General features: G+C 37.2%; 1 protein-coding gene across 2 annotated transcripts; it reads right to left on the bottom strand.

The window, feature by feature from the left end:
* Positions 1 to 77,557: 77,557 nt before the first annotated feature.
* tmem121.L (transmembrane protein 121 L homeolog) lies at positions 77,558 to 252,151 on the bottom strand. 2 transcript variants are annotated; one of them, XM_041573404.1, is made up of 4 exons: positions 251,595 to 252,151; positions 162,123 to 162,240; positions 127,473 to 127,561; positions 77,558 to 79,644 (listed from the first exon to the last, which is right to left on the bottom strand). In XM_041573404.1, exon 4 carries the CDS (start codon positions 78,842 to 78,844, stop codon positions 77,906 to 77,908), a length of 939 nt encoding a protein of 312 aa, XP_041429338.1. In that variant the 5' UTR covers positions 78,845 to 79,644; positions 127,473 to 127,561; positions 162,123 to 162,240; positions 251,595 to 252,151; the 3' UTR covers positions 77,558 to 77,905. The 2 variants fall into 2 exon arrangements, with proteins under 2 accessions (XP_041429338.1, XP_018087136.1); XM_018231647.2 differs by lacking the exon at positions 162,123 to 162,240.
* Positions 252,152 to 288,358: the final 36,207 nt, after the last annotated feature.

The following is a 288,358-nucleotide window of genomic DNA, read 5'->3' as shown; positions in this document are numbered from 1 at the left end:
ATTAAATTTAAAATTAAAATTAAAAAATCAAAAATAAACAATAAAGACCAATTGAAAAGTTGTTTCGAATCGGCCATTCTATAACATACTAAAAGAACCACCTGCTTAAAAGGTGTCCATCTCTTTCTTGAATCTATATAATATATCTGGCAAAACAAACATTTTAGGGAGAATTACACAAGAAAAACCCTTGGGTTCTCTGAAAAGAGCTGCGGTTGAATAATGCAGCACAGAGTTTATTGCATGCACACCTTATATATTTATGGTCTGTTGTCATATCATCCGTTAAGTGTCTCCAGTGAACGCTCTCCAGCCTTTCAGAAATAAAAAAATACTCTGTCCTTTAAATATTTAGCAATCTTAAAAAAATATCATGTTGATAAGACCATAATATATATATATATATATATATATATATATATATATATATATATATATATATATATATATATATATATATATATATATATATATATATATATATATATTGGATATCAAAATAACATTCTGGCTAAGCAGCCTATTTGAATTTGCTCAATCTACACATACATTATATCAGGTTGCTACAATAAAAGCAGGTTAAGCAGATGTTTCAATAATGTTATTATACCATCAATCTCTTACACGTTTCAAATATACCCAGTTATATGGGAAGATCCATTTTATGAGGGTGACAATAAACTTCAATGTGGCCTAAATGTACTGCAAACTGCCATCTTCCCAATGCCGTCTTTATTCATCCATCACGGCATATGAAACATATTTTATATATAGGACTTTTATATGATGAACAAATGGTGACAGGTGGATTCATGCTCAAACAGATGGGTGCTTTACAGCATAAAAAGATTGCCGGCTGTTATATTCTTCCCGGTGTGCATTTGGTAATATAAGATTGCCATATACTGTCAAATCGTTTATGCAGGCAGTCTTTCATCTTTAGCACATCACCAGTCACCTGTGCAAGTCCCAACATGAGCACTCACGAATCGACACTGTAAAAATTGAGAAAGAAACAGAAAAAAAGAGGCCAAAAGGAGGGATGGTAAAAAATGAAGGCGAATTATAAAAGAGGAGTGAAAGAACATTAGAAGACAATTATTTAAAGAAAGAATACATATAACTTATTACATAGGGCGATATAGTTTTGTGCTGTAAATCTAGTAAGAGCAATTCAGCAACAATAGTGTTAAAAGGTGTTCATATCACATTTGTTTTGTGCTTTATAGTTCATTCATTAATCAATACATGTAGTAGGGATAAAAGAGAAGATAATAGTATAATGAGTATGATAGAATAGTCTAATGAATATTTTAAAAACAATCACAGAATACCAATTGTCTACTCACAAACAGTTGAGCATCAAGAGGTAAACATCACATTCCAAGGTAAAAGTCCAGACTCCTCAGAAGGATCTGTTGTTTGGAGATGTGGTGGTGTTCAAAGAGTACCAATTGGTGCCACACTATAGTGGGGCGCATTTATAAACACTGGGCAAATTTGCACCTGGGCAGTAACTCATAGCAACCAGTCAGTGATCTGCTTTTAGTCAGCTGCAGGTTTAACACTGGAAGCCACAATCTGATTATTTGCCATGGGTTACTGCCCAGGAGCAAATTTGCCCAGTGTTTATAAAGGAGCCCCACTGTCTTTTCTTATGTGTTTCACAGACTCTCCGGTCCGCTTCATCAGGATGGGAGGGTGTAAACTATTCTGGCACTAGGACACTAGCAGCATGTAAACTTGTATTCCATATTCCTCCGTATACCACTTTTATAGTATTAGAGAGGTGGCCACTATAGTTTAAGTTCTGCCTCTTTGCCATCACAAATCCACACACATTTGTACACACATAGCACATGTAGGGGTCCATTTATTAAACCTCAATTTTTATTTTTTTTTCCAACCATATTTTTATTGGTTTTAAATCACAATACATGACAGCATAAGACAAAACATGGCTCAGGATGATAATGCAAAGGATACAAAAGCGAGTCCCAATGTTACAATCTGTGACAAATAGCAAAAGATACACAGTGCAATAGTTACATCCCCATAAATAGATGTCATCAAGGAAGGGGAGCAGCACGTTCCCACGAACCTCCAATAGAACCCCAGATATGCAAGACACACAAAAATAATATATACATGGAAACTATGCTTTTACACAATGAGCAAATATGCAAAAGACAAGAAAAGAAAAGAACCCCATACCGTAGGCGCAGGGAGACACCACACCCCATTCACAAGAATCCATGGTTTACCGTGGAATTTGGTCATGATAAGAATCCCAAAGATACCAGTCCTCCAGAAAGGACATTGAGTTATCATGTAACAGAGCGGTTAAGTATTCCATTCTCCGTATTTGCTGTATTTTGTTCACTAAAGCTAATGAAGTCGGAGCCGTTTGCACCTTCCAATGAGCTGCAATTAAGCATCGTGTACCCATCAAAATATTCCGTGCAACTTTTTGAATACGTTTGCCAACATTCTCAAGCGGCAGCCCCAATAGATGAGTCAGAGGATCTTTCGCTATTGTTAAGCAAGTGATCTTTGACAATATAGCTGTCGTTGTGTCCCATAGAGGCGTTATAATTGGGCAAGTCCAATAAATATGGAATAGTGTAGCCGGGCTCTGATGACAGCGCCAACAATTAGCTGAGACATCTGGGAAAAGTTTATGTAACAAAGCAGGGGTATGGTACCACTCAAATAAAACTTTATATATATTCTCCTTCATGGTGGTGCATATTGAAGATTTAGTCGCATTGTCCCAAATTTTCCCCCATTGTTCTATGGAGATAGGAGTGCCAATTTCAGATTCCCAATGGATCATGTAGGGGTGCGGTGTCTCCTCCACTCGCCGCTCATTAAGAACATTATATAAAGTCGAAATCAGCTTTTTTCTCGTTACCATATGCATACAGAGAGTTTCAAAGTACAATGGGGCTGGTTTCGTAAGAGTTGGGCATAAGGAGCTGACAAAGTGCCGCAGCCTAAAATACATGTAATCCCTCATGCCCTGTACCTGATAGGCCTTGATCAACTCAGTTTTCTCCAGAAATTTATTAGTCTTGGAATCAAACAACTTAAATATTTGAAAAACATTAGTATGTTCCCACATTCGAATGAAGTGCCCCTCGACACCCATACTAAAGGACGGATTAAACAAAAATGGTGTTAAGGGAGATGCAGACCCTGTCCGGCGTAATCTATTACATCGTTGGTTCCATAAATGGTGCGTAAATTGCACCGTTTTCGGCAAAGTATGCATGCCCCATTTCATAGCCGTCCCCCAAAATAATGTGCTAGGATGTAATGGCAAAGAAGCCATTATTTCAATCTCCGCCCATTTTGTGTAGGCTTCTTTTTGTGATAGATAAATGATCTGACGCAAATGAGTCGCCAAATAGTATTTATGAAAATCCGGAAAGCCAACGCCCCCCTGTGATCGATTAGTCTGTAGCAAGTCCCCTTTTACTCTATGACGTTTCCTTCCCCAGATGAACTTAATAGAGGTGCTTTGAAATTGTCTTAATGCTATACGAGGAATAGAGATGGGCAGAGTCTCAAAATAATATAACACCTTAGGCAATAAAGTCATTTTTATGGATGCCATCTTTCCAAACCAGGAAATATTGTATTTCTGCCAAGTGTTTAAATCTGCATGAATCCTTCTCCATAACGGAACAAAGTTGGTTCTGTATAGAGTGTTGTAGCTAGCAGTTAAAGATATTCCCAAATATTTTATATTATCTTTCCGCCAATTATAGTTAAAGTTGAGCTTGAGCAGTTTCAATCTAGAATCTGGGACGTGGATCGGAAGGGCCTCTGTTTTGGTTTGATTAATCCTATAACCAGATAGCTGCCCATATTGATCTATAATTTGGTGTAAATTTGGAAGCGACAATAGTGGTTTCGTGATGGTCAATAACACATCGTCAGCATATAAACAGATCTTATACTCCTGTCGTTTGATTGTGATACCCTGAATGTTCGGGTCATGGCGAATGCGAGCAGCTAAGGGCTCTATACATAGTACAAAAAGGAGGGGGGAAAGGGGGCACCCCTGTCGAGTCCCATTGCTAATAACTAATGGGTGTGAGAGCTGCCCCGCCGTTTTCACAATGGCTGTTGGTGTGGCATAGAGCGATCGTAAAGCCCTCAAGTAAGGACCGCAAAAGCCCATGTGTTTGAGGGTAGCAAACATAAAGCCCCAGTCCAGACGGTCAAACGCCTTTTCGGCATCTAAGCTTAACAGGATGACCTCCTCCGATGTTTTATTGACATGATCAATCAAGTCTATAACCCGCCTCGTGTTATCGCCAGATTGCCTATTTTTAATGAATCCCACCTGATCCAAGTGAATCAGGCGTGGGAGGATCTGATTCAATCTGTTCGCTAAAATTTTTGTAAAGATTTTCAGGACCGAGTTCAAAAGAGAAATGGGCCGGTAGTTTGCACAGGAGGTATGATCTTTCCCTTCTTTAGGAAGTACAGTAATATAGGATTTCAGAGTTTCCCTATGAATAGGGGTCCCCTGTAAATAATCATTAAACAAAGATTGCATAATCGGTAGGAGCTCATCCTGAAATACCTTATAGTATTTATACGTCAGACCATCTGGACCGGGTGCCTTCTTGGTGGGAAAGCTTTTAATAGCTTCGGCAATTTCTACCGCAGTTACCTGTGCATTTAATATTTCAGTTTCCGAATCAGTTAAAGTGGGTAAATGGCATTCCTTCAAAAAATTGGCATACCTATCAGTTGGATTTTTAATGGATTGGGGGAGGTTATACAATCGGTGGTAATATTGCTGAAAGCACTCTACGATTCTCTCTGGGTTGGACTCCAGCTGCCCTTTAGATTGTATTACCAAAGGGGTACTTAAGGCTGATTCCCCCCGCAGCTTATTAGCCAACATGGTATGCGACTTATTCGCAAATTCATAGTACCGCTGCTGTGTCCAACGCAGAGATTTTTCCACCTTATGGATCGACTTATCTTTAATGTCATTTCTCAGTTTTTGTATTTTAAGTAAAAGGGTTCGTGTGGGGTAGTGAAAGTATTTGTATTCCAATTGATGAAGGGAGCGTTTCATGTCATTCACCACTTTAAGCCTCTCTCTTTTAGCAGCGCTGGTGTGAGCAAGCAGCTCTCCCCTAATACAAGCTTCATGAGCCTCCCATACTATAGTAGGGTCTTGGGTGGATCCCACATTTAAATGAAAGTATTCTTTTAATTTCCCCTGAAAGATCTGTTGAGTTTCTACTGAATTTAAAAGGGACTCATTCAATCTCCAGACATTCGGGGGGGAAACGGTCATCAAATGAGGTATGTCTAAAATAATGGGGGCATGATCGGACCAGGTAATTTGATCAATATCCGCTATAATATGTGGGGTGCTTAGTTGGGGCGAGACAAAGAAATAGTCTATACGGCTAAAAGTTTTATGCGGGTGCGAGTAAAAAGTGTAACTTTTTTGTAGAGGATGTTTGACTCTCCATATATCTATTAATAATGCTTTCCTAAGTATTTTCCTGAAGTTTCTGGATCTAAGGTCAGTTTCCCTGCTCGCCACAGTGGCTGTGGGTCGCAGCACATCCCTCAGCTGAGAGACCGCCATGTTGAAGTCCCCTCCAACTATTAGCTTCTGTGTACGATATAAATTAAGCTTATTCATCACCAGTTGCACAAAGTGAATCTGTCTGACATTGGGCACATATACATTTACAATAACAATTTGAGTACCCTCTAAGCTGCCTTCTAAAATTATGTACCATCCATTTTGGTCAATGGTTTTCCGTATAAGTCGAAAAGGTATACGCTTACTGATTAAGATCGCCACCCCCGCTTTTTTCTTTTGATGTGAAGCGTAGTAACAATGTGGGAAGTGGCGATTTTGTAACCGCCAGACATCGCCGCTTGCATGGTGGGTCTCTTGCAATAGCGCTATATCCGCATTTTGTTTTTGCAGCTCCGACAATATTAGCCGCCTTTTAATTGGGGAATTAGAACCCTTAACATTAAGTGACAGTAATTTGACCATTGAATCCGGGGAGAATCAAGCCACAATATATCTCAAATGGTGAGGGCAAGCAAGCGGCGATCTCTGAGGTCAATGCAAAACCAAGCATAATAGTACGCTGTAGTATATACGGAGTCAGTATACCTTCATTGTGGAACATAAAAGCAACGAAAATAGGTTCAAACATAAACAGTAAATAAACCAGATAACCAAAATAACTAAAACATGTGAGTAACTTTATGTTCATATCATACCCTCGTGGATGTTGCATTGAGGGAGAGACCTTCCTTATTCCAAATAGGTCAGAATGAAAAACGTGTATGCCCCTACAGGGCACCGTCCCAGGGGAGTCAGTGGAAAGAAACAATCCACAGTGTTCCATATGTGGGGGTCGCAGCAAGATCTAGGTAAATAAAGAGTCCCATCAGAGCCGAGCGACGCCCGATCCAGTAAAAGAGAAAAGAAAAAAAAAGAAGGACATGCCTAGCCGCAGCTCGCAGCCCATCAGCTGTGGGAGATTTCAAGTAGGCGCCATGTTGCGAGGACAGGTGTTCCCTGGTTCCTTATACGGCATCCCTTTCCGCGGTGTCGTTTCCCAGATAGGTTGCAAATGATGCCTAACAGGCGATGTCGCTGGTGAAACCGCAGGTGGTTTCTGTGAGATTCCCAGCGCCAATAAAAACCTGTCTTGTTGTGAACTCTCCGACAAAGTGTACTGTCTGGCATCTTTGGTTGCGATAAGCTTAAAGGGATAACCCCAGCGATAAGGCATCTTGCTCTCCCTGAGAACTTGCGTAAGCGGTCGTAGGGCCCGCCGTTTGGCTAGCGTAATAGAGGAGATATCGTTGTATAGTTGGAGTTGTGCTCCTTGGTGCTCTATGCTTTGATGCAGCCTGGTCACAGACATCACTCTGTCCTTGCTTTCAAAATAGTGGAACTTCGTGACGACATCCTTAGGCATTTTAGAATTAGGAGGCGGGTTACCCAAAGCTCTATGCGCCCTATTCAGACGCCAAGCTTCTGGCGGTAAATCCGGTACCAAAGTGGAAAATAAATTTCGCAAGTAGGCCTTGAGGTCCGGCTGTTTCACGGTATCCGGCACGCCTCGAATTCTAACATTAGACCTCCTGTTCCTATTCTCCAAGTCCTCGCACAGCACTTTAACTTGGTTCAGTTCAGTGCGTATTACTTGGTTCTCCTCTAAGAGCGCATTGTGACTTCGCACTAAACCTCAATTTTTAAGGTTTTTAGGGGGAAAACTTGAGATTTGTCATACTCCAAAGTTGCTAAAAATCTGAATCCAAAAATACTCCACTCAAACCTTTAGAGGTTATGTAGAAGTCAATGGCAGATGAAGTTGTTTTTTGACATAAAAGGTTGGAAGTTCTAGGACAGTCTGGGATACAAAGCTTCTTACTGCTCATATAGAGAGCACTTCTGCACAGGCTCTGGTCTCACTCTACACCTTGTTCCAGATAAAAAAAATCTGTGAGTGAGGAGCAGAGTGCAGTGTCAGTGGGGATTCCAGCCTGTTTCTGACGATGCTTCTTAACTTGCACATTTATATGAAATATAAGTTAGGAGAAAGGTAGAGGTGCTTGCCTATGTGCCTCCTCCCATGCACGCCTCATAAATATACAGTAGTACTACTGAATTTTGGCAGAGTTCTATTGAAGAGGGCATGCATGGGGTGCACTGAAGCACAGTACAGAGCCCCATGGAAATTCAAAGACAGGCAAGATGAAAAGTGCATTAATGGTGCATTGCATCTATTTGTTGCACTTTACATCTGGCCTTCAACTTGGTAAATGAGCCTTAAAGGCTTTGGATTCATTTATTTATCAAGGTCCAAATATCCGAACCTCAAATAATTGTAGTTCTCTAAACAAAAAAAAAACTGTGTAAGTCAATGGGGAAGGTCCCAGTGTCTGCGCTGATGTCCGTACCGATAACTGATGATTTTGGGGTTTTGGCGCAAAAAAAGCTCCGAAGTTTGCTCGACTGTTTTGCTTTATAAAAATATATATCACAACCCAACCCACACTATCACACAGAATAGGTCAATGTTACTTTAATAATTATAAGCAAAACGTTTCATCAAAATCAATAAGAGTGGTTTATTAAATTAATTAGTACACATAGCAATAAGACAGTACAACTGTTTAAGTATATTATAATAAAAGAGTTAACATCAATACATCACCGGATATTCTAACATCACTCCACGGCTGGGGATTCTGCACAGGAGGAGAATTCCGGGAATCTCACAACGAGACGTTGATCAGGCGTCTACCAACAAATTATCCCATTCTCCTCCTGGAAATCCCCTTCTTTTATTGTCTTAGTTTCAATACACGTGATTATTCATGCGCAGTTGTTACAACATATTACATCGGCTCGTGCATCATGCACGAGCTTCATTATATTGTGCTATCTAGTTACTAGCTTATGGTTATGCGCAATAGTTATATAAAAATCACGAGTCAGACATGCGTAGTATGTTATTTTGAAGAGGTGTGGCGCATGTCCGCCACTCCGTGTCCAATCATAATATTATAGTATTTCAGGGTCAGTGAATCATCCATCCCTCTGCTCAACAACAAGTTTGTACTCTAATAACCTTTATTCTTTATTAACAGTAACTGCAGCACAATATAATGAAGCTCGTGCATGATGCACGAGCCGATGTAATATGTTGTAACAACTGCGCATGAATAATCACGTGTATTGAAACTAAGACAATAAAAGAAGGGGATTTCCAGGAGGAGAACGGGATAATTTGTTGGTAGACGCCTGATCAACGTCTCGTTGTGAGATTCCCGGGAATTCTCCTCCTGTGCAGAATCCCCAGCCGTGGAGTGATGTTAGAATATCCGGTGAAAAATTTGAATTTCAAATTGAAAAATTTGAATTTCAAATTGAAAAATTTGAATTTCAAATTGAAAAATTTGAATTATTGAGTTTATTTTAGTGTAATTCGACTAGGGAATAGTCCAAATTCGATTAAAGTTTAAAAAAAAAATTGAAATTTGAATTTCGAAATGTATCATGTACTGTCCTCTTAAAGGAATAGTTCAGTGTGAAAATAAAAACTGTGTAAATAGATAGGCTGTACAAAATAAAAAATGTTTCTAATATAGTTAGTTAGCCAAAAATGTAATGTATAAAGGCTGGAGTGAACAGATGTCTAATAAAACAGCCAGAATCCAACTTCCTGCTTTTCAGCTCTATAACTCTGAGTTAGTCAGCGACTTGAAGGGGGGCCACATGGTACATTTCTGTTCAGTGAGTTTGCAATTGACCCTCAGCATTCAGCTCAGATTCAAGAGCAACAGAAATGTCCCATGTGGCCCCCCCTCAAGTCTCTGATTGGTTACTGCCTGGTAACCAGGGCAACCAGTCAGTGTAAACCAAGAGAGCTGAAAAGTAGTGCTCTGACTGACTTGTTATACATCAAATCACTCCAGCCTTTATACATTACATCTTTGGCTAACTAACTATATTAGAAACATTTTTTATTTTGCACAGCCTATCTATTTACCCAGTTTTTATTTTTACACTGAACAATTCCTTTAAGAATTCAAATATGACTATTCACCATCTAAAACCTGCCGAATTGGTGTTTTAGCCTATGGGGGACATCCTACAATCAATTTAGAGTGGTTTGGTGGACTTTTGCAAATCAAATTTTTTTTTCGAAAAAAAAACCTCTTATCAAATTCAATTTGAGTTTGCAGATCTATCCTATTCACCCACATTTAAAAAATGTGGGTGAATTTAAAATTCTAACTTTTAAATAAATTTGATTGGTCATTTTTTTTTTTAATTTTGAGTTAATGGAAGTTAATGGGAGGTTTTAGAAACTCCCATAAACTCAAAGTTGGACCCTTAATAAATCTGCCCCTTAATTGCTGCAAATACCTCGTTTTGGCCAGATTCTCTTCATACTAAACTGTGCATTTCAACCTTGGCATGTGGAACACAGATGTAGAAGAACTTGAATAATTCTCAAGGAAGATTGGTATGACTGATCAGCTACAATTATCACAATAAATGTAACCAAAATGTTTTCCCAGAACCCCCTCAAGAATTATAATACAGTTATGGGACCTGTTATCCAAAATGCTCAGGACATGGGGTTTTTATAGATAAGGGTTCTTTCTATTATTTGGCTCACCATACTTGTCTAATAAAAAAAACATTTAAACATTAAATAGGATTATTTTGACTCACACAAGGATTAATTCTATCTTAGTCTGAATCAAATACAAGGTAGTATTTTAGTATTACAGAAAAAAAAGGAAATCATTACACCGAGACTCTACATGATTAGATTACTGCTATAATTTTTCTATGCAGTTGAATGAAGGAAACTGCTCTGATACCATATTGTATTGTAATGAAAGACTCCTCTAGAAAGCTTTTATATACAATACCAATGCTCTGCGTGTATGGCTCTAAAGTTGTGACTTCAATAGATTAATATCTTTGCGGCTGACTCATTTTTTTTTTCTTTTTTAATCTTACTTTGAAAAAGAATACTATTTTTTGTATTCGTCTAATCTCGGTAGTGACCTTCTGTCCTACAGACAAAATGCCTAATCAGAATGCAGACTCCTGTTATCTTCTGATAAGTATTTTTATTGAAGTTAAGAAATATGGGATTCCTCAGGCCCATGTTACGTTAGGAATCTTGATTAAGGGCTGCAAAAAAAGTTTTTTTCTTTTTATTTATCAAATGGAACTATTCATAAAAACAGATTTAATTATATTAAAGTCCCAGGAATTCCACAGCTTCTGTAAGTCTTGGGTCAGACAGTGGACATTTTTGCATTTAAATCCCAAGGGAAATCAAGTTTAGCGTTCAATATCACTGGCACTAATAGAACGATGAAAATTATATATTAAAATTCAGAGAAAAATTGCATTTAAAATTATATAAGGTATTGCTATGTATTTATAAATGTATTTTCCTTGTTCCCTTGTACCTTTCAACCTGTCCCTCTTTCTAACATTGTTGGACTTTAGGAATACTGAGCACTTCACATGGATATTACCATTTATATCTTTGTCTTCCCACGGTGTGATTTCTGTTGCTTCCTTCTGTATTTCTACATCCAGAACACATAGTTTTATTGCACCTCCCGATACTGTAACATTTCCAAAGAAGATAAGGACATTTCTTACTATTAGAAAATATTTCATTACAAATTCCATACAAATATATTTATCATATCAGATTTTGGTTGTATCAAAATTAAGTTCCTAGATATTTTTGGTCTGCTGCTTTTATCCTGAAAGGGGAGTTTTAACCACTGCATGACACCATAACACATAGGGGCAGATTTATCAAGGGTCAAATTTCAAAGTGGAAAATACTTCGAAATTCGACCATCGAATTGGAATACTTTGACTTCGAATATCGAAGTCAAAGTTTTTTTACATTGAATTTTGCCATTTGTGGTCAAAGTAAAATCGTTCAATCGAACGATTAAATCCTTCGAATCAAACGGTTCGAAGGATTTCAGCAATCGATCTAACGATTTTTCTTCGACTTAAAAAACTTAGAAAGCTGCTCTAGAAGGTCCCCATAGGCTAACATAGCACTTCGGCAGGTTTAATTTGGCAAAGTATTGAAGTGGAAGTTTTTTTAAAGAGACAGTACTTTGATTATCGAATGGTCAAATATTTGAACTATTTTACTTTGAGTCGAAGTCGTAGTATCCTATTTGATGGTCGAAGTATCCAAAAAATTACTTTGAATTTCGAATTTTTTTACTTCGAAAATTCCCTCTAATTCACTTCACCCTTGATAAATCTGCCCCATATTCATAGGGTAGAATAAGGGCAAAAAAATGTGTGAGATGATTCCCATGGCACACCTTTACCACTGGTGCAAGCCCAAACAGAAAAAATAAAAGGAATTGCAAGAAAGGCTCTAACACAGATCTAGGAGCAAAATGGTGTGTTTATTTGCACAACATGTTTTGAGTCTAGCTAGTCCCTTGTCAAGTCCACACACACAGTGGAACAAATATATAATGGCAGTTACAGAAAGGTAATAAAACACACACAAAAGGCTATATTTAACCAAATCCATGTATATGTGCATAACCACTCCATATACAGATGTTGGATATTTTATCCAGAAACCTCTAAACTATGGGAAGGGACCATCTGCCATTTTTTTGCAAATAATTCAACATTTTTAAAATAATTTCCTTTTGCTCTGTAATAATTATAATACAATTCTACTTGTACAGGTATGGGATCCGTTATCCAGAAACCCGTTATCAAGAACGCTCCGAATTACAGAAAGCCTGTCTCCCATAGACTCCATTATAACAAATAATCTAAAGTTTAAAAAATGATTTCCTTTTTCTCTGTAATAATAAAACAGTACCTTGTACTTGATCCCAACTAAGATATAATTCATCCTTATTGGAAGCAAAACCAGCCTATTGGGTTTATTTAATGTTTAAAATGGTTTTCTGGTAGACTTAAGGTATGAAGATCCAAATTACAGAAAGACCATTATCAGGAAAGCCCCAGGTCCCAAACATCCTGGATAATAGGTTCAATACCTGTACTTGATGGCAACTATGCTGCATTGATGGAAACATAATCCTATTGTGTTTATTTAAAGTTTTGATGATTTTGAGCACATAAGGTATGGAGATGCCAATTATGGAAAGATCCCTTATCTGGAAATCCTCAGGTCCCCAACATACTGGGTAATTGATCGTATACTTGTATACAATCCTAATGTATCACTAATAGACCAGAAAAGCTATACAACAAAAAGAGTATATTTAACCATCCTAATGTAGATGTGCATAACTTAATATTCTTCATACACTTGTTCTTGTTGCATAATGACAATAAGGAATGGGTTTTGTATGTTGTAGCATGTCCTGTAATTGCACTTAAACACTGTGAGCAATTTATAATTGATAAAGGGACAATTAGGCTCGAAACAAGTGCAAGTAAACACTCTATTTTGCACCTAGATCTTTTTTTGTAAATTCTTTCTATTTTTCCATATTCATGGCAACATTATATTAAAAAAATTATGTTATACAAGTAATTCTGCAAATTCCTTGAGCATGGTGGGGGCAATATTATGAATTTGAGGTATACACCAAGCCTCCAGCTGGACAGCCCTTCCCTAAAGGATTTCTTTTTATATTTCTTAGGTCAAACCTTTCATAGCAATTTTTGAGGAAGACAACTTTGAACAATAAGCTTTAGAGACACTGGTAACCCTGACTGTGATTTTTGAGACCTGTGTAGTGATGGGCAAATAAATTCACCAGGCGCAAATTTCTGCGTTTCTCCACCAGCGAATAAATTCACGAAACTGCGGTGAAAATTTGTTGCCAAAAAAATTGGACGCGCGTCACAATTATTTCAATGCCCATTGACTTTTATGCATTTGGACAAAATAGTCGCATCAAAATTATTTTGCCGTCCATTGACTTCAATGCGTTTCGCAAAATTTTCCGGTGATTCGAAACGGGACAAATTCGCCCATCCCTAGACCTGTGCATTATTATAGACTGTATTCACTATTTAATATCTTAATCAAACTATCTTGAAGGGGCTCTCTAAATTTCAGATTTCAGTGTCAACATATTAATCTTAAAATAATTAGAACAGAAACGAGGGCTGGAGGGAGAGTAAATGATCGTTTCTGTTCACAGAAACGATCATTTACTCTCCCTCCAGCCAAATACACAGTAATTGGACAGCTGTAGCTTATAGACATATATGTAACAAGAATACTAGACAATTTATTGCTGATGGTATATAACATAATCCATTCACTTCCAGACTGATGATCTTTGTGATTGAATTTATATTGCAGCCTCCAGCTATGAACATTGATAGGAATTTGTAACTAGTTTAGTGCTTATTGGATACTTTCTATGGGCAAGATGACAATGAATGGTCACGAGATTCCTCTTGAGCTATTGTATTTTCTGTGCTGAAAGGTTTTACAGTTGTAGCAAAGTTAAAAGGGAGCAGAATAAATTCAAACATTTAGTACATATAGAATATGATATCAGAACTTTATTTCTTTTATTTCTTTATTTCTACCGTGCTTTAAATCTTGGATAAAATGTACTCCCAGAAGAAGGATAAGGACAGCATGGCCAAAAAAATGTTCATATTATAAGCTTCAGAATGTTCTCACATGGAATTTTTTATTTGTGCACAACAAAAAAATTGCAATTCTATTATTGGTGTGAAAATACCAATCTGAAATCGTATATGTATAAGATGTATAGGTATATTTAAAGACAAATGGGAGTTTTTAACATTTTAAAATAACAGATCCTCTAGAGAGTTTTTAAATCCAAGGCTCCCTTGCACCCATGTGCTCTGTACTTTGCATGCAATTAATCAAAGCAGACTTACCCAATGCAAGGGATCATGTAGAGAAACTTTTGCTCCTGATTTTACATTTTACCTTTGTGTTAGGAATTGAGCCCAATGGAGCAAAACTATGCCCTTGCCTGGACTATATTCTGATTTAAAATTAACCAACATGACAAAAAAGTTCATCTGAAGTACCTTGAATTGGCATTATCTGAAGATAATTATTATTTTGAAGCATGTCTTATCTTGATTTTGTGATTCTTCTGATCATGATAAACTCAAAAAGGGTGTTTCAAATCTTCAAACATAGATCTATGTCAATCAGTAGGTGCATGACATTCTTAAGTACCAAAACTCCATATCATCTCTTGCAATATCACAGGTAGCAGATGAGGCCAACGTTGCATGTTTTTGTTCTGCATGGTTTTATTTCATTTCAACATTTCAAGGAATAGACGTAAGGCGTAATCAAACAGGCCTGGTCAGTGCGGGCAGAATTCAAGCGAAGTCAGACAGGCAATCAGAATGGTCAAGACAGGCACGGGTCGGAATACGGATATCAGAAAAGTCGGTTTACCAGGTAGAGGTCGCGATCACAGAAATCAAGAAAGTCAGGCAGGCAGGGTCAAAAACAGGAATCAGAACGCAGGATTACTCAGGAAAGCACCCAGGAACTCTCACAAGATGAACCTAACAACAGGCAATTAGTTTGAATGAAAGGCCCCTTTAAATACCTTTGAATTTGGCGCCATTGCGCGCTGACGTCATCACACCAGCGCCAATGCGCCTATAAAAATGGGGAAGTGCACGCCGCGTGCACCATAGGAACCGACACTTAGAAAGAAGAGGAGCAGCATGGTGAGCGTCCCCGCCAGCCCACTAGACCACCAGGGTGAGTGTTCCTCACACAGCTGTAACGTTTAATGTTATCTCAGATAGATCTTTCCAATAACTGCCAATGTCCCCCCTAAACTTTTGAAAATGTAGACAAGACCACATGCAGTGTAGCATATCTCAAACAATTTTTTGAAGTGGCAGTGCCCATGTAGAATCTTTTCAGTGGTGTTACAAGTAGGTACGCGTGATGTGGAATTTGTAGGGACATTTCCTGATATTTACTAGCCAGTAAGCATTTCATGATACGTGTATGATATTGGAGGATGTCTTTTTTTTTCGGATTGTTGGATTATTGACATCCATTTTGTGAGGTTGGTGTTTGGTCTTTTGTTGTTCTGACCTGTCTGTATATTTGTGAGGTTGATTTTATTATGTTGTGATGTAGCCATAGGGAGTCTTAGGGATTATTTTTGTAAATTGAGTTAATTGTCGTTTGACGAAGTACATTCGTTGATTTAAAGAAAATGGTTGGTTCCGTAGAAATGGGTATTTTTGCATCAAATCTGAAATAGGTTGGAGCGTGTATTTATCTGTAATCATGTCGTTTATGTTTTGTATGCCTTGTGCATGCCAAGTTTGAAAGAGAGTATTACTTACACCTGGAATGAAGTTTTTGTTTTTTTTATCCAGGTTAAATGTATATAGTTATAAGGGGAAAGGCTTGCTTTTTTGCAGACGGAGTGCCATGTTTTGTATGTGTAAATGAATAGTGGATTTTCTTGCATGTTTTTTAGAGGTGTGTGTAAGAGGGAGTTCATTGATACTGCTTCTGTCAAGGTGTCATCTATGGATATTGTGGTGTATACATTTCTGTGGTGGAACCAATCATCCACATATCTTAAAAGAACTGCTTCATTATATTCTGTTATGTTTGGGAGATTGAGTTGTTTTTGTTGTGAGTGCTTATTCTGTTGTGGAGGGGACTGTGGTACAGTGTGGAGCAGATTCTGTTTATTTTTGTCTTTGGTTCTTGTACTGACTGGCAGGCAAATTATTAAAATTAGTTAAATATTACAGTTTTAAAAAGTTACATTAAACTTATATTAGTTTAGGTCTTGACTGGTCAGCTTGACTGTCAATGTGAGAACCAGGCATAGGGGGGCATTGTTTTTTCTGCACTGTGTTGTTGTACCAGAGTACCCCATCCTATTCTGGATACAGCTACGCTTTGAATGTGTCTATCCGTTATTTTTTAATTTGTTGATTTTTCCACAAGTGTCAGAGGTCACTTTGTGCTCTGCGGTGGATTGATGCGATTTTTGATAAATGTCTATTTCTTCTTTTTTTCTTTCTTTATTTTTTTCTCACACAAAACACAGAATAAACACAAAAAAAAGGGGGGATACAAAAAATAAATACAGGGGGGGTATAGGTTAGGTAAAACATTGATCATATATCCCACATATGCCTTTGATCATTGATCACATATCCCACATTTGACTTTAAAATTTCATAACAACAAGAGAATATAATTAGTGTTTGTCCTTCATGCATAGTTTCTTTTGCTTACTACTGCTTTATTCCCATCTTATTTTTTTTCTTCTTGGTCAAGTGTTTCTCTAAATCTATACCATGGGGTCCATATCTTCCAATATGTTATACTATTGCTGTGATATATGTACGTTAACTCCTCTAACTGTCTTATTTCTTCTACAGATCTCATCCATTCATTAAAAGATGGAGGTTCATTGGATTTCCAATGTTTTGGGATTAGTGATTTGGCTACTTGGATTAGATAAAAGGTTAGTGTATCATCTAGTATCTTATGATTCTCCAAATTTACATTTAATAACAATGTTGCCTGATCTTCTATATTAACTGATGTGATTATTTTTACACTTTCTAAAATTTGTGCCCAATACTCCTTCAGTTTCGGGCATGTTATCCACATATGTAGATGATTTCCCATTTTATCATTGCATCTCCAACACCTGTTTTGCATTTGTGGATATATTTTATTAAGCCTTGCTGGAGTTAAATGCCACCTTGTAACTACTTTATGTATTGCTTCTTTTATTTTTGAAGCACGTGCCTTTTTGTTCCCTTGCTTAAATATGTTCAACCACATTTGTTCTGATATATTTACACCCAGTTCTTTCTCCCAGGAATGACAAAATGATGTGGGTTATAAATTCTTGTGAATTTAAGAGAATATCATATACCTTGGAAAGAGGTTTAGTCAGGTCTGGGTCAGTTTCTATTATCTCTTCCCATTGTGTTAATGGAGTTTCTTTCTCTTTTCATATTTATGAAATAGTATAATTGATTGTATCCCCATATATCCCTAGGGTGTTTCCCCCATCTTTCTTGTAGTTCCTGTAAAGGGATAATCTGGTCTCCTCTGATAAGGTCTCGAATTTTTGTGGGTTTATTCTCCCACTTCTCCCACCTTTCATATGCTCCCCTTTCCAAACTGGGTGAGTAGTTTGGATTAAGCATCAATGGTTGTAACACATATGGAGCCCGGGTCAAGTACATATCAACTTTATTCTTATGCCATACTTTGAGGGTAGTACTTATTAAGGGCTGTTGTGCTATCATTTTAGTCTTTACCCACTTGTCATCCCAGAGCGCATTTTCTATTGGGTAATTTCCCCACTCTTGTTCAATATGGCTCCAATCTTTTTTCCCTTTTCTTGTCGTCCAATTTAAGATTCTAAATGAATGTACAGCAGTATAATATAGATATGGATCTGGGGCTCCCATCCCGCCCTTCTCTTTAGGATCCGTTAAGATTTTATAACTGATTCTTGGTTTTTTTCCATTCCAGATAAACCTTATGATCTGAGATTTTAGTTTTTTAAAAAATGTTTGTGGTAAATCTATTGGTAGAACTTGAAATAGATATAATACTTTGGGCATAACAACCATCTTTATAGCTTGTATTCTTCCTGTCCACAACATTTTAATTTTTCCCCAGTTATCTATTGTTTTTTGCATAGATATTAACATAGGTGTATAATTGTCTTGATAAGCCTTCCCTAATTCCCCACATATATTCACCCCTAAATATTTAATGGTAGATAGCAACCATTTAAATGGGAAATTTTGTTTGATCTGCTGTACGATATCCTCTTTCACATTTATGTTTATGATCTCAGATTTTGAATAATTAATTTTAACATTTTAAAATTCTCCAAATAACTTCAATAAACATATCAAAATTGGTAAAGTAATTAAAGGGTTTGTTATATAGATCAGTAGGTCATCAGTGAATGCTGCGGCTTTATATTCTTTACCCTTTATATTCACTCCGGAAATATCCTGATTATTTCTTATATGTGAAAGCAATACCTCCATCACCATTAGAAACAAGGTGGGCGATAGAGGGCATCCCTGTCTTGTTCCATTAAATATCTGGAGTGACTCTGAAAGGGTACCATTTATTTTTATTTTAGCAGATGGTCTATCATATAAATCCAATGTTCTCTGTCTCATATGTTCCCCAATTCCAAAGTTAATCATTGTTTTCTCCAAAAATGCCCAAGATATTCTATTGAAGGCCTTTTCAGCGTCTGTCGTAAGCAGAAAGGTGGGGATGTGAAATTTTTTTGTATACTGTATAAAAGATATTGTTTTTGCTATATTATCTTTTGCTTCTCTTTTAGGTACGAAGCCTGCTTGATCCTGGTGAATAATTGATGGTAAGTATTGTTTCAGTCTTTTTCCTAATATATTGGCATATATTTTCATATCGTTATTTATTAAGGAAATGGGCCTATAACTTGAACATAATTGAGGGTCTTTATCTTGTTTCGGGATAATCGTGATATGTGCTTCCTGGGCCTGAGCATGGAACCCCTTCTCATCTGATATATTATTGTAATGCTATTGTAGTAAAGGTATTATATCTGTTTTGAATGATTTATAGAACCCTGCTATATACCCGTCAGGGCTCTTTCCCGGGGGCAAGTTATCAATTCCTTCTAAAATTTCTTTATATGTAAATGGCATTTCTATCTCTGTCGCCTGTTCTTCTGTAAGTGGTTTCAATTTTGCCTCTTTAATAAATGTTTCCATTCTTTGTAAATTAGTTAAGGGTTGATTGTTCTATTGTATTCTGTATAATGCTTGATAATAATCTTTAAACGATTCCACTATTCCCTTAGTATCATAATGGGTATTATTCTTTGCGTTTTTAATTGCTATAAGACTGTGTTTTTTTTAATAATTTGGCAAAGTATTTATTGCATTTATCCCCTAACTCATATATGTTTTGTTTTGTTCTTAAATATGCCTTTTTAACTTTGTGGTTTAAGAGGGCTTTAAGTTGGATATGCTTATTTTCCAAAACTATTAGTGTCTTTTGTGCTACTGTTTCTTTGTGGATCTGTTCTAGCTGGGATATTTCCTGTACTATATTATTAATCTCCTCTTCTCTGTTTTTTTTCAGTTTGGAACCCAAGGCTATCAAATAGCCTCTTAAGACACATTTTACAGTTTCCCATAAAGTTGATGGTGAGATCTCAGGTGTTATGTCGTTTAATATGATTTGTTTAATCCATTTTTGTATCATCTCCTTATTATCTGCATTATGTAGTAAAAACTCATTTAAACACCAGTTAAACTCTGGTTTAGTTACTCCTGGTATCGTATAATTCGTTATTACCGGTGCATGATCTGATATTAATGATGTGGCTATATAAGCTTTTTAAAATAAGTGTGCCCATTGTTGTGATACCATTATGTAATCTATTCGTGAATAAACCTGAAATTGCTTTGAATAATGTGAGTAGTCTTTTTTTTGTGGGTTCATTACCCGCCATATATTCACTAGGTGTAAATCTATTAATGATTTTTTAACTCGCTTAAGGTTTTTATAGGATATACTAGTTTTACCAGAAGATGAATCTATAAGTGGGTTCAACATAATATTGAAGTCTCCACCTAGAATAATTAATCCTTCACTATAGGATTCTAATACCTGTAAAAAATGTTGTAGATACGAAACCTGTTTATTATTAAGGGCATAAACATTTGCCAAAGTACATGCCTGGTTGGCCAACTTGCCCCTTACAATCACGTACCTTCCTTCCTAATCTATTTTATAACACTTTAATTTAAAGGGTAAATCTTTATGAATCAGGATCATTACTCCGGTTGCTTTCTTTTCTGGATTATTACTCATATATATTTGTGAGTATGACTTTAAATTTAGCACCGGTAGGTGATTCTGTCTAAAGTGTGTTTCTTGCAACATTATTATTTTGACTTTATTTTTCTTACACTCATAAAATACCCTTGCTCTCTTAACAGGTTCATTTATCCCATTTACGTTAAATGAAAGAACCATACATTCCATATTAGTGGACTTTGCCATGATTTCTTCTAATCCTCATTATTTTCCTTGTATAACTATATAATACACAGTTTGCCTTATTATTACCCAAGGGTTTGTTGTATAGGTGGGATAATGATAAAGGAAAAAGGTTATTAACCTTGGGAATAATAGCGAAGAAAAGCAGTGAAAAAAACCCCCCAGTAATTTTACACCATAGGCCGCAAAGCCAAGGAAAAATAAAACATAAATAAACAAAAAATAGAAAAAACTAGAAAAACAATATTTTAGCCACCCCAGCATCCTCAGGGTCGATCCCTGTGGCTGACTGTTGGTAACGGTGGCTCAAGAGGGGTTTGCCCTATTTCGGGGGGAGGGGTTCTGCCGCCTGAGCCATAGGCGGGTAATGGGTCCCATATCTTCCAGAGCAACTACTCCATCTATCTGTTTCAGCCTCAATAATCTTTCCCCTCCAGTTGTTGATTTTTAACCCTCTTTTTGCAGTTTTTTTGTTTTAATTACTGTAAAGGTTTAGATGAAGTTTTTTTAGGAAGCTTTCCATATCTTTAGGACTTCGTATTGTAGCCATGATGCCCTCTTTATGTACTGTCAGGGAGAAGGGGAACCAACATCTGTACAATATTTTCCTCTCTCTCAATATATCTGTGAGTGGCTTCAGGGCTTTCCTTTTACGAAGCGTTGATTTGGACAAATCCTGATACAATATGATCGTGTTTTCTTCATATTTAATATGATCTACTACTTTTGCTTTTAGTAGGATTTCTTCCTTTATGGCATAATTCAACAGACAGCAGAGTATATCTCTTGGGGCATCTGGGGGAGCCATTTTTGGCTTCTGAACTCAATGTGCTCTTTCTATTTGTATTTCTACAGCCTTCTCCTTGTTTAGTATATTGTTAAAAATCTGTTGCAAGAAAGTCTTTATCTCCTCCTGCTGGATAGCCTCAGGCACCCCCCTTACCCTGATGTTTTTCCTCCTGTTTCTATTTTCTAAATCCTCCATCTGTCTTTGTAGATTTATTATAAGGCTGTCCTGTTGTTGCATTTGTAAGTGAATAGATTTTTGATTTTGCTGTAAATCACTTACTTTGCTTTCCATCTCTTCCGTGCGATTAATCATGGCAGCCATATCCTTTTTAATGTCCAAAATATCATCTTTAATAGAGGCAGTCATATCTCGCAACATCTCCCTGATGTCGGTCTTAGATGGCAGCTTGGCGATCTGCGCACTCAGGTAGTCTGCCTCGCCATCCCCTTCGCTCTCTGATTCCTCAGATTCTCGAGCCGCCGCTTCCGTAGCCCCTTCTCTCCCCCTTCGTGTCGGCGCCATCTTTACCGCACCATTATGATCTTTGTGCTTGCTGCGAAACATCGGCGCGACATCTCTTTGGGGTAGTTCAGGGCTTTTAAAAGCTGATTTTTCTTTTACCGCTTCTTTGCGGTTTTGTTTCTGCGTTCTCCCCATGCTTTGCATTAGTCTCTCGGATTGGTAGACAGATAGTGTGAGTGCCTAGCTCCGTGCTCACTCCGCCATGTTGCTCAGCTCAGCCACACCCCCTCATAAATGTCTTCACGTAAAATATGCAGTGCAATTTTGGTCTCCAGCATTCAAACAGAACATAATGGAATTAAAAAAAGGTCCAGATAAGGGCAACTAAGCTGGTAAAAGGTATGGAAAATCTCAGCTATGAGGAAAAGTAAATATATAAGGGGATCATATAACAATCTTTTGAATGCTTTATTTACCAGTAGGTTCTTCCAGCTTACAAGAGTGCAGTCAATACAATTAGAAGAAAGGAGGTTCTGTCTAAATATTTGGAAGGGTTTTTTTTTACAGTGAGTGCTGTGAAGATGTGGCATTCATGGGAGCACTGGCTGATACATTAGATAGCTTTAAGAAGGGGTTGGATGGCTTTTTAGCAAGTAAAGGAATACAGGGCTATTGCCATTTTGGCAATCAATTTTGTCAATATTTTCCCCCTCTGAAATAAATTGGAGAGGCTTAAAATGGGATGTTTTGCCTTTGTCTGTGCTCACCATATGTACACGTCTTGTCATTTGCACTGTTGGTAAACAGTGATAAAATGCAAAATTGTGATTATGATATTAATGAGAATTAAGTTACACATTCTTTAACAATACAGTTAATATGCTTTATTACCCTTAACTGTAATTTGATTTTCTAGTATACATTTACACCAGCAGAACAGTGTTGACATTAATGTAATGGAGCGAACATCTGTAATATAATTTAGCTGTAAAATTAATGATCCTGTTACAGGGCTACAAATCTATCCATTAAAATAATAAAATACAAACAATTTATTTCCAGAAATGATCTAAATCATATTACTGAAATATGCAATATGTTTCTCTGAACAAAGGGCTATTTTATATTGTTAAAATAAAAGTAAGCAGAATTCAATTTGTCAGTTGGTCTTTAATTTCCTTCCTGCCTGGTAACATAGTGAGTTAGATTGAAAAAAGACACACATCCATCAAGTTCAACCTTTTAACTTTTTTTTTTAACCTGCCTAACTGCCAGTTGATCCAGAGGAAGGCAAAAAAAACCCCATCTGAAGCCTCTTCAATTTGCCTCAGAGGGGGAAAAATTCCTTCCTGACTCCAAAATGGCAGTTGGACCAGTCCCTGTATCAACTTGTACTATGAGCTATCTCCCATAACCCTGTATTCCCTCACTTGCTAAACACCATCCAACCCCTTCTTAAAGCTATCTAATGTATCAGCCTGTACCACTGATTCAGGGAGAGACTTCCACATCTTCACAGCTCTCACTGTAAAAAACACCTTCCTAATATTTAGGTGGAACCTCTTTTCTTCTAATCGGAATGGGTGACCTTGTGTCAGCTGGACAGACCTACTGGTAAATAAAGCATTAGAGAGATTATTATATGATCCCCTTATATATTTATACATAGTTATCATATCACCCCTTAAACGCCTCTTCTCCAGCTTGAACATCCCCAATTTGGCCAGTCTTTCCTCATAGCTAAGATTTTCAATACCTTTTACCAGCTTAGTTGCCCTTCTCTGTACCCTCTCTAATACAAAAATGTCCTGTTTGATAGATGGAGACCAAAACTGTACGGCATATTCTAGATGGGGCCTTACCAGTGCTCTATAAAGTGGAAGAATGATCCCCTCCTCCCGTGAATCTCTGCCCATTTTAATATAGCTCAAGACCTTAGTTGCCCTTGATGCTGCTGACTGGCATTGCTTGCTACATCCAATAGTTTGATGTCATCATTTGAGATATAGCATAACATAAGTGTAATTTTTTTAAGGTATTCATATTTTTTAGTGCATTGTTCAACGCAATTTTCCATTCATACTTTTTTTAATTTGAATTATTAAATAAATCTTATGACATTTATAGTTGTGGAGTTTGTGGGGCTTATTTATAAACTTTGCGCAGGGCAGATTGGTTCGCACAGTGAATATATTTGCCCTGTGCATGGTTACAGCGCCGATTCTGGGGCAGCAGCCCAGATGCCGCCCCCCTTCTCTCCCACTCCGCGCTTAAAGATTAGCGTCGGAGCAGGTCTATGGGGGCAGTATCACTAGTGCAGTAAGCGCAATGGCGCTCTCTGCACTAGCGGAGCCGAATTTCCGGGTTAAATGCTGCCCCTTGTAACTGGCCGCTCGCTGCCCCCTGAGGCAAGGGTCTTGTAAGATATTCTTATCGACAATATCAATATTAATTTGAAATATTAATATAAGTCCATAATAATACAATAACTGTAGTTTCTAACGGGGAGGTTTGGCAAAGAAATGACATTCAACCAACTGTATTACTTAAAAGAAGATTTATGTATAAAATCAAAACACACTAACACAATTACAGAAAATAATAAGCCATAATATGCACATAAGGAAAGGTACAAGGAAAAACCAACAAATCTATAATTCAGAATGATATTTGCAATGCATATAAAAACAACCAGTGAGACAAATCAACAAATCTAACTTAAACAAGAATCAATATCTACAGTATGTAAACAAGGAGAAAAAGGTTACAATAGCTATTTCAAACAATATGCTCTAAAACCTCTTACACCTATAACCACACACATAAGTAATAAGTGTCAATGATAAAGAGACACTGAGATAGTTACCAGTCCTTGGACAGCACGTCAGTCTCTGGGCCTGCAGAGTTCCTGTTCAGAGGTGGACCCCTGTACACAGAGGTCTGTTCCCCAAAACAGAACTCCAGACTGTACTTTGGAGACATCTTTTATACTGTTTTTAGTCTCACCCCCCCACAAGACAACTGGCTTAACAGAAGCTCAGATGGACTCTTGTTTCTTGTTAGATGACATAACTTTCCCTCACCATATGTAAAGGAAGGCTTTTGAGATCCTGTAATCGCTTGATCTCACAACATGTTTTTACGACAGGCTCTTTGCATACTATTACGAGAACTTGTAGTTAGCCTTCATTTACACATTATGATGAAGTCACATATCACCACCTCTGGGCCAACTGTTTATCTTGGATACCCTGATGCCTCAGGCTCTTTCCTGGGTCAGTCTTTGTCTATGACTATTCTTTTGATCCCAGAGACTGCAGTGTTATCAGATAACTGTTTTGGCAACTCCCTGTCCCAGCATGTGTCCTTTTACCTGTCTCTTTGACATTAACATGGTGACATTTGACATTATATTCACACATAAAATATTATATACATATAAAATCTTCCTGGTGAGGCTTATTTCTTACAGTCTCACCTTGCCTCATGGCAAAAGCGCACCTGCATGGTTATATTTATAAAGATGGATAAGTGTGTGCAAACAGAATATTGATTATTTTTTTTCTCACCGCAAATGTCCATAAGAGCTTTTTAAATATGGCACAAATTGCAAATAGTGAATATTTATATGCACGCTTTGCGTTTGAATTACGCCACAGCTTTGGTGGCAAAGAAAATATTCACAAAACAGTTTTGCAGTTTGCAAATTTGTTACTTTCGACGTTATTTTTTTTGCTCACAACAACCTCGCACAGTGGACACACTCATGCAAACACCACTCTCATTTGCGAGTCAAAGACGGGCACAGCAGTGCGATATTTTAGCATTCAGGAAAAAACATGGGCAATACAACCATTTGTAAATAAATATACGCTGCGAAAACTTTATAAATGACATGGTCTCAGAAACTTCTAAAACCACTGGCATCTGACCTTAGATAAATAGACCCCCCTAATAACATAAAATAAAAAAAGCAGATTTTGCTTGACTATATTGTAGAAAATAATCGTAGCAGGGGATACAGGTATATATGGCCCTGGCCTAGCCACACGCCAGTATAAATCTCAGAAAAGAAAGTATTGCCAATACCTGTATTTGATTTCAACGGGGTGCTCCCACTTTTATTCAAGGTGCTTCCAGACACTTAACAATGGATCAAACGTTTCGGGACCGCATGGCCCTTCCTCAGTGATACCCAACCATAGAGCGTGTACATATTTATAGACATTCAAACAGCGACCTCTTGTGGTGGTCGATACAAAATACTTTAAAACAATTAAATAACAGTGTAACAATGTTAAAAGCATCACAGTGTATCCATTTCACTTTCAAAACCTGTTTCTCAATGTGACTATCATTATAGATACATATAAATGGATTAAAATTACTAAAATACTCCTTTATCATGTGAATCGTGAATTATTATTCTCTATTTAACAATTGGTAACATTAACCCATTAATCCTCAACCTGAGTGATATACTCCATGCTTACAAAAAACACTATTTACACTTTACAACACATAGTTTGTTAACATACTGATATTTGTTACTCACTGACTATAGTACAATTAGCTGGATGATGCATACATCTCACTTCTTATTGAAGATGTTCCTTATTTTAATGCTGTAAGAAAATGTGTACAAATTAATAATGGCACGAACACATTAACATCTAAAACGCGTTGGTATAGACTTAAAGAAAACAATTTAATCCCCAACTCTCGTTCAGCCCCTTAGGGGCTAGGGTTCCTAGCTTCCATATCCAGAAACACTCCCGCTGTAATAATTTTTTATCAGAATTAGTTTGCCTGGGATTGATTTCTTCTAGCACTTGCCATCTCAATTGCGCAACACTGTGTCTGTGTTCAGACCAATGTTGCCCAACCGAGGTGGCTTTGGTATGTGCATTTCCAATGGAGCTTCGGTGTTCATTTAGGCGTAATCTCACTGGTCTATTTGTCTTCCCTACATATCCCATTCCACAAGGGCATTTTAAGTAGTAGATTACATTTTTGGATAAACAGGTGTGGTACCCCCGTAATTTAATTGATGTTCCTTGTGTGGGATGTGAAACAGTATCCCCCTTTATAATGCTATTACAGTTCTGGCATGAGAGACAAGGAAACGTTCCAATTACTGGTTTACCCAGAAATCTCTGTTTAGCTGTTACTGGGGGTTGCATATCAGTGTGTACCACATAGTCACCCACATTTTTTCCTCTTTTGTAAGCAAACAAGGGAAATTCACTGAAAGACCTTGAGGTTGTAGGGTCATTCATCAGAATAGGCCAGTATTTTCTGACCACTTTTTTAACACGTTTTGAGTGTGTGTCATAAGTGGACACAAAAGGTATCCTTTGGGCCCTTTCCTCTTTTTCTTTGTGTCTAGCAGTGTTTCTCTTGTGAGCTTATCTACCTCAATTTCTGCCTTCCGTAAGATTGATTTGGGGTATCCCTTCTTTCTGAACACAGTTAGCATTTTTTCTTTACTGTCCTGATAATTTTCAGTGGTTGAGGTAATACGCTTACAACGCATCAATTGGCTCTTCGGGAGATCTGACATCGTGTTAGGAGGGTGGAAGCTGTCAAATCTTAACATACTATTTTTGTCAACTGACTTTCTGTATAAGTTAGTAGACAGTTTATCTTTCACCCTCCTAACCTGAACGTCCAGGAACTCAATTTGTGTCTCATCAAAATGTAGTACAAATTTAATAGTATTGTGCGTCCGATTAATATATTCTCCAAATTGTAACAATTTATCTCTTGAACCTTTCCACACAAAAAAAATGTCGTCCACAAAGCGGCTGTACCAAAAAATGGATTCAGAAAACAATATGTTCTGTAGGATGATTTGCTCCTCTAGATCATACATAAATATGTTGGCGTAATTCGGTGCCATATTAGCACCCATACTGGTACCTTGTTTTTGTAAGTGATATTGTGTGCCAAACCGAAAATAATTCCTTGTAAGGACAATCTCTAGCAGGGAGCATATCAATTGTACTAAAGGCGAGTCCTGGACATATTCTCTGTGTAACTGTTTTCTTACCGCTTCTACCCCTTCAGTGTGTGGAATACAGGTATATAAACTTGATACATCCATTGTGCATAAAAATACCCGCTCATCTTCACGTAACTTAATATGAGCAATTTTGTTTAAAAATCTGTTGTGTCTCTAAGACACGTGGGTAATTTCTGCACAATGGGGTTCAAGTAACTGTCTATAAAGACTGCTAGCGGTTGCAACAGTGAATCATTCCCTGAGACTATTGGTCTCCCTGGGGGCTTTGATGGATGTTTGTGGATTTTGGGCAGCAAATAAAAAATGGGAACTCTTGGATGTGTTACTGTCAATGCTATTTTAATTTCAGGTGTTATTATCCCTTCTAGTTCTGCCTCATATAGGAGACTATCAATTTCTGTCTTAAATTTACTAGTGGGATCTTCTGTTAATAATAGGTAGTGTTCCTCATTATTAAGCTGATTAATTGCTTCTTGCACATACATTTCTTTGTCCATAACCACCGTAGCACCTCCTTTGTCTGCCCTTTTTATGACCACATTTTGGTCCTTTCCCAAGGCTGTTAGCGCCAATTGTTCAGACTTAGGAAGGTTACGGTGGGTACTGGGCAAAGGTCTGTTTTCCCAAAGCTTTTGACATTCATTTGTTACCAGACTCTGAAACATATTAAGTGCCTTATTATCTATAGGTGGATCAAATGTACTTTTTTTATACAATTTCTTAGGAGTGACCATTTTTGAAGACTGCTGCACAACATTACCCTTATCTTGAAACCAAAGTTTCAGCCGCAAATTGCGCATAAATTTGAAAAAATCAACCCGAAAATCAAAAAAACCAACACTGTGTGTGGGTACAAACGAAAGTCCTCTGTTAAGAACACGTTGTTCTACAGGAGACAGTTCCATTGAGGAGATATTGTGTATCAAGTTCTCACCTACTGCTTGTGTTTCCTCCGAGTCACAGGGGTTTGCGCAGTGGTGTCCATTGATGCTGCTCTCTGGGTCTTGCCTGTACTGCGCGTGCCTTCTCTCTCTTCCCTCTGTAGCACTTCCTCGTTGTTTATTCTGCCCCTTCTGTTGTCCTCCTGATCGCTCTGCGGCGTACTTGTGGCTAAAAAAGCTTTTCCGCTCCTTGAGTTCCCTGAAGACGCTGTGGAGGAAGACGGGCGTTGGTCTCTGGTGCTGGCTGACGTCATCGGAGTGCGCAAACCTCGGCGCCATCGCTCCTGGGTCCTAGTGCGCTTCCTTTCTGCCGCCCAGGTGTATACACGATTCGTAGTCCAGCGTGTCTCTCCTATATTTCTGGAGTTTCTTCTGCACCAGATCAGCGCGGAAATCTGCAAGAGAGGCTTGTAGTTCAATGTTGAACTTGTTAAAGTTTTCAGAGGTGATTCTTGACTTTAATTCTGTTGTTGCAGTCACCAGTTCCTGCTGAGTGCTTTTAATATTACTTTGCAGCCCTTGTATCGTGTGAATCATCAGGTCCAACGAGCACCTGTTTAGGATAGCATACCACTTATCCATAAATTGTTTATCTTCCTTATTAAAAAACGGCAGCAAGGTACATCTCAAGCCTCTGGGTATTCTGGCCACTTTTGCATATTCAGCTAATGTACTGCAATGGAGACTCAGGCTTATTTCCTTTTTGGCCAATGTCTCGATCTTTCTTTTCACTTCTTTATCAGGAGTAACAGAAACATCAAGCACATCTGAGAGGGATTCTCCTACAGATGACAAAATCTCTGCTCTCTCTTGTTGGGAGAAGCTGAAAGTGTCAGCACTCTTTTTTGTGATAGTATTTAAATCTTCAAACGACATCGTTTGTAACTTGATTCCCCAATGTGGCAATGTTACTCAATTGTAGAAAATAATCGTAGCAGGGGATACAGGTATATATGGCCCTGGCCTAGCCACACGCCAGTATAAATCTCAGAAAAGAAAGTATTGCCAATACCTGTATTTGATTTCAACGGGGTGCTCCCACTTTTATTCAAGGTGCTTCCAGACACTTAACAATGGATCAAACGTTTCGGGACCGCATGGCCCTTCCTCAGTGATACCCAACCATAGAGCGTGTACATATTTATAGACATTCAAACAGCGACCTCTTGTGGTGGTCGATACAAAATTCTTTAAAACAATTAAATAACAGTGTAACAATGTTAAAAGCATCACAGTGTATCAATTTCACTTTCAAAACCTGTTTCTCAATGTGACTATCATTATAGATACATATAAATGGATTAAAATTACTAAAATACTCCTTTATCATGTGAATCGTGAATTATTATTCTCTATTTAACAATTGGTAACATTAACCCATTAATCCTCAACCTGAGTGATATACTCCATGCTTACAAAAAACACTATTTACACTTTACAACACATAGTTTGTTAACATACTGATATTTGTTACTCACTGACTATAGTACAATTAGCTGGATGATGCATACATCTCACTTCTTATTGAAGATGTTCAGTCTTCAAAAATGGTCACTCCTAAGAAATTGTATAAAAAAAGTACATTTGATCCACCTATAGATAATAAGGCACTTAATATGTTTCAGAGTCTGGTAACAAATGAATGTCAAAAGCTTTGGGAAAACAGACCTTTGCCCAGTACCCACCGTAACCTTCCTAAGTCTGAACAATTGGCGCTAACAGCCTTGGGAAAGGACCAAAATGTGGTCATAAAAAGGGCAGACAAAGGAGGTGCTACGGTGGTTATGGACAAAGAAATGTATGTGCAAGAAGCAATTAATCAGCTTAATAATGAGGAACACTACCTATTATTAACAGAAGATCCCACTAGTAAATTTAAGACAGAAATTGATAGTCTCCTATATGAGGCAGAACTAGAAGGGATAATAACACCTGAAATTAAAATAGCATTGACAGTAACACATCCAAGAGTTCCCATTTTTTATTTGCTGCCCAAAATCCACAAACATCCATCAAAGCCCCCAGGGAGACCAATAGTCTCAGGGAATGATTCACTGTTGCAACCGCTAGCAGTCTTTATAGACAGTTACTTGAACCCCATTGTGCAGAAATTACCCACGTGTCTTAGAGACACAACAGATTTTTTAAACAAAATTGCTCATATTAAGTTACGTGAAGATGAGCGGGTATTTTTATGCACAATGGATGTATCAAGTTTATATACCTGTATTCCACACACTGAAGGGGTAGAAGCGGTAAGAAAACAGTTACACAGAGAATATGTCCAGGACTCGCCTTTAGTACAATTGATATGCTCCCTGCTAGAGATTGTCCTTACAAGGAATTATTTTCGGTTTGGCACACAATATCACTTACAAAAACAAGGTACCAGTATGGGTGCTAATATGGCACCGAATTACGCCAACATATTTATGTATGATCTAGAGGAGCAAATCATCCTACAGAACATATTGTTTTCTGAATCCATTTTTTGGTACAGCCGCTTTGTGGACGACATTTTTTTTGTGTGGAAAGGTTCAAGAGATAAATTGTTACAATTTGGAGAATATATTAATCGGACGCACAATACTATTAAATTTGTACTACATTTTGATGAGACACAAATTGAGTTCCTGGACGTTCAGGTTAGGAGGGTGAAAGATAAACTGTCTACTAACTTATACAGAAAGTCAGTTGACAAAAATAGTATGTTAAGATTTGACAGCTTCCACCCTCCTAACACGATGTCAGGTCTCCCGAAGAGCCAATTGATGCGTTGTAAGCGTATTACCTCAACCACTGAAAATTATCAGGACAGTAAAGAAAAAATGCTAACTGTGTTCAGAAAGAAGGGATACCCCAAATCAATCTTACGGAAGGCAGAAATTGAGGTAGATAAGCTCACAAGAGAAACACTGCTAGACACAAAGAAAAAAGAGGAAAGGGCCCAAAGGATACCTTTTGTGTCCACTTATGACACACACTCAAAACGTGTTAAAAAAGTGGTCAGAAAATACTGGCCTATTCTGATGAATGACCCTACAACCTCAAGGTCTTTCAGTGAATTTCCCTTGTTTGCTTACAAAAGAGGAAAAAATGTGGGTGACTATGTGGTACACACTGATATGCAACCCCCAGTAACAGCTAAACAGAGATTTCTGGGTAAACCAGTAATTGGAACGTTTCCTTGTCTCTCATGCCAGAACTGTAATAGCATTATAAAGGGGGATACTGTTTCACATCCCACACAAGGAACATCAATTAAATTACGGTGGTACCACACCTGTTTATCCAAAAATGTAATCTACTACTTAAAATGCCCTTGTGGAATGGGATATGTAGGGAAGACAAATAGACCAGTGAGATTACGCCTAAATGAACACCGAAGCTCCATTGGAAATGCACATACCAAAGCCACCTCGGTTGGGCAACATTGGTCTGAACACAGACACAGTGTTGCGCAATTGAGATGGCAAGTGCTAGAAGAAATCAATCCCAGGCAAACTAATTCTGATAAAAAATTATTACAGCGGGAGTGTTTCTGGATATGGAAGCTAGGAACCCTAGCCCCTAAGGGGCTGAACGAGAGTTGGGGATTAAATTGTTTTCTTTAAGTCTATACCAACGCGTTTTAGATGTTAATGTGTTCGTGCCATTATTAATTTGTACACATTTTCTTACAGCATTAAAATAAGGAACATCTTCAATAAGAAGTGAGATGTATGCATCATCCAGCTAATTGTACTATAGTCAGTGAGTAACAAATATCAGTATGTTAACAAACTATGTGTTGTAAAGTGTAAATAGTGTTTTTTGTAAGCATGGAGTATATCACTCAGGTTGAGGATTAATGGGTTAATGTTACCAATTGTTAAATAGAGAATAATAATTCACGATTCACATGATAAAGGAGTATTTTAGTAATTTTAATCCATTTATATGTATCTATAATGATAGTCACATTGAGAAACAGGTTTTGAAAGTGAAATGGATACACTGTGATGCTTTTAACATTGTTACACTGTTATTTAATTGTTTTAAAGTATTTTGTATCGACCACCACAAGAGGTCGCTGTTTGAATGTCTATAAATATGTACACGCTCTATGGTTGGGTATCACTGAGGAAGGGCCATGCGGTCCCGAAACGTTTGATCCATTGTTAAGTGTCTGGAAGCACCTTGAATAAAAGTGGGAGCACCCCGTTGAAATCAAATACAGGTATTGGCAATACTTTCTTTTCTTTGCTTGACTATAGCAACACTTTATAAATGGAATATAATTAATCACAAGAGTTAAAAACACTTTGCTTAACTGAGCTTGGAAAACCAAAATATTTTTGAAACCAAACTTGTGCAAAACTGTTTCAAGATTTCCTCTGTAGCTTCAAACCTAAAGGAAAAATGCATGAACAGATGAATACGTAGAAAACATTTGTCGGGCCTTCAATGAGAAAAGAATTTGCATAGCCCTGGGCACTGCGAAGTTGACATCCTACTGTAGCGAAGTCAGCAAACTGCAGGATTGATGTCGTTTTTGTGTCTGATATTGAACCTTTTGAAATAGCAACGAGTCGGTTTCAAATAATTTGCAAGGACTTGCAGAAGATGATGACTTCATGTAAAAATTCTATTTTTCCAGCACAGACTCGAATACTTACTACATAAAAAAATGCAACTGCACATTGAAAACTATTTCATACATGTAGAAATAAAACCACAAAAAGCAAGATTAAATTGCATTTTAATGTATGCATTTAATTGCATTTTTAATACAATCAAAATGTATTTATTTATACACAGATGAAGCTGTCTGTGGACTGTACAGACTGCAACACATTGCAGACAAACACTTTGTACCCTATGTTTTTGCACTTTGAACCTTTGAAGTGCGGCAGGTCTCTGATTCCAAAAACTAAGGCATGTAGGCTCCTCCTCTTGCCCCCTACCCATCTCATAAACTGGTTTATATTCAGATGCACAAGTTAGGCAGCGCTGAGTCTCTTGTGACCACTGATAGGTGGTGTGAGGTGCATAGTGCAGAACTGCCACTTCTGCAAGGTGGTATTGAATATGGGGGTGCACTTCTTGCAACATATTAAGTAATAACTGAGGTCTGTTAACTATGGTGAAGTAAAGTGTGTGACACTGTGATAACTCACCCTGGTGGTCTAGTGGGAGTGCGACAGGGACAACTTCCACATCAGAGTCCTCCCGCGTCGTCTCTCTGAATGCGCCGTTCTTCCTGGTTGCACGCTCGGCTACTTACGGATTTTATCCAGAAAGTGCCTAACGTGACATCATCAATGGAGCGAAATTCAAATATTTAAAGGGCTCTTTATGTAGTTTCATTGACCAACATAAAAGGTCTTTTCTTAAAGGGATACTGTCATGGGAAAAAATGTTTTTTCAAAATGAATCAGTTAATAGAGCTGCTCCAGCAGAATTCTGCACTGAAATCCATTTCTCAAAAGAGCAAACAGATTTTTTTATATTCAATTTTGAAATCTGACATGGGGCTAGACATATTGTCAATTTCCCAGCTGTCCCAAGTCACAATCTAATGCTATTTCTTTTCTTTTTTTTAATATTGTTTATTTATTCATTTTATAAAGGAGGCAAGGTACAAAAAGGAAGAAACAGATAGAGGGAAGGATAATTAATTACTGTCAACATGTTATTTGAGCAGTAAAACAAGATCTGATTTATATTAACGTAAAAATATTAGCCTTTCTATAACCGCCTGAAGAGTATGGTAGAAAACCCAACTCTATTTCAATGCTGAACACTTGGGGGCAGATTTATCAAGGGTCGAATTTCAAAGTGATAAATTCTTCGAAATTCGACCACCGAATGGCTTTAATTCGGCTTTGAATATCGAAATCAAAGGTTTTTTTCACCGAATTTGACCGTTTTGCGGTCGAAGTAAAATTGTTCGATCAAACGATAAAATCCTTCGAATCGAACAATTCAAAGGATTTCATCCATCGATCAAACCCTTTGAATCGAACGATTCAAAGGATTTCATCCATCGATCAAACAATATTTCTTCAACTTCAAAAAACGTAGAAATCTGCTCTAGAAGGTCTCTAGGGTATCATAGCAATTCGGCAGCTTTAATTTGGCGAAGTATTGAAGTCAAAGTTTTCTTTAAAGAGACAGTACTTCGATTATCGAATGGTCTAATATTCGAACGATTTTACTTTGAATTCAAATTCAAATTGTAGTATCCTATTCGATGGTCAAAGTATCCAAAAAATTACTTTGAATTTCGATTTTTTTTTTTTTTACTTTGAAAATTCCCTGAATTCACTTCGACCCTTGATAAATCTGCCCCTTGATGTGACTTCCTTCCCAGGATGAAAAGATCAGCCACAATGTCCCCCCAACTAATGAACGAAAATTGTATAAATTTTGGCATATCAAACACAACTGTGATGAAGGAAACACTGGCCCTAAATGCCCTGAAATTGCGGATAAAAAGGTTCATAGTGGGGAAAAAGCGATTAACATTTAAAATGACACTTTTGATCATATGTCAGTATTAATTAGTATTTCAATTTAAACACACAAGATGAGCTTGTAAAAAAAAAAAAAGACACAAGTTTCACTTTTACTTAAATAATACATGTTAATAATAATATTATTTAAACTCCTTTATGTTTTGGCTGGAGTGACTTTTCATCTATCTTGATGGCACATCATGATGGCTCATAACTCGTATAACTGAGGGAGATTTAGGGGTTATTTACTAAAGTCCAGTCAGGCTTTTTGGTGCAAAACTCGAATTTTTCAGGGTTTTTTTAAACTCAATTTTTTCAGGATTTAGTAAAGTATGATGCTGCAAAAAGTCTGAATTCGAAAATCCGTCACCTCAGACCTGCCGAGGTTGTATATAAGTCAATGAGAGAGGTCATTGTCCTATTCTGAAGTATCTGTGCTGGAATTATGCTGAAAATGCGACTATTTCGAGCTTTTCAGGAAAAAGCCGGAAAAAATCATATGATTTGGAAAAAAAAAATCAGAAAAAAACGTACAATTCGGGTTTTCGCTCGATTTTATCGAGTTATCCCCATAAATAAGGTCCAATTGTGGATTCTAGTTTGGTTGGCATTTTTTTATTTAAATAATCAGAAAAATTTGAAATTTAATGAATAACCCTCTTAGTGTCTATGTGGTTTATTGTTTTTCTTTGTTTGACTTCAAATTACACTTGATTGGACTAGCTATCTCCTGTGTTCTTCATTTACTATAATGGCAAATGAACAGATCAGTATCGCCACATATATATGCAAAAAATAAGTTAACATACCAGTGGTGAGTACAGCTGTAAGTAGATACAAGATAAACATCAATATCTGTCCTGTTCTGAATAGACTGTGTTTGAGACTGTTTATGATTCTTTGTAGTATGAAATAAAATTATGTGCAACATTTTTTCTGCACAATATATCAGTCTAACCCCTTTAACCCTACTGAGCAAAGTTTTTTTTTTATGTTGCATTCAATGATTTTGAAGTAGGCATTTTATTTTCTTCTTAGCACGTTTATGGATTTTCATATGACTTATTTCAAGTAAAAGCATGGCTTCCTGACTATGTAAAGGCTCTATAGATTTGTCCTTGACCCTATGGGTGGAATAGTGTCTCAATGGTTAGCACTGCTGCCTTGTTGTAGGCACTATGTTTGAATGTTATCTCTAGGCCTAAATGGGGTTTCTCCAGGTACTTTGGCTTCCTTCTACATAGGCAAGTGCCCATGCAACACTGTAATGTCTGTTGTGTAAATGCTATATAAACCAAGGCTATTGGCTTAAAATTATGAACTCAACCTGTCTTTATGGCAGAAATATTGATGAAGTTGTAGAGGCTCTTTCATAAAGGATCCCCAGTACAGGCTGTTTTAACCTATAAAGATGCAGGTCCAGATTTTTGGTGATGGTTTTTATTGAAGAAAAACTATACCCTCTATAAAAATATATTGCACACAGCAGCTCACGTTTAAAGCCCTGGTTCATGTAAATAAACAATTTTCATAATAATATACTTTTTAGTAGTTTGCGCCATTGTGTAATCCTAGAAATAGAACATTTTAAGAACTAGGGATCAAACATATATGTTAGGTCACATGATCCAATTAACAGTCAAAGCTCTGTCTTTTGCTTCCACACTTCTTCCTGTTACAGTTAGAGCTGCAGTATTTCTGGTCAGGTGATCTCTGAGGCAGCACATAGACCATCCCAAAATGAAGGCACAAGGTAAAATATCTAAAAGGGCAATATTTACCTTTATTCCAGTTTGGTAAGATTTGTTAATATGCCACTTACTATGATATAAACTATCTGTTGCTTAATTATTAATTTTGGGGTAAGGTTTTCCTTAAATATTTTAAATCAGGACTGGGGGTTTGTTACTAATAATCTACGTTCACCATTTTAGAAATAATGTCAGCAAATTCTTATTAGGATATTGCAGCCTGGCAGTTATGTCCTACTTAATTGTTTTTCATTTTCAGTCAACAACCCCATAAACTATTCAATCCCATTAAATTCATCCCACAAGCTTTTTGTAGGTATTTCTAATTAAGTGGAAACGAGTTTCCTTATACAAAACCTATTTATTAATTGGTTCCTGTTTATGAAACATAAACATTTGAATAACTAATGAGATTTTTATATATTGACGGTGAGAGCCTCTGTTGCAAAGCAGGTGTGCAGGACATCATTTAGATATGGATGAGTTCCTCTCATTTGCATGCATTTTCATGGCATTAAAAGTAAACCCGGGGAGATGGAAATTAAAGCAATAGGAATAGAAAAAAATAAGTGCAAAGTAAATTAATTAAGACATAGAAGGATTTTGTGAAGCATTTCCATTGCCTTTGGTTTTATTATGAGAATAAAGGAAAAGGATGTTTAAAATCTTTAAAATAAAAAATTGGAAGGCATAGATTGTTACTAAATGTGTGTGTGTATATATATATATATATATATATATATATATATATATACATATATATATATATATATATATATATATATATATATATATACACAATATCAAAATAGAGGGGTTGTGGGAGCACTCTAAAGGCTTTAAAGTATATATATAAGTATAATAAATGCTATTGCATATGTACCCAAAAAGGGGTTATTTTGTTACAAAGTTATGATCATAAAATTGATAAGCCACCATACCACGTCAAGGTAAACCCCGAATGGCGGTCCCTAACTTGTTTTATTTTTTATGTGCATTCTAGCATTACCTGTAATCAATGTCCATTGAACGCTGTTTTTTCACTGAGGGCTAAATCCTCCCCAGCCAGCAATCAGGCTTTTAAAGGAGAGATATTCCCAAAACTAACGCCCAATTTTAAAAGCATAGGATCACCACTAGTTTAAAGGGGGGTATGGGGTGCTACAACCACTGAAGCTATGCCACAGCTTCCGGCTAAATATACAATATCAAAACAGGGGGGTTGTGGGAGCACTCTAAAGGCTTTAAAGTATATATATATATATAAGTATAATAAATGCTATTGCATATGTACCCAAATAGGGGTTATTTTGTTACAAAGTTATGATCATAAAATTGATAAGCCACCATACCTCGTCAAGGTAAACCCCGAATGGCGGTCCCCTAATATATATATATATATATATTATACACAAAAACCATGAATATCCTGTAAATTATATCCTTATAAACGGTAAGTTCTGATGTCATCAGTTATAAACGTTAAGTTCTGATGTCATTAGTTATAAACGGTGAGTTTCTGTCACTGAAATTTGTGTATTATAATTAATAAAGTTGTAAAATATGAGGATTTTAGAAGTTACCTTGGAGTTCCATGACCTGTATAAAAACACTCGGCCTTCAGGCTCGTGTTTTTATATGGTCATGAAACTCCTTGGTAACTTATAATATCCTTATATTTTACAAGAGGGGGTACTTTATTCATTATATATACAGTATATTAATCTATATAGAGCTACTTGCATATGCATCACTCGACCAATACAATTCAAAGATACAATTATCTGAAATATGCATCATTATAGGAAGAAGGTCCCTGCATTTTAGAATCTAAAGTTGACAATACATGGGGATATTTAATCTGCTGATTCGCTCTCTTCAGACAACAGCCAGGGCATAAATAGAGTGCTCTGGACCCCCTGCAAAGAAATCTTCGGAGGGAGCGGCGCATTGCGATCCCCAAACTCCCTTCCACACCCTGACCCGCATCTTCCTACTTCCTGCCCCACACCAGAGCCTCCAAGCTGCCTGCATCCCACTTCCCCACTGCAGGTGTCAACAGTTTAAATGCCTGTGCATGGGTCCTCACCAAACAAGCATATCTTCAGATGTATGGTCAGATTAATTTGCTGGGTAACTGACATACAAGACGTTAACAAAGAGTGACAAATACAGTTGGGTTATTGACACATAAGCATCTAGATGGAATCCAATATTATGCCAGAACAATATTTGAATTTTGAAAAGACTGAAGGAGGAATTCTAGAGGTAAGATGATGCAAGCCTTGATAAAGAAGTGGAAATGGGCAACATGACCAGGAAGAGTTTCTGACAGAAAAGTTGAACTGGAATGTACAGGGACAGAAGAGAAGGATGTAAAAAGGATTGTATAAGGTCTTGTTATTGAATATCCATGATAAAAGTTCTAAAATTAAGGAGCTGTTATCGCTTGGGTGAGAGGAGGAGAATTCAAGCAATGAAGTTAAAAGGGGAGACATGAATTAGGGAGGCCCATTAATGGCATTAACAAGTATTTAAGCTGTAGTTTGGGAGATAAAGCTGGTTTCATCTGTTGGTCATTGGGTTACTTTCTCTATTAATTGTTTGCAGCATGTCCCTATAGCTTCAGATTATTATCCTTATGTTATATATATTGTGTGGATAAATGGCAGATTAAAGAAGATAGCTGAAAAACGGCAAGTGGCATTCCTTGAATATCTCTCGGGTATGCTGAAATGCCAGTATCAATCTCTGCTCTATGGATAGTACTGGGCATCAAACGGATGAGTGATATACAAAATGATATACAAAAATAAAATGTCATTGGTGCTTTATGTGGTCTACCAAAACATTATTATATGAGTATTTGCGGCTCCTTTTTTCTTGACTCTCTGTTCGTGCTCCAGAAAAATGGCTGTAGTCATGTAGTCAGTATAATGAAGTACAGTACACAAAATAAAAAAATTTTGTTTGGGAAAGATGTAACATTTTTAAATTAAAGAAGAAGAAAAGGTAACATTGCTGGGGACTTTGAAAATGTAAGGCTCGCTCCAGTGATTCTAATCAGTGATTCCAAAGATTTAGCCATCACAGGTAGTGTTTGATGAGCGCTGTGCCTCCATTTTTCTTTATTCTCTTAGGTACCACCTTTGCCAGATCTAGAAGGGTGCATGCACAGTACAGAAATCTCTGAAAAAGTTTTGTACTGCTCCTGTGTTCACACAACCTTACAAGGGAAAAACCAATATGACTGATAATGAAAAGGATGGTGGTATTATGCTCTGTAGACGGTACCCAGGGTTGATGCAAGAGAAGTGTTAGCAAGTCTAGTGGCAGGTAAGCAACTAGAATGACTGGGAAACGCCTAACAACTTTCTTCTGATTTTACTATTTCTTCTACTTTTAAAGCAGCCACTGCCTCTTTTATGGCTTCTGTTTTAGAAGGTTCATAGAATATTTAGTTGTTATCAGGTCTGGAATTGTTTTTGGTCAAACTGAGCCAGATTCATTTTAGTTATCATGTTTTATCATGTGAAAACTCATGAACAAGATTTAATTTGAGGAGAAAAAAATGTTTCTTCTAATTCAGTTCCAGTTTTTCCCATAGGTTTCAATACAGTTTTCAAGTGATAAACCACGAGATAACTTTTTTTGAATTGACTGGAATCTAAAATTGAATCTCATCCATAAGTTTTCATGTGATAAACCTTTTTTTTCTCATTGAATTGAATTTGGCCCATTGTTTGAATTATGGAAAAACAAAGCAAGTCATGCAATTGTTAAAATACGATTTGACTATAATATACTCAATAAAGCAGTTATGTAGCTTTTCTTCATCTGACTGCATGATTTCCTCTTAGAATTAATGATTCTATCACTGCGTTTTATCCTCATCATTTCCATGTAATTTGAGTTACATGCTTCTTTAATGGAATATGTACATAAAATTAGAGAAAAAAAAAATGTGCAGAATACACGAGAAAGAAGATCCCTGAAAAATGAATGATGCAATAATTATATTTTAAATCTTCTATATACTGACACTCAAGTACCAGATCCCCTTCCCTTATCATATAAGGAATTGATCCCCAACCAGTGGCTTGTGAGCAACATGTTGCTAACAACCCATTGGATGTTGTTCCCAGTGGTCTCAAAGCAGTTGCTTATTTTTGAATTCCTACTTTTGAATTTGCATAAAAACCAGATCTACTGCCAAATACAGCCTCCTGTAGGCTGCCACTGCCAGTCCACATAAAGGCTACCAATAGCCAACACACAACCCATATTTGGCACCCCAGAAACTTTTTCCATGCTTATGTTGCTCTCCAACCTTTTTACATTTGAATGCAGCTAATGAGAAAAAAAGGTTGGGGACCCCTGATGTAAAGGATTAAATTGAGTCATATTTGGTAAATTGGACTTTAGACTGTAGGAATAAAGCTAGATATAAAACACTAAAATATACCTTCCTTTAGTGAAAAATGCATCAAATCATTAGTTAAGGAACTGCTCCAAGGAAAATAAAAATTGCTCATAGTATATATACATTGTACTTCTAGTTTATTATGTATCTAAAACGTAATTTATTGGAACACGTGCAGTTAGATTTGCAGAGCCATACTGTCTAATAGTCAACTAAAAATGTAGCCTTTATTTGCAAAACAGGGATAGAATCTGCCTAAAAAATGCCATATGGTTAGGGTATGCTCCTATTAATTATGCCTATGCACAAAGTGCAGAGCTAAGTATTGTAAGGTAATGTATACTTTGCACGTGGCATTGACCAGTTGTTAAATCTAAGGTTCCCTTTGCATGTTTCACCTCTATTTTATTAGTAGCACCTAAATAACCTTCAATTGAAGAACATGCAAGAGGAGGGTCGGACTGGGGATGTGCAAGGTCCACTGGGGCTTCCTACCCCTTGTGATTGTGCTGACTCCTTCATCGCTTAAAGAAATAAATCATGGCAAGATGATACGATTGTCGGCTTGGGAGATGTGGAACATACATGTAGGATGTAGAAGAGGACATGTCGCCCTATTTATGAAGACAGGAAGCAGAATTTTAGCATCCTATTTTTAAATAAAGCATTAAAAATTGTTAACTTTTTTCAGGATTGCAGTATTAGTGGAGGGGACTACAAGGATTTTTTTACGTAAACATTTTTGGTGTTGTTGTTCCTTTAAGTACAAGGTTCTCTTGTACTTAGTATTGCATGTTTCAACTCAAAGGTTTAGTATGCAAACCACAAAAAGTTTGATGCTACAGTGTATGCGTAGTAACATGGTGCTAAATATTGCACATCAATATGTGTTTTTTTGTAAAATAAATCTTAGCAGATCTGAGATTCTCTGAAATTCCATGTAAAAATGTGTGGTTGCTTCAGATATATTTGTTTATATTTTATGAATAGGGATGTAGCGAACTGTTCGCGTCCGCCGCAAGTTCGCGAACGTCGCGCGACGTTCGCCAATAGGCGTTCGCGTCAAAATCGTTCGACCATTCGACCATTCGATCGCTAAAATTGAACGATTTTCGTTCGATCGAACGAAAATCGTTCGATCGAACGATTAAAATCCTTCGATCGTTCGAATCGAACGATTTTCGGATGTTCGAAGTTCGCGAACAGTTCGCGAACTGTTCGCATTTTTTGCCGGTGTTCGCGAACGGCGTTCGCGAACACATACTCGGCGGTTCGCTACATCCCTATTTATGAAAGCTTTTGATACGATACTGCTGAGGTTACAATGCAAATAATGCTATATAAAAGAAACATTTCCTAATTGAACTAGCACATGCACATAAGGGCACATGCTGCTATTTCAGGAGATTAGTCGCCCAGTGACAAATCGATTCTTTTTTTGGCGACTAATCTCCCAGAACTGCGTCTTTGCTGGATAGAATCTAAATCGCCAGCTGGATGACACTCGGATCGTTTTGTTTTTTAAAGTCGCCTGGAGTTTCCTCTGGAGGCAATTTTGGGCGACTTCGAAAAATTAAGTGCCACGAGTGCCATCCTGCTGGCGATATAGATTCTAGCCGGTAGGGAGGCAGTTTGGGGAGATAAGTCGCCCGAAGAAGAAGCGATTTGTAGGTGGGCGACTAATCTCCTCCAGTAGCTTTGTGTGCACAAGAAGAACATATGAGCAGGTGTTTATTTATTATATATTGTACAGCAAGAATAGCATATTTAAGTGCTAGGAGTTTGAAAACACAGTTGGAATGAGATCCATGCCCTGAAGAGCTCACATTATTTTTACCATGGCCATAGACTTAGAAGCCAATTTTAAAGGGGAAGTAAAGTCTAAAATAGAATAATGCTGTATTTTGTATACTAAACATAAACATGAACTTACTGCACCACAAGCCTAATCAAACAAATGATTTATGCTTTCACAGTTGGCCACAGGGGGGGTCACCATCTTGTAACTTTGTTAAACATTTTTGCAAGACCAAGACTACGCACATGCTCAGTGTGGTTTGGACTGCTTAGGGATTGTCATAAATTATAAACATCACAAGTCAAATAATATCTGACAGATACAGAAGCTGATTAATAATCAGAATATGCAGACTGCACTGGGTCCTGTGTTGTCATGTAATGTAATGTGGATTTTATAGTTTTTGTATTGTTTAATAAAAACTTTACCCAGCTCTGCAGAACCAGTGACTGCAGCACAATCCTCCAAATAGAATCCCAGTTTATCTGTTTAAATTTGGCTCCATGATCTTTGTCCCTGCAGCTGGAGTTGGAAACAGTAAAGGGGATGTAAAGGCAAAAATAAAACAAATCTCTACACATTCGCCGACTGCTCTACAGGGAAACAAACAAAGCTGCTTGAGTTCTGCATGGCTGGGAAGTAAGGCGAGGGCTCCCCCTGCTGTTTATAAGTATGATTGTTTCCCTGCCCAGCAGTCTGGGACCATCTAACAATTTCTATCCACAGCAGTAAATGAAGGGAGAATTTCACTGCATACAGTCAGGTTTCTTAAAAACGGTGCACATTTTTTAATTAAAGTATATTGGAGATAGGTTTCTTTCATTAGAAAGTAAAAATGGGATTTTATTTTTTTGCCTTTACACGCCCTTTAAGAATAATGTCTCAGTGTTTGCTGATATAGAACTGTGCAAATTCTAAGATTCATATTAGATGTTGCAAATCTGAATTGTGATTTGCAAAACCTGGGTGAATGTGCAAATACAGTAAGGGGCATATTTATTAACTTTAGTGATGAGCAAAACTTTTTGCAAAGTTTTGCAGCGAAAATAATGCCCATAGGTGAAAAAAAATTGTGTGCATTAAAAACATGTTGCCCAATTTGACGTAAAACACGTAAAAAAAATATCACTAATAATCTAATAATCACTAATTAAAATTTGAGGTTTTTTTTCCATGAAAATGTGAGTATTTGAGTTGTATTTTTTGGTCAAAACTAACATTTTCAGGTTAAAAAAACTAGAATCAATCGAGTTTGAAATAAAAAATCTAGAATTTTTGAGATTTATTATACTTCGACCTGGAAATAGCTGTAATCAGAAAAAAACTACCTAAAACCTGTCAAAGTTCTGTAGAAGTCAATGGCAGGGGTCCCTGGAACCATTTGAAAAATTTATCAGCCTGTTTGATTTTTGAGAATTTTTCGGAGATGTTTGACTGAAAACTTGAATTGAGAACTTGATTCGAATGATTCAAGTTTTTTTCTGCAGCTTTGTGGGACTTGAACTTGCAGAATAGGGTTTTTGCCATTCCAGTTTTGAGGTCATTCATGTTCTTTCGAGATAAAGATCTCTAACATTTGTCCTTTGATAAATCAGCCCCTTGGTGACAAATGTATTTCAGTTTATTGACCAAGTTATGCATTTTAGGGAAAAATGTACTTGTTATTTACAAAATTATATTATTCTGGGAAATTCAGGTATTGAGTCAGATTTGTATTTTTTTGTAGATAGCAATATAAAGAGTCAGTGAAAGCTAACAAAGTACTTTTCATATATACACATATATATATATATACATAGTGTATAAAGGAATCATTGATTTATAGGATAAAATGATGTTATGCCTCTTTATAAATCACACTATTTTCCAGAAAATCAAATCCAAAATGCATGAAAAAAATTGTGCATGTGGAGTCAACATAGCAATTAGTTTAGTTTGATAAAGGAAAACTCATACCGGCTGGCAGGATTCTTCTCCTCTTTAATGTAGTCTAGCTGGGATATCCTATTTTGACCATACACCTAATCAGAAATGATGTGATTGAGATGGAAATGGCTCAGTCAATAGCACCTTGATTAGTAACTTTTTTGGAGTTTTAAAGGCACTGTTTAGGGTGGGTTTTTGTCCAACACTTTCTGAAAAATCAATGCCGTTTGAGATGTTGAAGGGTTGCATTTCATGGGCAGGTAACATTTTTCAGATTATTATGTGATGTCCTGTAGAACTTTCCATCTGATCTTTTCTGTTGCAAAAGCTGAAACTTTTCAAAACTTGTGAGCAGAAACCATGATCGATATTTGTAGTTTTCCTTTTGTTCCTAATTATTTCTTCAGCACATCTCTTTCTCTAAATTTGAACAGAAATGGGCAATCTAAACTGTTCTTGGCTTCTCGTTAATAATACACTCCTTTTCACAGATCTCTTTTTGCTTTCCTTCTCTTTACTTTTAGTTTTTACCATGTGCCTAAAACAGGAATGATATGATTGTGGTTGAATTGGCTCAGAGGGTGGCTCCTTAATTAATACATTTTTTTGGAGCTTTATATTTAGGGTTTTTTTTGTCCACTTCTCTCTGAATAAGCAATGCAATTTGGAATGTTGAAGGGCCGAATGTCATGGACAGATATCTTTTTTCAAATCATTATATAATACCCTGCAGAACATTCCATCTCCAAAGATTCCACAATCTTTGTTCTTGCGATCAATACTGTAAAAACTTCTTCTTCCAAAGCTAAAACTTCTCAGCACTTTTGAGCACAAACCATGACGGATATCTGTACAGTTTGTCCTTTTGTTCCTAATTATTTTTCCAGGACATTTCTTTCTCTAAGTTTGAGAAAATTGCCAATCAAAGCTGGTATTGGCTTCTTGTTAATAATGAAGAACCTTCATGAATAGTAGCTCTATTTTTGCTTCCTTTCTTCTCTTCTCTTTTTTGCTTAGTTCATTTTTTCAGTTACTTCAGAAATGGCTGGGCGCTACCTGAAGCTTGCCAGTGTGTGTGAACATTGATTTCCTTGCCTTCTACACAGTAAATCTAATCAACTAGCAATTGATTTGTTGTGCCTGTTTCCAGCAAATATCTTCTGTATGTAACCAAAATGTCAAGAGGAAGACTTAAGTGTAGGCTAATATATAGTTAATAGTGCGCTGAAGTATCCTTAACTACTAAAGAAAGTAGAGCAACCATGGAAGTTCTCTACAGCATTAAATCTTCATCTCTAGATATTATTAGAAGGGTTATATTAATGCTGTGCACTACAGAATTTAATTTACTCAACAATGTAGCAATCCTCAGGAGGCTTATATTCTCAGCAATAAAGATCTGTTAGCATTACAAAGAGCTTAAGATTTCCATCTGAATGTGAGTATAAGCTCTTCAGCCTGTATATTACATATGTTTTCCTTTTGAAGTAATTATGTTGGTTTGACAAACCAACATATTATTCTTTGACTGTATTCTTCCGCTTCTTCTTATTATTTTTAGCACCCCCCATTTCTAAATGCTTCTCCTCCTACCGTTTTAGGGGTACAAAGCCCAAACTCGTCACACTTCTTCATCCTATATTGGAGCATGTTGCTTGTGCTTTTCTAAGAGATCCCTCCCTCCCTCTTTTTGGGTCAGCATTCCAAAAACCCTAATTTTTCCATTGACAGGGAAGATTTTTAAACTGCTTTTTGAAGCTACACTCATCAAATGTAAATCACATAGTCATGAGAAGGGATGGGCAAATTTGACCTGTTTCATTTTGCCAAAAATTCACCGCCGGCGAAATGTCGCAGACGCCCATTAAAGTCTATGGGTGTCAAAGCAATTTCGCCGTGCGTCTTTTTTTTTGACGCACACGGCCATACAAGTCTATGGACGTCATTTTTCCGGCGAAATGAGGCGAAAAGATTCGCCCATCCCTATTCATGAGGAGATGCCAAATGAAAAAGCAACATTTGTTGGACTCCCAAAATTGGGAGGAGCTAACAACAGCCAATCAAATTGGGTACATTTAAACTGCTGCCAATGTTAGAACTTTGAGGCCACACTCACCAAACTTGAATCATGGGGTCAACCCAAATGAAAAGGAGATATTTGTTGGATGTCCAACATGTGGGCAAAGCTACAAACAGCCAATCAGATTTCAACAACAACAAAAAACTTTTCATGTCCTGGCAAAGCCCCACATAGAGATGGTAATGCTCCAACAGTGATTGAAAGAATGCTAATAATCAAATTAATCCAAAATGATGGGGCCATTGTAGTATACCTAAATATAAATATTTACTATTTTGGGATATCTGTGCTGTCTTTCTCAATGGAAAAATCCACCTGCTGTTATGATATTACAGTAGTCTATGTTTAAATTATTTTATATGGTAAGCTCAAGTGGATAAAGTAACTGATATCACAATGGCTGACTTTAATGTATTATCTCAAACATTTTACCACAAACCTAAGACTCATAACACACAAGTCATTTTCTCTAGTGGCATTTTTTGGCTGGCAGAGAAGAGGTTATGCACACTGTCATTCACATTAATGAAAATGGATCAGTCACAGATCCATTTTACTTGGAACTTTCCTCTGCTGCCTGAAAGATGCCATCAGAGAATAGGCTAGTCTACCATGAGCCTTAGACTTCAGTCAGTTCACACATCTGTAATAAACAGCCCTATATTCTTATGGAATCAGGTGCCAAAAATGTGATCGACAATCTTAAGAGATAATAAAAATAAGCCTGAAAGGATGGCATCTAATGCATGCATTGCTCTTAATACATAAGAATGTTGTACAAGACAGGGAAAGGGTCAGTTCCATGTGATTTACATTTCCCATCAGACTCAAATATTAGTTTTTGTGTTATCAAAATGTTTATTCATTTCTGCCTTTAACACGGACAGCAAAGGAATCTAGAATTCTCTTTGGATTTACATTGCTTGGAGACAGGATTCCGCCAGCATCTGTTACTTATATAGGGCAGCAATCTGTTACAGCAGGGCTTTCATTACAGCAAATGTTTGCATAATTGGGAGCTTTTAGTTACAATGTATGAGATAGGAATACACTAACTGCTAATATACCTGATTCTATGGGATATTTGGCAAAAATGCACTGATATTGTACACTGAGATTTCAGTATCCCAAACAGTATTTTCTTAACAAAAAAAAGTATTATACTGTATATTGACTTGTATTTAATTCATGCAATGTATGCCTTTCTAGATGTACTAGATGTATATATATATATATATATATATATATATATATATATATATATATATATATATATATATATATATATACGAATACAAATGACCAGCAAACACCGAGATGTTTCGTGAATAATTCAAGTGTATTAGAAAATCACATGTAAAGACGTGACGTTTCGGTCCACTCAGGGACCTTTCTCAAGGCAACCATGTCAAACATCCAAATCAGTTTATATACCCACAATCCCATTAAACCTATCAACAGGAAGTGACAAAACATCAGGTGTAGCAAATCCCTCAGTCAAAGCTAAAGGGCTGTAACAATCATAAAATTGACAAAATGTCGTTTATGTGCTTATATATATATATATATATGTAAAAGCATAAGCCTAAAACAGTGATGGAGTGCTAAGAATAATAGCTCATTAATATTTCTCACAAAAATGTCGTTAAAAGTGAAGATATTAGAGTTAAAAGTTATGCAAAGTGATAAAAAATACATAAAAAGTTTCAGTATAACACTGATACATCACTGTATTAAGATTGTAACATTATAACATATTCTATTGGTTACTCTGAGGGCCCCCCGGTGTTAAAAAACTATGGATTTATGTCAAATATTGTTGCCATAGTACACACGAAGTTAAGGCTAAACCAATTCGAATATGTTATCTACAACATGTATCACACAACAAGGTGTGTACAAAACCGTCTATATGCTGTATGTTTACTTTTATGCTAAGCTGGGGAATCCATTCATGAAATTTGTGTCCAGCAGCAAATGATCTCACAGAAAGCAATTCAAAGTCAAAGAGCTATTAAGACCCTTTGGAGCTACACAATTAAGTTCGTATGTCCAGAAGGCTTCCCTCTAAAGCAGCCTGCAGTCAGTGTTACCGCCTCTTATTGAATCCTGTATGCAGTCAATTGGCATGCACTTAAAGGCAGATGCCGGGTGTTTAGCCGACAACCAATGTTGGGCCACAGGTTGCTTTGAGATGTCCTGTTTGGTTTCCTTTCTTGGTTTTGGATCAAGCGCTGCTCTAATGGTTGAACGGTGCATTCCCGTAGCTGTCTACAGGTTTTACCACAGTATAAAAGCCCACAAGGACATTTTATAATGTATACCACGTTCTGAGATGTACATGTGAGCCTCTGTTTGATGGAATATGATTTACCAGTATGTGGATGGAAGAATCTGTCACCTACAATTAGAGAATTACACATTGTACAGTTGCCACACTTGAATACACCCAATTTATTCAATCGTGTGGGTGTTTCATATTTGCTTACCGGGTCGGTGGGGGAGAGAAGTTCCTTTAGATTTCTGTTTCGCCTGTGTCCAAAACGTACTTTCTTACGGTTAAGCGCTGTCAGGTCATGGTCAGATTTCACGATCGGCCAATGCTGTAAAATTGATCTTTTTATTAAAGGAGTACGGGCATCGAATGTTGTCATATAGTAAATGTCATTTGATCTATCCCCGACCTTCCTTGGGGGACCTCTCAAGATCACCTCCCGATCGAGTGTACCCGCCCATTCCTTCGTATCCTTGATTAATTTACTTGGATATCCCCTCTCCAAGAATCTATTGGCCATGTTTTCCAGGGCCAACACCCTCTCCTCTACATTACTGGTGATTCTTACCACCCGCATCATCTGCGACCTGGGTAAGGAATTTAATAGATGTCGTGGGTGACTGCTTGAATAATGTAACAAAGAGTTCCTATCGGTAGGTTTTTGGTAAATCTTAGTGTGTAACCGCTGTCGTTCCTCATCCTTATATACAGTTACATCCAGGAACTGAATACTACATGCATCGGTGTGAGCTGTAAACCTGATGGGTGAGGGTAAACTATTGAGATCATTGACGAATACATTCAATTCTTCCTTTGTGCCATACCACAGGAAAAACAGGTCGTCAATGTAGCGTCTAAAGTAGCCACCATATTTGCGAAAAAGAGCATGCCCATATATGTTCTGGGTTTCATATGTATGCATAAAAATATTGGCATATGTTGGCGCTACATTTGAACCCATCGCGTTCCCAGTCAGTTGTAGAAAAAAATCAGTCTCAAATTTAAAGTAATTATTATACAGTATAAATTCCAAAAGAGAAATCAAAAATCCCGACGGTGGGCCAGTGTAGGTTTGATTAGAACTCATGAACTCCCTCACAGCCTGGATGCCTGCCTCATGAGGAATGCAGGTGTATAAACTCTGAACGTCCATGGTCACGAACAAAAAATTCATATTGCCCTTGTTTATGCTCCTAATCATCTTTAAGAAATCTGTGGTATCTAATAGGAAGGATCCCAGTTCCCTAATGAGGGGCTGTAGTAGCATGTCCACATATTTGGCTATATTTTCCGTTAGTGACCCTCTAGCTGATATAATGGGCCTTCCAGGGGGATTTATCAAGGATTTATGTATTTTCGGTAAGGAGTAAATAACTGGTCTTACCGGATGTTTGACGTACAGTCCTTCTCGTTGAGTGTCCGTAATCCAGCCATGTGTGCATGCAACATCCAACAGATTTTTGAGGCGTAGCTGAAATTTAGAAGTAGGGTCAAAGCTCAATTTACGATAACCATTACTGTCAGATAACTGTGTCAACAATTCTGACTTGTAATACACGTAGTCTAAGATAACTACCGCCCCACCTTTATCAGCAGGCTTGATAATGATATTTTTATTATCACATAATGCCTTTAGCGCCACGCGCTCTTCCTTGGGTAAGTTACCCCTCAGGTGTAGTTGTTATGGGAAATCAGATACAGCCGCATCAATCATGCGTGTAAAGGTCCGCAGCGATATATTGGTAGTAATGGGGTCAAATTCACTCTTGGCTTTGGGGGTCATAATTCCATCGCTGTTACCCGCCATATTATCACCACTATGTTTAAAGTGTTCCTTAAGTCTCAAGTTACGTGTAAACTTGTAATTGTCCACAATAGCATTAAAGTTATGTGCCAGTGCGGAGGGGACGTATGTCAAAACTTTAGACAAGACGCTTACCTCCACTGCTGTTGGCTGGTACTGGGAGAGGTTAATTATTGTTTGTTCGGTAGGGTCCTTCCTCCCCGCCGCGGCGGCTTGCCACGTCCTCTCCCCTTTCCTGTGTTTGTGGCCGCCACGTCTATGCTTTGGTCGACCCCAGCGCCCTGGGGCGACTCGTTGCCTAAAAAAGCCGGCTGCGTGGATCGTGCATCCGAAGTTTCCTCCTCCTCAGATAACCAATAGAATATGTTATAATGTTACAATCTTAATACAGTGATGTATCAGTGTTATACTGAAACTTTTTATGTATTTTTTATCACTTTGCATAACTTTTAACTCTAATATCTTCACTTTTAACGACATTTTTGTGAGAAATATTAATGAGCTATTATTCTTAATCAACATTTTCTTTTAGATAATACATTTTAATGCCAGGAAGTCTTATGCATAGTATGGCATTAAACTATTCAAAAGTATGTGGTATTTAGTGACCCCATATTTTACATAGGGTACGTGAATCTTCATGATATAACTATCTGCTTGCCCTTGTTTGTAGTAAAAACCCCAAACAGCAGAAAATCATGGGTCTTTCTAATCTAAATGACCAAATATCAACAATTTGTACATCTATCAGTTTTTAAAGGATTTCTAATATTTTCTAAGAGCTTATTTCAGTAAGCTTCTAAGTAAAAAACTTTTTATTAACCAGATTTATCAAACTTCCACAATATTGTAGTATCCAGTAGTAATAAGCCTAAAGCAACATGACTGTGAATATTTTCATTCATCCAGGTCATGATATACAGAGAGTGTCTTGTAGATTTAAGTCTTCTACAGTTTAGAGGGCAGGGGCAGCTACCTTTTAAGAGGTTGAGAGATTCTAGAGAAGAGAGGAGACAGAACTGTGCTTCTATAGCAGAAAGCGATAATTATAATCTATATATGCACTTTTGGGAGAATTCCAAGGAATACAAATGAATAATCTCCCCTTGGTTGATATAAAAGGAGCATTGCAGGTTTAAATTATTCTTATTGCCGTAAATGCACTGGATTACATTTTTACCTTGCTCATTTTTTCCGTGTTCAACTTGGCAATGTAGAAATAAAACAAGCATATCATTTCAGCCGAGGCACATTTGGGGCCTTCACTTTCCATGTTTTATATGGGAACGCAGTCTATTATGAACACAGGCAGAATTCCTCCTTGAACTTGTTGGCTGAAAAAATGTTCTAATCTTTTATTGTGCGTATCCATTGAGCCAAATTCCATATTGGTATTGCTTTTCTAAACCAGTGAATAATTGTGTTATACAAAGAAAAAAAAAGAGATGTGTAGCAACAAACTCTGTTTGGGGGTAGTAATACATCGCAAACAAACACTAGTCACCTTATACCGGTCTATTCCAGTTGGTATAGTAAAATAATATATGTAAATTTTTGTCTGACAAGGTCAAAGAATAATAAGCCATACAATCCATACAGATATTTTATTCTTATTATTTTAACTATACCAATATACAAAGCTGCATGGTACTGTAAGGGGCAGATGCATCAAGGGTCGAATATCGAGGGTTAATTAACCCTCGATATTCGACTGGGAATGAAAATCCTTCGACTTCGAATATCGAAGTTGAAGGATTTTGCGTAAAAACTGTGATCGAACGATCAAAGGAATTATCGTTCAATTGAACGATTAAATCCTTTGAATCGAACAATTCGAAGGATTTTAATCCAATGATCGAAGGATTATCCTTCGACCAAAAAAACTTAGCCAAGCCTATGGGGACCTTCCCCATAGGCTAACATTGGGTTCGGTAGCTTTTAGGTGGCGAAGTAGGTGGTCGAAGTTTTTTCTTAAAGAGACAGTACTTCGACTATCGAATGGTCGACTAGTCAAACGATTTTTCGTTCGAATCCTTCGAGTCAAAGTCAAAGTCATAGTCGAAGGTCGAAGTAGCCCAAAAAACACTTCGAAATTCAAAGTTTTTGTACTTTGAATCCTTCACTCGAAGTTAATGAATCGGCCCCTAAGTGTTTGATATAAACAGTAAAAAGATTGTATGTCTATTGCAAAATGTAAATATTTGGTTGACAGGGAACTCTAAAAGGCTATGGGATTTTCTTTTCCTTGGAATACAGTAGATGTGCCAGTGTCTAATGACTCATATTGTAGTACAGGTATGTGTCCTGTTATCCAGATTTCTCAGGACCTGGAGCTGGATAACGGATCTGTATGTAATGTGGATATTAATGCTTTAAGTTCATTAGAAAATCATGGAAACATTAAATAAAACCAATGGGCTGGTTTTGCTTCCAATAAGGATTAATTATAATCTTGGGATCGAGTACAAGGCACTGTTTTATTATTACAGAGAAAAAGGAAATCATTTTTAAAAATGTGGATTGTTTGGATAAAAAAGGGTCTATGGGAGACAGTCTTTCCATAATTTGGAGCTTTCTGGATAACAGGTTTCCGGATAACCGATCCTATATCTGTAGTACAGAAAGGGTGTACACTGTCAACAGCTGACCTATGACATGAAACTACTTACGTAAAGTTAGTGCAAATGAAGCTGTGGATGCTTATGATTAAATTATTATATTTTGTTTTAGCAAGACCATTTGCACATTTTTTCTATTCAATGGGAGGAAAGCTGATTTAAAGATGATTTAATTCCTGTTTTTCAAAAAGGTTCTTAGGCTGACAGCTAAATGTCTGTCAATGTAATACCTACTGTATATTATTTAAGTATAACTTTATATAGAGCTACTATGATACTAGCACTGTATGTAGGATTGCCCCCACTAAAAAAAAACTATAAAAAAAAATAAATAATGAAGTCCAATTGAAAGCTTGCTTAGAATTATCCATCCTATAACATACTTACGGGGGAATGTAATAAAAATCGCTAACGGAAAAACTATTCGCAATGCGAAAAGTTATGCCTTTGCGCGAACAAATTTTGCTTTGTGCGAATTTAATATAGCTTTTGCGAGCCCGGAAACTGTTTAGCGACCACTTCCGACAGTGAAAGACCGTTTGCGAATTTTATAGTTTGCGCCAATGCGCAGTCAATGTAATAAAACTTCTTCCTGAAAAAGTCGTTATGTTTGCTCCAAAAGATTACGACACCTTCAAGCACTTCTTATGAGTGCGCAATTAAAATTCGCAATGCGCAATTAAAATTCGCAATGCAATAACAGTTTAAGGAACAATATTACATTGCGAGATGTGGATTTTTAGTCTTATTGGTGCGAATTGTTTTGCTCATTGCGACTTTTATTACATTCCCCTGTTAAAGTTAACCTAAAGGTGAACCACCCGTTTAAATATGAGCAAAGGTAGTATTGTCCATACTGTGCCACATACTGTAAACATTTGCTTTCTAAACTAAGGTCTATCAATTCTGCTGGTTGCATTTGTACATGAATAGAAAATTAACTGAAGGATTGTAAATAGAGAGGGTCCATCCTCTAACTGAACTAATTGTCTTGTTTCCCTATACAACAAATCTATGCAGAACTGTTGAATCCTCTCTAAGAAGTGTCTGGACATCCTTGAAATCTGGGATTCATTGTGCATAAATACACACGTATGCATTTAGAAATTTAAATATCTGTAGTCTATAATAACACTATATTTAATGGAGAAGGATCTAGCAGTACTTAGGATAACACTTAGCTGTTGGTTATTTCTAAACCTAAATACTCTTCTCTAATTGGTTACGGTGGGAAATCACCCTAACCCATCTTAAAGCATAATCATTAGCTAATTCTGTATGTACTCGACCTATAAATAAACGGTCAGTCCACCAATATGGGAGAACAGAACAAATAAGACTCCTGGTCTGCGTCTGTTCTCTTGCATGCAATCATCCTGCAGCTGATATCCCTTCTTGTACTTATGGATGACCCTAACAAGTGTCTGTGACACGCACATGCTCAGTGGGCCCTGTGCAGCTGTTGAAAAGCTAAGGTTAGGGGCAAATTATCAATCATATACACTGATGCTACAGGGCTGATTATTAAATCTGATGCTAATTGTGTTGGTTTCTGAACTGCCATGCACCAGTAATTACTTACTAATTAGGCTCAGCCTTATATTGTGATATTTACATTCTATATATTCAGTATTTTGTGGATCGGTCCCGATGCTCAGGTAACTGACGGCAGCACAGAGCATGTGCAGTGAATCAGCAGAGAAGAAGATGAGAAACTACAGGGTTAGGGTTACAGATCTTTACAGATCTTTACTGCTGCTCTAATTAGTGTTGAATTCTGGACCAGGAAGGAAGCAGCAGATAGACAGGAACAGTCTAATTACATAAAAGGTTAAGGGGCTTAAAGTCAAAATCCAGGCAAAAGTCAGGGAGAGGCAGCAATCAGAGTATTCAGAATTAAAGCAGACTCAGGAACCAGTCAAAACAGCAATATTAGCACACGCAGCTAGTCAAAGAAGCAAGACCTATATTTATAAATGCTGGGTTTAGTAGAAATTAGTTCAGTAATAGTAACGTGTATTTTAAGCCACTAGTCGGTAGAACTAAGGTTATTTCATTTTAAGGAGCAGATTTATCAAGTATCGAAGTGAAAATTAGAATTTTCAATTTAAAAATTAGAATTTTTGATTTTATTTTAGTGTAATTCGACTGGAGAATAGTTAAAATACGAAATTTATCATGTACTGTGCCCTTTAAGAATTCATATTCAACTATTCGCCACCTTAAACCTGGTGGACTGGTACAGATAGACAGGGTCTCATTAGTAAGAAGCACTAGGTGTTTCAGTTTGTGAGGACAGATAGCATGGGTAGCCCAGACCCAAACAAAGAGTTAGAGGCTTAGAAGATGTGGCTAATCCACAGTTAGTGCTGAAGCTTCATCAATAGGACCAGTGGGGACAGCCTGTGGCAAGAATGAGGAAATGCCAACCCAGAGTAGGGCAGAGGGGCATTGGGAGAATGCTGGACTGTGAGAACAGGAAGGTCTTTGGCATCCTTTATAATTTTCTGCCAGTCCACAATGCAATGATGTCATGTAGCGCCCTGTGCATCAAAACGCAGAGCACCTCGTGGGCGCCACCATCTTTGTTAGGAAGTCGAAAACTCCATAACACAACAATTCTGATGTCAAGATAATAAAACTTATGGAGGATTTCTGAGGAAAGTCTTGCTAATTTGGCATTGATGACACTAGAGAAGAGGCATTTAGCGGAGGTCATACAATAAACTCTCTAGTGCCTTATTCATTAATAAATCAGATGCATAGTTGTGCAGTGCTACTTGCACCTCAGTCAAATTATTTAATATATGGCATATTTGTAATTAGAACTTGAAGCTGCAATAGTAAATATGCTTAAAGGTTTTTTGTTTTTGCCTTTTCTGTATCAACTAGATATTAGATAGTATTTGTTTCAGCCATTATGTACTATGAATTTAAAGATCTTTTGTGAGTGGGATCTCTGTCCAAAATACACGACCTTGGCTGGCTTAGCTACAGCAGCATTACAACGCTCAACATCCCACAGCCTGGGAAACTGGGAATTGCAGTTCTACAACTTGTCATCAGAGGAGGTGTGGCTTTTCCAGGAGCTGACGTGAGCATTTGCCTCATGGGATTTCAAAGTGCTAATAATGAAACTCACCAGCTGCCAATTTCAGGATCTTTTATTTAAAAGGAATTGTGTTCCCATAATTGGCCAAATGCCAGCTTGCAAACAAACATGAAATGTTAATGAACAATAAGAGGACAAACTATATCTTTAATTTCAGTCATTTATATACAAAACAGTGTGAAGAATCAATTTGGCGAAAGAAGCAGGGGAAGCTATCAATGAAATTATATCCATTGTGAGATATTTTATAATTCCACTGTGCTAGCATTTTCTGTTGGATAGTTCTTTATTGTATTGCATTAACACAACCATGTTCATTCAGGTTCATGTAATTCATGTTCATTCAGGTTCATGTCTGTTGGCCTGTCATATAGGGCAATGTAGTTATCCTATAATGGTAATGCAATTTCCACAGCTTGGTCCGGAGTTTTCCGTTTGCACAACTTATATGGGGTGGAAAATGCATGTGACAATGTGTAATAATTGTGATTGAATGCATGTTCTGACTGAATATGTTTTAGGTGAAAGGTTGTCATTTGTTAATATGGCCGCTAGATGGCAATAATGTGTTAATATTGACTTAGAGTGTAATTTATACCACCAGAGGGAAGTAAGGATAGGTAAATATAAAAGGGGCAGGGCTGAAAGATTTCATGTGTGGATGATGTAAAAGGGGGAGGGTTCCGGAAGGGGGTGGCAGAGGTAACATCAGCCTGCAGGAAGAGAGGTGCCAGCAGAAGTAGAGGTAACGGGTGTAGATAGAACAGGCTAGTTTAAGTGTTAGCGAGCACTAGGTGCAGAAGATAGAATGGGCTGCTAAATGTTCCAACTCGGAAAGTCTTCTGTTCTGTTGGATAATCTACCAGTTCAGATTTCAAGAGAGTAGTAGGGACGTTGTAAGACTTTGGACCAGTGTCCACCAGGAGGAAAAGGGGGAAATTCTGTTCTAAATGCGGCCGCTAGACTCATTATCTCACTGCTCAACATCAGCTGCTCCCATATGTATGTCCCTTCACTGGCTCCCAATCTCCTCTAGAATCAAGTTCAAATTAGTAACGCTCACATTCAAGGCCCTTAATAAAGAAGCCCCTCCCTATATTTCATCTCTGATCTCCAAATACTCTCCTTCACGAAACCCTCGCTCGGCTCCTGATCTTTGCCTCACTTCTCCTCTGATCACTTCAGCCCATTCTCATCTACAAGTCTTCTCTTGGGCTTCTGCTTTTCTCTGGAACTCTCTGCCTCGAGCTGTCTTTCTCCTTCTTTCCAAACTTTCAAGTGCTCCTTAAAGACCCACCTGTTTAAAGAAGCTTATTCAACGTACCTTAATTAATCAATCATTACTGTATCATAAATTAAAACATTGTTTCTAAAACCCTAATGTCTCAATTGTACCCTAACCTTTACTTTTAAAATCGAATTTGTAGGCCCCTCTAATCCTATTGTACTCTGTAACCCTTGTTTGTTATCCACCATTTATTCCCTGTTTGTTATAACTAAGGTAAAGCAATGCATATCTTGTCGGCGCTATATAAATAAATGATGATGATGATGATAAAGTTCAGCAAGAGCAAAGGGGCACGATTGAGAGTGTCGAGAACTGGTGGGGATAGTGATCACAAGGGTTGATGAAGAGTGTAATAACAAAGAGGAAACTACTTCTATGTAAGAATCTTATTGAATATTGGAGTAACATATATAGTCTGTAGTGGTTATATGACGGAATGTATGCTCTGGTCTGTCTACTGGAAAATACATCATTGAAGTTGGAGAACTGTGTCTGTATGTGTGTTTCAATGGTTACATTTTCATGAAGGGAAAAGAGTGTCCCGCATTGTGGGGTGCTTGATGGAAACTTCTGCCTGACTTTCCAGCAAGCTATCTTTTCTTCTCTTCAACATGAAAAAGGCTTGGTTCCTCTGTATAAACGTTGTATGAGAGTAGTTCTATGATTGACTACACTATATTAAGGAGGACAAGGCTAGAGAAGAACCTCAGCATGTCTTATTCTAAGATATTTGTGTGCAGGTTGCAAGTATAATGCAGGCCATTGTGAAATGTGGAAAAAAATTGAGAAAAATGGAAATGGAAAAAAAACTTGAATTGATTGAGTTAAAAAAAAATATATATTTATAGCCAAACACTGAAAATAGCTGGAATTCAAAAATACACCACCTTAAACATGTCAAGGTCACGTAGAAGTAAATGGCAAAGGTCCCTTGAACTATTTGAAGAGGTTAAAAGCCTGCTTGGTGTTCAAGTTTTTTTCTGAGGGTTTTGCCCGAAAACTCAAATGATTAAAACCTGATCAATTCGAGTTTTCTGGTTGCAGGACTTTTTTGAACTAGCAGAATTTGAATTTTTCACATTCGAGTTTTTTCTTAAGTAAGATACCATTCCAGTTTCAAGTTCATTCAAATTCATTTGAGGTAAAAATAACCTTTGAGGTTTTTTTCAACATAGCAGCTCCCATTGAGTAGAGGGCCTCGACTACTTTTACTTGAAGTTATGTATTAGAGTTTTCGTGGTTCTTACACATAATTCTTAATAATAATAATTCTCAAATTTTTAGAGTTTTAGATGAAAAAAATAGAAATTCTGATCCTGAGTATGAATATCTTTGCCATCAACACTTGCCCATATAAGTGTGACATTTTTGCTCCCCTATGTCCCACATAACAGTAATAAATACTTTTTATCATGTATTTAACTGTAAGGGGGACTATTGCATATATTGCCTTACTAAACATTGATTTTATATCTATAACCTTTCTGAAGTGCCTTGTAATACCTGCTGCTTAACAAACAATTTCCATGAAAAAGCTAATATTTTCGGGGATAAAAATATTATACAGTATATACTTCTTATTTCTTTTTCTTGTCATTTGACTTTTTCAAACAGCAACTGTAAATCACTTGTTTTTATTACACCCACATAAATCTGTAAGCTGAATCAGGGGATTTTGTATTGAAAATACAATAACCTAAAGCTATAGGTCCATAAATCAACATTTGATCAGCTGCTCTCACACTATTTCCTGTAACATTTGGGCTTTTACCCAATGAAACATATGTAAAAAATTGCATATTTTAGAATGTATTCTATTCTGTTTGACAGAAAACGATATTAGGAGATTTACACTTGACACAGGCTTTTAATTTATGAGCCACAGATCAAATATTTATTATATTTATGAAGCAGAAGAAAACATCTACCTTCAAAATGAATTTTTGTAGCAAAGTGTTTAATTTAAAGGGCTGCCACTCTCTCATACACAAAATACAACAGTAGTGAGGAGAAAGAGAAGAGAAAAGGTGGTACTAAATGGGCACTTATACTATCTTAAAATAAGTATAGCACCTATTATTAGTGATGGGCGAATTTTTCCAGTTTCGCCGAACAATTTGCCAATTCGACAATTTTTATACGGCCACCTACATTGTCCAAATGTATTAAAGTAGATGGGCGTCCAAATAATTTTGACGCGCAACAATTTTTACATTTTACAAATGTTTACATTTAAATTTTATGAAAAGAATACTAATACTAATTCTCTTCCAGTAAGTTTAAACCTGGGTATTGCCTAATTGCCCTTTTCGAATCAGGAAGGTTTTCATGGCTAGATTTAAAAGGTTTATTTCCCTGTAAAAATAATAATAGTAAAAATGTAACTGAGTTCAGGGACAAAGTAAAGAGTCAAGAGTTTAAAATAGGGAAAACGATAACTTGTCTTTCAAAATATGTGGTGCAATGCCAATGTGGCACCTTATATGTTGGCCACACGATAAGACAATTACTGGTTAGATTGGGGGAACATCTGAGAGGTATTGAGAATAAAGATAATGATAACCCAATATTTAGAAATGTTAAGGCGGTTCATGGAGGATCCACTCAAAAATGTAAAATGTTTGGCATTGATAGCATAAATGAAAACAGTGGGGGTCATTTAACTACTAAATTATTAGGGACAATTATACCTGAGGGAATGAATAATCATTTTGAACTAAAACCATTTCTTACATCACTGTGGAGTTAATAATTTGTTTTTAATGTCTTATAAAATTTGAAAGGCTGGTTTATATATATATATGAATTTGATTGTACACTGGCATTTTATATGTAGGGAATAAGTGGGAGTTATTTATGTAATTTATGCAATTTATGGCACTTAAGCACTTTATTATTATGCACAATCAGATTGGCTTAGTTTCAACTATAATGGAAATATTTTTCTGGTTATGTTCTGTATCCCCGGGACTGATCATTTTTAAAATTTATAATTTTTAAAATTTAGTATGGAGAATTGTAGAGGCCAGCCGATGTAGCTTAGAATAGAATTTGTTACAAATTAAGTAATGAGGGTTAACAAAGATAGCTATATGGGCAGCCCTGGAACCTGTATAATATAAGCCCACGGGTATCAGCCACACCTCCTCTGATGAAGTGCCCAATAGCGTGAAATGCGTCAGGAGCGAGTGGCTAACACAAGGTAGGCAGACCGGGGGGAAGGCACATTTACAATTTAATTATGTATTAAGTACAGGTAAAAATGTATCATCCATTAGGTTTAAAACTTATGTTTTTATTTATGTGGAGCACTTTGCCTTACTCAAATAAAAATTGCCATCAACATGCATTCTCATTTTAGTGCTCTTTGAAACTACAAATTTCTCTAAAACCACGAATGCCATGTCATTTACTATAAGATCCGAATATTAAAAGCACAAATGAAAAAAATATTTGGGGTTTTCTGGCAATTACTAGTGAAAAAAACATTAACCCACTAAAAGTTTGAAAAGATTAAAAATGGACAAATTGTCCAATAGATAAGTGCAGCTCCCACTGACTAGGACCTTGACAGTTTTTACATGGCAAAGTTATGTATTAGAGTTTTTTTGTGGTTTTTTACACATATAGATTTATAAATCTACAAGTTTTAAAGAAATAAAAAACATGAGTTTTTAGCAAAAACATTCAATTTGTGAAAAAAAAATGAACATTGGTAAATAGTCCTCTGAGTTAAAATCAAGTACAAGATAATAAGGGTAATTTACTACATGCAGGGCAAGGTGCAAAGTGAAAAAATGTATCAGACTGCACCTGTTGATGTATTGTCACAGGTCTCTGCTGTCCAAAACACAGTGTGCACCTTGGCATAAATTTTTTACTCACCGCAAGTTGAAGAGTGCACTCAACGTGCACTGAAGCCCAAAGAACGCATGCTTTTGCACTTCAAAAATCGAAATAAATTATTACTTTTTTAAAGTAAATGATTACATTTTTTTTACAATTGTCTCATTATTACAAAAAAATAAAGAAAAAGCAAATCATAAAAAATAATTATTTTTTTTAAATAGGACACTTTGGGAAATGTCATAATTTGGAACTATGTGAAAAATGGTTCTCAGATTAGATTTCATGCTGATTTATCAAAGTTAGAAAATGTTTTGCACGAAAACTCAAGAATTCAAATTAGGATTTCCAAAACCCAAAGCTAGCAATGATTCTTTACATTTTGCCTTAAATTACTGGTGGGGGGGACCACTGTATCTCCCCCTATCTGCCCTTCACCAATACAGCACTGATTAAGACAGTCAGCTTTGTATTTCCTGAGGGAAACTTCAGGTCTCTGTACTCTGAAAAGGCAGAATGCAGTGTGCAAAGTGCTAAAAACTCCTCCCTTTTTCCGCCATTTTGCTCCCTACCTTAGGCATGGTAAAAAAAACCCTGCATAGTCTGTAAGCCACTTAAATTTTAACTATGTGTGTGTAGGTATTTCTAACCCAGGGTGAAAAGAGGATCATTACCTGTTGAGAGGCCATGATTTGTATTTAATGCTTTTAATTAAACAGGACTTTTTAGAATTAATTTACAAGTTAAATTCTCCTGCAGTGATACATTTAACCTTTTGTTCTGATGAGGAGGAATTAATGGAATATTAGCAAATTGTATATTTATACTAATACAGCTCTGCTCATGGAAATGAAAGTGGAAAATTCAGCAAAATGTTATATGAACTTTTATGAAATTTTTGACATCAAAGTAATGCTGTGGGTTTAAAGGATTAACTTCAAATTAAAGACCTGAAAATAACTATTTAAATTTAAATTAAGTCTGGCACTGGAAATTTGTTTATTAACATTAGACATTAACATTAAAGCATATTATTTTATTGTGTATCGGAAAGGCCTGTAGTCTTCAACTGAGTCTATCTCATTTCTGTAAATAGATTTGCAAACACAGGTTTTGTCCTGGAATTATTGGAGTTCCCATAGATACCTAAAATACGCAATCTGTGTCTGGACAGATCCCAATGAATAAAGCACGATCCATGATAATTCCAGTAATGTCATGTCACCAATATCTGATGCTCAATTTCTTTTAACACCACAAATGGGTCAGTTATTTCCACCATGGATTCAAACAGCACAAAAGTTTTATGTCTTTCGCGACTCCCTTTTTCTAACCCAGAGGTCTTAAGACTGTTTGTTTTCAAGCCCCCTACCTTTGTAGAGCAACATAGTTCAAAGCAAAATAACAGATATGTGAAACATATATTTTATAAAATAGTTACATATATTCCACTTTCTGAGGTTATTTGACATCAATGCCATTAGACTTTAACCCAAATACAAAAATATCATTTGTGATGCCTTTCTGATAGCTTTCCAATTCTCAGTGGGACATGGCTAGGCTGCCCTCTGCCCCCCTTGATTTTTGCATTGGAAGTAGAAGTTCATGCTCAACTGATCAGACAAGATGTAAAAAATTCAGAGGTTGAGATAGAAGGAACTGAATTTAAATTTAGCCTTTATGCAGATGACTGAAAAAAACTTGTCAAGCTTTGTAATTTTACCCAAACTTTTAGGCACCAACGTTTTTCTACATTTCAATAGGCCAAAATAAGGACGATTGCTGAGGTTTTTTTTGGCAGAAAATGCTGTGTAATTAGTAAACTCATGAATTGCAAGGTTTCTTGAATGAAAATTTAATATAAGCTTCATCGTACTTAAATAAGAAACTTTCTAAATACAATCAATTAGAAATTCTGTATCATTTCTGAAATAATCAAGTTTATCTTCACTATTCCTCTCTCAGCATCTGTTTCTCCTCATTCTGTCTTAATTCAGGAATTGGGTGTCACATGAATGATCCAATATATCTTATAAGGGGCTCCTTTGTCTATAAGATGTATTAGAGCTCACTTTATTAAAATCACCAGAGATCCTATCTCTCTACATGCAGAATTTGTGCAAAAAACAGTTATTTTGTTAGATTTTATTTGTACTGGAATCAGATATTTAAGTGAGCTCTAATACATCTGCTAGGAAAGAAGCCCCCTATAATATATATTGGATCATTCATCTGGCACCCAACTGCTGCATGAAGACAGAATGAAGAGAAACAGATGCCAAGAGAGGAATAGTGAAGATAAATTTGATTATATCAGAAACTATGGAGAATATTAATTGACTGCATTTAGAAAGTTTCTTACTTCAATATGAGGAAGCTTATATTAAATTTTTATTTTTGCTAGATAGTTCCCCTTTAAAGACAGCTTCGAAAAAAAACCACAAGCAATATTAACAAGGTCAATATTTCTAAATCTCAGGAACCGCAGCTTAATAACAAATTGTAAAACTCAGATATAATTCCAAAACATAGCTCATAAATACTTTTACATGGAAACCCTTTGTCCCCCTCCCCCCCATTCTCAAACCACACGTCTTTGCCTGATGGTGTCTTTGTCTTTTTGTGAATTAATGATTTACTTACCCCTACTGGTGTCGCTTCCTTTCAGTATCTACAACCAACTCATAGCATTCTTCATATACTCATATACTAAGAAATTCCATTTTATAATGTCAATAGATTTTAATGACAACTTCCTACTTTATTAGAAGCATTTTGTAGACGGGCCTAAGGGTAACTGTTGTACAAATTATTGTCCCAATAGACACCATTGAAATACATGACTGAATGGGAAAGAGATATTTGTAAACTTATCACACATAGTAAACGTGTATTAGCTTTTCACCCAAATACTCAGTGTATAAATACATTGAAATATGGCGACCATGGACACTGTATTGTGACTCTTTAAGCTGCTGATCAGAGCAAAGTAGGTACTGGTACCTGGTTTAGATTTACTCCTTAAGCTAATATGAATTATCCCTCTTACTAACACTTACCTCCCTCTATAAAATTATGAATTACATTTATTGGTGCCAATCTATGTACCCAGTTTTAACAATTTTAAAATATTATTAAAAATGTGTATTTTATAGCCTCTCTCTAATACTTCTGTGGATATCCAAGAGTTAATATGATTTCACCCTCAAATGTTCTACTTACTGACTTTTGGACTGGGCCACCCAATTACCATTGCTTTATTATTATTTTTATTATTATTAGATGTTAATAACATATTCCTTCCTGACACAAAATATCTTGGTTTTAACCCAATCACTAGATAACCCAAATATAATATTCAGAGCAAGCTCACCAAATTTCGTTGTTGGCTTCTTCCACAGGTATTCTGTGTATAATACCTAGGGATGTAGCGAACTGTTCGCCGGCGAACTAGTTCGCACGAACTTCGACTGTTCGCGTCCGCCGAATGTTCGCGAACGTCGCGCGACGTTCGCCAATATGACTTCGCGTTCGATTCGAACAAAAATCGTTCGACCATTCGACCATTCGATTCCTTCGACCGCTAAAATCGAAGGATTTTCGTTCGAATCGAACGATCGAAGCCATTCGATTGAATGAAATCATTCGATAGAATGGCTTCGATCATTCGATTCGAATGAAAATCGTTCGATCGAACGATTAAAATCCTTCGATCGTTCGAATGAACGATTTTGCGGGTGTTCGACGTTCGCGAACTGTTCGCGAACTGTTCGCGAACTGTTCGCGAACTGTTCGCATTTTTTGCCGGTGTTCGCGAACGGCGTTCGCGAACACATAAACGGCAGTTCGCTACATCCCTAATAATACCCAATAGTTCAATGCATTCAGTAGTTTGTGGAACAAATCCAGGGCAGCAACTTGTCTGCAAAGTTCTTTATTGGGAAACTGAGTTACTGGTAACTCAGTTTCCCAATAAAGAACTTTGCAGACAAGTTGCTGCCCTGGATTTGTTCCACAAACCACTAGATAACCCACAATGTTATATGGCGTCTAAATGTAGGTATTTTTGGTAACTTTCAAAACTATATAGGTGTTCAGGGACATTCTAAAGCTTGGCCTACTGCTGCTATGCAAAACAGGCCTTGTAATTAAATTACCCATAAAACCGTATCATGTAACAATACAGTCTATAAATGCCCAGCACTAATTCTCATAGTTAATAGCTTATTAATAGCTTTCTAACAGAGATTGTTTAAGGTAGCACTATCTCCAAGTTGCTTATCCTTATGGGAAATGCAATTAAACTTGTTAATGGAATAAAATGTCACAAAATGAATAATGAATATTGCAATTTGCAGTGTAAAATGTTCATTACATGTTAATAAATGTCAAATGTCTATATTAAATGTTAAAATATTAACTGGTAAAAGTCAATATGTCAACAGATATTAAATCTAATGGCAGACAGTTATTTTGTGGCAAATTTTGACTAAGCATAGATTTAGCGCAAACTAAACCTAAATGCAAAACTAATTTCCTCCTGTAGGTAAGTCTCTAAATATAACTGCATCTAGGCAAAACTCATGTTCTCACAACAGAAAAGTTGTTTGTTGACCATATATTTATGCTGTCTGACCAATAATTCATATTATTTAGTCTTCAATTAAGCATTCAGCTGAATTATGAAATATGCAATATGTGCCACTATGTAAGCTATATTTCCCCATTAAAGCTTGCTTGATGTAAACGTATATAATAGTGAAAGGCTGTTTCCATCTATTGAAATAACCCCCTATTTTATAATAATATTTAGTGATGAGCAAATTTATTCACCAGGCGCAAATTTGTGGCGAATGCCCGCGATTCACCGTCGGCGAATAAATTCAGGAAACCACCATAAAAATGAAAAAAAAAAACTGACGCCGGCATAAAAAAAACAGATGCCGCCGTCAAAAACGAGACGCCGGTGCTGTTTCGCAAATCAAAACACCAGAAATTCGCCCATCACTACTAATTTTGTATGTACTGATTTAGTTGTTGCTTGCCCCTCCAAGTTCACTGTGTAATGTATTAAATGTAACTTCTAAAACCTATTCCATCTGGACTATTTTCTTCCATTCAATCTATAATTATGTGGCTAATTACTACAATTTAAGGGTAAAATCTTAAATCCATCTTTTTTTTCATGCCGGAATTTTCTATTTAGTTCAAACCTTAGTGTAGGTACCTTTCAGATTCAACAATCTAACATTGGGCCAGATTCAATTCAGTAAGAAAAAGGTTTATCATGTGGGCAGTCATAGTCAAGATTCAATTTGAAATGCAATTCAATTCAGAAAAACCTATCTCACGGTGTATCATGTGAAAACTCTATTGAAGTCTCTGGAAAAAAACAAACTGAATTTGGAGAAACGTTTTTTCTCCTCAAATTGTTTGAGTTTTCATGTGATAAAGCGTGAGACAAGTACTTATTGAATTGAATCTGGCCCATTGTTTTAAAATAAACTATAAAATATAAAGGACTAGATTCAATTCAGTGAGAAAAAGATCATGTGAAAATTCATGGACGAGATTCAATTTGAGATGCAATTCAAGTAAGAAGAAAGTTAGAATGTTTTCAAACTAAAGGAATTGGCCTAGCACTTATTCTTGTATAAGGCCACTTATTCTTGTAGAAGGTCCCCAGTCAGCATAGTCTCCATTTGAAACTTTCTCCTCTCAGTCCGCAGTCCTCATCTCAAGTACAACCCCCTTTAGGTCTAGTTAATACCTTTGCTTTTAAAATTATTATATATAATTATACCGGTGTACACTGTCATTTGTAATAGGGCTTTTGCAATAAGTGAAGTACAATGTTATTAGTCCTGCTTTAGCAACATACATTAATGATTATTTGATCAATTAGTGATTGTTTTAATGGAAAGATCAGACTATACAGAGCAATACTTCTTATTGGCCATTTACAATTATTTTACTGTTGAAAATGTTTACATAAAAAAATTGGTAAAGCCATATTACTATACATTTTTAATTTGGTTTCTATACAACACTAAAGGCAACCTTTCTATTATTAGAAGCATGAATACCTCTTTTATGATAATGAAGGTCCAAATTAATAATTGTAGAGCTACAGTGCAGATGTATTGTCTCACCTGCCAACCAAACATTTTCTATATTGGCAAAAATTCCCAATATCGGCTAAATGTCCTATATGATCAAGTTGGGCTCTCAGGATTCCAATATTAGCAGTGCAGTTCTAAGCCCAGTCCTGTGGAATAAAGAATGGGATAAATATCAGTTTTTGCCTTCTGGACCAATTAGATGCTTATTGGGAACTATTTTAACAATAGGTAGAACTATTTTTTTTTCTTTCTGTAACTTTGGAACTATGCTTTTTGCATGACTAACCTTTATCAAATGCTACAACCCACACAAACATTCATAAGTTCTACCTATTTCATTAAATAGGTAAACACAAAGGATAAATACTAAAATAATCTTTTTGTGATTCAAATATTAGAATTTTGGAAATCAAATTCCTTAATAGCATTACCCTCTTGAGGCTTGTATTGAAAATGTGAATTGCTTTTGTTTATCATAATCCATTGGCTACAGGTAAATATGAGGAAAACGCAGACAATTTTAGAATTGATGGTGAAGACATATACACTGTAAAGAGTTTGAATTTCTTGGATCAATTACAGTGGAACCTCGGTTTTACATACCCTGATTTTTAGATTTCCCTCATTTTACACATTTTTTGTGGTCCCACCTATATATAATGCATTTTACATTTTCCCTGGTTTTACAAAAAATGTTCTGGTCATCTGGAAAACGTAAAATGGGTGTTTTACTGTGTTAACAACCAAAGGTCTATCATTCAAAAGATATATACATATGATGTAGACTGGTACTTGTTTGAACAGGAATGAAGAACCTGAAAAAAAGATCTACATATTTACTGATATGCCTATAAAAATAAAAATCACAGCTTTGTGTTTTCTGTAACTCTTTATAGATATGAAAGCTGGACATTAAAGAAAAGCATTGCTTGTTTTAGGGGCTGATTCACTAAGGGTCGAATATCGAGGGTTAATTAACCCTCGATATTCGACTAGGAATTAAAATCCTTCGACTTCGAATATCGAAGTCGAAGGATTTAGCGCAAATACTGCGATCGTACGATCGAAGGATTATTCCTTCGAACCGAACGATTCGAAGGATTTTAATCCAACGATCGAAGGAATATCCTTCGATCATAAAAACTTAGGAAAGCCTATGGGGACCTTCCCCATAGGCTAACATTGACTTCGGTAGATTTTAGCTGCCGAAGTAGGGGGTCGAAGTTTTTTTTAAAGAGACAGTACTTTGACTATCGAATGGTCGAATAGTCGAACGATTTTTAGTTCGAATCCTTCGATTCGAAGTCGTAGTCGAAGGTCGAAGTAGCCCATTCGATGGTCGAAGTAGCCCAAAAAATACTTCGAAATTCAAAGTTTTTTTACTTCGAATCCTTCACTCGAATTTAGTGAATCGGCCCCTTAATGTTAATGTTCGTGAATACCATATATTAAAAATAAACAAGTGGATCCTTGACCAAATCATGACTACTCTTCATGATGCATAATTCATGAGGCATTCTTAAAAACTCTATTTATATGGTCAACAACCAACTTGACAGCATTTATTAATAATAATAACAATAATAATAATAATGATAGCTTATGCTATGTGTGGTATAAAACAGTGCACATTAGAAATTTTATATTTACAACTTTATCATCCTATGTGGATATTCAAAAAAAGCGAAAACTTCAGCTTGGTTTAAGTATATTATAGGTTTGGGGAAATTCGGTACATCAATCCTGAAATGACAGTTTGACTTTAAATTATGCAAAGCTGCTGTATTCACAAAATAATTTTTTTGGTGAATTAAGGGGCCGATTCACTAACTTCGAGTGAAGGATTCGAAGTAAAAAAAACTTCGAATTTTGAAGTATTTTTTGGGCTACTTCGACCATCGAATGGGCTACTACGACCTTCGACTACGACTACGACTTCGAATCGAACTATTAATCGAACTAAAAATCATTCGACCATTCGATAGTTAAAGTACTGTCTCTTTAAGAAAAAACTTCGACCCCCTAGTTCGCCATCTAAAAGCTACCGAACTCAATGTTAGCCTATGGGGAAGGTCCCCATTGGCTTTCCTAAGTTTTTTTGATCGAAGGATATTCCTTCGATCGTTGGATTAAAATCCTTCGAATCGTTTGATTCAAAGGATTTTATCGTTCGATCGAAGGAATAATCCTTCGATCGTTAGATCGCACTATTTGCGCTAAAATCCTTCAACTTCGATATTCGAAGTCGAAGGATTTTAATTCCCAGTCGAATATCGAGGGTTAATTAACCCTCAATATTCGACCCTTTGTGAATCGGCCCCTTAGTGTTCTTTAAACTCCAATAGTATTTCAGTTTACTTTTTTTCAATTCCTCTTCAGATCATTGCAAAAGCCTCTGTATGATGAAGTGGATAAATATAGTCTCACTTGATTTTGAGATGCAAGAAAGAAGCCAATGTAAGGGTTTAGTTCAGTTTTACTTGTAAAAACAAAAGACAACATTTGCAGAAGAGTTTCACTGGTTTACATTACTGTAGCACAATGAATTTTGCATGCGCAGGAAACTTAAAATAATGATTACATTACAAATTAGAAACAAATTTTAAATTGTTTGTAAAATTCTACTGAATGCAAACAAAATACAAATATTGAGTACTGTTTTTTTCTTTTCCTGATCATCTGAACTGTTAACTTTTTGAAAAAGTTTCACCTCAGCTGAATGCATTTTGTTACCTTTCTAGCTAAATCATGGATTTTTGTTCATTTGTAAAAATGTTTAAATTACAAAATGTGCTCAAATGTGATAAAAGGAATAGTTTTAGTTCTATATACAGTATGAGGCCCTTTTAGGCTGACTCACATTGATTTTCTTTTTGGGCTCAACTAAAAATACCCATATACTAAAATGAAGTTGGCTAATGATATTTAGCCAGTGAATCCAGACAATAAATAAAAAGAACTGTGAATTGATGAAACCACTCTACAATATGAAGAGTGGCTGCAGTGCATGGATCATGTAGCTTGAATGGGATATACAGTATATTGTTGATGTCCCTATTGTCATCAATATGGAACACATTTCTATGGTAATCCAGGATAATGATTGCCTTCATAAACAAGAATGACCAGTTTAGCAAAATTAAAATATCTCTAATTTTGTTTTGTGTCTAGCACATGCTAACTATTTCATGAATAGGAATCCACAACTTGCTTTATGCTCAAGATTACAAAATGGGCCAAATTTCATGTGCCAACACATGAACTGATATTGTGTACCAATGCAGACTGAATCATCCACTTCATTTGGTTATTTCAGTAAAACCCCAGCCAAAATAAACATTTGAATAAATGAAACTAAATATATATATAGTTCACTCCTCCTTGCTTTATCTAGTGGTTCAACCTCATTATATCTGACATAGCTGCTATCCTACCATTTATCCAGGGAATGTAGTTCTAATTATGTGTTTTAAGACGAGAGTAATGTCCGTATCGTTCAAATAAACTAACTGGTGTCAAGCCTCATTATTACAGTATATATAAAGTTTAGAAAAAACTGCAGAAGATAACTCAAAAATCCCATGTAAATTAAAAGAAAATATGCCTGTGCGTATTATTCCAACATATTAGTTAAAGTAGGTTGTACATTGTTATTGTTTGCAATATGATAAATTCTTAAACCATTCAAAACTCTTGAAGGTAATTTGTTATTGAATTAGATTACTTGTCTGATCTCATAAGGATCACAGAGCAGCTTAATGTGATTCCTAGTCACGTGTAAATAATCAATGACGCTAAATAACTATATAAACTCAATGGTATTATGAATTTCTCTACAGGTATGGGAAATAATAGTAGTTAGTATAAGTAAATAAAGAAAGCAATTATAATATGGAGGGAGTTGAGTGTGTAGAATTAAAAGGAAACAAAACCCACTTTCTAAAAGATAAATTATGCTTTATACAGATTATGATCATATAATTAAATGTAGTTCTTTTTACCTGTGATTAACACATTGTTGTGATTCTTTGAAATCTCAAATAGTCTCAGTAAAACATTAAAATCCAGGGTTGTTGACATGGAATTACCCTGTGCTGTACATACAACTCACTTATAGGCTTATCAGCATATACTTTATTAGTGGCAAATGCTATAGGTACCCCATTGAAGCACACTCATTAAAGGATGTACTGTAGCTGACAAATTCTTCCATTAATGTCAGGAATATTAAGGGTGTTATTTATTAAACTCATTTTTTTCTGGTCAAGGTTTTTTGGGAAAAAACTAAACTTTTTAGAGATTTATTATACCCCGAAGCTGTAAAAAGTTAGAATCCGTAAATCTGTCATCACAAACCTGTCAAGGTCATGAATAAGTCAATGACCTTAATTTTAAGATATTGGGGCAAATTCACTAAACGATGAAGCGCCTAACGCTAGCGTTAATTCGCTAGCGTAGCGTAGCGCATTTTCGTTAATTCGCCGATTCACTAACGGACGCTGGCGTAAATTCGCTAGTGTTATTTCGCACCCTTACGCCTGGCGAATTTGCGCAATGGACGTAACTACGCAAATTCACTGACGCGCAAATTATTCTGAACGCTACCTTTTACGCCAGACTTCCTTCGCCACCTTAGACCAGGCGAAGTGCAATAGAGTAGATAGGGATTGCTTCAAAAAAAGTTCAAATTTTTTCTAAGTCCCAAAAAACGCTGGCGTTTTTTCTTTTTTTATGGGTGATAGGCTGAAAAAGATCGAATTTTTTGGGGGGGCTACCCGCCTTCCCCCCTACATTTCCTAACTCATGGCAACTTAACTATACAGTGGGCACATGTGTAGGGCAAAATAACAATTTTAATTGCTGTTTTGAAGGTTTCCCAGGCTTGTGTAGTTCTGCTACATATACCTCCATTGTAACTTCAATTTGGCGCTGTATGCAAATTAAGCATCGCTAGCGTAACTTCGCTTTGCTTGGCAAATTAACGCTAGCGCAACTTCGCAACCTTACGCTTCCCCTGACCGCAACTTCGGATTTTAGTGAATTTGTGTAGCGCTGGCGAAAATACGCCTGGCGAAGTGTTGCGAATCGGACGCTGGCGCAACTACGAAGCTTAGTGGATTTGCCCCATTGTGATTTTCATTGGGTTTTGTTCGATAATCTATAAAATCTGGAGGTTTCGAACGATTCAGGTGTCTAATCCAAAAAAATTGTATAATTGGGCTTTTCGTTCGATATTTATCTAGTTTTTTCCCGACCTAGTTATTTTTCTAGTTATTTTATTGATAAATGAGATACAATTGTGGATGAGAGTTTGGTCAAGCTTGGTTTAATAAATATATGAGATAATTTGAAGTTTTAGTAAATATATAGTACAATATACAAATTCTGGAGTATTCAAGTCAAGAACCATCCACTGACATCAACTGGTAGCATCTACCCCTGCTAGAGTGTCATCATTTTCTCACTGGGAAAATTTTTGTAATCCAACAGCCTTATGAGTGTAGCGTTTAATAAATAAAAACTCACCTACTTTCCCTTCATTTCTATGGGATTTTTAGAACCAAATTTAGCAAAGGGTAGGTTTCACCCATTGCTAAATTCTCTGAACTAACATTTTGATAAATTTGCACCTTAATGTTTAAAATAAAAAATGTAGTTTTGAAATGGATAACTTTAACATTAGTCAAAGAATTATAATATAGAAGTTCTCAGTATGGGGCAAATTTACTAAAGGGCGAAGTGATTAACGCGGGCGAAAATTCGCCAACGTGACGTCATTTAGGTAATTCGCCGATTTACTAATGGTCGCCAGTGTAACGTCGCTAGCGAAGGAGATAGACTCTAGTGGTAATTCCCTCCCTAACGCTTGGAGAATTTGCGCTCTGGCGAATGGACATAACTACGCAAATTCACTGCGATTTTACTGAACGTTACCACTTGCGCCAGACTGGCCTTCACCACCTCAGACCAGGCGAAGTGCAATAGAGTAGATAGGACTTCCTAAAAAAACTGTTGAAAATTTTTCAATGCTAGGGTCTTTTCCTTTTTCAGTGTGATCGGCTGAAAAAGAGCGTAGTTTTTTTGGGGGTAACCGGCTTCTCCCCTACATTTCGTAACATATGGCACATAAACTATACACTGGGCTCATGTGTAAAGCAATATAACAACTTTATTTTATTTTATTAGGTTTCCCGGGCTTGTGTAGTGTAATGTATTTGCTGCAGCATATACGTCCATTCAACTTTAACTTCCCGCCATATGCAAATTAGGCAACGCAAAACTACGCCTGGTAAAGTGTTGCGATGTGAGCAAAGCTGTCGCTGGCAAATTTTCGGAGGTTAGTAAATTTGCCCCATAACTTTTGTTGAACATTAAAATGAGTTACGTTCCCCTTTAGTATTGCACATAAATAATTTAATGTTATGTGGAAAGTCAGGAGAAGAGCTGAAGGGACTGATATATTCAAAGAAAAGTCACAGGTATAAATATTATGTATGTACATTTTATCTGTGTATATCCTCTTCCATTTTGGCTGTTTAAGCCTTAAAACTTTCAGTATAGACAAAACATTCAAAACCTTTCAGGCCTGTCTTTGTTTTAAGATCTGTTCATATTATCTACGTTGCAGCTAAATGAAGTTTCTGTCTGAGGCAGCATGTTTGCACATTGAAACACAATGTGTATTTATATGATACAAGGCCTCCTTAAAGGGAATGTAAAGTGAAATATACAATTAAAATTCATTTGTTTCTGAGAACTTTTGCAGTTCAGCAGTTGTTAGACCTGATTCCAGGCTTTCAGATCAGTAACTCTCATTTCTACCTGCTGTGTAAGCAAAAAATGAATCTGATATGCAGGCAGGGTCTCCAATGGAATATCACTCTGCATATTGCTATTGCTCTTAATGTCATGAAAATAAAATATGGGCCAGATTTGTTGGATCAAATGGGAATCCTGTAGGATTCCTAACCATGCAGTCATAGCTGTAATATGTTTTTCAATTTTGCCTATAAATTAATAAAATCAATTAGCCAATTTTATCAGAATTTATATTTATTATAATCCATTGTCCTTTGGCAATCTAATGTCTCGCATGCCCAAAAGAATAGCCGGTCTAGATATTGACTCTCATAGAAGTGGCCAATGCTTGCAATGTTTTTCCTGTTCATTTGTTGCTGATTGATATGAAACATGGGGGCACTTTTCTAAGCTGGTTGGTTGACCAATGTTTGCAAATGAGTAACTCGTGGCACTGTTGTACTGAAGTCAATGCAGCTGAGAAAAAATCAAGGAGGGTTAAGCATCTTGGATTATGGAGCATGTCTAAATGAAATGATTGGCATTTTGTGAATACAGCATTTAGTTATAATAGGTATACTATGTAAGAGGTCATTTATGACTGCAAGTTCAGTGAGTAAAGTGCAAAGTCAAGTACAGCCACCATGTTGTTTCCCATAATGCAGCAGTCTCCCCCAGAATTCCAGCATTTGCCCGTACCAAGATTTTCACTGTAAATCTGAAGCAATTGCATTGAAATTTCGGTTCATATAATTTTTGGTGTTTCATGTGCCAGGAGTGTGTGCCTAATTCTTTAGAAGCAAGTGCTACCACCTAGTCTGGAGGTGGCAGTAGTTCCAGGGTTCCTCTTAGTCAGTAGACTTAACATAGACAAATACAAGAGGTCCTCTGCACTCAACCCATTATCAATATATTAAGGACATCGAAATATTTTGTGCCTTAAGCTACTAAAAATGCCCTTCCCTTTAAAAAAAACAGGGATTGTTTGTCCATATATTGCAATATATTTAAGATGGCCAACCACGTCAAAGTGATTCCCAAGTAAGGCCAGTCCAACACTCAACTTTCATCTGATTCATTAAGAATGAAATTGCTTCATTATACATTTTACAAAGGGACTAATTTTACCCACTACTTTTAAAGTAAAACTTGTTTACCCTTTTATTGGCCACCAGTGGAATCACCTGACTATAGCTGGAAAGGGTGGGAGCTACAACATGGAGCTGGTCACTGCTCCTGTATAAATTATAACAAACAAGGGAAAGTTGTGCTCACCACTAAGTGGTCAGCACAACTTTCCCTTGTCAGTAGACTTAACAGCCATCGATTCAGGGCAGGAGGCAGGCGGAAGGCATTGGTTGAAAGCGCAACTATACGGAAGTACAAGGAACGCATTGTGAGTGTGACAAATACCTTTTATGAAAAGGTTTTTTTTAATGCAACTGACTGTGGTGAAATCTGCATGAATGCATCTGGGCTTGCATTATTAAATGATCCCTGCAGTTTGTGAATCCCAAGATATTTGCTGATTTACATATATAAATTAAATTTCTATGTATGGCTCAAATTAAGTAGCTTTTTTTATCACTGAGCATTAAATAATTGTATTTAGAAATAAACATACTAAATACTAAAACGTTTTCAGGATATTTTTTAGATGTTGCACTCTTTGCTTGTAAATATTTAATTAGTGATTTTAAATAGTCAACCACTCGTCCATGGAGATCCGCTTCTCTTATGGCTGCTGGGACTTTGCCACCATAACTTGTGACCAAAATGAACATTGGGCTTTGTATCATAACCGTTTCACCACCATTATCCAAAAGTTTTCCATTATCCCTCAAAGATATTACTCATCAGATGTTTTTCAAGGCATTACCACCTTTTTATGAAAATAATCACAGCAACACTACAAGTTACAGAGCAAGAAACAGATAAATATAGCACAGCAACCTTTTTTAACCTATTTTTTTATAGAAATATTTTTTTATAAACAAATACTTATTACTTATTTTTTAGCACTTCACTAGACTGCTTTTTAGGTTGAAACATTTTTCAAGGCACAAATTCAAAATAATACTAAAATACATAAATAAAAAAAATTATAGTTTACTGGTGTCTCTAGAAACCTTGATTTTTATACTGCCAACTGTACTGAAGTGTAGTGGAGAAAAAAAGTGATATACACAAAAATAGGATGTTCTTTTCCAAGGTCTTCATTGAAATAATTTGGTTATATTATTCCTGTAGGATGCTAAAGGGGTTATACCTGAGACTAAGAGGTCAAGGGACACTCATTTTAATTTAATTAAAATTTTGTGCCTTGGATTGCTCCCTATTAAAAAACAGTCCATTACAGCCAGAGATAGGCAAATGACTGGAATAGGAACATTTTATTCAGTTTATTTCACAGTACACCCATAAGATTTGATTGTTATAAAATCAATCAGTCTATGTCACAACATTCCTTACATCTCATATTCACAATTGATAAATCAGGAAACATCATGTATACAGTGCTTAAAATAAGTTCACGGTATACTGCCTATCTGGGCCAATATCTGTAGGAAAAATATATCGTAAACACGTGTTTTGCTGCATTTGCCCATCCCTTTCTGCATGGTCAGTCTTTCTAGATCTCCAGAAACAATACAGTATATTCCATTGGGTATGCCTGCCTTTTGTTTCCAACAAAAGTTAATGCTGAAAGCCAAATACATGGTCATGTATCAATTATTTCCCTTGATGGCGACTGCTCATGATGAACCCCCTGTGTACTGTGAATTGTCTGATTATGTGATATCGAATTTTGTTGAAGTTCTAAAGCAATAGCGTTTTGTGGAAATTCTTTCACTTGTTTTTTATATTCCAGAAAAGTGCAGGCCTTTGTGGCTATAGCAATAATGTTCTTCCCGATAAAGATAGTCGAAACTCTACTATCCTGAAAAAGAATCATATTCACTGCTCTGATAAAAATGGTGACAATGTTGATTGTGACAAGACTTAAAACTGGATAAAGCATCATTTTCTGTGGGGCAATGTGTTCTCCTTGCATGCTGATTTCACTCAACGAGACACAAGGTAGAATTAGAAGTAGGATGTAGCAGTAAAAAAACATGAGACCTTCAGCCCAGATAGGCAATCCAGTTTTGTGAGGCTCCCACAGGTTGGCTTGAATATCCAAAATGTCAAGCAAATCAAGAGCCACCCAAAAGAGACGACCCCTAAGGTCCTCCTTTTTCCTGAAAGTTCTTACATATTCCATACTGTCCAGGGCGACTAGAACCAAATAAAGTCCTGGCACAGAGATGGATAAAAGCAAAGTCAATGCTTTTCTGGCCACAGTATCTACATTTTTTTTGTCAGCTTTGTAATTTTGAAATATAAAATATAACTTGATTTCCAACACGAAAATATATAAGAACCATAAAATCATGGCATAACCTCTCTTAGCCGTTTTTACTTCAGCTCCAACCCAAACAGCTACATAGCGAAGAACAATTAAAAAACAAATGTCACCAACAAGCACAATAATGCATACTCCAATTTTCCTTGGTCCTTGATTTTGTTCCACCAGGTAGGCATCCATAAATGCCATGCTTGTCATGATGACGATTGTTGTAAGACACACATGACGTTTATCAGGAGGTGGCAACACCATCTTGAGATTGAAGTTTCTATGTTGCCAATTAATTACCAGCTCTCATCAATATCTCTATAAATTCAAGGCAGCCATTAGCAGGTTGTTTGGGGGGGTGAACCCTTAATTTCAAGGTCCACAAAAATAAAACTTAGTACTTTTCCATAAGGCACAAAGAGCCTTGAGCACACTCATTGCACTGAACTCACAAAACAAAATAGAGATCTAATTGTGACTCTGGACAACCTAAATAACCATCATCAAAATATAAAATATCCATAAGGGCTGCAAAATATCACAGAATAAATAGTTCAATTGATTATTTTCGTAGGCCTAAAAAGTCTTGGCTCAATTATTCCTTGCTATCAATTAGCAGCATTCCAAAGATATTAACCTTCTTATAAGGCAATTCTCCTGCTCAGCATTTCATATTACAAAACATCTTCTCTTCATTTTGGATTTTGCCGTTGAAAGCAGCTGCTTCTTCGTACTGTACCAAACATGAAAAGCTAATGTTCTAATGTATCTTTTGGCTGAAATCCATCTGTGGAAATAAGCTGTAGATGTTGTTTAATTGCTGGCCCAGGCTCTGGAACTAATTACTTTGAGTTAGGGAATTAAAAAGTAAAAGAAATTTAGAAACAGATGCATTTCTTCAAGAGAACTGCCAACAAAGGTTCCACTGTGACATGGATAACTGGGCCCATCCATTATCAGCAGATGCTGGCATTTTCTTGACTTGCTTTTTATCCAAGATTTGGTACAAGATTCTCGTCCACCTTTCTAATTATTCAGAGTCTTTGCTGTATTGTTGAATGGTTCTAAAAAAAGGGGAAAAAAGCAGCATTATTATCCTTGTTGCAAGTATATATTATTGTTAAGGTCAACTTTCAGCAGTGTGCATATACGGTATACTAGGGTAAAAGTTCATGCATGGCATTAATGAGTATCTCAGATTCAGTCTCCAAGATCTATTAAACAGGTCAGATATTCAATTTAACACGCTTCTGAACACCACTATAATTTGAGTCAGGTTAATTGGTTAATTAAGAATTTAGTGGGAAAATCATGAATAACCAGCTGATGTTGAGAGCTGAAACTGGCCATTAATGCTATACAGGCGAACTCCATGCAATTCAGCATTTTCCCTGTAGCATATAATAATACAGCAGATGCTACGGAACATGAATACAGAAATGTTTTCAATTATAGGTCATTAAAGCTTAATTTTTCATTAGATAAGCATCCTATGACTTCCAAGGTGGCCCTTAACCAAACATCGTACGGTGCAAAGGAATATGTTGGTGCTTTATAAATAGGTTTACATAACTCCAATTTAAAAGGAAATACAGATAGATCAAGAATTTGCTCAACACTGGGGTTAAGATATAGGTGAGACCAGCTACTTCGCTGTATTTATGTTTGATATGTGTCACTATAAACTCAACAGAATGTCTGCCCAAATAAATTCTGCAGCATCTATGGCAGGATTCAGAACCATTTGGCTAATGGTAATTTATTTTATGCATTGTCTTTCTTTAACAAAATATGTAAAATTTAAACAGGAGTTCATCCAATTGTTATTGTGGCACCAGGAAGGATTTTTTTCAGTGGAGAGGAGTTTCACTGGGCTTCAAGATAAGAAAAAATATTAAGTATTTCGTAAAAATGGGCCTATAAGTAAATCCTGGACCAGACTGCTTCATTATGTCCTCATGCCTAATGACTGTCCTTAAAAAATTGCCCAGCATATGTCAGAGTAGAGGGGATTTGTGGTCTGTAGTTGCTGCCATATAAAATGGTTGTTCATTTTTTATTATCCAACAAATGGAAGGGGGTGGCTTTTTTTATTCCATAATTTCTACCTACCCCTACAGTCTAGTCTTTCCTACCTCATTTTACTTTTTCATTTCTTCTAAAATTAAAAACTTTAGGAAAAATCATGTCTGCAAGGTTAAAACGATCCCCTTCGCTCAAAAGAAGCCATAAAACACAAGAAATGCTTGCTTGGTCGACATAATGCTGCTGGAACTGATCTCCTGCACCTGATGTTAAAGCTAGATAGCCTGGGTGTGCTATAATCATTTTTCTTTCATTTCAGAAGCAATTTGATAATGATTCATACCACTACCTCCAGTGCATTTACCAGCCTGCCACTACTGATGTAGAAAGATTTATCTTGCTGTAGCAAAGTCTGAGAATATTTTATCTGTTTTAGACATGAAAAAAAGAAAAATGGTCTTGGCACTTTATCCATTTTGAAGCAGATGTTAAGCCATAGTTTCATGTATAGCTTATATTTCCAACTTAATTGTGCTGTAGGTTTTCTTCTATCAATGATGTAAATATATGCTTTGTTCCTCTTTGCATTCATAATAATGGTGCTTCATTGGTATGAAATTTGGAAAAGGAACATTCAGGAACTCATGAGATATCCTTGGGCAAGGCTTGCTGATATACACTAAGAAGCTAGATAAGTCATATATATGAAATCAATATGTTCTTTTATCAGATCAGACTTTAACATGCATGCTATCTTTTTAGTTCTGCATTTAACACTCCATGCTGTGTTATTGTACAGGCATTTGTGTGCCTGGTGGTCATGTTGTGTCTATGAATCAATGGGTGAAAGTGAGAGGGAGTAGTAGAATTTCACTCAGTTGGACTAGGATGAGATCAAATTTCAGTCTTTGTTAAATAAACTCCTTAATGACTTTTATTACTTGTCTCAATTCACCTCTTTTAGATTTCCATCAACAGGCAGCACAGCTCCCTATTAAAGAGATGAATCTGAAGAAGCTTATTTTGGTTATAACTATACGTTAGCCTATAAAGTATTAAAGTATTTTATGTCATATATATATATATATATATATATATATATATATATATATATATATATATATATATATATATATATAACATAAAATACTTTATAGTCTAATGTATAGTTAGATCTCCAGGAAATCATGTTGCAATGAAATATTCCAATATTCCTCCATAAACAAGGCCAGATAAAACAGCTCATATCATGATTAGCTATATATACAATGACATTATTTACCCTTGGTCTTTATTTATTTAGTCAATAATATGCAGGGAATAAATACTGGGCCCCCGAGAACCTTGCATCCTTGGCTTGTTCATTCTAAATGATGTGCAACTAGGGTCATCCAGGGGAAGCCCATATGCTGCCCACTTCCCACCCATCCTGTATGCAGCACTGAATACAGAGTGAGGCTCAATACCATAGGGTGCAACACACATTTGACTAAGGCAAAGTCCAAAAAACACGGAGCTCTGCATCTGATTTTGCACTTTGTATCTTGTCTCATTTTTGGAAGCTGTTTATAAGAAAGAATATAATCTAATTAACTCCAGCCTAGAATTTGAAATCACTCATTTCACCTGCATACTATTGTAAGTCAGGGCAACAATTTTTGAAAGAGGAAGCATTTTCTGCAGTAATCTGATTCAAATAAGATCTTATTCCTACATTTGAGACCCCTATTTTCAGAATGTGTCCTAAACTTGTACCCCCATATGTAATAAAAGGCACTCAGTTTTCCCAGGAGCAGTAACACATAGCAACCAAAAAGATCCTTACTTTTAAACAGGTCACCAGTAAATGCTTCCTGTTGATTGGTTGCTCTGGGTTACTGCTCCTGGGAAAACGTAGAACCTTTTATTACATAACCTCCATGGACTGTTACTATGGACATTACCCGGGAAACTCAGGTAGCACCACCATATTGTCTGAAAAAATGATCTGTCCTATAGAACAAAGGAAACAGTGAGAATATGATCTTACATCTTAAGAAGCAGCCACTTCTACTGAAATTCAATCAATGGACATTTTTCCATAGGACTGCAAAGGAACAGAACAAGAACATTCTTGTGTGGTAGATACAACATTGATATTTACAATGGAAGATTTTTTTGCAAAACATTTAAAGCCATATTTCACCTTCTTGCAAACCTAAAAGATTTTCCCATATGTAATTTTGTAGCAAGAGGCTTACCAAAGAATGAATTACACTGACTGTGAGGCACCATTATTGGATTCCACCTTTGTTGTGTTAAATCTGCTCATGCTAGAGCTGTCCTGGTCAAACGAAAGGCAAATGACATGGAAGTGTTTAAGAGCAACAACAGTTTAGTCGGATGTGTTAAACTACTGACATCAACCCAACCAACCAGTAAACATTTGCACATATATAAGTTCATAAGAAGTGGATTTAAGCATCTCCTACAATCCACCACCAGTATATTTTAGTGTGAAATGAAAAAAGTACAATATTTATCTTCTGCAAGCTGTGGTCATTCATCCAAGAAGTGCCAAATCAATGGCTTTTCTGTACATTCAAGCAATGATCTTTTTATTGAGGAATAGCAGAACCTCACTATCTTGGATATAATCCAGGCATCCTTTCTCCTGGGGCATACTCAGCCTGCCTTTTATACCATGAATGCAACTTGCAAACAAATTATGTTTCTCCCATTCCTCACCCCTCCCATTTTCATCTCGACCATTAACAAATGCAGTGTTCCTCAAAGCAGACAAAATCCATCATCCAATTCTTTTTATTAGAGACACTGTCAAATGTAATTAGAAACAAGATTACAACACAAACCAGTAATGCATTAAGAGTGTCTGGTTAAGGTTAAAATCATAATAGGTTGTTACTGTGGGAACACTAATATGGAAGGATCTTTGGCATAGCAGCTCTAGATACACTGTTTATTAGTCTCTAATACAAATTCAAAAACTGGCACAATTCTCTGAGGTTAACTATGTCAATCTGTAGGGCAGAGCCTCTTGGAGGATGAAAGACTGAATTGTGATGCTGGATAGCTGTGGGACTATAGCACATATAATTATTTTGGAACACATGTATGAGCTGTGGAAGCCACTAACCTTTTTTAACCGTGAGCCACATTGAAATGTAAAAGGAATTGGGGAACAACAAAAACATGAAAAATTCTCATGGGGGGTTCTAAATAAGGGCTGTGATTGGCTATTTGGTAGCCCTTTTTTGGACTAGCAGCCTATAGGGGGCTCTACTTGGCAGTATACCTAGTTTTTAATGCAACCAAAACTTGCCTTCATGCCTTGAATACACAAATAATTACGTGCTTTGAGGCCACTGGGAGCAACATCCAAGGGGTTGGTGAGCAACATGTTGCTCTTAAGCCACAGGTTAGGGATCACTGCCCTAGACCATAGAAGTTAAAAAATTTTATCAAAAGTTTCCTATTGTGGGTTATTGGTTATTACTATTCATATAAGGGCTTTGTCTGGTATGCAAGAAAAATGTTCAGGTGCATATAGGAAGAGGCTATGGTATGGACCAACATGATGGAGAGAATGATTTGATATACATAATCACTGAAGCAAAGTTGTGTGTTGTTAACTATTCAATATAGAAAAACGCGTTCAATATTGTGCATAAGGTACAGTAGTTCTATGGATCTCTCAGGTCAAGATACTGAAATTATTCATTGCATTTATGTGATTTTTGTAGCTTATTCCTATGTGCCTTCTCCACTTTCCTTCTATAGATTATCTGAATTTTTATAAAGATTAATGGGCATTTAACTATAGTCTACCTGAAAAAACTCTAACCTTATTGAGCTTAATGGAGTGTATTGACAGCTATTAAAGGACCGCAAGGCAGCATGTCATCTTGCTAGTTTATATAATCAGAGCTAAAGTCGGAACTTATATCATCAAAGAAAATCATATACTACCTGAAGCTAGAAGAGGGACTCTACATAAAACAAATGTGACTAAGATTACACATATAAGGACTAGTTAAAAAAGGTGTAAAGAAGGCCAAATATAAATTCAATAAGCAGGCCAATTGAATTCTAAGCAATTATCTAATATATATTAATGATACTTTTTAACAATGTTACAATTATTTGTAAATGTAATTTCTACTGAAACCACTGTCTTTCCCTTGTTATCCTCTCCACTGCTGGTCCTCAATACATTTACCACTGAAACCACAGAACAATATTTAGCTCTGCTCCAACCAGAACTTATTTGTTCTATTAATATAAGTGTGGCTTGTCAAGTTCATAAAGCTAAAAACGAATCTTTGGAAGGTCCTATGCTTTTAAACAAACCCCTTTGATGTTTGTGGAAGACACCTTGCACAATGTGTTCTACATTGGTTTCTTGCATATTGCATATTGGGGGTCAGTAAATATGTCTTGGAATGTGTGCACACAAATCTTAGATGTCCGACATTATTTCATGCAATGCTCTCTGTCTCAAAAATTCAGCTTCCTCCCAGGAAACCTGGTTGCAATATGCACTTCTTACTATTAGAGCCACCTATGCCTTCAAGAAGTGCTTTAATCAATTTGGTAGAGACCCTTTCTGCTCAAGTGGTATAAGAAGTTAACTGCATGAGGTTCATAGGGGTTTGAGCAGAGGAGGATGGGAGAACTCAAAGCCAAGTCAGCATAGAAATTCCAGTACAGAATGTTAACAGGTAATGGCAACCACATTCAGGGAACATAGATAATCAAGAGACTAATCAAGTAGGAAGTCAAATAAGAATAGCAAGAAGTACAACCAGAGGCTAGTAACAGTAAAGCTATAGTAGGTGGGGGAAGTGGGCAGGTCTAGGGTTTTCAAAGGAAAGGCTAAAAGGCAATAGAACCAATGCAGGTGCAAGAGAACCAAGTAACACAATAGCACAGAGAATTGGAAGGAATATTAATACTATTGACTTTTTCCACTCACAATTTACGGTCTGGGGTATTATAAAATAATGATTTCATATAATGAGGTATATTGAGATCTTATGCATGTTGGGGGTCTTAAAACATTTTGGGTCACATTGACCCCCCATTTGCACAGCCATTCCATAGACAAGGGCCTCTGCAGCACAATGTTAAGGTCACAGATTTACTCACAAACAAAAACCCGACTCAAGTCCAGCTTCTAAGTACGAAAGGAAGGAATGATCCCATTTGGTTGCACAGATTACAGCCCAGCCTATCACTATATCAGCCCCAGGTTTAAAAGGAAAAACTAGATTTGTTTTTGCTGTTGTAGGGGACAAACAAATTATACAGGCAGTCCCCCTAAGTTTTAGACAGCTGGGTGGGTCCTAATTTACAATTTGGAGGGAAAGCTATTTTCTTATCCTGGGTTAAAGTATGTTCTTGGCAGGTCAGTAATTGTTCTATAAAAGGGAAAGCCAACATGTGCTCTGCCTCTTTCTTTGGATCCCACCTGTTGAAGATGGTGGATGGTACTTAGAGCCAGGGCAAAGGTAGACGAAGCAAGTGAAGATAGTGTGAGGATAGTTTTGTAATAGCTAGGACCAGGTTAGCTAGTGAAGAACTTTAGTAAGTAGCTCCACAGAGAAGGATTAGAGTCATGGATGTACCACCAGTAGATTAGGTATTCAAGTGTAAAGACATAGGGACTCGATTAGGTCTTTACATGGGAATGGACACTTCTGAGTTGTCTAAATCTACCTTTAAATTATTGATCTCTGATAGGCAAAGCACTTGTTGTGCTCTTTGAATGTGAGTAAATGCTGAATATTTGTACCTGTGGAGACCAATTAACCTGACGGTTGTAGTTTTGCAATACTCTTCCTCCACAAAATCCACAAGGGCTCACCCCAGAGATTAAGAGTCCTAGTTATTTCTATAGTAACGATGGTTTTAGAATACTGCATTTCCTTTTAACTATCAGTTTACACTGTATAAATGTTTGTATATTAATCCCTTAAAAAAACATATTTTAACTACTGCAGTGAAAGGCAAAACATCTAAAACACTAATAAACTCTCTTTATAGAATCCATAAAGCTACTTCAAAGGTTCTTAAAAGTGAAACATTGGCAGTATCCAATCATAAGAACAGATTACTCATTTCTCTATCAGGTTTGGCTTATAGAGCCTCAGTCTGTTCTTCAGGGGAAGTCAATTAAATAATTCTCTATAAACTGATATTTACACATGTGGTTTATTTTCATTTGATCCTAGAACACGATGAATTTGCTCCGTGCCTAGAGAGGTATTTAAAACTCTTTGATCTTTTATTTATGGAATAAATTATTACTTATTGTAGTTTGTATCTGTCCTTGAACCACAGTCAGCGAAATTCCGATGTAGTAGGATTCCCTTATGAAATATTTATAAACTTTACTCTGGATCTGACTTTAGATCCTGCCCTTCATATATACTTATATATCATTATACATTGCACTCGGGTGTAAATGCTTCTTCATAATGCACAAATTACTGTTTTATAAGGCATAAATGAAATACATACAGTAGTTAAACCGTCCCTACTGTGTAGGCATGCTGCTGTTTAAACGCCCCCTTATAACACTGCTAACATGAGCTACTCTTATTGCATCGCTTACAATGTTGTTTTGTTTGAAATCTCTTCATCAACAATGGATGCCAAAAGATTATTGCCTATAAAATTATGGGATCTATTTACTAACATTCCAGATTTCTATTGTTTTCACAAATCAAATTTTTTTTTCTCTAAAAATTTGTGTTTTTTAAATTTCTCTAAAACTCTATAAATTTGAGATTTAAAAAGTATAAAAACCACAAAAAAACTGTAATACAAGCAAGTAAAATCAGTCAAGGTCCTATAGATGCTGATCATATTGGACCTTTTTTTAGCCATTCAGACTTTTAGAGGTTATTCTGATTTCTTTTTTCACTAGTAATTATGAGAAAAAGTAACATTTTATCGTATTTTTAGTGCATCATTCAGTCTTTTTCCATTTGTACTACTTTACATGGCATTCATGGTTTTACAGAAAATGGTTTATTTATGGTTTCAAAAACTTCTAAAACTTGATAAATAGGCCTCCAATTAGGAAGTCTTTCCTTAAAGGAAGAACAAGACAGATCTTGGTTGAAACACTATGTTCCTTAAAATTCTATGCTTCTAGGTTAGCTTTATAGATATTTTATAGTTATATTTTAAAAGACTCGATAGTCATTATGTACAGAATTGCTCAGGTAGCTGGAGCAATACTAGCAAGGGCACTATCAATTGTAAAAAACTCGTACCAACTGCAAGAGCCACCCTTAGACAGAATACAGGTACAGAAGAATCCAGCAGGAACCTATATTTGGCCAGGCAATATATGCCAGTAAAGTTGTTGCACCATATATAAACCATTGATCACTGCAAGTTGGGATTTACTGTGAAGTATGCACTTCTAATAAATCCTTAATAATCCCTGTCTATATAACTCTAAAACAGGGGTCCCCAACCTTTTTTTACCCATGAATCACTTTCAAATCTAAAAAAAAGTTGGAGAGCAAAATGCAAAAAGTTTCTGGGTGGTGCCAAATATGGGCTGAGATTGGTAGCCTCTATATGGTCTGGCAGCCCACATGAGGCTCTGTTTGGCAGTACACCTTTTCTTTATGCAACCAAAACTTGTCTCCAAGTCAGTAATTTAGAAACAGGCATCTGCATTGTAGCCACTGGTAACAACATCCAAGGGGTTGGTGAGCGTCATGTTACTCGTGAACCTCTGGTTGCGGGTCACTGCTCTAGAGCAATACATACTACAGTGCATTTATAGCTCTTTGCCAAGGGGTGTCCTGATATTTTTAATCATATTGGAGGTCATTTACAAAGACCCTGTAAAGAAGAGTAAATGCACTAAGGGTCGCATGTGCTGATTCAGAGCCCAAAAATGGGGGAATGCTCATGTGCCTCCCTCCCCCCAGTGCTAGCAGACACATTTGCAAGTGTTTGTGTATCATTATACACTTATAATACACAAAAGCCATAAATATCCTGTAAATTATATCCTTATAAACGGTGAGTTCTGATGTCATCAGTTATAAACGGTGAGTTCTGATGTCATTTCTGTCACATGACTCACCGAAACTTGTGTATTATAATAAATAAAGTACCCCCAGTTGCAAAATATGAGGATATTAGAAGTTACCTTGGAGTTTCCTGACCTGTATAAAAACACTCGGCCTTCGGCCTCGTGTTTTTATATGGTCATGAAACTCCTCGGTAACTTATAATATCCTTATATTTTACAAAAGGGGGTACTTTATTCACTATATAACCAAAGAGAGCGCACAAATGATAAAAAGCTATTACACAAGCCATTATACTTTATCAGATTTAAAGTTATATTCTTTGCTTCTCATTCATCAGAGAACCAGTTCTCTATTGGTGCTTAGCTAATACTAGCCTGGCATTGACATCTGACTCGTTTAATAGCTTTTACCTTAAGGATGATCTAAGCATTGGAACATTTGTATTCTCATAACCATCAATAATGAACAGTTCCCATTTAATAGAGGGAAATTGTTTATTGCAGTGTCTGATAATTTACATTATCAATAGTTTGACAGCAGAAAAACTCTTTCTGACCATCAGGTTCAAATATTCCATTTGTAATTAAATAATAAGCACAATTCCTGCTTCAGTCAATTGGCTTGTATATTATGCAATATGTCTTCTCTGTTATACTTTGCATTGAACGTCAATATGTTAACAATGCATGTATTAATATCAGTGTAAGTAAGATTTAGCACAACTACCTAAACTATAGCTTTCATTTAGATAACTCTTAAAGATTAGCAACAAGGCAAAGTAGGGGAAGATTTGGGGTTAACACAAATGTTTCCCTACAGTTCGTTAAACTTTTGTAAGTATTTTAAGCACATTTTCATTCTCTTGTAGTTAATTAACACCTCCAAATGTAAATATAGAGCAGAAGGAGAGAAAGAAATGGCACTTTTATTCAGTAAGCCATTGAGGACTCCACAATTGGACCATAATGGTCTCATTAGCCTATGATTCAGTGCCCAAGGGTTGCATGAAATAATTAAGGCTATTTTGTACCTCAAGTAAGATGTAAAGTTTGTTAGTAAATATTGTTAAAGCTGCATTTTTTTCATCTGAGGTCCGGTTTGTGCCAGCACTTTTTTCTACAAATCCCTAATGCCCTAAACACATAGGAGCAAATTTACTAAAGGGCAAAGTGACTAAGACGGTTGAAGATTCTCCAGTGTGACGTCATTTCGGTACTTCTCCGATTTACTAACGGTCGCTGGCGTAACTTTGCTAGTGAAGGAAATAGACTCAAACGGTACTTCACACCCTAATGCCTGGTGAATTTGCTTTCTGGCGAATGGACGTAACTACCCAAATTCACTAAGATGCGAATTTTACTGAACGTTACGTCTTGCACCAGACTTGCCTTCACCGCCTCAGACCAGGCGAAGTGCAGTAGAGTAGATAGAGCTTCCTAATAAAAAAATTCTATGTCCCAAAAAATGCTAGCATCTTTTCCTTTTTCAGGGTGCTAGGCTGAAAAAGAGCGTAAATCTTTTTTGGGGTAACCGGTTTCCCCCCTACATTTCCTAACATATGACACATAAACTATACACTGGGCTCATGTGTAGGGCAATATAACATCTCTATTTTCTTTTATTAAGGTTTCCTGGGCTTGTGTAGTGTAATGTATTTGCTGCAACAGATACGTCCATTCAACTTCGCTTCGCTTGCCGCAGTAATGGTAGGGCAACTTCGCCAGTGTTCGGCGCCCTGGATTCAACTTTGGATTTTAGTGAATTAGCATTGTCCTGGTGAATCTACGCCTGACAAAGTGTTGTTGTTCACATAGAATGTCATAGATTTCATGCTCATACCGCACAATGGTCTTCTTCTGTTTTGCACTTACTGTATGAGAAACCCAGTGCTGGCTTTAAACCACTTTTAATAGCATAATGGTAATTCTGCCAAACATATAATATTTCAGATCAGACAAGCAGCATTAGAGAGCTTTCCTTAGTAAGACTGTCTAAGAAAATATGTAGACTTGCTACAAATAGACAAACCATCTCACAAATGTCATTTACTGACCTTTATCTATTCCCAATGGCCTCCTGCCATGTCTGCTTATTTTGTCTATATAGTGATTACAAACTGTAGGGCTGTCCCCCATAGGAGTGCTGTAAAGGATGCTGGAGGTCCCAGGCAAACACCAAGTTAGGGTGAGATTTGTGAGCCTAAATCATCCTGGAAACCTACCCTGATGCTCAGTTCGGCTGCCCTATTGGTTGAATAGCTGATACAGCACTTATGTCTAAGTTTGTTCTGAATTATGTGCAACCAAAGTATCTTTAAACCAAATGCATTCAAAAGCAAATGTTCTAACAATAGGACAGACTTTTTACATATAGGGACTAGCAGTGTTGGGCATAGTTTGACACAACTGGATCACAAGAGAGAGTAACAGCAGAAAGTATTCCTTGTAAATAACTAACTAGCACAACTAAGTAATAGCATATATCTGTAAAATGTCTGCTGAGGTACTGATATACACAGTACTAAGTCATATGAATATCTTTGTTGAGGTTACTTAATCCCAAAAGACATTAAATGAACATTGGCAAGGTCCTTTCTTCTGCATATATCTGCCCCTCTCCTTCAGGAAAAGACTTACTGAACTCTACTCTCACCAAGTCTTTTAAGACAAAGTTCTCAGCTTGCCCAGAAAAGAAGTCCAAATGTATAATTACAGATGGGATTTGAAGTGCAGTGAAATTAAGGGACAAAATCACACAGAAGAACAGTAGGGATTAGTATAATAGGATCTAATTTAGATAACATATTGGTCAACAACACTTAAAACACATACCCTGAGAAATTGGATTGGGAAGAGGGCATACATTATGAGACTCAGAATTCTGTAGTGGTAGTGTTCCCACACACACACACACAAAATAGCAGTGTATTGATGCAGATGCCCCCTAGATACATGGCTTGGCATTAAAATCCACAGTACAAAGCAACACAGGACACACGCATTGCATTATAAAGGAATGGAGCCTTGTCTGCCCAAAATGTTGACTTTGTTCACTCTGTTGCCAAATAACTGGGTGAAGCACCTTTATAATGCATATTTTGTGTGATGCCTATGTTGCGTTCTACTTATGCAACCTGCACAATGTTTTTTCTTATAATTTGTCATTATTTACGATCTATGCACCCTGTACCTACAAGGGATAGGTGGAGTTTTAGCAAGAAAGCTCTTGTGACTGAGTAGGTCTGCTAGACACCTGGGGCACATTCACCAAGCTTGGGTGAATGAATAGAGGGAAAAAAACTCGAATTTCGAGTCGTTTTTTGTGCTCCTCGACTATCGAATTGGCGTAAATTCGCCTGAGTAGAATGATTCGAATAGATCGAGAGAAAAAACACTGTGACTATTCGCCCATTCGATAGTCGATGTACTGTCTCTTTTAAAAATCATTCGACTGCCTACTTCGCCAGATTAAACCTACCGAAATGCTTTAAAAGCCTAATAGAAAGTCCCATAGGCTTGTTTTCTAAGTTTTTGATCGAATAAAAAGGCATTCGATCGATCATTCGATCGAATGAAAATCCTTTGATCGAATATTCGCCCATTCGACTATTCGCCAGCGCGTAAATTCGCCCGAATTCCCTATTCGATTCTATTTAACCCCTCGAAATTCGACCCTTGATACATCTGCCCCCTATATTGGTGATATACAAGTAGATACGACTAATTACCTCAATTTTACATCCCCTGATTTTTAGTTTCCCCTCATTTTACATTGTTGTTTTGTGGTCCCACCTATATATTATGCATAATACATCTCCCCGATTTTACATCACATTGAAAAAGATGATTACTGTGAAGTATCAAATGCTGATATATGTAACTTAATCTAGCTTCTTAACATCTCTCTAAGTTAGGAATGTTCATATCAGTAGATTTTATGATATATTATATAGATGGAATAAATATCTGAGGGTGCTTCAGAAGTATGCTGTAGCTGCCACCTCAAGTCTTCAGCTGTAATTGTGTAGGGGGTCCACCTAATGGCACATCAATGTTCATAACATTGTCCCTTATGCTTCATACAGTGTCATTTTGTGGTCAGTGCTTGTTCAGTTTGCACTGAGCATTCATCTCCTTAAATCATTACCATCAAAACTGATAGCCAATGGATACTGTGCACTTCATCTTTCCACGAAACAAGCCACCTGTAGGGCTGACAATGCATGCTGTCAGCAAGTATTCACTTAAATACCTATAATATTTTATGAGATTGGCTTCTGGGGTAATTGAAATTGACAGTTTAATGTCATACTTTGATCCTTAGGGAGTTGGGGAGGGGTAAGGATGAAACACTATTGTAACTAGAGTCAGTTCTTGGCCAGTGGCCGATTCCTCATAAAAGCAACAAAAGCATACACCTGATTACCGTATTCATGTCTCATACTGTCAGATCCATGTACTGTTAGCAATCTTTATAAATCCATTCACAGAACACCTGTCAGGATGGGAAAAACATGTTCAATATTGATACTGGTGACTTAGATAGAAAGCAAAGGAATGCATTGAAGAATTGGCATGTGGATCTATATTCCCTTTCAGGATAGAGACTTGGCCAGAATGAGATTTGTTAAGTACTGCAGAATATCTTGATGGGTTAAAGGGCACTTCATCTTTTATTATGATTTTCTAAGGCAATTTGCAATCAGTTTCCATTTTTTATTCTTTGTATGTTTTCAGTTGCTATAACATGTTTTATGATAGCAAATGGAGTCCCATGGGTAGATATATACTGATATTACTTTCAGTTTACCAAGCTGGAGACTCAGGGAAAACAATTTTTGATTCTAGCTTCTAAAGTTCTAATACCTAACCGTATTTAGGAAGAGTTGGTTGGGCAGTTTGGCATATTTTGACCTTACTGCTCAACCATTTGGGCATTTTTGGCAACTTCAGGACTCACTTTCTAGAGACCATTCTCTGGTGTCACCAAATCTCACATTATGATTGAAGCACTGGCAGATCCAGAAGCAAGAGGCTGCAGCTCCTTCTCATTTTTATTTAGGAGTTGAAAACAGGATCAACATTATTTAATGATAATCATTGTTCATTTAACCAAACTGGACAATATTTAACTATTTAGCATTTGGGCTGATCATTTTGCTCACAGGCAAGTGCATCCAGTAATGGCTTACTAGTATTATTGGCAACATTTACATATCCTGTCTTGTTGTTTTATGATTTAGTTCTAAAGTCTCCTCATAACCCTCTATAATGCTAAGATTAGCCAATCTTGAAATTATATGAAGTATGTATGAACAACTGTAGTACTAGAATGTTCTTGTAGGTTGTGTAAGTGATGCATTGTTAATGGAACCCACTAGTTACTATAGCTAGAATTCAGTTTTTCCTGTTAAGAGCTACAGCAACCATACGTTGCTAAAAAAAAAAAAAAAAATAGGCCAATGTGAAGCATTTATTAAGAAATGACAGAGGAATCTCCCCTTAATGAAAGAGGGTTAACCTATGTTCACTATAGGTCAATATTAATGAAGATTTAGGGAGGCTTAGCATCATAAAAAAATATAAATCAATACATATATTTATTCCCCGGCTCAGGCAGTCCTGGCAGCTGTAACATATGCCCTTGGGGTGGAATATATTCCAGTAGGCTCGGAGATTAAGGGGAGAGAGTGCGTGGCTCTTCCTCTTGGACTCCACCTGGTGCTGGAGGTTGATGTGCTCGGAAGCCTTGAGCATACGGCCCCAGTAAAAAGCTTAATGCCCTAAAGGAAGTACACCCCTTACGAAGTAAGGGAAAGGGACCCTAATGTAGAAGGTGTACATAGTGGATAGCAGATCCTGTAACAGGTCTTTGGAGTGGTTAGATAGACAGGGTATCCAGAAAGAGCATAATAAATAAACCCCCATAGTGAAGAGTTGTTCCCCTGGTGGTACTTAAGTGTAGGGACTCAAGTAGGACTAAGGGTGAAACTAAGCATTGAGTCAGGGAATTCTGTGTGTAATATCTTGGATCACCTTTGAAGCAGCCTAAAAAACTAGGAGACAATGCCTGGTGGTATGTGAATTAACACAAGACACAAGACAACTGTGCTGTGCCACTGTACTAGAATTATTAGATGTGTTCAGAAACAGTTCTGCTCTTGTTAAAGAAATTTTTTATCTGATTTAAGAACCACTGACTCCCTTTCTTGTTTCAAGCAACTGTGTGTGTTGAAAGTTACAGTTCAGGCACATCTGACTCTCTCCACACCTATTGCTAGGGCTCACCTGAGAGAAGAGTTGTAATTGTACCTGTATTCTGCAGGTGGAATTAGGCAATTCAGATTCATATTCAGTCATAGCTCTCCAATGGAAAGCCTTCTATTGGGAGGCTCACCATACAAAATTATTCTTTTCTGCCTCCTCTGATGCTCACTGAACTCAGCCCTGGCAAAGAAAGCTCAATACATTTAGCAAAATATAGTAATCAACCACATACAGTCATACACCATTCTGCTGGCCACATGCAGACAGAGCTGAATGTTTGACTAGTAGACAAAATTACTTGATCTGTTGACAATAAATATAAAAGGCTAAATAAACAAGCAATAAATGCACAGATCTGGTCTTTTGGCAATAGCATGACCAAGCAGATCACTGTGGGATCCTTATAGACCAGCTGCCCCAACCTTTTTTACCCCTGAGCCACATTCAGTTGTAAAAACAGTTGGCGAGCAACACAAACCTGAAAAAGTTCCTGGGGGTGACAAAATAGGCTGTGATTCTCTATTAGGTAATTGAGGGCAGCCAGCCTACAAGAGGCTCTGTTTGGCAGTACATCTGGCATTTATGCAACCAAATCCAAGCCTGGAATTCAAAAATAAGCACCTGCTTTAAGGCCACTGGCAGCAACATCCAGGGGCGATCCTGTCCCCTCCGCTGCCTGAGGCAGCAGCAGTTGCTGCTGCCCCCCCTCCCCCAGAAATTTGCTCTTAAAGTACCAGGAGCAGCATATTTGCTGCCCCTGGATCCTAGTGGGGTGCTGCCGCCTGAGGCGACAGCCTCAACTCGCCTCATTGACGAAGCACCCCTGGCAACATCCAAGGGGAGCAACATATTGCTGATGAGCCACTGGTTAGGAACCACTTTTATAGACTCTGTAGGTGATGGTTGTATACCCATAACAACTAAATGTATGTGTACTGTAGGAATTTGGGATTTTACAAACTTGTGATTGTGTTAGGCAGGTGTGGCCAGCATTTTAGTATTCATACATAGATAGAATGAAAGCCTTAACAAATAAAAATAAATAATTGCATGGCTTCAAGTCACCTGCTGAAGGAAACTCACTATGTGGGAGGTTCTGGTTGGCTGCATTATTTACCCTTCCGCTAATTGCAAGTCGATCGTAGCACCCTATTAATGATGAAACATCACACTCCTTTGCAAAGAGAAGTGCCACTACTTGCATTATTCATTAGAAGATGTTTTACCGACAACCAGAATTATCCAGCTCTCCAGTAAAACTAAAGTAATCAGGACTACACCAGCATGAAACAAAAAATCAACCGCAAAAGTAGACAATGTGCATGGGAAAAAGTCACAGTCAGGAACATAAAATGGGTCTCAATTGAATTTTCTTCCTTTAATGTTGTTCTGGACAATGAATTTTTTTCTATTTTAATTATTGTATAATAATATATGACTACTCATTATTTCTGGAACATTCTTTGCTTTCAATGCTTTTGCCTATGGATCATTTTAATCTTCTGTAAATCTTTCAGATCAGTTTGGCTGTTCAGTCTTTTGTTTTCTGGCTTTTTAATCTCCTATGCTCTTTCAGTACAACAACACAATGTACCTGCCATACAATCTGCTTTAGTACAGTATATGATATTCTGTCATGTTATTCTAATATTAATTTTCATTGCTGCTTATAGTCACTATGTTTGGAAGTGTAAGCACTATCTATATTATTGCTGGGATGTCAGCGGGCTTTGTGTCAACAGTAAAATAATTCCATCTTTCTTTTTTTTAATTTTACCAGCAAAAATTAATTCTAGCAAGGTAACGATGTAATGAAAGGCACAACTTTTCTCAGGTCTAGTAACCCATATCAACCAATAATGCTTTCATTCCAACAGCCGACTTGTAAATTATATCTTCTGATATCATGAGTTACTAGACCAATGGGTAACTTTGTGCCTGTTTTTATATTAGCATGTGTTACACTTCTGGCAGAGAACTAAAGAAGATCAGTGTGTTTTTTATGCTTTATTTAATAAATATATAAATGCATGTAAATATACATTTCATTGTACCTTTTTATTCTTTTCTAGAGATGGGCTTGCATATACAGTAGCTTAGTCTACCTGTAAACATATCAGATAAGTCTCTCTTACTTGTATTTTCCAGCCATAGGTCAGATTCTGGCACAAGGCCAATTTTAGTGGTATTAGAGCTTTCTGAAACCTTGATTAAGCTCGTTTTCTCTAAAACCATGAAAAAAATTTCAAAACCTCAAAGTTTGAATGGCTAAAAAAGTGGCCGATAGGACTAGTGCAGCACCCATTGACTTCTATAGGACCTCTTCTGCTTTTGCTTGCTGACATTTTTCGTTCTTTTTACATTTATGTAAATCTAAATTTTTATAGTTTTAGAGATTTTTTTATATAGAAAAAATGATTTTTGAAAGAATAGAAATCCGAAAGCAAATCGGTCCCATAGATTCATGGCATGCTAGGATTTGTATTGCTGTTGTCATTATCTGTCATAGAAAAGGCTCTTTGCATCTCAATAAATGGCATGAAGATGCTAGCAACAAGCCAAGCCACTTTAACAACAACTTTTTCCTTTTTAAGGGCCAGAGCAAAAAAATAAATAAAACATACAGTAGTGCCTGGGCTGGATAATTTTTTTTAGTAGAGGAGAACAATCCCCGCAGTAGCAAGTAAGTGACTAGAACCACTGTGGGGTGCCCTTTCCATGCATCAGACCTTTTCATTCAGGAGTCTAGGAGAATACAGATAAGAGAGACTTTGCTGTGTTTAGAGACAACATGGGTCATTTCTAGGCAAGTTTATCTTACGTCACATACAACAAATACAGATTAAAAGGGATTTCAATATATGTACATACTTATGAGGTATAAAACTTACAACTCCTAAATTCTCCTAAATTAAAAGGTGACAACATTTGCCATTATTTATTCATGAAAAGACAGTTCTTATAGTTGTGCATATAAAGTCTATAAATAAACATGAAGACCGACATCACCTTAGTAAACTTCACCATTGTAATTTCTCTGTTAAAAAGTCAAGAGGAAAGAGAAAACTGGAAATGGCACATACAATTTAAATTGTAAATACAACAAACTTTGTACCACACTGTAATTATTAGACTTGTCCTGTGAATGCTCAACATCATGTTATCTTGATTTTACTTTGCTGACAAAAGCGGAAATAAATTATGTTAAGTTTAAAAAAAATAAAATCTATTTGTATGCTAATGATAAAATAAACCATCAGGAAAATACCTTAGTGGGAAATTGCAGGGTGTATGTAGGGTATGTATGTAGGTAGGGTGACTGTAGAGAATTATAGACCATAGACCAAAAATAGAACAACATTTGTGAGTAAATTTGGGGATCAGAGTCACCAGATTGTTGTAAGGTAATGTTGGCGATTATTACAGATGGACAAGGAATATGGTCACTTGTTCAAAGAATACCCACAATTCTCCTATAAAAGGGGTCATAACCTGAAAGACTTAGCCCTACTGAACCAAAATTAAAGGTTTATTCCTCCAGCCTTAATAATAAGGTGGGCACCTTCCCTATAATTGTAACTGTGCCCAACTAAAGGCACTGAAATAACCTCGAAAGAGTTTGCAACTTGTACTAGCACTCATGTAGTTTTTTACGTGTTAAAATGGCCCTGTGGTATGTTGTATGTGGACAAAACCATTAGAGCAGTTAACACATGGATTTAGGAACACAAGAATGCCATTAGGAATTAAAAACCGGATACTTATACTTACACCCTGGTTACAAGGGATTTCTTTGTGGCTAAACATAATGTAAGCCAGTTAAAATGAAAAGTGCTATAGATAGTAATGAGACCCCCGAGAGGAGGAGATTGGGACAAAATATTGCTCCCGAAGGAAGCCCGGTGAATAGGGAATTTGGAGTGCAGCAAACCTAAGGGTATGAATAAACACAGTAGCTTCAAATGTTTCCTGTAAATGCTTATGACAATTTCCAAGCTCTGATTATTTTCCTTTCTCTCATCAGGTATTAAGAGCCAGCTAGTCCTAAAAATCATCACAAACTCCTGTTGTGTAAGGTAAATATTGTATATATGTTGATACAGTGGCTAATGGCTGGCATTTCAGAATATTAGTTACTTGGGCTACATGTTATTTGCAGCCCTACGTAGGCTACCTTTGGCAGTACTTATGATATTGAACTGTATGAATTAGGGTTAGATAATGGGTAGTGATGGGCGAATTTGCGCCGTTTCGCCGGAAAATTCGCAAATTTCCTGCGAAACGGCAAAAAATTCGCGAAATGGCGCCGGCGTCTCGTTTTTTTCGGGCGAATTTTTGCTGGTGTTTCGCGAATTTATTCGCTGGAGGTGAATTCCGTGAATTCGCGCCTGGCGAATAAATTCGCCCATCACTAATAATGATGCAATTCCCCTGATATGGACTATAAGGACACACAATAAAGGACGGACTACACATTTGAGAATGGACTTTATTGGACTAATTTTGGATTATCAATTTGATATTGTTTGATATAAATTTGAAGTTTGTAATATTTTATTGTATTCACTTGACACTCTCATTTTAAGAGGTGAATGGGGGAGGTTCCTTGTATAAAGGCATTTAATCCCATAATGCCTTGCACTCTGAACACTTGAGACTTGGCCCAAAACCTGTAGTGTACTCACACTGCTAATAAAATAACACTTGCAGTTTACTAAATACTGCCTTACAGCTGTTTGATTTTCTACATTTGAAATTGCTGGCAAGAAAATGCCAGAGTTCCCGTGACGTAGATTCTACATTTCTATGGCAGTTGCCAGCAGGGAAGGGTTTAATGTGCCTTAACGGATTACTCCTTAAATCACAACTTTTGATCTACAATTCACAGCACATTCCCAGAAAACGACTTTTCGTTATGATTTCACATTCACTGCCAGGCTGCTTCATTGAAATAACATTCAAACAGTAGGAAACCTATATAACTTCATGAATTCAAACCTTGTAATTGTACTTCTTATCTTTTATTAAGTGACTGCAACTGCTTTATTCTCTGAGAGCCTTCTAGTAGAGGACCGTTAAAGGGAATGGAGCCTTAAGAGAAAAATGGGAGGCTGCTAAATAGTGAGCTAGATATATAGCACTACTGTGTATTAAGTGTTCATGGCTATAAATAATAAGCGGATGGAGCTGTATTCCAAAAGGACTGGGTAATGGACATATGCAGTGATGCCTGCAGATTTGATTAAATCTCTGGCCAACCTGAACTGCTTGACTTTGGAAAATCTATCTTGTTTGTGATAGAACGGCCCAAAGAGCATAAATCAAATGTCAGATTTTGATTTGCTGGTTTTCCAAGGGGATAACATCTTTCTATTATTGCTCATAATTAATAGAGCATGCAGAGACCTTTCTTGCCAAGTGCTATAGAATGGAAGAGATTTTAAAAGGCAGGCTATATATACTTATTTGAGGACATGGCCTTACATACTAACTTGCCATTTCAAAAGTTGAGGATATTAAACGTCTCGGATTCTACCACACCATGGAGCATAATCCAATGATTATTTTTTTTTCCCCTGTCTAAATTAAAAAAAAATATCTTTGGGAAGGAAAGAGCTAGCCCCACAGAAGGTGTAACTGACTTATGTACCTTTTAAGATGGAATATATTTTTTTCTGTTTTTTTCCCTTGTTTTAATTGTATTTTGCCTCTGTAGAGCTTTTTTTTTAATATATATTTTAATATTATATTCTATTAGTACTTGATTTCTTGGGTCTGTGAGCCTATAACCAATTTCCTCCAAATGATAAAACAGAAAAATCAAGATCAGAAATATCACAAATGCTGATAAATGCTGCTCATGGCTAAAAAAAAAAAAAAAGTTTTAAAGATTAATTTGAGTTTTAGTAAATAATCCCCTAGGTTTCCTTTAGTTTTATTTTTTTGTATTCGTTCTTTACTTTAATTCACAACTATATCTTTTGATTTTTAATTTGTTTAAGTTAATCAGGCATATGAACTTAGTTCTCTTATGGTAAAGACTGTAAAAACTCTACTGGAAATGGTATGTACGCAAATATGACTAAATTAGAAAAATGTATCTTGTATGAGAGTATTTTCATTGTCAAAACTTTATTGCAATGAATACACTGTTGGGGTCCCCAACCTTTCTTAGCCATGAGCAACATTCATAAGTAAAAAGAGTTTGGGAAAAACATAACCATGAAAATGTTCCTGGGTGGCACAAAATATGTGTTTTGATTGGCCATTTTGTAGCCCCTATGTGGACTGGCAGACTACAAGAGGCTCTATTTGTCTGTACACCTGGTTTTTATGCAACCAAAACTTGCCTCTAAACCTGGAATTCAAAAATAAACAACTGCTTTAAGGACACTGGTAGCAACACCCAAGGAATTGTAGCAACATGTTACTCACGAGTCACTGGTTGGTGATCATTGCACTATGTAGTGATAACAATTTGATTGCTTATGACAAAAAAAGATTAGAAAAAAGACAGGCATTGTATATGGTTTCTTTAAGGACACACAATTTCTAAACTGTCAATCTTATCTGCTTCTTGTGGACTTTTATAAATAAAAAACAAATCGCTATTCTCCAAGGTATTTGTCATATTATATCCACTTTTACACAAGTATTCACACTATTTCCAGATTTGAGAAGATGCTATGTGACACACCTGGGCTTCAGCAGATGTCTTTAATTTGCTTTTGCATTTGAAGAAGAAATACTACAAGTGAGTGCCTTGAATAATAATATTTTAGAAGGAACATTGTGTTACAGTAAGACCAAGTGGAAAGAACTTTGGCTTAATTATAATTACGTTTTATTGAAAAAGTGTCATATTATTCTGCAGAAACAGATTAATGGAAAAAGAGGAAGGTGAAAAATGAAAGGGATAAAGAATAACTTATAATTATAATAAAGACACCTCTCATGGATAATATACTGTGAATGAATTCAGATACAGATCAAACTGCTTGAAGCTAAAGTGTGACTGAAAAACTCAATGGATGGGTAGAGCGTGTCAATTTAACATTGGTAACTCCTGCAGGTTTGCATGGTTTCATGTCCTTGGATGACAGATATATTGTCCTCACAACTCTACCTACTGAATATCTTCCCAAGAAAGCCATGGAGCAGCTGAGAATGGTTATTTAAGGAAGTTGTGTACACTCATTGTAGACTTCAGTGGTTAAAATGGAAGGGTTAAATTATGGGACCAGCTGGATAAGGGGTAGTGGCACTATGTAATAAGCTTCTTACTTGAATGCCACCTTGAAGCATGTCTCACAATGAACTGTAATAATCATCTAATAAACAATATTACTTTGGGGATTGTGCATTTTCTGTCTTAGGTTCTTTTGTCCAAAGAGGTAACCAGCAATTGAAAAATTGTAACTCTACAAGGTTAGGGTAGAATTTAGGAAGTGGGTCCATATATTGTTTGGAAATATAGCAACATTTCCAATGTTAATGATGGAAACCAAATATATTTGTTTATACACCAGACCAGATTCAACTGTTCAGGCAGGCAGAAGTCCAAAGGTCCCTTTGGTTGAAAATGTTTGCCCTTCTCTGTGTAAGGCCAGAGAACAGAACTCTATAACATTGGGTTCTATCTGTAGCTCATTGCACATCTAACTTTCGAAAACAGGTTTACCTAGTCATTAATCAATAGGCACAATGGATATATAATGAAGTATTTCAAGGCAGCATATACAGCCAACCTATTACGTTCTAGTACATGAGAGGTTTCACTAAATAGCATTACAAAACAAAATGCCCTGTTTTGCTTTGGGTACCAGCTTTGATACATAACACTGAGTGCCTTTATATTTTAAGGGAAGACTCCTAATAAAATGAAGATGTTTGAAGATGAAGATGCATTTATAACAATATTTAATTGCTTTCTAGTGAATGTTTGCCCATACACAATAAAGAGCTGCTCATAAAGACAGGGATGTTGTCACAGTGGGGTCTCTATGCTGACCCAGTTATGAACACAGTTCAAAGTGGCCAATAGAAGGTGAATCCTGGTCTGATCGATACCTAAATTAAATATGACAATATACAGTATAGAGAAAGGTTCTGACACCAATAATTGGCTAGCTTAAGGGTCTATTTTAAAGGCCATGCATGTTTAAAGTAAATAAACAAGCAGAGAAGAATTCCGCTTTTTAGGAATCGGTATCTAGCAGTATGGGTGATCCATTTGTGTTACATCAAGATAATTGTAATGTCAAATTCATTTAGATGTACAAGTTAGGGAGCACCAGTATGTACATATGCCGTATGGCAGGCAGAAAGGACAGGACTGCTATGTGTCCAACAGGGCTATGCTCTGCACCTTGAACCAAATTTTAAATGTGCATTGAGTTGCAAAGCATTGCAATGCCCTTGCACAAGTGGGTGAATAAGCACCGAGGTTTTTTGTATTGCCTGGATCACTGGCAGAAGAGGCAAATTACCCTTTAAAGCCTCCTGTATAGTAAAACTGCTCAAGAAGTATCCAAGCTCTGGAAATTAACATACTTGTTTAATTAAACGTCATAGTTGTTCTGTAAAGGTCACCGCGATCTGAACAAAATGCCTCTCTAAATAGTACTGTACCTGTGCTAATAAGCTGCACATCCTTCTTAATGATTACTTATGTTAACCACACACAAAGAAGTGATGGATTTCTGCGCCATTGTATAGATAGCTGAAGGAAACTTATAGAGGCTAGTCTTGTATCAGTGACAGTTCTTTGTGGTTGGAGCATTTATTTAACGAGCATTTAAAGGAAATTCCAAGATGATTTCTTGCCTGCAATAAAAGGTATGTGAGAGGTAACTCTCAGCATTAAAGCATTCATTGCCTGTAACCATTTTATTATATATTAGAAAACTAGGCTATGCCCTTACTTAGTCTGTGAGAGCAATTTTGTGGATTGTTATGCACATCTTAGATTAGACACAGAGAATGGTGAGAATTACCGGAGAATTACAGCGCTGCAAAATATGCTGTCGCTATATAAATAAATGTTAATAATAATAATAATAATGGTGGTGCATGCACTTAAAATGTAGAAAGATACCACCATCAATCACATGAATCAAAGCAATGACCCTGCACAAATGTAGGGGTGAATAAGCACTGAGGGCTGCAGTTCTGGACCTCTTGGTTCTCTAGCTCCTTACAATGTATAAATGCTGAGACCACCATCAATTGCATAAACTCCTTCAGTTCTTAATGAACTACAACCTACAGGGGTCATTTATAAACTAGTGTAGGTGCTCCAAAATGGACACAATGGAGAATGAATATTGATGCAATTCATTAAAGGGATGCTGTCATGGGAAACATGTTTTGTTCAAAACACATTAGTTAATAGTCATGCTCCAGCAGAGTTCTGCACTGAAATCTGTTTTTCAAAAGAGCCAATTGTTTTTTTTATATTTAATTTTGAAATCTGACATGGGTCTTGAAATAGTGTCAGTTTCCCAGGTGCACACAGTCATGTAACATGTGCTCTGATAAACTTCAGTCACTCTTTACTGCTGTACTGCAAGTTGGATTCATATCACCCCCTTCCTTTCACCCCAGCAGCCCTATCAGCAGAAGATAGGGAGGTAACCAGATAACAGCTCACTGATAGATATAAGAACAGCACTCAATAGTAAAAATCCATGTCCCATTGAGACCCCGTCAGTTACATTAAGTAGGAGAAACAACAGCCTGCCAGAAAGCAGTTCCATCCTAAAGTGCTGGCTCTTTCTGAAAGCACATGACCAGGCAAAATGACCTGAGATGGCGCCTACACACCAATATTACTACTAAAAAATATATACTTGTTGGTTCAGAAATTCAAATATACATGATAGAGTGAATTATTTGCAAAATTAGAAATAAAAACTACAAAATAAAAATCTTGACAGAATCCCTTTAAGGTACTTGTGTCCAAACATGTTCCTGTACTTCCACATGGTTGTCAATGCATCCACCCTACTATATGTGATGAATGGTTTGCAACCACACCTATTGACACTGGGAAACCATGGAGCTACAGACACTCTGGACTTGGCAGGAGGTCCAGGGTTTCCAAAGAGGGCTACTTTAATAGGCACACCAGTCTCAGAAAACTGGAGTTTTATAAAACACTGTATTATCAGGAAAAAAAACGTTGAGGTTTGTGTCAGAAATTACACTTTTCACGTTGCATATGTATAGTAAATAACACCTTATGGAAGGATTAAAATAATATGCTTATACTGTATTTATCTACATTCATGTTCAGACATTCAGAACATCTGCAATTAGTGTTAGCAAAAATTCACCCATCCCTATTAGCAAACTACTAACCTTCCAAGTAAAGCATTCTATAACTTTGCAAACAGGTAGAAGTCTAAAAACTTTCATGCAACTCATGATATTTGATTTTATATATTTCTTTATAATGATCCCTATGCAGAAATGTTCCTTCAAGTTTACACTTATCGATGTGCTTTAAACTTGGATTGGGTCCTTGGGATTCTGACAATGCCTGCCTCTCTTCTATTCCCTGTTTACAGCCTATGCTAATGTTTAAGTATGAAGGTATGGGGCCTGTTATCCAGAATGCTCAGGACCTGGGGTTTTCTCTATAAGGGATCTTTCCGAACTTTGTATCTTAAATCCAATTGGCTGGTTTTGTTTCCAATAAGGATTAATTATATCTTAGTTTGGATCAAGTACAAGACACTGTTTTATTACTAAAGAGAAGAAGGAAATCATTTTTTTTAAGTTTGGATTATTTGAATAAAATGCAGTCTATGGGAGATGACCTCTCCGTATTTCAGAGCTTTCTGGATAATGGGTTTACAGATAACTGCTCCCATAAATATACTGCTGGCACATAAGGAAAAAAATGAACATGCTTTGTACAATGGAGCCATCTACAGGGTTGGCATTGATAGTTATCAGCCTGAACATGTGAAAGCTTGGACTCAATTCACCTCAAGCAAAATCCCATCTGCCTATTAAGAAGGGAATCAGCACATGGCATTTTAACAGAGTTTTAAAAGGATACGTTTGAAAGACAACCTATGGAAACCGACCCCCAGGCCAGACAGTAGACACACTAAGGTTAAAATATGCAGCTCCATCAAATCCAGGCAAGTATGATCACCTAAAGTCAGTGTTATCCCCAGGCCTGGAATAGGACAGTACAAGGACAGCTACACATACACTCAATAACCTTGGATATCACAACACGTTTAATATACTGTACAACATCAAAACCTTGTTTTCTTGGATATTCATTGATGACGTTAAATTGGAGATAGTGAGGTGTATAGATCACCGCTACTGAGATCTTGTTTGATCATGAAAAATAATGTGCCGCAACTTATTTAATGATGTCTGCTAATTGATTGCAAGTTACAAGGATGATTCATACATCTGGCCATATCCCATAGTGCATTCTTGCAGTGTTCCACTTTGCAGAGTAATGTAATATAATTACAAATTAATTTACTTACAATTACAATCTGTGAATATGCAGACACTTCATTACGAGCTGAACAAAACTGAAAATGAGAACAGCTAAAAGGCGGTGTTTGGAATGACAGAACCCACAAGTCAATGGATGTCATTAACTAAATGACAGAAAGTACATTTGATGAATTATCAACACTCTGAGTTTTGTTAAAGCTGTATACCATTAATGCAATGGTCCACCTTAGCCACAAGAGGCTGCTTGCTTAGTGCTGGGGCCCTGCAGTTTTTTTTACTAGTGGTCTGGACAACCACCAACAGCCTATAGTAAAGGTTGTGGTCCTTGTGTGTATCCCTAATTTAAACAGATGGTACATGCATTATCCCTCTCACCATGCAAAGACAGAAGGAGAGTTGCACAGATTACAGCCTAGGATCATTGGTTTGATGTTTCTGACACTGGGCAAAATATAAACTACAGGCTGCCAAGAAAAAGACATCAAGTGAAGTTCAATTATCTCCCTCCTGCAGGGCAGGACAATTAAGCAAATTAATTACAGTGTATGCAGATACAGCCAACGTGTATTCCTGTGTGTGATGGTGGGGATGCAAATATATTTATACAATTCATACTGTTTTGTTTTTGTAGTTTCAGGCCTGGACTGGCATTTTGTGGGTTCTGGCAAAAGCCATGGGGGCTACTGTAAGATGCCATAGACAGTCACTATTTAGTGGGTTGTTGGGGGGCTGTGTGGGGCTCTTTGAGCCAGACCTGTTCCATATCAATTCCTTTTTTACCCTTAGCACCCCCCCATTGTGCCTCATCTAACAATTATTGGTTCTGCTGAATTCAGGTTAAAAAATGAATGGTCATGTTTATTAACATTGGAGATACATATCTGGAGAGATTTCCGGAGATGTTGCCCATAGCAACCAATCAGATCTTTGATTTTGTTTTCTTACTTATAGATGGCTGTTTAAATCTAATTGCTGATTGGTTACCATGAGCAACATCTCCAGAAATCTCTCCAGATATTTATCTCCAATGTTAGTAAACATGCCCCTAACAGGTAGGTCATAAGGCATTTTGCCCTAGCCAAAGTAATGTATTGCAATTAGATGGTTTAAAGACCAGATTGAGGGATGCATCCATTTCCACCGAGGAAAGGTAATGGTCCCCATTAAAGCCCTCTTCCTAGACACAGGGGTTAGGTTTAGTAAGATGTAAAATTCACCCACCAATCAGAAGCATTTTACTTCTTCACTGTAGTAGAGTCCTGCGTGGGTCTAGCTGGGCAGATCCATGCCAACACAAACCAACTGATATGCAATCCAACTTGGACCCACCAAGCACACAACTCCTCTTCCCCAGACCCACTATACAACCCTAGCTGGAGAAGATTAACTTTTTTTACAATCCAAAAGCGACTTCTCTACATAGGTGGATCAACCAGGTGAAGAAAAAAAAGATATTTTTCTTTAATGGGCTTAGGAGCATTAGAGTTGCACTATACTTGGGTAAACATGTAGGATACTCATGGACTGCCTGTAAGGTAAAGTAATCAGGGACTTTTTGCCTAAAACCTGAGTGCTTTATATGTATTCCACAAGTACAATACCTGCCTCAATGCTGAAATCTAGCCCAGTGGTCCCCAAACAATGGCTCGTGAGCAACATGTTTCTCAACAACCCCTTGGATCTTGCTTTCAGTGGCCTCAATTCAGATGACTGGTTGCATTAAAAAACAGGCGTATAGAGTCTCATGTAGGCTGTCAATCCACATGGGGCTACAAAATAGCCAATCAAAAACCATCATTTGGCATCCCCAGGGACTTTTTTCATGCTTGTGTTGCTCCCAGACTCTTTTTACATACAGGTAAAAAAGGTTGGGGACCCCTGCTCTAACCTTTAGCATGGGAATATGAGCATTAAACGATTAAGTAAGGCGTTACTGATTGCTTTAAAGACCACATTGCTTTTGCTGTGTCATTGGTTAGATTTGCATGGCATCCCTTTCATATTATGACAGTAAAGGGCAAATTTACTAAAGGGCGAAGTGACTGAGGCTGGCACTCATTCGCACTCAATTGGCAGGCGAAGCTGCGCTCTGCTGAAGGGACATAACTGCGCAAATTCACTAAGATTTGGATGCCTTCGCCAACTCAGACCAGGCGAAGTGCAATAGAGTAGATAGGACTTCCTAAAAATTTTGTTGAAAAATTTTCTAAGTCCCAAAAAACGCTGGCGTCTTTTCCTTTTTCGGGGTGATAGGCTGCAAAAGAGAGTAAATTTTTTTGGGGGTAACCGGCTTCCCCTCTACATTTGGCACATAAACTATACAGTGGGCTCATGTGTAGGGCATTATAACAACTCTATTTTCTTTTATTAAGCTTCCCTGGGCTTGTGAATTGTAATGTATTTGCGGCCATACGTCCATGCAACTTTAACTTCCCATCGTATGCAAATTAGCCAACGCTAGCACAACTTTGCTGTGCTTGCAGAATTAATGCTAGCGCAACTTCGCCAGTGTTCGGCACCCTGGATGCAACTACGCATGTTAGTAAATTAGCGTTGTCTGAGCGAATTTTCGTCTGGCGAAGTGTGCTGCCTGCAAAGCCATCGCTGGCGAATTTTCGCCGCTTAGTAAATTTACCCTTAAATACTCATCATCATTATTACAATCATTTTCACCTAAATAATGGTATAAAGCAACTCCAGGTTTATAAGGAACTTACTAATTCATATCCCAGAATTTAATAAAACAGCATCTTGCCCTTGAACTGAATTGCCTAATGATATTTTCTCATTGGCCTTTCAATATTATTTTTTTCAATCAAAAATAAACCCAAGTCCCATTTATTATGAGAGATAGAAGGCGCACACCCTAAAGTGAAATTACAGGGTGCTGATCCATAGGTGACTCCCCATAAGGGTCTCCATATGAATTACAAAATAAAGATAATGGACCGCACACCCGATTTGAAAAGCAAATAAATTTATTACAAAAAAGAAAAAGAAAAAATTATCCAAAATTAAAATACAAAAAAAAATCAAAAAATAAGGTGAGCCTAACGCCTTTTTGCCTTTTTAATTTTTTGTTTATTTTGTGCCCCTGAGGAAGACCCTTAAGGTCAAACTGCGTTGGGCTCACCTTATTTTTTGATTTTTTTGTATATTAATTTTGGATAATTTTTTCTTTTTCTTTTTTGTTATAAATTTATTTGCTTTTCAAATCGGGTGTGCGGTCCATTTATTATGTGAAGAGTGCTATACGGTATGAGAAGTTAGCGGTGGCTATATAGCAGGAAATGTGTATCGTGTAGAATGGCAGAAAACACCTAAGTAACACATTAGGAGCTCTTTGTGAGTGTGATGAATCATGAGCCACACTGAGAGTGATCCATCCCAGAAAAATGCAGTTCAGCCCATTGTAAGGACAATTTAGGGCATCTGTGTGGGATAATGCACAGCACAAGAGATGTGATGAATAGAACTCTGTGCCTTTCATAGCATTTAAGTAAAATTGTCCATTGTTCACTAGGGGGAAATCGTTTCAAGAAGCCAGATGGATGGAAAGCAGAGAAGCAATGCGATGTGACATATATTGGGTCAGATGATTGAGACATTAACTAGAAGCTCTCACTTGCAAAACACTGGTTTAATAATATCTGTGTATTTCTAATGCTGTTCCTCGCTGCTTACAACACACCAATGTGGTGAAAACATTAGCATTTGATAAATCCAGAGGTAATTACTATTACGGCTCGTTTACATTTACCAATCATATAATAAATCAGCCTCTGTGTCTTTTCTATTTCCATTTTCAGCCAAACTCACTTGCCAACTCTTTCCGTTAGAATCCTTTCCAACACGGCAGATAAGGTTGTCTGTCAATTTTTCCTACATAGTTTCTGGCACATCTAAAAGGGTTTCATAGTGAGGACAATTTCTGCTTGATTTGAAGTATTTTGATACAGCAGGTTACCCATACTTTATTTGCCAAACCTTTCAAGTCAAATTCATAATGTAAATCTGCAGGGGCTTATAGTTCTACTGAATTTATTCACATATTAAAGGAGAAGAAAAGTCTGTTTGCACTTGGCGGTGCCAAATGTTAGGCACCACCAAGTGATTGTATTGACTTACCTGAAACCCCAGGTCGGTGCTCCTATCAGCAGAAAACTGCACAGGCCCGGGGTTATACCAGTGAGCACCACGGAGAGATCTTCTTCCTGCTTCCTCTTTCTTCGCGCGGTTGCGCATGCGCAGTAGAACGAAAAGCCGAACTTTAACTAAAAAGTTGTCTATTTCATTCTACTGCACATGCATTTGCCAGGGGAAATTTGTGGATCTTTGCATCATTTTCGGCGTCTTACGCACTTTGGTTTTGAAAAAAAAAAGCCAAACAACTGCATAGCTATTGCAATGTTAAGGCAATGGCAACTTACGCTTTTTTTAAAAACCGCAGCGTGAACCGCGGCAAAGATCTGCTTGTGTGTCCATAGCCATATCTTCCCTTAGCACAATATAACATGTGCAACTGTGTCTATATCCCTGGTCTCTATGATGGAAGCCAGCTAAACCATGCAGAGTAGTAACATAGTAACATAGCAAGATTGAAAAAAGGTTGTAGGTTGGAAAAAGACACATATCCATCAAGTTCAACCTTTTAAGTCTATATAATCTACAGTTTGGTCATTTCCCTATGGGACCAGACTGTAAATTATATCCTTATAATACACAAAAGCCATGAATATCCTGTAAATTATATCCTTATAAACGGTGAGTTCTGATGTCATCAGTTATAAACGGTGAGTTCTGATGTCATTTCTGTCACATGACTCACTGAAATTTGTGTATTATAATAAATAAAGTACCCCCAGTTGTAAAATATGAGGATATTAGAAGTAACCTCGGAGTTCCATGACCTGTATAAAAACACTCGGCCTTCGGCCTCGTGTTTTTATATGGTCATGAAACTCCTCGGTAACTTATAATATCCTTATATTTTACAAGAGGGGGTACTTTATTCACTATATAAACAGCGTGTTCTTGCATCAGAACGCGCTGTTTATATAGAAGATCACTTCCGCCGCTGATCTCTCCCTGCAGCTCTCCCTACACGCTTCCCCTTTCCTGTCTGACTCGCAGACTCAGATTTTACCTTACAGGGCGCTCCCCCTGCTGATCCCTGTCTGCTCCGATCCCCCCCCCTTCTTGTTAGAGCGTTGAAATTCCTTGGGGAGGGGGAGGAGTAATGATCAAAGGGGTGACGAATGGACTGTGGAGCATTGCAGGTATGCTGCTTTCTGTGTCCGTCCGTGCTGGCTGACAGGATGATATTAGCTCCTTCCCATTTCAACCGATATTGCTCTGGCGCTGTTTCAAAACTCACTGCAGATGGAGAGGGGCGGGCAGGAAGGGTGATAAGCGTCTGGCACTGCCTTGGGCACAATTTGCCCAAGGCCTGGCACTGACAGTCTTACGGTGGACTCCCTGTCTCTTGGTGTCCGCTCTGTCTAGCCCCCTCTCTGGCCTCCCTCCCCCCTCACATGGTCTCTCTCCATTCTTGCTTACCAACTCAACCAGATTTTTACATAACCTCCCTCTCAACTTACACTTTCCCTCCCACCTCAGTCTCGAGTCCTGCTTTAAGTTTTCCTACTTCCTTGGCCTTTCCCTATGTAAGGTACCTGTAACCGCAGCCGGGGCGCAGACACGGGGGTGCTTAGGTTCCTGAGGATTCCCGGCGTCTGTCGCGCACGCGCGCGTCTGTCGCGCGGGCGCGCGTCCGTTTATTCGGACGCGCGCGCGTCGCGGTGGACGCGGGCGCATTGACGCTGCGTCATTACGTTTTTGGCGCCAAGCTTGTCCCTTTAAAAAGACGTCAGCAAGAGCAAACAGTGCTTGGTGATTTCCTTGCTTGTGCTTGTTACTGTGTTCTCAGATTATTCTTTGGATTTGTCTTTCTTGTTACCGACCTCGGCCTGACCTGGACTTCGATTACCTTCTGCCTGCCATCGACCTCGGCCTGTTCCTGACTACGAGTATTTCTGCCTGCCTACTGACCTCTGCCTGATTCCCGTTTACGAATATCTTCTGCCTGCCTCCGACCTCTGCCTGTCCCTGACTACATTTACCTCTGCCCGCCTACCGACTCTCTGCCTGTTCTCCGACCACGCTGTTGGCTTGCATCTATTCCTTCGGGTCAAGTTCAGCAAGCTGTACACTAACAGCAGTTCTAACTGCTCTTCCTATCGAATCTCCAAAAGAGCCTGACAGAATCACCAAGCCAAAATGGAGCATTCGGAAGAGTTGCCTACCCTGGTCGACTTGTCTCAACAAATCGTTTCACTCACCCAGGTAGTGAGAGAACTGCGGGGAGATTATTTGCATGTGCAAGAACAGTTGCAAGATTTACAGATTTCTGCGATGCCTCCAGTCGCTCCCACCTCTGGACAATCTGGTGCTGCCGCCGGAGGAGCAACTTCTTCTTCTCATGAACCTAAGGTAGCTATGCCTGACAAATTTTCTGGGGACCGAAGGGCTTTTAGAACCTTTATTAATAGTTGCCGTCTTCTGTTTACATTGAAACCTCAGTCTCATGCTACCGATCAGATCCGGGTGGGAGTAATGATTTCTTTGCTTCAAGGGCAACCTCAGGCGTGGGCTCACCGTTTATTGGAGCAAAATAGTCCTCTCTTGGCTACGACGGATTCCTTCATTCAGGCCCTGTCTAAAATCTATGAAGACCCTCATCAAGTAGATACAGCTGAGGCAGCTCTACGAAACCTTCGACAGCTCCGTCGTCCAGTAGAAGAGTATGTGGCTGAGTTTCGTTGCTGGGCTCCAGATACCCTCTGGAATGACAGAGCCCTTCGACATCAATTTCGTATGGGACTGTCCGACACCCTAAGGGATGAATTGGCAAGGGTTGGTCTACCTTCCTCCCTGGAGGAAGTGATTTCTCTCGCTATTCAAATTGACCAGAGACTCAGGGAGAGGCGCCAAGAAAGAGGTGTCACCTCATCTACTCCGGACTGGGTGCTCCCTACTGCTCCCCCTCCAGTTTTCCCAATTTCTCCTTCCTCTGACCCAGAACCCATGCAACTTGGCGTGGTCCGTAAGACACTTTCGGTGGAGGAGAGACGTCTAAACCTAGACGTAGACGTCTAAATCTATGTTTGTACTGTGGCCTGGCTGGACACCTGCTTAAAAATTGTCCCACAAGACCTGATGGTAAAATTTCTTCATCTCAAACTTACAAGTTGCCCTGCATCCCATCGCTACAATCTTATATTCTACTTCATCTCTCGTTTCAGAGGAACCAAAGAAAGTTTGAAGTGGATGCCGTGGTGGATTCGGGAGCCTGTGGATGTTTTATTAACCAGGCTTTTGCAGATCTTCATTTGATTCCGCTCATTCCCAAGACCCAGCCCATTCCTGTCAAGATGGCGGATGGAAATTTTGTTGCTTCGGGACCAGTATCCCTGGAGACCCCACATATTCCGACCTTTTCTGTTCAGGGGCATTTTGAGTTATTAAAATTTGATGTGATGGAAAATCTTCTTTTCCCTGTCATTCTTGGAATTCCTTGGTTAAGAAGTCACAATCCCTGTATTGATTGGCAGTCTGGGACACTTGTTTTTAATTCTAATTACTGCCGTAAGAATTGTCTTCCTTCCTCACAAGTTTTAGGCCTCACCACTGTGGATGATGAGACTCTTCAATTGGTCCCTAATGTGTATCACGATTTTTTGGATGTCTTCAGTAAGAAAGCAGCGGACTCCCTTCCTCCGCACAGAAGCTATGATTGTCCTATCGATTTACTTCCCGGTGCAGCCATCCCTTTCGGAAGAATTTATCCTTTATCCGAACCTGAACTGGCTACTTTAAAGGATTACATCGATGAAAACCTTGCTAAGGGTTTTATCCAACATTCTACTTCTCCCGCTGGAGCAGGCATCTTCTTTGTCGAAAAGAAAGACCATTCTTTAAGACCTTGCATCGACTTCCGAGAACTCAATAAAATAACTATCAAGAATCGTTATCCGTTACCCCTCATTCCTGATCTTTTTCAAAGACTTTGTCGTGCTAAAATCTTTTCAAAGTTTGATCTCAGAGGAGCCTATAATTTGGTTCGTATTCGTGAGGGGGATGAGTGGAAGACTGCTTTTCGTTCTCGTTATGGTCATTTCGAATACACTGTCATGCCTTTTGGTCTTTGCAACGCTCCTGCCACTTTTCAGCACTTTGTCAACGACATCTTTCATGATCTGTTGGACCAATTCGTCATTGTTTATCTTGATGATATTCTAATTTTCTCTAATTCCTTGGATGAACACCGTCTTCATATAAGAGAGGTGTTACTTCGCCTCAGGCAACATCAACTTTATGCCAAGGCCTCCAAATGCGAGTTTGAGAGATCCAGCATTGAATTTTTGGGTTTTTTAGTTTCCGATCAAGGTTTCAAGATGGATTCCAAGAAAGTAGAGGCAGTTGTTAACTGGCCTCCGCCTGTGGATCGTAAGGGTATTCAGCGTTTTGTTGGGTTTGCTAACTTTTACAGAAGGTTCATCAAAGGTTTCTCTTCTATTATCAAACCTCTCACCGACCTTACAAGCAATAAAATTAAATTTTTCTGGTCTCCGGCTGCTCAACAAGCTTTTGAATGTCTAAAGAAGTTGTTTGTCTCTGCCCCCATTCTCGTACATGCTGATGTATCCAAACCCTTTATTCTTGAAGTTGATGCCTCGGAGGTGGCCATTGGGGCAATTCTTTCCCAACGCACAGGACTTAAGGACATTTTACATCCAGTAGCCTTCTTTTCTAAGAAATTATCCCCTACCGAAAGAAATTATGACGTGAGAGATCGGGAACTGTTAGCTATTAAAGGAGCCTTAGAAGAATGGCGACATCTTTTAGAGGGAGCTGTACATCCAATGATCATTTTTACTGACCACAAAAATTTGGAATATTTACGCACAGCAAAAAGATTAAATCCTCGACAAGCAAGATGGGCACTTTTCTTCTCTCGTTTTCAGTTCCATATCACATACAAGCCTGGTTCTAAGAATATGAAGGCGGATGCTCTTTCCAGAATTTTTCCTGTAGAAAAGGAAGATGTGGCACCTGACACGATTCTTCAGCCTGGACATTTCTTACTTCTTCAATCTTCTTTTATCGAGAATTTAAGAAATTTCCCTCAGTCACTAACGGATTATCCTGGGGTTAATGATTTGTCTCTTCAAGATAACCTTCTTTTTCGAAACAACAAGTTGGTGGTTCCTCCCAGTCTTCGTCTAGAGGCTCTTAAACTTATTCATGATCATCCCTTAGCTGGACATTCGGGGATTCGAAGATCGTTGGATTTGGCTAGAAGATTCTTTTGGTGGCCTTCGTTAGTAAAAGAATGTATCTCTTTTGTACGTTCATGCGAATCCTGTGCAAGCTCTAAACCATCCTGTAACAAACCGGTAGGGTTACTTCGCCCCTTACCCTTACCTGAGAGACCATGGAGTTCGATCTCGATGGATTTTATTGTGGAACTTCCCCCTTCTGACAAATATAACACTATCTTTGTGGTAGTAGATCGTCTTACAAAAATGGCTCACTTTATTCCGCTTCCTCGGTTACCTTCTGCAGCAGTAACTGCAGAGGTATTTATTAAGGAAATTGTGAGACTGCATGGCTTACCCAATGAAATTATCTCCGATCGAGGGTCACAATTTACCTCTAAGTTCTGGACTGCTTTATGTAAGGCTTTAGGTATTTCATTATCCCGGTCTTCTGCCTATCATCCACAGACTAATGGCCAAACCGAGAGAACCAATCAAACTCTTGAACAATATATTCGTACTTTTTCTTCTTATCTCCAGGACAATTGGTTTTCACTTCTTCCCTGTGCTGAGTTCTGTTATAACAACTCTATACATTCTTCCACAGGTCAAACACCATTCTTCTCTAATGTGGGATTCCATCCTATTATGTTTCCAGATATCTTGCCTGAAATAACCCTTCCTTCGCTCCAGGATCGTTTGAAGTTTTTGAAGCAAAACTCTGAGACTCTGAAGATACACATCAGCAAGGCTCAACAAAACTTTAAGATCTTTGCAGATCGAAGACGAGGGGAGGATCCGGAATTCAAGGTGGGTGATAAAGTTTGGCTATCTACGTTGAATTTACGCCTTTCTAACCCCTCCAAGAAGCTGGCTCCGAAGTTTCTGGGACCCTTTTCTGTTAAAAGAGTTGTTAACCCTGTCTCTTTTGAACTTGAATTACCAAAGTCCTTGAAAGCTTATCCTGTTTTCCACTCTGCTCTGCTCAAGAAGGTTGTTCCAAATACTTTTCATGGTCGTATCCTCCCTCCTCCTCCTGTGGTTTCTTGTCAAGGCGATGCGGAATTTGAGGTAGAGAAGATTCTGGATTCAAGGCTTCGAGGCAGGAGATTACAGTATCTTGTCAAGTGGAAAGGTTTTCCTAACGAAGAGAATTCTTGGGAACCAGTGGAGAACGTTCATGCTCCAAGGTTGGTTTCAGCTTTCCATAGGAGTCACCCTGAGAAACCTGCTGAAGACGTCCTGAGGCCGCCCCTCAGGGGGGGGCAATGTAAGGTACCTGTAACCGCAGCCGGGGCGCAGACACGGGGGTGCTTAGGTTCCTGAGGATTCCCGGCGTCTGTCGCGCACGCGCGCGTCTGTCGCGCGGGCGCGCGTCCGTTTATTCGGACGCGCGCGCGTCGCGGTGGACGCGGGCGCATTGACGCTGCGTCATTACTTTTTTGGCGCCAAGCTTGTCCCTTTAAAAAGACGTCAGCAAGAGCAAACAGTGCTTGGTGATTTCCTTGCTTGTGCTTGTTACTGTGTTCTCAGATTATTCTTTGGATTTGTCTTTCTTGTTACCGACCTCGGCCTGACCTGGACTTCGATTACCTTCTGCCTGCCATCGACCTCGGCCTGTTCCTGACTACGAGTATTTCTGCCTGCCTACTGACCTCTGCCTGATTCCCGTTTACGAATATCTTCTGCCTGCCTCCGACCTCTGCCTGTCCCTCACTACGTTTACCTCTGCCCGCCTACCGACTCTCTGCCTGTTCTCCGACCACGCTGTTGGCTTGCATCTATTCCTTCGGGTCAAGTTCAGCAAGCTGTACACTAACAGCAGTTCTAACTGCTCTTCCTATCGAATCTCCAAAAGAGCCTGACACCCTATGACATCACCTGTGGCAGGCAAGGGCAGAACAGAGCCAGACATCTTTAGGAATCAAGACACTGCACCCACAAACTTTAGATTATAATGCATAATGTACCCCCTGCTGTAAATTATAAAGATATTAGTAGTCACCTCGGAGTTATGTGACCTGTATAAAAGCACTCGGCCTTCGGCCTCATGATTTTATATGGTCACATAACTCGTCGGTGACTTATAATATCTTTATAATGTACAGCAGGGGGTACATTATCCACTATATATAACCTGACTAACTGCTAGTTGATCCAGAGGAAGATAAAACACCCCATTTGAAGCCTCTTCAATTTGCCTCAGAGGGGGAAAAAATCCTTCCTGACTCAAAGATGGCAATCAGACTAGTCCCTGGATCAACTTGTACTATGAGCTATCTCCCATCATCCTGTATTCCCTCATTTGTTAAATGCCATCCAACCCCTTCTTAAATCTATCTAATGTATCAGCCTGTACCACTGATTCAGGGAGAGAATTCCACATCTTCACAGCTCTCACTGTAAAAAACCCCTTCCGAATATTTAGTCTGCAACTTCCTTTCTTCTAATTAGAATGAGTGACCTTGTGTCAGCTGGAAAGACCTACTGGTAAATAAAGCATTAGAGAGATTATTATATGATCCCCTTATATATTTATAAGTTTGAGCACTGGAGACCAAAACAGTATGGCATATTCTAGATATGGCCTTGCCAGCGATCTGTACACTGGAAGAATACATTTCAAGACCATGTTTGCCTTTCAAGCTGCTGACTGGCATTGCTACAGACTCCAAGGTCCTTTTCGGTTAAGGGTATAAGTGACTTGCATATTTTCTTATACGGATCTGGATCGTAACAAACTTGATAAAATCATGCAAAAACCTGAATCGTACAATTTTTCAGGGTTTTTTTTCTGAATCACTCCAATTATTGGGATTTTTGCTCGAAAAGTCTGAAATAATTGGATTTTCAGTCTAATTTCAGTGCAGAAACTTTCAAATAGAATAGGGTCCTCTCCCATTTACTTATACACAGACTCGACTGGTCTGAGATGCTGTTTTTTTGGATTCAGACTTTTTCCATCCAAGCAGTGTTTATATATATATTTCTACATATGTCCAACTGAATAAGCTCATGTCAAAAATAGAGGTACATTTTCTCTTTAATGTACCATGTATTATTTAGATTGTTAGAGGACAGACTGAACACATCAGCTCAGGACACTTCCCACATGGATTTTACTGAAATGCAACCTTTATTGAGAACACTAAAATGGCAACCTTTAAAAGTAGAAACCCAACTGTAGGATTCATTAAATAGGTTCCACTAATATAAGATGCCAATTAAAGCAACATAGAATTCCAGTTTTTCCCTTTTAAAATGGCTACCCTTCAACACTGATTTTTAGGCAGTGATGTCCCTACTAGACAGACTGGCTTATTAAGCAGCAATGTGACTACTGTCCAACCCTAGAATTCAATTAACAAATATTTACCGTGCCTCATTTCCAGGCAAAAAAACTCCAAAAAACACTAGCTGAACTGCCAGAAATAAACATATAAGGGTGTTTTTTATTTTACGCAGATTCCACAGACTGAAAGGAAACCATGATAATCTGTCTCTGTGTTTCCTAGGACCAGATCCCATCCCCCTTAGGCTCATAGTATAATGCAATTCCTTTCTATTTTCCTTTTCGCTGCTTAGTGAATTTGCCCCATGCTATCATGGCTCCCTTTCAATCAGTGTAATCTGGATGAATGTGTAAAAAAATAGATTTAGATTTATCATTGAAAGTTCATACACATTGCTAATTATGCCCTTTGAGGTCTGTGGGCCTTCTACAGTTCTACAATACTGCATATACAGTCATTTCCTCTCCACAGATATGTAATTAAAGTTCTAATTATAGAAATATTTACTCCCATTCAGTCTTACTCATTTAAAAGTAAAATAGCACAAGACTATTGTCAAGATGCATATGTTGATGTCCTCGATGAATAAAAATGTCTCTTTGATGCACTTGACACCACTGTCATCACTGGTACAGTTTAAATAAATCCTGTGTGGCCAATGAGCCTCATCTCATTAGTAAAAGTAAGCCTGTTTTGACCAGTTGTATCACCGTTGGGGGCATTTTCAAAGACATTGTCAACCATTACCCCTCTTTAAGTCCTCTCTCTGTAGCTGTAGACGCCTCTTGCATTAGAGGCTATTTACTAAAATTCAAGTTTATCTCATATTTTTATTAAACCAAGCTCAACCAAACTCCCATCCATGATTTTCTCTTATTTATCAATAAAATAACTCGAAAAAGTCAGGTCGGGAAAAAACTAAATAAAATCGAGTGAAAACCAGAATTGTACAAATTTTTTTGATTTGATGCCCAAATCACTCTATTTTTTTGGATTATCATCTGGAAACCCCAAAATTTTCAGATCATTGGACAAAACCCAGTACAGATCACAATATCTTAAAATTGTAAAAGGGACATCTCCCATTGACTTATACAGATTCTGAAAAGTCAGATTCAGACTTTTTGCAGCTTCAGGGTATAATAAATCTTGAAAGATCTGAGTTTTTTTTTTCTCTAAAAATTTGAGTTTTTGACCAAAAACACTTGCCCAGAAAAAAAAATCAAGATTTAGTTAATTAACCCCCTTAGTGTCCATGTCCTTCCCAGCATATTGTAGATATGAAACATTAGAGATGCCCTCTAGACTTTTTTATAAGCCCAGTTGTAGTATTACAACACTTTCCAACAAGTCCTATATTTTTAGTATAAATCTAGTTCTTCTATGATGCCTTTTATATTTTAAGATTTGGAGTACCCAGGTGAAAAAAATCAATATGGCTACAGTGGCTAAAAGCATAGATTTTGAATTATACATGGATGAGAAGTAAATTATGAATCATCCATATGATTCCAGATTTTAACTTACTATGTACATCTTATATTCTTTTTGTTATATTTATATGGCAGACTTTGACAGCATTGCCTGATGTACCCTGCAGAGCCATCAAACATACATTCTGTACATACACAAAGAGCATGCCTAATGTCTTCCAAATAGTAAAGTTGATGATAACATGCAGTTGTTTTAGTTTAGTTTTCTTAGTTTAGATGTAAGCACAACTGAGGATGTACAGTTACAAGTTCAGTGCCCCATGGGTATTTTCAAAGGGTTACTTCTATTATTTTACCTGCTATTTCTATGCTTTAAACCTTTTGAAAAAGCCAGCTAAGCTACCAGCTACCTACACTTAAATGACAGATGCTGACAAGAAATACTGTTCTCTTAGGAAGACTCTTGGATGTAATTTCACAGCAGACATTGAACAGTTAAAGGTTAGAGACAGTCCTTGTATTTGTCTGCTGATACAACATGATAAGAAGAATAATTCTGAGAAAACAGATCTGTTATACCCTTCAAATAATGGTTAAAAGCTGGTCCTACATGATCAGATCCGCTCGTTTGCAGAGGTTGCTAAACCAGCAGTTCTTGCACCGTTATGTCCACCTTGAGTGTGATGATATCGAGCAGATCCGATTGAGGGTCCTAGGGCCCACCGATCGGATCACAACGGCAGGAATGCAGACGTTAGGATTAAGGACTGCCTCAATATAATGATGCGATCCTCAATCCAAAGGGAATTTTAAGCCTGCCTGGTCAACATCTGGTCAGTTTTTGCCCAGATACCGATAGCGGAAGCAAGTTGGAAGGCCCCATATACTGGCCAATAAACTGCAGGATTTGTCTCTCAGCAGCTTTTGTCACCCTTTTAGAACCATTATCTACCTCTGTCTAAGAAAACAGATCTACACTAAAGATGGGCGATGTTTTTCGCCTTGTTTCACTGCGGAAATGATGCCCATACACTATGGTGTCGTGCGTCAAAAATGTTTTTTTGAATTTTCTGCAAAACAAAACGGGTCAAATTTGCCCATCCCTAATCTACACTATTGTCATTGATTACTTGTATAATGAGTCAAAAAAACTTGGTCTATATAGTCCCTCAATTGAAAACTCATTTGGACAACAAAGTCAGGATTCATGCAGCAATCGTATTGCTGCACATATTTAAACTTGGGAGATATCACAAGATACAAAATTTGGGTGTTATCATCTAAGACACCAGGCAGAAACCAAATGGTGCTGGTGGCAGTACCGTAACTAGAGGGGGGCGGGCCCTGGTGTGTGACGCGTTGCCGGGCCCCTGTCCCCCTCCGTACGTTCCGCATTTCAGTGGCGCGTGGGCTGCTGGGGGGCCCTGAGGGGGTGCGGGCCCTGGCCCGCTTGCTCCCCCAGTAGTTCCGCCACTGGCTGGTGGACTGTAAAACATAAACAACATAAACCAATACACAATAAAAACAAAAAGCTGATCAAAATTCCTAAAAGAATTATATACAAAATACTATACATTCAAGATTAAAGAAATACAGACACCAGAAATTATATTCTTTTTTACATCTATCATAATATTGCCTTTGAATGCTACTTATAACTTTGTCATAAAGTATTTGGACAGTGTTTTTACATTACCTGTCTGATGCCCCATGTTTGTCTATGAGGGAGCTGCCATATTTGTGCCGTGGGAGTCCGTTAGCATTGGAAACTTTAACTAACAGGCTGAGATGGGACAGTCAGGTTGGCAAAACAGTCAGATTTAGAGACTTCAACTAACAATTACTTATATAAACAAACCTCTCAGCAAAAAATGATCAACATGACCTATAGGTAACTTCTAATGTATATTCATATTTTAAAAATCAGTATCACTTTAAGGGGCAGATTTATCAACGTGTGAATTAGAGCTAAGCACAAAAAAACTCATTCACTTTCTGTTCATTCATATGGAATTTTCAGAAGCATATTTATCAATTGGTGAAAGCTAAATATCACATAATAGAAAGTAGGTGAGTTTTTGTGTGCTGAGCTCTAATTTCACACTTCTGCCCCATGGTATGATTTACTAAAATTTGTATTTCCTTTTTTCCAATTATATTTTTGTCAAAATATTCATGGTTTTTAAAAAGTTCTCTAAAACTTAAAAAATTCAAGATTTATTAAGTATAAAAACCATGAAAAAAATTTTTTAATAACTTAATGGGAAGCCATGATAAATTATACTTAATGGGAAGCCATGATAAAGATTGTAACGACAGAGGAGCTGGTAGCTGGTAGTTTAGAGTAGGAGTTGATCCTAGCAGCAGAATGTAATATTGAGTGAGGTAGGGAGAGGTGGAGTCCAGTAGGCTAGTACCGTAAGTAGTTGTAGTTAATATGAGAATTCCACTTGAAAAAAGCTTTACATCGAAATGGGATTCTCATTCTGTGGCCAGTGTATCCACTTCCTTGTATGCTTTTTACTTTAATTGTATTGCGGTGCTATTTATCTACAATTTATTGTTAATGAGTTTGACATGAATTGTATATACTGAAAATGTTTTTGTGTAATGAATTATCTTTTTTCAAAGAGATTTCTTCATGCATTACCTCCCTGTTTGTCTTTTTTAAGTGTACAACCCTATTATTGGTAAATTGTATGTTTTGGGCTACCTGTATGGGGGTGCCTTTGGGTTTCATGCACCTGAATGAATTATAACATATTGTACTGCTTTATGCTATATTAGTGTGCCCTCCTTTGGCAAGTTTGTGTAAGTTAGTCTTTACTTAATGAGACGCTATTATAAAGACTGTAATGGCAGAGGAGCTGCTGGCTGGTAGATTCGAGTTAGAGGATTCTAGCAGTAGAATGTAATATTGAGTGAGATAGGAGGTGGGGTCTGGTAGGCTAGTTAGTAGACAATTGTAGTTATCTAGACAGCATTGGATGAGTGCACTGATGCATGTTCTACAAGTTGAGACAGGGGCAGCTGTTTGTAATATTGCATAGAAAAAGGAACAGGTTTTGACTGTGGTGATGATGCAGCTGTAGAAGAGGAAAATTCAGGCAGGGCAAGGGCAGCATGCTGAATCAACAGGACTAGTAATGAGTGTTATGAATGTATTTGGTCTCTCAAAAAGTGTTCAGGGAGGAGAATTGAGGGCTGAGTACAGAGACTTGAGGCACCGCCACACTGAGGGAATCAGTTGATGAGGTTTTGTTCACATTCAAGACAGAGGAATCTGTTAGAAAGAAAAGGAGGGCCAAACGTTTGCATCAGAAAACATGCATTATGCATAAAGTCTTACTATATTCAAGTCTATTGCAGCCCGAGGTTTATGACATGGTGGGAAGCATACTAAATGTAAGTTGCTTTTCCTCCTATAATAAGGGGACAAGATTTTTAGAGAGAATTCCAGGTACAAGGGAGAATATTGAGGTCTAAATTTTTAAACCACGCCCACTTTGCAAGACACCCCCCACTAACCACTCCTCAGTTTACAAATACCATCATTGAATATATTAATGAACATAGTGGCAATTCCGTGTATAATACCCCCAGAACTCATGGCAGGATGGCACAAAGGTGATTTAATTTATAAGTACCCCAAGAAATCATAACAGGATGGCACAAAGGGAATTTCATGTATACAACCCCCAAAACTCCCAGCAGGATGACACAAAGGCAATATCATGTATAATACCCCAGAATGGCTAATTAAGGCAAGTAAAGATTTAATGGCATTCGTGTGGGAGAAAAGAGAAACTGTCAAATTGCTGCAGGACAAGGGAAGTGGGAATAAATAAACACCACCAAGCAAGGAGTAATAAAGCTGGAGTAATTATACTTTCCAGATGTCTCTCCTTCTGGGTGGGGGGAGAGAGAGGGATCTGCCAAATTGCCAGCCACCAAGATTTCTCAGTGAGTGAAGAACAAAGTTCTTCACCTCACCAAAAGGAAACAGGAAGCTCTTCTGCTTCCTACTTCCCCAAGTTACGGCTCTTCTGCAGAATACAGGCTCCTGCTTGCTCTTGTGTGCTGCTCCCTAGTGGTAAAACAATGAGTGCAGACTCTAATAATATTTCTGCACAAGCTACAGGACTTTTTTAATAGTTATTCTGTCAAGCGGGGACAATTCTCTATGCAGACTGAAGTCCTAAAACTGGGCCTGTCCCTGTGAAATGGGGACCCCCCCGTCATGGTCAGCTTATCCTCTCAAAAATGCACTGGGAAAAAAAAAGAATTAATATCTAGAGATTAGTTTGCAATTTCTGGAGCTTGTTGGTACTTTTCTAGGCTTGTATTTGCCTATAGTTTTTGCTCAATTCCAAGAAATTATTTTCATATTCTTTCCTTGATTTAAAGATTAGAATATACACATTGAAAGTAAACAATTTGTGAAGTAATATTCCAGTGATAGTTAAAGTTAGCTGGGGGAAATGTGGAATGCTTCGATAAAATTGACTTAAAAGGGTAAGCTTAATTAACAATCTGCTTCTGTTGTACTGTGGAAATGACCAAACAAGAGTCATTTTAGGATTTGGAAAATTTACTATGCCCCAGACTTTCTTAAATAATACATGCTTTCTGGATAAAACAACCAACATGATGAAGATAAACACAATTTAAAGTAAAACATTTGCACTAAATGAAAATGGAAGGGTGTAGAACACAACTGCATGGCCCCTACGAGGCAATTAAACACTAGAGCTTGACTCCTCTAATACATACATATGTATGTCTATTTCTAAATACAAGAAACGTGATTTGTATTCCACAGCCTGTGTCTGGCAGAGATAAGCTTTTCCACCGCTGGATTTTATTGCATATTTCTCAACAAAGATGTTTTTCTCTAAATGTAGTCATCATTTGTAACATGAGTTTTGCAACTCTTTTTACATAAGTCCAACTGTAATCCCTAACCAGTGGCTCATGAGCAGCATGTTTTTCACCAAGTCATCAGATGTTGCTCCCGGTGGCCTCAAAGCAGGTGCTTATTTTTGAATTGCTGACTTGGAGGCATAAAGACCATGTGTGCTGCCAAACAGATCCACCTGTAGTCTGCAGTCCTCATAGGGGCTAATAAATGATCAAATTTAGCCCTTACTGGGCACGCCTAGGAACCGTTTTTGTGCCTGTGTTGCTCCCAAACTTTTTGATATTTAAATGTGGCTCATGTTTAAAAAGGTTGGGGACCCCTGATTTAACACTTCCTTTAGTTTACTTTGTTCCCTAATGAAGTGATGGAATCTGGGGCTTGAAGTCCCTCTGCTCTCCAAAAAATCAGTGCTTCACCCATTATGTAAAGCAGAGGGACTTCAAGTCCCAGAATCCATCATGTCAGAATGCAACAATGGAGGTGAGGGAGGGGTTGCATTACACTATGAGCCTTAGGGATGTAGGGATTATATGGGTCAAACATGGACTATCATGGTTACCTTTCAATGAATTCATTTTTTGCAGATCAGATAGTGTTTATATAACTTTTTTTTTTACATAAGCCCAACGTAAGCCAAACTGAATGTGCTTGTTTAAAAAATGGGGTGAACCACCCCTCCTTATATACATTATATTCATAAGCCACACTGAACATTGTCCGAGTCTATTGACTAAAGTATAGACTAATTTTTCTATTTTAGTTAGATAGATAGATGAAGTTTTACTATACACCAGGGAATTGCATTTTCTAACTTTGCCATACATTCTGTGGCAGGGCCAGAAATAGGGGTCGGCAGAAGATGCACGTGTTTAGGGCGTAACGGTGGCAGGTGCTGGCACGTACCTCTTCTCCTCGCCTTTCCTTAGTTTCTGGCAGTGGAAGGTCTGTGCATGGGTGCTGTCGTCAGAAGTTGTGTGCACATCAAAGGTTATGCACGTGTATGCTACTGAGCGCATATGAGGAGGTGCACAATAGGGATGTCGCGGACTGTTCGCCGGCGAACTTGTTCGCGCGAACATCGGCTGTTCGCGTCCGCCGCAAGTTCGCGAACGTCGCGCGACGTTCGCCAATAGGGGTTCGCGTCAAAATCGTTCGACCATTCGACCATTCGATCGCTAAAATCGAAGGATTTTCGTTCGAATCGAACGATCGAAGCCATTGGATTGAATGAAATCATTCGATCAAATGGCTTCGATCGTTCGATTCGAACGAAAATCGTTCGATCGAACGATTAAAATCCTTCGATCGTTCGAATCGAACGATTTTCGGATGTTCGAAGTTCGCGAACTGTTCGCGAACTGTCCGCATTTTTTGCCGGTGTTCGCGAACGGCGTTCGCGAACACATTATCGGCGGTTCGCTACATCCCTAGTGCACAATCTCATGTGACAAACGAGTAGGGGGCACTTGCCTTAAACCTCAGTCTCAGCACTGCTCTCTGGCCACTACCTGGTTATGATGTTTTCCCATTCTGATTGCATTAATTATATAATTTACTCTTACTGTACCCGTGTATGACATTATCAAGTGAATTGTATACTAGCACCTGTAAAACCTGACTTTAATGTAATGCGGCTGCCAACATGGATCAACAATGAATCCATTGAATTTTGACTAAATGATTAGAAAACACAGGAGGTATAAGGACATTATGGCCCTTACCAATTTACCCACATCTTTTGACATTTGACAACTATGACATTTTTATATGCGTGATCATTTTGTTAAAATGCATTAAAGTCAATGGGCGTTTGAATAATTTTGACACACAATTTTTATGCGTCCAACAATTTTGACATGCAACAATTTTTTTTTCGTATACAACCACATCTATATCTTCTACAGAACATAGGGAATCACTTTGGTTTACTAGTAAAAACCTTTTTTACTGAAATAGATCTACACAGGTATAGAAATAGACCCGTATCTACTGCATGTTCATATTTGGAGCGGACGACTACTGACAGTTTATACAATAGAACAAGAGATGACAAAAAACAGAGTAAAAAAGAGGCTTACATTTGTAGATTCCTGGCTCCTGATTCCTATAGAAAGACAAGTGGCCGCAGATCCAAAGAAATGGATAAAACCGAAGCCTGCCGTAAATGCTAAAAGAAGAACAAATGAAGGAAGTATGAGTAGCACTGATAGAGAGTAAGCAGTTTCTTTTATATATAATTTAGCTTTGTAAAAAACACAACAGTATTCTCATATATATACTGTACCTCAGCCCCTTTAAGCACAAAGTCACTTAGGGGTAGATTTATCAAAGGTCGAATTGAAAAATTTAATTTTTAAATTCAAATTTAAGCTAATTTTAGTGTATTGTACTATAGTGGACTAGGGAATAGTCCAAATTCGATTCAAATTTGAAAAATAATTCTAAAATATGAATATCGAAATGTATCATGTACTGTCTCGTTAAAAATTTTACTTTGACTATTCGCCCTCTAAAACCTGCCAAATTGCTGTTTTAGCCTATGGGGGGCCTCCTAGAATCTATTTGGAGTCATTTTTTGGACTTTAAAAAAGTATATATATGCTGTGTTCGCATTCAATTCATTGGGCGCAAGTCTGGCGTAACCTACTGAGGGAACATTATAGCTACTGCCTACTATATGACCCTTATGATTCTCTACCCGTTTAAATCTTGTTGGCAATTTTAACTATGATGCTATCTGTGCCAGAAAGATAGCTTCATTTAATCGAAAATTCTCTAAGGACATATAAATGACTTAAAAAATAAATGTGTACATGAACATTGCCCTTATTTGAGAATTTGCTACATTTTACTTTGACATAAGAGATGGTCGGATGGATCAGATTCTCTTGTTCAGTCAGTCAAAGCTTTTATGGAACAAACAATAACCATCATGTTTGAGAAAGCAAATTCACAAAAAGCCCATTTCATTCTTTACAAGAAACAAATACCACCACTATTTTCCCTCTGGGTAGGTAGCTATTAAAATGCCTGTAAGTAGGCAATATCTTTGTAAATAATGGCTTGCCTGACTGTACATTAAATAAATAAAATGTTCCCTGGCAAAAAGAGAAAAAAAGAAGCTTGTAATATATAACATGACACGAGCAAAGCCCTAGGCCATTAGCAGACCTTTTCTGTTATTTCCAAGGAGCTCAGCTAAAAATATCTTATTTATTCAGAAATACTCTTTGCACATATCAAATGCATTAAAAAAGCATTGACTGGAGCTGCTGAAGAATCAGTTATACAAGACTAAAAAGGTCACCTCCATAATGCAACCTCCTTTATGAAAAGACAGGCCCAGGGGCACCATGATCTTCCAGATAATCTCTATTTGGCGTGCTGCTTTTATTTACTTCTTCATAGGACCGAGAAAAAACAACCCTTAATGGCATTTGATGACATCAACATTGTAGTGTTCTAACTCACATATTTGTAAATATATAAGGAATTTAAAAACAAAATACTATGAATAAACTATATATTAAATATCTATGCTCACCTACTGAAACTGGTAGCATTCTCAGTTACCAATAACGGGGAAACCAGCCTGTTTCTATGCCATATTTCAGGAGCCAGGGTTGGCAAACTAGAGGTGCATTGTAGACAATAAGGACCATAGAGGTTGCACAAGTTAATAGCATGTGTGAAGGGTAAACACTATCAACTTCAGGCATATAGAAAGCTTAATGTCTACTTGAAAGTTATTTTAGAAATGTCTTGTCAATACCTACTAGGATGACTCTATGAACATCAGAAAAACCAAGGGAGTCTGAGAAGAAGTGATGAAATGTTTTCAAGAAACTCAAAAAGTCCAGTTGCATTAGACTTAACTCTACAAGATATAGTAGTGACAAAATGACTACATGGTATAAGATCTCTTATCTGGAAACCCAACTTACAGAAAGCCTCAAATTACACGAAGGCTATCTCCCATAAGGGCAGATTTACTAAAGGGTGAAGTGGTGGTTGCTAGCAAAGATTCGCCAGAAATCCCAGCCGCAGGGACACCACCAATTTACTAACATGCGTAGAAAACAATTCGCTAGCAAACTAGACCATCATTAACGATCATTACTCTGCAAATTCACTAAAGTGTGAATTTTACAGAATGTTTCCTCTTTTACCAGAGCTTCCTTTGCCACCTTGGACCTGGTTAACTGATCAGATGAAGCTACAACCTCCTCAATCTTATGTCAGGGACATCATATCCTGAATGCCGAAAAGTCATATATTTTCTAACGCTGGCGCTTTATCAAATTTTAATGCGAGCAGAAACGGAACTAGAGGGGGGCGGGCCCTGGCGCAGGATGCGTAGCCGGGCCCCCAGCCCCCCTCCGTAAACCCGGAACTGCCCGGGATATGTGCGGACTGCCGGGGGGCCCTGAGGGGGTGCAGGCCCTGGCCCGCTCGCACCCCCTGCTCCCCCGGTAGTTCCGCCCCTGAAAGCGAGATTGCCTTCAAAAGTATTAACTATTAAAAATGTTTGTGTTAACATTTTTTTTTCAACCATTTGAAGAGCATGCCACATTTGTTTTAGGGTGCACTCATGTCTAGGGCATTAGAGGATCTCTTAAGCCTTTATTTGGCTTCCTTGGACATTTCTAATAATAAGTGACCACTTCAAGCATTTTCACCAACATCTCTAATAAAGACGTGCATAGACCTATATGTACCTGCCCTATTCAAATTGACCTAAGCGTAAGTCTACTAACAAAGTTTCGATAGGCAGAAAAGAACGCTAGCGAAAGTTTGCTATGAAATGCCCCATTTTAGTGAATTAGCATAGTGGTAAAGAATTTGCACCCGATGAAATGGCACAAAGTATAGGGGAGCCTCTGCAGGCAAAAATTCACCCTTTAGTGAATTTGCCCCAATTTCTTAATTTCTTTGGAAATGATTCCCTATTTCTCTGTAATAAAACAGTACCTTCAACTTTGATGGTAATTACGCTGCTTGGTGAGAGCCAAAGTCTCCTTGGAAGTAACCACCCACTCATCCTCTACTTTTGTATTGTTGTTCTGATGTAGATATACATTTAACATCTAGAGAGCTTTACATTTATCTTTGAATAAATGTCTGTATGTTTGGTTCTACCTAAGTGTTATTTGAAATAAATTACTGCTTACCAACAAGAAGAAAAGATTGCTCATATCTGGAGGCCTCCTCCATACTAGGTAAATCATGAAACCAGCACAGAAGACAGGCATTGTCTCCTTAACTCAGTATTATGCTGTCAAAGATGAACAAAGCCCCATTGTGTTGAATTGTGTTGCCAGCATTTGGAGGACTTTCTGAATCTATTTAATGAGTATTATTAAGCAGAGGATAAAGAAAATCTGCCTTCATACACCACATAAATGGCATGCAACCTTTAATTAAAAGCCCAACCTTAAAAAAAAAATCAACAAAACAATGTGCCAGAATTTACTCTTTTTGCTTATAAAGTGCCGTTTATCTTTTACTCTTACAAAGTAAGGCTGTAAATGCCCATTCCTGTATAATATTATCCTTCTGGGAACACATCTGTTAGGGAAGCAAATAAAAAAATAATAACACCAAACATTACCTCTTCGGCCAGCTTGCCTGGTAGTTTGCTTACATATGTTTAGATATTTTGTAGAGTCTTTCCATTTGATGGTGCTGTCAAGTGTGATTCATAGCAAATAATCACTGCTATTACTGCAGTAAAGAAGCCAATACTATCACACTGCCAATATGTTTGCACTATTATGTTGAAGGCTCTGTGATAGTCAGTAAAATGTATTATCACCTGAATGGTTGCCCAAGACAGGTATCTATAGTCATTACTAATCCTTCAAGGAGAAGTAAAAAGTGGCTTGTCATGAAAGTTTTATACTATAAATAAACAAAGGAAAGGCCATTGAGATGGGTTTTTCTCAGCTGCAAAACTCAGTATAAAAGTGTGTTTTAGAGCTTGGCACTCAAATAATTGGACAGTGGGTGTGATATTTTCCAGATTCTTTGCAACTTTGTAACTAGTTTGTCAGGGGGATACTAAAGTGCATCACAGGTGCCTTCCCTCAGCTCATGGAGACATTGCAACCAGCTTGACCGAAGTAAAGATTTTTTCTTCAAATTAAATATCAAGGATACAAGGCACTTTATTACTTGTAGAGGAAAACTGCTCAGTATAGTATGCACATCTCACGAGTGCAGCACAGTGCAAAAAAAGGGCAAAATATATGTTGAATATTATTTAGTACATTAACATCAATCAATTCCTCAGTAAATGTATTGTAGGAACCCATATTATAGATTTTTGTTGTAAAAGCCCATCTTTGTGAATAGATTTGGTACATAGTTTGGCTGATCTTAGACTTAAAATTGACCATTGTTTAGTGAGGTGTGGGTTGACCAAAAGCTGTAGGACCCGTGGGTTTACTTGTGGTTCTGGAGGGTTCATGTAGAATTTTTGCCAACCATTATGGGTTTGCATTGGGTGTTGGTCAGACTGGGGAAGTAAACTTCTCTGCTCCCAATGATTCCCTGTTTGGAACCAGTACAATCCTCTGCGCCCACTGATTCCCTGTCTTGGAACTGGTGTAGCATGCAGAAGTAGATTATGGTTAGATGTGGGAAGGATTTGGGTGTGAGAAAACACTGGCAACATTTTGCAGGTCAGAGTCAGATGATGTTGAGTTTTTCCTGACCAAAACCCATTTGAATAATGGTACTGCTTTAATCTGGTATGGTACCTACGGATTGGAGGAAATCTGATGGGATTCCTATATTTAAAAAGGGATTACAATCTCAGCCTGGCTATTATAGACCAGTAAGGAAAGGAAACTGGCTACAGGATCGGGTACAGATGGTGGTTGTTAATGGTACATTCTCTACTTGGAGTAAGGTTGTTAGTGGGGTCCCTCAGGGCTCGGTATTGGGCCTGCTTTTATTTAACTTGTTCATTAATGACTTAAGGTGGCCATACACAGGAAGATCTGCTTGTTTGGGCCCCATCTAGAATATGCCATGCAGTTTTGGTCTCCAGCACTCAAACTGGAGTACAGCTAAGCAGCATAAAAGGTATGGAAAATCTTAGCTATGAGGAAAGACTGGTCAAGTTGGGGATGTTCACACTGGAGAAGAGGCGCTTAAGGGGTGATATGATAACTATGTATACATATATAAGGGAATCTTACAATAACCTCTCTAATACTTTATTTACCAGTAGGTAGGGATGGATGACTCGTTTCATTTCATTTTGATGCAGAACTTTTTTTATGGTCGCACAACGCCATACGAGTCTAAGGGCGTCATTTCTGCGACAAAACAAGGCGAAAAAATTCGCCCATATATATAAGAAAGTAGGTTCCATCTAAATATACATTAGATAGTTGTACAGACTGATACATTTGATAGCTTTAAGAAGGGGTTGGATGGTGTTTAGCAAGTGAGGGAATACAGGGTTATGGGAGATAGCTCATAGTACAAGTTGATCCAGGGACTAGTCCGATTGCCATCTTGGAGTCAGGAAGGAATTTTTCCCCCTCTGAGGCAAATTGGAGAGGCTTCAAATGGGTTTTTTGCCTTCCTCTGGATCAACTAGCAGTTAGGCAGATTATATATGGACTAAAAGGTTTAACTTGAAGGCAAGTGTCCTTTTTCAACCAAACTTACTATGTACTATATTACTACGTTACTACAGTCTATACCGAGATCAAATCAAAATTCAATCTCCCCCAATCTTCAAACTGTAGCACCAAAATGTTGTTATCATCCTGTGTCAGATAGCAGATGCATCAAAAGTATAGGGTGCACACATCACTCTCACAGCAACTACCATAAATGGCACCAATCGCACTTAAAGAGTTTTCAAGACAATGCATCTGATCCATGTTCAAGTACAAGCGCAATTGCATTCATTGGTTGCAAATTGCATATTACTGTATATTTTCAAGGCCAGGATGACATTTTAAATGGTGAGTTTGCTTAAATAATGCATGAGTATTGATTCTCTAATGTATTGTTCCAATATCCCTGAGGACATGGTGCCATAATTGTGCGTGTGTGATATTTTACCTTTGTTAAATCTCCATTCACCCTAACACCAGCACCCAGTACTTATGCTGCTGGAAGTTCTTGTTAAATTATTTTTGACAAAAGAAAAAAAAAACATATTCAGCCACAAAAGAAAAAATCCTGCCATTATTAAATTGTTCACAAGAAGCACAGTAAGGAAGAAGCACTTTCTCAGAATGTATCTTATTCTCAAAAGTCATATTTTCTTTATTTTATTGTCAAAATCAACTTATCCTGTCAGTCGCCAGTTACTGCTAAATTCTTCTTCCCTCCTTTTGTTACAAAGGCAAAAAGGGTGTGAAAAAAAGCAACAACAGCACAAAGTGATATAAAGTAGAAATATATCGCTACATATTACAATAAAAATAATCTGAATAACATTAGACGGGATAACATCATATTACATTTGATTTATTTCCCGAACTTAATGGGGATGAATATTCAAAATTTTACCACTAGAGGATAAGCTACAAGGAAAAGCACTATCGCTATGCTAATATCCTCTGAAAATGCCAAAGATGTCTGCCATAAATTAAAACAAGCCACCTAAGCATTATTGTCATCAATACCTTGAAGCAGACTATTCTAATAACTTTCATAGAATTCTTGGGTTCTGAATCAGACCTGAGAGAGTCTTCAGCAGTATAATGTAGATAAGAGACCTAGATGCCGTGTTTACAGACAGCTACACTCTAAATAAGGCCCTCACATCTTTTTTCCCTCTGTAGAATGCAGATAAGGGGCAGATATTTTGGCAAAACCATAGACAAGGCCAACCAGCTCAAGCGGAAAAAAAACGAAACAAATAATGGGCCAGATTCAGTTTAGTGAGAAAAAGTTATCTCACGGTTTATCACATGAAAAGTCATTGATGAGATTCAATTCGGAAGAAAAACTTTTCTCGAAATTCAAATTACTCTAACTACTCTAGTCCACACTGAAGCTACAGTATCTTAATATGACTAATAGGATCATAGAACATACTTGTCAGTCTAGTTCAGCCTCCTCATTCAAGCAGCTTGTCAGGTAGAAGACACTCACTATTCATTTCCTGTTGAACCTTCAATGCAGAACTAGAGCAAGGCTATCGAACATCTTTAAATGGACTCAAAAGCATCTGACTAACGTAATATAATAGCATCCAAGAGAAATTTATTTACAGGAAAATTCCACCTTAATTTATTTGTAGGTCAAGACACCAAATGCATTCAATTAAGCAGAAAAAACTCCCTATATACACATTATTTTTCTGCATATACAGTATAAGCTTTGGGCACTTAACTTGGAAATCATTAAACACTTTTCAACATAAGAAATGCTCAGATATACAGGAAAAATTGCAGCAAGTGGCTATTCTTTAGCCAAATATACTGTTTAAGGATACATTACGGAACCTACAATGCTAATATACCAAACCATAATAGTTCTACAGATGGGCAAAACAATTTAGAATCCTTTGTAAATTTTACAAATTAAGATCTTCATAATTTGCCAATTGTTTCACCTAACACTTTCCAGGCATTATTGGCCATGAAAAATACAGGAAATTGTCACGTGGTTTCAGATTTTATTCACGTGAAAAGTCATTGATGAGATTCAAAAATCTTTTCTCCAAATTCAGTTCCAGTTTTTCCCATAGACTTCAATAGAGTTTTTACATTAAACAGCGAGATACGTTTTTCTGAATTGAATTGCATCTCAAATTGAATCTCTTTGATGACTTTTCACATGATAAACCCTTTTCTCATTCAATTGAATCTGGCTCACTATATATATATTATAACAACAGGACATGGGAGAGGCAGACTTAAATGCCCTTTATTTGGCTATTGCTTGTAGCTGGGGTGTCAGATGGGGTAACGGAAAGGGGAAAAGTCAATAACTGACGGCAGCACTAAAAGCAGCAGGCCTCCAATGGCTCAACCAGGAGGAACTGCATCTAGTTAACAGCATGCCCCCAGTTCTAGACCAAAGAGTTCTTAACACATTGTGCTCTACAAATAGATGTCTGGAGAACATTATGCTGAGACTTCCCCTAGACCAGGGGCAGAACTACAGAGGGTCGATTGCACACGGGCCCACACCCCCTTGGGGCCAACCAGTCAAACTCACGCTGATGCAAATGCGTGCTGGAAACTGCGTCTAGAGGGGAGGTTGAGGGACTTGTCTGCTCTGCCTGCACTTGGGCCCAGTGGTGATAGGTCCGTTGCTGCTCTAGACCTTACTTTTCTGAGAGTGTCCATTTAACCTACTGTCTAATTTATGTATGATAACAATGTATGAAAATATGCAATAGTCTAAGAGTCAGTCAAGTTAGCCAATATCTCCAAGAAAGGTTTTCTTCTAGGTCACCATGGCACCATCCATTTATGAGAGCCTAATAACTTGTTATTGACTGAACAAGGAGGATATGACTTTTTCCAAAGTTTCAAAGTACCCAACATAATTACAAATCCTGAATACTTATTTTTGCATAGTCCTTTTCTGAAGTAACATTCAAGTTGTCTAACTCTGGGCAGCGTCATTCTGTGGCCACTAAAGCAAATAAAGTAAGGGATGAGAACATAATTATGGTGAGGCCTCATCTGGAGTATGCAGTGCAGTTTTGGACTCCAGTCCTTAAGAGGGATATAAATGAGCTGGAGAGAGTGCAGAGACTAAGTGCAACTAAACTGGTTAGAGGGATGGAAGACTTAAATTATGAGGGGAGACTGTCAAGGGTGGGGTTATTGTCTCGGGAAAAAAGGCGCTTGCGAGGGGACATGATTACACTTTACAAGTACATTAGAGGACATTATAGACAAATAGCAGGGGACCTTTTTACCCATAAAGAGGATCACCGTACCAGAGGCCTCCCCTTCACACTAGAAGAAAAGAACTTTCATTTAAACAACGTAGAGGGTTCTTCGCAGTCAGGACAGTGAGGTTGTGGAATGCCCTTCCGGTTGATGTTGTGATGCTGATTCGGTTAATGCCTTTAAGAATGGCTTGGATGATTTCTTGGACAGGCATAATATCAAAGGCTATTGTCATACTGAAATCTACACATTAGTATAGATATGGGTATATATAATTTATGTGAGTGTATGGAGGGGTGTGTGTATGGATGCTGGGTTTTTATTTAGAGAGGTTGAACTTGATGGACTTTGTCTTTTTCAACTTGATTTAACTATGTAATTATGTAGCTATGTACTGTAACATTTTTAAAGAATGATGGGTTTCTAGCGACAATGTTGCTCTAGTTTATAATTGTTTATACTATCTATGAGCAGACAAATCATTTTAAGAGAAGAACTTGATGTAGGAATACATTTTTAAACCCAAACTTGTTTTTTGTGAATTAAAAAAAAACATATTAATATCATGAAATAGGACCCAACAGGTATTTAGGTGAAAACTCAAGAAAAGGGTTTTAATGCCACAAAATCCTGCACATTGACTTAATGGTTTATAGTGCTGCTCATGTGTGGAGTTCACATAAAGTCATTACATTTCAGGTTGTCAGGTCAGTGGCTTATCTATCACGTTGACAATTTTCTCTGCTGTATCTACAATGCTCAGTGTCAAGCCTGAAGCTTTTTACTAATAGAGAAGAGGCAGATGTATTAATTCATGACCTAGCACTGTGAACATTAGATTTCTAGACCTCTGGATGATTCTTGAGGTGTTGAATGGCCTGAAAATGAAAGATGTGCATTGTGGAGCCCTTGGTGTATTAAGCTGTTTAGTTAGTAGAAGAAAGGTGTTTGTATTGTGTGACTCAGAGTAGAAAAAAGAGCAAGTGCATTTATGGAATTGAGATTTGAGGATTTAGAAATCCAGTACAGAAACGGGAATAGAATAGGTGTGTTGGACTAAGTGATAAAAAGGCAGAGAAGCATGTGGTAAAGATAGTTGTGGCATACAGGAAAACTCTTAAAAGCCTATTTATTAAAATTTTAATTTGTGTAATGTTAGGTTTTTTTTTTTACTTTGAATAAACTTGATTTTTCATCAAACTTGAATGTTTGCTTATTTATTAAAACTTCTGAATATAAAAATTCATTTGAATAAAACTGAAAAAATTTAAATACTCTTTCTATTTTAATGGGTCAAAAGATGGTTTAGCTCAAAATAATTTGATTTGCGGCAAAAATTTTAATCTGAACATTGATAAATCCCCCCCTCAGACTCCTTTCCCCTGTTTATAATTATCAAGCTATAATACATGCATCTTATAAGAGTGTGTAGGCTTAAGGGGATAATTAGTGAATTTAAGGTTACATTGACTCTAAAGGGAGTTATTTATCAACATCAGAGAGAGAGAGAGAGACCGATGGTTCATTTACTCTATATGCATATAAACATAGTTTTTATTAATTTCTCTATTACAGGTATGGGTCTGTTATCTGGAAACCCATTATCCAGAAAGCTCTGAATTACAGAAAGGCTGTCTTCCATAGACTCCATTTTATCCTAATAATCCAAACTTTTATAAATGATTTCCTTTTTCTCTGTAATAATTAAAAAGTGTAGTTCATCCCAACTAAGATATAATAAATAATTAATCCTTATTGGAAGCAAAATCAGTCTATTTGGTTTATTTAATGTTTACATGATTTTCTAGTAGACTTAAGGTATGAAGATCCAAATTATGGAAAGATCCATTATCCGGAAAACCCCAGGTCCTGAGCATTCTGGATAACAGATCCCATACATGTAAAAATAAATATTTTACTGTACTAAATAACTCTTGCTATCAAATTACTCTAACTACTCTAGTCTACACTGAAGCTACAGTATCTTAATATGACTAATAGGATCATAGAACATACTTGTCAGTCTAGTTCAGCCTCCTCATTCAAGCAGCTTGTCAGGTAGAAGACACTCACTATTCAGTTCCTGTTGAACTTTCAATGCAGAACTAGAGCAAGGCTATCGAACATCGTTAAATGGACTCAAAAGCATCTGACTAACGTAATATAATAGCATCCAAGAGAAATTTATTTATAGGAAAATTCCACCTCAATTTGTAGGTCAAGACACCAAATGCATTCAATTAAGCAGAAAAAAGTCCCTATATACACATTTTTTTTTTTTGCATATACAGTATAAGCTTAGGGCACTTAACTTGTAAATCATTAAATGCTTTTCGACATAAAAATGCTCAGCTATACAGAAAAAATGCAGCAAGTGGTTATTATTTAGCCAAATATACTATTTAAGGATACATTACCTACAATGCTAATATACCAAACCATCATAGTTTTACAATTAGTAATAAGGTAAAAACTGCGCTTAGTCCAAATGTGACAGGAGAGATGAGCTGCACCAATATTCAGTTAATGGATCCACTTATCCACGTGTCAAGAAAGTTCATAGGGGTGACGGAGGTGTGCTGGAGATACAACGGGGAAATCCTATAGGAACAAGATAGACAAAGCCTCTATGGTGTAATATCCTTTGTATCCGTTCGTGTGCCTGTTAGGTTAAGAGTACAGAATAGTGTAGTACCTCACAATTCGTTTGGGAGTTTCGCCGATAGGGCGCTTACCTGATGTCGCTGTGAACTTAGCGTATAATTCAATGTCAATGTGACTGCGGCTGGTAGTTGTGAGGTACTACACTATTCTGTACTCTTAACCTAGCACATGAACGACCGGTAACAGATCCGACGAACCTTTGCTTTCTGCGATACGATCTCTTCCTAAGTGTGAGTAGATTTGCTGTTCAACAGTATCCTTGCATACAAAGGATATTACACCATAGAGGCTTTGTCTATCTTGTTCCTATAGGATTTCCCCGTTGTATCTCCAGCGCACCTCCATCACCCCTATGAACATCATAGTTTTACAGATGGGCAAAACTATTTAGAATCCTATGTAAATTTTACAAATTAAGCTTCTTCATAATTTGCTAACGATTGGATCTTTGCGTCTATGACCAGCTTTACACTTTCAGGTTTGTCGCTTGTTAATTTGAATGAGTTAGCATGGGCCAGGAAGCAGGGGTGCTTCGCCAATGAGGTGAGCTGAGAATTTCATCTCAGACGGCAGCACCCCACTTGGTACAAGGGGCGGCAAAAATGGCACTCATGGTACTTTAAGAAATTCTGTTTTTTTAATGCAGAGAGCGCAATTATGCTCTCTGTGGTAGCGTCCTGGCCCTCTCTGCCACCCTTGTGGACCCCCTTGGACACCCTCTGGTGCAAAAAGGTGAGCACATGGGGGAGGGTGGTAGCAACTGCAAGCTGCCTCAGGCGGCGGAGGGGCCAGGATTGCCCCTTCCAGGAAGAAAGCTCTTTCCTGCAACTTTCCAATGAAGATTTATCTTGAATAGTATCAGGAATGCACTAATCTGACAAAAGGGGTTATGCCAGTGACTGGTTGAGCTTTATCTCAAGCTGTGGCTTAAAAAATTGGTTTGATGATTCCATTTGATGATTCCATTCCATTTTTGTCCACAATTTAGTGCTGTCAGATCAATGTTGGCTCTACTTTATTGTAGATCAATGTATACCATCTTGAGGCTGTTGTCAGATGCACTGTTACAGTTCTAGTGTATTTTTTGTGATATTAAAAGAAAGTTATATTGTAGAACTAAAATGCAACATACATGTACTCATTCCTCATCCATTGTTGTCAAAGAGGATTCTATCATGATTTTTATCACTAAATTCCTGTCACAGCCGGCACCCGATACCAGAACAAATGCCAAGCACCCTGGTCTCGGCTCGGCTTTACCAGTAGTGTGACCACCGTTGGGCTTCGGGAGGAGCCCTCAGCTTACTTGGGTGCCACCTGGACTTAACAGAGGGGTGCAAGGCGAGAAGTTCTGGCTGGCGAAGGGGCACGGCTGTTAGCAAAGTCTTTTACCGAAGGTCACGGTACAAAAGGATAAGGCAGAAGGATGGTCAGACAGGCTGGGTCAAGGCAGGCGGATAACAGAATCGTCAGGCAGGCAAGGGTCAAACCGGGTCAATCAAGGGGTTAAGCAGGAAGAGTTGTCGTAGGCAGGCAAGAGTCAGGATACAGAGTTCAGAGTAGTCAGGATACAGGCAGGGTCAAACACGGATAATTAGGATACAGAATAACAGGAACAGATGCACTAGGCTCAGAAACCACTTAGAAACAAAGTTCTATCACGGGCACTGGCTGGGAGTATGAATGGGCCTTAAATACCTTCAAATTTCGCGCCAAAACGTGCGCCAATGCGCGCTGGCGTAATGGCCTGTACCCTTAAGAGACACGCAGAAATCAAGATGGCACTGGATCCAGGTGCCACGGAACCACGCGGCGGGCGTCCCCGCCGCACAGGTAATATTATTACAATTACCCTACGTACATTGCATGTAATTTATTTTACCATTTAAAATTCTATTCTGGAACCAGTGCATATATTTTTTTAAGTTGTAACATTTTTGTTTATTGTTGTGCCATCTCAAGTCATTTTACCTGGTCATTGTTTTTTTACTATTGAGTGCTGTTTTCATATCTGCCACTAGATACTGTATGAGCATATTTAGCAATGCAGGTGTCAGGGAGCTGATATCTGGTGGGTAGCTTACTTGCTGATGGGCTGCTGGGGTAAGGAAGGGGGTGATATTGCTATAACTTTCAGTACAAGTCACATAACTGAGGGCACCCGGGAAACTGACAACATGTCTTGCCCCATGTCAGATTTCTAAATAAAATATAAAAAATCTGTTTGCTCTTTGAAAAACAGTTTTCAATGCAGTATTCTGCTGGAAGAGTGCTATTAATGGGCTATTTTGTAAAAAAAAAAAAAAAAAACATATTTTCCCATGGCAGAAACACTTTAACCCGGAATTATGGGAAGCATTCAGGAAGGTGTCTAATGGAGCTGTTTATAGACAACACAATAATGTTCTGATTTCCAGATACCCTCACACCTCAGCATTTGTGAATTCTTTCTAAAACAACACATCATTCAGTGGATGTAGTGAAATACTTTCTCATTACTGTTCACGACTGCTATGTTATGAATTTTCTAACAATATTCTATAAAAATTCTAATTATTCAAAATAGTCATGATTTAATAGGCCAAAACTAGTTTCAGAGGCCACGTCTGGGTCTCCCATTCATTTAATATGATTCAGGCATTTAATTGATCTACCACAGTATGTAAATGATCCTAGCCATTTAAATTCATAGGACAGAGAATATTTCACAAGCCTTTTGGAATAAATTGTTTTATTAGCCTGAATTACTTCTTTTGGCCGACTTACCGTGCATTAATCAAAATAGTAAAAGAAAAACACATTTAAATTTGCTTAACACATTTCAGAAATTAATTTATTGCCTGCCTGTGAACCCCATGCCCACTGTAGAATTTTAAATTATTTATTTACAACAAATAATTAAAGCACTTACTTTCAGTAGCTGTTTTTCATATATGTGAAGATTTCCTAGAATGGCACTAGTGATGAGTGAATCTGACCCGGTTTGCTTCACCGAAAATTCACAAAATGGCAAAATATTTGTCAAATGCATTGGAGTCAAAAGGTATTGTTTTCATGCAACGGTTTTCTTTGTAGTAAAACATAACAAAATATTTTGCTCATCCCTAATAGGCCAAGGGCTAAGCTAGCACAGCTGGATCTTCCAAAAAGGGACACTGGGAATTATCCCGCCCGCCCTTCTTCAAAATTATGGTAGGGGGTAGTGTACTAGGAATTTGGGCTTGATTGGCACAATTGCTTGCCATTGGATTGGGGCTAGGTTCCGGTGTTTGGCACATGAATGCCAATTGTGGGTGGTCGCAGGAGGGTAAGGTTTATATATAGTTGCCCTCCTAACACTTTTGTGGAGAAAAATGCCCATTGTCTTCAATGTATTTGGTCCAAGGATATTCCCATTTTACTCCAATGTACAGTATTTGGACCAAAGAGTGTCCATTGACTCAAATGCATTTAGCTCAACAAAAAACAGTGAGAAAAAATGTCTATTGACTCCAATGCATTTAACATGAGAAAAATAAGGAAAAAACCATCCACTGACCCTAATGCATTTGGCGTAAGAAAAAACACAGAGGAAAAAAATGCCCATTGGCTCCAATGCATTAGTGAAAATGCATTTTGCAAATTTTTCAGCAAAATAAAACACTGCAGTTTCTTTCATCCCTACTAGCAATGAAGGAGTTTGAACTAGGCATTGGTACTTAGATGAAAGGTCTTTAAGTTCTATATAATATTGCAGGAACCCTCTGTATAACCCCAAGGAAATTGCTAACAATTCAAAAGGGACGACTTTGTCTGATTACAAATAAAATATAATACTATCATATAAATATATTGCCATTCTTTAATGAGTTATAATGCCTTTAAACTGAAAATACACCTCCAAATTCCCCCAAGTCTACAAGCACTGGCTAATCATAAAATGTAAGATTTTTTTTATTTATTTTTTACAAGAACATATTATATTTTAATCGCTAACAGTTATTTAGAAAAGCTGAAATCAAGCACAAAAGACAGGTATGGTGCTTAATTTCTGTGCATTTATGTTGCAAATGAGATGGGGTAATAAATAAAAACAGCTATATTAAGCTTGCCGCCGTGGATTACTTCCAAATACTTTAATAGAAGCATCTGCAAGACTGTAAATTTTAAAGAAGGACGTAAGCATTACACTGAAATAGGATGCAATAGTATTAATGTAATGCAAAAGATAAACACAAAACAGGGTTATCGTATTTGGGTGTCACTTTGGATGGCACTGTAATATATATATATATATCTTTACATAACAATTTATACCATACAGTAAAATTATAAATAGGGAGAACAAACACAGTAATAATGAAATATAAAGTTACAAATATTAGGAGCCATGTGTGGGCAAGAAGGTAGTCACTGCCCCATAAAGCCAATGTTCTAAGTAGGTGGGTAATTTAAATGCACAAATAGGAGGGAAATAAGTGCATCTACTCACAATGATTGGGGCATTGTTCCATAAGTACCAAGACTGGTACATACAATTCTTATATTCCAGTGACTGTACAGACCAGTGCAGGCTTAATCATGGAGTTTCATTCAAGCATGAAGTCCCACAACCCACGCCTTGATCCACAAACTATATTTTTGCCTACTCTGACCCATACCTTGATCAGACCCACAACGGCTCTGTCCATAACTCAGTGCAGGTCTGATCGGGTAGTGGATCACCACAAAATCATAAGTGGAACCATACCAACCAAGGGCAGTAGAAGATGGCAAGTGAAGGAATCCTTGTCTGATAATGAAGCCCAAAACATAATATACATAATTTCTACTGACATTTCAAGTGAATTGGTGTTAGTAGTGGTCAGTGGATTGTGAGTTTCAAAGTATACTTCTCTGCTTTACTTGCCATCTTCTACTGCCCTTGGTTGGTATGGTTCCACTTATGATTTTGTGGTGACCCACTCTGATCCACTACCCGTTTTGTGGTAACCCACTCTGATCCACAGCCCCAGAGATGGACTAGAAAAGCAAATTTAATTTCCTGCTTTCTGATTTGCAACAACCCCTAAGCTTAACTTCTCAACAGCTGCTCAAAGCACAATGAACATGTGCCTGTCTTAACAAAAATCTTTAAAAACTTTGAAGGCCTGGGTCATTACTACTCTAGACATGCTGAATCTTTAGGCTGGTTCAATAAGTTCAATATATAAAATATGGTATTTCTAGCTATATTCATTTTTAAGGTTTAGTTCTCCTTTTATAAATAATTGGGGTTGACTACTGTCATGTACCAATGATGTCAATGGCAAGAAACCCATGGTGAGCAGAGGGATTATTTACAGCTGAAACCTGTAGTGGTGATTATTATATTCCATGTGACATTGGTCCATATCCCATATCCATATCCATAATTTTTAACTGTTACTGGCATCAATTGTCGATTTAGTAGGAAGAACACTTGCACTCCTTGGAAAGATGAGAGCGGGGCAGTATAAATACTAATATGGAACACACTAACTGTTAAGATAATGGGTGTGCTCTCATACAGATCCCATACTGATCTGATACTAATACAGTGTCATGTGACATGATCTTTGTCTGCTAATGCAGAAGTGTTAATAAAGTTATGCCTTCTTGAAGCAAGGTGTCTATGTGTAGTTTCTCCTTTGTCTAAAAGAAAGATACAGGCTCACGTGAGATTGAGCTACTGGTTATCCAATCTCTTACGCAGAATGGCAACACTAACATTTGCAGAGGAGTTAAAATGAGGGGGGAAATGAACAACGGTATTGCTTCAAGACATAATAATGCTTAAGTGCAACCATTTCATTTTTCTTACAATTGCCTGAAATGATGACACACAATTATAATGAGATATGTGCAAGCTGGTGCCATAAAAAAATGCATGTGAAATGTTTAGTAGAAACTGGACAACACATTTTCTCAGAACAAACAGACATTTTTTTATATAGAGCTTTGAATCTCAAACAGTTCACAGAACAGTGTGCTTGGAATAATTGGAAAAGAGACGTAAAAGTGTATTCATTTTAAAAATAATTAAATGGAAATACGGGTCCTTGTGTAAACATGATGGTGTGTCTTTTACAAGCTGCTATGGATAATGGCTGATGGGAAGATTTGTAGCCTGCGATAAAAATGTCTGTGGATAACAAATTTCCAGAAAATACACTCAATAATGCTTCACCCCCAGCAATAATTGAAAACGATAGTGGTAAAAACGATGCCTCGCTTCTTTCTTCAGAAATTGCCGTGTGAGGAAACTTCAGGTGACTTCATGACCTGTAGGTTTTACCATCAGCAATTTCAATTACTGATGGTGGCAAAGCATTTTTTTGGAGGTCTGCTGGATGATCCATTTAGCTTCTCTAAGGTTCTTTGGGACAGGAAGTAATAGGAAATTCTAAAGTGAAACTGGCTTCGTATTCTTGTTTAGTGTCAGATATAACAGAAACCATATATATGTTTTTATTCAAACAATAGGCAAAATGTATGTTCAGCACAAGCAATATTGATTGAACTCATGTTGAAAATGGTTACTTTTGCTTTATTCACCAAAGGTGATCTTCACCTGTAAAATCTTTCTTAATATTTTCACACAAAATATAAAGGTTATCTAAAACCCCTTAAAGGAGAACCAAACCTATTTTATATAATCCCCTACCCTACATAGACCCCCGCCCTGCTGCCTTTCAGCCTAGGTGTTACCCTGGGTAAATGCCCCTAACTCTATACTTACCCCTCATTGCAGATTCAGAGCATTCATGGGCGCCATCTTTCTTCTCTACGGTAATCTTCGTGAAGAGAGTGGCGTGTCAGCGCATGCGCAGTTGGCGCAATCTGCCAGTCCTGAAAAACTTTGCATGTGCCAAAAGCCAAGGAAATTGCTGAAGAGCCAGAAGAAGGCCCGAAGATTACCAAAGAGAAGAAGATGGTGCCCATGAACGCTGATGCACTGAATCTACAACAAGGGGTAAGTAAAGAGTAAGGGGCATTTACCCAGGGTAACACCTAGACTGGGGGGCAGCAGGGAGGGGGGACTATGTAGGGTAGGGGATAGGGTATTTTAATACTCTTTTAATATTTTAATACAGCCATCATTACTCTAATTATTATATTCATCCCTGTTTATATAGGACAATTTATTGCATCTCACAGTTTATCGCCTCCCTATAAAATTTCAGTTTTTTTGGGGAGGTTTTGATACTTGTAACAAGGATGTATGTGTCCACCAAAGGCCTTTTTATTATTAATATATTTTTATTATATTTTGTTTTAATTATGTTTTAAACATTTTTTCCTCAACCTCAAAGCAGATATCCAGGAATTTATGCATTTTACCAAATAATTATGATTTCGTTTGGTTACATATTTGAGCACTGATAACCTTTCATTCACCACTAGAAAAAGTAATTTGGATCTTCATCCCTTAAGTCTATTAGAAAATCATGGAAACTTGAAATAAACCCAATAGGCTGGTTTTGCTTCCAATAAGGATTAATTATATCTCAGTTTGGATCAAGTACATGGTAGTGTTTTATTATTATAGAGAAAAATTAAACCATTTTTAAAAATGTTGATTATTTGGATAAAATGCACTCTATGGGAGACAGTCTTTCCGAAATTCTAACCTTTCTGGATAACGGATAATAGCTGTATTATATTTCCATTTTTGTGATAGTTCCTCTTTAATGAAATTGTTTAGACAAATGAATCCAAACCCTTCTTATTAGAGGAACATATTTTTATCATTATGTCAAGAATTTAGAAGGAATATTGGAAACAATAAGAAGAGAGGACATTATGATTAATTCTTTTGCCAAAGCTGTATTTATTTTGTGTCACAATGTTTCCTACACAGATGGAAATGTGGAAGACAGTTAGCTCAAAACACAATCTGTTAAAGAAATGAAGTCTTAAGCAGCCCTTAATTTAAAAGGTTTAGGTAGAATGCCAAAAGCAAACATCAATAAGAACAACAAAAAATAATAAATAATACAACAAATTTAGAATAATTTAGAATATGTTTCTGAAAAAGGAAAACAGGAATAGAGAACACAGTTATACTGTATCTATAGTCATCTTTTACTGCAGAGCACACCAGGAACCACAAGGTTTGCAACTAGTGTTTTTAAAAGTTATACATGAACACTATCATTTCTTATTTAGGATGTCCATACAATATAATGCAAACTGGAAATTGATTATGTAGGAAAATATTTGAAGGATGTTAGGAGAGATAGAGAAGATCAGCAGTTAATTCACTTGGATTTCAGAGTGCTCCTTCTATCCTTGGGGTGAGTAACTGTATCCACATAAACAGTGGTAAGTCAATATGTCACATGAAACCTTTGAAAAATTCTCTAAATAGCAACAATTCACAAAACGCATTAAAACCAAGGTTTTTTGCAGTTTTTTTCCCACAATATTCATTGACATCAATCCATGGTTTTTAACAGCATTTTTCTTCTACTGTATTCTTCAGTTTTTGCTGCAAAATTTTGCCACACATTTTTTATTCTTGGTGGTGAACACAGAATTTCCCCGCAAATCCATATCTGACCATTCTACATGAACTAGTATATAATATTGCTTTAATAATTTTGTAAAAACAGTAGTGATGGCCGAATCTGTGAGAAAAATTCACGAAATACATTGAAGTCAATGGGCGTCAAAATTATTTTGACACGCGTCAATTTTGACATGAACATATACTCGCAACTATTTGGTCCAAATGCATTAAAGTGAATGGGTGTCCAAATAATTTTGACGAGCAAAAATGTTTATGCGACGCACGTTAAATTTTTTTGGGCGCAGCAGATTTTTGCTGGTAAATTGTCGCCGCAGTTTCGCGATTAATTCGCTTGTGGCATACCATGGAAATTCACTGTGAGTTTGTGTATGATGAATTTATTCGCCCATCACTAAATAACAGCGCTTTCATCTATTCATGGCTTAGCTGATACATTGGAGAGCTATTTCTTAATGGTTAAACTATAGAGAATCATGACAACCTGCTGTGATCAAAGCCAGTCAAATACTGTCCATTGTTAGTAAGAAAGGTTTATACATGTGTGAAAGGAGTATTATCCTGCCTTTTTTCAGTGGAAATTGGAAATAGGCATACATTTTTATTTTATATATCTCTCGTCAACAAAAACTGGATTAGGAATAATAAGTGGCTGAAGATGATGGAAATGTTTCTTAAACCTTTACAAAAAAACAATAAAAAAAGGTTTTTGTGCAGGGAAAAAAATGGCAAAAAAAAAGCAATAGCATTATTAGAATTTCACCATGCACTTTGATTTGCCTCCTAAAAGTTACCGTCGGCCCCTAAGCTCAGGTAAGTGACAGTAACACAGAGCATGTGCAGTGAATCAGCAGAAAAGAAGTTGGGGAACTACTGGGGCATATAGAAGTCCAAAACATTAAAGGAATCCTGTCATCGGAAAACATGGTTTTTTTTCAAAACACATCAGTTAATAGTGCTACTCCAGCAGAATTCTGCACTGAAATCCATTTCTCAAAAGAGCAAACGGATTTTTTTATATTCAATTTTGAAATCTGACATGGGGCTAGACATTTTGTCAATTTCCCAGCTGCCCCTGGTCATGTGACTTGCGACTGCACTTTAGGAGAGAAATGCTTTCTGGCAGGCTGCTGTTTTTCCTTCTCAATGTAACTGAATGTGTCTCAGTGGGACATGGGTTTTTACTATTGAGTGCTGTTCTTAGATCTACCAGGCAGCTGTTATCTTGTGTTAGGGAGCTGTTATCTGGTTACCTTCCCATTGTTCTTTTGCTTGGTTGCTGGGGGGGAGGGAGGGGGGTGATATCACTCCAACTTGCAGTACAGCAGTAAATAGTGATTGAAGTTTATCAGAGCACAAGTCACATGACTGGGGGCAGCTGGGAAATTGACAATATGTCTAGCACATGTTAGATTTCAAAACTGAATATAAAAAAAAATCATTTTTGCTGTTTTGAGAAATGGATTTCAGTGCAGAATTCTGCTGCAGCAGCACTATTAACTGATTCATTTTGAAAAAATGTTTCCCATGACAGTATCCCTTTAAGTACAGCATTTCTGCCCTACTTCTGCCCTACTTCTTTAATTAAAGTTCAAGGTATATGGGGTCATATATTCTAATTCTCTGTTGAACAGCTTATTAATTGTACTGGGTGGTATACCTTCTTTTTTTGCCATAATTTCAATTACTTTTTTGCCATGCATTTGAATGTTTTGAACACACTTTTTGCCAAAGGCTGTTAATGGGGGAAGGTAGGGTATTTGCTTGTACAAAACTCATTATTTACATAAACTTTGTTGATTACAGGAAGGCAGGGCAAGTAAAGGTAAATACAAAACAATTATCCATTTTCATAATAAGAAAAAAAAAATAGAAAAATATAGGGGTCATTTATTAATGCAAGTGAAGTTTAGAAAGCAAATGTCCATGTTTTTAGCAATTATGCAGCAGTTTTGGTGAAACTCTGCTGTGCCAATTGATGCACCTATTGCGGTTACCCTGGAATGACCACCATTTACCTTATATGGTAGAGTAGCTCTAGGGTTTCTAAAGCATCAATAGGCGCACTTGCACAGATTCAGCAGTTAATAAGAGCAAACTTTTTGCCTCTGCATTCATAAATCGCCCCTTATGTTCATTTTTAATTAAAAGAATAGACGGAATACATTTTCAATACAAAACCTACAGTATTTTGGTGTATATAGATGTAGACCGACACTTTAATGTGCTTCTCAAGTGCCACTATCAAGGTGACTGCTATACTGTTTAAAACATCTTTTACCAAACCTCAATTACTTAGTGGAAAAGCAGAAATGGCAAATGTCTGTAAGTACAAAGTAACAGTGTCTAGAAAAGCTATAGATAAATGACTGCTATTAGACCCAAGCGAGATGCTAAAGGCAGAGCTAAAAAACTGACCAATTCTCATGTGAATAACACAATGTCGGTTTCATAACACTTTGGCACAGACTTTGATTTAAAATCATTTTTCTAGGATATACCTGTATTATATAAATGGTTTTCCAGTACTTTAAAAGGACTATTAAAAGTAAAAATGTCTCTCATTTGTTTTTATAACTTCCTGACACACTTGCCCTCACAATAAACCCATACAGTCCAGTACAGCAGGCCAGATATTAAATACAAGGCAATATCCAGCAGACCGTGCCGAGAAAACAATAAATGTAGCTGTGCAGATCACAAAATTTACACAGCAAATGTATAATTAAGAGAAACCTCTCAACCATGTAGCAGCCATCTGGTTGGTCTGCATCTTGTGGGAAGGGGTGATGTTACTCCATTTAATACTTCACTTGCAAATGTGCCCTTACAACTGCTTACAAAACACACAAAAAATCCAGAATAAAGGTTTATAAGATTTTCACAACTGTAAAAGAAGCTGACCGGTTTCTAAGACAATAGTTAAGATTTAAGAGCCAAATTTCCATTTTTTAAACCAGAAATGTGGCTCTGATAGTGCGCTTTTACTGCATTAGCAATGTGGTCCCACTTTGACCAGCTTCAACGCTAAGGTTTTAAGCACAGACATAAAGAGGGGATGGAAAGTGGCAGCAGCCCCAGAAACTGCTCTGTAGCTACCTTGTTATGTGCATTGCTGATGAGCAAAATTTTTCATCCAGCACATTTTCACATTGAAATTTGTGATTTCTCCAGTGCAATTTTAATTTTTTAGAATTTTACCATGTGGTCTTTTGTACTATAAAAACCCAATAGGGGTCATTTGCTTTCCCTGGGGCCGCAAGTGCAGGAGCACGCCACTTAGGGCTCACTTACAGAGCATTGCAACCCTGGGATTGCTGGTCTCTGTACTGATCACAATTATCCGCCCTTGCCTTTCACATCAACCAATAGGATTTGCTATCCAAAAAGCCATGGCACTGTATCTGGAAGAAACTGTCAACATGGTGGCACTCTTACACTTGTGGCCCCAGAGTAAGTAAATTACCTTTTAATTTCTATGAAGAACAGTGTAATGTATAGTAGGGTCTATGTGTGCTCTTCTGCCTAGAACAGCCACCTTTGGCTTTGGGCTTGGTTCTCAGCTACTCAGGTGCCACCAGGACTTACTGCACGAGAATCCAGTACTCCCACAGGCAAGGGCACCAATCATATACTCTGGGAATGAGCTGGTAAGGAAGGAGCTGGAAGTAGTTAGACAGGCCGGGTCAGAACCAGATAACAGGAGTAGTGATCAGCAAATTTATTTGCCAGGCGTGAATTCACAGCGAATTTGTGCGTTTTGCCGCTGGCGAATAAATTTGCAAAATTGTTGCAAAAATTCGAAGGGGTCAACGTTATTTTGACGCCAGGGCGACAATTCCAACACTTGGATGCCGGCGACAACTAAACAGACGCTCATTGACTTTAATGAGCGACAAAAGTCGCCAGTGTCTGAATTTTGCAGACGCCCGCGAATAGTCGTCGGTGATTGGTGAAACTTTGTGAATTTTTCACCAGTTTCACCTATCATTAAACAGGAGCAGAATCATGAGGCAAACTCAAGTTCAGGAACAGACCAGGGTCAGAACAAGGAAGTCACACAGGGGAGAGGATCAGGTAAGGAACAACCAAAGCAATATTCAGAGCACCTAGGCGAAAGCAAGCTTGACCTATAAAGGGCAGTTAGTCAGTGTTGAGCTTAGGTGTTAGTCAGAGTTCATCATTCCTACCAAGAACAATACAATACAATACCAGAATTCCTATTATACTTTAGTCATATCATGGTGCTGGGTAAATTGGAAAAGTCCCTAATCAATATATTTAAGCAAAATTTCAGTAAAATGTATAACTATCACTATGGATATTTGCCAAACATGTTTCACTAGAGTAAGGGGGATATTTTGGACCCATAGGAGTTGATTTTTTTTCTCGAATTGAATCTCGTCTCTGAGTTTTCATGTGATAAATCATGAGACTTTCTCTCACTGAATTGAATTTAGCCCTTTGTGTGCTATGGAAAGATCTATTTCTATCGGGTGAAAAAATACTTACCCTATTTAAAAAAAAAAATCTCCTCCTTTTTCCCACTATAGGTTTGTAATGTTTCATCTTTAGTAATCACTTATACACTTTAAATGCTTAGCATCTACAGATGGAGCTTCATACAACTGACAAGATACTGTATATTTAAATGTAGTAATGCACCATTGAACTGGGGTGGCATAGGGACAATGATAAGCCATCTGAGATGAATGTTTACACAAAGTTTGTCCCATCTGTATGTACTTGAAGCATTGATCATATTTGTTTCCTAAAAGTAGGGTCTCTTCTTTATATTCTTTATATTCTTCTTCTGAATATGGCATTGTTTCTATAGTACTAAAGGAAGTGTGAAGAACTTCTCTATAAATGATAGAATCATATGTATATGTGCAAAAACATCAAAAAAATTATTTCTGGGGCATTTTGTTTATGACTTTTGCAAGATAAAAAGCTATGCAGTTGACAGTACTATCAGGATCCTTCATGTGTTGTATTGTTCATCTTTGTCTTTTGTACCGAATGCAGGGTATGGGGAAGTTTGGACGCTTTGATGGATGCTAAACAAGCACCAGATTGTGGGAACAGAACAGCTAATTAGGATATGTCCTGCATTTTCTTCCTCACCGAATGTCAATATCACTCCTACGCACAAGAGGATTCTAACGCTTTATTTAACAAAAACTGAATGGAAATCCCTATAATGTATTTGATGGAAACAGTATCAAGCTTATAACTATTCACTTAGCAGTTTATATATTTTAAAAACACCAATAAAGCATTTTGTTCATACATAAGTTCAGTCAGTTATGTCCTTTATCATTTTAGGGAAGGATTTTGAATTCTGATATAAATGAATATTGTAGTTCTACTGATCTGGTCGAACATCTCCAGAGAATACTTTTTAAAGATATCAAAATATACAGATGGGGCAAATGATATCTATACGCTTGTCTGAAATGGATCACCATATAATTCCATTTTAACAGACTTTAATCAATCATTATTGCACTGAAAGTAATGAGGTGACATTGTATATCTCAATATGTCCTTTTTGGGGCAAAGCTGTTCAGATGTTTAAGTTTAAGCCTGTGATCCAGTCCCCAAGTGTTTTGGTGACACCATTATATACATTATTTAATTCATCATTCATTGGTCACATTAATTACTGAAATGTTGAGTGCTGAGCTAATGGGGGGAAGAAGAATTTACATCTTGTTTTTCTGCAATTAACAATTTTAAGCAGTTTGAAGGCATCTCCTTGGGATGCCTGATGCCTTCATGTCAAGGGCGGTCACAAAGGGAGTTGAAAAACTTCTTAGACAGATTTTACATTATATTATGTATGTATTTATATTTATTTACAGCTACTTGAATAAGCAGTGCTGAGAATTAAAACAATACATTAATAGAAAAAAAAACAGTGAATACAATAATAGATGATAAAGATATACAACATATTAAATTATATTCAAAATAAATTGTTCATAGACACAAGAGGAAGGAGGTCCTGCATTGTAGATCTATGGTAAGTGATGTAGCTAACGTAAAGCTGGCAATACTCTGCGATAGCTGCACATTTGACAAGGCCACCAAATGTCTGGGTTTCTGATGTGGTTACCCACGTTCTAGACCAATTGGGCTGATCAGATCAGATTATACAATGGGCCTATCGATTACCATTGTGTGAGGACTACATAAATGCACCTATGCAATTCTCACCCCAACAGGATTTTCAACTAGATCATACTATGGTCCTTCTGACACTTGTGGGGCATCGACTGACACAGCCCATGCCTAATGGGATTTATTTCAGATAGAGATCAGATAGCGGTTGAGTAGCCCCTCCAAAGGGCCAATAAACTGAAGACTCAGTCTGGACAGACATAATATCAAAGGCTATTGTGATACTAAACTCTATAGTTAGTATAGGTATGGGTACATATAGAATTTATGTGAAAGTAGGGAGGGGTGTGTGTATAGATGCTGGGTTTTCATTTGGAGGGGTTGAACTTGATGGACTTTGTCTTTTTTCAACCCAATTTAACTATGTAACTATGTAGTTGCTAAATTGTTTTTACCAGCAGGTGTATGGCCACCTTTAGGTGTTAAAGTAATTTTTTTTAAAGTTTTTTGAAAGCAAAGATAAAATTTGCTCTTTTTAGCCTGGATATACATTTGTAAATAATGATTGTATCTCTTTTTTTACTTACGTTTTATATTTAATACGTGAAATCAATGTCCTCAAGGCTGCAAAACTAATGTTGATCCAGAATCTGCTAACCCATATATAAAAGTAACATTTATTATACGTTTGCAGGCAACCAGTTTAATGACACGCTGCAAAGCTAAACCCATTTTCAGAGATTCAGAGAAAAGTATCCAATATTTTTGAAGTAGTAGAAATATACAAACCAGTCTCCTACTTGAAACGTTTATTTTCTTTGAAACATGATGTGATTGCACTAAAAGTAGCATCCATGCGGATGAAAAAAAGAATGTGTTGCCAGCTTGCTATCCATCCATCAAATGAGACATCAATTGCATTTCTCCTCCTGCGCTAGTGACACACTTTGGTTGTTTCTGTTCACTCTAGCCTTGGGGCAGAAATGTGACACTTCCCATGATATCTCAGTTTCAAGATAATATGCTTTTCATGGTTTTTTTTTCAATTTCATGGTTCCTAATGTATTCCCCTTTAGTGTAGGAATGAAACAGCGTGTGAAAGCAAAATGGCAGGATGTATTATTTGTGGAATTTAGTCATCCACAGATCACTGAACAGATCTTTTGTTTGGAAGCAGCAACTACAGGTATAGGACCTTTATCCACAATGCTCAGGACCTGGGGTTTTCTGGATAAGGGATCTTTCCATAATATGGATCTTCATAATTTGTCTACTAGAATATAATTTAAACATTAAGGGGCCGATTCACTAAGGGTCGAATATCGAGGGTTAATTAACCCTCGATATTCGACTAGGAATTAAAATCCTTCGACTTCGAATATCGAAGTCGAAGGATTTAGCGCCGATCGAACGATTAAATCCTTCGAATCGAACGATTCGAAGGACTTTAATCCAACGATCGAAGGAATATCCTTCGATCAAAAAAAGTTAGCCAAGCCTATGGGGACTTTCCCCATAGGCTAACATTGACTTCAGTAGCTTTTAGATGGCGAACTAGGGGGTCGAAGTTTTTTTTAAAGAGACAGTACTTTGACTATCGAATGGTCGAATAGTCGAACGATTTTTACTTCGAATCCTTCGATTCGAAGTCGCAGTCGAAGGTCGAAGTAGCCCATTCGATGGTCGAAGTAGCCCAAAAAAAACTTCGAAATTCGAAGTTTTTTACCTTCGAATCCTTCACTCGAAGTTAGTGAATCGGCCCCTAAATAAATCCAATAGGCTGGGTTTGCTTCCAATAAGGATTAATTATATCTTAGTTTGGATCAAGTACAAGGTAATGTTTTGAGAGAAAATTTGGAGTCTATGGAAAAGACTTTTCCATAATTTGGAGCTTTTTGATAACGGGTTTCAGGATCTTGTATATACAAAAATAGCTTCTCATATACTGTAAATATTAGTATATCTTTACCTAGATATCAGCAAATGTGTTTTGTCTTAAGCTGACATCAAAAGTTTTATGTTATGTTATATGTAATCAAGGCTTGACAAGTTCAAGTCAAAAATATACAAAGCACAGATTTCTACAACATTTAAAGCTACAATTATAATTTGATAACTTAGTGTGATATATAGCACTGGTGAGATGTATCAACCCTATTGTAGGTTATGAGCAATGTCACTTTTTTTTTTAGCTTTTTCTTTTAAATTAATGGTTACTAATGTAAATCAATAATAATCAATATGGACATGGTTTCCATGTGTCAAAGGCACTCTTGCACTACCATAAGGTTGCACTCGATGCTGCTCAGTCCATCCTGCCGCCTGTTCCAAATTTTTTGCAGTGCATATACTGATGCCGGGGAATCCTGGAGCCACAACCACTTTTAAAGCAGCTGAGTCAATCACCCCAGAGCATAATGTGCAAATCTCATGCCAAGGATAATGCCATTACTTAAAAGAGCATTTGCCATACTGATGCCAAAATTGAAACCATACAGCACATTGTGTATTCTATTAATTTTTTTTTTTTAAATCGTTACTTCATTTGTAATTTTATTTTATTTCTTTTCTAATTATTATGTAATATGTTTTGTCAGCACAAAAAACATTTGCAAACACCATTGCTGACTTGTTTGTGTGGTGTTTATACAAATGGCCTGTAGATGTCACTCTGCTCATACTTATACTGTGCAGACTTCCTGGTAGCTTAAAAGTGAAAATTACTGTTGTGTAATGCCTGCATGACTCTGCTAGTAAAGCTCTGTCTACTCATAGTTTACTCATCCTCGGCTACCCAAAACATAACAGTTTGCATCCTTTTTTGACCGATTTGAGACCTCAACGACTCCCTCACAAAGTTTGCAACAAAACACTTTTGTGATCATGAGCAGTGTAATAAAAAATTCCCAACAGCAAAGCGTTTTTTGTGACAAATTATTTAACAAAACTCCAGAGCAGCTGTTAACGCTAACTTTTGATCAGCAATACTGAGCGATGGAATATTCACCAGCATATTATTTTACATTGAGAGGAGCACTAAACATTCACAAAAATACAATTTTAAAAATGGCTTGCAAATTTAATTGCATTCCCCCTTAACGCTCCCTAAAGACCCACTTGTTTAGGGAAGCTTATTCAATGTATCTTAATTAATCAGTCATAAATGAATAAAATCCTTATGTCTAAATTGTACCCTAGCCTTTTAGTTTGTAAACTCTTGTGAGTAGGGCCCTCTAATCCTATTGTACTCTGTAAAACCTAGTTTGTTATTTACTGTTTCTTCCCTGTTTATCTAATGTAAAGCACTAGTGATATATAAATAAATGATGAACACCTAAAACATGCAGAGATGCAGGTTTTTAAATTGTGGCAACAAAAAGTTATTGAGAAAAAAATAATTATCACAGTTTACAAGAATCATGACATAATACAATTAGCCTTGGAAATGTCATTGTGTCTACTGCTACATAGACACAATCAACAGGTGAGCCTCCTACTGACATTGTGCCTACTACACTTTTGATGATCTCTCTCTCTCACTCTCTGCCCTTGTGTCCTTATAGTATTTGGCATGGTTAGCTGCTGTTGCTAAATAGGTCACAAGGGCATCTTGATTAAGGTAGTATTTGGGAGGAACACTAAACTTTGCACTTAATGGCCAACAAAATGATTCTAAAATGTATATTCCATTTAACTATAATTTTGCATTCCTTCCTAATGTGTCTTTTTATCTGTTCAATCATTTTATCTGTTCAAGCTTATTGTAATTTTAAAACCTTATGGCTCATTTAATATATTCTTGACAAATTACTTGCCTGGAAGACTACAATGTCTATGTCTACAATGTGCATTTCTATACTAAAGAAAATATAGAATGTGTATTTTATGTTATACGTTTTTCTAAATACAGGCCTTGGAATATAGTCAACCAGCAGACTTTATTCATTACATTTTTCATTAGGTTTATAATCCTTCACTTTAACTTCTTTTCAGCTACCAGCATGGAAATTACCAAACAGACAGATGTTTTAAAGAACTTATGTTTCATATGTTCTTGTTGAAGAATTTCCCAGACATGACCAAACAATTGCAAATATTCCACGGAATTAAAAAGTTTAAAGTAAAAAATATTAAAGGCAGTAGATGTAAAGGTTGAAGTCACAAATAATCTTAAAGATTCATCCATCACCATTAGAATGTATTATCACAGTATGCAAAGCCTCTTTTTACATTATTCTATGGAGCCATTTGCTGGAACATTTGACTCAAGTATTGTAGTTTCCCGAGTAAGACATTGGGCTTGATTTAATTCAATGCAATATGGTACATTTTGTATGATAAGTGTGCCTCTTCGTATTTCTGCAATTTAATTCATTGCATTAAACACTTATGGCATTAACCAATATCTCTAGTCTTTATGTGACCTTTGTTTTTGCTACCTAACAGCCGATTTAAAGTAAAGGGAATGTTTTCTTTTCGCAATTCAATTCAACCCAAAACCTCAAATCATGCCGCAATTTAACATTTCAAGGGATGTCTTTTGTTTTATCTTCCAGTTTCCCTTACTCCAGCTTGAACTGGCGGAAATGCTTTTCATACTATGTCTAAAGCCTTTTTGCCCTCCTTCCATTTTCTGTTCTCACACATGCACCTTATGGCATAAGTGTTTTAAGGGTAAGGGCACATGGGCAGATTCGGGGAGATTATTCGCCCCGGCAACAATCTCCCCAAACTGCCTTCCCCTATGTTCCCGCTGGCTATAATGAAAAATCGCCAGCGGGGTGGCACTTCATTTTCCAAAGTCGCCTGAAGTTGCCTCACGAGGAAATTTCTGGCGACTTCGGAAAACGAAGTGCCGCAAGTTCCATCACGCTGGTGATTTTTCATTATAGCCAGCAGGAAGGTAGGGAAAGGCAGGTCAGGGACATTGTTGCCCCGAAGAAGAGGAGATTTGTCGGCCGGGGTGACTAATCTCCCCAAATCTGCCCATGTGTCCTCACCCTAAAAGATATTACATTTATGCCTATGTGTATATCATTAACAAAAGTACTTTCACATGTTCTAATGTTTTTAAAAAATGTATTGATTAGAAATATATGACCTATTTACCTTATTTTTATTTTTTCCAGTTTCATTCATGTCTTTTTTAACACTTGACTAGTACTACATCACTATTTGTTTAGGACACTATCAACCATCCCGGGTTTGAAACGGCAGACTGCAAGTTGACTTGGATAGGGCCTGACATAAATTCCAATTTGTATTCACTATAATGTTCAAGGTCACTCCTCAATATATTTTGTCTTCTGGGTTATTGGTCACATTCTAAAGCTATCAAGACAAACCTTCAAAAAAGATATTGATGTGATTAAAATATTGATATTTTATATTATGTAAACATATCCCCACAAATCCTAAATAGGTGTTTCAACAGTGGGCATCACTAATCATTCTTAATTATTTCCCTTTCAATGGATCCCACTAATCCACAGTGTAAACAATTTAGTTATCTCTCATTGTTTGTACATAACTGTTAACCCTTTATCTTTACTGCATCACACCACTCAACAGAGTTTCCATTAGTAGTTGCTGTGGCACCTCCACTTATCATCCCTGTCCCCCAAGGCTATATAGATCCAGGGTCTTGCTGGCTGGCTTAGGGGAGCCTGAAGTCATTAATAGACATCAACTTAATAGCCAGTGCCTTGTGGATCTCTATGAGCTTATCAAAATGATATTATCTTGTCTGTCCTGAACTCGTTTCTTGGTCCTCTCTATACTATAAGATCTGGTGGCATCCGAGTAGAGGAGGGCTCCTCCCAAAGTGAAAGGCAGCGGTTATAGAGTGAGCCGAGGCCGGGACCTTGGGGTTTGTTCTGGGTTTGGGATACCTTATGTGTGCAGGAAGAACAGAGTCAGGAAGGTAGTCGAGATCAAAGGCCGGGGTCAAACCTAACAGTAGCACAGTACAAAAACAGGATCCAATAGAATGGTTGGTAAACTGGCAGAAGTCAGGACAGGCAGCAAATTAGGGAAGGTCAGGAACAGACAAGAGAGACTTAGGAAACGCACTCAAGAACTATTAGAATAGACCTGTGCAATGTGAATTGGGACATGGTGTCTTTAAATATATGAAATTCACACCAAGTACGATCATGTCAGATGCAGCGCACACTTCAAACCTTGGAAGAGGGGTGAGCGGGCATCACAGGAGAATCAGCTTGAGTCAGTAGAGGAAGTGGTGGGCCTCCCCACTGCACCACTAGACCACCAGGTATTCTCACACTGGCAAAGGTCCTTTTCAGCTGGTGTGGTGTACAGCATAAGATGATATAGAATTATAGAGGCTATGGTTTAGAGTGCAAGTCCTTCAATAAAAATGTGAGGCTGATTTTGAACACAGTTAAGTTAACATTATTTACAATTCACGTGTTTTCTTTAGCAAAATGCAACAGTTTGGCGTAATTCAAATCTAGAGTTGAAGAAATAATCCTCTGCTGCTTTCCTGCTGTGTCTGTGTGTTTATCAGTGTAATTATTGCCTTACTATGAGAGTTCTTTTCATTTAACCGGTAACTATAGTGTCAGTGGAATTGCAGAGGCAGTTATGATGGAGGTTTAGCACCGGAATGTCTAGTGTAGTTACTTGCTTTTGTAAAAAGAGAAGGGAAATACATTAATTGGGGTTATGTTATTACCTTGGATTATCTATGTCTATAGAATTGTAATGAAGAAATGCGAGCAGCATGGAGTTTATCCTTGAAGAGGAAGACAATCTATGTTGTGCAACGGCTACATGGAGACTGCAGATGTGTTACATTTAGTCATGTACAGCCATGTCTTTATTTTTCATTTTAACAAAAGAAAGCAAAAATGTAATAAAATACAGATAAAGAAAACTGAGTGCACACAGATTTAAAAAAATATATACTAAATGACATTCACACTAGTAGTACATCATAGCTCCACATGATGCAACATTTTGTGCTGGAATATGAGTTTTCTCTCAATGGACAAAGCCAAAAATGAAGCCTGTCATGACGTACTACATATATACTGTATATATATATATATATATATATACTGTATATATATATATATATATATACACACACACACACACATGGCTATATCAAATCACAGGGTAACAAGCAATAGCTAGTGCTCTTGTAAAGCTACAGATGCCATTTATTGTGCATCCACAATAAATAACTAATCAGCAGTTATCCTGCCTCAGCATTTGATTCTCAAACTTGATTATTTGTATGGAAATACATGAGTATATACGGTAGTAGAGATTTTAAAAAAATTTTTTTCATTCAACACTTTAAAACCACCTTAAAGGGCAACTAAAGCCTGAAATAGAATAAAGCTAGAAAATATGTATTTTGTATACTAAACATAAACTTACTGCACCACAAGCCTAATCAAACAAATGATTTATGATTTTAAAGTTGGACACAGGGGGTCACTATCTTGTAACTTTGTTAAACATCTTTGCAAGACTAAGACTGTGCACATGCCCAGTGTGGTCTGGGCTGCTTAGGGATCGTCATAAATACAGCACAAGTCAAATAATCTGCCAGAAGGCGCTGCAGTAATAATCAGAATTGGCAGACTACACTGGGTCCTGTGTTTTCATGTAATCATGCTAATGTGTATTTTTTTGTATTGTTTGATACAAACTTTCTCCAACTCCTCAGAACCAGTGGCTGCAGCAAAATAATCCTCCAAATAAAATCCCAGTTTATCTGTTTAAATGTAACTCCATGATCTTTGTCCCTGCAGCTGGAGTTGAAAACAGTAAAGAGGATGTAAAGGCAAAAATAAAATCCAATACAAAGCTCTACACAGTAGCTGGCTGCTCTACAGGGAAACAAACAAAGCTGCTTGAGTTCTGCATGGCTGAGAAGTAAGGTGGGGACTCCCCCTGCTGTTCATAAGTATGATTGTTTTCCCTGCAGAGCAGTTAGGGACTGTCTGACAATTCCTATCCACAACAGTAAATAAAGGGAGAATTTCACTGCAAACAGTCAGGTTTCTTAAAAAAAACTGTGCATATTGTTTAATAAAAGTATTTTGGAGATAGGTTTCTTTTTCATTAAAGAAAGTAAAAATGGGATTTTATTTTTTTGCGTTTACATGCATCTTTGAGATGCCCCAACAGCCGGTTTAGAGAGATTAAAAGGCTCAAATTTGTGGGAAGGCCACAGGCCAGGGCCTAGGACGGCAAGATTTTAGGGGCAACATGCAACCCAGCCACATCCCAATGTTTTTGGAAGCATGGGGGACACGCAGGAGATTTGACAGTAGTGATGGACGAATCAGACCCATTTTGCTTTGCCAAGAAATTGCAAAATGGAAAAAAATTCACCTAATGCATTGAAGTCAATTGACATTTTTTCATACAAAAATGTTTCAAACTATGCAACATTTTTTAGGCTGACAGACAAAAGCTTGATAGAGCCATAGAAATTGAAAAGGATTGTGCATTTAGAGAGCATGACAGATGAATAAATCACTTACTGCTTCCTAAAATCTCCCTGTACAACATGCAGTAGAACATATAAATCCTCCAAATGTATGTTTCTGTGAATAAGCAAGGTTTCCTAGGAGAATGAGGATTTCCTATCACATTTTAGCCCTGAAAAACAGACAAATAAGAAGGGTTTAATTATTATTTGAATGGCATTACACAAGTCTCGCTGAACTTTGCCTCTGACCTACTGTATATTCATTGTTTTATCTGCCTGAGCATGTACTGTAATTAAAATTGATTGGGTGAATTTCACAGTTTTGCTGTGCCCATTTAAACAGTCTAGCAGACTTTGCAGGTTAAAAGCTCATATGCCTTTTTAAAACATCCTTTACATATAATTAAGCCCTGCCAAGCCTACATCCTAGGTATCTGTTTCTATAACAAGCTGCCCTTTCCATTCTCCTTACATGAAACCTTGCAAATAACGGAATTTCAGAAAAATGTAAATATCTTATTTTAAAAAAGAAAAAAAGGATCCTTCAATGCTATATTAGCCATGTTTCCCCATGAGGCAGGGATAGAATTTTAACTCATGTGGCATTCCTGCAGGAATGGAAAATTATGTGTTCTGAAACACGGACAGAAGAACCGAAGACTAGGGGGCTGATTTGTCAACATGCAAATTAGATTTTTTTTTTTACTGAGATACTAAAACTGACATTTCAGAGACTTATTATGTACAAAAAAAAAAACTCAAGTGTAAAAAGTCAGCATCTTAAAGCTGCCAAGGTCATGTAGAAGTCAATGGGAGTATTCCTATGCAAAATTTTGACTGTCAAATTTTTTAAAAGAGAATTGGTGGAATATCACAAATACAAATTTTTTTTGATCAATTTTGTTTTTACTAAACACATATTTGAGTTCGGTAAGTTGCAAGTGTATTCGAATTTAAAAACATAACTCTAAAATATGCAAAATTTTAATTTGCTAAATTGGGCTCTTTGTTTTAAAGTAGTTTCATGTTACTAAAGCACAGTATCTGACTCAACTGATATTCATCAATAACAATTGATTATTGAACCAACCGAATTGGTCTATCAAATTGATCGATACCAAAGTCATTATAAAACAACCGCTAGTTTTGGATGTTTAATACTATAGGAGGCCATAAGCAATGCTTTCCAGGAAGATGCCTATTATATTAGCTTAAACAAAATCATTCTGATATCATCTAATTTGTTATAATAAACTATAAATATTTAAATTGTGGTTTGAAAAATGTCTTATGACATAAGGACAAGTGATTTGTTTGCTACAGGTATAGTCACCTATAGCAGTCAATCAGCAGGTAACATTAATTGGTGAAAATTTAAAAGCAAAAATCATATTGGTTGCTATGGGTTACTGCATTTGGGCAAACGTTGTGGCTTTTATCACATATGGGGAAATTGTAGTAAGAAATAGTTTTAGTTTTCTTAATTGTGCAACTTGTTACTGTGTGCTATTTAAAGGGGGAGTAAAGTATTAAATAGAATAAGGCTATAAATGCTGTATTTTGTATACTAAACATAAACATGAACTTACTGCACCACAAGCCTAATCAAACAAATGATTTATGCTTTCAAAGTTGGCCACAGGGGGTCACCATCTTGTTACTTTGTTAAACATCTTTGCAAGACTAAGACTGTGCACATGCTCAGTGTGGTCTGGGCTGCTTAGGGATCGTCAAAAATGATCAAAACAGCACAAGTCAAATAATATCTGCCAGAAGCCGATACAGCAAGACTGATTAATAATCAGAATATACAGACTGCACTGGGTCCTGTGTTGTTATATAATCTTATGTATATTTTATAGTTTTTGTATTGTTTGATACAAACTTTCTGTCTCCATGATCTTTGTCCCTGCAGCTGGAGTTGAAAACAGCAAAGGGGATGTAAAGGCAAAAATAAAATCCAATACAAATCTCTACACAGTCGCCGACTGCTCTACAGGGAAACAAACAAAGCTGCTTGAGTTCTGCATGGCTGGGATTGATTTTTTCCCTGCTTAGCAGTTAGGGACCGTCTGACAATTTGTTTCCACAGCAGTAAATGAAGGGAGAATTTCACTGCATACAGTCTGGTTTCTTATATAAACGGTACACATTATTTAATTTAAGTATAATGGAGATAGGTTTCTTTTTCATTAAAGAAAGTAAAAATAGGATTTAATTTTTTTGCCTTTACATGCCCTTAAATGTAATGTATAATGTAAGTTAAACAGGGGTTCTTTAGAAACTGAAGCTGTCAGTTTATCAGGACTAATCAAATGAAATTCTGATATAAAATATGACATTTACAAGGTTACAGCTTTGGTGTCTTGACTTGTAATGTTAGAATATTTTATAATTTTATATATTTTATATTTTTTAAAGTGTTCACAGTCTTATAGAAAAACATACTACTCTTTTTCTGGGGTTCATTGGTTGATCTCAATAATAAAATAAGCAAACAACTTATTTGTATTTTATTATTTTGTAATTTAATCACATACATTATCACAGATTGTCGCAGTAATCTAACACACAATAATGCCCTTTTTTTTCCATTGTTGCCATCAAACTGAATGGAGTACCATGTGTATCATGTGAGCCAGACACATTCAACCCATCTCTACTGCAACTGAAAATGTTCATTTTTAATGACACATTTTCTACAACAATGTAGATTTTTTATGCATATTTTATGGGGATTGTCTACAGTTACTGCTATGGATCATTTAGATACTGATGTCTTATATTATTATTTATTATGTCTTATATTATTTTTTTTTTTCATACTGTATATACAGGTATGGGATCCATTATCTGGTAAACCGTTTTTTAGAAAGCAATGAATTATTGGAAGGCCATCTCCCATAGACTTCATTGTAATTAAACAATTTTAATTTTTAAAAACGAGTTCCTTTTTCTCTGTAGAAATAAAATAAAACCTCGTACATAATGGTAACCAAACTGACTGAATCAATACTGGAGGCAAAACAATGCTATTGAGTTTATTTCACATTGAAATGTTTCTTAGCAGACTTAAGATCCAAATTATGGAAAGATCCCTTATCTGGAAAATCAGAGGTCCCAAGCATTCTGGATGGAATGGCGGAGTTGTAGAGCAACACAAGCATGAAAAATGTTCTTGTGGTGCCAAATAAGTGCTGTGATTGGCCATTTGGTAGCCCCTATGAGGATTGTCAACCTACATTGAGTCTCTGTTTGGCAGTGCACCTGGTTTTTATACAACCAAAACTTTCCTCCAAGCCTGGATTTCAAAAATAAGCCCCTGCTTTGAGGCCACTGAGAGCAACATGCAAGGGGTTGGAGAGCAACATGTTGCTCATGAGCTACTGGTTGGGGATCACTGCTTTAAGGTATGGAGAGCAGAAAGAATCCTTATCCAGAAACCACCAGTTCCTGAGCATTCCTGATCCTATACTTGTATTGACCATTTAGGAGCTGGCATGGCACACCTGTATGATTATAAAAGTGTTGCCTTCAAACTATTATCTTACCTGCACTAAACAGCTCAGCCAGTGTCAGAATTATAAAGGGACTTTTTACTTTACTAATTTATTTTCTATATTTTTTTATAATTTATCTTCAGATTTTGGTCTGAGCTGTGCACTATGCACATACATTTTGACAACACAAATAATTGAATATGGTTATACAAAACCAAAGTCATTGATATCCCCACACTAGATTAAAAGTCAGCAAAATATGCAATAATAATCTCTAGGCAATTATAATGCATAATTCATTAGTAGCTCTGCCTTGGCGACTGTGCTGCATATATATGGTACACTATTTCTACTATCACAAACAAATACATATAGTCTAAATAGAAATAGAGAGAACATTGCTCATTCACTATCAGAAGACATAAGTAAACTTTGAGCTGACCTTTATTTTTAGGAAAAAAATGTATCTCCATTTTCCCGTGTGCAACTATATTTACTTATTAATATATATTGTGAAACATATTGAAGAAAACCTTAATATTATTGTAACACCTATTTGGGCTGCATAGCACACAAATAGTTAAACTGTCCAGCTAGCAGTAGAAGCATGGGTTACACGCGACTTCACACAACAGGGTCAGGGCCTTCGCCATGTGGAAGTGTTCCCTCTATGGTGTAGTGCAACTACATCCCCCCAGGCTACTGTGCATACAACAAAAGATGGGCGCCAGGAGGTTCTTGCAGTAAAACAGAAAACGGTTTATTTAACTATGCACGAGGCAAGTGACCACAGGTTTAGTACTCACACAGGAGCTGAGGCAATAGCACATTTCTCACACAGAGCTGCAGGCATTAGGCATTTCTCACAGAGGAAAGGTCTCCATTAGGCATTTGCAGTATTCACACACATTCCCTCCTGGAAGTTGTCAGGAAAGCAGCTTCTACCCTACAGTCCCTCTTCACTGAGGTCCCTGACTGGAGGCAACACATAAAGCCTCTGGGAAGCTACTCCCTTACTGCAAATCCTTGTTGGAGCTTCAGCTGCTCTTTCTCTCTCACCTCTCTGCCTTTCTCTCCTAGAGAGACTATAACAAGTCTGCCCTAGTGCAACTATTCCTCATTCACGGGGTTACCTGGTCCCCGACTTCTTCTTCCAAAGCACATGGGCCTTTCTGGGCCTAGCTGTGCCCAGGCTCCCCTGAGCACACCCAGCTGGATCACCATCCACAGGCCAAAGAGGAAGTGGCCACTCCCTACACACACTATATAGCAGTGTAGCAGGGGAGTGTCATTCTCTCCTGGCAGATCACTCTAAGAAAAAGGTGGGGGCCTTAAAGCTGCAGGGCAGATTACCCAGTAGGGGTCCCTACATACACCCGGGGGAAAAACCCATTTCGTCCCGACAATGGTTTAAACATCCCCAACATATATCAACTTACAGTACCATCACATCCACTTCTGGTATCCTCTCCTAAGGCATACCTGGTAACAATGGTCACTGTAAAGGAAACACAGCATGCACAATACTGTATCAAACATTTTCAATTGCATAATAAACATTGCAGTTGGTCAACTTTATTACACATCAGCAAAAATACTTCTCCCCCTCCCAAGGGTCCACACAGGCCAGTCCTTGGGTGCAGAAACACTACTCAGCGAGTAGGTGAAGGCAGAAGAAATGGTGGTGGGGATCAATAGTCCTGAATTAGAACCCACTTAGTCCAGCAGTCCTTCCAGCCACAAAAAAACAAGCAAGCAGCACTCTAGGCATCTCGCTCTGCAGGAGTCCATAGAAGAGCTGTAGCAAACATCAGAAGAATCCATCCTCCAGGTTCTCCTCTTCCAGATCCATGATCCGGGATCACACATGAGCAGGAAATGGCTCCATCCGGGACATCCATCTTCCTCCCATCCAACTGACATCCGCAGGCCTTCGTGAAATTCGGGGCGAACCTCCAAGCCCGAACACACGGCCAAATACTTCGAAGGAAATCCATATGATTCGAAGAATTCGTACGTTCCGTTTATCCACTTCGAAAAATTTGTACGATCCATTCGTACACTCCGGCAAATTCGTACATCCATTCGTACGATTCGAACAAAACAATGCACAGCCTGGTTTTAGGGAATCGAGCCCCACGTTGGGCAGCCAAATGTAACACCTATTTGGGCTGCATAGCACACAAATAGTTAAACTGTCCAGCTAGCAGTAGAAGCATGGGTTACACGCGACTTCACACAACAGGGTCAGGGCCTTCGCCATGTGGAAGTGTTCCCTCTATGGTGTAGTGCAACTACATCCCCCCAGGCTACTGTGCATACAACAAAAGATGGGCGCCAGGAGGTTCTTGCAGTAAAACAGAAAACGGTTTATTTAACTATGCACGAGGCAAGTGACCACAGGTTTAGTACTCACACAGGAGCTGAGGCAATAGCACATTTCTCACACAGAGCTGCAGGCATTAGGCATTTCTCACAGAGGAAAGGTCTCCATTAGGCATTTGCAGTATTCACACACATTCCCTCCTGGAAGTTGTCAGGAAAGCAGCTTCTACCCTACAGTCCCTCTTCACTGAGGTCCCTGACTGGAGGCAACACATAAAGCCTCTGGGAAGCTACTCCCTTACTGCAAATCCTTGTTGGAGCTTCAGCTGCTCTTTCTCTCTCACCTCTCTGCCTTTCTCTCCTAGAGAGACTATGACAAGTCTGCCCTAGTGCAACTATTCCTCATTCACGGGGTTACCTGGTCCCCGACTTCTTCTTCCAAAGCACATGGGCCTTTCTGGGCCTAGCTGTGCCCAGGCTCCCCTGAGCACACCCAGCTGGATCACCATCCACAGGCCAAAGAGGAAGTGGCCACTCCCTACACACACTATATAGCAGTGTAGCAGGGGAGTGTCATTCTCTCCTGGCAGATCACTCTAAGAAAAAGGTGGGGGCCTTAAAGCTGCAGGGCAGATTACCCAGTAGGGGTCCCTACATTATTATAATCATAGAACTCAGGGGTAGTAAGTGTTAATGTAGTTAAGCCTAACTAAAGGTGTAATTAAAGGAACAAGGTTTACACCAGGTTTAATACAGTAACCAATCAGATTATTCCTTTTTAAAAGGTGATCAATATATTCTACCTGCTGATTGGTTGCTAGAACTAGTGCAAGCTTTGTTCATTTTTTATCACATTATTGCTAGTTTTTTTCCATGTTTTCTAGCAAGCTTCCATCCTCTGTTTCTAGCTTTTTCTATTTTATACAGTACAATTAATTAATTGCCCACAATGAATGCACATAAATTGTTTTTAATGATTTGAATAAAACTGCATTATTGTTTAGGTTCTGAATAAAGTCATGCATAATAGTGTGCTACATGGAAAGTGGGTCAAGTGCACCACTTTGCTCATATAAAATGCATAAATGTTAAGTGATTTAGCTGCTGGAATATGTTATTCAATCTTTTATGTTTCTATTTTCAATTTAAAAATGATTCTCTCCTATTTAATTACTCTAGCACTTTGATTATTTTATATTTATATATATATATATATATATATATACATATATATATATATATATATATATATATATATATATATTTATATATATATATATATATATATGTGTGTGTGTGTGTGTGTGTGTATGTGACCTGTTATCCAGAATGCTGATGTTTTATGGACTACAGCTTCCTTTCTGCTCCAACCTTTAAACTATAAACCCAGAATGCTCGGGACCTGGGGTTTTACAAATAATGGGTCTTTCCGTAAATTCGGATCTTCATATCTTGTCTACTAGAAAATCATATAAACATTAAGTGGCAGATTTATCAAGGGCCAAATTGAAAAATCTATTTTTTAATTTCGAACTTCGAGGTTATTTTAGTGTAGTTTGACTAGGGAATAGGCCTATGATTACGTATCGTTTGATACGAAACGCGTTAGGATGCATATCTTTTAACAAGATGGAATAAAGTTACAAGTTTTAACCACTAATGCCTTGGCTGCAGGAGTGCGTGCACATTTATTTCGGATGATTTGCACGGCACCCGGGCCACTTGGCCAATTTGGTGAGTGTAAGATCTGCTGACCTTTTTCAATGTTGAAATTGAATTGTTCATCTTTCAAGTGACGGACCTGGGGTTTGGACACCCAGACCACCCTTTCCACTCGGTGAGAACTACCTAGTGGCTGGCTTTCTGTCATTGAATGTTTTATAAGCAAGATTAGATTTTGATGCTTTTTGATAATATTTAATTGGTCTTGAGAGGGATTAGAGCCAGCAATTTGTTTTTTTCGTATGTGACTGGGGAATAGTCCAAATTTGAAACGAAATTTATCATGTACTGTCTCTTTAAAAATTTGACCTACTATTCACTATCTAAAACTTGCCAGATTGCTGTTTTAGCCTATCGGGGACCTCCTAGAGCCATTTTGGAGTCATTTGGTGGACTTTCAATTGAATACGATCCGAATTCGATTCGACGATCGAATACAGTCTATTCACCTATTTATTTTTTTAATAAATTTCACCTATCTATCTTTTTTAATAAATTTCAGTTACTCTTTTTTTTTTTTTCGAATTGCAAGGTGATGGGAGTTTAAAATAACTCCCATCAACTGGAAATTCGACCCTTGATAAATCTTCCCCTAAAAAACCCAATAGGCTGGTTCTGCTTCCTATAAGAATTAATTATATCTTAGTTGGATCAAGTACAAGGTACTGTTTTATTATTACAGAAAAAATGGGAATAATTTTTAAAATTTTGGATTAATTGGATAAAATTGAGTCTTTTGTGACAACAATTATGAAATTATGAAGCACTATTCAGTTGAAGAGGCAACAAGGCCCACCAGAAACCCTGATATCAAGGATGCACCACCCGGAGCCACAAAACCTTTTCTTCTTATTGAGAAAAACCTTGGTAACCCCATGTTTTCAAATGTTTTTAAAATGTAACATTAAGGGGCACATTTACTATGGGTCGAATATCGAGGGTTAATTAACCCTCGATATTCGGCCATCGAAGTTAAATCCATTGACTTCGAATATCGAAGTCGAAGCATTTACCGCAGTTCCTTTGATCAAACGATTGACCGATTTTCCTTCGATCAAAAAATGCTAGGAAATCCTATGGGGACCTTCCCCATAGGCTAACATTGGTGCTCAGTAGGTTTTAGGTGGTGAAGTAGGTGGTCGAAGTTTTTTTTAAAGAGACAGTACTTCGACTATCGAATGGTCGAATTGTCGAACGATTTTTAGTTAGAAACGTTCGAAGTCGTAGTCGAAGGTCGAAGTAGCCAATTCGATGGTCGAAGTAGCCAAAAAAATTTGAAGTATTTTTCATTCTAATCCTTCACTCGAGCTAAGTAAATGTGCCCCTAATATAGTCGAGAGGGTGCTGTTTTTTGCCAACTAGATGCCACTGAGGTCTATGGAAAACATTTTATTAATAGAGATATCACAGCAACTAGATTGGCTGCTTCCAAAGTTGCACTCGATGTTTCCGTGATCCCATCACAGATGCTTAAACTCATTATTTCCTATCTTTCTCACTTGAAAGACAAGCAGAATCTGGAAAAGATAGAAAAGAGGAAATGTTCTGTTCTCCAAAAGGGTCCACTAGGGTCAGGGCCCACCCGAAAAAGTATTGTGTATTGTGCATGCTCATGTACTGTGGTTGCTTTGGTAGCTTTAAATATTTGGCATGGGATTTGTACTCTGGACAACATTAAGAAAAATAGCAAAATGATGAGGCGCTATAAAAGTAAAACACTTCAGCTGCAAAATTTCCTGGCATCCAGAAATACTGATAAAATGATGAATCCTTCTTTAAAATTTTTAATATAATTTGTAGTTGCTGGTCTGGATACAATCTTTCCATTGTTCAACTTATGTTCTCATAGATATATAGTTGCACTATTTATCAAAACCCGCTTTCAGGTGGCTACAATCCATCAGCACCTACCGGTTCCTCTCGTCATTGAATAGATTTGTGTTAGGAGCATAAACACAAAGTTGCTCTCTGCCAAAAACAGTGATAAACCAACTTGTCATTATTGTGTACTGCTAAGTGATGCAAGTAAAAATTCAAATAGTAAAACCACATAAAATCCAGTATCATATAATTGTAGGAGATGTCACTTTTTTTTTATTATGAAAACTGAAGTATAAAAAAGCTATTTATGACTTTTTTTCCTGAGTTGTCTAACCTGATGTCCTTAAGTTTTTGTTAAACTTATTTATTAACGCACATTCACCCTTTTAAAATGATTTTACCATCATGTTTGTCAAATTGTTATTATTATAGAAAAAGGGACAGAAAAAAGTGAAACAATAATAGTACTTAAAGAAGCGGTTCACCTTCCAAAAAGTTTTCAGTGCCATTGTTTTCAAGATAAAAAAAAAAAGATTTGCTTTTAATTTTATTTTTTTGTATCTCAAAATGAATAGGGGTTAGTGATTGTCGAATCTGTCCCAAAATTTGCGAAATGCATTGAAGTCAAAATAATTTTGGCGCAATGTTTGACGCGATCACCATTTTTTATGTCGCGGCTGATTTTTCGCCAGGTGGATTTTCGATGCAGTTTCACAAAAACATTCACAGGTGGCGAATCGCCACAAATCCATGCTTGGTGAATTTATTCGCCCAACACTAATAGGGGTCATTCATGATTGCGAACACAGACAAATAGTGGTGATTTGCTCCTTACAGAGCTATAAAAGGAAAATCTTTTGTAGCTTATATGTAGTTGTTGGATGTGAATGAACAGGTCCAATCGTCAAGGGCTATGTCACTCAAGAAGATTTTAAGTGCCCACTGGGTCAGATTTATTTATTTCCTGATTCTTATTTTTCTCCAGGACAGAAAATAAATAATCTGTGATAAATCTCTGCAATTTATTAACGATAAATAAGAGAACGTTTCCTGACAATGCAAAATTTGGCACTGGTAATAAAATCATATTTTCTAAGATTTAAGTTTGAAGTGACTTTTTCCATCCCCACATGTTTCCAAGGAAGGTGGAATGGGGTCAACATTTCTGAGAATTATGAGAATGAGAAATTTGACATACTCATCATCAGACCAATATGGTATTTACTAAGCTTCCAGCTCATTGAGCATTTAACTAACAATTCAGTGGAAAATGTACAATAATTAAAAAATGGTATGTTTGCCCATTACATACATTAAGGGGCTGATTCACCAAGGGTCGAATATCGAGGGTTAATTAACCCTCGATATTCGACTGGGAATTAAAATACTTCGACTTTGAATATCGAAGTCAAAGGATTTTAGCGCAAATAGTTTGATCGTTCGATTGAAGGAATAATCCTTAGATCGAACGATTAAATCCTTCGAATCGAACGATTCGAAGGATTTTAATCCAACGATCGAAGGATTATCCTTCAACCAAAAAAACTTAGGAAAGCCTATGGGGACCTTCCCCATAGGCTAACATTGAGTTCGGTAGCTTTTAGATGGCGAACTAAGGGGTCGAAGTTTTTTCTTAAAGAGACAGTACTTCGACTATCGAATAGTCGAATAGTCGAACGATTTTTAGTTCGATTCCTTCGATTCGAAGTCGAAGTAGCCCATTCGATGGTCGAAGTAGCCCAAAAAGCACTTCGAAATTCAAAGTTTTTTTACTTCGAATCCTTCATTCGAAGTTAGTGAATCGGCCCCTAAGAGGCATATTAATGAATGTTATTTTCATGTTTTTTAATTCGAATACTTGAAAAACTTACTAGACTCAAATGTGTGTCTTCACAAAAAACCTGATAAACAAGAAAAAAAGAAAAACAAGAAGAAAAGAAAAGCAATAAAAAAACTTGAACTTGAAAGAATTTATATTCTACTCATCAATGGGTTTGATAACTCTCGAAAAAAAATTTATAAAAAATCAAATGGCAAAAATTGCTTGTATTTTGCCTAGGACAACTTCCACTGACTTACAAGAGTTTGGAAACTTTTAGATACCATATTTTTTTTTCTTAATAAAGTTCTACAATTCAAGTTTTTGAAACTCTTATTCTAATTTTTGAGTTTTAATGCAAAAAATCTCAAATCATAGTAAGAATTTGAGTTGGAACCTTGATAAGTCAGCCTTTTAGGCTCACTGAGCTCAACATAGAAGCTATAAAATCTACTGGATTGTTTTGCTTAACCCTAAACCTTTTCAGTCCAATGTCTGACAAATTAACTTGACACATTATTTATGCCCCTATAAACCTTACTCTGACAGTGTATACTGGGCAACGCTGGTGCATTTTGTTTTGCTGTTCCCCTTATAATTCCTTTAATACAGATTAATATCGGCACAGCCTCTCTAGAGAATAAAATTATTATGCAACTCCAGTGCAGAATTTCACAGTGTAATGACAGAGCTGTCAGAGTGCATTTAAATGCATTTTAAGAAGTATCACGAGGAGATGTCAGAATAATGGAACTTTCGACATCTCTAAATAGTCTTTTTTGAGGAGAAGGTAATTTTCATGGCACACATGAAGAGCACATGGAAGGAAATGTTCTGTTTTATATGCATATTTGTCAAAGCTAACGAAGCATTTATTTAAACACTTGTCACAAAATTACAAATGTTTTAGGCTTGGAAAAATAAACTTTCTTCATTGAAATGATAAGAATATTTTTTAATGTGAAAAGAGTTTTCTTTAGTTCAAAGATAAAGTTGACTTTGCTCTGATCAGAAAAATTCAGTAATGTGATGTCCAAGTGCTGCCTGCTCTTAATATATATATCATATGCACTGGAATGACAACAGATTGAAGTCATTGCTAGATGTAGCCCTGTGGGACGACACTTTGATTCAAAGGTGTAAACGAGGGAAGTCTACCTAGAAGGTTGTCAGAATTTGACTTGGGGCATGACTTGGCATTAGAGAACCTAAAAGGTTGGGTTTGGCTGAATAGCTAATGGATTTGACAACAGATCAGATCAACTCATAAGTGCCTGTGGTCTAAAATGTTCTATTATTTTTAAAACTTAAGATAAACAAAGAATTAGGCTAGAAATGATGCCCTTCAAATTGTCGCCTTCTCTACCTGTCTAATGCCACCACAGCCCTACAGCAGTGAAGATCTGTTCCTCTGAAGATGCCCCCATAAGCTCCCCATCTTCTTTTCTGCTGGTTCAGAGCACATGCTCTGGGCTGCACCTGAGCTTAGGGGTTGTCACACAGTATACTGTATATATACAATCAGTGATGGACAGGCCCACTGGGATACCAGGAAAACTCCCGTTGGGCCAAGGTGTCAGTGGGCCCTCCTGGTGCTCAAAATTAGGCCTATTTCTTGACCATTCCCTATTTCTTTTAGAACAGGCTAAATAGATGGGAATAATAGATTATAGAAGAAAAATAGTACTGAGAGTGGGCCCCTGGTCTAAGGTTTTTTGGTCGGCCCCTTGTGTCCCAGTCCAACACTGTATACAGTATAAAATTCACAATATAAGGCTGCTTTAATTTAAATAATTCAGATTGAAATTGCATGGCAGCATTCTGCATCACTGCTGAGCATTAATGATGAGCAAATTTTTTCGCCAGCCATGGATTGGCGGGAAATTCAGCATTTCACATCTGCAAATGTTTTCATGAAAAAAGAGACAAAGACAAATATGTCTCTGAGACAAAAAAGTAATATAAGAAAAAACACCCATTGACTTTTTTGACATTTTGACAAAAAAGTTGCCATAAGAAAAAATCTCATTGATTTTAATGCATTTGGACAAAAAGTCACAGAGACAAAAAAAGTTGACACAAGAAAAATCTCCCCTTGACTTAAATGCGCTTGGAGCAAGAAAAATTGTCATATGTAAAAAATGTTGATGCCCATTGACTTCAATGCGTTTTGCAAAGTTTTTGCTGTTTTGCAAATTTTTTGCAAAATTTAGTAACAGATTCGCTCATCACTACTGACTCAAAAGTACAGCCTAACAAGATGGGAAGCTGTTGTAGATAGTGTTGACCTCCTGGAGCATTACCATTATAGACCTGCTAAACCTGAAGCAGTTCTTTAAAAAATTACAGTATTTCTAGCCATGTTTTTTCCAGGCTTTAATGGATGGTCACATGAGAATTACAGACACCGTTTCATCAACTACAAATATCAGGAGAGGCTCTTGACTAGGGATGTAGCGAACTGTTCGCCGGCGAACTTGTTCGCGCGAACTTCGACCGTTCGCGTCCGCCGAATGTTCGCGAACGTCGCGCGACGTTCGCATTTTGAGTTCGCGTTCGATTCGAATACAAATCGTTCGACCATTCGAATTCCTTCGACTGCTAAAAATCGAACGATTTCCATTCGTTCGAACGATTAAAATCCTTCGATCGTTCGAATCGAACGATTTTAGTGGGTGTTCGAAGTTCGCGAACTGTTCGCGAACGTTCGCATTTTTTGCCGGTGTTCCAAATTGGCAGTTCGCTACATCCCTACTCTTGACTCAAGAATGCTCCTCCATATTAAATGAACATGTGTCCTGCTACCCAATTGGAGCTGCTTTTCATTCCAGCAGGAGAATTAAACTTTTGAAAACTATCTAATCTAAAACTTCTAAAGAATGGTGGCTTCCTGTTGCATTTCAAAGAATAAAGGATATAGCGTTTTGTTTTGCTCATTTATAGAGAATTAACATTAGTTCTGCTACCCTCCTGCAGCTGTTTTTTTAGGAGCTCTTAGAAGAAACAACATTTTGAAAACTATATAATCTAAAACCACACAATGGCACCTGCCTATTGGTTAGAGGCTATACAATGGAACTGAACATTCAACACTCTGATTCGAGTAAACTCAATACTTATTTTTTCCATTTATTTCTTTTCTTCCTGCTCAATTGTATAACACAGCTCTCTCACCTAATCCCCTCTCCAAACACCTCCAAATTCATTTCTGTATGAGACAGACAAGTGGGTACACTCACAAGTATTGACAGGTTTAATGGCCTTTTGTTAGTAAATGCGCAGATCAATGTTCCTCTTTCTCAGAAACCTTTATCAAGATGACATGCTAACCCTCTAGTTGCAAACACCTATTAAAAAAGTCTTCTAAAGCCACTATTATATAATTATATGTATATATATATATATATATATATATATATATATATATATATATATATATATATATATATATATATATATACTGTATATAAGTCAGAAAGTACTTCACATGATATTCTTTTTCTTCTTCACCTGGATCAGTTAGAAACTCTGCAAGGATTTATGGATCAAAAGGATTAAACTTGAGTGACATTTATCTTTTTTTTCAAACTCATATTCTGTGTTACTGTGTTACTAGAGTCTAAACACATCAGCAGCAGTGCTCTTGGAGAGAAAGAAAGAAGACATAGCCGGCCAAGAAACAGGACATTAGGTTATAACATATTAAGGCTATATAATTTATTCAGGTCACAATATCATTACACATTGTTATTAAAAACAAATAAAAAAAACTGGTTTCCCAAAACGTTCATTTATGAACTCAGAAGTCATGCTAAAACGGAAACACATGTTCCCTGTATTGATGATATTAATTAAAGGTACTTGCATCCAAACATGGTCGCACTTCCATATAGTTGCACTAAACCCCATTTTTGCAGAATTGCTCACCTATTAATGCTGGGGGAACTCTGGAGTTACAATGCATTTGTTTTTGTGCATCAGGTGCCAATTCAACTCAGATCATGGTTACAATTATGCTGACAATTACACTGACAAAACATGGTAATTTGTGTCCGAAATTTGCACACTGTACTGTGTTTGAAAATAACCCATCCACTGTTTTAAGTCACAGTAAACCTGGGTTTAGGGCTGGCCTGAGTTAGACCACTTTTTCCTTTCATTAGCTACAAAAAAACAAACAAGAGGAGCAATATTTTAGATTAAAATCAAACATATAACACTCATTTATAAAAGGAATCCAGGGAAAGAGAACCAAATATGCACTAGGGGTTATTTACTAAACTCTGAATTTATCTCATTATTTTATTAAAAAACTACAACCAAACTCCCATGCCTGATTTGACCTTATTTATTAATTTAAAAAACTCGAATTAATCACACTGAGAAAAACCCGATAAAATTGAGTGAAACCCTGATTTATTTCAGACTTTTTTGGTAGAATAACTTCATTTTTTGGATTTTAATTCAAAACGAAGCACAAACCACGATATCTTCAAATTGAGATAGATGCCTCTCCCATTGACTTATACAGGGCCTCGACAGGTCCGAGATGGCAGATTTTCGGATTTGGGCTTTTTGCAGCATCGGGGATAATAGATCTCAATAGATGCGGTTTTTTTCATGAAAAATTTAGTTTTTGCCCCAAATAACCCGAACAGATAAATTCAAGGTTTAGTAAATACCTCCCTATTTCCTCCATATATTACTTCCGTCTCCCACAAAAAAAGGGGGAAATTAAGGTCCATTTTGATCCTTATGAAGAAATTCATTAACCTAATAATATTATTATGTATTATTATTACTACCAATTCTTACTATTATTGTTAATTTTTCAAGTTTTGCCTGACTGTATTATATTTTCTGTCAAAGCTTTGCACCTCTGGAATCAGCACAAAAGAGTACAAGTACTATGGGTAATACAACTTGCCATCTTTCGTAAATGAGCAGATGCCTATAAAATCATATTTAGATAGCACTGATGTAATACATTCAATTGTCAGTGGTTAAGACTGACACAGCTCAGAATTGCTAAGAAAACAGAATTTAAAAGGAGGGGGGAAATCCCTAAATGTACCAGCTTTGGATATCACATTTAATTTCTTTTATGCCTCAGCTGAAATGTTATATTTCTTTGAAGTCCATTGCATTACAGGAAAAACTCCTGCTTCTGTCTTTCTCTGCATCTAATGTTATGTGACAGCATATAATCCCGTTATACGGTTTGGAAATCTCAGCTCTGGAAGTTAAAAAAATCAAAACAAGTAAATTATGGTTTCTTTCCTACATGAGCCCATTGAGGCACCTGGAGAATTCTCATTCTATTGTGTGCCCACCTTCCTCCACGCTTTCCATGGTTATGCAAAGCCAAAGATGGTATAACAAAATGATGTGATCTTTGTTGTGTGTATGTATGTATGTGTGTGATGATTTCCTTCATGGTGTTTATTCTCAAGTAAAGAATACAATGGAGTCTAATAAATATGTAATTTATCCATTTGTTTTACACTACTTACACTACCATCTGTGAAGCCTTAAAACATTTTGTACACTCTATTGGTTGTATAGTCTGAAGGTATTCAGCATTTGCATTTTGGACAAAGATTACAACTCTGTGCTATGAGCACTTACGTTTTAATTGAAAACGGTAGTCAATTAAACCAAGCAACAATTGTATTCATTAAATCTCTGAGTGAGTTTCATTTCTTGTGAGCATCAGTACCAAAGATCACTTGAGAGTTATGTCAGAAATTATTATTTTGCTGCATTTCTATCAGAAAAAGAAGAGATAACACTAAGGGGATTATGTACTAAACCTCAAATTTATCTGGCCAGGCTTTTTGGGGCAAAAACTCGAATTTTTCATGGAAACGAGATTTTTTGAGATTTATTATATCTCCCAATAATCAGATTAAATCACTTTTTTTAATTAATTAATAAATAAATGCATGGGAGTTTTATTTTTTTTAAATAAATATGAATTTTATTAAATAACCCCCTAAATGTCATCATAGGGTCTTACAAAAGGTGCTTTCACAACCCAAATATTATCCCACAACCCAATAAAAGACATGATGGAACTAACATGAGAGTAAATACATTATTGGCTGGGAAGGTGTATTGGAGTCAATAATAATGAATAGTGATGGGCGATTTTATTCGCCAGGCGCGAAACGGCCGCAAAAATTCGCTGGCGAAAGTTCGCCGGGGTCAAAAGAAAATTGTCGCCGGCGTCCAAAAAAATGGACGCTGGCGTTAAAAACGAGCAGCGGCGTCAAAAACGGGCATCGGCGTAAAAAAACGGACGCCGGCGTCAGAAACAAGACGCCGTTTTGCGAATTTTTCTGCTGTTTTGCGAATTTCGCAGGAAATTCGCAAATTTTTCGGCAAACCGAAACGGCGCAAATTCGCCCATCACTAATAATAAACTTAGGGGTAGACATACAATATTCAACCAGGTACTCCGACAATAATTTCCTGATTCAGCGGTCAAGTCAGAAACAAAAGTGTATGACCATCTAACACATTGTAAAATATATTAGAAAATGACTGTAGAAGCTATTTGGAATAAACTTACCACTATTGGATAACTCAGGCTTTAGCTTTAATAAACATCACAATTATATTCTCTGCAAGTCCAAAAATTTTCATAAAATTATTTTTATAATCCTAAAAATTATTCAATCCCACCCAACAAAAATGGTAAGTAGATATAAAAGAATAGGATAATAAAGAGGTTCAGTAAGGAGAGGTGGAATAGAAGTTTGAAAAGTGGGCCCACGGTCTAAGGTTTTCTGGTGGGCCCTTAGTATCCCAGTCCGACACTGGATGTAGCTGTACAAGGGGCACAGGCAACCATCTTACAAATAGAACTTTCCATAGAAACTATATCAGTATGCACTCTGCATTAATATTTACAGTGTACCTAGAAGAGATGAAGGCAAAGTAGCTCAATAAAAATAAGCCTCATAATCTCTTATGCATTAAGTAAAGGAGAACCTATTTATTAACAAACCCTAACTAAACGTATTCAGTGTGGGGACTTCTTCCATAATAATTACAGATTATAAAAGAAAGTATTTTACTTAGTATATGATGTGTCAAAGCAATGAAAGAGAAATGCGTTAGACCATTAAGGGATAGGCAGTGAAGTTAATCAAGAATCCTTTGAGACTGTTTACTTGCATAATTAGCTCAGATGGCAAGAAGAAATCCAATGTTTTCTGCCTCTTGTGTAAACGTGGCTTGAAATATGATTTCATACACTGGGATCAAATAATATATTCTAATTCTCTTCTGCATCCTTGGCATTGCTATAAATGACTTGAGTCTGCTTCAAATGACTACTTATTTAATTGTACAGCTGAACTCTGAACTCTTGTTATAATGTAAAAAATAAGCTATGCCAATTAACTGCAGAGAGAACCATTACACGACAGTTATAAATATATAAAATATATAATATATAAATGTCTTATTACTTCCAGTTATATGGTGCCTCTGTCATTAGTAAAATAACTGTGGAAATGTTGACCCAGGGAGGAAAAAACTGTCTTTTTATATTTTGTAGAACAATGCATGTATGAATGTTATTTCCTTTATTAGTGCAGGTTCTACAACTCTTACACATAACAACCAACCAAAGAAGGACTTGCATGTAAAATAAAACCATCTATAAGTAGTCAGGAACACAGCATGGGGTTTATCATTTTTGTTTAATATTATTAAAAAAATATTTGGATGGTCATACACAGGCCAACATTTGTCTCTGACTTGACCAATGAATCAGGAACGTATTGTCTGTGTACCTAGCTGAATATTGCATGCCTACTCATCAGTTTATTTTTGAAGTTATCTCACTGACAATATCTGTTTGGTCACATATATATCTGCAGGTTTAAAATCGGTTAAGATACACATTTGGGGGTAAAAGATCAGATTAGCTTGACTAGGTCTACCACTTTGGTGGCCAAATTGGCAAGAGATCTACATGTCTGCCAAGACTGCCTTATCAACAGATCTCTCTTTTTATGACCAGCTATTATTGGGACAAAATGACCTACACACTTTTTTGGAATTAAATGGGTAGTTCACCTTTCTGTTATAAAATATCATATTGTTAGTAAAATGTTACATTGGTCTTCTTTTTTATTAGTATTTGTCTTCCTATTTAACCACTGACCCCGCAGTGAAATGACTATTGCTCTTTGAGGCTAAAATTTTATTGTTCTTATTTTTATTAACTATCTTTCTAAGTATCCCTCTCCCTCTCCTACTTATCTTCCAGCCTATTAGTCAAATTACTGCATGGATGCTAGAGTAACTAATAGCAGCAGAAATTCCAAACTTGAGTGCTGCTGAAAAAACAAGAGCACGCAAAATACTAAATAAATGAAATAAAAAACCACAGGAAAATAAAAGAATGAAGACAAATTGCAAATTTCCTCTGAATATTACTATCTACATCATCCTAAATGTTAATTTAAATGTCAACTACCCTTTAATGCTGCTTTAGAATATGGTGCAGTAGAAAGTTCATAAACTGTTTTTTTGCATGTGTGTTTGGAATCACCTTATTGTAGGGCAAGGTAGAGTTCATCAGAGTCAGGCAGGGTTGCTGACCTCGTTTCTTTTTTATAAACAGCTCATTAGGCCATTGATTTACAAATTTCTCTAGGCAATTCATTCTAAATTGACCTAATAAATGTTACCTTACTAACTCGGCCCTGCCCTATTATCACATCGTGAATTTATATAGTTTTTTTGTATACTTTGGACCTTGCTTACAAGTAGCTGTAAAGGAAGGACAAAATAACAAATTTTCTCTAAAACAGTGATCCCCAACCAGTAGCTTGTGAGCAACATGTTTCTCCCCAGCCCCTTGAATGTTGCTCTCTGTGGCCTCAAAGCAGGTGCTTATTTTTGAATTTCGGGCTTGGAAGCAAGTTTTAATTGCACAAAAACAAAATATAGTGCCAAGTAGAATCTACCAGTCCACATAGGGGCTCCTCAACTTTTTTTACATTTGAATGTGGCTCACGGGTAAAAAAGGTTGGGGACCCCTGCTCTAAAACCACAAATGGCAAGTAATTTATTAAAATGGCCTAATAGAAAAAGCATGAATAAATGAAAATGCAGAATAATCTGAATAGGCTTATGAAATCTTAAAATCCATCGTGTTTTTTGTTTTTGTTTTAGAAATTACGATTTTTCTTGTGGTTTTTGAGTAATTAGTATTATCCATAATCTTAAGGGGCCAATTTACTTAGCTCGAGTGAAGGAGTAGAAGAAAAAAAAACGTCGAATTTTGAATGATTTTTTTGGCTACTTCGACTATTGAATTGGCTACTTCGACCTTCGACTACGACTTTGATTCAAATGATTCGAAGTAAAAATCATCAGTTAGAATATTCGACCATGTGATAATCGAAATACTGTCTCTTTAAAAAAAACTTTGACCACCTACTTCGCCACCTAAAACCTACCGAGGTGCAATGTTAGCCTATAGGGAAGGTCCCCATAGGCTTTCTAATGTTTTTTTGGTCGAAGAAAAATCGTTTGATCGATGGATTCAAATCCTTCGAATCGAACGATTCAAAATGATTTAATCATTCGATCGTACTATTTGCGGTAAATCCTTCGACTTCTAATTAACCCTCGATATTCGACCTTATGTAATTCTGCCCCAAAGTGTTAAAAATATAATTCATGAAAGTGAATGCAATACGAAAGTTAGTAAATTTGCCCCTTAGTCTAGACAAAGAATCTTATGTTTTGTTTAACTATTTGCAATATAAGGACTAATATACAACATTTTACATTGGGGAAAAGGTAGTCTGTACAATTTTGAGTAAATTTGTAAATCAGTTTGTTCCAAAACCATATAAAGTCATAAGGCTGCAGGCCAAGTGCTATAATATGTTGTTTTCAAGTTGTTAATGGCTCTATATTATAGGCTTAAATATACAACAGACACAGAAGAAATATGAGGAACAAAGAACAGTCCCAAGTGTAATACGGTTTTTCTCTTCCTATTTATAAAGAACTTCAACATTGTGTTCAGTGATTATTTTTTTTTGCAAAATGCATTTATTGCCTAACAAAAGTGTTGAAAAAATCTTGGAAATGCTAAATAAATGAAAAGTCACAAACATTTTTATATTTAAATGGAATTTGGTAGTTTATAAAAAAATCTTTGAGGTTCTGAAAACAAGGAAACAAAGGGAACAGGTCATATCTACCACCAATGTGGAAATGTGTTTCCTTGTTGATAAAACAAGAATGATTGGATGGAATCTCATACCATTTCTTTTAGAAGGATTTGTTGATTTGGAACTTCTTACTGTATGCTCTCCGAATCTAACCTTCAGGCACAAACAACATATTGAATCATGGTCTTACATCTGCCAAACTTCAGCTGTTCCCAGCTGGCATTAGTGCTGTATTTCTGAGTCTAAAATCATAAACTATGTATTACTAATAACACATTATAATAATTCCAATAACAGAACAAGGTGCATTTCTTTAACAAACTCTGTGTAAAATGAGAATGTATATTATCATTCTAAAAATATTTTTTTTAAAACAATCCATTTAATCATGGCAAATCATGAAATGCTGTAAAGAATACATTTTATATAAAAACCCAACAAAGGAAAAACAATTGGGCAGGTATGATACAGTATAGTAGTTTCAGCATTCCATATACAGTAATAGGCTGGCTCCAATTAATGCTGCATTACAACTTTCAAAATCTTCCACCTCCATCTTCTATTTCTCAATTATTAGTCATGAACTTGTTTTATGCTGTATATGTTGGTCATTCCTTATACTACTAAAAAAAACATGTAAATGTATATCTGGTGCCTTTGACAACATCATATTGAGTAGTGGCCTTGAATTATACATTAAAACCATCAAGATTAAAACATAAAATGGTTTACATCAAAAACATTATATCTTAGCAGACATTTAGCTATAATACAGCACATCAAATACTACTTGAACTTGTGATTTTATATTTTTTAGCTTTTATATCATCTCATCTTAAAAACTTAACAAATTCATGGCCCACTATTTTTAAAACACGCCCAGAACACTTGAACTACTTAAACACGTTCTTTGGTGACTGTTGTGATAGAGAGATACAATGCCATTGTTAGGAAACAGAATCTGGTGGTGAATTATTTGAATTTAGGTTACACTTTGCCATGTGTCAAGTATGGTTCTAGAAGTATTATTCCCACAAATATGGGGGACTTTAATATTATATGTAATGTAAGTGATATGTAATAACTCTTTTTCAGGAAAAATGCTACCCGTGCTCATATCATATTTTATTAGCCTTCTCTAACTTCTCATTCCAAGAACGAACTCACTTGCCACTGCTATCCTCTAGCTAGTCGAACAGTACTAACCTCCCTGTAGGTCTGGCCACTTTGGTCTTGATGCTGCCTCTAGATCTTCCAAGTGCCTTAGCAAGACACTGCCTTATATAGGCTTCATAGTTGGACCTAACACCACCTGCCGGCAAAACCTGAACAGTCCTCAATTATCTATTTATTATAAAAAAAAATGTACCTCTTCACAAGTATATGCCCATGACTTTGCATGCTTAAACTTACAATTCACTAAAGGAACCATGGGTTCAGACTGCCAGTAATTCTAGGGATCCTTTGAATTATCTATAAACAATATTCAAATGTATATTTATTCATACAAAGAGTCCTTTCATATATTGATGAGACTGAGTTTAATTGAATCCAATAAAATGTTGTCTGCTTGTGTACCCCAGATTTTTCATTAAAAAAAAACAAAGAATTGCTAAATTCCCTGACATCTTATGCCAATCCTTTTTAAAAATGGTGCTTGCTAGTGAGATTTGGCTGCAAGGTTACCCTAGCAACAAAAGTCAGTTGTCATGCTTGGAACTATGCTTTCTAATTCTATATCTTTTACATTGCAAAGAAAGATTTCTTTCTCGTTGTTTATTTGCTGAATAATGAATGTAAAATATGTTTTTTAACACAAAAGGAAGAGCGTGGTGTCAAAATTAACATTGAAATGATAGTTATTAGCATTAGAAATGATGGTGATTGCATAAGACAGTTGCAGCTGTGCACACAACCCTATCATTATCTTCTCCTACTGATGAGATTAGTTGCTAATATATTTTGATATAACCCACCACCGACTTTTTTTTCTTTTACTTGTTTTTTTTATCTGTCTACTCCTAGATTATAAGTATATGGGAAACCATGACAATGCTGTATCTGTAGAGAAAAACATGGTGATCTAATTTTCTGTAACTGGTGGCAGATGCTTTCCATTAAAATATTTGGAAAACCCTGTGCCTGACAAGCCTTTGAGTGGTTAGGGAGCAATTCCTGAACTGTTGGCTTCAATTTACTATAGACTGAAATTTTTAGAAGCAGACTTTTAAGAAAATTTCAAGAATTTGGTAACAGATAAAAGTGGTAATGTAATAAAAAGTCTTATGTTTGCCCATATCTAGTAACCCCTATCAACCCATCAAATTCTGATTGGTTGATGTTACTAGACAAGCAGCAAATTAAAGCTCATGTATTAAATAACCCCTTAAATGTGATTTAGAAATGAATAGTTGGATGATCATGGTGGAGGATGTGCAGTTGGACTGACCCATCAGGATATCAGAAAAAACTCTTATGGGCCCAGGTATCTGTGGGCCATCCTTTTCACCCAACCATATTCCCTTGTATTCCTATATCTTGGTCTTTCATATTTTTTATAAGACTGGGGACCCTAACTTTTTTAACCATTAAGGCACATTTTAATATAAAAAAACTTGGAAAGCATGGAAAAAATTAGAGGTGTAATTGGTTATTTAGTAGCCCCCAATGTGGGCTGGCATCCTACAAGTGGGTATGTTTGACAGTACATGGTTTTTATGCAACCAAACCTACCTCCAAGTCAGAAATCCAAATTTGAACATCTACTTTGAGGCTACTAGGAGCAATATTAAAGAGCTTGGTGTTGCTCTTGAGTCATTGGTTGGGGATCACTACGCTAAGAGAACAAAGAGGAGGAGTAGAGAGATGGCTAGCTGATAGTAGGTAAAGAGGAGATACAAGGAGAATAAGGAAACTGAATAAGGAGAAGAGGAAAAATATGTGGAGCCTATGGTCTAAGGTTTTATGGCAGGCCCCTGCCATCCCAGTCTAACACTTAGGGGTGTAACTAAAACTCATATTTATCCCATTTTTGTATTAAAACGCAGTCAGCCTAACACTCATTGATGAATTTAACTCATTTATTAAAAAAAAAAACAAATAAAAAAATCAGTGCAGGAAAAGCCTCGACACAATCTTGTGACAATTCAAATCGTACACATTTTTCAAATTTGACACCCAAATCACATGATTTGTTGCCCAAAAACACTTTTTCAGATTATTGCATGAAAACTGACGCAGATCACAACATCTTCAAATTGTAAAAGGGACATCTGCCATTGACTTCTACATGACCTCGACAGGTTTTAGTTGGAGTATTTTCAGATTCTGATTTTTAGCAGCTTTGGGGTATAACAAATCTCTAAAAATTCGAGGTTTTTTTTTTCCCTCAAAAATTTCTAGTTTTCTCCTGTAAAAAATAGACTCAGAAAAAATTGAGGTTTAATAAATAGGCCCCTAAGGGTTTGCATTTTGACCACTTTTATTTAATTGATGTTACGGAGGGGGCATTGATAATAGTATATTGAAGTAGTCAAGAACGCACAGCTTAGCATTCACTCAAGTGCTGTAATCTTTGGAGGCCCAAGGACAAATGAGAATTTCAAATGACCATAAGATGCATTAGATAAATGCTGATGCTGTGGTGGTTACAAACAGAGTACAGGTATGGTAGCTTTATTCAGAATGTTCGGGACCTGGCGTTTTCTGGATAAGGGTTCTTTCTGTAATTTGGATTATCATATCTTAAGTCTACTAAAAGTTAATTTAAACATTAAATAAACCTAATAGGATTGTTTTGTTTGCGAGAATGATTACTTTTATTTTAGCTGGGATTGAGTACAAGGCACTGTATTATATATACTGTATTATACAAGGGAAAAAGGAAATGCATTTTGACATTTTTAATTATTTGATTAAAATTGAGTCTATGGGAGATGACCTTCCCGTAATTTTGGGAATAATGGATCATAGATCCCATACCTGTACAGGAAATGAATAGACTTACTGTAACTGTAGTGAACACTGTCAACCTAGGGAAGCTAGAGACAGCAAATTAATATATTATATAAAAGGGCTACACAAAAAGGGCTTAAAACACAATTGCAAAATAGGTCATGCTAAAATGGATGCATATGTTGTAAATATTGTGATTGTGATGCACATACGTGTGTCCAAACATGCTACTTCTGTATACTGTAATTGCTCTAAGTGCCATTTGTGTTTTTGCCTCTTCTACTGAATCGTGTGTAAGTATATTAGTGTATAAACTCTGAGAAACACTGGGACTACCTCTGAACATAAGGGTTTTACAGTGTTGTGTCCTTCAGGGATCTTTATTGATACATTTTGGAAATCAAGCAAATGATGTAGACTATTTTAAATATTTGATTCAATAATGTTTATGATTATGATAATACTTTGCATTTCTACAGGACCAATTACCTTCACCTGTTCATTCATACTGTACTTTTTTTACCTAACTATGGTGCAGGGATTCATGTTCATTTTCAAAGACTTTCTGTTGAGTCAAAGACATTGGAAAAGCCTTTAATGCTGGAGAAAAACCTAGTAAATTGCACCAATTTGGATCAGATCATATACTACACAGTACAAAAATTGCCAGTAGTTTGCTTCCCTCCACTGCATGATCGATTATTACTGGTCTTTTCTTTTTGGCCCTTTTTTTTATTTTTATTAAGCCTGAAATATATATTTTTCTATTTGTGAGAAGAAACACAAGGTGATGAAAAGTTTGTTGCATTGAATGCAGTAGGATATGGCTCAATAATCCTGTTTCTTTTATATAAACTGCAATTCTGATCTTGACTACAGAAGAGAGAGGCATTTCTTCAGTGATACCTGATAAAGAAAATAATCCACTTCCATTGCCAAATTATTTGCAAGAAAAAAGTAAGGAGTTCAATAAGGAAACTCATCACAAAATCATATATAGGCCCATAGGTAGCAATAAATTTGCAGGATATTAAGCCCATACAGTATCAGGTCTAAATGAAAGAAGTTCTCCACACTCAGGGGAAATTTACAAGAGTGTCATGAGAAGAAATACGAGTAGGACTGACAAATGATGAAATCCTGCAGTTACGAGAACGTCTTAATCACACGCCCATGGTGATCAAATAGTAAATCTTTGTTTTTTTATTACATTTTTACCACTAATTCCAGCAACAAGGCAGATTCATCTTGATGCCTTATTTTAAACGTTATTAATATCTGTTTCACTTATCTTTATATTCAGAGTAGACCTTCCACTAATCAGCTAATCGATCCACTGCCTGGTTGCTAAGGTCAGGACTCTGGGACAACCTGAAAGTTTAAATTCGATACTGTTGAGCTACAGAATAAATGTTTAATCATTAAAAAAACCTCAAAGAGTAAAACATAAACCCAGCTGCCATTTGCCTTATAATAACCATTGCCTGCATAACATTCAAGGTTAACTTCTAGGTTTGAACTAGACAATTTTTGGGGGGCACAAAGCCTCTTTTGGGCAGACATTTGTCTTCACTTTTGGCCTAGTTATTCTGTTATCAAGTTTTCCCTCAGGATTTAGAGATGAACAGGTGAACTGACAGATGAAAACATTGAGTGACGATCAGTAAACTGTGAACACAAGAGAATCACTGCAAACGGAAGTGAAAATAGATGTCACTTTATGTAGCTTGGCTACAATAATAATAACTGCAGTTCTTCATATAAAATGAAATATTTAGAGGAATATGTTGACTTCTTGCAATCGTAGGAGGATAAAATGTAGTAATTAAAAGACAGTTAATACTTAGTGATGGGCGAAACGGCGAAAAATTCGCGAAACGGCACCGGCGTCTCGTTTTTGACGCCGGCGCCCGTTTTTTCGATGCTGGCGCCCGTTTTTGACGCCGGAGCCCGTTTTTGAATTTTTTCCTCGAATTTTCGAGGGCGTTTCGCGAATTGATTCGCTGGCGGTGAATCGCGCAAATTCGCCGCAAATTCGCGCCTGGCGAATAAATTCGCCCATCACTATTAATAATAATAATAATAATAATAAAACAGCATATTCCCACAGTCAGATGGGTTTAATTACGCATGCCCCCGTCCCTTAGAACAGCATTAACTCAGGTATAGAATCGATCATGTAGAAGCCTGTTATCCAGAAAACTTCAAATTCCATTTGAACCAAATAAACTATTTTAACTAAGATATAATTAATCCTTATTTGAGGCAGAACACACCTACTGTGGTTATTTATTGTTTAAATGAGGTTTAGCAGCAATTGCTAAAGCCATAGATGATGTATGTACTCATATGTTATTATAGAGATACAACACATGGCAGGAGATACAGATGGAGTTCAGATCAGAAGGTGAATTTGGCTCCATGCACTGCAATGTGACATGTTAACAATATTAACCAACACTGAGGCAATAGATAGCAAATTAAACTGTTTTAGACCGGAGCACATTTCAGTAAATGCAGCCGCTCACATTTTTTAATCAATTTGCAGGAATTTGAGCTCTGGTTATTGATGTTACTATTACAGAGGAATTGCTTATTATTGACAAAAGACAATTACTTTAGTTTATATGAAAACACTTTTTATTTTGGAAGCAGAGAGAGAGAGAATATGTCTTGGCAATCATTATCCAGAAAGAAATGGCTTCTTTGCAAAATCATGCCTTAATGTGAAATACATATTGAAAAAAATAGAGCAGTTGCACATAGCTTTAACTTTTTCATTCATTTTGTAAAGTGATAAATCAGATAAAATCCAATTAAATAAATGTACCCAAAAGGTATTATGGTTGTGGCAAGCAATTAATACATAATACATCAAATTTATCCACATAAACTGCTCCCCTATCCAAATCCCTTCACTGGTTTCCCATCTCCTCTCAAATCAAGTTCAAGGTCCTTCACAATGACACCCCTCCCATATATCTCAATTCTGATCTCAAAATATACTTCTTCATACAACCTACAATCTGATTCTGACCTTCACCTCTCATTAGTTTACCCTATTCCTTAATGAAAAACTTTTCTCTGGGAATCCCTGTCATCATGACCTATTAGATTTTACCCTTCCCTTTTGGCATGAGCAATCTTTAAGAAAACACATTCATTTATTAACCATGCATGTAGGTCTGGACTGAGATTCAAATCAGGCTCTGGCATTACACAGCAGGCCAAACAGCCCTGTCAGCCCAATAAATAGTGACTGTCTATGGAAACCTACAACAGCCCCTCTACCATTTACTAGAATCCACAGATTGCCAGTTTGACTGCATGCAGGGTTCCATGCCGAAAAAACCTCAGAAATCCTCATTTTACTCGTAAGGGCTTGATTGTTTTCATGGCACTCTTTGGGGCAGATTCACTAAAAGGCGAATTGTCACCAGTGACTGCTTCACACACTTCGCACCACTTCACCAGGCGAAAATTCGTTACCACTACACTAATTCACTATAATGCGAAGTTGCATCCTGGGTGCCGAATGCTGGTGACTTTTGCTAGTGTTACTTCGACAGTGCGAGCATTTCAAAGCGAAATTACGCTATCAATTGATTCTGCCTAGCAATTAGTCCACTTACACTTTGGTCAATTTGAATAGGGCGGGTACATTCAAGTCATATGGACGTCTTTATTAGAGATGTTGGTGCAAATGCTTGAAGTGGCCACTTTTTATTACAAATGTCCAAGGAACCTGAATAAAGACAAAAGAGATCATATAATGCCCTACACATGAGCCCACCCTAAAATGAATGAATGTTCCATGCCCCTCAAATGTCTGGGCAAAAATGTTAACCCAAAAAAGTTTAATAGTTAGGACTTTTGCAGGTAATTTTTACAACTTTAATGCATTTCCGGCAGACAGGATATGACGTAAGTGACATAAGATTGAGGAAGCTGTAGCTTCATTTTAGCTGTTCGTCCGGTCTGAGGTGGCAAAGTCAACTCTGGTCGAAAGAGGTAACATTGACTAAAATTCGCACTTTACTGAATTTGCAGAGTAAGACCATTCGCAAGTGTGAAAAGTTGCCTGGCGATAGAGTGTGAATGAACACTAGCGATGGTCCCGTTCACGAGTGAATTGTCACCTACACCTGTTAGTAAATTGGCAATGTCCCTGCAGATGGGATTTCTGGCAAATGTCACTATCGTTAGCCACTTCGCCCTTTAGTAAATCTGCCCCTTTTATGGCAAATTCAAGAGAATGCAAATATTGAGCTAGATTCAATCCAGTGAGAAAAAGTTTTATCACGTGAAAACTGAACGGGATTCAATTTGGGATGCAATTCAATTCAGAGAAACTTATTTTACTGTTTAGCACATGCAAACTATTGAAGTCTATGGGCAAAAACTGGAGAAAAAAAAATCAGGAGAAAAAATGTGATAAACCATGAGAAACTTTCTCACTGAATGAATCTGGCTGATTATTTCTAATTCTGAAATCATTTTTGTTGTTTCGTGTGAAGATTTTTTTTAATGGTGTTATAAATCTGGGGTGGGAAATTTAAAGGCACAGTTCTCAGAAATGTATTTGTTGAATATGGCATGCAATTAAGCCCCAGCATGAACATATAATAGGGCAAAAAAAGTGCAAAACAGTCACAAATGTTAATGTATTTTATCTAGAATTCAGGCTAAGGCACATGGTATGCTTTACCATTTGATTCATTAGATGCAAGACAGCATGTATGGAGGAAAATCTCCTTAAAGTACAGTAAGGGGCAGATTTATCAAGGGTCAAATTTAGCGTTAATGCGAGTTTATAAAAACTGTGATAGATAGACGGGAGCCTTGACAACCGCGAGTAAAGTTCAAATAAATAAAATCTTTATTCCCAAGTATCCTTAAAAACATGAGCAGGTATCATCCCGGTGCCCTTTAACTAAACCTAATCTAAATGGTTTATATTTTAAAAAATGAATTTTTTCAATTTGGGTGAATGGGATCGACTCACAAACTTGAATCAAATTTGAATCCAATTAGATTTAAGTTTTTTCTCCGAAAAAAAACACAATTTTCAGGACGTCATCAAACAACTCCAAATTGATTCCAGGACATCCCCCATAGACTAAAACAGCAATTTGACAGGTTTAAAGTAGCGAATAGTCATATTCGAATGCTTAATGGGCCAGTACATGATACATTTCAAAATTCAAATGACATTTTTTTTAATTGAATTTGAACTATTCCCTAGTTGAATTACACTAAATTAAACTCAAACATTAAACATTAAAAATCAATTATTTATGTCGCTGTACCAATTGAAATATTTGCAAATGAAATAAATGGCAGGTTGTTTACTAACCTTTAGATTCAATTCTGTCTGTTTGCAAATATTAGTCAAGTACATTCTATAAAACACAGAATATCTTTTCATGGAAGTATTCCATTAGATAAACATTGATATATACACACAAGTCTGTACACACTGCAGCCTGAAGGACTTTGAATGACATATTGTTACTCTGCATGCTTTTCACACAGATCCTGTGGAGTTATACAAAGCCTGGTGATTCCTCCCCACTGGAGAACATTAAATGAAACATAAAAATCAAATCCATACGGTCTGCAAAGCTGGCAATTTAGTGGAGTGCTTTTCATCAGGCTCTTGTCTGCCTTTTTCAAAATTGCATTGTTTGTATGTGATTTTACAGTTCTATTTCAGATGCAGATTCCCATTCAGATCTCTTGAAAATATTATTATGTCTGCAAGTTAAAAAGCTGGGCTGTAGAGATAAGAAAGTGTAATAGTTTATATTCTGACCCTGTATCAAGTACCAAATCCTTATTCACAGGGATGATTTACCGTTGTCAAAATCATTCTCAGCCTTGTGTTACAGTTTGATGGGATTGTTTGTTAGCTTCTGTTGTCAGAAACAGTAATATTAAATTATCCAGTGTAGTACACAGAGTGTATAGCCAGAAGTGTGATGCTGTTATCTATAGGATGAACTGACCTTACAACATTATCTAGTGTGATATCTAGAAACAAATGGGCCATTCTTTAAACACCACCTAGTGCTGACCCTTTTGTCTTTCTGTACTTGTGTTTCTATATATAGATGGAAGTTTAATACATGCAATTCCCTCTGCTTCTATTGGTGGGCACTCTGTCTATTGAGTGATAGTAAAGCCATTTTGCTTTTGCTAGATTGACAGACAAGTGACCAAGATCAAAAGGGGGTGAGCAACAGGCCTACAGATGATTGCCCAAGAATAAGTCTGGGAGGTGAAGAACCTACTAAAGCAGCCCAGGAGAAGGACCTGCTAGTAAGAAGAAAGCTGAGTTAATGCAGAGAAATGATTGAGGTTGAGGATCTTTGGAGAACCTTTGTGCTCAAGATGAAGCAGTAGATTTTGAGCCATATTCAATTCAGTGAGATAAAGGCTTATCACAGGAAAAATTATGGGTGAGATTCAATTTGAAATACAATTCAATTCAGCACCAGGGAAGTCTGGGCCAGATTCAATTCAGTGAGAAAAAGTTATCTCGCGGTTTATCGCGTGAAAAGTCATGGATGAGATTCAATTAAAGGAGAAAAACTTTTCTCTTAATGCAGTTCCAGTTTTTTTCCCATAGACTTTAATAGTTTTCATGTGATAAAACGTGAGACAAGTTTTTTCTCAATTGCATCTCAATTTGAATCTTATGCATGACTTTTCACATGATAATCCTTTTTCTCACTGCATTGAATCTGGCCAAACAAGTGTGCCTTTTCGTATGTCCGCTTTGCAATTCATTGCGCTAAACACTTATTGCATCAACCAATATATCTTTCTATTACCTATATTTTTGCTGTCCCATTAAAGGTGCCAGTAACAAATACATTTCACAATTCAATTCAACCCAAAACTGCTCAAGTGAAGTCTTTTGCTCTTTCTTCCGGTTTCCCTTACACCAACATGAACTAGTGGAAACGCTCTTTCTTCTATCACTGAAGCCTTTTCTCTTTCTATTCTCACAAATGTGAGAACTGTCAATGTATAGTTCATTAACAAAAGTTCTTTCAAATGTTCTATTGATTTTTTACAGATACGTTTATTCAAAATATATGACGTACTAACAGCAGACTGCAAGTTGATTTGGATAGGGTCTGACACAAACTCACACGTCAATATATTTTGTCATCTGGGTTATTGGTCACAATCTAAAGCTATGAAGACAAGCCTTCAAAAAGATATTGATGTGTTTAAAATGTTAACATCATATATGTTAACTAAAACACTATTCACACAAATCCTAAAAAGGAGTTTCAACAATTGTCATAACAAATAATTCCATATTATTTCCCTTTTTAATGAATCCCACTAATCCACCGTGCAAATGATTTAATCTCCAATTATTTGCACATGGCTGTTTACCCTTCATCTTTGCATTTTGAATGTGTTAGGGCAGAGACACATGGTCATATTCTGGGAGATTAGTGTTACTGTTAAATTTGATCATGGCAAATAGGACTGTAAAAACCCTTCACTTCTTAGGGCAAATTCACTAACCTCCGAAAATTCGCCAGCGCCGGCTTCGCTCACATCGCAACACTTCGCCAGGTGTAGATTCACCAGGACGACGCTAATTCACTAAAATCCAAAGTTGTGTCCAGGGCGCCGAACTCTGGTGAAGTTGCACTAGCGTTACTGCGCCAAGCGTTACTGCGCCAAGCGTTACTGCACCAAGTGTTTCTGCGCTAGCGTTGGCTAAGGAATCGGGAATTTAAAGTTGAATGGACTTGTATGTTATAGCAAATACATTACACTACACAAGCCCAGGAATCCTTAATAGAATAAAATAGAGTTGTTATATTGCCCTACACACATGCCCAGTGTATAGTTTATGTGCCATATGTTATGAAATGTAGGGGGGAGCCAGCGTTTTTTGGGAATTACAAAATTTTTCAACTAAAATTTTAAGAATCCCTATACATTCCATTGCAGTTCGCCTGCTCTGAGCTGGCGAAGGCAAGTCTGGCGGAACAGGTTACGTTCGGTAAAAGGCGCATCTTTCAGGATATCGAAACTTCGACTCGCGTAAGAGTGCGAAGTAGAGCTAGAGTCTATCTCCTTCGCTAGCGAAGTTATGCCTGCGCCCGTCTCGGCGAAGTCTCTAAATGACGTCACGACTACGACCAAACTTCCATGCCCGATTTTAGCTTTTTTATTAGTAAAAAAAACTTGATTTAATTGAATCATGGAAAAACAATAAAAATGAGTGAAAACCAAAATTTTAACATTCGGATTTTAATTAATAACCCCCTTAGTGTTGATATAGAATGTTTAACCAGAAAGATAAACAACCTTATGATTGTTAAGGTAATGAAAAATGATTCTCAAAATCAATTCTTCTATAAATAATTATAAAATCAGTCTCTTCATTATGTATTTAATTTGCACAGTCGTGAATCTTACTTAATCTTGTTTAAAATAATTTTAAAATCAGTAAACATTATGAATATCATCAAACTACTGTAAAAGTAGTACTATACCTTTATTATCATTTCAATTTGTTGTGTAGGCTACAGATATTTTGTGCTGTCCTAATGTGATTTGGAAGCAGTTAGTTCAGGGGTTAATTAAACATACCATGAGCACCTACTGTACTATAGGAACAGGAATCTGATGACATTTACACAACTTTTATCCCTTAATAAATATACTTTATTCCTGCGGGAGAAAAGATGGATTATCAAATAAAAATATATCTTTGCTGCAAATACCAGACAGTAAGAAGGGACACATCTTAGTAAAAACTGTAATGTGAAAGGAAAGAATTGGGGGGATGGAAAATGTTATAGTAATCACTACTACAAGCAGTTTTGTGGTTCTTTATGACCAGTTAGTTAATGCAGTAGAACATTAAGGGGCAGATTTATCAAGGGTTGAATTTCCAATTGAAAATACTTCGAAATTCGAATTCAAAAAGACCAACCGAAGTGAAGACAAATTTTTTTTTGGGTCGAAGAGGTCCGTATTCGGCCATATTCGAATCGTACGATCGAAGGAATAGTGCATTAGATCGAATTTGATTCAAAGTTTTCCCCCCAAAAAATTTGATTTCTCAAAGTCCACCAATTGACGTCATATAGGTTCTAGGAGGTCCCCCATAGGCTAAAACTGCACTTTGGCAGGTTTTAGATGGCGAATGGTCAAAGTTGAAGTTTTAAAGAGACAGTACATGATAAATTGCGATATTCAAATTTTTGACGTTTTTTTTAAATTCTAATCGAAGTTGGACTATTCCCTAGTCGAAGTACACAAAAAAATATCTCAAAATTCGAAGTTTTTAACTTCGAAAATTCACTTTCGACCCTTGATAAATCTGCCCCTAAGTTAAAGGGCCAATATACCTCCCATGATTTTTTTTAAATTAGCTTAGTATTAAATACTGTTAAATATATATAAGGTATATATTTGTATAGTAGTTTAAAAACCCTAGGGAATTCTTTTTGCTCTGCAGAGTTTCATGTGGCCGTATTCATGTAGGCAAGTGATAATGGCCAAAGTCCCTGGGTTGCCAGATGATGCTTGCAAATACATAGCTGAATATTCTGGTACAGGTATGGGATCCATTATCCAGAAACCCGTTATACAGAAAGTTCTAAAGTTCCATTTTATCCAAATAATCCAAATTTTTAAAAATTATTTTCTTTTTCTCTGTAATAATAAAACAGTACCTTGTACTTGATCCCAACTAAGATATAATTAATCCTTATTGGAAGCAAAACCAGCCTATTGGGTTTATTTAATGTTTACATGATTTTCTGGTAGACCTAAGGTATGAAGATCCAAATTACGGAAAGATCCATTATCCGGACAACCCCAAGTCCCGAGCATTTTGGATAACAGGCCCCATACCTGTACTAACTGCCAACTACTAATTGTCAACTACAACAGGAACAGAAACAAACAATGAAGCCTCCTTCATGCTTCTTTAATTCAGGGACCCACATTTTAGTCCAATAAAAAGGTGTCATTCCTGCAGCACCATCTGTGTCTCATATCTGGAACAGCTTTGCTTTATTTCCAACATGAGCAAATGATTTGAGATAATATGGAACCACAATATTTGTATAATTAATTTTTTCATTAAATCTGCTGTATATATTATCTGTTGTATTATAACGTTCAATTAACTTTTCACAACATTTTTTTTAAAGGCGCTTTTCCTTGAGAGAAAATGAAAATACATTTGTATTCGCAGCAGCTGCATTTCAGTTACGGAATGCCTAAATAAATGAAATTGCTGCTTTTATGCTCTGTTGGTAAATTTTTTTTTTTTTGCTTTTGAAAAGTTCTTACTGCAGATGAAAAAGGCTGCCTTTGTTTTCTGGAGCTGCTAACTCTGTGAAAACTAATTACTATTCTCCTGCAGACCAGTTCAGCAGTTCCTATTTGGATTTCCCAGAAAAAAAGGAGACTTTTCCAAGTTTCTCTCCTCTGGGTTAAGAATCTAGATGCTAATGTGCCCGTGCACTTGAGAAATGTGAAAACAAATGTTGTAAAAGCCAAATTGGCCGTGCAGAAGTTTAAAAAGGAGCCTGAAGGTAATGGACGGACTAGGATAATCTTCAGTCACTGCTCTAATGATATTCAGAGTACATATTCCATTTTTAATATTTCGGTTTTTTATTAGAATTTATCATTTTATTAGAAAAACCTATCAATCATGAGAGCTAGATGTCACAACATACAAATATATACAGACAACTGAACACATCTTTATTTTCCAGATACAGCATATATTAAAGCTGAACTATTATTTTTCTGGAGTGGAAACATGCCCTCAACTAAAAGCCTTTTTGCAGTTAGCAACAGCACAACAACAGATCCATGGCTGATTTCAGTATCAAAAGTTGGCTGTACACAGTGAGATCTGTCAGTAGACTACAGTGAACCTTCAAACAAGGACCTCATCAATTCACCCATGGGGTCCTCACCCCACAGGAATTTAAAGCATGCCAGATATCAGTCATATAGAGCCACCCAAGGGCCTCAAACATGACGTCAACAAGACGTCAACTTGGTTTGGAGCATTGATCCCCACAGCCCCTTGGATGTTGCTCTCAGTGGACTAAATGCAGGTACTTAATTTAACTTAATTTCTGACTTGGAGACAAGTTTTGGTTGCATAAAACCAGATGTACTGCCAAACAGAGCCACCTTGAGACGGGCAGTTTACTAAAAGGCTACCAAATAACAGCACTTATGTGCCCATCCCAACTCTTGAATGTGGCTCACGGGTAAAAAAAGGTTGAGGACCCCTGGTTTGGAGGGACAGCTTTTATTGACCAATATAGTATAGACACAGAGGTTCATTTCAATGTTAAATAAGGAACATCGACAATAGCAACAAGAGCCTCTCCAACTGTGCTGCTGTAGTTCAACAACTACTCTTTCACTCCCGGTCAGTTAATGATTTAGAAATAAAAAAAATCAGGGTTCAGAATTAATAAATAGTGATGGGCGAATTTGCGCCGTTTCGCTTCGCCAAAAAATTCGCGAATTTCGCGCGAAATTTGCGAAACGGTGAAAAACTCACGAAACGGTGCCCGTTTTTGACGCCGGCGTCTGTTTTTTCAGAAAAAAAATTTGACGCCGGCGAATTTTTGCAGCGAATTTTCGCGGGCGTTTCGCGAATTTATTCGCTGGCGGCGAAACGCGCAAATTCACCGCGAATTCGCGCCTGGCGAATAAATTCGCCCATCACTATTAATAAAAATAAATCTTTATTTCAGCCTATTAAAGACATATTATGGCACCAGATGAGAATGTTTTTTTGTGACTTATTGGATTATGTTTTTACACATTATGTACTATTTTGAATTGTTTTGATGTATTGTTTTTGTGGACTTGCCTGTATGGATCTGTGTTTAGAATTCGAATAGGATGCCTAAGATTAAAGGGGAAGTAAAGTCTGAAATAGAATAAGGCTAGAAATGTTGTATTTTGTATACTAAACATAAACATGAATTGACTGCAAAACACACTTAATCAAACAAATGATTTATGCTTTCAGATTTGGCCACAAATACGGTCACCATCTTGTAACTTTGTTAAACATTTTTGCAAGACCAAGACTGTGCACATGCTCAGTGTGATCTGGGCTGCTTCAGAATCTTCATAAATTATCAAAACAGCACAAGTCAAATAATATCTGCCAGAAACCAATACAGCAAGACTGATTAATAATCAGAATATACAGACTGCACTGGGTCCTGTGTTGTCATGTAATCTAATGTGAATTTTATAGTTTTTGTATTGTTTAATACAAACTTTCTCCAACTCTGCAGAACCAGTGGCTGCAGCAAAATAATCCTATAGAATATATAGAAAATAGAATCCCAGTTCATCTGTTTAAATCTGGCTCCATGATCTTTGTCCCTTCAGCTGAAGTTGGAAACAGTAAAGGGGATGTAAAGGCAAAAATAAAATCCAATACAAATCTCTACACAGTCGATGACTGCTCTACAGGGAAACAAACAAAGCTGCTTGAGTTTTGCATGGCTGGGAAGTAAGGCGGGGGCTCCCCCTGCTGTTCATAAGTATGATTGTTTCCTTGCAGAGCAGTTTGGGACTGTCTTACAATTCCTATACACAGCAGTAAATGAAGGGAGAATTTCACTGCATACAGTCAGTATTCTTATAAAAACGGTACACATTTTTTAGTTAAAGTATATTGGAGATGGGTTTCTTTTTCTTTGAACAAAGTAAAAATGGGATTTTATTTTTTTGCCTTTACATGCCGTTTAAGGACCTGGCGTCTGACATGCATAGGGTAAAGCAATTCCTGCTTTTGCTCTGGAAGGCATAGTGCTAGGAGCAAAAATGGGGACAAGTTTATACTAATAAAAATACCATAAAGATCTCTTGTACATGCCACTGTCTTGCACTTATTGGGACCTAGGTGCAAGGTAAAGTGCATAACACTTTAGGTGCACATAAACTCACATTTCTCTTGGTGGGGGTCAAATGAATCATGTGCGATGGAGCAAATATAAAACAATGCTCGTGCCCTCACCAAGTAATTCACATAATGACATCATACGAGATACAAATAGGTGCAAAAATTGCATCTATTGTATATAGTGTATTGAGTGTGTCTATAAAGGAGAGCTTGGACACTGGAAATTTGGAAAAAAAATGTTGACTTGTTGGTTAAAAATATTGTATATTGAATAAATTATCTATAACTAATATACACACATATTTGTACAATGAGTAAGCTGGAAAACTCATTATGCTTGTGTCTGTTACCAAACATGGCTGCACATGTTGTGAGCTCCCTTCTTGCGCAGGTGGCACAAAGCGAATGAGCATCTTTTGGCCAAAATAGCATTGTTTTGCCCAACTGGAGTGCAGTCTCTATTAGCCCTTCAATAGGGTGAATTCAAACAATAATCTTAAATTTGAATTTTAGATCTTACCTAAACTCCTCTGCCACTAAAGCATGACGTCTTTATTTTCTAAGGCCCTGTAGGTTGAATTGTTCAACATGAATTGTGTTTGGGAACAATCTGAGTGCTGATTTTACTTGTTAGTTTAAACTAATTGCTGGAAGTCTTTTATTCTCACTTCTAATCAGATTCGTGTTTTGTCAAATCCCTTGATGCCCTTAATCAAGCCTAGGAAATAAAGCAGCAGAATTATAATAGAAAGGTAGAGAAAAGATTTCATTGTTAAGTATGTTGTTCTGTAACATCAGTTCTAGTGCTTGTCCTGGAATATTATAGATTTATTTTTAAAGTGGCACTTGTAACACCAAATGCTTTGATGCTATTACACTTAAATAATATGCAAGAAACATTTTGTAGACTTTTATGTTATGTCTCCAACCGCAAATCAATATTCTACTGCCTAAATAGAAGCTATGTATTCAATTTAAAAAGTCAAATCTTCTCTCTTGCCAAGGTCAAACAGGGACATAAATCCCTCCCACAAAAAGCTAGTCCCCATTAATTTGTGGTTGTTTTTTTTTTTAAATTAATGTTATGACATGTTATGTGATACTTATTAAAAAGTGGAAGGAGAAACATTTGTCTCAATCAGAACCTGGTCTATCACAAAGTAATCCACTTGATTAGTTTATTAGACAAAAATCCTTATTTCAATAGACTTGCACTAGTGATGGGCGAATAAATTCGCCTGGCACGAATTTGCGCCAAATTTCCACGTTTCGCCGCTGGTGAATACATTCGCAAAATCTCCTGCGAAATTCGCTGGTGTAAATTCACCGGCGTGAATTTCCACTTTTCACAATTTTTTCGTGAAAACATGCGAATTCTAATTGCTCGATTTTTTTAGTGAAACCGTTCGAATTACACGTTTTTTTTGCGAAAATGGTCAAATTTCACTTTTTTTGTGAAAATGTTTGAATTTCAAGATTTTTCCATGAAAACGTTCGCTTTTTTCGTGTATTTTCTGATTTCACGGTTTTTTTTTGCAAATTTTTCACTGTTTCGCAAATTTTGCAGGAAATTTGTAAATTTTTCGGTGAAACAGGAGAAATTTGCCCATCACTAACTTGCACTATTAAATAAATTGCACACTAATTTCCCTTGATTACCTGCTTACTCTCTCTCACTCTCTCTCGAGTACCTAAAAGGCCTCACCATTTCAAAACCATTAAGTCCTGATGCACCTCCCTTATTTCACATTGTGAAAAAGACCAAAGTCTCCTCCCTAGTTTTTGGAATAAAGTAAGAAATAATTTAAAAGCTAATTTAGCAACTAATTAATTAAAAAAACTTTACTGAAAAAACACTTTACAGTAACTTCTATAGCAACTTGCCAGTTTTTAGGGAGCAATATATTTATTTTCAAATTGTCTTGATTCTAATTTGATAACTCTGCAGGTGAATAAAGCACAATCACATTTTTTTTACTGGGAGGAAGTGTTTGCTACCTTAACAAATGTACTGGGGACCCCTCTAGTCCCTTCCCTTGAATTAGCCATATTGGGTGCCTGTGATGACTCCCAATTCAATAAGGATCAGTTAGTTGTTATACGTCAGAGCCTATTCCATGCTCGCAAATGCCTAACTCAACAGTGGAAGAATGTTGATCCCCCAACCCACCAGATGTGGATGGGACAAATGCTTAGCTTTATTAACTGTATGTCTTACCTATACACTAAAAGGGGATCCTCTAACAAATTTGATAAGATTTGGGGATCGTGGCCAGCCCCTTAGGCACGATGATTGGATTGAGCTATTGTGTGTAAGGTATATACTTGCAAATGGACAGAATTGTTAACTGCATTCGGAGATCTTATTCGTATATACTATTGTTGACCGATCATCATATTGTTGTTTTTCTGGACAATGTTGACTATATGCACTTTCTCTGTTTTTTTTTTTCTTTTCTTTTTATTTCCCTTATTGTTTTCTTTTCTTTTAATTACCACATTGTATAACTTTGTATGACTGGTATGAGAATGTCATGTGATGTATTGTCTACTACATTGTCTATTAACCCTCATATGTTGCATTCTTCGATACATGTCATGCCTATTATCTTTTAATAAAGGTTATGATGTTAAAAAAAAAAAAAAGAAGCTTTTTTCAACTATGCTACAACTGTTCTCCATTGGAAAACAGACTATCATGTTGCCAATTTGTTCCAAACATGGCAGCTTCTTAGACAGACGGGGGAGGGCTCTGATTCCATTGGTTGAGGTGGAAAGAAATCTCTTTTCAAGTGAAACAGAACACAGTGAAATTCTAGCACAGATTCACAAACATTTTCACCGCTGACAAAACCTCAAATTTTGCAGTGACACTATTTGGGAAAAAAAAGTTTACTCATCCCTGAGGAAGACCAAAAAAAGGGACTTTCCTAGAAAAAGACTAAGCAAAGTAACATCCACCTGTTAAGAAGCAGACAGTTCACAATAAGTAGTAAATAATCAGCAGGAAGGGGGAAGAAATTAAAGCTGCTAGTTTCACTGAAACATTCTAGATATTTTAATTTATCAATCTCATACTCTTTTTAAAGCTCTGAAGCAATAATAGCATCGTAAATGGTTCTCCACATACAGAATCCTGAACATTACCAGTTTATGTGGCCAATAAATAAACTCAACAACTTAATTCTCTTTTTACAAAGTATGAAAATGGCTGCACACACTGTATATTTAATGACAATGTGTTGGTGTGTTATGTCTTTGTGAGTCAATCTATACACTATGCTAAGTGTCAGTGGAGCTATTTGTGTGGCCCAACAAGTTGGGGAGTTTGTTATTGCATTGACATAGCACTGTGCTCAGGTGTTTTTCTAAGACGTTTTCTTTTTCTTATAGCATGCAGATTCTTTTTCTCTGTCTCCATGCCGAACAAACTGCTGGCTGCTTGCTTATTATGTTTACAGTGTCTGGAAAAACAATGAAATAATCCAAATTATTTTTCTCTGCCTCACAGGATACCAAGTTTTTGGATGCTCGGAACTTCACTACCCTGCAGTCCTAAGCCTATAATTGGAGCTTTGTATTGTTATGCTTTAGTTTGCTTTAAATGTAACTTTTGTTAAGTTTGTTTTGAAAGATAACGGTCACATTTTAGAAAATGGACACAAATCTTGTGTGTATTGGATCTATTCATTAAAAATATTTGCATCCCATATAGGGGCGCTTATTATTATTGTACTCATCCTGCCTCTCCTGCTGAACGATACACAAATCAACCTACTGACACCAGGGAACCCCGGAGATCCCCCAGCAAGAACATAACAGTAATTCTGGGGTTATCACTGCAGGTTACATCACAATCCATTTTACTCCGCATCCCAGAAGTAACACAATCCCTACTTTGAAAATGTCAGCTGCAACTTGCCTCCTGTTTGTCAATGCACACAGTTGCATTATTTTTATTACATATTAGGTTTTATTGTTTTAGGAAAACCTGCCCATGTGGCTACAATTATTTATGAATTCTTGGGAAAAACGCAGCATTGTGGTTAAAAAGCCCAATAATTTTCATCTGAACATTACACTTTGCTCTACACCTGTAAATGCCCTTTTATATGTTAGCTTGGTCAAAAGTAGGTAACTGCTAACTAGTACGGGTATGGGACCTGTTATCAAGAATGCTGAGGATCTGGGGCTTTCTGGATAACGGATCTTTCTGTAATTTGAATCTCCATACCAAATCATTCATAATCTAATAGAAAATCATTAAATAAACCCTGTTGGCTGGTTCTGCTTCCAATAAGGACGAATTATATCTTAGTTTGGATCAAGTGCAAGCTACTGTTTTATTATTACAGAGAAAAATGTTGATTATTTGGATAAAATGGAGTCTATAGGAGACGGCCTTTCCCTAATTCGGATAACGGATTTCCGGATAGCAGATCCCATACCTGTAAGTCAACACCTCACTGAAGTTCAATGGAACCACTGTGATTGGATGGCTGTGACTTTACTACCCTCAATGCGTTGAATGCCAGGGAATTTCTTACTACTAGGTTGAACTGCTTGGGTGAGCGGTGAAATGTTTTCAAGAAAACCTCTGAAAGTCCAGTTTCTTTTTGACTTAATTCTACTAGATACTATGGGGCATATTTACTAAAGAGAAAATAAAATACTGCACATTGCAAAGCTATTGTACATTTGTTTGCAGGGGTGATTATTTCCCCTTAAATGTAAAAGTGAATTTTTTTTTCACTATGCAAAAAAATGGAGATGCTTTTTAATGATTTCCCCTCCAATTTTTCCATTCTAAGTAGCTTGTTTCTCGTGGCTCGGCTTGGCTGAAATGAGAGATCCAAAACTTTTACAAGAAGCAGCAAGTCAACTCAGTGTCCATTAAGTGCAATTCTGACATATTCCTACAATAATTATTTCTTTAAAAAACGACATATTTAACAGCATCTTAAAGGGGCATTAATACGCAGAAAAGAAAATACTGCAAGTCTTATCTGTCTGCCATCCTGTTCTATCATACATTTACCTAATTATATCTTCAGTTTGTGTTAGAGCTTTTGAGGGCAGATCATGAATATCTATGATATCATGTGCTGAGTAGTGATGGGCGAATAAATTCCCCAGGCACGAATTTGCGGCGAAGACTCGCCGGCGGAAAATCTGCCTTGTCGAAAAAAAACGACGCATGTCAAAATTATTTTGACACTCTTTGGGGCACATTTACTCAGGGTTGAATATCGAGGGTTGAAAGTATCGATATTCGACCATCAAAGTAAAATCCTTTGACTTCAAATATCGAAGTCAAAGGATTTATTGCATTTACTTCGATCCAACGATCGAAGGAAGAATCGTTCGATCGAACAATTAAATCCTTCGAATCGAATGATTTGAAGGATTTTAATCCATTGATCGAACGATTTTCCTTCGATCAAAAAAAGCTTAGAAAGCTTATGGGGACCTTCCCCTTAGGCTAACATTGTTGCTCGGTAGTTTTTTTTTAAAAAGACAGTACTTCGACTATCGAATGGTCGAATAGTCGAACGATTTTTAGTTCAAAACGTTTGATTCGAAGTCGTAGTCGAAGGTCGAAGTAGCCAATTCGATGCTCGAATTAGCCAAAAAAAAAACTTCGAAATTCTATGTTTTTTTATTCTAATCCTTCATTCAAACTTAGTAAATGTGCCCCCCCCCCCACGTCTTCAATGTGTTTTCTGCAAATTTTTCACCATTTTAGATTCGCCCATCACTAGTGCCGAGCTTGATAGAGTGGGAAGACTTTGTTTAAACAACAAATAAAACATGGCTGAACACAGCAGAGCTGAAAGCAAATACACAGCCATAAAAGGCAGATCATCTGCCTCATGAAAAACATGAATATTTTTTATTGTGGTGCTGATCCTTTAAATGCTCACAAATATTTAATCAAACACTGGCAATGATCGTGAATTAAAAGTTTTTCTTCTCCACGAGATAATGAAAAAGCACTGAATGTTAGATCAGAACAGGAAGAAATGCTATTTAATAATTTATCCAAAACCCCAGCTGGGTGTAGACCTGAAGCTGTGCGCTCTTCCATGGCAAAGACGGCAGGCAAACCAACAGATGTATGTTCTGGATAAGCGAGGATGGAAAGAAAAATAAAGCTTTATTTATTTCTGTCTGCTGCCTTGATGTTACTTTTTTGGAGGACACTTGGCAAAAAAGGAACATGGAATAAAACAGAAAATACTGCACGTTCAGCCTTAAAGTGGCAATTTAAACCAATGGTATAAAGAATCCTATAAAGAACAGGTGAATTTCATAATCACAGAACATAAAAATTTATAATATGATTAGGAATTGTTTTAGCCCTAGTTAAGAGAAGGAATCTGATACGAGTGTTTTACCAATTGGGCTAACGCTGATTTATTGGGTGAACCTTGGATCATTGGGGTTTTAGGATGAATTGTTGCTAAGTCATTTTTCAAAGGGATTAAATAGGCAGAGGAAACTGCAATACTTGTCCTCAATTGCTTGGCATATTCCATTATTCATACTTTGAACCAGTTCTTTATTGCTTCTATGAGGTCTCTGAAGATTATTTCTTGGAACATTTGTAAATAATGCAGCATTACATGCGCTTTAAATGCACCTTGTATGCAACATTAAGGAGTGAGTAGAGAGAGATAACAGTGACTCACAAACCTTGACCAAGACAAAGCAGTTTCAATGTAAAACATAATTTGTACAGTATGAAAGAGAATGGAAGACATTTCTGGAGCTCCAGATATTTGAACTTGTTCTATGTGATGTACAAAAGAAGCACATTTGATACAGATGGTTTACCAGTCCATTATGTTACAAGATATCGGTAGATCATCACCTGAGATGCCTGCACTAATAAAAAATTGAATTAATATATTTCAGCACTTTCTCAGTATATCTTTCTGCATAATATTTGATGCAGAAGAGCAGGTAACTGTAGCCACAAACAGACACATATAGTCAGTTTTTCCAGTGTCCACTTTACTGTTCAACCATGGCTGAATCTAGGCACCTCAATAGGCCTTTAATTCACCTAGAATCCTAGATATTCCTGGAAGCCAACCAGGAAGATCAGTAATTCTGGAATAGGGATGAAAATGTGATTGTTGCCCTAGTAGGCATCCTTGAAATTCTGAAAGATACATCGAGGTTCTCATATATGTTATCCTTATTAGCTGTTGTATTTATACAACTGAATAATGTAAAAAATATTGTCTTTACTTGCTTAGTCTGTGCTGCAGCCAGGCCTAGAAGCAAAACAGCAAAAATAGAAAAATAAAAAATATGCATTCATCTGTTGAAGTTCTTCTTCCTATTTTAGTTGTTTTGACACCAAAGGGGAAGCTTGAACCATACAATTCTCTAGATCACGGACTTAAGACTCATTTAATGTCCAAATTTAACAATATCTGACCTTCCTTCATCAGGAGGCTGCATAATTTAGTAGCCCTAATATTTTTTCTTTCTGTAGTCATCATTGCACAACAATCCCCCCATATTTTCATGCTGTCAATACTTATTTCAAGGCATGTTTTATAATTATATTCTTTTACATATGTTGGATGAAAATATTAAGAGACAAATTAATAATTGTGTTCCTGTGCATGGTATTCCTAAATCTCCATGTCAATAGAGGAGCCATTAGTCAGTTCATGCTTCCCATGTTCATCATTTAGCTGCCAAAATGGTGTTGGTATGTATAGTCTGATTTCATTAGGGACATGTGATTAAAGTGTCAGTGATTAAGGGCAGCATGCCCAAATGCGTTAGGCCATTCTATCCAGCAGCCTCTTGCAATAAAACACAGTTTTGTAGCCTACATTGTCACCTGATTTGTAATAAAAATATGTGATTTCATTAGGGGCTTGACAGTTGCAGAGAGCAGACACTTGTGGGGGAACTTAAACTACCTACACTTCCTTATTGACCGTTTAGTAATAAAACAGAAGATTGTGTTTATCACATGCTTTTCCTGCTATAGATATTATTATGCAATGAATGTTGTCACAATTGGCCATGTTATATCAGTCTTCTCTATACAAAGTGTGACTTTGTGGGTTGCACAAAGTATATTGAATGCATACATAACACCAGTGTAATCTGGCACTGGGGATTGTGCTCTGATGTTTCTCCTGAAGTACAACCCTAGTATTTGTTTTTTGTTTTTGTTATGTGATTAAATTGCTTCTCTGGCTCCCAATACTACAGGGAACTTGACAAAGCAGCCTGTGATTTATGTTACATTAAACCAATTTCTCGAGATGTGTTGAGAGAATAAGTTTTATCTCCTGGCTGGTCTTTAATTATAGAACTAATCCCCACTAACAAATTCACTTCCACTGCTGTTCTTTTGGGATTAAATTGACCATAAAGAACAAAATACATGTGATTAAAGGCAAATGAGACAAAACATACCCATTTTTTTAGTAACAGCTGAAGTACAGGTTGAAGGTTTCCTTCTTTAGCACAGGAATCTTATTGTATTAACTCTATTATTCACAGCTGCTTGTTTTTTGCAAGTACTAACTGAATATTCATGTAAATAGTGATAAGCATGTGATAAGTTTTGTGGTTCTACTGCCAGAATGCTGTAGGCAGTACAGTGTCATATATTTCTGACTTTCTTCCTTGATCTGCTACATCCTCATTGAAGCGAGTGCAGCACCGAAGGCTTAGAGACAATCATCAGCATGGGAGGGAGGTGAGATACTGAGGAATACGTGTGCATGTGTACAAGAGAAAGAACTGGTTATGATTTGGGAGGGAATGCGACTGAGATATAGAAATTTGAATTATGAAGACTGCATATATCCTCAAGAGTCCTTTGCTAGGAGATTTGCTTGAGCTGATCTACTAGAAAAGCAGATTGCTATCTGCAAGTTTTGTGGGCAGGATCAACCTTCATACATATAGCTACAATCCACAGAAGTTGTTAACGTAACGGAACACCCATGCACTGGGGTGGGATACCATTAACTGTTGGCCCAGGGTAGTAGTGGCCATGTCCTGTTCTATGGTTAATACAATAGTTGGGAGCATGTGGCTCTTCCTCTTTTGTCTTCACCTGCTGAACAGGGAGGGTGCAAATAAACCTGTGCTTATGATTAAGATCCTCTGGCATCCATTATCCTGATTGTTTGCAGTGAGGAAGATGTAGTTCAAGAACACCGCTACATGTCCTCCACACAATACTGTGTGGGCCTAGTTGAGAAAGAGGGTCATAGTGTAACCGTGCTGTGCTTCACAGTACCTAGTAACTTTGTTTTAGGCCAAGAAAAATTAATTCCGGCATGGGACCTGCTATCCGAAATGCTAGGGACCTGGGGTTTTCTGGATAAGGGTTTGTTCCTTAATTTGGATCTCCATGCATTAAGTCTAGTAAAAATCGTTAACAATTAACTTCGATTTTTTGCCTCCAGTAAGGATTAATTATATCTTAAGAAACCAAAGACAATAAAAAAACAGAAGAAGAACGTTCTTTTAGTAAACTTACCACTTAACTCTGTGGGTACAGGCGCACATGCTCCAGACCTTCAGCTTAAGGAGTATGCCACAAGCAGACCATTAGAAAACTGGACCCTCATGGTGTAAACCAAAAGCCTTACGTGTATTGTACCAGATTAAGTGCCCCTTGAAGGCATGAAACTTGTAAGGCTTTTTATTTGCACCATGGGTGCCATAACTTTTTAATCAACAATTTAAGCAGCAGAAGTTGACTGTGAGCCTGTTTTTTTAATGTCTACTCATGTTAATTATTTAGAAAGCACTGTTTTACTATTACAGTAAAAAAGGAAATCATTTTTATAAATTTGAATTATTTGATTAAAATGGTGTCTATGGAAGTTAGCCTTCCTGTAATTTGGAGCTTTTCAGATAACGGATCTCATACTTGTACACACATAAAGGTATCCAGCAGCCAAGAAATGATTAAGTCTTAGCTTATCCTCAAGTTTTTTTTTCCTATAATATAAATCATTTTGACTTTGCTAGTTCTCCTTTGATCATCACTAGCATGTAAAAGCAGATGGGGCAGAAAAGATCAGGAACTGTTGAAATCCAAAACAATTAAATATCTATATTAGAGTTTGTATTTAATATTTCCAGGGCTAATAAGTGTCACACCCCAACAGTCTCTGGCCAATCAACTTTTTAGCAGATAGTCTTCCACTAAAGCTTTAGAGCAATTGCATATACTAAATCAGTGATCCCCCAACCAGTGGCTCATGAGCAGTATGTTGCTCACCAACCCCTTATATAAGTAAGGTCAAAGTCAGGCAGCAAGGTCAAAGTCAGGTGATATCTCACCCAGGAACTATGGAGTATAGACCTCTAATGGGCAATGAGTCAGAACAGAGTATGGGGTTTTATAGCCAGTCAAATGGCTTACACAAATCACCTGTGACCAGCCAACAGGTGAAACAAGCCATGCTTACTAGCAATTGCCAAGCATAGACATAGGAGTGAACCAGGGCCTTTGCAGTCACCCCTTGTTACTACAGATTTATTGCTTTGCTGTACAGTGCTTTGCCCTCAAGGAGCGCTATACAAATAAAAATCTTCATACATACTGTACATACATTATTTAAATGCATCTCTAATATAGACAATAATGCTTTAGGGACATTTTGCAAAACAGCAATGGCAATGAAACAGCCAAGCATGTGACTCACGTACAGTGTTAATACAGATTGTCTGTTTCTACCTATAGAATAGAATATATTGTATTTACAGTATATGGCACACATGACTTAAGGAGGCTGATTTAGGATGAATCTGATTTTTTAAAAACTTGATCAGGAAAAGACATATGGAAACGTACTAGGTTCCTCAATGAAATCTATTCCAAGTAAAGGATAGGGTCACTGTGCATTGGCATTTCACCCACTGTGCAAACATATATTTTATAGCATTATAGCTATACTTATAACAGAAGAACTGTGACTTCTTATATGCTGAGAAAGAAGAAAGAAAGAAAATAGTGTGCACTTTTTTTGCCCTTTGAGTTCTCAGTACTATTGTTGCAGCATGCCTTTGTCTGTTCCTGTGTCTTTTACTTTGTTCTGATCAGTCAGTTTATACAATGCTGAAGTATATACTCAATAGTAAGAATATAACGGATAAATACTCCTAACTGTGAATTAGAATTCACCAAGGAGTTCCAAACTGTTGGAAGCTAAAGGTTGCAACCCAAGGTCTTGAACTTCAAGATGACTATTAATATCCCAGCTATGCCCAACAAAGCATACATTATTCATCATGTTACAAACCGATGACTTTATTTGTGTGAGAAAGAGAGAGAAATTACAGAAAAAAAAGAAACTGGTTGGAAGTATTTGTAGTATAGACACTGATGAAGATACTGTATTTTGCTCCCCTAAAAGCTGATTATTTCCTTTTAGGTTACATAGTAACTGAGGTTGAAAAGGACACATATTAATCAAGTGCTAACTTCTATGTCTTTGTAAAATCTGCTTAACCTCTATCTAAAAAAAACTCATCTGCAGCCTCTCCAGTTTGCCTCAGAGGGAGAAATATCCCTTTTTGGCAAGCGGACCAGTTCCTGGATCAACTTTAGACTAAGAACTATTTCTAATAAACCTGTATTTTTTTTACTTGCTAAAAAAGCCAGCCAACCCCTCTTCTTGAAGCTATCCAGTGTATCTACCAGTCCAACCACATCTTCACAGCTCTCACTGTAATAAATCTGAATTCATACCGTTGTGTCTGTTGGAAGAAATTGATGTCGTTTGCACATGGATAGGAAACTGGCTACAGGATCGGGTACAGAGGGTGGTTGTTAATGGGACATTCTCTACTTGGAGTAAGGTTCTTATTGGGGTCCCTCAGGGCTCAGTATTAGGTCCACTTTAATTTAACTTGTTCATTAATGACTTAGGGGAGGGTGTTGTAAGTAATGTATCAGTGTTTGCAGATGAGACAAAACTATCCAGCCCAATTAATTCCATCCAGGATGTGGCATCCTTGCAACACGATCTTGACAAACTGGCAATCTGGGCAGCTAAGTGGCAAATGAGATTCAATGTTGATAAATGTAAAGTCATGCCCCTGGGATGTAAAAATATCCAAGCCACTTATACCCTTAATGGGACTGCACTAGGCAAATCCATTATGGAAAAGTACTGTACCTTTGAGTCCTTGTAGATGATAAACTTGGCTGTAGCAAGCAATGCCAGTCAGCAGCATCAAGGGCAAATAAGGTCTTGAGCTGTATTAAATGGGGCATTGATTCACGGGATGAGGGATTTATTCTTCCACTTTATAGACCCACTGGTAAGGCCCCATCTAGAATATACCGTACAGTGTTGGTCTCCATCACTCAAACAGGACATTATTGAATTAGAGAAGGTACAGAGAAGGGCAACTAAGCTGGTAAAATCTTAGCTATGGTAAATCTTAACTATGAGGAAAGACTGGCCAAACTGGGGATGTCCACGCTGGAGAAGAGGCACTTAAGGGGTGATATGATAACTATGTATAAATATATAAGGGGATCATATAATAATCTCTCTAATGCTTTATTTACCAGTAGGTCTTTCCAGCTTACACAAGGTCACCCATTCCGATTAGAATAAAAGAGGTTCCGCCTAAATATTCGGAAGAGGTTTTTTTACAGTGAGAGCTGAGAAGATGTTGAATTCTCTCCCTGAATCAGTTGTACAGGCTGATACATTAGATAGCTTTAAGAAGGGGTTGGATGGCTTTTTAGCAAGTGAGGGAATACAGGGTTATGGGAGATAGCTCATAGTACAAGTTGATCCAGAGACTAATCTGATTGCCATTTAGGAGTCAGGAAGGAATTTTTGCCCCTCTGAGGCAAATTGGAGACTCTTCAGATGGGTTTTTTTTGCCTTCCTCTGGATCAGCTGGCCTTTAAGCAGGTTAAAAAAAATTAAAAGGTTGAACTTGATGGATGTGTGTCTATATCCAACCTAACTTACTATGTTACTATGTATTAACACTGAACCACACCTGCCACTTAGCATCCCAGATTGCCAGTTTGCCAAGATCCTGCTGCAAGGAAGCCAAATCCAAGATGGAATTAATTGTGCTGCCTAGTTTTTTATGGTCCATGAATGTAGGTATAAAGCCAACGTGTTCACATAGAACATTACAAACACAGATCCTCATTCTGATAGATAAGATTATGGCCATATGATTCTAGGATACCTGAATTGCACTGGTCTAGTCATTTGAGGCTCCAACTACATAATTACATGGTAGCCATTTCTATTTCTATGGGGTTAACCAAGGAATTGCTTTTTTAATTGCTTGAGATGATTAAGTTCACTATGAGGCAAGTTTGAAATGCCTCTATATTTTTAATGGGAAGTAACAATCCATTTTACTGGAAGGAATAACAATTCAGAGCTATTATTATGGGGATAGATGATATGAGCAAATGTCCAAAGGACCAAATTTGAGAAACTGACATGAAAAAGAACAAATTAAGATCTTGTGGTAGAAGGCAGCAAGTTCAATTTATTTCAGTTATGGTTGCACAAAAGGCATTTAACTCCCTATTTTGTGTCATTATTCATGACATAAAAGCTGCTAATATACTAATATCATTAGGATTTTGCATAATGGGCATTTACAGTTTTCCCATGCAACCTTTATCTTGTATTGAACTCATTTAGATGGTGGATGATGCATTAATTTCACGTCAAATGAAGCTCTTTAGAGTTAATGTCCTTGCCAATCAGATGACGTCAAGCAGAGTGTTCAAAAGATGAATGTCCTTGGTAGGGGCACAGCTCAAACACATTGGGAGACTTTTATCTTTCCTTTAAGCAACACAGAGCTTCAGAGATTAATCAGATTTAGTATTAATATTTAATTTCCATTCCATCACCACATTCTAACAGATGAAGACCCTTTAACTTTTGCTCCTTTAAGTTTATTCTTCTTATGATTTACACAGTCATTGACACATGCAGCGTTAAATATGGCAGCCTAGCAAAACTTGACCCACCTAAATCTTTTGCTATAGGAATGTTTCTCAACCACCCTTCACTTTATTCACCTTGAGAGGAGAAAAGATGATCATGGTTTTATGGGTAAAGAGACCCACGGCTTTAATGAACTGATAAACCTGAATATAAAAAACAATACTTACAATAATGGATAAACTTTTAATAGACATTCCTCAGTCTACAGCCCCCAAATGGGAAGCATTCTTCAACCGCTATGGCAATTCCATAAGAGTGTCCAAATGAACCTCCTAAACTACATAAGGAAGCAAAGCTCTAGTCTTGCACAAATTAAAGGAGGAATGCTTAGGAAGCTGAACACTTCTGGTGGAAATGCTCCCTCAACTCATTCTCTCCTTCCTAGATTTGCAGGTATGGCTGCCCTTTCCTATGCCTTAAAACAGTGAAGGACACAGGGCACACTAGCGTTGAAAAACAAAGACTATTTTTTAGCGCAATAATTGTGTGTAAAAAGGAAACCCAACATGATTTATCAAAAAAAATATAATTGCAGGCATGTGCCCCTGAAAAAGAACCCTTGTATGGGGTTTAAATGTTCAAAAGTTTCCATTTTACTTATAATTATTATGAAATAAAATAGTCATTGTTTTTCAATGCTGATCACATTTTTCTGGCTTGAATATTATGGAGACTTACAGGTAGCGTCCTCTTTAACTGCCTTACAGTGAGCCAAACTAATACACATTCATTACTAATGATGGGCGAAATTGTAATGGGCGACAAAATTATTATCAATTTCGACACCTGCAACAATTTTTATACGTGCGCCTATTTTAAAGTCAACGGGTGTCTGAATAATTTTGACACACGACATTGTTTATGTGCGTGACTATTCTGACGCCTGCCCACATTTTTTTTGACGCGGCTGATTTTTTGCTGCAAATTCGAGCCTGGCGATTTAATTTGCCTATCACTATTCACTACCTTTCCTAAACCTTGTCAAATCCCCCCTTCACACATGCTGCACTGCCATTATGGGTTCTATATGTTCTCATTGATAAATACAAGAGGTCCTCAGGAGAGATGCTGCTGTAATTTTTAATGGATTATAATATATACATTTTGACTTTTTTAAAATATTATTCTGGCTCTGCGGTGCCACGTTCCTCTACATTGATTTTGCCCTGGATTGCCGTTTGGGATATCGGTCTGGACGTTGCAGCAAGGAGGAGCTTGGCTGTGTACCGGTAAGTGCTCCCGCTATCACTTTGTTGCTGTCCTCTGCACTCAACCCATTATCAATATATTTAAGACATTGAGACATTTTGTGCATATATCTACTAAAAAAGCCTTACCCTTTAAATAAAACAGGGATTGTTTGTCCATATATCGCAATATATTTAACTACTTTAAAGTCATCCCATATCTGGCCAGTCCTACGCTCAATTTTCATCTGATTCATTAAGAATTCTATTGCTTCATTATATATTTTACAAAGGGACTAAGTTTTACCTGCAACTTACTAAAGTAAAACTCCCAAACTCATCTATAGGTTCTCATTACATTCCTAGTAGTACCCAGATTTGTGTGTTTTTATATAGAATCATAACATTTAGGCTAATATTAATAATATTCTAATTTTATTATAATATATTTTGTCTCCCCCCACTAAAATAGTTTTACAAATACAAATGTAAAATAAACAGCATATTTATAAATACAGTGTAACCTTATTTTAAGTTTTGCCTCATTTTACATTTTTGGGGACCCACCAATTTTTTCTGCTCCCCTAACAAACTTAAAATGGGGGTTCCATTGTATTGTTCTTAAATGGGCCTTGGTCATTTCAATCATTATTTTACACCCCCTTTAATCTGTAGTATCAGAAATCAAGCAGTGAAAAATGGTGTAAAATGCTGCATAAATAGTGTAACACTGATTGTATTAAATCATTGATATAAAACCAAACTGTAGATCTTCTTCATAATTGTTTTTTTTTTTTTTGTTACTTTTAAATAGTTAGGGGCAGATTTATCAAGGGTGGAATTTCAGGGGTTAAAACACTCAAAATTCGACCATCGAATTGAAATCCTTCGAATTTGAATATCGAATTCGAAGGATTTAGCGCTAAAATAGCATTCAATCGATCGAACGATTCAAACGATTTTTACCAAACGATCTAAGGATTTTTATTCGATGCTGAAAACTTTAAAAAATGCACTGGAAGGTCCCCAGAGGCTAATATAGCAATTCGGTAGCTTTAATTTGGCGAAGTATTGAAATCGAAGGATTTTTAAAGAGACAGTACTTCGACTATCGAATGGTTGAATATTCGAACGATTTTTACTTCGACTCGAAGTTGTAGTATCCTATTCGATGGTCGAAGTATCCAAAAAATTACTTTAAAAATTCGAACTTTTTGGACTTCGAAAATTCACTCGAGCTTAGTAAATCTGCCCCTTAGTGTCTTTCTCAACCTAAAATCTTTTTCTTACTACAAACAACCTGAACATGTTGTGTGTCAGTGGTGCAATCAGTGGTGTAACTATAGAGGAAGCAGACCCCCCAGGTCGCAGGGGGCGTGGGAAAAGGGGGTCTGCTGCGGGGTCTGCTTCCTCTATGGTCAACAAGAATTCCCCCTTCCCTAGCCACTAGCTTATCTGCAACGGGGAAGCAGAGTGTGTTGGCATATGGCAGATAGTGGGTGGAGTCTGGGTGGGGAGTGGGTGGAGTCCGGCTGGGAATGGGATGGTGCCGAGAAGTGGGAGGGAGGATGGGGATTGGAGTGCAATGGTTTCCCTTCGGAAGATTTTTTTTGCAGGGTGGCCCGGCGCACTCTAGTTACGCCACTGGGTGCAATGCCAATTTCTGATTCACATTGGAACTAGCCAATTAGAGCAAGTAAAATCTGTCAGCGACTCACAGCATGAGTGTATTGTTTGAAAACAGAAAACAAGCTAGGTTGAGGAATAAACAAATACATTGTTAAATATATATATACAAACATAGGAAAAAGACCATGAACCAGGTTTCAGTAAACCTTTAGTGAATGCCAATTACAACCTTCTTCAGAACATTCACCTGAAACGCTATTAACAGTATCCCTTACCAAATCTAAAAAGCAATGAAGCATTGACTATAGTTGGATTAACTGAAGGAAGAGATTTTTGCCAGCCACATGCCATTTAGAAGTTTTCCACAGTGAGAAATCTATCGATGTCTATGACAACATTTGACTTGATGTATGGCAGCTAATAGCAAGATTTCCTTCCAGTCTATAACATAAGCAAACGCATTTCTAAATATATCACTGTGATGCCCATATAAATTGCTGCTTCTGATCTGCAATATACAAAGCAAGGAACAGTTTGCTCATATATCCAGTTGTCTGACATAAGACATAGATGGTTTCTAAGATTCTCTAATGAGGAGACCACAGCAAGACATATGCTTTCGGGCAAAAAGATTCTTGCCTGCTCTACAAACGGAATTTTCTCCTGCTGGAAATCCTTTTCTAATAACAAGAACAGCAAAAATCGAACTTTACAGGATATACTTTTTTTTAACTTTTTTTTTTTTTTTTAAATATCATTGTCCCCCCTAGTAATTGGATTGAGACAGGCCGACGCTGCCGGCTAAAACATAACTGAGAAAGAGCAAACTGGTTGCTATATAATAAAATGCGTGACATGAAAAGAAACGGAATATTTTCTTATTCTAGTCTTGCTTCTCTGGTTTCCCATAACATTATTTAACAAGGTGTTGCCTAATTAGTGTTCATATTGCAGCTGATTTATCAACCATCATTACCTTTTAACGAGCGGTAGCGAAGGGTACAGCTCATAAAAGAGTTAACTATGCTTTTGGATTCAACATTTTTTTTCCCGCTCTGGAACAATTCATTCCAGTGCAGAAAATAATTGCTGAAATCCTCTCTCTCCAATTTGTAAGAAATACTGCTACAGCTCCATTGGATAGAATGGTGCACAACTTTTACACATAATCTGACTAACACAGGTATCAGCTCTGATAAATGTGTCAATTCACTATAAACTTCCGATGCATCGCCATCGGCATCCGGCGCAACTCCCCCTTGCAACTGGAAACGTTACAGTATGGAAAAACCATGGTGCAAAAATTGCATTTTGCTCACTGCAATTGCAGTGTTTATCTGCCGTCTTGTACAGTAACTATTAATATTTATTATTTTATATCTGTTTTGTAGTCAATGATCTATTTTTTTCTCTGTCACTCTGCTAGTTTGATAAGTGCCAAATAAATACAGTTCAAATGGTTAGAAAAAGTACAAGGGTGCTCCAGAATTAGATATTTAATCACTCACCAAATAGTAAAAGTGGTCCGGGTTCACCAGCCCCAGACCCCCAGATTTGGGGAGCAGTACAGCAAAACATTGGAAAGCGGAGCTGAACGACACCCAAACAGATCCACAGGACCAGAGATGGTCAGTTAAAAAATTATTATTAAATATTAAAAATATATTATTAAAAATTTAAAATATAGCTGTATCTCCATCCACCCTATGCGTTTCGCACCCCTCAGGGTGCTTAGTCATGGGCTCATCTATGGATCCGTTTGAGTGCCGGTCAGCTCCGCTTTCCAATGTTTTGCCAAATAAATACACATTCATTCAGATTTTTTCTCTTATTTACAGTATATTCTAGGGCTCATTTTCTAACCCAGGCACAGCATGCAAAGTGCAAAAAAAGACCTGTGATCAACCTTTTTGTGGATATTTCATGCTGCACCTGGGTGTTTGCAAATAGCCACAGGCCTCTGTAATCCATTTCAGAACATTGCCTGCGTTAGGCAGTGTTCCATTCAATAAGGGGCAGGGTGGGAGGCACCTAGGCACCTTCACTAGGGACTTGGCAAGGGAGCATCTCCTGGTGAAACTCTTTGCACAGAGCACCGGGTTTTAGATTTGCAGCAAAGAGCAGCACTAACAAGTGCTCTGTAAACTAACACTAACATTTATATCAACCCTGGGATGTTCTGCTTCTTCTTTAAAAAAAAGTACCTGGCCAGGCAACTTATATGTACTGTATACTGCATAGAAAATAATGTTTGATCTTCATGGTTTACTTAAATCTACAATTAGTATAGACATCGGTATATATATAGTTTATGTGAGTGTATGGAGGGGTCGGTGTGAGTGTGTGGTCCGTGTAAGTATTAATGCTTTGTTTGATTTGGAGGGGTTAAGCTTCATGGACTTTGGTCTTTTTTCTAAGTCACTTAATTTCCTTAATTTTTTTTTGCTTCCAATAAGGATTGATTAGATTTTTGGTTTGGATCAAGTATTAGCTGCTGATTTATTATTACAGTGAAAAAGGAAATCATTTTTAAAAATATAGATTATTTGGATAAAATGGAGTCTAAAGGTGGCCATACATGGATAGATCCGCTTGTTTGGCGATGTCGCCAAACGAGCGGATCTCCCTTCGATATGCCCACCTTGAAGTGGGCAATATCGGGCAGATCCGATCGTGGGCCCTAGGGCCCAACGATCGGATCCTAGCATTCGCAAACGGGCGGTCGGATCGCGGGACCGCTTCAACGAACAGATGCGCCCGCGATCCGACGAGATTTTTAATCCCATCCGATCGAGATCTGGCCGACTTTCGGCCAGATCTCGATCGGGGAAGCCCGCCTATAATTTGTTCTATAATTTTGATAATAGGAGAGGGCTATGCATATTATTTTCAAAATAGTCTGGGCTTTGTCCATCAAGTGAATGATTACTTAGTACTAAATAGTGATGGGCGAATTTGGGGCGTTTTGCCGAAAAATTCGCAATTTTCCTGCGAAATTCGCAAAGCGGTGAAAAATTCACGAAACTGTGCCGGCGTCTCGTTTTTGACGCCAGCGTCTGTTTTTGACGCCGGCAAATTGCGGGAATTCGCTGCGAATTTGCGCCTGGTGAATAAATTCGCCCATCACTAGATTCAATAACAAATTCATTCGCCCAACCAAATTCAATGAGAACAATGAGAAGTGCATGTTGGGAAAAGAATCCTACGTGCTGAAAAACGCATGAAAAACGCATGTTGACGGTCGCATGTGGTTTCAGTGGCGTATTTACGCCTGGCTGTTCTTGTTTTATAACACGACGCAAAAACGCCATATCTGGCCTTGCCCTTAGCCTACCCAAACAAAAAAAATCACCCTCCGCTTATGGCCCTGGGTTATCATTTCATTGTTCTATTAGATATTTACTGCTTGCTGTGCACAAATCAGCAAACTTTTTTTTTATTTCCTTTTGAAGGGCAGATGTTTTATTACCTTTCAAAATTGGACCTTTCCTCTGTAATCTGGCTCTTCTCGTTACACTTCATGAAATGCTGCACTAAGATTAATCAGTCAGTCAGTGGCTATGAAAGAACAATATTTCATGGCGTTGTTTTTTTTTTGTATTCACAACTGAAAATGATTTCTGAGAGCACAGATGTAAAATATCAAAACCAGCAACACTTTCCTTTTAATCTGCGGTGTACGTCTGAAGCGATGAATTGGAATGCGTCTGGAGATTCAAGAAACAACAGTGAAAACTTTACAGTTTGCCACAATGTAGTATGATCAGGGAATGTTCAGTTGCAACTTAAGCAAGAATAAATGCCTTTTTGAAGCCATTAGAACACGTAGCCTTAAGCAATGTAATTTTAGAAAGTTATGATTAGTAACCGTTATTCATAGTATGTTTTAAAGGTGTTTAACAGAAGAGTCATTATATATGAGAGTTCTTGTTTAAGGAGAAGTGCAGTTCATTAATTAAGGGGACACAGCGTGTAAGGGCAACAACAGGCATGTCCTATATACAGGTATGTGATCCATTATCCAGAAACCCGTTACCCAGAAAGTTCCGAATTATAGAAAAGGCTGTCTCCCATAGACTCCATTGTATCCAAATAATTCCGATTTATAAAATGTAAATATAAAACAGTACCTTGTGCATGATCCAAACTAAGATATAATTAATCCTTATTGGGAGCAAAAGCAGCCTATTTGGTTTATTTAATGTGTAAATGATTTTCTAGTAGACTTAAGGTATGAAGATCAAAATTACGGAAGATCTGTTTTCCGGGAAACCCCAGAATTGGGCAGTGCTATGATCTCTAACCAGAGAGTACAATTGCTGTAGGACCTCGCACTGTTGGTACAAAGATGCTTGCTGCACACAGGTGGAGGCTTGGCCACCTCCCAACAGTAGTCCAATGCAAAAAATCTAATTGCACACAGGTCTGCTGAAACACTTCAAATGTTTATTATGCAGTGCAGTTCAATGTTTCGGACGGACCCCTTTGTCAAGCTTCTAACCAGGGATCCCAGGCTGGTTTTACACTTCATTCAAAAATGCGCCCACCCAGGGTATTGTCCTGCCAAGACCACACCTCCATTTCCTTTGATGAAATGGTAATTTTATGGTAATATTAACATATGGGGCAAATTTACTAAAGGGTGAATTATGCTTTGGGAAACTTCGCCAACTACGTTATTTCAAAATGCGGAGTTTCTTCTCGGTAAATGAACACTGGAGTATTTCTGCTAGCAAAACGTTGTCAGTGTGAATGTTTCTAAGCAAGTTTTCTCTAGCATTCGTTTCTTCCTAAAGTCCACTTCTTATTCAACTGCTGCAATCTATATGGGCCTGTCAAAAAAGGGCCAAAAATGCTGGGATATAGCCCCCCAACTCCAAAGGGCACCCAAATCAAAAGTCCAAAAATATATTCCCAGTCAATATTCGCAAAGTTAAAAAAATCACTCTTTATTTAGCATAAATATTAAAAAGTAGGCATACAGACCAATTGATGCTCCGCCTTACACGTTTCATACCCACAGGCACTTATTCATAGGCATTGGCATTCAAATATGCCTATGAATAAGTGCCTGTGGGTACGAAACGCGTAAGGCGGAGCATCAATTGGTCTGTATGCCTACTTTTTAATATTTATGCTAAATAAAGAGTCGTTTCTTCCTAGCCAAACTTCATTAACATACTTATCCATACATCGTTTTAAATATGGCGAGTACATATACTGTATACATGTCTTTATTAGTGATTGTTGGTGAAATTCCTGCCAGTGGCCATTTATTATTAAAAATAGCAAATATAGACAAAAGAGATCCTCTATTGTCCTAGACATGAGCCCATCCTAAAACAAATCATGTGGTATGAGCTTCAAATGGTTAAAAAAAGTGTAACTAACATATATTTAACAGTTACAACTTTTAAACATAATCCCATACTGAAGTATTTTTGTATGACTTTGCATACAGGATATGATGTCACTGACATAATAATGTTGAGGAAGTAGCTTCATCTTATACGTTCACCAGGTAGAACCTGAAACAAACACTGGCGGAGTGACGATCGTTCAAAAATTTGCCTGTCTAAATGGTGCCAAACTTCTCTAACGCTGAGCTTTTTCGCTAGTGAGTTGTCTGCTTTGCCTAATAGTAAATTGGTGATGCTCCTGTGAAGGCGCCCATGACTTTTTTTCCAGCATTCAAATAAAAATAAATGTCTAACCTTGTTCATATTTTTCTCTTTTTCTTTTTAATCAGTTGACATTGTCAAGAATATGCCTATAAGTAATTACATTCAATAGTCATATTTGAAATTCTTGGGAAAAAATGAAATTCATCAATAATCATGAAACACCAGACTATTTATATTTATGTTAAGTATTTATTGTTATTGTATGCCTTTCTCTAATGCCGCTCTCTAACTCAACTAACCTGTGTCCATCACCATATTCCAACTGCCTTCAGTTTGTTAGCATAAGTGGGTCTCCAACAACTACATAAAAGTTTAATATCTGAAATTAGCATAAAAGAAGAAGACTCATTAAACAAAATATAAATGTATAAAAATACATTTGTAAATTGTTTTGATAAACCAGATCTTATAACATAATAAATGTGGAATGTAGTAAAGTTCATGTTAGAAAGATCATATTTTGTAAAATCTTGATTGCAATTAAAATTTAGGAAACTTGTTTGATCATAGTGAAACAATTCTAGTACAGCTTTTAATACATTTAATTTTGAAATTTGGCATGGGCTAGACATATTGTCCATTTCCTAGGTGCCTCCAACCATGTGGCTTGTGCTCTGATAAACTTCACTCATTCTTTACTGCTGTACTGCAAGACCCCCCAGCAACCCATCAGCAGCCTTTCAACTGAACAATGGGCAGATAGCAGTCATCTGACACCTCTGCTGAATGATATGTTTGCATTGCTAAATGTGCTCCCTATCATCATCTAGTGGTAGAAATGAAAATAGCACTCAAGCAGGCAAATCCTGCTTTTTTTCTGATTGGGTGCTATTCTCATGTCTACCACTAGGTTAGGATAGGGAGCTCAACTTGGGTTGTATTGATGTACATTGAGAAGGGGAGAAACACTAGCTGTCTCAAAGCAGTTTCATCCTGAAGTGCTGGATCAGGGTCAGGCACAATGCACTGAGATAGATGCCTCCATACCAATATGACAGCTAAAAAAGAATACATTTGTTGGTTCAAGAATAACATTTTAAATGGTAGAGTGAATTATTTACAACGTTAACAGTGCAATTTAGAAATAAAAAATAAACCATAGAAATCATGTCAGAAGGTAAACATTTTCATTAATACAAGAGACAGGAGACTAATGGCTGCTCTGGGAGCAAGGAGTTTTAAATCCTCTTTAGATTGAGCTTATAGGGGCCCTAACATTATTTTGCTCTGGGGAGTTATAGGTCCCATTTACAAAGCTTCCCTTATTCTACTTCAGAGATTATTGATTCAGATCAGGTCCTGTTGGCTACAGCCATTGAGTTTTCACTAGATATCTGTTTTCATGTTTCCATCAATAAGTACGTTGAATGCTATAGTCATTGATGTGCTGCATTCTCTGATTTAGAATTGCATCAAATAAATCAAACTATATTCATGTTTGTCGCCTCTCTTTTAACAAGGCATTTATTTATGACAATTTTGAGGCCAGCTGTTCCCTGAGAGACTGCAGTTGCTTCTATGATATTCAGCCATCATCATTAGAAAATGTTTTGGTATGCAATTATTTCCTTCATTTCCATGTGTTTAGAGACCTTGAAACAGAGAAGTGTTTGCTGGAGTGGAAAATAAATTGGCAAAAAAATGAAGCAGTGCCTTTAAAGATAAAAGGAAGAGGTGCTCTCACGGAGATAGGTGGTTTAAAACTTCTACCAATTAAAATAAAATCCTATGGGAATACTGTTTCTCTGTAGAATACAAGGGGACTTTCATGTCTAATAGAGACTATTTGCAAAAGCAATAGCTTGTTTTACATTGATAGATAGTGGTGGTCCAAATGCTTTGCTCGGATAAGGGCTAATGTATTTGTCCCATCTAAAGCTCCTCCTTTTTTTCACAAAATGGATATATTAATATAAAGCTTAAAACTAACATTCTTTTATTTCTGATACTACACAGAATTAATACTAATGATTTATTTGTTAGCATACTTGCTCTAAAAGAATTTAAAATGTCACTAGATGATATGCATTGGACAACATTATACATAACTCAATGCAGTGTTGCTCCACATTTTTCATGTAGCTGCCCAAAATACCATAAGTTTAAGATACATTGTATTAAATCATGATACACTTCAATGAACTCTCTGGAGCTCTTGCGCAGTCTACGTTTCCATACATATCCATTGGAAAGCAATATCTGGCTCATGGATCTCCAGTTGTATATAGAGTATGGTGTGAATATTACAGATTATATGTTCTGCTATGTGCAGTCTTTGATTGCAAGTCTGTAGCCTACAAGCACTGAAGTTATTTGGTCCCTTTGTTACAACAACGTTCTAGCAGTGCTTTCAGTTTACAATAACTCACCCAACTATCAGATGGATCTACCATAGGTGGCTTATTTGGCACTGGCCTTCCTCAATTTGGTGGTTTTACATAATTGCATAATTAAGCTGGGTTGAAGAAAGACCAATGACCATCAAGTTCAACCCATGCTGAAATAATAATAAATAATACTGAGAACCACCCATCAATGATGGGTAATAGTCTTATAAAGGGACTAATAAAATTATATAAAATTATAATTGCACTCCAAATACCCTAATATGGAAAGACTAACCTAAACCCAAAGGGAAGGCCTCTGGTATGGTGATCCACTTTATGGAAAAAATATCCCCCCCCATCTGGCTATAATGCCCTCTAATGTACTGTACTTATAAAGAGAAATAACGTCTCCTTGTAGGAATCTTTTTTCCAGAGAAAACAACCTCAACCTTCATGGTCTACCCTCATAATTTAAATCATCTTCCATCCCTAATTTAAATCATCTTCCATCCCTTTAACAAGTTTATTTGCATATATCTGCACTTTCTCCGTTAATACCCTTCTTAAAAGAATTGTTCAGTATAAAAATAAAAGCTGGGTAAATAGATTAGGCTGTGCAAAATAAAAAATGTTTTCAATATAGTTAGTTAGCCATAAATGTAATGTATGAAGGCTGGAGTGACTGGATGTCTAACATAATAGCCAGAACACTACTTCCTGCTTTTCAGCTCTCTTGGTTTCCACTGATTGGTTACCAGGCAGTAACCAATCAGTGACTTTAGGGAGGGCTACAACATAACTGTTGATTTTGAATCTGAGCTGCATGCCGAGGATTGTTCGCTACATCACACTAAAAGTTAACTCAAAGGTAAACAACCCCTTAAATTATCTCACGCCACTAATATGATATCATTCTGACTATTACATGTGGGTTTGGTAAGGTTTAGTTCCACTTCCCTTAAGGAATGGTGTTTATCTTTTTTTAAAGGCAAACACACAACAATATAGCATAAGCAAAGACCACACCAACTTATACAGGAGGGTTATTCTGTTTGCAGTTAAAGGAGAACTAAACCCTAAAAATGAATATGGCTAAAAATGCCATATTTTGTATACTGAACCTGTTGCATTAGCGTAAAGTTTCAGCATCTAAATAGCAGAAATTATCCAAAACTTCAAACTTGTCACAGGGGGTCACCATCTTGGAAAGTGTCTGTGACACTCACATGCTCAGTGGGCTTTGAGCAGCTGTTGAGAAGCTAAGCTTAGGGGTTGTTGCTAATTATCAAGCAGAAAATGAGGTTGGCCTGTAAAATAAGCTGATGCTACAGGGCTGATTATTAAATTCTGATGCTAATTGCACTGGTGTCTGTGCTGCCATGTAGTAATTATCTGTATTAATTACTAATCAGCCTTATATTGTGACATTTCTATTCTATGTGTACTGTATATTGTGAGTGGGTCCCTGAGCTCAGTAAGTGACAGCAGCACAGAGCATGGGCAGTGAATCAGCAGAAAAGAAGATGGGGAGCTACTGTGGCATCTTTGGAGACACAGATTTTTAATGCTAATGGGCTGTGGTTGCCTTGGGCTGGTACAAAAACCCAAACCATAATGTACAACATTTCTAGCTACTGTACTTCTTTAATTAAACTTTAGTTCTCCTTTTGGGAGAAAAGTATGTTACTATGGTACAGATTAGTAAAGAGACATGAAAGGATAAAGCTATAGAGCCCATGTAGGAGAAGTCTATGGGGGGAGCTGATCCCATATAAGTCACTGTATGCAGTGGGTGAGCTGAATTAGGCATCCAGAGTAAGGACCCCACACTTTTTCAAAAGAGGGACTGCATTGTCAATCAGTTAGAGTCAGCTTCTAATGGAGGGAGGGGGCACACTATCCAGTGCAATGGCTCTGGTTTTCTTGGCAAAGAACAACAGAATATGGAATGTGAGTCTAGTGTGGGTTGTGGGTATCATACCATCCAAAAAGGAGACGATGCAATCACCATGGGGAACTCAAGGTTGAATGCTAAGAAGTTTACTATTTGGATCCAAAAATCAAGGTTGTTGGGGGATAGTTCTTATTCTCAATTACTTTAAACAGATAATGGCACTGGTAAGATTGGAGGTGATTTGTGTATTAGTGGTTTCCCTCCATTCTTATATATATACTCTTTTATTTGTTTTTGTTTTTATCTCTCTCTCTCTCTCTCTCTCTCTCTCTCTCTCTCTCTCTCTCTCTCTCTCTCTCTCTCTCTCTCTCTATATATATATATATTTACAGTATACTGTATACAAAAATTCTTGTTCATTGTACCTCATTTTGGGGTAGTTTGAACAAGTTAATAAAACATGAAATAGCTTCCTAATTTCATAAACAAAATCCACAAGGTATTTTTCAATTACATTTTATCTACAAAATCTATTGCAATAATCAATGGGATCTTTACTAATAGCGCCAAATGTCTTAAATAGTCAAATTTCCAAGACGCACAGCAAAATGCTTTTCCCGGTGATAAATCAAATGGTATGTAGCAGTGGAATTATTTATTGTGCTTTTAATGTTCACAGGAGATATCTGCATCAAATCTGACCTTTCACTGTTCACCAGAAGTAGAATAAGCAATATCTGTATCCCATTTACACCTCATCAATGGAATTTTAGAGCATGAGATGTGTGGGCTATTCAGCTGTTAAATAATGAAATGCAGATATCATGACCTGTTTTGCACATCTCAGCACAGCATTAAGGTAAAATTACACTGAGAAAAGCAATTGAAGTCCTTCAGAGGTAAAAGAGAGCAAAATAGATGGATGTTTTTGACTTAGGTTCTTAAAGGGCAAAGGTGCAATTGAATATGAATACACTCACCAAATAAACATATAGCAATAAATATGTATTGTTTGCTACAGTGTAAGACATAGTCGGTGGATAGAATAATGCCTGCATAGGCTCATTACTTGTGCAAATACAAATGTCACAACAAAAACTAAAAATAGGAAAATATATCATGTACAATTGCAGCCTGGGTTATTCCAATTTTCTGTACAATACATGAGAAAATAGCCTGGCACATCTAGGATAATGCAAGCTTTCTTATTAACCAACTTTCAGCCAGTTTCTTAGTCAAGGAGGAACAGAACAAGTCTTCTCTGGGCCAACAAGTGTTGCAGAATGGGCTGAATTTTGTTTATGAAAACAGATGTTTTTTTGACCTGTATAAAATGGAAGCTACTTTAATTATCCCACCATATTGATTATGTCTATGGGGACTTGGGTAGATTGATTCATCCATTTTTGAATTTGAGTTCTTTTCTACATTTGACTGCAAGGAAAAAATATGTTTGTGCGATCGCTAGCATATTTATGAACAAAACTGCATTGGAAAAACTCATCTGGTTCATTCCCCTGATTTGGCTTAATTCATAGACTCTGAGATTTTTTTCGATTCATAAATTTTGAAAATGTTGTGCCAATGTTTTCCAGCATTGTGGAGTGTGAAAAGAGGATTCCTTTAAAATACAAACAGAGCAGGCTTTATTTAAGCATCTGCCACACACAGCCACACCATTGCACATGTGCACCAGGTAAATCAGTATTGTCCTTTGTATCTGTTAAATGGCCTATTTTAAACATTTCTGCAAGGTTTGCTTTTATTATTATGTTTTGCAGATCTACAGTTCTACAATTGTCTGAATGGAGATCTGAGCTAATCAGAAATTCATAGATAAGCACAAGGGGGTCATTATTGAAAAAGTCTGAGATTTTATTACAATATCACAAAATCTGGTGGCCATCTTTGGAATTTCTAGAATTCCTATATAAAACCAAAGGAAAGTCGGAGGGAAATTCATTAATTCCCCTCTGCTGTGAATTTCAACAGCCTCAAACGAAAAACAATCCAAAACCATAACCTCCAAGCAGATTCCCAACAGATCTAGTGGAGTGAAGGTCCTGTACCAGATGTGCTTCTGCCCTACAACCCAACTGATCATGATCTGGCATATTCTCACTTGACCAGGACAGCATCAAGGCATGTAGTTATCAAGACCACCCCCTACTGAACCCTTGCCACTTATCTTCCCTGTACTCCTCAATAAATTACACACAATATTCCAGGATGATGTGAAATGACCACAGCTTTATTAACACCAAACAAGCTGAACAGGTTACTTAAATAATTAATTAATTAAATAACAACATTACCACATGGGAATGCTAGCCTATTCCACTGGAGTGAAAAGGCCCCCTCTGCTATGTCGGCCATCCCGCTGCACTGTGCTAAGATGGACAAGTGTAGGTCTCGCTCCGAACTCTTACTTCCCGGGACTATTGCCCAAGGAGGTAAACCACACCATAAACACCAGGGGAACTACCCCCTTTCCAGTACGGCAAGCATTCCCACTCAAACCACCATGCTGTCACATAACCAGAACCCCACCATGAGAAGCCAAAGCTTCCAAGTCTCACACTCTTGTCAAACCATTTAGGGCGGGCGTGATCATGCGGTGGTTACCTAGTACTCCTTCCCTCTTCTTTTCTCTGACCTTAATCTAACCCTTCCAGCTCCCTGCCTTCCTAGACCTGTCAAGACTCCTCTCCTTTAACCCTTCGGGTCCAGGTAGCTCCATTTCTCCATTTCTGCACTCAAATGCGAAAGTAATACAGTAGATGGATGATCCTAAAGCTGTGGGATATTTATTTAGGAGAAAGGTTCCTTAAGAAAACTGTAATGCTTTGGTTTTGTGCTTTATAAAACAAGTTTTAACTATTATAGTCAATGTTCCCCCATAACCTTCATGGTAACGTACAATATTCCCAAGAGTTCATATATGCTGATATGATACAAGATAATTTGTTGAAATACCACATGATTCATGTCAGCTGAAAACTTCCTTGTGGATTTGAGTGAATTTGGAATGACTGCGCTATGTAAAATGGTTTGATCGGTCTTTTGAGGCTTTAAATCAGATTATATGCTTTTAGCTATATTGATTTGACAGAGATGGATTTGAGCTCTGAAAAAAATCTTTTGGCTGCAGGTTCTCCATGCATAAATAGGTGGCTTTCTTTTTTTTATACTTTTCTTATTTTCAAACACTTCTCAGCAGCAGCAGGGCATGGAGTGCACTTGCATTTAGCTGGTAAAGAACTAAAGTTATGAACTACAATTGTACTGCTGTGGTGCCTTCTTGTGTAAAGCAAATGTGACTAAATTCTGAATATAAGACTCTGTTTTTTGGCTCAGTTATGAACTTACAAATATGGAAAGCAAAGTCACAAGTATGTATGTGATATCTTGCATTTCACAAGTAACACTATAGTAAAATGAGTGGTACAGTTCTCCAACTATGAGTTTTGCCACAATACTTTGTTCCGCATGAGACCTTAATTCTCAGGGTGTACACCCTTGCAATGTCGTGGAGGCAATCACTACATCCCTAAATCTGTACACGTAGTCCCTGCTCTGGGCAGTTAGTACCAGGAATCCTAATCCCACTCAAACGCCTAGTAGGAGCATTGGGATGCTCAGCTAAATAGTCTGACTGTATGTTACTCCTAGACCTGACCTGCCTAGGTTCCACTTTACCCTTCCTGCCTGCTTAGCTAAGGGCTTTCACAAATTGAAAGCACGTGAGTGCTCAGGACTCTATACTTTACCTATATTCTTTAACTATATACTTTATTGGACACTGGTTGAACTACAGGGGCATAGTTAAAGGCAGGATAAGGAAACAGGTCCCCTCCTAACTGTATTTTAGGATCCAGTTTAGGAGTCTGCTAAATAGTACTGGGAGACTAATTTACCAGTCACCAATTTATTAATTCGAAAAGTAGATTTTAAATAACTAACTAAGCCCAGTTTAATCTAAGACTACATATTTTATAGATTTTGTGCATGCCTACACATTATTACATAAGTGAATTCTATCTAATTCTTATTTATAAAGACTTTTCCAACTATATATTATATAAATGTGCTTTTTGAATGACAGAACAGCAGAGGCAATGATAAAATTAATTTAAAAGATGATGAATTCAACTTAATTATGTTAAATTGCTTCCCATGATAATAATGCTCCACCAATGAACTTGACTTCTACAATGGACAAACTACCAGTTGCTAAGATACTACATATTAGATTCCTTCTGGAACTTGATTTTAATAGCAGTAGGTCCCTAGGTGAATGCATGGGGGTTAATAAAGTCTCTGGTCGGGTTAATAGTGTCCTGTTACTGATCTATATTAATGTGTAGATCCTGGGCATCTCTATTCTGTTATGTCAGAGACCTTTCATGGGGAACTCCAAACCACTCATTTTTTTTACACACTATTTTATTCAAGACCCACATTCATAGACATAGACCTCATATCATGGAAATCATTGTTCTTTTTTCAGGTCACTAACCTACTTAAGCTGTATGCAGTGATCAAAAAAGGTTGCTTAGCTCTATATCTATCTATATATATATATATATATATATATATATATATATATATATATATATATATCTATTATCATGGAATTTAGAAATACATATATAGCAGTGTGAAGTTAGGAGCATTGGCTGCATTGCTATGTTTCTGCTGTCATATATTTATCAACCCAGTCTGAACTGAAGTAAGGTTGATTCAGTTTGAAATATCTAATTATAGGGTCAATATTTTTTAGACAGGGGGATACTGCTTGCAACTTGTAGATGGCATTGTGGGTCACTAACAGACAAATTTCCACTGCTATGGCATTTCCAGTTCAATAAATCTCTATATGTTTGCAGGCATCTCATTAAGCCAGCACAAGCACGCACAGATCCCCTGGGGAGATTAACATTCATACTATCATATGACAGAGTTTAATAGTTTACCAATGATAGAATTGATCAGTATCTGTCTGATTTCTGCATTTGTATATCTTTGCTAACAGAAGTAGAATTGACCTTGCTGAATATAATTGCTGAATAAACTACCATTTGCAATATTACAGCAATGGTACTATTTACTCTAATTAATCTCATTTTTTTATTAAAACAAACCTAGCTCCAATCCACAAATTGAACTCATTTATCAATAATTCTTCTCAAAAAAGATGTCAATTTGAATCGTACAATGGATGCTTTGAAAACTCGACTTTATAAAATTGTTGCTGCAAAAACATGACTTTATTGGATTATCTAGCGCAGATTATGGTCAAACAACTTCAGGGACATCAACCATTGACTTCTACATGACCTCAACAGGTTTGAGAGTATTTTCGGATTTGGATTTTTAGCAGCTTTAGGGTATGATAAATCTCTAAAAATTCAAGGTTTTTTTTCTCTCTAAATATTTAAGTTTTTCCCTTTAAAAATTCAAGATTTAATAATGGGCTCCTAATGGGTTTTTTATTAAAATCTGAATTGAAAAAACTCGAAAAGAGTTATTTTTACTATAATATCTGACTTTTAGTGGAAGAAAACCCTACATTTTTAGTATTTATTTAAGCCCGATGCTGCAAAAAGTTAAAATCTGAAAATTCATCATTTTAGACCTGCCTAGGTTGTATATAAGTCAATGGAAGAGGTCCCTGTTCTATTTGGAAGTTTCTGTGGTCTGTGCTGGAATTCACCTTGAAAGATCTGACTATTTCAGACTTTTCAGGCAAAAATCTGAAAAATGTGGGCCCCGAGTTTGCCTCCAATATGCTTAAATTGTGCTTTTTTAATAAAACAAATAAGGTCACGTTATGGATTCTAGTTTGGATGGACTTTTTTTATTCAAAAAATATCTGAAAAAAAATCTGAATTTTGCAAACCTGTAGAAAAACAGGTCCCAATCCCTGGGGTCAGCATCTAATAAAGTACTGAACCTATACAGAAACATTTAGAATTGGGTAACTGCAGATACATGCTAAAAGAAAGTCATTTAGATCACATATTGCTGATTATGGGTTTTCTGCATTATTATTATATTAATTAGCAGGCTTCCAAGAAGAACCATATTATATAGAGTATATATAGCCTGGGCTTATAACTCATTAACAAGAACCTGCATTTGTTAGCAGTAACATACTGTAGGAATATAAAAATATTACATCTCAACTCTGGTGGTGGGAGTGAAATGTAAAAATAGGTGAAAAGTTAGTTGCAGTTATTGGATCCTATAGCAATCAAGCAGTTGTTGGGCACCAATGCACATGCTGTAATAAAAGGCACTTAAATGTGTGTGTGTATATATATATATATCTCCAAACAAAGAAGTCCAGACTCCAATTGCAAGTAAAAAAGTCCTTTATGTGCAAAAAATTGCTGCAACGTTTCGAAGCTCCCGCTTCTTTGTCAAGCATCACATAACATTATGTCATCATTTCCTTTTTAAAGGTAACTAATTAACACACTCAACAGGTGAATTCAAGTCTCACAAGATTTAACCCTCGCTGCACTAACTACAATTAGCTAGTACAGGAGTCTATAACGTTTTTAGACACTAGAGTATACAGGAAAGGAGGACACCTGTTTACTGATCTATTTGTGAAATCCAACGACCGCAATAATCTGTTGAGGTACGAGAGTGCACATCCAAGAGCTAATATCTCCTCTCTCCCCAGGTCACAATTTTTACGGGTCAGGAGGATAGTAACTGAGGAAGAGAAGTTGACCACCAGACTGGAAGATATGACCACTAGATTTGTTGAGAGAGGGTACCCCAGTGAGATGTTGAGTCAGGAAGTGACACGGGTCCGAACGTTGGACCGCGGAGCAATTATTCAGGAGAAAACACAAGTGAAGCGAGAAGGGAAGCGTATTCCGTTTGTGCACACTTACCATCCTTGTGTGCGTAAGGTACATCGTATAATACATAGACACTGGCCGTTGTTAAGGAGGGCATATCCGGATATTTCTGAGTTCTTGGAACCTCAACTTATGTCATATAAACGACCACGCAGTCTGAGAGACAGGCTTGTCAAATCAGATTTGGGCACAGCGAAAGTGAGTCCTCAGAGACTCTTGGCTCCACTTAGGAATGGCATGTACCCATGTGGTAGATGCACTCAGTGTTCTAGTGTGATACGCACCAATGCCTTTTCGCATCCTTATACAGGAAGGAAGTTTGACATACAGGGTCACTTCACTTGTGATTCGGAGTATGTCGTGTATATGTTGAAGTGTCCATGTGGGCTGGCATATATTGGTGAAACCATACAACCGATCCACGATAGGATCAGCCAACATAAATCTACTATATGCAAAGAGATGGTGAAATTACCAGTTCCACTTCGCTTCCAGTGTGCACGACATACTGCAGCGAGCCTTAGATTTTTGGTGATAGAGTCTGTTGCCCCCCCACGCCGGGGGGGCAACAGACTCTTGTTACTCCAAAGAAGGGAGAAATTTTGGATACATGCATTGCAGACACTGCATTCCAGAGGTCTCAATAGGGAATACGACTTGTATGCATTTATGTAAATATGAATTTTGTGAATATGGGGTGGGCAAAGGGACTTTGTATGTTAACACACAGGGAGATACTGTTACTCTTTTCTGACCCTATTATGATTGACTCAATAATGTTATATGATATAAAATGTTAAGATGTCTATAGTGCTGAATATGTACTATTGCCTGTACTAGCTAATTGTAGTTAGTGCAGCGAGGGTTAAATCTTGTGAGACTTGAATTCACCTGTTGAGTGTGTTAACTAGTTACCTTTAAAAAGGAAATGATGACATAATGTTATGTGATGCTTGACAAAGAAGCGGGAGCTTCGAAACGTTGCAGCAATTTTTTGCACATAAAGGACTTTTTTACTTGCAATTGGAGTCTGGACTTCTTTGTTTGGATATATTTTTTGTCCATGATTTGGACTAAGTCGCGGACTGGGATACCGCTCCACATCAGTTTGTACGGATATATATATATATATATATATATATATATATATACTGTATATGGTGTTTTCAAGATAATGGATCTTTCTGTGATTTGAATCTTTATACTTTAAATCTACTAGAAATCATGAAAATATGAAATAAACCCAACAGACTGGGTTGGCTTCTAATAAGGATTAATTATACTGTATATTTGGATTAAGTACAAGGTAGTGTTTATGGGAGATGTTCTTTCCTTAATTCGGAGCTTTCTGGATAAAAGGTTTCCAGATAACGGATCTTTTACCTGTATATACATTGGAATGGCCTCTTTTACAATACAGAAGAGATTTGGCTAGCTGCAACTGCTTCTGCTTGACATTGAAAGGAATGTATCAGGAGCTGTCTAAGGTGCTGAAAGCATGAAGTTAACCACTTTTGTTCTTTTGTTTCCCAAGCTATGCAACCGGAAAGGATGAGATCTCTATGTACATTGCTGGAACAACTCATCAGTCTGTCTACTGGAACTGATTAAAAAATTGCTGGACACAATGTGACTTACATTTAAACAGCAAATAGTGAATAGTAAACAGCGAGAAAACATTTTTTCATACTGCTGCCAATAGAAAAGATTTACAAAAGTGATTCCATTTTGAAATAAATGTTTACTTACCTATATTGTAGTCACTGCATGCTACTGGCAACTAAGAACTGGGATAATGACATTGAATACCATTTCAAATAGAAGTGCCAAATAAAGTGCTATATACCAAACAACCAATAACTGTACAGGTTATATGTATACAAGTACAGGTATGCATCTCGATCATTAAAACATCTATTTAGTGATGGGCGAATTTATTCGGCAGGCGCGATTCGCGAAACACCCTCGAAAATTCACTGGGGGAAAATTTGTCCGCGTCAAAAAAATTTGACGCCGGCGTCGAAAACAGTCGCCGGCGCCATTTCCCTTTGAATTTTTACATCGGTTTCGTGAATTTATTCACCAGTGGCGAATCGCGGGGATTCGCTGCGAATTCATGCCTGGTGAATAAATTCGCCCATCACTATTCAGAGGTTTCGGGATAATGAGTTTACAGATGACAGATCTCATACCTGTATAAGAAGACATTACTCCTTCACCCATGGATAAAACAAATAATATCTCGGATATCAAATGAGTGTTCATCCTAAATGTTTCACCCTAAATGCCTTTCAAGCTGAGTTTACGGGAGTATCTAAAACAACCCCACTCTGGGTCCTTAAAGGAATTTGAGTGCATTTTGTATTCTACAAAATACTGGGGAAATCTCCCCTGAAATCTTTCTAAAATATAAATACTGTATAATGATATTTATTTCCAACAGTGTGAGCTTTTACACTTTATCACAACAGAAATAATCGATTAGTGAGTTTGATGAGTTACATGTGAACACATATGATTAATTTCCCAGGGAATATTAAGATTTGTTTCACATATCTGGCAGCGTCTAGACATTTTGCCACTTGTATGTGATCACACCTTACAAAAATCAATAGTTCTAAATAAATCAACATTTTACTTGATTCAGCTGGGTGTCCTCATTTTTTTCAATTTGTTGTTGTGAGTCATTTTTTCTTTCTTTCTGCAGTGTTTGCTATTTATTTGCAGCCAGTACAGGCACATTTATGTGCAGAGTTACTGTCTTTCAAGAGCCCACACAGGCTTCACAAGTCTATGCAAGACTGACATTTAAAGAAAACAGATTTTGTGTACGCTGCTCAATTTATAGCACAAAAAACATAAAAAATGCATTTCATAAACAGATCTTTGTACTACTGTAAGATATATGCAGAAACCAAATGTAAACTCAAGCAGACACTAAGGTTGAAACAAAACAATATTCAGGTATAGGACATAGCTTTCTTTAAAAAACAAAAACTTATTTTTTATCCCTATTTGCATGTAGCCCTAAGCATAACAGAAAACTATACTGCTAACCTATATTCCAGCCAATAAAAAAAGCTGCCGTCAAAGCAAAAAAATTGTATCTCTTTCATGAACATGTATGAATGCAGAAATGCAGAAAAGGAACTCTCCCGGTAAATTAATATTCAATATACATGTAATACAAGTTTAATCTTATAGTTTTAGATGGAAACGCCATAAATATGTAGGGCCTCATTTCTATACATTTTTTAAATAGAAAAATGATCAGAAATTGACCCAATTTGCCCCAATTGTCCTGTTTCATAAATCACATTTTTATTTTCACAAAAATGTTTGCTTTACAATATATTTCCATGGCTTTTCTTGTTAATTAAAGAATCTAAAGATTTTTGCTGGAAATTCCAGAAATATGTAGGATCCGATTTGTATACATTTTTGAAATAGAAAAATTATCAGAAATTGACCCAATTTGGCCCAATCGTCCTGTTTCATTAATGAAATTTATGTAGGGTCCAATTTGTATATATTTTTTAAATTGAAAAATTATTGGAAATTGGGGAAAATGTGCCCCAATTGTCCTATTTCAGCAATTAAAATGCTATCTTCACAAAAATGTTTGTTTTACAATATATTTCCATTGTTTTTCTTGTTAATTAAAGAATCTAAAGGCTTTTGCTTGAAATTCCATAAATATGTAGGGTCCAATTTGTATACATTTTTGAAATTGAAAAATTATCGGAAATTGATACAATTTGCCCCAATTGTGCTATTTCAGTAATGAAAATGTTATTTCACAAAAATGTTTGCTTTCCACCTGCTTTTCTTGTTAAAGAATTTTGACATTCTTTTCAAGGACATTTTCAGTGACTTACTGTATATTCTACACCCCACACATGCTTAAAGTCCATATTTCCAAATGAAGATAGGAATAAATTGTTGTTTTAATGAATTCTGAATAGTAGGCTGGCCAGCCACGTAACTAATTGAATTCAAATATTATAATCTTAATATTTTTTTTAGAACCAGCTCCCTTATGCCAGGCGAGGTTGTGCTATGGCTAAGGGACGTAACTTCGCTAATTCACTAACTTGCGCATTTTACTGAAAGTTATCTCTTGCACCAGACTTGCCTTCGCCACCTCAGACGAAGTGCAATAGAGTATGTAGGGATTGCTTCAAAAAAAGTTTACATTTTTCTTTTTTAAGGGTGATAGAATTTTTTTGGGGGCACCCACCTTCCCCCTACATTTCCTAACATATGGCACCTAAAGTATACAGTGGGCACATGTATAGGGCAAAATATCAACTCTATTTTATTTAATGAAGCTTTCCCTTGTGTAGTGTAATGTATTTGTGTAGTGTAATGTATTTGCTGCTACATAAATTCATTCAACTTTAACTTGGTGCCGTATGCAAATTAGGCATCGCTAGCGTAACTTCCCTTTCATTGACGCATTAACGCTTGCGCAACTTCGCAACCGTTCGCCTCCGTAAGCGCAACTTTGGATTTTAGTGAATTAGCGGTGCCCTGGTGAAACTTCACCTGGCGAAGTGCAGCGAAGCCTGCGCTAGCGCAACTCCGCAGGTTAGTGAATTTGCCCCATAGACTCCCTTTTATCCAAATAATCCAAATTTTTTAAAATGATTTCCTTTTTCTCTGTAATAATAAAACAGTACCTTGTATTTGATCCAAACTAAGATATAATTAATCCTTATTGAAGGCTTAACAATCCTACTGGGCTTTATTATTTGCATGTTGGAATGACATTTGTTACAGGGAATAGATGGTATTGTTTATAACAGAAAGTTTGATTTTCTAGTTCAACCCTATGTATACCTGAATCAAAACCATAACATCTCAGAAATATCCTCAGGCTCTTCAAAAGTTTGCAGCTAATAATCTAACAGCCACATGGGTCTATTAATCCATAAGATTCCCTTACCTACTCACTGCTGACTGAAATATCCTGTGTTTCTGGGAGAGTGTCAGCAAATATGAACTTTTGGTGACGGGTTTCATCATTTATGAATAAACCAGTTACAGTATTTTAATTAATAATTTTAATACAGTCCTTCAAATTAAGAGGAATGGCTAAAGAAATTACACAAAAAACAAAGCAAAGTTATTTTTCATGTGAATTAAAGCTCACTTTCGGTATTCATTTTTTAAATTTAATAAAGGTTCACAGGCTGGCCATGTGAAGACTCAAGTGAAGAATGTGGGAGAAAACAGCATACCCTAGACACCAACCATTTCAATAGTGTGCAATCCAGTTGTGTTGAAAGAATTTATGTAAGCTATGCAAAGTCCAGGCTAAAATATCAATTTCGTAGAAAGAAGACACAGTAGTCATTTTTTTTTGCATATAGCAACCTGCTCATAGAAGAGTTGCTATTCAAACAATGCAACATTATGTTTGACAGCACTATGCAATTGAAAAATAATTCATTTTGCTGTAAGGCAATCAGCAGTTTTGATGGCAATGGGACGGAGGGACTTTTTTTTATTAAAAGAAGACGACGACACAAAGTTGAGTTCCGTGAAGCTCAATTTTAGTACAAACAATGACTTAGTGCAAAATAGTTTCAAGGACAAGGTGTCATTCTCTTCAGGGGAAGGCAGCAGTTGGAGTTACAACAGAATGACAAATGATCCCAAGAAACATATGTTTGGTTTCTAGAATGCTGTAGTGTATGGGCTGTGTTTTAGTGTGTATTTAATTCAACACCAAAAAGTGTCAGTCTTGATATAAAATGAAATATGTATTTGAGTACTAATGCCCAGCCTATGCCAGGGTCACACAGCAATGACATCAAGACAATACACTCCAACAGACTTGAGGAAGACAGTTGTGTAGATGGAAAAACTGCACATCTTACACTTTGTTACTAGTTTTCTGCTTAGCAATAAATGTAGAAGGTCCGTAGCCACCTATGAATTCCTTGTTCCCTTTGTTCGAGTTTCCTATTTTTCATGGATTGAGGAGCAATGGTGCTAATTGAAGTTAGTAGTATGTGGAAGCTGAACTGTGGCTGAACTTACAGGTATGGGATTGGTTATGTCTCCGAATTACAGATAGGCCATCTCCCATAGACTCCATTTTTCCAAATAATCCAAATTTTTTAAAATTGCTTTCTTTTATCAGTAATAATAATAATAAAACAGTACCTTGTATTTGATCCCAACTAAGATATAATTAATCCTAACTGAGATATAATGAATCCTTTTTGGAAGCAAACCAGCATATTGGTTTTATTAAATGTTTACAGGATTCAATAGTAGAATTAAGGTATAAAGATTCAATTTACAGAAAGAACTGTTAACCTGGAAAACCCCAGGTCCCGAGCATTCTGGATAACAGGTCCCATACCTGTACTTATATATTGTCCTAGACTTGTTCAAATGTGTCCTCCATTTTTTCTGCGTTTTATAAAATTTTTCTGAATATATCCCTATATGTGTATCATTAAATGATGCCACTTAAAGGTCAAATGTAAAAAGTAAACAGTCAGTGTCATTATTTTGGGTTCCAACATTTTATTATCCCTCTTCTTGTTGTATAAGGCTATTGCTGTAATCAGGGTAGTCTGATACACCAAAGGGCTGAAGGTTTTTAGGCTAATTTACGTCTGCAAGCACAGTTGTGGTTCTTAGTGAGTTGCGAGTTTTTAACCTCTTTCATTAAAGGTACTTCCATTAAAATGTGCTCCTTGCAGTGCTCGACTCGTCCTTCCTGCCTTCTATTCTGAATCTATTGCTGCTGGATTGACCCAAAGGGATGCCTCTCATATTGGAAATGATGCCAGATGGACTTCCACCCAATTCTGTCAAATTTGTGACAAAAGCATGTTCAGTTGTGGCAAATTGGACACAATTGCATCAAGTGCATCTCCTCCCTGCGCCCAGATTGTGACTTAAAACAAAACATGATGATTGCGCTTGAAATTGCACTTTGCGCAGGAGCCCTTTTATGTTGTTACACAGAAAAACAATTCCAAAATACTGCATATGCAAACTCTGAAATCTGATGAATTTAATTAGCCACTATGCTGAAAAGAAGATATTATTTGCTATTAAATTTGTAACCCGGGAAGGACATTATCTTGATGACTATGATAAATAAAGACCAGAATGTCCGAAAAGGAAGATCCATAAATCCTCCTAAAAAAAAGTGGTGGTTTATATGAATAAAATATATTATATGAATATATCTTGTATATATGTTCAGATATGCATAATAATTTGAATGCATAACTGTTTCCATAAAAAAAAATTTAAGAACAAGTTACGATCCTTTCACTAACAAGAAGGGTTTCCATCCATACTGACTAATGAACAAAGAAGGGAAATACAATATATGGTCACCCCTTCTGATTATTGGAGTCAGTTATTTAAGCCCAACCAGTGCTAATACAAGTAACAGTACATTGAACATCGCAAACTCCCTGCTTTGTGAAAAATTTGAGTTTTTGAGGTTATTTTTGGGTCAAAAATAAATTTTTCAGGTAAAAAAAACTTGTTTCTTTTCGAGACTTATTATACCCCAAGCCTAGAAATAGCTTGAATCTGAAAATACACCATCTTAAACCTGTCGAGGTCATGTAGGAGTCAATGGCAGAAGTCGATTGAGCCATTTGAGCCTTCATGATGTTCAAGTTTTCGGTGGGTTTCCCTTGAAAACTCGATCAATTCGAGTTTTTGGGTTGTTAACCCTGAACTCGCTGATTTGATTTTTCTCCATTTGAGTTTTTGTCTTAAATAAGAAACCATTTGAGTTGTGAGTTCATTCAAGTTCATTCGAGGTTTAAAAAAGCTCACAGAGCTCTAAAATTTGACCTTTGATAAACAATCCCCTAAGTGTCTTCAGAGCTTCAGAACTTGTCTGATAAAAGCCAACATGTCTTTATTTCACAAATGCCATTCATCCCTCTGTATAAAATACTTTATTATTATTAAAAGTAGCAGATGTTCTCTCAGCTTTTAGATCCCCTTTAAAAATCTACCACAGCTAATGGATTTATACTCTGACAGTTCTCCTTTATGTACCGTACCATTAACTTGGACCTCATAATCCCATCTCCTGAGCAGTATTTGTATCCACTGTAATCACCTGAAGGATGCAGGCAGCTAAAATGAATGTTTTATTATTTGATGTCAGTTTTATGGCTCTTTTGAAAGTAACAGACTTAGGCTTAATTTTATTTCTTCATCTTTTGGGCAGTCATTCAAAACAAAGGCATCTGTTTGCTAAGCATTTTCCCTTATCACCATGTTTCATTTCACCGATGAGCTACTTTTTTCTGTCAATATCTCTTACAATTATAGAAAGGCTGCTTAGCTCATCCGTTAAAAAGATAGATTAAAATCAGCTCCTGACATAAATCTATCTCACCACATATCCCAACTGTGCCAGATCTACTGGGTCCGATTGGTGAACAAGGGCCACACCATGTAAATCACTATTTTGTCACCAGTTTACTGCTAGCACAGCTTGAAACCATAAACCAAAAGTCTGAGGAACAGAAAATACAATTTAGATGGCTTCATGCTGCTCTCAAACTGCAGAGAAGGTGTTCCATTACCAGGTTCTTTCATTAGTGTACATCAAACTAATAGCTCAGATAAACACATTTATGGAATAGCTTTCCAGCAGAGATGGTGGAGAAAACATTACCTTTCATTTTTACATATAAAGGAAACACACAGTCCTGACAAATGATATACCACACAAAAGAAACCCATAATGACACAGATCTTGTGTTTTATATTGGTTATCATTCAAATTAATTATATGAATTGTGGCTGCTTATTGTGGTTGTGTTGTTCTTACATCAATATCCTATGAATTATAAACTTTCTAATGGACCAACTTGATACAAAGACACACAGGAGAAATATCATGAGTACAAATGTAGATTCCAATTTGAATTTATTTCTCTTGAACTCTCACTCTCTTTATATACTTAGCAATGCAGGGGCCCGCCAAAAAACCTTAGACCAAGGACACACTCTCAGTATTATTATTCTTCCTCTCCTCACTCAACTTCTATTCTAGTATATTTTCTTTACATACTATAATTTATTACTCCATCTATTTAGCTTCTTTGTTCTCATAGAAATAGGGAATGGCCATGAAATAGGCCAAATGTTTAGCAGCACTGACACCTGGGCCCACCAGGAATTTTCCTGGTATCCCTGTGGGCCAGTCCGACACATCGGGGCAGATTTATCAAGGGTCGAATTTCGAAGTGGAAAATACTTTGAAATTCGACCATCAAATAGAATCCTCCGACATTCGAATTCGAAGGATTTTAATCATGTTACGATCGTATTCCGATTTTCCTTTGATTATAAAAAGCTTAGAAAATTGCTCTGGAAGGTCCCCATAGGCTAACATAGCACTTCGCAGGTTTAAGTTGGCGAAGTATTGAAGTCAAAGTTTTATTTAAAGAGACAGTACTTCGATTATCGAATGGTCAAATGGTCGAATAGTCAAACGTAAATTCAAAGTTGTAGTATCCTATTCGATGGTCGAAGCATTCAAAAAATTACTTCGTAATTCGAACTTTTTGTACTTCGATTCACTCGAACCTTAGTAAATCTGCCCCTAAATGCCGCTCAGCTAACCTGATCAAGAAATAACTATATGAAAAGCCAGAGATACTACAACATTCTGATACTAGTTTATTCTGCACTAAGTCCCTTATCTACAAATAAATGCAGGACATGCAATGTTAGATATCCTTCCAAAGTAGATACTGAATGAGATCAATCCTTACCTCTTGGTGATAACAGGTGCTTGCTCAGGATTGGTCACTAATAAGATAAAGGTAGGGCTAAATTGACAATATTTGCTCATTTAAGAAGCAAAATTGTAAGAGAAAATTGTTTTCACATGATACAGGTTTGTAGCTAAACCCACGTTGACAAAATGTTTTGTGAATCTGATCAAGAATTTAGCCATCCATATTGAGTCTGTTGGGGAGAAAATGCATTTTTTATGCAGGGAGACAATGTGAAAACACAAGAAACGCAACATTGACTCCAATGTAAGGCATAAGAAAAAAATGCCAATGCATTTGATGTGATAAAAAAAAGCTTGTTGACTCCAGTGCATTTTGAAGAAATTTCTGCATTTTGCTAATTTTTCAGTGGTGAATTTTTTGCAAATGTGGAGTGGGGCAGTTCCACTCATCACTATGATTTATTTTGATATAAAAAATAAAAAAATGAAATAAAAAATAACTATAGACATAGATCATTCCTCCACTTCAGATTTGCAATTTCAAATGTGAGATTTTAAGCTGCCACAATGGTTTTCTTGACCAAACCATAGAGACAAAACAACATAAATATGCAGCAGCTTCTTCTCACGTGGTATAAACAACAAATAATTAGAGAAATATCCTGTGCATATAAAAAAGCTTTCCTTTTCCAGGTAAAAGCACTAAAAAAAACAAATTATAATTAGATTAGAATTTCCATTTAAGAAAGCATTTGTAATTATGTTTGTTGTTCAAATAGTACTTTTTAGATGTATTTAAGTAAAATATTTGCTGTAAATTCAAGAAAACTACTGTCTATTAAGCAAAGCAAAAGCAAGTTGCTTTAAAGGAGCATAGATCCACTGTTAATTCCACTTCTAATGTGCAGAAGTTGTTCCAGTTCTACAGATGACTTGTTTGTACTTGACTTGTGTGTAAAGTGCTGTATTTTCATTTTACTATAACTTCAGTACATGTATGGAATTATCCATAATGTTCAGGGCCTGAGGTTTTCCAGATAAGGAGTCTTTCTGTACTTTGGATCTCAATTCCTTACATAGTATGTCGTCTGTGGGAGATAGCCTCCACACTTTAACCCCTATGTGAGTTTCAGCTAACTTAACAACCTTAATACCAATGGAACCATTGTGATTGTATGATGGTGACTGTAGTTCACTTAAAGGTTTAAATGGTGGAGTTGAACTGAAGAAGCCAACTGAGTGGTGAAATGTTTTCAAGAAAGTCATGTTGCTTTAGATTTATTTCTACTAGATACTGTACATATTAATTAACAATAAAAAATTAAATATAAAATTCTTATATGTTCTCATTTCATTTAAGGGTCATTTAAGGGTAAGGATGCCATGAAACTGTTAAATAATACCCATGTTTAGCAAGAGAGGCAACAGAAAGAAGAGAGAATTGTGGCTCTATCTGGTTTAAAACAACTAGATAATTTAAAACCAAGAAAAATTCTAAATTAAAACTGAAATACCAAGCAGAACATGCAGAATATGCAGATAAAATCATGATACATAAATAATACATCCAGCGTAGAGAGATTGAATCAACACAAGGATGAATATTGAAAGAAATCAGAAAAGAAAATTGCATGCAAATGATGTCTTTCATACAGTTATGGAGCCTGTTCTTCAGGGACCAGGGGTTTTCTGGATAATGGATCTTTCCGTAATTCAGATCTTCATACCTTAAGTCTACTAGAAAATCCAATAAGGATTCATTATATTTTAGTTTGGATCAAGTACAAGGTACTGTTTTATTATTACAGAGAAAAAGGAAATTGTTTTTTAAAAATTTGGATTATTTTGATAAAAGGGAGTCTATAGGAGACAGACTTTCATAATCCGGCGCTTTCTGGATAATGGGGTTCCATATAATGGATCCCATACCTGTACTATTTATTTTCTCTTCTTCGGAAAAAAAAAACCATTGGTTTCGTAATTAAAATGGTGTGGTATTGTGATCCAAAGGAGTAAAGAATACAGTATGTTCCATTTGTGGTGAGAAGCCATAAAACTATGCTCTCATATTAGTTTCCAGCACAGTTAAATTGCTTGGAATACTTACAGTATCTATAACGATACATATAATATAGTAAGCATTTAAAGCATGTCAAATAGACACTCCCAACACAAGTTTTGTACAATGAAAATGGGCTACCATGGCCTTCATTTGAAAATAGAGTGTAAAGGAGACAGATTCACCTAATGTTGCATAATTACTACCCTGTTTTGTGGCAGATAATGCATTCCTTATATTAAAAAGAATAATTCACACAAAGGAGGCTTGTATTTTACACGACAGTAATGAATGCCCTTAAAACATGACCCATTTTGTGTAATACCTCTGTGCATACATCGTGTAGTCTAATTAGCTTCACTTATTATGGCCATTTGAAAAGATAAACAGATAAAAGTGAATTTAAAAAACAGCATTTATCCACAAGGCACATGGAATGGCAGGGGTTGCAGGTGACCAACATAATACCGAAAGGGTTAAAGTGATACTGACACTTAAAAATTACTTTTTTTAAGATGAATGTACATCAGGGGGCGATTCACTAAGGGTCGAATATCGAGGGTTAATTAACCCTCAATATTCGACTAGGAACTAAAATCCTTCGACTTCGAATATCGAAGTCTAAAGGTTTAGCGCAGATAGTTTGATCAAAGGATTTAAATCCAACGATCGATGGAATATCCTTCGATCAAAAAAAGTTAGCCAAGCCTATGGGGACATAGGCCCATAGGCTAACATTGACTTCGGTAGCTTTTAGATGGCGAACTAGGGGGGTCAAAGTTTTTTTTAAAGAGACAGTACTTCGACTATCGAATGGTCGAATAGTCGAACGATTTTTACTTCGAATCCTTCGATAGTCGTAGTCGAAGGTCGAAGTAGCCCATTCGATGGTCGAAGTAGCCCAAAAAAAACTTCGAAATTCGAAGTTTTTTAACTTCGAAATTCGAAGTTTTTTAACTTCGAATCCTTCACTCGAAGTTAGTGAATCGGCCCCTAAAATTTACTGTACCTATAGATCATGTTCCCTGAAAACTCCGAATTTTTAGGAGTTTTCCGCAACAATTAAGTTTTTCACAGAGTTTTTTGCTCCGAAACCCCAAAATCATCGGATATTGGTACGAAAATCAGCGCAGACACTGGGACTTTCCCCATTGACTTATACAGTACCTGTATCAGTTCTGTTGCCTGAATCTACTTGACACCAAGGGGTATATTTATCAAAGAGTGAAGTTCCACCACTAGAGTGAAATTCCGCCACTTCCCGTTCATTTCTATGGGGTTTGTAAAAGCGTATTTATCAAAGGGTGAAATTTCACTTTCACCCATTGATAAATATGCCTTTCAAAATCCCATAGAAATGAATGGAGAGCTGCAGAATTTCACTCTAGTGGCGGAATTTCACTCTTTGATAAATTTACCCCCAAATAGGAATGACTTGAGTAAAGTGTTGACCTTAGTGAACTCATGGTATATCAGTAGACGTACCTAGACCCCAAGCAAAACTTATTTCAGGGAACCCCTCCACAAGACACACCACCCTAAGCCACTGCTTTGGGGGGGGGTGTGTATATCTTTATGGTGTGTATATCTTTATTTGTAAAATCACTACTGGAAAGCAGTAGTTCAAGACTCCAATTCCAAGTGTTAAGACACTAGGGAAAGGAGGCCCCTAAAAGCTTACAGTCTGCTGAGCAGATTTATCAAAGTTTAATTTTAAATAATGAATTTCTCGGACACAGAGCACTCTGGGAACTAAAATCAATGCTTTATTGAAAATAGTTTAAAAACATGGAGCGCACAAAAAGATACACGATGGACGCGTTTCGCGCCAAGCATGTATCTTTTTGTGTGCTTCATATTTTTAAACTAATTTCATGCTGTATGGAACAGTGAGTGCTCCCTTTACTATATTTTAATTTTAAATAAAACATTATTTTTCCTAGTAAATTTATATTTTTTTCCTATTCATCCAAAGTTATTCATGATTCAATCATAATTGTAACTCCAAATGTGCTGGAAGGGAATCGTTTGGCAAATCGATTCTAATTGTTTTTTTAAAAGTAAAATTGTTGGGCAGGTAAAACTTGTCATTTCCTATGTGCAAAAATCTGCAAGCTTGCTCCAATTGATCAAAGGGGTGTCAAAAATGCAATTCACTATAGTAGTGTATAACTAGACAAATTAGACACCAATTGAAAATCTAGAGAATTCTTTCTCATGACCTTTCAGTGGAAGAAAAAGTAAGTAGTGGTATCATAGTAAATCAGTGGTGAACACTCAAAAACATGGTCCTAACAACCCAAATATTTAAGTCTACCAATCCAATCAGATTTTTGATAACTCTCAAAAACTCAAATGTCTTGCTGAATGTGCCAAAAAAACTTTTATTGCAAACCAAATTGTGCTGAAGGTCTTGCATGTGATGGGTAGAATATGTTAACTGAAGCATTATTGTAGTGTTTTATGAATAATCACTGTTGATTTGTATAATACTGCTACTAATATCGGGCATCACTATTGGCATCATTAGGCACAGCTCATTCTATGTAATGCACTGCTCAATTGGCCGTGGTTATGGAGTCTATATATCTGCAGTACTATATTATCAAGAAAGGCATTTGCATGCATGTCCATGAATATTAATAACATTATTAGGCCTGTGATAACTGTACACAATTCAGCCATGCCATAAAAGCACATTTGGAATGGAACAAGGCATTATAGGTATGGGACCTGTTATCCAGAATGCTTGGGACCTGGGTTTTTCCGCATAAAGGATCTTTCTGTAATTTGGATCTTCATACCTTAAGTCTACTAGAAAATCATGTAAACATTGAATAAACGCAATAGGCTGCTTTTGCTTCCGATAAGGATTAACTATACCTTACATTGGATCAAGTATACGCCATACGGTACTGTTTTATTATTACAGAGAAAAAGGAAAATTTGCATTATTTGGAGAAAATGGAGTCTATGGGAGATGGTCTTTCCATGATTCAGAGCCTTTTGGATAGCAGGTTTCCAGATAATGGATCCCATACCTGAGTTTAATATTTCTAGAGGCATTGAGTGAATTATTTGAAAAAAAAAATATATAGAGAAATATTTTGTAATATCTTTTGTTTTCAGATTTATCCCCATTATCATGACACAAAAACTGATTTAGAAAGGAAATATGCCAAGCAAACATAACTTCTGAACCATTCTGATATATTAGTTCTTAAAAACATTCATTACAGGAACATATTATACAACAGTGATCCCCAGTCAGTGGCTCGGGAGCAACATGTTGCTCACTAACCCCTTGGATGTTGCTCCCAAGTGTCTCAAAGCAGGTGATTATTTCTGGCTTGGAGGTATGTTTGGTTGTATAAAAAACAGATTTACTGCCAAACAGAACCTCATCTAGGCTGCCAGTCCACAAGGGGGACACCAAATAGCCAATCACAGACCTTATTTGGCATCACCAGGGACTTTTTTCATTCTTGTGATGCTCCCCAACTCTATATGGCACACTGGTAAAAAAAAAAGGTTGGGGGCCCCTGTTCTACAGACTGAAGGCGGAACTAGATTATAAAAGCTAGCACCCACCTGAAGGATCAAAACATATTGGTCTTTCTTTGGACAGTTACTGAGTTAAGTCCACCCTGACAGAATTCAATAAATAAATTAGATATACACCTAATGTATATAAGGTGCAGTTTTATCCCACCCCTACAAGAAATCTGCTTTGGCCACCAGTAAAAGCATCCCTTCCAGTTGCACAGTAGGTTGCTCTTGTGTAGTGATTGACATTAGATGATATCCATGTGGGACAGGCTACAATGATGTCCTCTGATGTCAATCAAAGCTCAAGAGCCATGTGTTCCTTATATGAGAACAGCTTTAGGAATCCAAGATCGTATTAAGCATATGCAGATTTTTCATTCTATAGGAATGCCAATAATGGATTTGTGGCTGCTGTAAGTTCCACACCCTAACTTGGCAGTAACCACCTGGGTGATATTAGTCTTTATGACTATCTTAACAGAAAGCTAATGCTACAGTGACAAACTCTAAGAAGGAAGGATTATGTTGGGTGGAAACAAAGTCCTTCATAGCCTCATAGACATGTAAAATAGGAATTGTCTGCAGACAGGTAACCTATTGTCATTTTCTTTACTATTCAGGTTAGCAAAAAGTAATCTTTAAATACACTGATTAACTGGGCAAATGTTGCCTCTATTCAAATAACATGTATTTGAATTTTCTAAAGTCTTCTGTTAGAAAGCTGGATGCTTTGCCTTTATGGATTGATACACAATAATTGTCTATCTTCATTTCTAAATTTCTATTTTTTTTACTATAATTTCCAGACAACAGACAACAGACATTATAAGACAACATTTTAGGGTGCATTTGTATCCAGCTTCACACACGATATATAATATCAAAGTCGTTATATCAGTACTTTATATCCAAAGTGTTTGTTGCATTTAACATACACTAATTATACTGGTGACACCCCAATCTTACACAGTAGAGTCCACAGCCTTATAAAGCCTTTATGTTGGCCTATTTTTTATTATTACTCTAACTCTACTACTCAAATTGTCTTCTGTAATCGGCTTATGTGTTTAAACACCATAAATTTTGCTAATATGACATTATAATGAATCATGCTGACAAACTGATCTTTGTGTAGCAATAGGAAAGAACTATCAGAAAAAGGAGGTCTTGGTGGAACACAGAGGGACTTGTATAGAGGAGTCAGGTTCTTTAGGACTTTAGTTGTGGTATTCTATATATATGGATATATATATATATATATATATATATATATATATATATATATATATAACCAGTAATTTTTCCTCAATGCACAATATGTCCATCTTTGACCCTACAGTAACTGTTAAGTGTGTTCTTGATATTAGAAAGCAATTGTGGCTCCTACATGGTTTTTCCAAGTCCAATATGGACAGTGAATCAAATAAAGAAACCATTTTTCTAGATACAGAAATAGTATCATTAAATCATATTAGATAACATCATGGCAGAACACAACAGACAATATAAAAAAAAGGTATACATTGCTAACCATTTCTGCAGTTACTTATGAAACAACTCCTCTATTTATTGCAGTGTGACTGTATAAAAAGGCTTGCCCTAACCTTTTTTTTTTGTTGTATCTGATCCTATATAAGATCCCACTACACACTAACCATGCTTTTCACTGGCTCAAGATACGTTTCATGGGGGTAAAAAAAGATGTCTAATTAATAAACAACTGCATAAAAGCTTTGAGGCATGGATGTCTCCTTTGGGTCTCTTTGATTGTTATCCATGTCAAACGGGACCTCTGGAAATTGCTTGTCTTGTCTGTAGCTGCCACAGATATTCTGGGTTACAGTGTTTCATCTCCTATCCTTCATATTGCATTGACTTGACACTTAAATAAGAGCTGTTCCTTCATAGGAAAGAGCAGATATACGTCTGATAAGATGAAAGGTTCCACACCAGGGATTGTGCGTTAGAAATAGCCGGCGAATAGATTGGGGCTTTAGCACATGTAGCTGCATAAGAGTTAAGTGTACGACATATGCAGTTTGAATATTCGGTATTCGGTCTGTGTGACAGTATTAAAACATGCATTTTATTAAAGTTCCAGATCAGGGACATCTACCGACCGACAGATATCTGAAACCCAATCTGCCATTAGAATATCTGCATAGTAAGGGGGGCCATACAAATAAATCACTTCCCAGTCAATGGTAACATTTTGTATTACAATATTTTTGTATTGAAGGTGGAATTTTTAAATGAGCTTACCTTTCATCGAGCACAAAAAGCTTCAGCACCAGTTGTGTTTCATATTTGTAATCCCATCCAACTTGCCGTTATAGCATTCCAAAAGGGCTATCAATCTTCCCCACAGGACACCAGATTCAGGCAGTTTCTTATTTTTTTTTCCTTCCTTTAATTTGGAGATATGACGATGATGCTGGTGATGATGGTTTTTTCTTTTTTATCCCTCCACAAAATCCAAACCATACAGAAGAGTGACTGAAGGGATAAAATAGAGGCGGCAGAGAACTATCCGGTTTGTGCACAAGAGAGTAGAATCGAGGATGTTGAGACTGCACTGCTGTGCTCTGACTCGTGCATTGACTGTACGTATAACTTCACTTCCAAGGAAACCTGCATAATTTATTGGCAATTTGCTTATGTAGAAGGACCGTCAAGCCTTTCTCTCTCTCTCCCCTCCATTCTCTCATCTAGGAGCAGTTGCCAGCTTCTTCAGCTTGCCTTTCCTAGGCTGCACTCATCAGATGAAGCCAAAGGCACCACACTGCATTCAAGCAGTCATTTGTAGGATAAATGCCAATAACGGTGGAGATACTGCTGTGTGTGTGTGTGTGCAGGGGGAGGGGAGACAGAGGCAAGGAAAAGACAGAAGGACTTCTCTCTTGTTTCTCATAAAGGCTGGGGCAAAGTCAGGGATATTTAGCCACAGAGTCCCTGTTATTTCTCAGTGTCTGCCTTTTATATTTTTTTCCTCTCCGCAGTTTTAACAGACAAATCATCAGTGCTATTTCCAGGCAATTTTTCCACCCTACAAAGAGCGCCTTAATGCATGGCTCACAATAGGAAAAAGGCACCGGAATAATCATAAAAGGGGTTACTCATTGGGGAGATAGGGGGAATATTAATGTCTGCTGGCTGCCACACCATGGGGGAACGATTAAAAAAAATTCAGCACGTATGTAAAAAATTAAAAAAATCTCTTTCTGTGAAATGTATCACTTTTAGGCTTGGATTCAAGAGACAACATTTTAACTCAAAGAAGCCCATTTATCAACATTCTCATTTTAATGATTTTAGAGGTTTTTGAAAACAAGAATAAACTCACTTTCTCTAAAACCACAACCTTCAAATATTGACAGCACCAGTCGTAGATTTCTTTTCTTAAAATGCCTTTATTGAGACATGGGTTCAGACCCCAATACCATGGGCAACGTTTCAGACCGCCATCGGTCTTTTATCAAGCCATGATAAAAGACCAATGGTGGTCTGAAACGTTGCCAAGTGTATAGGGTCTGAACCCATGTCTCAAGAAAAGAAATCTACAACTGGTGCTGTCAATATTTGAAAATTGTGAGCAAACATGGATGGATTACATGGATACATGGTGGAAACCGTTGGAAGCAAACACACCAGTTATACCAGTGCAGGACACAACTACATTATGTTGTAATTAATTCAAAAAACTTTCATTTTTTGGTGTTGCTGTTCTTTTAAGGTTTGAAGATCCAAATTACAGAAAGATCCAAAAACCCCAGGTCCCAAGCATCCTGAATAACAGGTCTCATACCTGTATTCGAATCTTTTGGGCAGTTATTACCGGGGGAAAAAATCTGAAAACCTCTAAAAGTCTGAATTGATTAAAAAAATGGACAAATAGAATCAACAAAGCTCTCACTAACATGTATAGGACCTCGAGAGCTTTCACATGGTAACGTTTTACATACGTTTTTTTGTGGTTTTTATACTCGAATACAAACTTTGTACTTTGTAAATCTCAAATATTTAGAGTATTTGAGAAATAAAAAACACATGAATTTTTAGAGAAAAAATGTGATTCGTTAAAAAAAAAAAAATTGAAACTCGAATGTTAGTAAACTGGCCCCAAAGTGTCACAGAAACTAGTTTAAAAAAAGAACACTTTCCTGCTCATCATGCACCTTTCTTAATATATAAATATCATTCCATTTATAAATATCTCGATGGAATGTTGTTTAACCTCTACCAGTTCCCCCATTACTAGTTTCAGCCTTTGGGCTCTTGCTGTTCATATCCTCATATTTTCAGGTAGGGGATGCATTGTTTTTATGATGCATACGTTTTAGGTGTAAAGTTTAAAGTGCAGCATTGCTGCATTAGGCATACTAGTACATTTGCATTTAACTGGGGCAAAAACAAAATGCTTATTTTCCTATCATCTGCCCCAGCATTCAGTTCCCCGCACATTTTAAATATTTAGAAAAAAATCCAACAATTTCTCATTGGGATGGACTCATCAAACATATAAGAGCCCACGTGCACATATCCCAAACCATTAGCCTACATAAGGTTTCAAAGAATACTATCCCATAAACATAAGCCTATGATTAAGAGCCCCTTTTGGCACAAACTGCAAAAGGCTTTTTTTGTGGGATGCTTTTTTTTTATTTGTTAATTGCACCACCTTTTTTCTTGGTCTGGTTTGTGGAAGCCTATGCAACTAGGGAACACCACCCTGATATAATAAAATTCGCAAAGAGAAGAAATATGCTAATAAAAATGTACATGTCACAATGTAATATTCATTAGGCTTTTATTGCATTGTGAATCTTAATTAAACATTGGGAACCGTTAACACCTGCTTGAAGGTGGCGTAAACTTTTGGAGCAAATGTAACAACTTTTTTATTAAGAAGTTTTATTGTAAACACGGCACACTATCGCAAATTATAAAATTCACAATAATATTGTGTGTTGTGTTAGGGGCAAAGTGTTCACCAAGGCAAAATTGTTCACTTTGAGAACATGTATTCACATTGCGAATTGTGTTCACAACCAATATTACATTCCCCCTTATATCTTTAAAACTGCATTAAGTAGAATTCCCCCCATCTTCTCAGAATCATGATTATACAAATTGGAAACCCAGCAAAACACAACTTACGGCTTCTGCGCTCAATTGGATGATTCGTCAATGGCTACCGCTATCCATAATGAGGTTGCTCAGCATGGCGTGTCTGTTTTTGTGCTGTCTTGTCCACTGTAATCCATGCAAAACACCCAAATTGCATTTTAGCACAATTACCCAACTAGAAGAATTGCTGCAGTTAACTAAAACTTTTGCTTTGCTGTCCCAGCATGGTCAGTATAAGAACATTTGGTATAACAATGCACTTTTCATTATTATTTCTACAGTTTTAATTCTAAATATCTTACAAACATTTAATTTGGTTTTACAGAGTTTTTCTTTTATTACATAGTCAAAAGTAACTATGAGATATTATATTTAAGCCACAACCATCATTGTCATTACATTATACATTATACAGCTTTCCACAAGAACTTTCTTATTTCAGCACAAAAATGTCCAAAACAGGTCCATACTGAGATGGGAGTGGAAGAACCCTACTGGTCAACCCAGCTGAATACTTGTGGGATGAATTAGCTGATATGAAACAGTCCTGATCGCCTAATGGATACCAATCCCACCAAAAATGTTCTTGTTCAGAAGTGTAGAGGGTAAAGTAGGTTTTGGCAGCAGAGGACAAACTTTTCCAGATACGTTTGGCCATATAGTGTATAAGGATGAAAAAAATTAAGGGAGACTTGCAAAACATATATGTTAGTGGAATAAAGAAAGAATTGATGGGGAGTGTATAATTCTGTAATATGAACAAAGCAATATAACTATTATCAGACGTCATGCAGCTCTTTCCTTTCAACACCCTTCCATTCTTCATTTTCATTTCACCAGTAACATCCCCATGTCAGGAGCAGTCCATTCCATATTCAAGATTCCAGCGCTCATGGCCGCAAAATCACACTGGTGACCAGTGAAATCATCATATTGTTCCTTGGTGTGAAAATTCTAAATAAATAGGTGCTGAAGACCTGGGTTCTGTGTCCTAATATAGGTCTTTCTCTGTACAGTTCCTGGGTGCATCTAACCTTCTATTTTGACTTGATCTCCTGATTTTGCTGATCGCTGCCTGCCCAGACTTTTGCCCGGACTTTGACCTTGAGATTCCATACCCTTCGGATACAGTGTATTGGACTACAGTATTTCAGTGTGGTTGTACTATGACGACCTCCTTGGTCCTGACTTCCACCTCGGTAAAGCCATTGGCCCCTGACACCCTGTTTCCTTCACCTTCAGACCTCTGGTATCCCTGCTGCGGGGGACAGACACTTTTTCCTAGAAACTAGGGAGCAAGTTGGAGCAAAATGAAATCAATGTATCAATGATGCAGTGAGATGGCATGACCTTGGATAGAGTAGCATGTAAATATTCATTGCTAAATGTTATAGTATGAGACTTTTGAAGTTACTAACCCTGTTGCTATGGTGACATACTTTTAATTTGATGTGTGCAACTCTATTTACTGGTCACTTAGTCAGAGCACAGACATATTCTTCTCTCTACTGTTAGTCTTATGAACAAATTGGTGTGATATTCAAATATGGCTGCATCTTATTACGGTTCTGCATTACCCAATCCCTTTGAGAAAAGACTGTGTCACAGTTGCTGTATCATTCTTCATCTACCAATGACCTACAGATCTGTGTAACATCAGAATTAGACAGAGAACACTTCTAGTGCTTCATGCTCAACAAGAACGGTATCATTCTTTCATTTTTTTTTCTGTAAACTCACCCCACTAGGGCTTACTGGAAGATTCCAGACACAGGTGTAGCCAGTATGTAATACTGAAATTCCTAATACTGACCTACAGGACAAGTAGCCCAAAATGAAATGGTGTTCTATGCATTTATATAAAAAGGAGTGTTACCTTTCATCAGTACAAGGTGTGCGTGTGTTTCAGAAGCTCACATTTATTGTAGATTTTTATGATAAACTGCCAAGTGGCAGCTGTTCAAGTTAAAAAAAAGGGGCATTAGGACATGTATTTACATACCTAAGCACTTAGGCTTGGATCACATGACCCGGATTTCGGCCTGTAGAGAAACATAGGCCAAGAAACTGCTCCTCTGCTGCAGCCTTCTTATTTTGGAGCAAAATATTGTGTTTCAGCTCCAAAATCCTCTGGGGCAAATTCACTAGGATTCGTAGTTGCGCCAGGCACAACTTCGCCACACCTCGCCACATTTCGCCAGGTGTAGTTTCGCCAGCGCTCTGCAAATTCACTAAAATCCAAAGTTGCGCACAGGGGTAGCGTAAGGTTGTGAAGCTGCACAAGCGAAGCGAAGTTACGCTAGCGATGGTCAATTTGCATACGGCGCCAAATTCAAATTTCAATGGAGGAATACGTAGAATCACTACAAATGCCTGGGAAACCTTCAAAACATCAAATAATTTTTTTTTTGCCCTACACATGTGCCCACTGTATAGTTAAGTTGCCATGAGTCAGGAAATGTAGGGGGGAAGGAGGGGAGCCCCAAAAAAAATTTGATCTTTTTCAGCCTATCACCCATAATATAGAAAAACCGCCAGCGTTTTTTGGGACTTAGAAAAAATTTGAACTTTTTTTGAAGCAATCCCTATCTACTCTATTGCACTTCGCCTGATCTGAGGTAGTGAAGGAAGTCTAGCGTAAAAGGTAGCATTCAGTACACTGCGCGCGTTAGTGAATTTGGGTAGTTACGTCCTTAGCCAAAATTCGCCAGGCGTAAGGGTGCGAAGTAACACTAGCGAATTTACGCCAGCGTTCGTTAGTGAATTTGCAAAGTAACGAAAATGCACAACGCTAGCGAATTGACGCTAGCATTAGGCGCTTCGGCGCTTAGTGAATTTGCCCCTCTGTGTTTGCCTGCACCCGCGAGGAAGTAATGTTTCCGGGTGCAAGCACAGTGGGCAAAAGGCAGCAGCAAAGGAGTGGATTTTCGGTCTGCGTACCTTCACAGGCTGAGATCCAACTTGTGTGGTCCTAGCCTAAACCAAGGAGATATTCATGGGTCAGATGCAATTTCTCATCTAGAAATCTAGAAATCTAGAAATCTCATCTAAAATAAAACATTTGTTTGCAATAAATTAAGTTGCTGGTTGGAAAGATAAACTTTAAATGTAACAAAACATGTTTTCACTTATTTGTGTCTCTGGTCCTATAAAGTGTGATAAATGTGGTCCAGATAATTATAAAGGTGAGATTCATCATCTAATTTAGAAAGCCTGCACCCTACAATTTTAGGTACCTGTATAATGTTGTTTTTTCATTAGTAGGAACACATCTCTTAAATATACTGAAATAATTGTGGATTTAAGGAAGGTTAATTAATACTCGTTACACTGAATTGTCTTATTACAGAGGAACAGTAAATTATTAGACAATGTGGACAATTGCATTGCCAGTTTTAGGACCTAATCAATAGGATCAATAAAGCAATGTGGGTGCTAAAGTCTCTAAAGCTAAGTATCAGGTTTATTCTTTGCAAAAATACCTATGAAAAGAATGTCACTAATAAAAACAATGGATGTGGGTGGCAGAGATTTCAGCACACCACTGCTGCTTTTTTTTTGTTTAAAAGTGTTTGGATATTGGAGAGACAGTCCCCTCCCCATTTCTAATAACATACACAGAAAAGCAATACTGTGTAGATTGTTCTGCCATCTACTTCAAACTGCAATAGTAATCATCAATAACGTTACCATGGCAATTGATCATATCTCACAAGCAATAAAGTGCCCCCTGCTGACAGAATACAGATGGCTACACCGTTATTCTTATTTTTACTAGGTGGAGTGTGAAGCTCTTGGAAAAGCACAGATTTACTCCTCATGCTGAATGTTTGCCCAGGAAAACAGAATGTCAGTTGTCTAAGGCTTCACTAAAGCAATCTACTGTATTTCCCCAGTGTACATAATACCCAACCACAAGAGCGATAAATAATTTTGTACCCATCCATATGGTCATAATGCAATGAATTACATGCTAGGCAAGCTTTTAAAAGACACTATCACTTTTATTCACTGATTTTATTTTTTTTCCATACTAATTTAAGTTACTTTTATTTATACATAACTGATAACTCTATGTTAAAATCCTTTTGGAAATGGTCTTGCTGCAAAGGATCCAGATAATGAAACCAGACCTTCCAGCATTTTATTGGTTTAGAGCAAGCACTCAAAGAACTTTTAAAATCCAAAAATAGTTTATTCAATAGAGTAAAAGGTAGGATTTTGCACGCAATTGGAAGACTGCTCTTTGAGTGCCTGCTCTACACAAATACAGTTTGATCCACTACGTTAGCTGAAGGCTCAGGGCGCTGCACATGGGCCTCTTCCAGTACTTGGTGAGTTATGTGTCTTGTGGCCTTTCTTAACTGTTCAATACTTCCAACATTCTAATCACTCACCTATAAAGCTTGACACTCATGGGCCAAAAGTTGCCAACTTGAACCCTTCTGATTCAGCCAGCAGCTTTGTATTGTAAAAAGTAAGGTATGAAAATCCCATCAAACAAGGACCACGTCACGGTCACGCACCCTACACCAGAACAGAAACCAAGCACCCTGGTCTCGGCTCGACTTCACCAGTGACTGCCTTTGGCCTCGGGAGGAGCCCTCAGCTTACTCAGATGCCACCTGGACTTAACGAGAGGTGCAAGGCGTAAGTTCTGGCAGGCAATGGGGCACGACTGTTTACAAGGATACTGGAAGATAGGAAGCCACCAGGAACAGGCAGGCCGGGCCAGCACAAGCAGTTAGAATAGTCAGACAGGCCAGAATCAGGATTAGAGATCGAAGAATAGTCGGAAAGAAGGCAAGGTGAGGATTGGAGAGGTCAGAGTAGAAAGCAGGCAAGCAAGGGTCATACACAGAAGATCAAACAGGAATCTCACAGAACAAACACCCAGGAACAAAAGAATTGAACCTAACAACGGGCAATTTGCTGAAAACCAAATTCCCCTTTTAAACTGTTTGAATTCGTGCCAATTGCGCGCTGGCGTCATCACTCCAGCGCGACTGGAACCGGCATGGAGCAGGGCGCAACGTGACGGGCGTCCATGCCGAGGACGTGGCGTGGACCCTGCTGCCGCTAGACCATCAGGGTAAGTTCCTTACAACCACATTGCCATGTTGATATAGTCCTCTTCCCATGGGTCTCTGGAGGCCTGCTGTATTATGCAATTGTTGGTCCTGCTGTCAAAATTGTAATCAGATCAATTACGCTCAGCAAGTGGGCAGCCAAATAAGGTAGAAATACTCCTACTTGGTGGCCTCACCAACTGAGAAGACCTTGCCAAAGGGTCTCATAGTGTATGCCCAGCTTAACAACTTGAAGCAGATTGTCCCTTTAGTTTTTTTATCTACTTAATCAAGCCCAGTAACCCATACTTTTTTTTAATACAAAATCAGCTTTTTTTGAGAAACTTAAATGGCAGTGGTGAAGCTTAGGTGTAGTCTTACCAAACAAATGAGGTAAATTCTGTCAATGAAGTTGATGCAGTTATGAAGCAGAATCCCGTAATTCCAAGATTTCTGGATAACAGGTTTCCGGATAATGAATCCCATACCTGTACAGAGTAATTTGTGAGCGGGTCCCTAAATTCTCGTAACTAACAGTGGCCCAGAGCATGTACTTTTGAATCAGCAGAAAAAAATGGAAGTTACGTACCAGTGGCATCTCTAGAGGCACAGACCCTTCACTGCTTAATGCCTCTGTGGTCTTGGACTGTTATAGTAGTCCAAAACAAACACTATGTTTTTTTAACCCACAATGCAGCATTTTTTCACATAATTTCATTATTATTGCATTTCTGGTGTTTCTATCCTTAAAGGGATCCTGTCATCGGAAAACATGTTTTTTTCAAAACTCATCAGTTAATAGTGCTACTCCAGCAGAATTCTGCACTGAAATCCATTTCTCAAAAGAGCAAACAGATTTTTTTATATTTAATTTTGAAATCTGACATGGGGCTAGACATTTTGTCAATTTCCCAGCTGCCCCCAGTCATGTGACTTGTGCCTGCACTTTAGGAGAGAAATGCTTTCTGGCAGGCTGCTGTTTTTCCTTCTCAATGTAACTGAATGTGTCTCAGTGGGACATGGGTTTTTACTATTGAGTGTTGTTCTTAGATCTACCAGGCAGCTGTTATCTTGTGTTAGGGAGCTGCTATCTGGTTACCTTCCCATTGTTCTTTTGTTTGGCTGCTGGGGGGAAAGGGAGGGGGTCATATCACTCCAACTTGCAGTACAGCAGTAAAGAGTGATTGAAGTTTATCAGAGCACAAGTCACATGACTTGGGGCAGCTGGGAAATTGACAATATGTCTAGCCCCATGTCAGATTTCAAAATTGAATATAAAAAGATCTGTTTGCTCTTTTGAGAAATGGATTTCAGTGCAGAATTCACTATTGTGAGTGCACTATTAACTGATTCATTTTGAAAAAATGTTTCCCATGACAGTATCCCTTTAATCTTTGTTAAGCTATAGTTCTCCAATAAGCTTAGCATAATGTGAAAAGACGCACCTTTTCCACTATAGGGAATTGTGTCCCTCTGCACCATGTTGCACCATTCCTTGATTTAATGCATTTCCCGTATTAACGTTACAGAGGAAAGCATTTTTGTAAACTGAGTTCAAGCTATAACTTCATAACAGTCAATAGCAGGAAGTCCTCTTTGTTGCATGAAACATCATCTCTTGGGTTCTTTGCAGGCAATCAATAGGTTAATCCAATGAGCTATTTATTTAATGTTATTTGATGGATAAACATGGCATTAGGCATACAGGGGAATCAGAGGGAGCTGTAGGATTTTCAGAGAAAAATAGAAGAGTTTGTGGCTGGTTTATACGAGGGGTTAGATCAATCCATAATTTCCCTCAGCCTCTCGTGCTTTTTTTTTTTCCTCCGGCCTCTGTGCACTTGCATTGAAAGAGAACAAACTGAATAAATGAGGGGGCGGGTTATGAAGTTATTGTGAAAAATGCGAAGTGGTTGCCTGATGTACAAAATTGTTTGAGGTAATTAGCCTTTGCTCCCTACCAATTTATACATGTTAATTATGAAAATTAGTTTTGGAGTATAATTGTTTGTTTGTCATTACCATTTAGCAGTCAAAAGTTTACATCTAATATATGTGTGACATATTTCAACTTTCAAGTAAACATCCAAAAAAAAAAAAAAAAAGAAAGGAAAGGAAAAGAGAAGAAAGCTTCCATTTTAAAATGCACCCATTAATAGCACTCCTCCAGCAGAATGCTGTACATAAGTCTGTTTTTCAAAAGAGCAGATATTTTTTTTTAAATTTAATTTTGAAATCTGACATGGGAGTAGATATGTTGTTTCCCAGGTGCCCTCAGCCATGTCACTTGTGCTTTGATAAACTTCAGTCACTCTAACTGCTGCACTGCAAATTGGAGTGATATCAACCCTCACTCCCTTTCCTCCCAGCAGCATAACAACAAAACAATGGGAAGGTAACCAAGGTCCTGACACTAGCGATGATCAAATTTATTCCCCAGCCATGTATTCGCTGTGAAATTCCCAATTTCCACATGTGTGAATTTTTTGGTGAAACTGCGGCAAAAATTTGCCACAGGAAAACTCACTGAGATAAAATGCCCATAAGAAAAAACGCCCAATGACTTTAATGCATTAGGACAAAAAAGTCGCCATAAGAAAAAAAAAAACGCCCATTAACTTTGGAGGAAAACAATCACCATAATAAAAAACGCCCATTGACTTTAATGCATTGGGACAAAAAAGTCAACATAAGAAAAATCGGCCATTGACTTTAATGCATTTGGAGAGAAAATTTGTCAGGGCGTAAAAATTGGTGCATGTAAAAATGGCCATGGTTTCAATGCGTTTTATGAAATTTTGCCATTTCGAAAATTTTTCCCGAGTTTAGCTAGTTTTTCGGCAAAGCGAAGATTCCTTCATCTCTACCTGACACCTGCATTGCAAAAAATGCTTTCATACGACATCTAGTGGAAGATGTGAGAATAGCACTCAATAATAAACATCCAAGTCCCACCTCAACTCCTCTGGTTACATTGAGTTGGAGAAATTATAGCTTATTTGAAAGCAGTTTTATAGTGCTGGCTCTTTCTGAAAGCACAGGATCAGGCACAATGACCTGAGATAGATGCCTACACACCAATATTATAGCGGAAAAAAATACATTTGTTTTTTCAGGAATAAAATGTTATATGGTAGAGTGAATTATTTGTGATGTAGAAATAAAACTACACCATAACAATCATGACAGAATCCTTCTAAGCCACACTCATGATTGCCACTACATCATACAATAACAATTTTGACAATTCTGTGCTTCCTACATGGGGAAACATTTTTTGGAAAGAACTTTAATGTTTCAGCACAATAATGCCCCCATGCAAAAAGGGAGGCCCGTAGAATGGCTTTGCTTGAATGGAAGTGGAATAACTTGACTGGTCCTCAGTCCAACCAAACACCCATGGGATGAATTGAAAACTTCTACTATGGACCTGGCCTGGTGTCCAACAGCAGTGCCCAGACTCACTAATGCTGTTGTGGTTAAATAGAAGCAAATTCCACTAAGAATATTCCAGCATCCAGTGGAAAGCCTTCCCAGAAGAGTAGGGGCTGTTATAGCAGCAAATGAAGGACCAAATTAATATTAATAGTCATTACTTACTGAAATGTGATTCGATTAGAGCCCGAGTTGAAAGTATATGGCCCATGCTACTTGCACATAGAGGTGGGACCCACAAATCATTATTTGTGTTGAATATCGGTTGAGGGGGCTATTCAATACACTTTCTAGTCAATTTTGCCTTAATATGTTTCATTGACTCTGCCAATCCTCTGGAGAGACTGTTGAAGCATGATGTATCTTGTGATAAAATACAGATGGAGCATTGTAATGACCTCTGCATTAGTAACTAGTGTGCCTTTATAGATTCATGCTCCCCGATTAAAAGGTATTACAGCTTGCTTTGTCAGTGTTTGCATGTCCTTTCACAAATAGTTAGGTCTCAGTAGATCATCTGTATTTCCCTTAAGGCTAATGGCTTCTTTTGATAGCTGGTGTCCTCTTAGGGAGAATCACTGAGGCATTAATAATCCATTCCGCACCTTGAGCCACTTCCCATCTAATGAGTTGAAAAAGTGCTACCTAAAGTATGCTCTCGGGGTTATCAGAGAGGGAGCATTCTTGTGTTAGAACCACTGCCAGCCTCTACCATAGGCAGCACATTTACCATTCATATTTAATGGTATTCCTTTATAGCAACCATCAAAGAATGATCTGTCTTTGGTACACTCACATGTAATAGTTTCATGCCCCCAAGTCCCTATTTTCTATTAGTTCTTTATGTATCACATGTCTGATCTGATCAGAGCCAAGGGACATTTTAAATTAAATAAGTCAGTCAGTTAAGTTAAAATCAAGAATCAAAATCTCCCCAATCCAACCAACATGTTAATTCTGTTTGACAGAACTTTCCTGATCTCTTTCAGCAGAGACCCAGAGTGAGACTCGTTTCAAGCTGCCGTGTTGAGATAAATATAGCTCATGCAGAAACGGACCCTTTTTTCATTGCCAAAACCTTGTCAAGTTTCTTTTTCTCAGCTACTAAATGTCACCAGAGTATGCATGACAAACTTCTGTTTAGCAATAAAGCCTTTATTTTCTGCTGCTACCCACTCATGCTATAAATTCTGAATTTTTACAAGGCAGATTTAAAAGAACATTAAGCCTTAGGTAAGCAGCAACAAAGCCCGAGCATTAGCGCAAAGTGCAGTTCTAGTAATTTCAGCTGCTTATCACAACGTGCATACTGATATATAGCCGCGTGCTTGGTATTCATTGTTAATCCTCCACGCATTTCAGTCATTTTTGTCACAATATTTTGACTGCACCTACCATTTTGTACCTTTTTGTCTTGTTCTCTACTCAACATTCTATTAGGAGCAAGGGACAGAGACTGTCTCATTTCAGTTACAGAAAGCACTTAACATGTGCAGGCTTACTAGCAGTTACAGTGGTATGTCAATAAGATCTGACTGGTATCTCTATAATGGTCTCCTAGCAAGCATGCACACTAGAAACTGACCTGTTGTCCTGAGCCAATGCATATGGGCCTCCTTGCTGACCACAAAGACCCAAGCAGGGAACAGAAGTGATGTGGCCCAAGTACAGCTATACACTTCTCTACATGCTGCAGGGGCACAGTTCAATCATGGCAGTTGTCAGGTTTGGAGGGGAAGTGCAATAGTGCTAAATGTAAAAAAAATCATCTAAGATACTTAAATTCCTCTTTAAAGGGATGTTTCACCTTTAAAGGAGAACTAAAGCCTAGCTAAGAGGTAGGCTAGACTAACAGTAGCCCAGGGCTGCTACAAATTACGTTTATTTTTCTTAACTAATGACCACAGTCCTTAGCAGACAAGACCCGTGTCTCTGAAGATGCATCCAGTAGTTCCCGTCATCTTCACCATGCTTAGGGACCAACTCACAATATACTTTATACAGTATATATAAAATAAATGTAGAGACCATGAGGTTTAGATATGTTTTTCTCAAGCAGTTTCACCTTTCATTTGGACACTTAAGGTGGTCCTCAGTGGGCCCTGGTTGATTATGTTTTTTTCCAGGGTAAAAGTGATGTAATAGTAGTTCAGTTTACCCAGTAGGTTGAAGTGTAAATTTGTATAAAAGGGAGAGCGTTCTCAGGGCTTTTTCCTGGATTTCACCTAGTGGGGAGATGGTAAAAGGATTATGTCTGGCCAGGTGCAAGTCTGTTTAGTTAAATTTCAGTTAACACTGTTATAGTAGCTTTAGGAGCGAAAGGCAGGACTAGTTTATGTAGCAGAGCAGATCAAGGCCCCAACAATGAATACAGTGGTGTTAATGTCCTTGCAGTGACAAAGCCACCAGCATAAGAACACAAGTGGATGCGTTTTGGGCTGGACATTTGCCAGGGAGCAAGACACCACCAGTAAGTGGGTGAGCTTAGGGGCAGGAGGTCTGCCAATGAAGCAACATACCACCAGATATCAGGTAGTCACAAGGGCAGGGGAAGCAGCCAGAATTCAACATATAACCATAAGTTTGCCACTGCCATATATAGGACCACCAAGACAGTCAGCAATTCCTCTAGGTAGGAATTGTCAGTAGATGCCATGTTGACTGTGAATGTTACTATCTACTGAGAGAAATATCTGAGTTTGATGTGAATTTGTCCCGAATGTCATTGAGAACTGTTGCATTCACTAGATGCCTGCCTGCTTTCTTCAATAAAGAAATTCATTTGCCTTAAAGCAACCCACGGACTGCTAGTATTTCCAAGCTGGTTGACCTGTGTACCAGAAATCAAGCCAGGATCCATCTGAGAGTAAAGTGTTTAAGGTACCATTGCACAGCTCTGAGAGTTGCAGTGAGTTGCCCATAGCCTAATGGTGCCTGGGTTCACTGGCAGCAAGTTACATCGATAAGCTTAACCACAGGTTATATTTATAATATAATGCATCAGAATTGAATCATTTCCCTGTAGCATCAGCTTTGATTACAGGGGATCCCATTTCCTGACCGATGATGAACAAATATCTCCTTAACAGCAGCCCTGTTAAGAAGACCTGAAGGTTGTAATGGGAAATACAGTTGTTTTCTTGTTGTTTTTAGAATTTAGGGGAGACCATGACTTGGGCCCTTGAATAAGATTGTTTGCTGGATTCAATGAAAATCAATAAAGAGAAATATAAGTAAAACAACTGGACTTGCTGAGTAATCATTAAAGATGCTTCACTTCTCATCCGAGCAGCTTCTTCAGTTCAAAAATCCAAGAGAAATATCCAATACTTGGGCATTTAGGCACCTGAATATATTAATATATGTTTTATTTGTCTTACAATACATGAGCCATTAATGTTCTGTAATATCCGCATAAACTATGCTTAATGATATCATCACTCAGTATCAAAGCCACTGAAACTTATTGTAGGCCTATGATTAGTTTCCTAGAAGACCCTTTAATCAGGGTGAGACTGGGCCCCACCTTGTTTGCATGAAGACAGGCAGTTAATTGCTGGTAGGGGAATGAATGTGGGCAAAGGGTTTTGAGGCTAGAACAGGGGGCCAGGGGGTGGCCTGAAATGGTATGTGTAGGCCCCTGATGGGCCCAGACCCCACCCCAGTCTGACACTGTTTCTAATAAACTACTATGCTTTAGTGCCTTCCTTATATATTATGACCTTATCCATTCCCCTAGCCGAAGGCTCAATGCGATGCACCCCGGCCCACCAGCTACCACATTGAGTAATCCTCTGGGTTTTGATATTTCCTTATATCTGAGTTATTATTATTTCCTTATATCTGAGTTATTCTTAGGCCATATAAGTCAGCAAACCATTACTATAGTTGTATAAACAAGCTGAAAAGTACTGAATAAAGGTTAATTGAATTAAAATCTTTTAAAATGACTCAAAGCGGTATACTAAATCATGCTGAGAATGAAGATTCAGCAGGTATTGAACTTGAAGATTTAAATTAATGAGTCCCACAAAAAGCAGAATACAACTGTGGACAGTAATAGAAAATAGCCCAGAAGATAATGTGGCTGATCATGGCTGAAAGCCTCCAGCAAAAATTATAGGAGTGCAATCATAATAACTTTACAATTAATTAGTGACAAGTTCTATAAACCAGACCATGGCAATTGTCTGTAACCCTTTGCTGACCCCTTTGGTATAATGAAGTTAAACTCAAATATTTAACTCTTCAGTAGCCTGAATTCTCTTTTCAAGTAGGCGAAAGATACTGGCATACTGGGATTCAAAGCGCGGTGCCTACACCTAGTAGGCATTGAGGAATAGCATCTCAGGAGAATTCCACCAGGAAAATAAACCACATAGTTTGCAATAAACAAATATAAACTTTATATAAAACTTAAGGAAAAGAAAGTGGGCATCTCATACACAATGCACTCCTGCACTGGGGATACATGAGGACCAATCACACCAGAAGGGTGTGGCCACACAGTTCAGTTCAAATGCAATGTCCCTTCCCAAGAGCTCTTATAACCCAAGTAGTGCTGCCTTTTACCAAAGTACCTTTCCCTTTAAAAATGTACCTGCTGCTCCCATATGGCAGGTACTCAAACAAGACCAGTCCTCACATAAGGGCCCAACATTTGTGGATATCCTTCTTTGGGTGGCTCACTCACCGGGGTGCTCTCAGACTCTGCATGGATATGTCAGCTTTACAGCCAGGGACACTTTTTCAAGTAATGGACTATGCAGCGAAGAAGCAGGGAGGAAAGCCAATGGAGGGAAAGGGTTTAGTTCTCCTTTAAGGGGCAATTTATGAATGATCTGGGAACTTTCAGGCTCTTAAACACAAACAATCGTATTTTTTCATTGATTCATTATTTATCAAATGTAAAATCCATAAAATCCACAAATTTTAGAGTATGCTAAGTAGAGTGGTGTAACTCACAGCAAATTCAGTTTAGGGCCCCAAAACATCCGTAACTTGACCTGTGATATCTATCTTGTAGTTCTAAAACTGTATATAAAAAAGCTATTGAAAATAATTTGCTCATTAATTATGACTTTATTTGGCCCCCTACATTCCTGGGCCCCCCTGCAACAGAAGGGTCTGCTTCCTCTGTAGTTATGCCCCAGGCCAAGTAAAAATTGTTGAGGTCGTGTAGAAGTCAATGGAAGTTGCCCTTCTTTTCTTCTGTCTTTTGTTATGGTTTTAGATGTTTTCGGAGAGCTGAACATTCAATTTCAAATGACTGTTTTTCGTTGTCTTTCGTTCATTAGACTTTTTTTCAGCTCAGCTGCTATTTTTGTTTGCATTTTTTATATATGTAGTTTAATCATGGTTTCAACACCTCTATTACCACTAAAAATCGACCTTAAAGAAATAGGCCATTAACATTTGACACGTTCCCTAAATGTTTTGTTTTTTGGGGGCATGTAGTTCTGTTAGCAAATAATAAAACCCCAGAACTGCTTCTGATTTATCTCAATGGTAATCGACTCGACCACCATTTGGGAAGCGCTGTGAAACTGCAAACAAATGTGTAGACAACGGTTTCTATATCTGTTTATTTGTGAAACTCTTTTTTAGGGTCTAGCATATACACAGTAATTTTTAAACTTTAAACAATTCTAGAAAATTAATAAACAGACTGTCAATTGAAGTAGTTGTCACTACTGTTGATCAAGGTATAAAAAGAAATGAGATGTTTAAAAAAAATCTAGCTGCATTGTAGAACAGAGGGGAGGATGCAGCAAGTTTGTAGTTAACCTGATCTTGAGAAGGTATAAATGTATTATGTGAAGATGAAGACACGTGGGTGGTTTGAAGATGACAAGTCAGGTACTTACTGTATGTTGTACAAGTCTTTGTGAAACACACATCAGAAAGATTATTACCTACAGCACCACAAATGATTTGAGTGGGTGATAGTTCAAGAGACATAAGATATGGTAGATTTGGATGACAATGGTTCAACAGAGATAAGATAGATTTAGGCAAGATTAGTTGTGAGTTGTGTTTAAACCACATAAATAAAAATCACAAATCTCTTAGCTGCCACTCCTATCCTTAGACAATATCCAATATTGAATTGCTGTATACCTCAAAAACCACAGATTATTGAGGGTAAAAAACGGAAAAATACAAATAATATAGTGTAGTATTTATAAAAAAAATTTGTGACACCCTTTGTGCTTCTTAAATATATATATTTTTAATTTGTGCTTAGTAAGCTAAAAGATATCTTCCATAAGTGAAAAAATGTTATCCAATAAACATTTGGTGATTATTAAGTGAATAAAAAAATTGTGCAAAAATGGAAAAAAAAATTAAAAAATAGAAAAAGGAAAATTACAAAAATTAAAAAAAAAGAAAACAGAGAAAAAAATACTTTTGAATACTCTTCATTTACTTTTGCATTCTGTGCACCTTTTTGTTACTTCTGAATGGTTCTAAATGGAGTGTTAGAAATAAAAATGTGGTACATAGCTGCAACTATTTGACATTTTTCATTTAATGTCACGGTCCAATGACTAAAGAAAAGTGGACACGACTGCCCCTACTGGTTTTATACTTTGTTTATCATCATGCTGCTGGTAGTCAAAACAACCCTGCAGGGACTTTGACAAAAAGGAATGATGAATTACACTACATTCTGATGGTGCTAAGTGGATAATTCTGTTAAAGCAGAAAATGCCCTTGGTCAAGCTTCTTGACCAAGGGCAATCGCTTCCCTGAAATGTTGCTGGCATATGGCACTTTTTATGAGCAAAATAAATGTATCCAATTAGTCAACATCAGAATGGGCTTTAATTTATTACTTTTCTCTTTCTTAAGTGATGTTGTCAATATTGTAGAATTGCGGTGCATTTATACATAACTCATTAACACTGCACTAATGTGCAAAGTACTATTTTCAGACTCTATTGCTGTATTTTTCTACTTACAACCCTGCATTTTCACCAAAGATTCCACCCTCATTGCCATGTCAGCTAAGTAGCTGTAACTTGTGCCAAAACTAACAAGCAATTTATACAATTTTTATTTTAATTATATTGCAATTTCAATTCAAAAATAAAAAAATGCCATCTGGGATTTTTTCTTTTCTGAAAATGGTTAATCCAAAAACCAATGGCAGGAGAAATGAATTTAGAAATGAAGCAACAAAAGAAATGCCTGAAATAAAAAGTTGGATTTCAAGTAGAAGTAAGTTTTATGTGGGGGATAGTAGTAAAACGACAGCCTATTTATTAAACCTCAATTTTTTTCTGGTCGAGTTTTTAAAGGGGAAAACTCTATTTTTTTAAGGTTTATTATACTTCAAAGCTGCTAAAAATCAGAACCCGAAAATACTCCAGTTGAAACCTGTCGAGGTCATGTAGAAGTCAATGGCAGATGTCCCTTTTACAATTTGAAGATGTTGTGATCCGTTGAAATCTGGTGTTTTATCATGTGGGCTATTCACACTTAAAACATGACCTGACAGATGAATTAGGAGGATCTATTTAAAAAAAAAAACACTAAACTACGGGTGATGTATAATATATTTCACAATTCAGGGGTCATTTACTAGCACTCTTCACTGACTTGGGGCACCCAGCAGCAAAAGAGGGGTCACCTACATGCCATCTACTACCCATCCTCATGAATACAGCATTGCCAAAGTCAAGACGTGATGTATTCATTTGAGAAGCACAGGTTGTTGTGCTCAATTCTGGACACAAAAAGTTGCTCCCAGAGTGCAAAAACATTTTTTTAAAATATAGTTTTTTTTAAATATTTAATAATTTATTTGTGAATTCCTCAACCTAGCATTTATCCTTGGCTGCAAACAACACACTCATGCTGTTAGTCTCTGACAGATTTCCCTTACTTGAATTGATTCAAGTCTTTGCAGTGCACCGCTGGCACACAGCATGGTTGTTTGAAGCTGGAGACAGTGGTAGATTAAGACAGTACATTAAAAACCATTTATATCTTTAAAAAAATATGAAAAATTCTGTTTGTGAAAAAATAATCGTTTATACTAATGACATTCCCCCTTTAAAATATCCAATGGGCATGTCATATTTCTAAGTGACAGTTGGTGCATATTCCAGTCCATTAGCCTGCACAGGTTTTAGCCCTATGTGATCCCTGGATTTTGAACTATTTGGATTTACTTTCTGCCTCTATACAGCATGAAATGTAAAATGCTGATCCTAGCAGCCATAAAGCAGTTTCATCCTGAGGCAAGGTTATATTGTTATTGATATGTATTAAGTTATCTTTGTATTCCCATACAGAATATACATTTATATTCAAGCAATTGGCTGGCTGTAGAGTAAGCTGGACTGTAGCTAGAAGGTAACAGTTATAACAAAACACAGTTATAACTGAAACATTATTCTGATAATTTCACCATCATACTAAAATGAATTTCAAGTTTACCTGCCCCTTAAAGGTTTTGTGAAATGTTTGAAAATGTTCCATTTTTTGTGCACCTATCTGTAAATGAAGCTATAATTCTCAATATGTGTAAGTAGATTTAGTTGTCTGTGTCCAACATTGCAAAATAAAATTCAAGTATAGGATCCACTATCCCAAACCCCATTATCCAGAAAGCTCAGAATTACTGAAAGGCCATCTTCCATAGACTCCATTTTATCCAAATAATCCAAATTTTTAAAAATGATTTCCTTTTTCTCTGTAATAATAAAACAGTAGCTTGTACATGACCCCAACTAAAATAGAATTAATCCTTATTGGAAGCAAAACCAGCCTATTTGGGTTTATTTAATGTCTACATGATTTTCTAGTAGATTTAAAGTACAGTATGAAGATCCAAATTATGGAAAGATTAATTATCTGGAAAACCCCAGGTCCCAAGCATTCTGGATAACAGGTCCCATATCTGTAAAAATATTTAATTGCAGCAACATCCATAGTATGTAGTAGAAGGGCTCTGTAGTTGTACGGCACCATAAATTACATAAACATTTAAACAGATGTAAAGATTTATAGCTTAAAGGCAATAAAAGGTAGTAGACTCCCAACCCAAACTGCACCATTGCACCCCCAATACGGCCCCATTCTCTGTAAAATCAGAGCAGCAGTTTTGGCTGGCCACATTTCTACCCAATCTTCTCCTGCAAGTACAAAATCCAGATGCAGATCAGCTTCACCAGCCCTTGCTCAGTGTCAGTGATCATTTGCAGGAGAAAATTAGGTTTTGCAAAATGTCGCCCACCAACACCATTGCTATACATTCTCTAGATGTTTAATTCACTTGATTATTATGATGAACAGTTTTCTGTTCCGCCCAAATGAATACAGTGACATGGTGTGCAGGGGAACAACAGAACCCCTTAACTGCCTTTCATCGGACCCCCTCATCTCTCCCTCCCTGGACAGTGTATTACATAGAAAGACAGCTCCTGAGCCTAAAATACAGAGCTGTCAGGAGCACCCAATAGCTCTCCGCTCCTCTTCTGGGCCATGTCCAAGATGGAGGCATCCATAGCCTCCGCGTGGACAGTGGCACTAGCGTAGTCATGCTGGCGCGCAGACACATGACGTCATCATGTCATGTCTGATGCCAAAATTCTAAATAAAAGGACGCCAAGGTCATCAAATGGGATTTGTTTTAAGCATTCCTAGGTGTTCCTAAATTCGTGTTTATTGTATTCCTGGACCTTGACTTTGCCTGAACCTTGACTTTGCTTTGTATCTGCCTACCTATTGAACTACTACCTGGATTTGACTACGCTTATTCCTGAACCCTTGTCTGTACCGCAAACTTGGACCTTTACCTGAAGCTTCTTCCTTGGTCTGGACTTCCCCCTCGCTTGGAGCTGATAGGCCCCTGACAAGAGCAGAGGGGCCAATGGAAAACATTTAAGGCGGTCTTTTGTTCCTAGGGGGGTGTGGTAGAGTGACTAGGAAAAGGAGGAAAAAGGTCACTCTAGCCTTTAATTTTGTAGCCAGGGACTCCATTCCGCAGATCCAGTCCAGAGATTGGAGTTCACCTTCCACAGGAAAGCTGTCCTGTGGAAAGGCTAATTAAAGTTAATTGGAATGGAAGAGCAGGTAGGAGACCTGGCTGTGTTGGGAACTCCCAGAGGAGCTGGGAGTGCCACCTGATCCTGCATGAAGCAGAGGGAGCCCGTGGCTGTGACTAAGAGCCAGATTTGTTGTCTGTGTGGGACATTGAAGAAAAGCCAGGAGGCTAAAAGGTTCACTCCAAGACTGTGAGTACAGGGGTGAGCCACAACAATTGTTTTGTTTGCTGGTAGTCCACAAGGGGCCCAGCCTAGTCAGGGACTGCTCCAGAGTTGGAAGGTAGTGCCATGTGGGCTAGGTTTTATTTTTATGATTTTGTTTGTATAATAAAATGGTCACCCCTGTGTATGTGGATTATTGACTGTCTTTGAAAAGTGGGAAAATAAACCTGTATTTTTCTTGAAGAAGCTGTGTGTCCCTGTCTTTATGCTCCTTTTTCCTATGCTGCCTGCTCACCACTGACTAATCCCACCCTAAAAGTTACGTGTTCAAGCCGCCAGCTTGCCACAGGGGGTTTAGTACTTTTTAAATATCCAAATAGTATTTGTTTGATTTTACTTCCATCTGTAGCAGCCCATTTGGGTCATGGGCAACTCATTGACCAATGGAAAGGTGAATATTTATCTCATTACTATGGTTTTAGTAAAAAAGAAAAAACCTAGAGGGCCCTTATTTCCTTTCCATTACACTTTTTTTATTGAATTGATTCAGCTGAAAATGAAACTTTACATTACTCCACCATTTTACAACTGAATATATTTTAAATAATCAGTTATGGTCATTGGCTGTTATGCCAAACAGATGGTTCTTGGTGATTAAGATAATGGGTGATTATTTGGGATTTATAGCACCCATCTGTTCGGAAATGTTTTCTCTTTTGCAAGAATCGAATTGCTAGTAAATTGCTTTAGCTGAAACAACAAATAGAGAATGTTGGAAAAGAATCCATGTATAATGCATATTTTTTTATGATGGAAATGGAAACCAGGCATTTTTATCTTCAACGTTTAATAGAAAACCAACAAGATCATAATGCGTGGAGCCACTGTCAGCTGCCTTGCATGATAGCAATACGAATTGCTTTGCCTATGGCACTTTGGGGCAAAAATCAAAAGTGAATGTGCATATCTTGATTCTTTTATGATACTTTTCCATTTGCTGTAGGTAGAATTATAAGCTACAATATATAACAGCTGCCAGTGGTAGCAGGCAATTTTCAAAAGCTTGGATTTTCAAAATTGTCAATTTATTAAATTTATCTGGCCAAGGTTTTTAAAGGGAAAACCTAAAATTCTTTGTGGGAAAAATTATACCCCAAAGCTGCTAAAAATCCAAATCTGAAAAATACTCCATCCCAAACCTACCTCCGTGCACCCCTTCCCTTTCCTCTCACCCTCCTTACTCTCCCTCCTTAATTAGCTATTGTTTTTTTTTTTTTAAATGCTACCAAGTATTTTATACACAAATACTACCTTAAAGTGGACCTGTCACCCAGACATAAAAAGCTCTATAATAAAAGTCCTTTTCAAATTACACATGAAATCCAAATTCTTATTTTTTTAAAGCGTTCATAGCTGTTGTAAAATCTCAGCTGTCAATCAATAATTACCTGCCCCGCCTCTATGCCTTATGCATAGAGGCGGGGCAAGCAATTACTTTCACTTTGCATTCAGCACTTCCTAGATGTCACTGCTCTCCCCACATTCCCCCAGTTTTCTTCACCATTTAATTGTGTAACCAGTGCATGGGGATGGACATCAGGTCCTCCATTCTGGTGCACAAACAAGATTCTAACAACAACTTTCACAAAATGGCTCCTGCCTGCTTGCTATAATTATGAGTTCCCAGACTGATGGAAACACGATTCAAATAATTTATACAGTGTAATTAAAGTTCATTTTGCTTGACTAACATGATAAAATTGTATTTGGAATAATTTTTTGGGTGATGGGTCCCCTTTAATTTAAAGGTTCAGCTGATTTTTTTTACTCAACATTTAAAATATACAGACCCACATAATAATGAAAATAGTGCATGCAATTAATTTTCACACTTTTGCATTTTGGACACAGTAACATGAAGCATTTAATCATATGGCAAATGTGCAGAAGGAAAACATTTTCATAGTATGATGGTTCAGTATGACTTAATAAAAGGTCATTGTTTAAATCACATTTGTAACACAGTGTTATGTATCATTGTCTTAAATTTGTATTGTATTTATTAATGTAGCACCATGAGTGTACCTAGTGGTTTAGAAAGCACAAACACAAACAGGTTTACAGTGAGAATACATACATATATTCTAAGTATTTCAAAATACAGTCGGAATGATGTCCAAAAAACAGTTGGAGAATACAGAAACAAACTAAAATACAATAGGGATGCACTGAATCCACTATTGTGGGATTCGGCTGAATCTAATGAAGAATTTTGCCTGATTCCCAAACAGAATCAGAACATTAATTTGCATATGCAGATTAGGTTAAGGGAGGGTTACAAGTAAAATAAATGCAATGTTCTTTTTTATGTGACAAGTTAAGAACTCAGAATTGGATCACCTAGGCACTTGTATGTATCCATCCCCTAAAAAAGGCTAAATCCCCATTCAAATCCAGAATTTGGTGCATACTTAACAAAAAGAGCATGACTGTTAGTCTAACCATTCTTATAATATTAGTTTTAAAGTAATGTCTCACTATAAAAAATCAATGATTTAATGGCTGTATCCCTTTAAAACTCTCCATAACATTGCAAAATATAATGTCAAGGAATTTATCATCATTTACATAACTGAGCCCTTAGGTATAGTTGTGATAAAAGGTGTAATTGGATCAGTAGTTATAAAAACATCATTAGTTGCTTTGAAAAAAGATTGGGTGGAATTAGGTGTTTCAATGCCTCTGTGGATTTCATAAATCCTACTAGATGCCTTGAAGGCTTATATTTATCAAGCTATGGTTAGCAAGATGGCTGCATGTGGAATAGTCACAAGGGTTCAGCAGGTACCGATGAGCCGCGGAGATAGTTACTGAAGCAAGATGCCATAATTTGTTAATCTGTAGACATAAAAAAAACAATGTTAATTGCTTAATTGTGTATGAATGCAAATAAGCATGACCAAAACCTCTATGTAATTAAATAGGTAGAATGATGTACAGTGGTTCTGCACAGGGATGAATCTACAAGGAGTTAGTATGTGCTGCTTGTGTTTATTCCCACCACACTGACTTCAGTAATTTAGTGGGAACCTCAACACCCACCTGACCACACCCGGGTCATGCCCCTAAACCCATCTACTTCATGGCAAGTCCTGTTGTCTTTATGGCAGACCCCACTTGTGTCAAGCCCCTTCCATTATTCAACCACCATAGACTGACCATAGTTAGCAGAGACCTTAAAGCTCAGACTATCCTTTCACATATGCCCTGTCTCTCTGGGAAAGAGTGTAGGAGATTATGAAATGAACAAAGACTTCTTGTATGCTTATTGTATCCTTTATATTATTTTTATTTCCACAACATGTGAAACAATTTGAGATTTGGTCTTGTACAGTTAGTCCCGTCCAATTATTTCCATGCTGTGGGACATTAGCTAACATACTATACTATTTTATGTAAATACAAGTGATGATATAAAAGGGTAATATCAAAGTTAATATATTATATAAAGTCTATGGCAGCAGGAGTCATACAAGTTGCTTGGAGGGCAACATCTCCAGTTCAAGAGCTCTGCTACAATGAAATATACTGTATAACCCCAATTTTATATTTTCCATTTTCCAGAAATGTAAAATCAAGGGAAGAAAAACACAGTTTGACTGTATGGGACTAAGAAATTATGGCATCGATTCTGTGAAAATATAAAACCGATTCAGGAAAATCAGGGTTGTACCATATTCCCTTATGCTTTTAGAACAGTGATCACCAACCATTGGCCTATGAGTAACATGTTGCTCACCAACTCATTGGATGTTACTCCAAGTGGCCTCAATACAGGTGCTTCTTTTTTAATTCCAGGCATGGAGGCAAGTTTTGGTTGCATAATAAAACAGATGTACTGCCAAACAGAGCCCACAAAGGGGCTACCTAATAGCCAATTACAGCCCTTATTTGTCACCCCCTGTGACTTCTTTCATGCTTGTGTTGCTCCCCAACTCATTTTACATTTGAATGTGGCTCACAATTAAAAAGGTGAGGGAACCCTGATCCAGAAGAAAGTCATTTTTTCAAAATAACATGTATGAAAATCAATTTTCAACACTAATTGAATTATAAAAATATTTCACTTAAATTGCAGGTGTATAGTCCCTTTCTCTGCAGGAGGAAATCATATTGTGTAGTTCAGGATTCCCTAAACAAATGTAATGTTTGTATCCAAATCTATACAGCAAGATATACAAGACTAATTTGCATAATGTAATCTACTCACATGTAAGTGTGAAATTAAATGAAGCATTGGTTGATATTCTGCATCGTTTAATGAATGAGTATGAGTAGCTAGATCTGAATCAGAGGCTAAAGCAGCAAGGATAATTAAGACATCCTTACTTAACCACTAAGAGTGGGTGCCTGAGTACTCATATAATTGGAAACATTTAACTGCATGATCATTGTACTCTTCTCAGAGCAGCTATTAATGAGCATACTGTGCCAGGATTAAACTCATGGAGTGTAATGGGAAGGCGCAGAGAAAAAGTTAATTATCTGTCAAACTTCATCTGTCACTTTGGAGAAGAAGAAGAAGTGTTTGGAAGGAAAAAGTAAATTTAACGTATGGGGACAGCATGGTCGGAAAGTCGGTAAACCACCATTATGTATCCTGTGTATTTAAGTTGCAATTAGTCATTACATTTAGTATATCTACAGTACATGGTGTGGACCTACCAAAACTCTGTTTGCTAATCTCACTGATATGGTTCATGCCTACACTGGTTTTGCCATTTGACTTTTGTCCAAACAAGAACCTTTCTTGTAATCACCTGCAAACACCACTATAAGCATGGTCGGACTCCGGTGTGCAAAGTCCACTCGGGCTACTACTAAATAGGGGCCTCCTCTTGGGCAAATGCTACCTGCTCAACTCCCACTAGAGATGTCGCGAACTGTTCGCCGGCGAACTTGTTCGCGCGAACATCGGGTGTTCGCGCTCGCCGGAAGTTCACGAACGTCGCGCGACGTTCGCCATTTTGGGTTCGCCATTGTTGGCGCTTTTTTTTGCCCTCTCACCCCAGACCAGCAGGTACATGGCAGCCAATCAGGAAGCTCTCCCCTGGACCACTCCCCTTCCCTATAAAAACCGAAGCCCTGCAGCGTTTTTTCACTCTGCCTGTGTGTGCTGAAGAGATAGTGTAGGGAGAGAGTGCTGCCTGTTAGTGATTTCAGGGACAGTTGAAAGTTTGCTGGCTAGTAATCGTTTTGATACTGCTCTGTTATTGGAGGGACAGAAGTCTGCAGGGGTTTGAGGGACATTTAAGCTTAGGTAGCTTTGCTGGCTAGTAATCTACCTTCTACTGCAGTGCTCTGTATGTAGCTGCAGTGGGCAGCTGTCCTGCTTCTGATCTCATCTGCTGACTGCTGCAATAACAGTAGTCCTTGTAAGGACTGCTTTTATTTATTTTTTTGTTGTTTTACTACTACTACTACTACTACTATAAGAGCCCAGTGCTATTAGTCTAGCAGTGTTGGGGAGTGGGACTGGTGTGCTAATCTGCTGCTCCTAGTAGTTCAGCAGCACCAACTTTAATTTTTTTTTTTTAATATTCATTTTTTTTTTATTTTACTTTTTTTTATTTTACTACCACTGTAGTAGTGTATAAGTTGACCTTTTAGGCATTATTTGCCCTGTAGGCATTATTTGCACACTGTTTTCTTCAACCCGCCATCTAGCTGTGTGACCTTGTTCACATTCTGTCTAAATATCCATAATATTACCGTCTCCAGAAAAAACACCGGAGTGACTTTTTTCAAGCAGCCATAATATATTTTACGTAATCCGTATCCACCGCTGTAGTAGTGTATACGTTGACCTTGTAGGCATTATTTGCACACTGTTTTCTTCAACCCGCCATCTAGCTGTGTGAGCTTGTTCACATTTTGTCTAAATATTGATAATATTATCGTCTCTAGAAAAACCACTTGAGTTACTTTTTTTCAAGCAGCATTCATATATTTTACGTAATCCGTATCCACCGCTGTAGTAGTGTATACGTTGACCTTGTAGGCATTATTTGCACAGTGTTTTCTTCAACCCGCCATCTAGCTGTGTGACCTTGTTCACATTCTGTCTAAATATCCATAATATTACCGTCTCCAGAAAAAACACCGGAGTGACTTTTTTCAAGCAGCCATAATATATTTTACGTAATCCGTATCCACCGCTGTAGTAGTGTATACGTTGACCTTGTAGGCATTGTTTGCCCAGTTTTTTTGGCCGCAGCCACTGAAGCACAGAGGCCAGAAAAAATATGCCATATAAATGCTGAAAATAGTCTTTTTTTGCCATACGTTGACTCAACGTATATGGCAAAAAATGACTATTTTCAGCATTTATATGGCATATTTTTTCTGGCAACTGTGCTTCAGTGGCTGCGACCAAAAAAACTGGGCAAACAATGCCTACAAGGTCAACGTATGGCAAAAAATGACTATTTTCAGCATTTATATGGCATATTTTTTCTGGCAACTGTGCTTCAGTGGCTGCAACCAAAAAAACTGGGCAAACAATGTCTACAAGGTCAACGTATGGCGAAAAATGACTATTTTCAGCATTTATATGGCATATTTTTTCTGGCAACTGTGCTTCAGTGGCTGCGTCCAAAAAAACTGGGCAAACAATGCCTACAAGGTCAACGTATGGCAGTTGTTTAAAGAGAACAGTAGATTACTAGCCAGCAAAGCTAACTAAGCTAAAATGTCCCTCAAATCCTTGCAGACTTCTGTCCCTCCAATACAGAGCAGTATCAAGCAGATTACTAGCCAGCAAACTTACTATCATCTGTCCCTGAAATCACTAACAGCTCTCCCCCTACACTATCTCTTCCAAGCACACACAGGCAGATTTTTCAGATACATTTTTGCCCTTGATCCCCCTCTGGCATGCCACTGTCCAGGTCGTTGCACCCTTTAAACAACTTTAAAATCATTTTTCTGGCCAGAAATGTCTTTTCTAGATGTTAAAGTTCGCCTTCCCATTGAAGTCTATGGGGTTCGCGAACCGTTCGCGAACCGCTCGCGTTTTTGCGCAAGTTCGCGAATATGTTCGCGAACTTTTTTTCCGACGTTCGCTACATCCCTAACTCCCACCAGCCCTGCATGCACCTGAATTACTTTTCCCATGATTGGGAGAGGGAGGGTAGGCAGGTAGGGGAATGACAGCAGAGGGCAGATGATGATTGGGTCTGGGTTGGTGGAGCCCACCAGTTTTTTCTCCCCAGTGTCCCGCTGGCCCAGTCCAACTGTGACTATAAGTAGTTTAGAAACCTAATAAATTGTGCTCGTTTTTCACATCCAAACTGTTGTGGAAACGAAGACCAGAAAAGTTGTTCTGTGTTTACAATAATGACCAACAAAGGGCTGTAACTAGAAGTTTATCCAAGTCTATCAGAAATGATACAGCACATCAGTCATGCACAGTGCTGAGCCAAGCTACATCCAAGGTAAGCCACATTCCCTTGAGAAAGCATGCAGGCACGAAAAGTACAGGGAAGTCCAAACTCAGAATCCAGTATTATCCTACATTGAGTAAGTGAGATTGCTATTTAAATCGGGATTGCCTACCTCTATTAGAAGTCCTGGCCAGGAATAGTATTGTTATATATATATATATATATACTATATATCACTATCCTTGTCAGATTGTGCTTGAAATTTGGATACTTTAGTACCTAATTTGATTGAATTGCTTTACCACCCATGTATTATTATGCTTGAAATCTTAATGCTCTAGTGAATAATCAATTGAATTGTTTTTTAACTTCAATAAAGTGTGTTTTTATTGATAGGGATTCATTTGGACTTTAATTTCAGAGCGCTATTATCTAAAAATGTATACAGGAAGCCTGCCTACCCCACCCACTCCCCCAGGTGACATCACTTCCACCACCCACTCCTCTCTTCCTGCTTGTCACCAATGGAGCACAATCTATGAGCCACTCCTGTGCTCAGCCTGCTAACTCCATTACAGAAGGAACAAACTTAGGCTAGGCAGGCAAAAGAGGTTTGCGGCTTGCTCCCCTCCACCATTGCACTCTAGGCACATGCCTCTTCTGCCTACCCTTATTTCCCACCCTGATCATGTACAGATAAAGAAATAATATTTGAGAAGACACTGTTTGGGCTTCTATTTTGAAATATACATTTGCCATGGCATCATCTCTTACTTACCTGGCCGACTCACATCTTTCAGTGACATGAATATAAAGAATGAGCAGACTCACCGATGCAATCAGCACACCATTAAAGGGGTGTTTCACCTTTAAGTTAACATTTAGCAACTTCTAAGCAACATTTAAAATTATTTTAATTTTTTTTTTTATAGTTTTTTAATTATTTTACTTTTTCCAGATTCATCTAAAAACCAAAAGCTCTGTAAGGCCACACATGTATTGGTATCTCTACATTTTATTACTCATCTTTCTATTCAGACTATTCATATTCCTGTCTCATATTCAAATTCAAATAGTGCATGGTAGCTAGCGTAATACAGAACTCTAGAAAACAGATTGCTGAAATTGCAAACTGGAGAGTTTGTCTCAGAATATCCCTGTACATCATACTAAATGTCACTCAAAGGTTGTGCCACATGAATCAATTACAACTGTTCCACCTGAATGACAGATACAATCCTGGAATTTCAAATAGATTTTACATTTAGCCAAATGAGCACAAGAATTATGTTAACATTTGCATTTCCTTTGTAAACAAGGATACATCACAATTCAGTGTTGTAGTAACTTGTAAATTGTCATTTCTAAACTTTACACTGCCTTAATGTTCCAGTGAAATTATTGGATTCTGTGTGTAACCTTTCTTTTCGAAAATTGATATTGCATTATGACCATTTACTTAATCGTCAGCTACATTTGGTTTCTGTGGATAGATCAGGATTCATTCTCGGCTGTCACCAATACACATATATGACCTGTTATCTAGAATGTTCAGGACCTGGGTTTTTCCGGATAACAGACCTTTACGTAATTTGGATTTTCATAACTTAAGTCTACTAGAAAATCATGGAAACATTAAGGGGGTTATTTACTAAAATCCGAATTTATATATCATTAAAAAAACCCACAACCAAACTCCCATGGGAGAATTTATTAATAAAAAAAACTCAATTTAATCGGATTGGGGGGAACCTCGATAAAATTGAGCAAAAACCCGAATCGCTCAAATTTTTCGGGATTTTTTCCCGAATTGCTCACATTTTTTGAGTTTTTGTCTAAAACCCCCCAAAAAAAGACGGATGTTTGGGCTAAACCCAGTGCAGACCACAAAAACTTTTCAAATTGAGATAGGTGCCTCTCCCATTGACTTATAAAAGACCTTAACAGGTCTGAGATGGAGGATTTTTGGATTCGGGCTGTTTGCAGAATCGAGGTATAAAAATCATCCAAAATTCTAGGGTTTTTTTCCTCTAAAATTAGAGCTCTCTAGTGAAACAAAATTAAATTTTTTGAGATTTTAACATTCAGATTTTTATAAATAACCCCCTAAATAAACCCAATAGGCTGGTTTTGATTCCAATAAGGATTAGTTCTATCTATATATAGTCTGGATTGAGTCTGGATTGAGTACACGGTACTGTTTTATAATTACAGAGAAAAAGAAAATCATTATTTGGATAAAATGAAGTCTGTGGTAGGAGCATTCTGGATGACGAGTTTCTTGATAATGTATCCCATACCTGTATTCAGTTTATAGTCTTCCAAGTAATCAGGCCACTATACCTTCCTTTTTATACTGCCCTTTGCATTAGGAGGTATACAGTACGTATGTATAACGTTAACTATATAGCACTACTAGTATATGTAGAATTTTATGATATAGAAAATTACAGACAGGGAGGACAATATTACAATAAATAATATTAAGTTAATATTTATAAATATACATTGTAAAAGACATAGTAGGCAGGAACTCCCTGCCCATAGTGCTTACAATCTAAGTAGTAGGATAACATACAGGCATAAATACTAATAGGACAATAAAGTGCAAAAGTTTAAGCATGAATCATTGTTTTCCATTTCGATTGCAGGTGCAGTTTCGTTAAACCTGGCGACGACTCCGTGTTATGAATTGTTAATATGCCCATGGAATTATTCCACTCCTTTCTATTCAATCAAAGTAATTAAAATATAATTAAAATTCATTTAACAATGACTTGAGATAAAAGTTGATGAATACTCTTGAAGAAAGCTCATCAACCATAAAATGGCCTTGCGTGGGATAGAAAACATGTCATGCCTGTTTCTTCTGCTAAACTGTTTGCCAAAATAAAATTATAATCTTTCAATGGAAGTCGGTAAATATACAGTATCGTTCTGTTTTAAAAAGAGCAAAGTGCAAGTGCAGTAAACATGAATATAGACTACTCTTTTTTACATTTTACTTGCCCTACCAATTGTGCACTCAAGCCCAATTTGTTTTACTCACATTATAAAGAGCAAAGATTAACACCTCACCTCATGACGAGGGGACTCCTCAATTGACCTTTCATCCTCAGCCACCCCACTGAACCCCAGGAGCAAAATATCGGGTAAATAAATAGGACCTTCCCAGTTTCACCCAAAGGCAATATTCAAAGCCAGAATTCCATAAGAGATTGCTATTATGCTCTGTTCCTCACTGAAGACTTGAGATCAGCACTATGTAATTATACCCATACCCACCACTGAGTATTAGCTGCCTCTACCTACAGAGAGGATGGCCTCAAATTCTGTTGCCAGCAGGAGCTGCATCTCCCACCATGAAAGAAGTTCAGCAGCCCTGCTGTCGGTCCAGAATCTGCAGTGTGTTGATGATAGGAAATCCAAGCAGGCCGTCAACTAGCACAAGCAGTAATAGCGTCTGTGTCAATCAACCCACTCTGCAGTCACAGGAGAGAACCTCCTTTCTCCCTCTACTAAATTTACCTGTGCAGTACTCCGGCAAGCTCCTACCGCTGCTGTGACAAATACAACTTTAAATACATTATCATTTATCCACTATTTTGTTCCAAGGAAGGTAAAAAAGCCAACCTGAAGCCAGTGCCAATTATGCCTTGAGAGGGAAAAATTCCTTCCCAATGTTGATCTGAATCATTTCCTGGAATAAGCATTTGACATTTATTTAACATGAATCAATACAATGCTGACTCTCACAATTATACTTTATACAGGTAAAGAAACCACATTCAGGAAAACATCCACATTCAGTTATTAATAAATAAAATGAGAACTTAAAGAAGAGAAACTCCTGATTTCAAAAAATATGAAAACAATGAAGGGTAGTTGGGACATTTCTACCTGCTCAGAAGATAAGGAAGTGAACTGCTTCTTCCCTTGTCATCACTTCCTTCTATTTCTCCACTCCCAGTCCATCATTCCTCCATCTTGGTGCATTGCTTCTCACCCAATCACAACTACATCTGACACACCAGTATAATCCGACTGCTGGTCATTCAGGTCCCTTGTCATGCAGCCCTAGTTTTTAAAGCTCCCGGACTTTACTATCTGTCACCAGCGCTTCTCATGGCCCCCATTCTATCCAAAATGAAATGGCTAGCACATAAAAAACCAAGATGGCACCTAATCTATGCCTATGCACCATTAAAAAAATGACTAACATCTCTGAATGTAAGATGGCTGACATAATCAGCATTCTCACGGGTCAATTCTCTTGTATTTGTAATTAAGTTTTTGATCAGTAGAATTCTCATAGCTGAATCAGTTTCCATGTGTAATTACTGGTGATGAGCAAATTTTTTGGCCAGCCATGAAAATTCAGCATTTAGCTGTCTGCATTTTTTTTCACAAAACTGCAGCAAAAATACGCTGTGGAAAAATTTGTCACAACGAAAATGGTACAGGGACAAAAAAGTCATCATAAGAAAAAATGCACAGTGGCTTTAATGCATTTGGACAAAAAAAAGTTGCTACAAAAAAAAACGAATTTTTCGAGAAACGTATTGAAATCAATGGGCATCAGTTTTTCACAAATTGTGTTTACAGATTCACTCATAATATTAATTATGTTTTTTCTCAACTTCTATAGAAAACTAGATGCAGGCTAGAAATGAATAGTAAATAGTGACTTTCTCTAAGGTGTAACATAGAAGTAGCAGGACACACTCTCGTGCATTCCCTGGCTTAAAGTCTACACTAGCTGCAGCAAAGAAGCTCTCTCCAACATGTCTGGAACACCTACCCAAAGAAAGGTTGTTTATTTTTGAAAATATGGAAGCTAAATGTTCTGTTATTTTGGGGGACTCTATGCTGTGCATCTGTGGATTGCTCAAGGGGATCTTTGTGTAAGGACATTGTGGATTGATTTAAAAGGGGACTCTGTCGTATTAGATGTGTGGTTTGTTTTAAAGGGATTGTTCTATTTGACTTCTGGGTCTTGTTAATTTCTTGCTTCTGTTTCTCCTGCCATAAAACCACTGTGCAATAAAACCCGTGTGTAACAGTATTTTGCTGTGTGTTCTAGTTTCCAATACGTGGTGTCACTATACTTGGTCCTATGGGGCAATTGGGGACCAGGTCTGGCTGGGTAGCAAACTTTCTGCTACAGTTACTATGTATAAGTTATTGTACAGCTTTGGTCTCCGGCATTCAAAGGGACAAAATTTGATGCGCCGACATGTCTTATTCTATTTATAGAACTGGAATGTAAGACAATTATTAAAATAATTTAGTTTATTTCTGAATGGACATTGATTAAATATTAATTTAAATTATCTATAGCACTGAAATGTTATATAATAAGAAGAAGAGAAATCCAGAGAAGTTGATAAGGGGTATGGAAGGTCAGGCTGGCCAAATTGGGATTTTTTACACTGGAGAAGGGGATGACATGAGACATCTTTAAGAATGGGTTGTATATTTTTAGAAAAATGCAAAGTTACTGCAGTTCATACAGTGTTCTTGATCTAGGGCCTAGTCAAATTACCCTTTTGGAGTGAAGGAATATTTAATTTCTTCTAAGGCAAATTAAAAACTGTTTTTCACATTCTTCTAGATAAATTAGACATTGGGATTAGCATGGACAAAAGGTTGATCTTGATGGACATACGTCTTTTTTTAAGCCACATCTACTGTGTAACTTTACATTGAACAAACATAATCATTACTATTAGCTGTCCAACAAAGTTCTTATAATACTGGACCATAATCAAATGAACAACAAACCCAACTAATGCAGCCAACACTCTGCAGAAACATACTAGGCTGTAGCACACAGAGCTAAGGGAAGTGACCCCTGTTCAGATATTAATTTTAATCTCCAAGTAATCCATACTGTTTAATTGGTCTGCATAGGTTAGTTTTAGTCTAACCCCCTTTAGTTCCACTCTTTAATCCTCACCAGGGTTTCTCCTCATTGGCATTCCATCTAAATGATTAAAATATTTAAGGCCAACAAGAACATTCTAAATAATTCCATATTTAAAAAGTTATGTTATGAAGAAAACTCATGAAGGGTATGGAGTTCATGTTTAACAGGACAACAGGAAAAAATAGCGCATCATCTGACTCAGATATGAGCCATCCTTTGTACAAAAACAAAATACACGTCTATGGCATGTAAATTGAATGAAATATAATTAAGTGCATTATGTTTTGCAGTGGAAGCAGCTGTTATTTTAAATCAGGATTCTATGATATACTGTACATTCCATCTAATATAGTAATAACATAAAATAAACAAATACATCTGGTTTATCTTTGTGGTGTCAATATAGAAAATGGAAACTATTGCAGTTCTTGTTCACCTGATATATGAGTGAAGACAAGTAGAGTATGAACCAGCTTGTGAGCAGTGAATGTCTTAAATAACTGAGGTCCATCCTCAACTCTCATGAATTTTGGAGTGTGACAGCATTTCTTATCTACAGCTAATGGAGTTGACATGATAAAAATAACCTCCAGCCCTGCTCCTACTTAGGGTGGCATGATTTAAGGCTAAATACAGACAATAGGTAGTGATGGGCGAATTTATTTGGCAGGCATGGATTTGCTGTGAATTTCTGTGTTTTTTTCACGAAACAGCAGCGAAAATTCGCCGTGGAAAATTTGCTACGACAAAAAAAAATTTGTCGCTCATCAAAATTGGTGCGCCCATTGCCCATTTGGACAAAAGAGTCACGAGTTAAAAAAATTGTTGCCCGTTTCAAAATTGTTGAGCGTCAAAATTATTTTGACGCCCATTTAATTTAATGCATTTCACAAATTTTTTGCAGTGTCACAAATTTTTCCGAGGTCAGGGAATTTTTCAGCGAAACGGGACAGATTTGACCATCACTAACGATAGGAATAGATCTTGCATAATGAGCAGGTACAGTATATGAGCCTAACAATACAATAAGGCTTTTGATTTTCAACTGCTTCCTCAACCTTATTATTAAGAATTTCAAGTCACAGCATGGGGTTTGGTGGGGGAATGCTTCCCAAAATTGGAAGGGGCTAGTACCCCTGGCATTTATGGTGTGGCTTACTTCCTTGGGTAAGGGTCCCAGGAGGTAGGAGTTCAGAGTGAGGACTACTTATGCCTTCACTTGCCTGCATTAGCGCAGTGCAGCTAGGGGGGCCATGGCACGGGGGCCCAATCACTCCAGTGGAGTAGGCAAGCATTCCCGGGTGGTAATGTTGTTATTTAATTGTTATGTAACCTGTTTAGCTTGTTTGCAGTAGTGATGGGTGAATTTGTCCCATTTCGCTTCGCGGGGGTGAAGCTTCAATGGGCATCAGAATAATAGTGACCCATGACGGTTTTGACGCAATTGACTTTTCTGAAGCGCGTCCAAAATTTTTGCTGCAGTTTCGGGAATTTATTCACCGGCGGTGAGACGTGGAAATTCACCGCCAATTTGCGCCTGGTGAATTTATTCGCCCATCACTTGTTTTCAAAATTAATAAAGGTGTGGCCATTTCACATCCATCATAAACTGTTGTGTATAATTTCTTGGGGAGTACAGGGAAAAGTAAGTGGCAATGGTTCAGTAAGGGTTTTTTTTTTTGACAACCTTGTCATTACACACCAAGCTGTCCTGGTCATGACACACCAATATATAATATTCATTAAGGCTTTTAGCTTTCTCTACAATACTAAGCTGTACAGTAGGAAATCACAAGCTCAG

The sequence above is a fragment of the Xenopus laevis genome, chromosome 8L (assembly GCF_017654675.1).
Source record: "Xenopus laevis strain J_2021 chromosome 8L, Xenopus_laevis_v10.1, whole genome shotgun sequence".
Lineage (NCBI taxonomy): Eukaryota > Metazoa > Chordata > Amphibia > Anura > Pipidae > Xenopus > Xenopus laevis.
This window is presented reverse-complemented; position numbering and strand designations above follow the sequence as displayed.

Excerpts from the sequence above, each read along its gene's own strand:
- tmem121.L (XM_041573404.1), bottom strand. The coding sequence starts at position 78,844 with ATGGTGTTGCCACCTCCTGATAAACGTCATGTGTGTCTTACAACAATC.